Raw genomic sequence first — 203,751 nt, forward strand, 5'->3', positions numbered from 1 at the left:
CTGTCCCTCCCGCCGTGCACACACGGCCCGCAGCCGAGCCGGGCCCGCCCGAGCCGAGGGGCACCCGCGGCTGCGGCCGGTCCGACCCGGCCCGGGCCCGCAAGGGTCCGACAGCAGGCGGCTCTCGGGAAGGCCCTGCCGGGATCGGCCTCCCACGCGGCCGGGCCTGCAGGGCCGGGCCGGGCCGGGCCGGGCGGCCCCGGCGGCCTGTGGCGACCGCCCGGGCCCGCGTCCGCCGGGGCTCTGCCCGCCGGTGCCGGGGCTCCCGCGCTCCCCAGCCGCGGGCCGGGGGCCGGAGCGGGCCGGGCCGGGCCGCTTCCCGGCGCTACCGCGGCCGCCGGCCATGCCCGGGTGTGTTAGGGACGGAGCCCGGGCGCGGCGGCTGCGAGGGGCAGAGCCGCCGGTGGTACGGCCCGGGTGGACGTTCCCCGGCGGCCGGAGCAGTGCTCTGTCACCACACGTACCACGGGCACCGATCCTCCTCAGAGGCATCTCTGCGCTGCGGGACGTGCCTGCTGTTTGCAGCGGGCTTCTCGTTTGTGTGTAGGGCAGGACTGGCTGATCGGCCCCCTGATCCCGGTCCCCTGTAATTGCGTTTCGGGAGGCTGAGTAACCCTGGCTCTTCGGCTTGGCTGTTAATGCAAGTCTACAGAACCTCCATCAATGATGGGGAAAAGGTGTGTGGGTAATGATTTTTGTTTCAGTCTCCCACAAGAACTGGATAGCAGCCTATGATACAGTTTTCCATTAAAAGTATGTACAGCTAAGTCGTAGAATTATTAATACATGATGTTACAGACCCTAAATATAACTTACAAGGAGGATTAGACAAACTGACTCGAGATCCATTGTTGGCTATGAAACACAATGTCTGGAAACAAAAGTCCGGCCCTAACTCACTGGCAGAAGGAATAACATCTTAGTCTACAAATAGCCAGCTCTTTTCCTAAATATACTTTGTTACAGCTGAAGGCAAGAGAGTGGCATCCTTAGCGTGACACAGTGAGCAACATAAGCTTAACAAATCATGGAAGATTTCTCCAGTGGCAAAAGGTCAAGAAGGGATCACAGGAACACACACTCTGGGCTCCTACCACAAGCTGCAAACCCACCCCCCAGCCCCCCCAAACATAAATGGTAAAGTGGATCAAAGGCTGCAAAATTATTACTTTCTTAGGGAGCTGAAAGGGGCATCACTGTGGTGCTCTGGCCTGGTAACAGCAGAGGATGCACTATGCAAACTTAAATGTAGTCAACAGGTGTGAATTTTAGATTATAGGTATGTTTCAGTAGGATTTCAGAAATGCATAGGATCTAGTGTACTAAATAGAAGCATTTTAATCGTTTAAGTGCAAACTACCTCTACTGATTTTTCCCTCACCCATGAGGCAAATGGCTGACAGTCAACACACAATTTGCTACATCACAATCAACACAGGAACAACTTAAACATGAAGAACTCAAAAAAATTTTCTCCCTGCTGAGTCAGCTAAATCATTTCACAATGTACAGCAAAATCAGAGATGTGTGCAGGGGCTGCTTGTCATGATGATGAGATGGTCACTTGTTCATCTGCACTATGCCTTTGTCATAAGGAGAAAGTCTCTTGACATTCAGCTAATTCCCTCACTTTCTTCATGAACTTCAGTGGTTTAGGCAAATGATATCCAGACTTTTTAACCTGCTGTCCTCTCATCCCTTCCAGAAGAGGCCAGAACAACTCATTTCCAGTCATTGGCAGCTTTTTATGCCCTGCATGCCAGATTCAGGATACCTGTTTTCACTGAGTATTTTTCTTCTTGGAAAGGTCCTTAAGCTGCTGTAATCAAGATTTTCTAATGTTCTGTTGGCAAAGGTAAACAGTTATGTCCTAAGTTGTTGCAAGTCAAGGCTTTCCAACTGCCCCATGTGCAGTGGATATGTCATCAGGCAGTAAGGAGAGTTGGAATTTCAGTGTCAGAGGACAATGGGGTGTGCACAGGTGGTCACACAAAGCTAATGAATGAATGGTGCCCCTTGAAGGATGTCTTCCAGTAGAACACTGTTGTGCAGCTTGGAGGAACTGCCCTTCGTGGTGTATGCTCCCCACTGTCCCAGGCAGTCAAAACCTGAGGACAGCCACAGCACTGGATGTGCCAACCTGGAACTTTTTTTGCTGAGTATGACTTGCCACATTTGCTAGAAGTTTGCCTGTTTTGGGCTCGTCCCTTCTCACTTGTTTCATTTCTATAATTTCTCCATAATGATGTCCATGTAACTTCAGTGAATCTTTGTGGCAAACTGGATCAGGGAAGAGACCAGGGCTAAAGGGGGTGGGCAGGGATGAAGTGGAGAAAGTTATTTTTAAACTGAATCAGAAAGCTAAAATAGTATTAGGAAGAGCAGCCTTAGGAGTGGAGATGGGAACTGGAAATCTAGGTGTTCCAAGAGATCATGACAGGAGCTCAGTGTCTGTGGAACACACAGTTTTAGTTCTACAAAAACTGTGAAGAACCTGAGATTCCCAATTCTTAGCTGTGAAACTGAAAAGTCAAAAATGTTTTGTCCTTTCCTGCTGGTCACCAAAGTGGATGTCCACTTACTTTGGCAGTGTAGGGGCTCAGATGTCAGGCAACTGTCTAAGATTCATTTCATCAAACTTAAATGCCCTCGGGAGGCATCCATGAACAGTACATGTTTATTTTTTATCTTTTTTTCCTATTTAATTTTTCAAAATTACATATCATATTATTAGATATTAATAGATTTTAAATTTAAGTACCAAGAAAATGGAGATTATCCAAATTAGGCAATTCAACAGTAATCTTGTCCCCTGTTCATGTACTGAGAAATTCTTCTGTTACATGGACACATTCTTCCCAACAAGGTCTTGCTTCACAGGAGAATCCCACTGTAGATAAAAATAAATTAAATATAGTAAAAAATTGCTATAGATAAGACTCCTACCTCTGTTGTTAAGGAAACAGAATCACCAGTGCTTTTTTAATATTCCTTAGGAAATGGCATAGAGGTAGAGCCTCTCCAAGTTAGGTGGAGAGTTGGGAATGCAGAAATGGCAGGTCAAACAAAATCTGGAAACTACCTACTGAAAAAGATGGGAATGAGGCTCTATATAAGAAGTGGACAACATCCTACACCTAAAATAAGAGTTGCTGAAAATCTGATCCACTCCACTAAACTACCCACATCCTTGCACTTATAGACACACCAAAATTGCCTTGTCACAGCCTCAGAGTCAAATACTGAGGAATGACATGAGGCACTAGGTCTCAGGTCACCGAGTTCTCTCTACTTGGGCAGAAATCCAAGCAGGAATTTGCAAGAAGAGAATGGACTGTCTATCATTAAAGCATCAAATATTTCTAACTGGCATCCTGCCCAGTTGGCAGCACACAGTTCACAATTCAGTTATGCCATAATACTTCAGATATGTTTTCCTTTTTCTCCCCCTAAATAGCAAACTGAGGCCCAGGGTCTGAAATACAGAAGTCTCCAGCATTTACAACTGCAGCTGAGGACAGTGAGAGCTGTGATTTGAACATAATGAAATGATGTGCAGTGCCAAGTGGTCTGAGAAAGCACGCCCTGGGCACTCCGTCTCTTCTCCCAAGAAACAAGTGACAGGACCAGAGGAAACAGCCTCAAGTCACACCAGGGGAGGTTTCTATTGGATATCAGGGAAAATTTCTTCATGGAAAGGCTTGTCAAGCATTTGAACATTGGAACAAGCTGCCCTGGGTAGAGGTGGAGTCACCATCCATGGGGGGATTTAAAAGACGTGTGGATGTGGCACTTGGGGACGTGGGCTAGTGGTTTAACAGGGGAAGGGTTGGACTCAATGGCTTTACAGGTCTTTTCCAACCTAAACAATTTGATTATTCTATCTCAGAAGAGGGCAATCAACAGTAGAGGATGCTTTTGACACTGAACTTCCTACATGTCATTTCCCTTGCAAAGAAATAGATATTATAGAACCCTCCTCCCTCTGCTCTTGAGATAAAACAAAGTTAGTGAAGTACCCACATAATACTGTGATAAATGTTATAGAAAAAGCCCAAAATAAAATTAATTATTTTGTGCTGAGAGCAGAGCTGGAATGTTGCACAGGAAGTACAGCCTTGCACATCAGGAAGAAAGAAAACATTAAGTAGCCATTTGCAATATGTCCATCAGCCATTCTCACCATTAAAGGAGGCAAGAATCCAAATTCCCTGGTCCTGCCTTCCCTGTAATTGAAAATACATTTGGCTGAAGATATCTGAACACTGCTTTCTGTCACATCTGTGCAGTCAACCACAAATACAGCACTGAAGAATCCCTTCTAGAGCCTCTCTTAGCCTCATTTCATAATTAAATTAAACATATGCTATCTGCCCGTCAGCCTTGTTGCTCTTCTGAACCTTTTAGACAATTTTGACCAAACTTAAGGGCAGAACAGAGGTTTTAAGAAGTACGGTCGAAAATTTTGTGAAAATTGGAGGCTCTGGACTCTGGGTACTGTAGGAGTATGAAAAGGACACAGGGGAAGCTAGGGCAGCAGGAAAACATTTAAGAAACTGTGCTTTTTTGAGTTCTACTGTCCAAAGAACAGTCTGTTGTTGATTTTACATTTTTTTAAATAAAAGAATCCCTTCTAGTTGCATCCCATTTAATTAACATGAAGGTTTCGTAACTATACTTGCATTTTAAGGGGTTACCACTAGGAAAGGACATGAAGTAAATGTAAATGTTGGTACAGAACCACGTCCCTCGGTGAGGGGGCAGAGGTCGGTGGAGTTCAGCTGTTGCAGACTCTGCATGGCAGTAGCCAGAAAAAACCTGAGTGCAGCAGCAGATTAGTTACAGCATTTGTTGGCTCTCGCTTGCTCAGGATGCTTACGGAATGCGAAAGGAAGGGAAGAGGAACTCAGGTTATTGAAGGGAGGTGACAAGGGCAGGGGCTCAGAGATCTTAAGAACAAATATATTGGAAACAAAGTATCTTTAGCTCTGCTGCTTTAGCACTAACTTGTTTGTCCTCCAGTACTGAGGGAGCCTCTCCAAAATCTAGAATCAGTTATGACAGCAAAGAGCAGATGACATTTTCAACTAGGTGTATTCTTAAGAGACATCACCAAAACCCACCCTCTTGATGATCTACAATGCTCTTAGTCTCTGGTGATCCACTTTGCAGTAAATATGGCAATATCAGAACCCAAAAGTCTTACTGAACTTTCAGCCAGTGATAAAGAGGATTTTCCAAGAAACCTTTTTTTCCTGATATATTGTCTAAGATTCTAGCATAAAAAGGAAAATATGACCCTTTTTCAAAGAAATAAAGAAACTAAGCAATGAGCATGGATTAAAGGGTTTCAGTTACTGTGAATTTTGAAGTTCTACTTGACTGAGATCATCTCCAGTATTGCCAGACCTTGTTTGCAGTATATTTCATCTCTCATCCACTTTGTAAAGAAAAAAGAAAATCTCTTAAAAGGGGCTGGTCAGATGTGTTAAATAGTAAGAAAAGGTGATTCTTGCTCCTATGTTATATCATAAGAGGAGATCTGGCAACACTAGATAACCCAGTGTGGCTCCATTTCAATGGGAGATCCTTTTAGGAGAGTGAGGGCACCCTGCAGCTGCAGAGCCCAGTGCCCAACTCCCCCCTCTGGTGATCGAGGACGTGTCCGGAGCTCGGCTGGGAGTAGTTGCAGATAACACCGCACTCACACAACACCGGGACTGTTCTTCCCTTTAACTACCAGCTATTTCACAAGCTGCCACATAAAACACCAAAAAACCCGAAGCTCAAACAAACACAAACACCACTGCCACCACCCCCCAAAAAGCCCAAAACAACTGCAAAAAAAACCCAAAAAACCACCACCATCTCCTCCAATTGATAAAAGTGTTCTGAACATACAGTGGTGAATGGGAACTGTGGCTAAGAGTAAGCACTGTCTGAAAAAAGTGGATAATATTTCAGTAGATCAATCTCCTCATTTCATTTTCTTCTTGACAATGAAAACAGATGAACAGAAATTTTATTCCTGGAAAAATTTGTTTCTCACCACTGTGGAAGTGCTGATGGAAAGGACAGCAGTTTATTCCTCCAGCACTTCACAGATTAATTCAGACTTTACACAATTACTTCTCATCCTTCTATCTATTCTATAAAGGCAATTAAAAATTTGTCAATGACTACAAAACACCTCAGACCTTTCTCTCACCTTTGATAGTCACAAACACATCATCAGGCTTTTCTATGCAGTAGGAAGGTTGTGATCATATCCAGTAGGAATGGTAGGTAGGTGAATAGGCATAATGTCCTGGGAAGATTGTCACTCAACACAAAATGACAAGTCACCAAAGGAATTCAAGTGAAGTGCTCAGCTACCATATAATACTACATAATACTCAGCTACCATATAATACTACATAAGATGCTGAAAGAGCTGAGCACCGACACAATGAACACAGAAAGGGTTATATACAAGTGGATACATCTTCAGGTTAAGTTAGACAATAATCAGGGTTACAGGCTGCAGCTATGACAAAGTAAACAACTTGAAAGGCAGCCCAGTTACCTCATTCAAAACAACAACGTTGAGAGCATTTCCTGAAAGCTGGGGCATATTATCAGTTTTCATGGCAGTTACCTCAAACACCTCCACGTTATAAATTCACATCCCACCTTGATCATAGGGATTCATTTGTTCACACATGCTTAAGACACTGTCTTTCCTTTAAAACTCAAAGTCCAGATGAGAAACAAGAGGCACAAGAGAAACTGAGAAAAACATCACTGACTAATCCAGAAGAGGTATGCCAATACACCAGGATTAAAATGTAAGAACTAAATAAACTGTTATATTTTAAACACCACCAAAATCAGGAAGTCTGGATAGTACCAGCGTATTTGTTGGTAAGTCCTGTTTAAAAAACATTCAAAGTATTCTAAGTATTCTTTATAATAGTTTATGACTGCTATAACTGTTTGTTTTAATTCAGACTTAGCAATTTCCCTTTGAAGCCAATCTGTGTTCTTATAGTTCTACTCGTATCTGTTCCCCCTAAAGGAAGAAGTGTCTGTCTTCTGCTTCAAACTGAAGTGAAGGAAAAAGTGTCTCATTGTATAATTGTAAACTACTTGACTCAACATCTTTCTCCTACATTACAAAAAAAAATTTTTGTTTAGTATTTGCCTTGGAATTCTGGGCTGTTATGACACTCAAGTTTAAGAAGCAGGTGGTGTGTCAGAGGTCCCCTTGTACAGATTAAAGAACATCATAGAGGGATTTAGGACATACCTTCATTGCCCTGCACAGTGTAGTGACACATATACCGGTTCTAAATGGGTATGAGAAGCAACCTCATTCCAGAGTTCTACATGACAAGAATGAGGTTTTGATGAACGGAGTTTTTCATAAAAGCATTTACTAAATCAAACCTGAGAACCTTCCTTTCGCAGCAAACTGTATCTGAGAAGTCCTCATAGCAGACCAGGTGACCACAGGAAGGATAAGGACAGCCATTTGTCTCATTTTACACTCCCACATCTGCCTGTCCAGGTGGTTTCAGGAACCAACCGAGTCAATAACTCAGACTACTGCCCATGCTCCCTACATGTTTTAATATCGTGCTCTGCAGAGCTTATTTCAAAGCAAATGGTATTGCTGTACCTCTAAATGAGCAATAGGCACAAGAGCTGTCCTCTTTCCATTAAATTCAAGGCCATGTACATGCTTGCCCTTTTCCTCTCAGACAGGATTGCACAGCACAGTCTTAGGGCTGACTGAAGGCTTTCCTCAGACACACCCGAGTGCTGGATGGGTTTTCATTGCCAAGCAGCACCAGCAGCTTCCCACGGCGAGCCAAGGGGCGTGCGGGGCCCGGCCGGGGCGGGGCCGGGCGCGCTGCGGCAAAAACACCACCAGGTGTCCCCCGAGCACCGCGGGGCGGGCGCGGGACACCGCGGGGGAAGAGCTGCGCTGGGAGCGTCTCCAGGGCCAGGAGCGGGGGGAAAGGTGTCTCCAGGGCCAGGAGCTGCAGTTAAAGGTGTCTCCAGAGCCAGGAGCTGCAGTTAAAGGTGTCTCCAGAGCCAGGAGCGGGGGTAAAGGTGTCTCCAGGGCCAGGAGCCGGGGTAAAGGTGTCTCCAGGGCCAGGAGCCGGGGTAAAGGTGTCTCCAGGGCCAGGAGCCGGGGTAAAGGTGTCTCCAGAGCCAGGAGCCGGGGTAAAGGTGTCTCCAGAGCCAGGAGCCGAGGTAAAGGTGTCTCCAGAGCCAGGAGCTGCAGTTAAAGGTGTCTCCAGAACCAGGAGCTGCAGTTAAAGGTGTCTCCAGAGCCAGGAGCCGGGTTAAAGGTGCCTCCAGAGCCTTGTGTCTTCATGCAGGCAAACTTTACTATTGGAGCCTGGTACAGAAAGCCCACTGTAATGGAAAAAATGTTTATGTATTTACAAAAACTATGCTTTCATTATTGTCATCAATTATTCTAAATTAAAGTAACAAACTGTTGTAACGTGTCAGCTTAATTAAAGACCAAAAGGAAAAGTCAGGGAAGACGTAAGTCAGTCTTATGTTAAGAAAAATATGCCAAGCAACTGTGGCTTTGCCTCTTGCTATTTAAATTCTGGAAACACAATTCATCCAAGTAAATCAGCATCAAAGCAATCCAAATTAAACAACTGACTAGCCATGACAATTTTAATTATAAAAATTATTTGTGAACAAAATTCCCTGTTAATGTTTGAAAAGTTAAGGTTTCTAATGTCTTAAACAACATGTAGTCTTTTAAATCTGTAAGAAGGGGAAACATGCTGATTTGGGAACCCTTCACTCTCTCTGTACATGTTATTGTCTACTGAAGGGAAAAATAATAATTAATCAGGCCTGTAAAACTGAAATATGTAAATTGTACTAAAAATACCTTTATTTAGATAAATGCAGCCTTTTCTTTTTTCAGACTATTGCTCAATATACAGTACAAGTTCACACAAGAGTTGCAAGACAGTCCAGCCATGCCTGATGTTTTCCTTCAGGGTCCTCACCAGGCAGGCAGACACAGCAGATCATGTTACCAAAAGAAGAAAAAAGAATACTATGAGATAATCTTAAGAAATTATTGCTATATGCTGTTTGATCATCTAAAATCTCTGCAAGGGCTGATAGGAACAGAATGGATTTGGAAAAAATCTGGAGCCATATTTTTTAAGTTTCTCAGTATCCATTCTGCAAGAAGTGCCCTCAAATGCATCCATACAAATGTCTTTGACTGTGCTCTTGTGCCCCTGAGGTTACTCTGTATTATCTCCATCACTTCCAGTTACAATCACACTAAATGCTAGATTACTGTTAATTTTATGTGTTCATTATGTCAGTGCTTAGCAGTTTCCTCTCTCACAATATTGAAACATCCAATGTAAATAACATGTAAATATAACACATCCTGCATGTTTCACAGAAACATATTTACATACAATCTAAATATTGACACTTCTGTATTCAATTCAACATTGTTATTAGTGTTTCTGGAGTAAGTATGTGGTATGAGTTGCTGTTCATGAAGCCCTACTTCAAGCTATACACTACATAAAGTGAATAATATATAAATACCACAGAATAAATTTGGAGCTCGTGGTTAACGTGTGCTGTGTATCAGCCACTGATACTAATCACAATATGGAGAACCCTATGTTAAAGCCAACAAATAGATTTCACCACTTCTGACTACCAAAAGCAAAAAACAGTCTTTAAAGGTGACTGGCTAAAATGAAGGAATTATTATATTAACAATGGATCCATTCACGCCAAGGTAAGTTAAGCAACTACTTACTCTATTTCATCCTGAGTTATCTATTACATTAAAGACTCACCTAAGTTACAAGGCACTGACTGGCACTTTTAATTAATCACCTTAAAACACTCATTTTCCACATTTAAGTACTACCATGTGATCTATTTAATTAGTATATAAAGGGCTTTAACTGTCCCTGTCCATTTACGTAAGTGTTATCATTAAAGTCAGAGCTAACAGAGCAAATCAGTGAGGCTACCAGAAAGAAAGCATGATAGACTCGTCCCTCTCTAACACCAGCTGCTACCCTGTGCCCTCTGAGCAGTCAGAAAGTCGAAACTGTACGAGGCAGGAGATGGATGATTCTGACAATATCCCCCACATTTTGGGTCCTGCTGAGCCTGTGCTGAGACAGAACTGATTCCTAACTTGACATTTCCTGATAATTTCCTCTTTTCACACAGGGTCTCGTGACAGCTGGAGGCAGGCTTCTGTGTACAAAGGGCACCCAAACGGAAGAATATAAGGAGATAACTTCAAAATTACGAAACAAGAAAGTTGCCAGGACTCTCAGGGGCTCTGAATTTCTAAAGGAATTTCAAAGCCTAGGGAATGACTAAGAAATAATAAAAGGTTTTTCCTTTCAAACGCTGGCACTGCTCCAAAGAAAAGCTTCTGCCAACAGGAAGTAGCCATCAAGCTTTCGTAAGCACGGTCGTTGACCTCATGGAGTATTTTCCAACTCCTGAACCAGGATGTGCAAACTGAAAAACTTACTGGAATGGGAGCTTTTAGGCAGTTACCCGTTTTCCTCAGAGAGCTCATTCGACATGTGAAACACTGACACAGAACTCCGAACAGTGCTGTTGGCTCCCTGGCACAGCACAGCAGCAAGCTCAGTCACTCCTGTACTGCCCAAGCATATTCTACAGCATCACCCACAATGATGCACTTGCTGCATCATCTCAACCAAGTGTAGCACCTTTGCCTTTTGTCTTTTATTTGTCACTAACACCTCTAGTGTATCACCATGCATCAGTATATACAGGTGAGCACAACACCTCTCCGTGAACAACTCTTGTGGCACCTTCCAGAATCTTCAAATCTTGCATAATCTGCACAACCCTCTGGTCCACATTTTCCTGCCAGCATGATGAGAGAACTTTGCAGGGGAACGCTGTGCTTGGGACTAAGCTAGGAACAGAAGAACCAAAGAGCTAAAGTAGGACTACACACGCGAATTACAATCAGATAAACCACAGCCAAGCACCAGAGATGCCAACAGTTAGACCTTTTAAAGGGAAAGGGAATCCATGCAATGAAGTAGAGTCAAGGATAGAGGAACGGTGTGGGAAGAGGATGGGCTCAAACTTTAAGCAAGTTGATTGGAAGCAGAAGCCAGAACAACCAAGCAAAGCCTTAATGATAATGAACAACCACAACCTCCCCTCGACCTCTGGGATTCCTCCAAAGACCAACCAGCTGTGGTGCCCACCAAACAGATTCCCTGATCCGGGCCCATTTCTCTGGCCAGCTGACCCAACGCTGTTTGATTCCCAGGTGGAGTCTCTCAGGGACTGGCAGATGGTGTAAATCTTCCCAAGGACATCCAGTCACTACAGATAAAGATCTGTTTACAAGACTTAATGTTTGCAGAGACTTCCAGTAACATTTCACTTTTACAGGACTGGCAGTGCAGGATTGCCAAGCCTTTCCATTTGCTGTGATGTAGATATCTTGTCTTCCTCTAAATTCCCATGAGTGGTGTGCTCCAAGTTCTGAATGTGCAAGAGAAATTTGTTCTCTGCCTGGCAGAACAAATCAAATCAAGAGATCTTTATCTCAATTATGGCAATGTCCTTGTAAGCAGGTATACTTTCCCTTTATAATCAGCATTCTGTGACAGTGGGAGGGGGATTAGGAGGCTGCCTAATAAGCATGTTTAATAAGCATGCCAGTTTTCTGGGAAAAGTAATAAATTGGCAGAAAATTGCAACTGCTACAAAATTATACACATTAGGTAACTTCTGGTCTTGCTTGAGACGAGTGAGTTCTTGAGTTTCAGAGAAGACTAACAAAATGAAGCAAACTGGAATTACAATGCAAGTGAAAATCAGGGAAGAAAAGATACCACAGAGATGCAAGGAACACTGAGCTCTTTATACAGGTTCCTTGATCTTAAATTTACTGTTATCACTCCAAAAAGAGACAATGTATCATTAGGCTGTTTGAAGAAAAATCTGCCATTTTGTATTCTGTAGCAATGAAAAAAGGAATTACAGACACAGAATATTATAAGCCACAAAACACGAGATGATTTTGTTGCCAAAAAATCTGTGATGCAGAGAGGTCCCTACAGAAGAGGGCCACGTTGCAAGTTCATATTTTCTAATAATTATGTTAATCAGTTCCTATACATGCATCTACAACTGGGCTTTGTGAAGTGTGCTTCTCACCCACCTCTTTATGAGGCACTGCATGAAGTTTATGATTACTAAGCTACCATTAGACCTGGAATAGGGCAAAACCTCTTTGAATGTAGGCAATGGTACTGAACTGCCCAGAGAAGCTCCAAGGTGAGCTTCAGTGCCTATGGCTGCTGGGTGGCAGTGAGGGGAGACCCCCTTTTCCTGAAAAAAAGACCTTACAAAAGGCCCAAGGTCTAGTCAACTTGATGAATATCTTTGTTCTAGAAACACTGCCAGCATTGTCTTAGTTAACTCGGACTTGTCTTGTGAATCAGAAGCAAGGTTTCATTGACTGTGGTGATGGGACAACTAATTCTATTGGCATGGAGAGACAGAACACCCTACAATGAGGGCATGTGAGCTCTTTCACAAGATACACACTGCCCGAGTCAACTGAAGCTGCCTGCAGTGGCTGGGACACTGCTGTGGGGAAAATACAGACAGAACTGCAGCATGAAGGTCTGAAGGTGTTAGAAAAAGAGTTGTAACAGGAGACACCTGAAGTACAGGTGTGACAGGATCTCTCCCTCACCAAACAATCAGCTGGGTCAGAGGACTGAACCATAAAGATGATCAAAGTGAGAATCTCCAGCCTGTGCCTGTGGCCCACCACACAGATCTAAGATGGAACTCAGGCAGATCCACCCACCATTCCTTGAAATTCTGGGTAGTAGCAGGTACCAGTAATGTATGTGGGTGGAACATGAGGACACGGAACTGGAATACAAGGTACACATATGTAAGACCTTTGCAGGAGAGTTGGAGTTTAAAGTTGGATTCACTGGGTCTTTGCCACACCATTCTAATGGAAACAATCACAGAGGCCAATGAGGCAGAACCTCAATAACAAGTATTAATGGAGAAGGGATGATAGCTGAGCTGAGCAAAATATCACCTTCTGAAGGACCTGCCTGCAGCAGTGTTAAGAGAAGGCACAGCCAACGTCGCTTCCATCTGCATGCAGACTGAGTGGCTGCTCCCATGCAGCAGGCAGAGGATACAGATTCTGCATAGCCCCTGAAATTAAGAGCACTAAGACTTTGAAAGATGTACTCCTGAATCCCAATGTGTAATGATGAAATTTAAGAATAAGTAAAATGAATATAAGTTATTCCAAACCTCATTTTAGGCAGCAAAACAGTTCCCCTTCTCATTTAATCAGCTATTGATACAAGTCTGGGAATATTCCAGCTGTTGTCACAAGCTTGGGGCCCCAGGCCACTTTCCAAGTATTTTCAGACACACATTCAGCAAACAAGCTCTTTCTCAGACTATGATTGTCAGTTAATCTTTTCTCTACACCCCCTTCTTCCATTTTATTTCCCTCTTCTATACCCCCTTTTTTCATACATAGATAACATTCAACACATGTTTTTTTCTCTGTATCTGATATTACACAAGGGCAAAGCCTCTCCACCTTTGTTAAACAAACCTATTTCCTCTGGTGGGTTGGCCACCTGGAACATACAACATAAAGCTATGTTAGCAGGAATTAATGTGGTTTCTGGCAGGACAGCCAACAGTATCCTCGTTGGCACATCCTTGGTGGTAGTGCTGAACCCCCAGTGGGGTGAAAGGCAGGGTGAGAAGCATTCTGAAGTCATGTGGATCACAGGATTGAATCCAACAACTGAAAAAAAGAAGAATACAAAGACCGGAATGTGTAAAAAAAAAAAAGTGGAAATTAGAATTAAACTTGAAGTCTTTTAAGTAAAATTCTCTGAGAGGGTGTCACAGTGCAAGACCAGATTTATTGAACTTCTTTTTGGCACTCTTTTCCCCAGTGACTTAACCATACATTTAAACAAAAGACTTTATGTCTCCTAATGATAGTGACATGGTATTCGTGAGCCTAAATGTATTCTCAGCAACTACACCACAGCTACTCTTAGCAGTGCTACTAAAACTGTTCAACAGGACTAGACTGCAGGGTGTCATGCCCTTGTTTTGTCAGCTATTACTGCCAACACCAGACATGCTAATGGATGCCATTATTATATTCAGTAAGAATGGACACCACCAGTACCAAGGGTAGCTTCCACTTTTGTGCCTGGTCACACATAACTGGAAAACATTTCAGGCACCACTACTGGCATATATGTCCCTGCACTTCTGGAGTTTATTCATGATCACAAGTGTTTGTTGCAAAGGGAAACAGATGCTTTTGCTCTGGTTCCCTATAAAATTAAATAGAAAAATTTAGACAGAAAGTTAGGATCTTTTTTCAGCCATAACACTAAGAAATCTGGATATCTGTCTGATAAATCATATAATGACAAGTCTCCCTAGTATAGATACCAGAAATCAGCAATGTGAGGCAGCCTGTTCAACATTTCTGTTGCAAAAAAGGGCAATTCGAAATGAATGTCTGAAATCTGAAAAAGTTATTAATACTGGACCTGCATTTTGATAGAAACCAGTAAAGTTTTTAATTGAGAACTAGAATTACAGAAGAAACATGAGTCAAAACCCAGAAGAGACACACAAAAGAGAAGCAGATAGTTTTCAGTGACCCGTATCTAAGGGGTTTAGCGGGACCTGAACAAACAACTTTTTTGCACTCAGACTAAAAGGCTTATCGAAAAGTTGCCGTATTTTTCACAAAGGTGTCAAAGTAGAAAGGTGAATTCTCAGCCTTAGCTCAATGTCATGCTGCAGTGAGTAAGGAAAGAACAAACACAAGCTTACAAATGCAGTTTGTTCTCTGGATCATGAAAGCCTGGCAGAACTCCAATGCTGGAGTAATGCCCAACCAGCACACCAGTGCCTTTGAACTTCTAAAGCTCATGTTTTTCCTTTACTGTTTAACAACTAATTTAAATTCACTGTACAAATGGATTTCAAAAATAAACATAAGCAGCCAAAGTCTCAACATTTTATAACTACTCAGGTCATTGGCAACTGTTGCAAGTGGAAACTTGGAAAGCTTTGGTCACCTGGCTAAGGTCAACACTTCCAACACCCTCGATGCCCTGCGTGCTTGTGTGTTGCTGTGGGCAGGTTGCTGAACACCTGCATTCCCACAGGCAGAGTATTTTGAGGCCTTCTACCTACAAAACTTTCACTTGTCTGGACCCAAGATCCTTTAGCTCTGACACCAGCCGGTCAGGGCAGGGTGATGACCTTCGTGGGACCCCACAGAAGTGCTCGCTTCCCTCCCCACGCAGCACTGCTGCTTCGCAGGACAAGCTGGGGGCAGCGCTGTCACACCCCTGGGGGGTTTCTGTACGCTCTCCTGCAACTTCTACTCGTCAATCACTAACCTCTCTGCTTTTTTGTTCTTTTTAGCCCATTTTTAGCCCATTCTCATGGCATCTCTGAAGTTCCGTTTTTGGCACTTGCGTTCCCCACGATTCTCCTTGTGACAAACCGGCCGCGGGGAGGGGACCACAAAGGGGCTTCAGCTGCACGGCCACGCCAGACCCTGCTCGCTGCCTCTCCGATTAACCGCCCACCCCACAGCGGCCATCGCGCCCAGCCCCTCACGGCCCGCCGCGGCCCCGCCCCTCGCCGCGCGCCGGCGCCCCCCGGCCGCAGCCCCCGCGTCTGATGCAATTCGCTTCCCCCCTTGCTCTCGGCTGCCGGCCAATCACGAGCTCGTGTGGCCGTGGCGTCACGCCGTCCCGGCCAATGGGCGAGAGCCACGATAGTAGAAATCCGGGCGGGGCCGGGCGCGTCGCGGGGGGTTGTGCTGGCGGTGCCGGGCAGCGCGTCCGTTCCGCACCCGCCGCGTCCCGCCATGGCAGCGCTGCCCGGTGCCGCGGCCCCCCGGCTGCTCCTCATCCCCAGCAAAGCGGCCGAGGCCCCTGGCGCCGCGGCCGGCCGGCATCTTTCCGTTGTCTTGCCGGCAGGAGCCGACCCCGGCCTCGCGGGGCTGGAGGGCCCGCAGCCGGCCCGCAAGCGGCAGCGGCTCACGCACCTGAGCCCGGAGGAGAAGGCGCTGCGCAGGTGAGTGGGGGCAGCGGCGGGGGGGGCCGCGGCTTCCCCGCTTCCCCGCTGACGGCCGCCCTGTCCCGTAGGAAGCTGAAGAACCGCGTGGCGGCCCAGAGCGCCCGGGACAGGAAGAAGGCGCGGATGACGGAGCTGGAGCAGCAAGTGGTGGAGCTGGAGGAGGAGGTGAGGGGCTGGAGGAGGCAGTGAGGGGCTGGAGGAGGAGGGGTTGAGAAGGTGAGGGGCGGCCTCCCTGCCTCATGGCTCTCTGCAGAACCAGAAGCTGCTGCTGGAAAACCAGCTCCTGCGGGAGAGGACGTGCAACCTTGTGCTGGAGAACCAGGAGCTCCGCTGCCGCCTGGGTTTAGATGCTCTGAAGACGGAGGAGGAAGGCGGCGAGTCGCAGGTGAGTCGCCCGCCGCGCTGCTGGTGTGTCCGCCCCTGCCCTGAGCAGAGCACACCGAGAGCTGCCCCGCTCCCGGGGTAACCCCAGTGCTGTGAACAGGGATGTGCCAGAAACACCCCTGTCCTCCAAATGGAAGTTCTCCTGAAACCGAACAGGTGCCACGTGGGTAGTGTGGGAGATAACAAGGTGACTAGTTCCAAGCTGTTTTGAGACAATTTCATCTGCTGCTCTACACTTTGTTATAGAAGTGAAGTAAAAGCTCTGACAGTCATGTATGCCTGTCTCAAAAGAATAGTGTCTGGGGGAGGGTGTCAGGCTCTCATTTAAAAGCGGCAAACAAAATAAATCCACAAGTGTATGGAGGCTTCAGCTAACTTTGGAAGTCATCTTACCTTCAGGTTGCTACAGCATAAGTAAGTGGAGAATCTCATGGAAGCCTTTGCAGGAAAAACGTGGTCTTCAGGATTTTGTGCTGTACTGCCTGCCAGAACACTTGTGGTGACTGAATTTTTTTCCTTGGCACAGGTTGTGAAGGAATCACAGGTGGATGAGATTAGATTGGTGACCGGGTCCGCTGAGTCCGCAGCACTCAGACTACGTGTTCCTCTGCAGCAGGTGCAGGCCCAGCAGTCACCATTTCTGATAGCTTCCACGTGGATTCTGATGGCAGTGACTCTTCAGACTCTGAGGTGAGCATCCATTCCTATGCAAACTGCCCACGAACTTCAGAACCACTGTGGATTTAAGACTAGTAGTTTAATTTCTTGATATTAAATAATTTTATGATTTTTCCATAGTTTCTTTGTTCTTCCAAGTCTTGGAATGCCATATCTGTGGCTCAGAACAGCTGTGTTAGGCTGTATCTAGTGAGTACAGGAGTTAAACAAAACCCCCCAAAAAAACCAACCCAGCCTTTGGTCACAGGCAGGTCTGCCTAAGCTGGGTTTTGGTCCGTGCTCTGTGTAGCCGGCAGGTACTGTGGTGGTAGCAGTTGATGATGTGTCCAGGATCTCAAAGAGTTTCAAGTAGTGGCTGTGAATCTCAAATGCATGTAGAATTCTGTGGGGATTGCCAGTACCTTAACAAAAAAGTTAATGGACAAAGAACGACTGCACAGTGGAACACATTGCCCAGAGAGGTTTTGGAGTCTCCCTCAGTGGAGATATTCAGGAACTGGCTGGATGCAATCCTGTGCAATGTGCTCTAGGCTGACCCCGCTTGAGCAGGGATGTTGGACCACTGTGGTCTGTGAATTTCTGAAAGACAAGTAACTGCCTTAACTGTGTGTTTGGTCTTCTTGGTAAAACAACTGTGATTGTGTTTAGTGTACTTTAACTTCCGTATGGGGGTTAATATGTGCCACAACTGGGGTTTTGCTGTAACAGAAATAGGCTGTCTTTCTAAAATAGTATTTCATTCTGCAGCCTGATCTCCTGTTGGGCTTTCTGGACAGTCTGGACCCAGAGATATTTCTCAGATGTGCTGATTCAGAGTCAATGTGCCTGGAAAAGCTGGAGGAAGAGATCTCTGGAGAAACAAATTCCATATCAACCTCCCTCTCTCCATCTTTGGGGTCCCCATCAGCTAAGCTGGAGGCCATTAATGAACTGATAAGGTTTGATCATGTGTATACAAAGCCCCTAATACTGGAGATTCCTGTTGAAGCAAGCAACCAAACCAATATGCTAGTGAAAATTGAGAAAGAATCTCTCTCTTCATCTGAAGACAAGGCTATCCCTGAGGTCCCAGTGTCTGTGAAGGAGGAACCTGTAGACAACTTCATGCCTGAACTGGGCATTTCTCATCTGCTTTCTTCTCATCATAGCCTTGAAACTTCAAACTACTTGTTGGATGCCTGTAGTGACTCTGGGTATGAAGGATCCCTGTCGCCCTTCAGTGACATGTCCTCTCCACTTGGCACTGACCACGTGTGGGAGGACAGCTTTGCTAGTGAACTCTTTCCCCAGCTGATCAGTGTCTAACTTGATAGTGTTAACTCCCCTTGGGTAACCGTCCTGGCAGATATCAGCATATGCCCCTTTGGGGTGTGCATGGGGGGAAAATCAAGTGTATTCAGAAAAGTGTTGCTCTCTTCTACCCACGCTAGTAGATGGAGTGATGGTATGAAAAAACACAGGGTGTCCTGCCCTGCCCCCCATCAGTATTTGCTTATGAGGGAGGAAACTTTGTTTCTCGATAACTTGCTAATTCTGTATGAACCTAAAAATGTTAATTTTGTTTTACATTTAAAATTTTAACACCAAAAACTGCAGTGGAATATTCATGTATAGACAACTGGGGTAAAACTTTAACAGTCTCTACATCTTACAGCTTTACTATGTAAATGCTTGTTTTCCATTTGCTATGTAGAGTTGCTTTCTCCATTTAATATTTAACTGTATTGGTGCAATTAAAATGCAGCGCAGCTCACTGACCCTTTTTTGCTTTAGATCTCAGTGGGGCGGGGGGAGTATCTGGGCCTTAAGTTTAGAACTTAAGTTTAGGTCCCTCAGTGTCTTATCCCACCACAATGCACTGAGGAGCAGCACTTGCACGGTGTCTGTAGTTGGATGCTGTAGCAGTTTCTTCTGGATGTGGTAGAGGGGTTTGTGTGAGAGCCAGAGCTGCTACAGCAAAACCTTCGGCCTCAATAAGGAAAGTGGGTGGCAGAAGCTTGAAGTCTGATTCAAGTCATGGTGGTGTCACCCTGGTGTGGCCAGTAATGCCAACCAGAGTGCTCAGTCGGAGGGGGGCTGGGGGTGAGACAGACATGGGGTGAAAAAGGTGCAGATTCTGTGTTACCACAGGATATTCATCAAATGAACTTCACAGAGAGAATTTCAAATATCACGGCAGGGCTTTTCATTGTCCATATCCATTTGTTCCAATATCACAATATTAAAAACACTTGGAGAGACAGAAGAAACTGAAATTTTATACTGAGAGAACTGTTGCAGGTGTTTGCGCAGCTGCTCTTGGTTTCAGTGCTATTTTATGTTTTGCATCCAATTTTGACAAAAATAACTTGAGGTGGGCAGGAAGGGAAATGGGGGATGGTATGGGAGGGTTTTGGTCACTAACATTCAAGGAGATAGCACTGCTTTGGATTACAAGTTTCTTGTAATAAAGCATTCCATCTGAATAGTGGATAGAAATAGAGACTGCAGATATGCAATGTAACAAATTTAGATTAAATATGCAAGTAGTCAGAGAATAGCTTGCTTTACTTTCAATCTGGCAAATAGGGATGACTGCAACAGGACCTTTAGTATCAAATAAATTGTTGTGAGTCCAAAAAGCAAACAGAAGTGAGGATTTGATCTGTAGTTTTGCATTACTTTTATTAGTATTATTGGAACTTCATATGACATTAAATTCATAACTAGTTCAATAGATGAGTAAGCATAGTAATTGATGGAACTGTCTCTGTTCAGTGCTGCAATATGTGTAGGCAATGTGTGTGTTCCTGTGAATTTGATATTTGGGACTGAGTCACTGCAGGCACAACCCATTCCTGTACAAGGCTCTTGCTTATTTTTGTGTCTTCAGGAGCTGATCCCAGTTGTAGGGTGAAGTGGAAGTTTTAGTCATATGCACAATCTTCTCTGTCTCAGGTTATCAGCGATGTTTCTCAGTCTGGTTTCACTCGTGATGGTTTAGCATTAGAGTTGTATTTTCTGTGCATCTTAAAGCTACAGTGACTAAACTGTAATAATGCAGCAAGAAATGGTGCCAGCAAAATGGCTTCACTGAGCTTTCAAGAACCTGCCTGGAAAACCTTAATATCCACCTGTGTGTATTTGCAAATAACGTGTCTCCAGCCTTTATGTTTAAAGGTGTAGAAATTCTGTCATGAAGAAATCTGAGGGGAACAAGAAGGCCAAAACTGAAGGAGTAAGAAGTAGCATAGGGCTCAAAGACACGTTACCACCTGATACTTTCAAAATTGTAGATACTTTGCCAGCAATGCTTATGCAGTTGCTTTTGGTTTTTTTCATGCTAGCTCAGATTAAGATACAACAACATTAACTGCCAGGATGAGGAAGAGTGGAGATGAAAAGTTAATGTGAACTCTTTTGGCAAACTGCTTAAGAGAGGAACTTGTGCTCATTGCACCATGTTTCGTGAGGAAAATGCAACCTTTGTTTGCAATGAATAAGGAAGTTTATGGTTCTTACATTCACCATTACAAAGGCAGGGCCTGGTATCATATGCATGCTTCATAATTACTAATCCAAGAACTCAGCAAGAGTAATTTGACTGGGACTGAAGACAAAAATAGGGCCACCTTTCACCAAATTATAGAGGCAGAGAAAAACAGTTGTCTTTAACACAAAAAAACCCAAATGCCTGAAACAGCTGGAAAAGCTGTCTAGGCAGGAAATGGCTGAAGGCAATTTGTTAAGCTGAAGACAAAAGTTGGTGGAAGCACTGAGACCTGCTGCCACCATGTCTGACAGACATTGAAGTCTAACAGCTGTATGTGAATGGTATGCTGAAAGAAATATGAATACATGCAAGACATGGCCACCTTAAGCAAAAAATCCTGTACCAATTATCAGCCTTGCCTGTGCTTAAGCCTTCAGCAAGAAGCAAATCCAGCTTTGTAAAGGACTGCTTCAGACAACATTGAGAATGAAACAAATGATACCTCTGCTGCATATGAGTTTCCTTTGTTCTTAAGCCAGCTAAACTGCAGTTCTCAGCTCCTGGGCAACGTTCTGCTCCAGTAATTATTCTGAGTCAGTGGTTTAAGAAAGATCAGTGCTCACAATTTTGAGATTTTAAATTGCTTTGATTCATTCGAGTAGTTGGTGGTGGTTTGAACCAGTATTTTGAGTAAAGTGTAGTTTGATAGCTGCACACGTAAGCTTTTTTGAGTACTCTGTAAACTTAATTCAATTTACAAGCCTGGCCTAGAGCAGCCAAGTGCTTTGAAGCCAAGGCTGCACCCACAGCAGGGACAAGGAGCAGTGGGGTCACAGATTCCCTTTCCTCCTCTGTCACTGCAGCAGCTCCCTGTTGTCACTGACACAGAGCACCGTGAACCTCAGAACTGTCCGTGGGCACGAGGCAAAAGGCACGGGATGTGTGATATGGAGCAGAAAGCTGCTGCCTTCTACTGGAGGAGTAACTCCTCTGCAGCACGTCCTACTTCTGCAGGCAGGGAAAGCATGTCTGTCCTGTAGCTCAAAACACCTCGGGGTGGGAAGTAATCAGACACTGGAATGAGCTGCCCAGGGAGGTGGTGGATTCACTGCCATGGTCTAGTAACTACGGCAGTGTTGGGTCAAGGGTTGGACTCGATGATCTCAGAGGATGATTCTATGATTCTATGATTCTGCGATTGGTGTCCCTCGCTTTTCTCCTCCAACAGGCTGCTCTGAAAGGCCGGCAGACCCGTCATTCTGTTACCCCGCTGCCTTCCTTCAAAACTGCTTGAGTGACTGTGGGTCTTCTCCCCAGGCAGCTCGTGTCGGTGCCCGTGGGTCTCCGGAGGGCGAGACCTGGGCCCATCGGTGTCCTGGCCATGAAGGGGATGCCAGGGATGCCCGGGCCTGTCCTGGAGCGTGAGGGGGATGCCAGAGGCTAAACACACAATTCCCAGCGGGGCCTGTTCCCGGTGCCGGATCCCGAGGCCCGCCCTGGGGCGGGACCAGTCCCAGCCCCGCCCGCCTCAGCCCCTCGTGGCTCCACGAGGAACCGATTTTCAATGGCTCAAGGAATCCAAGGAAAACTGTGTGACCGTCACATTTCCATCGCGCTCGGAAGGGCTGTTTAACATCCAATCCCTGCAAAAATGCTCAGGGACATAGTATTTACGCTGTTCTGCTTCCCCTTTTTCAACTTTACAGCTCTATCCTGGCATGCTTTATCCTGGCTTACTGGGAGCACTGGGTTCAAGACAAACTTAATATTTATTGAGATCTCTTCCACTGAAAACACACTAGTTCTTGTTGGGCATCTAGAAGCCTAAAAGCATTCAGAATTTCTATAAGCACTAGTATTTCTTTTTTACTAGAATCAAGTAAACTTAAGTGCTACCGAGGCAGCCTGAGGTTTTTTTTTTAATATATGTATTTATGTAGTACATGGAACTTCCACAGATGAAAGTGTGAGAATCTAAACCCTCAGCCAAGGATCTTTAATCTGAGATCTTCCTGTAGCTGAGAGATGCCAAATTAAACTGAACCCAGGCAAAGCTGGGGTAGCAAGGGAAGGGTAACATGCAGGGAGCAGGAGCTCTCACCTTGCAGCAAGCTTCCTTTGGGTGACTGCTTTCTGATTGCTCGGACTTCTGGAGCCCTACTTGCCTCACAAGCAAGGATCCAGACCCAGTGGTTCACATGGGTTACATCTGCATTTGATTAAATAAATGATCCATGACAGAAGCCACACATCTGCTCTAGCTGACTGATACAAGACATAGGCCCTGGAATAATTACAAGCCCAGTTCCAAGCCTATGCCAAAATAAATTCTGTCCCTTGATACCCCTCTTTTGCTTTGTCAGAGGCTCCCAAGATTTTCACTTTTATTGGGAATGAAACACAGTCATCTAAAAAATATTTTAGAAAATTTATTGAAAACTGACATACAAAGGGTGATTTGGTCCCAAGAGAAGACAGACCAGAATCGGATCTTCCATATTTCAAAATAAGTTTTTTTCTAATACTGCATCACATTTGCCATCCCGCTTGTGAACAGCATTAATAAAAGTCTTTTAAGGAAGCCAACAACAACAAAACTCACAAATACAGAAGTCTGAAAACGCCCAGAGCTTGATCTCCCATACCCTCTCCAAGTGATCGCTATGGCAAGGATCTTGCTCGGTCCTCCTGCCACTCAGTTCCCACTGTAGCTCACCTTCTCCTCCCCCATCAATTTAAGCAATTCAACCCCACTGTCTCCTATCACAAGGGCAGAAGTGAATTATTAAAAAATGAAAGTAAGTGTTTTCTACCAAAGCAAAATTCTTGGAGAGTTTTTTCCCCATCTCATGGTCTTTGTCAATAGTCCACCGCTATATTCTTGTTTCAGATGGCAGAATGATGGGTCAGTGAAGCCCTATTGGCATCAAACAATTAGAAGGAAAGACATCTCTGAAAGTCAACCTTTGGTACAAACCTAACAAGAAAAAAGTATGCTTAAAAGGCATCTACAAAACTTTCTTATTCTGATATGCAATTTGTCACTTTTAAAAAGAAAACAACTGCATCTAGATTTGATGTATTTAGGCTTCTTAAAGTTTCTTTACTCCTCTGTTGCAATTTCAGTGTTGCTGAGATGGTTGCATCAAATTTTTGAAATTTTTATCCTTTCTTCTCAGTTTATTTAGGATGCAGAGCTTTCAGCTAAAATACTTCCAACCTTGAACTTTCACTATAATCCTGCAAGCTGAAAACCAGTTAATTAGTTGGAGGCATCACATTTTCTACCTGCAGTGACTACAGCCTTCTCCAAACTGCATTGCTTTACTTTATACTCAAGCAGTGGAGCACATCAAAGGCTGTAGATTTTAAGCACAGCTTAATAATACATGGGGAATTGTACACAGTTCATGCAAGAGATTTATAGCAGACCCTGAAATGAAATTAGACATAGCAAGATTGGAGAAAGTGTGCAGCCTACGTAATAAACCCTCAGAATGGTACTGGTTTCCAGAGTAATACTATTCAAATGTTGAAATGTTTTTAGTGAAGCTCTGAAAGGTTTTATTGAGACAGAAAATTTCAACCAACTTTCCACAAAAGCTGAAAGAAACAGGATTTAACAAATAGGGTTATCTTTTGAACAACCGAAAGGAAACAAAGGATTTATGCAAAAAGAGAAGCTTGATTTTAAACTATCAGCTATGTGTTAACAGTAAAGAATATCATCACAAAGATTATCAACCAGCTGTGCAATGGAAGAGTAGCTTTTCTTATGTGAGCAGCTGCATTACTGTATACTTGTGCCTTTATGTTAGCAAGATGTCAAAACTAGACTGGCTGTAGGACTTTGAACTGAACCTATTATTTGGAAAGGAATTTCTTATGTGAAGCCCCAATTCAGGTATCTCTAAGCAAGCTCAAGGACTAGGGAACAGAAGGTAAGAATCTCTGCCTTGTTTAAGGGTTTCAAGCAAAATGGAACTGCTGTGCATTGGGAAAAGGTACAATGGCTCATTGTGGATTCCTTTCCTTGGCATCCTAAGCAGGGTACAAAATTCTTTTGGCATATGTCTGTATAAACAATGTGACACTGTGTTAAATGGCACATGTTCTGGCTTAAATTTTAAGTCTAGATTCTCCTGGGAAAAAGACAAGCATCTTCTTCACCTCACCACTATTGCCAGCAGTCTCAAAGGCTGGGACTTGGCTACAGACAATAATAAGCATTTGACCCTCTTTATGCCAGAAAGCAGCTCCCTGACATCTGATTTACTTACCACGTTTATCCAAATTAAAGGATGCCATTTATTTAATTATAAGTTAACAGTGTCTTCAATGGACTTTCCGACTTGATGCATACAAAGAATCTCAGCACAATGTAAAATGTGAATCTCTTGGCTCAGAACCACTTTTATCCTGACTTTGCATCATTTGGGGAGGGGGACATAAAACCCCAGAAACACAATTTAGAAGCCAATGAACCAAAGATGACTGAAGTTAGCAGGTATCCTGCAAGTTAGAAGCTAGCTTTACTTTCTACAAAGACTTTTGCTGTAACATTCCATCCCTACCACCCCACAGGATGTATAATTTCTACATTTGAGTTTACATCAAGTCCAAACCAGCCACAAATGAAATAGTGTAAAAAGCTGTATTACCATAGGGATTGCTTTTTTATCTGTGACTAGATTCAAAAGTATTTCTTCCTTTACATACCTTTTTGTAATTCAAATTAAACCAACTGGCCAAGCATAGTATGTGCACCAAAATCTTAATGGCTCAGTAAGTGAAAGACAGGGCTTAAGCCACAGTTACATTCAATATTTAGATTTTATACTTTACCAAGGGCAATTAAGAGGATATTTCACCATTAAGCAAGATGGAAAGCTACTTCCTTGTTCCAAAGGCCTCTGGATTACCTTTTCAGTAAAAATAACAATATTTAACAGACTGGAGTACAGAAATCTTGGGGTGTTTCCTGGCCAAACCATGTCCTTATGATTGTTAATAAGAAAACAAAAAAACAAATAATATAACTTCAGATTCACACATCAAACCAGAAAGAATAAAAAAACACCAACAAAAAGCATCAGAAGCTCACCACTTCCAATCTAAAATCTGGCACCTACAACTCCATTTCTTCTTCTGCACACCCAGATATTCCCAAACTAGCATACGGATCTGGAGACATGGCAGTCTGTTGTGATTCAGGGAACGTTTCAGTCTGTGGGTCAAAAGGAGCTCTTGGTGTTGGCTGCTTAGCTTGACACCCTTCTGTACTCTGCTGCTTGAAGTTCTTAACAGAAACAGACTTCAGTTTATCTGTCAGAGTTTCAGGAAGAGGTTTCCAAAGCACCAGCTCCATAGAAGGACGGCTCCTAGAAGGGGATGGGGTTTCAGTTAAATTAAAGTTCTCCAAGCACAGCTATTAAATGCAGAAGACCAGAGAGTATCTTCATCCTTTGAGCTAGCCTGGAACTATATTCCAGAAGCCATATGCCTTTTCCCCCTCCCCCATTAAGTTTCCTCTTCCTTAACTAGTTCCATTACTTCTAGTTCTAACCCTGTATTTTCTCTCTTTTCTTTAGCACAAAACTTGATGACGACTGTTGGTCACACTTCCAAGATTTTCTCATTTTGAAAATTCATATACATAAAACTAAAGCTTATAATGGTTTAATCAACAAATTTGTCTCTGTAGAAATGAGGAGTACAAAACAGACACTTGGTGACCACTACAGTTATACTTATTTCTCTTTTACATTAGGACAGTTTTTCCTACTTTTGACAGATGAATGGTCTGTTATACAATGTTGGCTGCATCATGCAGTAAATTAAGGACATCTCCACAAATATGAGACGGGGTCTCTCTTTTCATTTGCATGTGTTAGCTACATAGCACCATTATTTCCTCCAGAACTTACATAGACTCTATTATTTTCTTTGTCAGGACTTCACCAAAATCCCTCTTCATCCCTTTTTTAAGGGTATCTGACAGGATAAGAGTGGGCAGATTGCTAACATTTCCATCAGCATGAACTTCCTCATCTTCATCAATTATCCTAGGAACGGAGGGGGAAGAGGGAGATAAACACTATTGAGCATACTGTTATCAGGCACATCCACTGCAGACCACAGTCACATCTACAGCACTGCCCTGGGCAGATCTCTGACCTAGGCTGGGTACCAGAAGCAGCGGGGCTGTGTTAACGTGAGTCTCTCTTGGGCCAAAATACCCTGAGAATAACTGTTACCACAGAAGCCACTCGAGCAGCTATGCCACTTCTGGTACCTGAGCTGGCTTTGTTACCCCTGTGTTACCTCAGCAGTGTCAGTGCAAACATACACTGAGAGAAAATAAATAAATTCCCTTCAGGGGAAACTGTACGATTCAGTCACATTACATGAGTGAGTCTCAGCTATGCAGTAGCTTCACCTGCTCAATTCCCCATGTCTGAACTTTAAGAATTATTGCAGAGGTACTGAATACAGTGCTTTACTTTTCACAGCATTGTGCCAGTTTCTGAGATTAAATCAGTACAAAACGTTGAAGCATTCAGAAAAAAATGGAGGCATCTTCTTTGGTTCTGCTAAATTTGCTATAAAAGGTTTACCAGAGTAGCTGGGAAGGATGGGGAACAACCCTCTGAGATGTCCAAAGCAGACATGGGCAGATAATAAAGACATACATCACTACTCTGATTTACCCATGAAAAAAACTGTTCTAACAGTACCTTGTTTCCCCTCACACATCATCTATGGAGTAATAATCTAAAAAAGAAAAATCTTCTTTTAAAATTTCTATAACTTTTGGCTTTTCTAATCATTAGCAGTGGTCATTTTGGATATTCCAGAGTACTAGTTCAGCTGCAATCAACTGATACACACATATGCCATTCCCAGAAATCTTTTGAGGGCCAGAACACACAGTACATTTATTAAATGACTGCAGTAGTCTCTCTATAGCCACCCCATCACCCCACATCACCCCATCAGCAAGGTGAACCTCAGCCTTACTGCATATGTGCAGAGAGACCTCTCTGGTTCATGCTACTCTCTACACTGACAAATTCAGATCTACCTTAAGTATTAATCACAGAATAAGCTGCAGTTGGTTGAAAAAAAGCCGAGCTCAAGTCTGACCAGATAACTGGTTAAAATTTGAGCTCTGGATACTCACAGAAGAGCATTACACCCCATTATAATATATTGATGCTGCATAATGACTGTGATCAGGGGTTATTTAGTCAGCATATTCTGCTCTAGCACCCTTGATTTCAAATCACAGTATCAGCCCCAAGACTCATAGGACCATATGTAGCTTAAAAAGAAATCATTTGAACAGAAGGTTCACCTCAGTCACAGCAGTGTTATCACACTGCTAAGTGCTAGATTTACCCCTGAATTCCCACCAGAAAAGGGAAAGCTCAGCAAAGCCAGTCTACTCAATCCCTGCATTTACCTGTCCTCAATTTCCTGAAGTTTCCTGCGAGCAACCTCGCATTGCTGTTCCCCCATTGTCTGATCCATTTCTTCACAGGGAATTTCTAACATGGCAGTTTCAGGACCGCTGCCACCACACTGACTTGCTACCTCCCCAGCTGCCTGCTGACCTGCACAGAGAATCCATTCTTCAGTGTTGGGATTCAAAGGGCAATTTTTGGCTCCTGTCAGCCTCTTCTTCCGCACAGGACAACTAGGAAACAAAGTAAGTTTACAACTGTCAAAGAAGAAATCCTACAGAAAGTCATGTGCATTTCAACAGCTTTGACGCACCATAGCAGCACAACCTCAACAAAGAAAATAAACCGTGTTGCTCTCAGTGAAACATGAGCACCCATGCAAGAAAACCAGTGCTACACAACTGATTAGGTAACGTAAATGGATTCAGGTTCATGTGCAGTTCAGGAGAAGAGTTCCAAATGGAAACTGTGATAGAAGTTCCCTTCCTGTTTGCATTGTAGATGAGATGTGCTCAGATGTTTTAGAAAACAAAAAGCAAATTAAGATTTTTCAGGCTATAAAAGACAAATTAATTTACCCTTCTGCCTCTTCTTCTAGCTTATGCTTCTTTCCATAGCGCACAGAGACACTGTAAAAGAAAAACAAATAGTTATTTAGCTTCTAATCATATCTTCCAGTGACACTGACATTGTCAAACAATATCTTCCTCCCTTTTAAAATTTCACTTGCAACTAAGAGCAACAGTTGCAGTACATTACCAGCCACAAAGGGAACAGAAACTTTGGACAATAAATGACCACTTTGTTCCAAAGGAAGTCAAAAGCAGCTGTAATTGCTCAGTTCTTGGAGCAGAATTCCATGCTAATTTCTCCTTCTTTACCTTACTTTTTTTTTTCCACGAGGGGCAAGATCAATTTTTGCTAAAATTCAACTGCTTCAAGAAGCAACACATGATCCAACTTGAATCTGTTAGTACAATGTATCACAGGGACATACTCAAATGTGACTACAACACAACATTTTATAGAATAATTTAAGGGTTTTATGCTCACATATGAGAAAGAACAAGTTTAAAAATAAATAAATAAAAAACCACACGAGTTTAAAAGCATGTGAAGATGCTGGTACAGTCGATCACCTTTCTTGCCTTTTAGAAGGCTCCTTCATCTTGCACTAGCCAGCTTCAGGGCCTTAAGACAAGCGCAATACAATTCTAATCTCCTACCAGTGAAATACTGCTAGAAGGAAACAAATTCCACCCCGCCTCGCAAAGCACCGCTGTTTGACACTGCCGGCCCTGCGGCCTCGGCCCTGAGGGAAAGGGTTTGGCACTCACTGGCTGCGGCTCCTGGTGAAGGATCCCACCGGGGCCGCCGTCAGCCCCTCGTTGTGGCTCCCGAGCGCGGCCAGGGAGGCCAGGTCGAAGCCGCTCTGCAGACAGAGGCCGGAGGATCCGTCGGCGCCGTCGTTTCCGATCCCTGCCATGACCATCCCGGGTGGCTGGAGGCGGCCGTGGCCGCCGGCTCCGGGCTGCGGCCCGTGGCGGTCCGGGGCAGCGGCCGGAGCCGGGGGGAGCTCCACGGCCGGGCCGGCCGGGATGCCCTGGAAGGATCTGCCGAGCGCTGCCATTTCCTGCTGCGGGGCAGAAAACGCATGTCAACGCCACGGGCCGCGCCGCGGGACCCTCCGGACCGGCCCGAGGCGCTCCCGCGCCGAACCGCCCCCGCCCGCAGCGCTCACCCGGCCCGGGCCGGGCCCGCAGCTGGAGCCGCCACCAGAGCCCGCGTCCTTTCCAGGCCTTTCGCCGCGATCAGAGAAGGATCCGCGAGCACTGTGGGAGTTGTAGTCCCGGGCGCTGTGGGAGTCGTAGTCCCGGGCGCTGCGGAGGCTGCGGGCGCTGTGGGAGCTGCAGTCCGGAGGGCGCAGTCCCGGCCGTGGCCATGCGGGCCGCGGGGTCCCCGCTGTGGCCGTGGGGGCCCTGTCGCGACTGTGGGGGCCCTGTCGCGACTGTGGGGGCCCTGTCGCAACTGTGGGGGCCGTGGGTCCCCTGCCACGACTGTGGGGACCCAACCCCCCCTCCCCGAGGAGCTCCGAGACAGCCCCGCTCTTGTCCGCGGCCCGGCCTAATCCCCGCGGCGGGGCGGGCGCGGCTCCGCAGCCAAATCCTGGTCAGCTGAGGAGCTCGGGCGCTGTCGGGGAGGCGGCGAGAGCGAAGGATGGCCCCGAGGCACACGGTAACCGCTCGTTCTTGTCTCTGGTGGCGGGAGGCTGCGGGTTCTGCGCGGAGTTGGAGGGGGACAGTGCGTGTGCAGCGGTGTTAGAGGTGGGAAAGCTTTCCCTGGCTGCTGTGAGGCTTTAGCAAAGTTGGACGTTTCTGTCACAGAAAAGTTCTGAACCGTGGAGGAGTGTCCCGATAGCAAAAAAAAACCCCCAAACTATACAACAAAACAAAAATAATAACAACACAACCAAAAGCCAACCAAAACCCAAACAAAACCCCCCAAAAAAACCCAAACAAACAAAACCTAGCTATGTCCTAATATAATAGTAACCTAATTTCTCTGGCACCTTTTATTCCTGTAATGTAGTCTTACTAAATTTTGCAAAGGAAATCCAATTCAGCCCATGCTCAGAATGGAGCACCAGCCGCTGCTCAGAGGGTCTAGCTCGCCCAGCAAGGTAAGCAGAACTGTCCTGGCCTCAGAATGTGGATCCTGCAGGGAGTCTGTAGTTTTAGCAGCGATGCACAAATGTGAAATGCGCTGATGTTTCATGTTAGCTTTTAAATAGAAAAGCATTAGGGAGTAGGCTGATAAAGTTCTGTGCTTTCCTTGGCCACCTAGCTGTGTTATACAATGGAAGCTATAAAAGCACATTTTCCGATTCTCGTGTTTTACGTTGAATGTAAATTGAATTTTGTTTGTGTTGTGTTTATGTGATGAGGTGAAAGTGCCTATAAATGGTCAGGAGTTCAGTAGCTTACAGAACAGATGAGGCTGTTGTTGGTGCTCTCTCCAAGAAATCAGGGTCCAAACTCTAATGTGAGACAACATGTCAGTGTAATGAGCTGGCTGATTTTGGGCAGGAAGAACAAAAGATCTGTCATAACAAAACTTATGTGATGTATATTAATGATTTTGGGTTGTTTGTTTATTTTCTGTCTTTTCTAGATTCCAGGTTGTACCCATGAGACACACAAAATACATTTACAGTACTTGGTTAACAGAAAGGTCTGAGTGTGCAGTGCCAGTATTTACCTCCTCTAGTTTTATTTTTTCTACCATACTCACTGCAGCCCTTATTTATTACTCTTGATTCATTGCTTTGCTTGTAATTTCGAGAAACACTTTTTATTGTTGGAAACTGTAAGAAAATTTCACTTTATTAAGATCAGTTTCAACTTCTGAGTTTTAGTCCTGAAGCAAGGAAGTTTTGGTGAATTATCTTTAGGAAAGACACAGCTCTTTCAGAATACACTATAGTATCTGGAATAACTCAGCATTTCTGGGAACTGGACCAAGAATGAGAATGATGAAGAATTAGTCTACATACCTTACAATGAAAAATTCAGGGAGTTCAAATTTATAAAAATGAAGGCAGGGGAAATTTGACCACTGAAGTGCCTTTAGTATAGGAGACGACGTCGTGTCCAGCTGAAGTTAGACAATAAGATACTATGAGATGAAATTAGGACCTAATTTTAAATGAAAGTGTTGCTAGACATTTGAACTGGATGTTATTTTTAGTATGATCATATTCAGTAAAAAGTAGAGTCAGAAAGCACCACATGAGATAGCCAAACACTGTACAGACCTCTGGAGATCTCTGACCCAGAGAACTCATCCAAAGTATAATGTTTTATGACCAATTAGACTTTTCAGATTTAAATGTATCATAACAGCAATTTGTATTTACCTTAAAACTGATGAATCTGTGACTCTATTAATTTTAATTTATAAATGCAGATTTAGGAATATAACTAGGTAATCAGTATTGAAAAATTAAAAAATACATGCCAATATACTTCAGATTGAATACTATTATCAGTGAACAATATGTTGTAATTTAAGATACTAAGGCTTAGCAACTGCCAATTTGCAGACATTGAGTAATCATTTGAGGGACTTGCAGTGGGAAATAAAATATCGTTATTTCTCACATCTTGGTCGAAACGTGTGTCAAAGAAATGGGGATTTGGTTAATTCTTATACTGAATCATTGTGCCTCTAACACCAAACATAAACAGTCCTTGCATTCTTTCATTAAAAACAGACACCATGAGATGTGTGGCTCATGCAAAAAGCATTTCCTCAGTTCCCAATAAAACCTGCAGTGGTTACGTTGCCTACATTTAATCTGGAGACTTGTGATTGTGGCAACTGTAAAGGCTGTTAATGATCAAGGCTGAAGTCAGTGTGAAATGCTTCTCCTGCTGCAGGTGTTTGGGAGTTCATGCAGTTTTCTAAACAAATATTTTCACTGTTCCAAAGTAAAAACATGATGTATTTCACCACAATTTTCTCCTAGATATTACATGCATGTGTGTTCAAGGACCTCTCTTTTTTCATACCCATTCCACTTTCTTTTGTTCTCTAGCTCCCCAGCTGGACATTGTTCCTGGCTGTTTGTGCTGTTGGAATTGGAGGGACCTTTCAGTATGGGTATAATGTCTCCATTATCAATGCACCCACACAGGTAAAAGCTCATCTCTTGTTCACAGGGCTGTTTCCTCTCTAGCTCAGCCAAGAGGCCAAATGTGCTTCTGCTGCCATTGCAGTGGGATCCAACACAGGCTTCCTCTCATGTGAAGGATGCTTGTTGATTTCCCAAAGGGTTTCATGGGAATTTCTTTGTGAGTACCTCCTGTCAGAGGTATTCTGTGTCAGATAAAGGTCACATAAATACCTCTGCTAAGTATGTTTTAGAAGGATTAACTGAATAAATATCTTTTTCAGTTACGCCTTTGACTAAAATAGCCCAGAACATTAAGAATAGAATAGAACAGAACATTTTCAGTTGGAAGGGACCTACAATGACAACCTAGTCCAACTGCCTGACCACTTCAGGGCTGACCAAAAGTTACTAAGGGCATTGTCCAAATGCTCTTGGGGCATTGACCACTTCTCTAGGAAGACTGCTCCAGTGTTTCTGTAGGATGTCATCACTGTTTCTCCTAATATCAAGTTTAAGCCTCCCCTGACACAGCTTGGAACCATTCCCACACCTCTTGTCACTGGATAGCAGGGAAAAAGGATAGTTGTCCATCATAAGGCAGCTTACTTAAAAAGATCTTCTTAGGGAGACAAAAAGTTGCATCTGTAGTGGCTGAGTAACTTGTAGGTATTTTCATCTACTTGTTACTTGTGATTCTTTGCCAGGGCCTCAAGGATTTTGCCTATTTTGTGGATGACTCAAGAGGATCTGAGCAAATGGTCTTGTGAAAGCGATGGATATAATTTTCTGCCATCAGCTGATTGATTTGCTTGTGAAACTGTGAAGACTGAATTTGCTATAACACTGTATGCTTTTTACAAAGCTTAAAAGAAGCTGTTTGTGAAAGAACATGTAATATACTGTAAACAGAGGGACAGTCCAGGAACTTTGTCCTTCTGTAAAGTCTTCGTTTGCTGGCAAAGAACAGAAGTCTCTTATTACAGATAAATGTCAGTTCAGGAGTTTCTAAACACAGATTTTGGGAGACCAAGCATTTAGAATAACAGTTTCAAAGTTCTGACACATGAATACTCTTAAGAAAAGTGGAGTATTATTAGAGTTGCAAAAGGGATTTTATTATGACTTGTTGGATTACACAAAGGCAGGAAGATTTAGATCAAGTGTCAGAATGAGTCTCCTGACTGTACAATATTTTAGGTTGTAAGGCCTCTGTGCTCTGAGATGTTCCTAAAATCAGTAGGACCAATCATCCACCATCCCTTCCCTCGTGCAGGGTGGTGTTTCTCCTGTGGTGCAGCACAGCCAACCTGAGCCAGGGCACAAAGCAGAGCTGCTCAGTGGCCTTTGATGTGTGTGAGGAGTAGGAAACGGTGTTGCAGTCAAGGAAGATTCTGCTAAACATTGGTGTTTTTAATATAATACAAATAAGATGATACTTTTTGTTAGCTCCCAGAATTGGTTTTCAGGATTGGGGTGCAAGCTATTTGTGGGGTGCTGTAGGGCTGCACATAATGCTACACATTCCTCGTTCTTTTCTACTGCAGCATATACACAAGTTCTTAAACGAAACCTGGACTAGTCGTTATCACAAGGAACTAAATTCAGATTTGCTGACTTTTCTGTGGTCTGTCATTGCTTCTATCTTTTCCCTTGGAGGCCTGTGTGGAGCCCTGATGGGAGGCAGCATGGCAATTCGCCTGGGCAGGTCAGTGCAGCAGCAGGCATATGGCAGCATGTTTGCTTTTCCTACCTTCTTACTGGAATAGAAAGAAAATAAATGGAAAAAGAGCACCTTGAGTACCTGTAAATGTTTTTAACTTCAAAACAGTTTTCTAGCAGAGTTTTACAGTTTATTCCAATGTGACTTTAAAGGATGAGGCCTGAATTATATAACCTTCCAGTTTAGTCTTCCCATAACATTTACTGAAATCTGAGTAGGAGAACATGTTTGCAAACATGGGTGTGCCCCCGCATTTGCAGCCTTTGTGCCAGTAAGGATGTGCTGCCTCATCTGTTGCACTTCATGTGTGTAAATAAACAAACCCCACTCCTATCTTGTCAGGCATTCTGTCATATTTATGCATTATTATTATGTTTAGACACTTTAAAAAACACAAGCATTTTATCAGATGTTTGGGTTTCCAGGAAATAGCACATTTCTTCAGTATAAAGCCCATTTTTTCCCATATTACCAGAAAGGAAAACTTTTTAAGAAACATATTTTTGCAGATTTCCTTGATGTCTGGCTGATTTTTTTTAGTTTGGTTTTTTTTTTTTTACTGTTTTGCTTTTGTTTGTTTGTTTGAAATGGTTTGGTTGTGGTGGTGTGTTTTTTGTTTGTTTCATTCTTGTTGTTTTTTGTTTTTTCCTCCTCTTTAGGAAAGGAGCTCTTTTGATGAATAATATTATAGCAATACTAGCTTCCATTTTAATGGGGCTCAGTTATCCTACAGGATTGTTTGAGTTACTGATTGCTGGAAGGTTTTTGATTGGCATAAATTCAGGTGAATGATTCCCTATTCCTACTCTCAATAAACTATGGTGAATGATAAATTATTGTTACTGCTGATTCTTTAGGTTTTATGATATGTGCTTATGACAAAAATGTTCTGTAGTCTAATTTGGAATCTGAAGGCAGATAAATTAATAGGAAATTACCTAAGTCTGATTTCCTTCATGTTTTGGTTTAGTAACTCTTTGCAAAGCAATTTCTATTGATAGGAAAATGTTCTTCCATTTACTTGCAGGTATTGGATTCTGCGTGCAGCCTTTGTATATTGGGGAGATTGCTCCAAAACATCTAAGAGGTGGCTTGGCCATGGGGACTTCCATCTTTCTGACTGGGGGGATTCTGACAGGACAAATAATTGGTTTGAGGTTAGAAATACTTTTTTTTCCCCTGTCTTGTGTTACTCCCATGTAAAGAATTCCAGTTTCCTGCAGCTCCTTGCAGAACATTCCTTGTGCCATTGTAGCATTAGAATTCACAGAGAAGGTCTCCCTGGAGGAAGAAAACCCTGCTTTGGTCACCTTATTCCTACAACTACCAGCCATCAGCACTGTCTCCTTAGGGAAGTAGTCTCAGTTTAGATGAGTCAGCCAGAACAGCATCAATAAAACAGGTACACTTGTGCTGAGTTCATGTTTTCTGCCAGTTTCTTGCTGGAGGCAGTGAATGTTCATAAGACAGGACTTGGGAGCAAAGCACTTATCCTTTCTGTGCCGTAGCACTACCTCTGGTTTTGTCCTTGGTGAAATCAGAGGAGGTTGCTGGGCCTTCATCCAGCTGGATCTTAAGTTCCAAGAGCACAGACTGCATTAATAGTAACCAGTAGCTGATTATTATATTTCTTTACCTTCTTTATCCACACCTCCTTTTTCACACAGGGAATTATTGGGTGAAGAAAAGCATTGGCCTCTGTTGCTATCCAGCAGCTGTTTTCCAGCATTTGCCCAACTTTTATTCCTGCCGTGGTTTCCTGAAAGTCCCAGATACCTTCTTATTGACAGAGGTGATGAGCTGAGCTGTGCCAAAGGTAATATAGAGCATCTATACTTTCTGTGTCTTCAGAAGGGTACAATGAGTATATTGGGTTCCAGATTCTCCTTTTATCTTCATCTGCACAGCACAGTTATATCACCTAGTGCTTTTTGGCCCATGTTTTTCCTCCAGTGAGCTTATGTGGAAAAAGGGATTATGGAACTCTGGAGCCTGTTATGGATTGTGAGCAAAACTTTATTATCCTGTTTCAAATGTAACTTCATGTTTTGTTACTCCTTAATGAAATTTCTAAAGGTTTCATACTTCTTCTCTTGGACAAAGTAACATCTGTGAATTACTGAACCTCTCACTGGATTTCTCAGGTCACGTCACAGATTAAGTATTAATTACACCAGATATTTTCTTCCCTTCAGTGGTAGTGTTGTACTTTTCCTGTAAGAAATAGTTGGAAAGAACCTAAAAAGGAGATGGCATAAGTAGCTGAAAAATTGGAGAGCTTTTTACTGAAAAAGGGTGATTCATTGGTTATTTGAGCAGAAAACTCCTAAATCCTCCGTTTTCTGAAGTTACCTCTTAAATACCTTTATTTTCCCTTTTTATATCATGTGGGAGAACTATGACAGCTTAAACTTTTCCCTTTACCTTTGAGAGATCTATGATTGCTCTCCTTTTATTCAAACCCTACTCAAGAAACAACTGTACTTTCATAGCTTTGAGTTCTGCAGAAAGGAGCAAATGAAGCCCACACACTACTAGAATTTGAAAGATAGAAATTCAGATTAGTTGTGATTTTTTTTTATCCTGAAATTACACAATTTTCTTTATACTGCAAGAAGAAACTAAATATCACAAGAGATTTATTTTATTTCTGCCTAGAATATAAGCAAAACACTTCAAACTGGTAAGATTGTCCTTTAATGGAAAGACTGTTTGGAGGTCTGGGGATGAGATATAAAATATTTTGCTTGGTGAATATTTCAAGGTCAGATATTCCTCTTAAAAAAAAAAATAAAGGAACGCCACAGAATCCTCCAAATCCACCACAGCAAAAAATGTTGAAAAACCAGCAAGGAAAAAACAAGTCACAAACCAAAGTTTTCCTATCCTAGCAAAAGCCTGGTCACTGTGGGAAGAGATGATTTTCCAGGAGTTGTGGTTAATAGGTAAACATAAAGGAAGTTGTTTTTTTTTCTATTTTTAGCTTTGAAGCGATTTCATGGCTCTTCAGAGTCTCGAAGGGAGATGGAAGACATCCAGCGGGAATCCTCTGCCTTGGATGGGGAGAAGCCCAAGAAGCCCTGGCAGTTATTCACCGACCGTGGTGTGAGATGGCAGCTCATCACCGTGATTGTGATGACCATGGGCCAACAGCTCAGTGGGATAAATGCTGTAAGATTTCATATAAATTAACAGCTTTAAGAATGATTTGATTCCCATCTGTTTTTCAGCCATTTGTTAACACAAAGGATCCGCTTAGAGAAGCTCAGAGAAATGGGATAAGTGGGAAAGGATATCCGTGCATTATTTCAGTGTTTCTCTTTTTTTTAAATTTTTTTTTTCTCATTTCTGTGTTTCTGGTATGCAAATTTCTTTAAAGAATGACTCGATAGTTGTGTTTACATTCTTCTGAAAAAGGAAATAAATGTGGATCAGCTTATCTCTTTGTGCCTGGTTTAGGAATATGAAGCATTATAAGTTGAATAATTTTTCTTGCTTCTCTGATAGCAATATACTTACACAGACATGAATTTAACACATTCCTTTTGGTGCTCATGTGGGATTAGTAACTCGCAATATAAAATACATTGAACTGTGTGCTTAGTATGAACTAGACTTTGTTTCCAGTCAATGTTTTAACTACCAGGAAAGCCTCACTGTTGTTTTTTTTTTTTCTGTTGTAGATTTATTTCTATGCAACTTACATTTTTGAAGCAGCTGGGATCTCAGCTGAGAAAATCCCGTACGTGACACTCGGCACTGGAGCTTGTGAATGCCTCACAGCCCTCTCCTGTGTAAGGAGCAATTTGTTCTACCTCCCAGCACAGAGAGTAATGATGCTTCTTGAAGAACATTGGTAAAAATGAGATCAATATATTAACAGAAGATTATGTCTTATCCACAGGGTTTACTGATAGACTACGTGGGAAGAAGATACCTCATCATTGGGGGTTATCTCCTCATGACCCTCTGGTGCACTGTTCTAACCTTGTCTCTGACTTACCAGGTGCAAAGGACTCATTCCTATTACATGATGTAGTGAGTGAAAAGTGACAGGATAAGGGGGAATGGGTTTAAACTGTAAGAGAGTAGGTTAGATTGGGTATTAGGAAGAAATTCTGCCCTGTGAGGGGGTGAGGCCCTGGCACAGGTTGCCCAGAGAAACTGTGGCTGCCCCATTCCTGGAAGTGTCCAAGGCCAGGTTGGACAGGGCTTGGAGCAACCTGGTCTAGTGGGAGGTGTCCCTGCCCATGGCAGGGGGTGGGAACTAGATGATTTTTAAGGTCCCTTCCAACCCAAACCATAACTATGATTCTGTGATTCTGTGATACAATTTAGTAAAAATTATTGAATGAACACTATTTAAATTCTCCAAAGCAGTACTGTTAAATGAATTAGCTGTAAACAGTCATGAGTGACTGCTGTCTTACTTTCAGTAACATACAAAAGGAAATGTAACTGTTAAGCTGAACTTTAAAACTGGCTTATCAGAATCTGAACTAAACCTTCTCATTCTTTTCTGTTCCAGGACCTGTACTCCTGGGTGCCTTACGTGAGCATGATGTGTATATTTGCCTTCATCTTGAGCTTTGGGCTGGGACCAGGTACTGCACAGGAATGTGTGTCCAAGTGGTGGAAGGTTTGGGAGGGAAAGGGGGTGTTGGCAGTGCTGCTGTGCTCACCAGGCAGGACATCTTCACGGTGCAGCTGCTGGTGCTCTGCCCAAGGAACCCAAGTGACCCCATCCTGTAGCCCAAAGCTGAGGCTTACCATGCACCCTTCTGAGGCAGCTATGTGTGAGAGAGGGCTTAGTTCTGGCCTTGAGAACACAGGAGTTATTCACAGAGCAAGAAACAAGCTGTGACCCCTCAGATGGGGCCCTGCTCCCTGAGCAGTGTTGCTGAAATGCAGCTGTTTTATTGGCTCCTTCCTGCCAGGGCAGTAGCCTCAGAAGTGCACTGTTAGGAATCATAATAGATCAGCTAGTGGCATGTTCAAAAGCAACTCATTTTTTTCTGGCATTAGACATACCACAGATGGACATTTAGCACAATACTCTGTTCTCTTTCTGACCCGTTCCCAGGTGGCATAACCAACACCCTGATAGCTGAGTTATTTGTACAGTCCTCACGTCCTGCTGCTTACATGATTGGAGGGACTCTTAGCTGGATTAGTTTCTTCACAATTGGAATGCTCTTTCCCTTTATAGTGGTAAGTATGCACAGCACAATTTCCTGATGGTTGCTCCCAGGTTCCATCCCATTGCTTATATTGTATTATATGCACTTGTATATATTATTCAGTGACACTTGAACAGGATGCACACTGCCCCTCAAATGAGTTTGACTAGATTCATTCAGTCTTAAAATATTTTTTAGATCTCACAGAAACAATAAAACATGATAAGTGAAAATTAAAAGGAATGCATGGGGGGTAATTCTAACGTTCAGATTAAAAAAAATGAAAAAAGTATCAAAAAAAGAAAAAATCAGATATTGAGATTCAGATAAGACATTTCTTAACAGTGCCTTGTGCTTTTATGGCAGAGTAAAATCAAGGTAGTACCTCTGATGGCCACCTCTGAGAGCTCACTGAACTGACAGGGTTTTGTGATCAGATTATTAGGAAAGGCAACAGAGGGTTTCATGTCCAGTTTTGTATCTTTTAGCACTTGCTCTTGAGAACAAAACCTGCAGGAACATCATGCAGCAGGGTATTTGGGTCTGCCTGTTCTTTCTTTGTGGTTGAGCTCTGTTTCTCAATAAGACAGTTGGGTTTTTTTAATGTATAGCACTGAAAAATGTTAATATTCCAGAAAAAGGTAAATCATATAATCTTAAAATATGTGACAGCTAAAAAGCAAATGTTGAGTTTTTCCCTAGACTGTGAATTGTTTAGTGTTCAAATGGCTTATCTTATTTTTTTTCAAATAAAAGACTACCCAGTCTATTGCACAGCACTTGATAGTCTTTTATCTAAAAAAATAAAATTTTAAAAAGTTACATGTAAAGGATAGATTGCATGACTTTATTAAAAATATCTGAGCAGCACTGTTAGGTGTGAATGGAAATAAAAAGCTGCTTGTTTCTCAAACCTGCTGTTACACTTGAAATATGTTGCAATCAATTCATTTTCAGAATGGACTGAAGCAGTATTGTTTTCTGGTGTTCTTACTGGAGTGCTCCTTTGTTGCTGCTTTCATCTTCTTTGTAATTCCTGAGACAAAAAACAAATCTTTTCTGGAAATCAAAAAGGAATTTCACAAGCTTAATTTTGGAAGAAATACCAGAAAAAAGGAGACAGAGCTTTATGAAAGAACACAACTTCAAGATGAATTTTTAAAAAGTCCTTCATAATTTTATGGCTGTAACAGAACTTCAGTGAGAATTATGAACTAACTTAGGAGTGTAATACATGATCAAATGCCTTATTAAATTCTCCCGTGTATTTAGGGGAAGTGTAACTAAAGGCAAGTTAATATTGCTGAAATGCTGTTAAAACATGTATTGCTGACATACTATTAGCAACATATTATATATTATCCATAGAAGACTTGACATTTAACTGTAACCTGATGCTGTAGGGATGCAGAAATGCCAGGGAGGATGTTCAGTGAACGCCCCTGGCAGATTTCTGTGGATAATTCAGTGGCTCTTCTTGCATTTCAAAGCCCCATCTTCAGTTCGGGTCATCGGGCGCATCCAAATGGTTCACTGAGTAAAACACTGAGTTCTTGTTAAAACCCAAACAAGAACTGACCTGCTGAAAACTGGTATTTGAAATATTCCAGTTTATGTAGAAATAGGGGTATTTAGTTGCCATTTTTCACTCTTTCTTTACCCACTCCTACTACTGTAACTGTACAACAATGGTATAGCACCTCTCTGAATTACTGGTATTTGTAATAAAGACTTGTATCCTAATAAAACAGTTTCTGGGGTTTGAATTTGGGTTTATTTTTTTTCCCCTAACCTAGCATCTTAACATTTTAAACTATGCAACAGGGTAAAACCTCTTCTAGTTTTAAAGGTCAGTTCTTGTCAGACTGAGATCAACATACCAAAAGCATTCAGTAGTGGAAAGCACAGATGACAGGAACTAAATACTTTTTACCTCATAAGAATTTTCAAGATGGTGTGAGAGAACACACACAAGGGGACTGCAGAAAGCCTGCAGGACATACTGAATGAGCTTTCTGCTTATCTCTAGCATTTTGTCTAGGACTCTTTCTCAACTTAAAATACATTCTCCATATTTCAGTAAGTAAAAAATCTCACTTATATACGATGTTTGTGTGCCTTTCTGACCCTTGTTTCCATACCTGTAGCTGCCAGGACAGTGGCCCACCTTACCCAGTACAACTTCTCCTGGTTGTAAGCATTTTCAAATGCCATCTCTTACTGAAGTGCTGCAGCAAGCACTGCATTTTACATTTATTTTCCTCCTCTCAGAATTAAAGCTTCTAATGGAAACACAGGAAACAAACACCATTTGTCTGATTTTGATAACTGTTTACTTGAAAATAACATTAACTATTAATCCCAAAGGAGGCAGCATCAGGAAGGGATCTTCTTGGTCTTTAGTTTATCCTCTAAGTTTGCAAAATATTTCATTTTTCCTAGAAGCTTCTTAGCTTCTTGAAGATCATCTGAAATGAAATAAACATTTAACAGAGGGAGAGCTGGATTTGCATTTTCAAAACGACTCTCAAGATTTCAATGACAGTAGCTGTTTCACTACTAAGAGCTGTGAGCTGCAAGGGCCCAGACACTATTAAAACCACATTGCCTATTATTTTAAGCAGGACTTTCTTTCCAGCTGCACAGCTTCCATGGTAATGGAATCGTTCCTGTCTTGTCACTGCACAGAGCAGCTCCAAGGCTGCAGGACAACATCTCCCAAATTCCAGTGTAAAATCTCAGAATAGGTCTAAGTTTGATTAAGAGTGTGTTCTTCACAGTATTCTGGGAAAGACACAATTTCTTACCATCTGCATTCCCACTTAAAGTGATTATTTTGATGCAAAATTAATTAAATGGAACTTTTGTACTGGATTTTGTTTTTAATGTGAGGTCCTGAATTCCTGAATCAGCAGAAAGATCAGTTTAGAAGTTCTTATTCTAAATACCACACAAAGAACCCTTGTTGATGTAGTATTTCTGTTCTATAGTTCAGGAAATATTTGCCAGCGAGAGAATGTGGGGTTTTAAGCATTTGACAGCAGCTAAATACTTCATAAAAACAGGTACCTCTTTCGAAAGCTGCAGTCAGCTCTCTGGTCAGTTCTTCTTGTTTAACTGCAAAACAAATGATTTAATTCACTTTTTGTTACATACTTAGTATATTTTATACCATTGCATTCCAACTGCCTGCGGTGGGAAATTTCATTACTGGTCTCAGTCTTTGGGAGCTAAGAGAGTTTTTCATAATACTGCTGTCAATGTTTTAATTATAATTTCAAATTAAAGAGGTTTACAAACAGGAATTCCAATGCCTATCAGTGGTCACTAACTTCCCAGCAATCTAACTTATTTTTGGTTTATCAGTTTACCCTGCTACAGTTAATTTTCTCCTGCTCTACTCAGTTTTTATTCTAATTATTCTAATTGCTTTTGGCACACTACACTTTGTTATTGTAAAGAATTAAATATATCAGTAAACCAAATATTCTGGTATCACCAACAACATAAAAAGAAAGTTGCTTGTGTAAGGACAATAACCACTTAATATAATGGTTGGTAAGTTAAAGAAGGTGAAAGAAATACAATGTCTGTGTAAATGACATTATTTAATATCATCAGACAAGCATTTTATTCAACTTCATTTTGAGAGATTCTTTCTTTGGAACAGTTGACTTGCCCTGATCTGCCAAAGATTGAGTAAATTCCTTTTTATAGTCTATCTATACTTATTTTGCCATCAGAATAGGTTCTATTATACAGATGTTCTCAAGCCAGATGTGATGTTTAGGTGCATAAATAGGTAAAGACAATACTGGGGAAGGGGACCAGGGCAGAAGCACCTACAGTGAATCCATTGCAGACTTACACAAGTTGAAGACACTACAAGAAACACACCAAAACAGACAGAAGCTTTCAAAAAGACTCTTGTGTTACAGAAGATATAAATTAGTTCTGTACAAATCCCTCAAATAATAACCTACCTTTAATTAAAGTTTCAATTTCTTCAATGATATCCTCATTTTTGGACTCTGCTAATTTCTCATTAATTTCCATGATTTCCATGAGGAACGCTGAGTCTGCATCACAGTCTGTCTCTTGTGCTGGCTCCACTCCACTCAGCTCCAGCTGGCAGAGGAAGTGGAAATTTGAAAATAAGCACTATTACATCTAATTCAACGGGAATTATTAAGTTTTTTAGAGGGGCACCCTCAGATTCGTATCTGATAAACGTGTATTACATGAAAGGTGCATAAACAGAATCAGTCTGAAAATTAGCTCCATACACAGGCTGACCATAAAAATCAGCAAGTCAAAAAATATAACAAAGGCTGCCAGACTGAAATTCCATATGAGCAGCCGTGGCCAAACACAACATGTGACGTGGGAAAAAAAAAGTGTAATGTGAGCAGCAAATGTGATGATAAGCTGATTAATTTTTGGACAAGCTTGTTTTTGGTCTCCCTTCAGTCCCTGGTCATCCTCTGCTTCAGAGGAATGTGAATCAGCACGTTAAGGATGGAGTGGAAGGTCCGGTCCCTCACAGCACCCCCAGCCCCTCTGGTGAGTTACAGGGACACTGATAACACCTAATGGAGACCTTACTAGATAGAGGCCCCGGCTCAGAGGGTTCAGCAGGGTCTGGTAGGCCTTGTTGATCAGGGAAGAGTGTTGCTCAGAGTAATACTGCTCTTTCTGCAAGTGGATGACAAATAATTTGAAGTTAATAACAAGTGACAGAATACACTTTGTTACATGCGGAAAACCAGCGTCCCTACACCAGTCCGTGGGTGACACTGAGAGGGCTCTGTGGACCTGGGAACAGCGTCACTGCACTCAGCTAAGACCTGACGAGCCGCAGCGGCCCCTCATCGTCCTCCTCCACCGCAAATCCATGACAGAGTCTCTTCTAAGCGCCGGGAGACAAACACAGGCGAGTCCCCGCACTCCCCGAGCGGGACAGAGGCAGGGGCTCAGCGCTGGGACCGAAGGCGAAGGGCGGGTTCCCCCGGCGATCACCGAGCCCCGCGGGCGCCGCCCGGCCCGGCCCCCCCGCCCGGGACCCCCGCCCGGCCCGGCGCTCACCGGCGGCCTCTGGCCGAAGCGGTCGGGGTGGACGGCGCGCTGCAGGCTCCGGAACCGCCGCTGCAGCTGCCGCACGTCGATGCTGAAGGAGCGGTCACTGCGAGACACAAGGCGGGTGAGCCCCGCGGCCGGCCGGGCCCGCGGCCGCCCCGCCCGCACTCACCAGTCCATCAGACGGAAGAGGTCGGGCCGCGGGGCCGGCGGCTGCAGGGCCTGGCAGGCGGGGCAGAAGCGCGGGGTGCCATCGGTGCCGGCGAGCGCGGTGCCGCAGCTCCAGCAGGGCGGCCCCGGGGCGCGGCCCGGCGCGGCCTCACGCAGCGCCCGCCGCGCCCACCCGAGCCGGGCCCGCAGCGCCGCCCGCATCGCGCCCCGCTCCCGGCGGCCCCCGCGCCGCGGCCCCTTATTGGCTCCGCCCGGGGCGCGCGCGTACCGCGGCACCGGCGCGAGCGGCGCGAACCCCGTGAGCCGTGAGTTCGGGGCCCGCTCCGGCCGTCCGGCCCCGCGCTCCGCTCTTGCCCTGCCTTGCCCTGCCCTGACCTGCTCTCCCCTCCCCTGCCCTCCTCTTCCGCCGCGGGCCGCTCCCCGCTCGCTCCTCGCTGGTTCTCCTGGGAAGGTCGCGCGGCGCCGCTGGGTCCCGGGGCCGCGGTGCTCGGGCGGGCAGGGCACGGCAGGGCGGGCCGGGCCGGGCGCTGAGTGAACGGGAGCTCGGCGGTGCCGCCCCGGGGTCCCGTCCGCACCGGCCCGGCTCCGCCGTCCGAGCGTCCAGGAGCTGTTCAGAAGGAGGTATAGGTTCGATATGAGGGAAAATTCCCTCGTGGGAAGGGCTGCCCAGGGCACGGGTGAAGTCACCATCCCTGGAGGGCTTTTAGCAGCCGTGTGGATGTGGCACCTGGGGACGGGGTCAGTGGTGGCCTTGGCAGTGCTGGGGATGAGCGCTTGGAGTCGATGGCCTCTCTCTTTTCCAACCCAAACGATTCCATGGCTCTGCTCCCTCCGCGGTGGCCGCGCCAGCACCGCTGCAAAGGGCCGCGGTCCGAGCCCGAGGGCCTCGCCTGTGCCTGTGAGCACGTGTGGAAAATGGGACGTGGGAAGTAACTTAGGAGCTGTGGTGGGTTTTTTTGGCTCGTAATGAAATGTAGCAAATCGATAAGGAGATTTAAATTAGCCTGCATTATACATCGAACGGTATGGCAACCAGCTAAAAACCCAGTAACACAGATGGTGAGCCAAGAAAGGAAGCAGAGGGATGAGTGCCAGCGATCCCAGAGGCTGGAAGGCTCATGGACGTTCCAGCAGCCCCGGTGAACGCGGATGTGTTTGAGGACGCCGGCTGTAGGGCTGGGCTGGCTGGTGGAGCGTTTGTTGAGTGGGGAGGGAGGAAAGACGCGCTGTGAATTCCCGAGCTGTAACGGGGCAGGGAGGCGATTGCCATTTCTTGCCGCCAGCAGCTGCCAGGGGCTGTGGTGGGTGTCTGTCAAGCTTTTGTACTTTCATTGTGTGTAGGTGTGACAAATCTGTTGGGCGCCTTCAAGAAAATGTACGTCATTTTCTTATATACATCATAGTTCTTATTTTTCCCTTTGTGTTTGGGGACCGGCCGTGATCCCTGCTCCATGCGGGCATGCTCTGTCGTAGCAGCCCCTGCCTGTGTGACCCAGTGCGAGCCCTGAAGTCCTCGGGAGCAATCTGGGAATGAGGGTTATTTCTGTTTTAGAACCAGCAGAGGCCGCCCCACATTCCCTTTTAGAAAGAAAACCATCCTAGTTTGCAAAATTCCTGGGGATTTACGTATAACCCACGCATGGGGGTTGGAAGTTTTACTTTGAAGCCTGCGAATGGACTTGAGTGTGAGTGCTTGCCACTTTTACTTTGCTGTAGTAACTGTTATTTTTAACATCCTCTTTGAAGCCAACATGTCCCGAGAGACTGAAAGTGAAGTACAGCAGACTCAAGGTGCCCAGTCGTCACAGAGTTCCTCTTCCAGTGGGTCACAGAGTACTAGTCAGTCTTCCTCAAGTTCTGGGACCCTCAGTTCTTTGGACACCGTTCCGACTCAGGAGCTTCCGTCGATCCCTGAGGAACCTGAAGAGCTGGATCCTCAGCCGTGGGGTCGACTCTTTGCACTTGCAAAAGGTTTCAGCAACTGTGGTATGTGCATACTGTAACAAACCTCTTGGTTTGTTTGTAGGACCTCAGAAAAGTTCTGAGCATCTTGCTAGAGAGCAGTGTCTTCTCATTTTTAAATTAAGTACAAGCAAATTTAGGTATGCAGCTTTTGCAATAATGTTTTGTTCTATACATCCCAGTGTTTATATTGAGTATTTCGATACACAGATTCCCTAGACTTAGAGAAATTATAGGGTGTTCATGTTTGTTGTTACATGCTTCATTTTTCCATTTTATAACTTATTTTATTATCACATGGGTCTATATTGCTGAAGGTGAACTGAAAACTACTACTGCTAAGGAGGGCAAAATTATTAAGAGCATAAAGAGGGTAAAATTATTAAGGAATTTTACAAGGTGTCAATACTGCTTTGTCTGAATTAAGACAAATAAACTTGATTGTAGGGGAAGAACCTTGTCTCTGGTATCCTACTCTACCATCTGGCATCATTCTGTAGTACCATAGTTATTAACTTCCTGCAATGTCATGTTCTCTCTCTGCTGTACCTTCCCCTCCTCTGCAGACTGTGTGAATGAGGAATACTGGTTTGGGAGAGACAAAAGCTGTGATTACAGTTTTTCTAAGCTAGGACTGTATGAGACTGGCTTCTATGAAAACTATAGCAAGAAGCACTTCCGAATTTTCAGGGTAAGTGCTGAAAAGGTTAACTGACTCTCTGTCTTGGCATAATTCAATAGGTGACTTTGGAGCAGGAATCCTAAAGATATCAAAGCATCTTCAGTGTTGACTCCTTTGACACTACTCTTGGCAATGCCCCACTCACCTGGTTTATGAAATAACCTCAGTAGTCTCATTTCTTGAGCCAACAATAGTAAATTTTTAGTCTGTCATGTCTTTACTGTGAAGTCATTTCTTCTTTACTTTCATCTTTATTATTTTTTTTCTCTTTGAGGAAATGGGTCCAAAAAATTCCTATGTTGCCTACATTGAAGACCATAGTGCAAATGGAACATTTGTGAATAAAGAGCTTGTTGGAAAAGGGAAGAGGCTTCCACTGATTCACAACTCTGAAATTGCACTGTCTCTACAGACCAATAAGGGTAAAATGTACTTTTACTTGAGTAGGTTCTTCACATGTTGACCAGGAGGTTGTTTCTGTGTTGATTTGAGTGTGTTTCTTGGGAGCTGAGCTGCTTCATGAGGACTGTTAAAACACAGCTATGAATAGATGTTTTAGTACTTGCATAAAAATTATCCATATCCACATCAACCCTAGGAAAAAACTAAAAAAGAAAGCTGAGAGGAATCTGCATCAGATACCACCTTACTAGAGTATAAACTTCTGTAGTTGCTTTCCTATTTTAAAAATGCTTTTGGGCTTCAGTAGCTATGCATGTGATGGTGGGAACAGGGGAGACAGACTATTGAAGAGAAGTTCAAAATCCCCCCAGATACCTAACGGGATGCTGCATAACAAATAGAAAATCATCTTAAAAATTAGCAGACCTGGGCATTTGGTTTTTTGTCTTTGCTTTTCCACTAAGATGCTGTCTTCTTGATTGTTAATTCTCTTTGATCCCTGCTGGGACATTGAAATTTTTGCCCATTTTATCTAAGTGTGGTGTTAATTGGTTAAGGATTGTTACGAATGTAATACCAAAATGTCATTTTTCAGTAATAAGATCACGTTGCTACCCCAGAGCTGATGTAATTTATAGCACATGTTTAGTTTTTCCTCAAGCAGGCTTTTTTTCAGTCATGTTGTTGATTATAAAAGCTCGGGAAAATAGCTTTGTTTCTTACAACAAAATTTTAAAATTAACAACAGAAAAACGATCTCCACTTGTCTTCCCAGTGTTTGTATTTACTGATCTTACGGTGGATGATCAGATGACGTTTCCTAGAGAACTGAGAGAGAAATATATCATATCAAAGACTTTGGGAAGGTAAGCATTCTTTTTCCCTCAGTATTAAGGTTTGACTTTGTTACCATTGTCAGTACCTTGTTCTGCAATTGTTACCAGTTCTAATTGAGCTGCTGTTTTAAAAGAAAAAAGAAGAAAAATGCTAACACCTCAGTAAACCTGTTCTTTGCAACAACTTTAAACAGGAATTTTGGCTTCATCCCCGTAATTGCCTTGGGGTTTGTAACCTGCCATCAGTGGTGAAAACCAGTTTTTGTTTTGTTTTGTAGAAGATAATAAAGTTTGTAAATTCTTAGCAAGTTTTTAAAGTTTGTATATTAATTTACTCGGTTACTGGAAGTAGAAGGAAGAGCTTTATCTCGGAATACAGATTGCTGCAACATCACTGTTGAGGCCTTCAGACAGAAGGGGAAAGAACTGTCCAGGAAAAAGGAGAGAGAGGCTATTTTAAGAGGAGGCTATTTTAAGAGAAGGCTATTTTTTTCTCTTTTGGAGACAGTTGGTCAGTGAAGAATTTGGAGGTGAATGGTTGAGTAGAAACAAATCCGAGTGGGAAATACAAGAATTTCTTTCTGCAATGTAATTGCTATTTAGTAAAAACACAAGTGCTGCCGTATCTGTTCTTCAGATTTGTGCAATCTGATGTTGAGAGAACCCTTCCTAGGTTCTCTTCCCCTAAATGCTTTTGGGTGAAGGAAATGCTGACAGAGCCTGTCTGTCATATTTGTCCCTATCCTTGGTGCCAACAGACCTGTTGCTTTGCATATTTACTCCTGCAGTTCTGAATGAGTGGCCCTTGACAACACTTGCTATTTAAACAGACTTTCCTAACTGTTGAGTGCTTCCTGAAAGAGGCATGTTTTAGAAAGCTAGAAAGCAGCAGCTCCAGACTGTGTGTAATACAATGCTTTCATTTGTCTGTACTTGTTACACAGATCTTTGACGAGTATTTGTAAGCACTGACATAGCTGTGCTCTCGTGTTAGTGGTGCCTGCGGGGAAGTCAAACTGGCCTTTGAGAAGAGCACTTGTAACAAAGTCGCTGTGAAGATCATCAATAAGCGGAAGTTTGCGGCGAGCGGCCCGAGAGAGGCAGTGAGTGTTTGTGTTTGTCTGTCTGTCCGTCTGTCTTGGCCGTCTTGCAGTGGCCCTGGAATATTTGCTGACTTCTCTGACTGCCTGACCATCTTCAGCTAAAGAGGATTTTCTCACTTAATGTAAGAAATGTAATTTAAATGCCTTCTGATCTGGTAGCATCTACGGGATTCTGTAGGAAATGCCTACTTTCATTCTTTGACCACATTCTGTTGGGTTCATAACTTAGGACTGTTAGTGGGGTGTATACAGAGGGTGGTGTGGAGTCTTGTGGGGTTTGGTTTAAAGGACAATACAGGTATATATATGACAGTATTTTTCTGTTTTTGTCATTTGGAAATTAGTTGGGGATTTCTAACCCGCAGTGAAATGACACGTGTGGAGCAATATCTTGCTCCTGATGGTGACAGCAGATTGTTTATTTAATTCACTGAAGGCACCTGATCAGTTTATGGAAAAAGATTGTATGTTATGATCACTTAGAGTAGCAAGGGGCATGATGGCTTTTCTGGTACTGTCTTTTATTTCTGATGTGTCTTATTTCAGAACAGCACTGTCTTACCCAATACACTTGATTATTTTAACAGAACCCAGCTTTTAATATCGATACAGAAATTGAAATTTTGAAGAAAATAGATCACGTGAGTGTTTCTGTACATTTTTATTCCTTGCTGCTTCCTACTGTATGTACTTGTGTAGTTCATTGACCTTAGTGTGGTAACTAAAGATCAATTTTATCTGTTTAGAAATGTGTTAAAGGAGGCATATGCTTTTTCTTGTAAATTACTGAATGGGTCTTTTTTCCTCTTTTACTTCTATTGTGTTTTTGCAGATTTGAGATTTTAAAAGTTTGTATAAATGAGATGTAAATTTGAGAAGAAACTTCACAGGAGAAATTTCAACCTGAACCACTGTTGTAGGAATCTTTCCTCGATGCGAGTTTTTGTAAATGCCATGAGATAACCAAATATAAAGATTAGTTTTGACTGGCAGAATTTGTATCCCCTCTTTTCTCTGCACGTAAAATACACAAAATGTTGAGGGGATGGTAACTCAGAATTGGAAAAATAAGGATTGTGTTTACCAAAGTCTGGGGTGCTCACTAGCCATTTGTGTTAAGTGTTAAAGTGACATGGTTGAAATACTGAAGTAGGAACTTTAGGATTAATTTTTACAAATTATTCTACTTTTTTGTGTGTCTCTATTTGTGTTCCCTTTTCTGTTAGCCTTGCTTAATCAAGATCAAAAACTTTTTTGAAGCAGAGGATTACTACATTGTTTTGGAACTGTAAGTAAATTGTTTGAAAGTACATACATAAAATGAAATGTTTTTCATAACTACAAAGAATGTGCGTAGTTCTGAACTGTGGGGGGTGTGTTTGTTTTATTTTTTTTTTAATTTTGCTGGCCTCCACTGTTCTCTGAAACCTCTCTAAAATTAGGAGCTAGGATAACCAGGAGAAGAGTCATCCTTCTAAGCTTTGTAGGCACTTGGTGCCTGGATATTGTTTGCTGTGCTGCTGTTGTGGATGGCTGATACTTTTTTGATTTTGGAGCTTGTAAGAGGTGACTGATCAAAAATCATGTAACAAGTCCCAGTGAGGACTTAGGAGACTGACCCAAACTCAACAGTGCACGTGCTGTGTTTAGGATGTTGCTCACTCATTTTCAGAAACATACTCTGTCTCTGTAGACAAATGTTTTGGTCTTAGTCCTGTCTAATGAAACGAATCTTTTGGAAGTCATATGTTGACTTCTTACCTGCATTTGTTTTAGGATGGAAGGAGGAGAATTGTATGACAGAGTGTCAAGGCCAATCAAGATGAAAGAAGCTACCTGCAAGTTGTATTTTTATCAGATGCTGCTGGCAGTAAAGGTACATAATGGTGAATTCTACCAAGAAAAAAAATATGGTTATGCATATGAATATTGGTAAGATGAATTTTTCTGTCACTTGTCATTTCTGAAACCCATTCAAGCAATCAGGACAGCATTCTTAACAATTTGGTTTAACAAGAGAGAAATGGAAAACCAGAATTCCTACAAAGGCAACACAGAACTTGGGTTTTCCTTAGTTCTGTGCTTTTAATGAGATGAAGAAGTGTAACTTCCCAGAGAATGGGAAGTATGCAGGCCAGGTCTGCACACTGAGCTTGCAGTGAGATTTGTCATTTGGAGCATAATGATTTCTAAGGTGTTTTTTTGTTTCTTTGGGGTTTTTTGTTTTGTTTTTTTTAAGGGAGAGTCATAAGCTGGGGAGCTTTAAGTGCCTCTTACACAGCTATTTCTGTTATCCTGCCATTGCCGTGGGAAAAATTGGAAAGCTTACATTTTAAAACAGGTTAACAGTCTGTGTTCCCTTAATTGTCTATTTGTATATATCTAGTATCTTCATGACAATGGAATTATACACCGAGATCTAAAGCCAGAAAATGTCCTGCTTTCGTCTTCTGAAGAAACATGTCTTATAAAGGTAAGAAAACTTACATTTCGTGTTAATGGAGAAATATGGGGATATTCCTTCTCATTCTTCTTGATATTTTGTTAAACATATCCAAAAAGATATTATTGAAGTAGTCGTACAAACCGTGAAATAACTTAAAACATTGAGGTTTTTTTTTCATAATTTTATTTTTACTTTTGTGGGTATTTCAACCCATACGCTGCATAACTAACTTCCAATGTCAATGCTTTTTTTTTTTGCCTCCCAATAAAATGTAATTCTTGAATTACAGGCAGCATTCCCACAAGTTGTATGTGACAGGGCTTTTTTTGGTGTTTTTGTTCTTTTATGGGGAGGGGAGGGTTTTGGTTTTCTTTTGTGTTGTTTTTTGTTTTCCACAGAGAAAGCACTGAATAGCTTTGCATGGTAAAGTGCTTATTTTTTAAGTAATCTCTTCTCATAAGCTACAATACCTTTTTTCTCTGGTTGTCCATTTACATCTAAATTTGAGAGCACTTTTTGCTAGTGTAAAAGTCTGATCCTCTGTCATATATTTCTCTCTCTTCCTCCTCTCCCATTCTCACTTAAAACTCACAGAAGTTTGGGTAACTTTTGTTCATAGTCATGTACTGGAGCTGGCTTGGAAGGAAGAAACTTGATGTTACTTCCTGATTTATGAGGACAATGTGATGTGTTCTAGTACAGTCCATCCTAATATGTAATGTGGTGTTACCATTTTTAAATACGAGATTACAGATTTTGGACAATCCAAGATTCTTGGAGAAGCTTCTCTTATGAAAACATTATGTGGTACCCCCATGTATCTTGCTCCTGAGGTTCTAAATTCACTTGGGACTGCTGGATACAGCCGAGCTGTGGACTGCTGGAGTTTAGGAGTTATTCTTTTTGTATGGTAAGATACTGTGTAGATGTACCTTCACTGGGCAGTCTTTGACGTATGTGTCTTGAGACATGGCAACTTCAGTATCTATATTAGGAAGTGGAAGTGTATTTAAAACTTCACATGTGTAAAATCACTGTGATAGCAGGGGCTTTAAAATGTGTGATTTCAGTGTTTCATTTGCTGTGACGAAATCTGTGTTATTTAACTTGTTTTCTTTTATGTAGCTTGTGTGGATATCCACCATTCAGTGAGCAAAATAGTAAACTCTCTCTGGAAGATCAAATCACTCGTGGAGAATACAGGTTCATTGCAAGAGAATGGAAGCATGTGTCAGACATGGGTATGACTCCAGCACAGGGGGTAGCAGAATATCAACTTCCTTTCTTGTAGTTTGTGTTTTCCCTTATCTTCCTTTCCAGCTGTATGGCAAATTGCATGTTAATACGTTTAGTTTTTAAAGTAGTGTCTTAATTTTTGTTAAAGTTCATAGTTAAAGCATTAGAAAGAGGAGATACATTTTCATTGAAGAGATTTCTTAGTAATATTTAACGTAATTAACCACAGAAGTATAGAGTTTGTGGGCACATATGTCTGTTTTTCCTCTTTCCACTTTTTCTTCTGACTTTATCAAGCTGGTCTACAGACTTGCCTAAAGATTCTTCAAGTGTTGAGCCAAAAATGCCAGGAATTTAAGGAATATGAACTAGAACTCCAAAAGACAAATGTTCCAAGAGAGTCATTTCATGGTGCTAGACTTCCAGCTGAAAGTGTCAGTCACATTTGTGGAATCAGCTATTATGTTTGGCCCACTACAAGCTAAGTAGTCTGTAAAATGGAGTTTCTGCATAGTAAACTGCATGTTTGCATGCTTTTATTTTTTTCAGGACATTTTATATGCACAAAATAATTGTAGTATTTGCCTTGGATACTCCTTTGTATGTGCAGAGAAGTTTCTAATAAACGATGCTGTCATTCTTTGCCTAATAAACTTACCAAGTATAACTCCTTCCTGAATAATTCGAAGCTTATTCAATAATAAGTCAGACATGTATGAGAACAGCAATTATGTTAAGGTTGTACATAGTCCTACTGGTATGTATTTAGAATAATCAGATACAATGAAAAGTAAATCTTGCTGAAATTCCCTTCTGGGAGTCTTGGAATAATAAAATATGACATAAATGTCGTATTTTCAATGTGTCTAGTAAGCAGCTTCCTAAGAAAATGAAAGTTTGAGATTATGTTGAGCATACATGTGTCTGTCTCTTCTTTCTCACCTTCCCAGATGGACAATCTGCTTTCCAAGACACAGTAAACCAGGAAATTAAATTAAGCTGTCTTTGCTTTTCCACAGTAATACTGAAGCTTTTAGGAAAGTGCTCAGTCTCCTATGCATGCTCAGAACATAAATTGTGAACATGCTCAGTACATCTGCTGGTAATTTTGATATATTGAAAAGTGTTGTGTCATGTGCATGTGAAGGAAGGATGGTTGCAGTCTGCAGCCCTCCCTGTGCATAGGAAAAAGAAAAGTGATCTGCCCAGCCTGTATTTTTGGGCATTGTTCTGAAGGGGTATCAGGCACATTCTTGCACATAGCTTTTTGTAGGCATATTTCAGGTAATGAATGTATTGATCCTATGTCAACCAGATCTCTTAATTGTTCTAGCTCTGGATCTTGTGAAGAAGCTGTTAGTAGTGGATCCAAGCAGACGTCTTACCACAGAGGAAGCCTTAAAGCATCCTTGGCTTCAGGTAGGAACTGAGTTTTAACTGAAATACAGCAAAGCTGGGTTGCTGGGGGGATAATTTGTTGATGTGAGCTCAAAGGCAGTTCAGCAGCCTGAATGTTGTGAAGTTTTGTTGATGCAGTGTAATTTGCTTCCACATGGAAGCAGAGGAGCCCTGACCACTGTTCACCAGAGGTGTGATGTGTGCCTGACCCTGCTTTTGGGGAGAATGCCACAGGAGGGGTACAGTGATGGGCAAGGAGAGCTTCAGTTCTTTGGCTTCATGGCAATAACAAGTGTGATCTTAAGTCAGAGCTTAAGCCTGCCTGTCCATAGGTTGTGTCTCTGACAGGAGTCAGCAGGAGAACAGCTGTCATTTGGTGCCTCTCATGGGCATGCACTGCCTCTCTGCCAGCTGGTTGTACAGATTCTGCTGGTTTTAAGACTGGATATTTTCACAGAAAATTAAGCCCATTCTGCACCTGTAGCTGGTCTGTGCTTTCAAAGAATTAGTCCCTGTGGAAAGACTGCAAAAGTAGCATGGAGTAGTCTGCTGAATTCCTTCTTTCAATACAATCAGCAGCTACTGCATCCTTTGTGAGACACCTGTTCCCAGAACTCTTTCACATCTGAGGATCAAGATGTATTTTTTTAGAGACCAAGTCTGACTGTGGTCTGATAAGGATGGACTTCTTCCTTTGAGCATTGTAACGAAGCCCCACTTCCTCAGCTTGTTTGTGTGGGCAGGCAGTGCAGAGTTTGTTTCTGGCAGGTGTCCAGTGCTACTGTGTTCTTACTGTGCTGAATGTGAATAAATGTCGCTGGTTTGGGAACCCTCTGAGTAGGAAGTGATGGTTTCCCTGCCTCCTGTCACAGTCTAGTTTTTGTGAGGGGTAGTCTTTGGGTGGTCTTTCCTTAATTTTGGCACTCCAGAGGTGACCACTGGACTTAACGAGCTTTCCTGGATATTCTTGCTTGAGGAGGCTGAAAAAAGTCACCCAGCCTACCCCTGAGCCACACAACAGGCTCTATTTACTCATGCTGAGCACAGTGCTATTCCTGTTCTCCCCCTGTGAACAGGGTGGTTTACATGCTTTGGTAAAGAACATAAGAAACGGGGTGGAAGAAACGGAATATCCCTCAGTGCTTAAGAGCTGACAGTGTCCCGAGACAAAAATTGCATATGGATGACTCTTTTTAAGTGATTAACTTGACTTAATTATGCTGCTGTGCATCAGAAAACTTTTCCTGGCATTCCTGGCTTTTACTACTGTAGTTTTGTGTGTAACTTCTACAGCGAGTTAATCAGATATACATTCTTACATTTAAATTATAATTCTGAGCAGAAAATGTTATTTAGAAACCATGCTACACTTATTTTAAGAGTTGCTGATATGCATAATGGGGAAGGGGAAATAGATAAGTGATTTAGACTAAGAATTTGAGATATTTCAGTATTTAAACTCAAGTTGTTATTAACTTGGTTATATATTCCATTTAGAGACACCTCTTGCTGTTAAATTTAATTTTGAAGTCAGGGCAAAAAGTTCGAGAAATCATAATAGCCACAAATCCAGATGTCAGCTAGCACACAGCTGCTGTTCTTTGAACTGTTTCCCTTCAGGGGCTGTTACTAAGAGTATCAGATGTTCATAGGTGATGTACACTGCCTGCTTGGAAGGCCAACATCCAGCATGCTCAGTTCTAGATATCACACACGTTGATTACTACCACCAAAAGAGCTCCTGAGTCCTGTTACTGTGAGTAGTGAGGAGTTACTGGCTCCTCTCTCCCTCTTGTGTTGTCTGGAAGTATCGACTTTACAAGTCAGCATGAAAAAACCACACTCTCCATGCGACCAGCTAATGCCTGATAGCCCTCTGATGATTTTGGGTACACTAGGGAATTTTTCAGATATTAAAAGTAGCATGTTCTCCAAACAATATTTAATTTCTACAGATTTGTTTAAACCAGTAGTGCTTTCAATACATGTGCTTTTCACTCCATTGTTTGAATCTACAGCTTTAAAACTTAGTGAGCTGCTTAAACCTAAGTACTACTCAGTGGAAATGTCCTACCTATATTTAATAAAACAGGTATTTAAGAAAACGTTTCTCAAAGGCGTGTAAATAATTGCTGTTTCTGCCTCTGAAAACTTCACTGAGGTCTTATGAATAGGACTTAGTTTGGTTGCATGCTAAAGAAAACACTCAGGTGTTTGTTAAATAAATGGAAAAATATTTATCTTACCTTACCCATTAACTCAAAGGTACCCACAGTCAAATCAGGTGATGCTGGAAAAGAAAAACAAGTCAAAATGCTGTATAAAATAAAATAGATGTTCACATCAAAGCCTTTTTGTAGCACTTAAGAACATAGTTAAACAAAAAAGGATATACTGCAAGGCTCCATTGCTTAGAAAAAGGACCCCCTCCCCTGCCTTCCCCAAGAAACTTAGTTAAAACTGCTGAAATCCTTAGGAGCTCAATGATTGTTATTTCTAATTGTCTCTAGCAGTGAGTGTCCCATTTGCTTCTCTTGAAATTTCCCAATCTTTGCCTTTCCCTTAAATATTCTATCTACCACTTAGCTACTGTTTTTCCCCCAGGATGAGGATATGAAGAGCACATTTCGACAGCTACTTGCTCAGACACGTACCAATATGGATCCACCACAAACATCAAAAATGGTATGTGTAATAGATATTTGAAGATTAATATTTGATGCGCAGAGAAATTAGATTTTGAAGTAACTCGTAATAAGAAAATCAGTTAATTTTGAGACTTGAAAGAAACGTGCCCTTGGGCAGTATGTGGCAGCCTGCTGGTTATCTCTGCTTCCTGAGGAGCAGCAATGGACTTCCGTGCTTTGTCAACACTTGTTTCAATGTACAGAAACAGTCTCCTAGGCTTTAAAGGATTAACCATATATTTAGAATAAAATTTTTGAACTTTTTTTTTTTTAATGGATACGAGTCACTAATGTTTAGTATTCAAGGAAAAAATTATCATGTTAGTGCAAATTTAGGATGGCATTGTGCCATTCATTACCAGATGCTAATTAGGTGAATTGTAAACAGCTGTTTCAAGCTGGGAGCAATGTCTTATATGAGAAGGCTCAAATATAATTAGATGGATCTTGGTAGAGAAACATGGGCTAGTCATGCTGCTTTTTTGGTCACAGAAAGGAGACACTGCCAGCACCTGTAATTCTGGAGCAAGCAGAACAGTCAGGCTCTGTCTTGCTTGGTTTCTGTAGCCATCCTGCTGTATCTTTCTTTTAGCCAACCACAATGAGAAAGCGTCACCATGAAAATGAGGAAGAATCTGGCCCTTCTAAGCGAACTGCTCCTTCTACATCGTTTCAGAAAATGAGGTGAAAAAGAAGAGAAAGTGACTTTTGCAAATGACAGCTTTTTGTATGGAAAGCAGACTTTTTTTTAATAAAAATTTAATAATGGAATTTAACATGCTTCAACGTTGTTGAAGATGCAATTTCGAAATAAAAAATTACTTTGTAAGACTGAAGTGACTGCTGTGCATGCATGATACTCTGCACAAATAGTCACGTTCTGGTCCATCCAGCTGTCTGACTCAAGGAAAATACCAAAATAACCTCCTGAACTGAGTTATTAACCATTTTTAGGCTAATTTCATCCTCACCTGTATTCTTTGTTTCTTCTCTTCCAGTTTCTAGGTTAGGCATGGAAACAATGCTTAGTCCTCACAGATGAGAAAGGAATACTAGGTTTGTTGAGCTTCTGCCTGAGGCATGGCATTACCTGACACAGTGCTGCCCACAGACTTCTGAGGACACTTAGACTATTCAGTTGGGATGTAAAACTACCCATGGAGCTTGAGGTGCTCTGGGCTTCAGGTAAAGCTCCTATGCTGGGCTGGGCAGACTCACAGCATCCTGCTCTGGGAAGGGGCTGATTGGCTTCTAAAGCAAGAGTTCCCATCTGCATGGTGTTTCTAACATGTGTGTACTATGTTTATTTCCCAGAGCAGGGACAAGTAAGAGGAAATATGATAACAAGTGATGAAAGGAAGATTTATAAGTTCCTGCCAGGGAAGAACCAGAAATTAAAATGAGAGAGAAACAGTTTTTAGTTTTCTTTGCCTGAGTGAAAATTTTCAACTGTGTAGCTTTTACTAAAGGATATTAATTTTATTATTGGCTGAGAGAAGTTTAGTAACTCTGTTCTCAAATATGCACTTTCTAGTTAAAGGCATCTCCTGTAAGTTCATTTGGAAAGAAAAAACATAATGGGTTATGGAATAAATCCATGTCAGGTAGGAATATGACATCCATGATTCAGGTTTTCCCATATGTGCCCATTGCAGAGGTCTTGTGTGTTTCAATGTATTTGATATTAACCATTGCTAATGATAAAATGCCAGTTCTTAAACATTGATGTCATTCTTAATGAGTCAGGTGGAGAACATCCATGGGCATCTGGATGGAAACAGCACCACTGGTTCCAATGCACTGCAGATACACCAGGGTGCTAGAACAGAGAAGGCATGTCTGTCCTTGAGGATGTGCCCTTTCTGGTGGACACCCATGGCAGACTGGCACATCCTCGGGGAATTCTGGTGCTTCCTGTGGCTCATCTGAAGTAGAAGGGAACACTCAGCTGCCATTTGCTAGATGAAAGGATCATAAAGGATGTGATGTGTTTGGCCTAGGTTTGTGTCCTGGTGTACTGCAAAAGCCAATGGGCTTTGGTTACCAATGACTTTAAAAAGACCTGCATCATTGCCAATGAGAAGGTAATTCCCTAGCTCTTACTTACACTGTAAATTAACAGCAATTGGTTTTTAGATTGAAATAGAAGACACCTGTAATTTATTCCTCTAATTTTTTTTACATCCCTCAGCTGTTAGATAATCTGTAACTGCTTTGCTTGGATCCTTTCCTCTGGTCCTGACTAAGACCTACTTTCTAATGATGTCTTAACTTTGATCTCCCTAATTTGATGACAAACCTTTAGGTTGCTGGCCATGTGTTCATTTATTGCAGAAAGCTTTCTAAAGTTTGGGAAGTGTCACTAAATTTCACTATGGTAAAGTGGCAGCTGATTTGCACTTAGACAACAAATTTCTTTATTCACAGCACAAGAGTCTTCAGCATAATCCATTTGCCTGTTCATTTCAAGGGGCACAAGGGGTCACAGGATTTGGAAGGTTTGAGCTAACAAAGGTGCTGAGCCTCGCTGTGCGCGGCCAGAGTGGTGTCGTGAGTGACCGGTGTCACCGCCTGCGGTGCGATGTGGAGCCCTGCTTACCCTCGAGCTCGGGCCGCCGCTGCCTTTGGGCAGACAGAGCTGTATCCTCCGTGAGGACGGGGCCCATCCGCGGCGGACCCGCCCGCTGCTCTGCCGTGCGGCCCCTGCGGCCGGGCTCGCCCCCCGCCCGGCCGGAGCCCGGCAGAGGCGCGGCTGAGCAGCTGCCCCGGGCCCGGGGCCGCCCCGGCGGGGCGAGCCGGGGCTGCAGCCGCAGGACGTCCGGCGCCCTCGGCCGGGGGTGCCCCGGGTCCGGCCGGAGCCGAGCCCAGCCCCGGGGCGGGGCCGGGGCAGTGCCGGTCCCTCAGAGCCGGGCCCCGAACGTGGCGCCGGGGGCCGGAGCGGGATCGGCCCCCGGAGGAGGAGGAGGAGGAGGAGGAGGAGCGCGATGGAGCAACAGGCGCCGCCGCCCCCGCCGGGGGCCGTGGCGGGGGGCCGGGCTCGGCGGGAGCGGGACGCGGAGCCTGCCCGGGTGAGTTGACGCCGGACGGGCGGCGCTGGAGCGGCCGGGAAGGCGGGAAGGAGCCGCCGGGCCGGGCCGGACGCGGGCGGCGGAGGGAAGTTGCGGGGCGCGGGCGGGGGGACGGGCGGCTGTCCCGGCACGGAGCGGGAATCCGGAGGGGGCGCAGGCCCGGCGGCTCGAGGCGCCGTGAGGGGCCGGGCGGCGGCGGAGCAGCTCCCCGGCGGGGCTCCGGGGCCGCCAGGCCGAGCGCTCGGCTCCCTCCACCTCGGGCTCCCCGGGGGGCCGTTCGCGGCCCCCCTTTCTTGGGAGCCCCGGGCCCGGCGGAGCGCGGCGGGCGGGGGTCCCGGCGGGTCCTGCCGCGGTGCGGAGGGGCCGGGCCTGCCCCCGAACGCTGGAGCGGGACCCGCGCGGGCTGGGAGCTCGGGTGTCGGCGCGGGCATTGTGCTCACTCCGGGCGCCCCGGTAAGCAAACCCGAAACTTATCTGGTTAAAATCTCCAAAGTTTGACGGTAAATGTGTCAGGTGTACTTCGCGGCGCTGCAGAGCTGCAGACCCTGCTGCAGTGGCACAGACACAAACGTTCTCAGGCTGGCTGTGCCTCCGCTGGGCACGCCGGCCGCGGGGAAAGTTGTCATGAACTCGGTTGTAGGAGCTTTGTTACTGACAGAGCTTGGAATCTGGCGATTGGATTCAGTCAGTGCATCTTGGGTGACAGCAAATGTCATGAATGTGGCTCTGCCCATGCACTGGAACACAGACTGGCCATCAAGGGTGAGAGGTATTATCCCAGTCAGCAGCCCGCACTGCTGCAGTTTGATGTTGCAGCCATAGGGATGCCCCTGGTTGTCCCCAGTGAACAGAGAGTTGAAACAGCTGGGTGCCTATACCTTATTGTCCTTCCTCATCTTTTCTTGAAGCTGTTTGTGTTTATTCTTGGATGTCTTTCATTTTTCTTGGAGGTTTTCATAATCCTAGATAATATCATCCCTCCTGTGCTTTCTTCTGTGGCAGAACAAGAACTCTTCAGGTGCTAATGGAAATTTTTTTAGGCTCTTTGAAAAGAGTTTATTGATGAGTCAATGAGTGGGTGTACCTTGAATGTTAAAAGATTTTTGTCAGCAGTAGGGTTCCCTTTTTGGGAGGGGGGTGTTTTTTGGTCTAAACACACAGTTACATGTTCTTGGAGGTTCTAGGTCCTACTAATGTCTAAGACTACTGATTCTTATTAGTGATAATTATCATTAATGATTATTGTTACTTGTATGTACTCTGTACTATCCAAATCTCAGTTTTCAAGAGCTGGAATCCACTGCAGCAGCAGCAGCAGCAGTCTGTGTGTGGATTTCTGCTGGAAATGGATCAAGTCTTCTTTTGTGGCTGCTTTCCTGTATCCCATTATCCCCCTCTTGACTGAAGCGGAAAACCTCTTTCTTGTCCACTGTGAGTCCTTTCCTCCCTGCCTGGATACCAGTTGCCTCCATGACAACTGGGTGGGTCCGTACTTGAGATGGAGCATTGTAATGAGAGGTTGCAGGTAAGGTACCTGTTGCCTGCATATCAGTGGGTTCTGGGATTACCCTTGTACTGGTGGACCAGCACTCCTGGTGGCACATGTCCTTTCAGAGACAACAGCTGGACTGCAGCAGTGGAATGGTTTGTTGCAGACAGCAAAACCCAGGGAGCAATAGCCCTGCTGCCCTAACAGGTGTTCCTCGAGTGAGGTTCCTGTTCAGGCCTGGCTTTTGCTGCATTCTTGATTCATCACTCCCTCCTTTCTGGCTCTGTCTCTCTGTGGCTCACTGACAGGCCAGAGGGAAAGTTCTGTTTTCTCATCGGTAGTTTGCAATAAATTATTATTAATAATAAGTAAATAGAGTATTTTGAGCTCCCTTTAGCTTATACTAGCTCTCTCTTTTGCGTTAGTGATAGATCTCTTCCAGCTCAGTGCTGGAAGCTCACAATTGCTTCTCATTTAAAAAAAAAAATTTAAAAACCCCTTTTTCTATAGGAAATTTTGTATATAAGTTCTGGTTAAAAAAAAATCTGTTTCCTTCCTGTTGATAAGTTCATACTTAAACTATTTTTGTCTCCAATTGCAATGCAAAATCAAAGTAGTAAAATATTTGCAGAACAATATGCTCCAGAAGTTTAGACATATATTCCATTAAGAAATTTACTGAAACGTGGGGGGGTTTAATAGAATAGTGCTGTAAGTTATGGTTTTCTTTTCAAGTTGTTTGTTCCTTTTGATTTATTTATGCTTTTAGACAAGTTACAGCTTTTTTATGATGTATGATTTTCTGTGAAAATCTAAAAGTTCCATATAGAATTTGGCGTGTTTTTTTTTTTTAAATTTGGAAATTTGACTTCTATGTTACCTCATACTTAGTGAAACTCTAACCTGGAGTTTTATTTCCCCTATAATGTAGATTTATCAGAGAAAATTGAAGCCTGGTCTGCCAGGATGGTATTTACTGGCACTGGTGGGAGTGCTTTAGGCTGCAGGAGCTGTGAGATGTGGTGCCCTGACAACTGCACAGAGTCGGTGCTGAAGGTTAAACCCACAGGACATCAAAAATGGCAGAAGCAGCAGGAGTTTGTAGGGTTTCCTTCATACTGCTCCTGATGTGGAGAAGGTGCCTGTAGCAGTGCTGAAGGGTGCTGGGCGGTGGCCCAGGGTTTGTTTTCGTGGAGGCTCCAAATCGCACAGGCAATTACAGCCGCTATTCCGCTGACAGAGCCCTGTCCCCAGGGGCTGTTCTGCCCTGTGTCTCCTTTCCCTGCCGGTTTGTCGGGGGATAGCCTGGGTCACTGCCCAGTTTGCTGCTGTCCCACCTCTGGGGGTGTATGTATTGTGTTGCTGCGATTTAAGGAAACGTTTTCTCGCATCTGTGAAGATGTGCTCCCAAGCAGCACTTGGTAACAACTTGTGAAGACAAAAGCCAGCTTAGAAAAGCCTGTCAGCCTGGGCAGCTGTTGCACACATCCCATGGTGGCTTAATCCTTCAGTTTTCCTTCTCTTTCCACACTATTTCTGTTAAAATTCTGCTCTGACTGGGGGAAGGTTGCATGTGGCTTGGCAAGGTTTCATGTCTGTTAGGGAGTGTGGTACAGCCTGGCTGAAGTGTTGGCTACTGGGAGCAGGGAGGTTACAGGGATAGACTTTTTGTGCTTGATTTGTTCTTGGACTCTTGTTGAAGCCAGTTTCTGTTACAGGAAAACAATAATACCCCAGTATACTGACTGAAAAACATAAAACCATTTTACAGATTAAAATACAAGGTAATGTAGAGGTATTGTCATAGAAATGGAAGCTCAGTTGCAGGTTTAAGCTGATTTTGGAAACCTGTATTTAGCATAAGTTACTGTCACTTTTTTTCAGAATCCACTTGGAATGCCTGTTTTTCTCCTTACCTCTACTTTTTTCCTCTTTCTGATGCTTCCTTAAGTATCTTGAGCTATTTAGATAATTTAAGATACAAAAATGCTACATATGACATCTAAAAGTATTTTTTTTAAATTATAAAGAGCTTTTTTAAAAAGATGTCTTAATTATGGACTTGCCACCCAAGACATCATCTATATAAGGCATATTTATTTGGTTATTTAGCATTAAATAAGAGGGATTACGTACAAATGAACAAGCTGAGTTGTAAAATTGGTTCTTTGATAAAGCGTTCTCTTCACTCTGTTGAACCACGTTGTTTTCCATTGTCCTCTTGTCTTGGAGCAGAATCTGGATTTGCTGTTATCTCTTCTCACTCATCTTACTGGAACTCACTGGGAATCTGCTCCCCATGTCTTTCTGGATAGCAATGTGCTCTTCAGACAGTCACATCTTTCAGTGTGTGTGGGCACTGCTTTTATTTGGTGAATGTTCTGTAGAGACGACTTAAGTTTAGCAAGCTTGATCTGGGAAGATAGAAGTTCTTGTAACCTAGGTTTTGGTGTGTATTCAAATTCCCGTTTGCTTTGTGGGATTGGGAGTTTGTTTCTTCTTGAAAAGAAGAAGACAAAGAAAATTGTAGGTGTTTAACCCTCTCCTCTCCTGGCCAGTAGGGTTGAATCCTGAGCACCTTCTGCCAGAGGAGGCTTTTTCACCAGTGAAGGGAATTAATTACTGAGTCTCATCTGAAGCAGATATTGTGGGACCTTCTGTCTGATGTGGCCTCAGTAGAAGGAGCTGGTTTCTGCTGCCTAATGCTGGTTTGGAGGAGTAATGCTGAGAAACTTGTGCCATCTTTCTTCTTCAGAAATACATGAGCTCCTAACTCAGACTTTCTGTGCTAGATCCTCTTCTGCACTTCATTAGAACCTTTTTTGTTCTGCTGCTCTAAGAAACTTCTTTAGCATTGGTTTAGTACAGGAGAGCACCTTCTACTACAAAATGTTAGGCAGCTCAAGTTTGTGCATTGCCATTACCTTCCACTATATTAGCAGAAGAGCAGTGCTAACTGGAAAGCAGGGATGACTTTTTAATGAGTACTTTTTGTGTGTTGGTACCATCATCATAGTCTTTTTTTATTTGTGGTTTGAGTGCCAGAGTGACTCAGTTTTACTGTTCTGTGGTTTTTTCTTTTACCTAATGATGTTTTACTGCCTTACGTAGCTCTCATGATGGCAGGAATTAAATAATGGCATATTCCACAAATTACCATCATAGTTTCCATTAAACTAGTTTCCTTTTTCTTCATGAGATTATTTAGTGTCACAGTATATTAGGGGCAGAAACCATTTCACTTGGACTGAGAAGATGTCTGCTCTTGGATTCTCCTCCTTGTTACAGACTCACAGTATGATTCTGGAAGCACCATTAACAAGTTTGTGTGTTCATTTGTTTGTGCATAATAAACTGCCAGAAAAGACAGCTGTTGTTGGACTTGTCTCACTGGTGCTCCTTGAGGTTGTGTCCTCACAGAGGCTTTGCTGCCAAGGGCTCAGTGGCTCTTGGTTGGCCTGGGCAGGCTGGTCCTGGGCAAGCAGTGCTGGTGGGCTGAGAGCACAGTCCTGTGGTGAGGGTGAGGTGCCCCTCCTACCACAGCCCTGAGCTCTCCAGGCTTGCCTTCTTGCCAGGCCAAGCTTCCTGCTGGAGGCAGTTACTGCAACTGGTAAGGAATCTATTTCCTGAAGTACCTGTCTTCTAAATAACTTGAGTTCATGACTAGTTGTGGTACAGCTTGTGGAACCTGCAGTCATTCACTCTGAATGTGATAAAAGAGTGGGAACTATACAGTGCTTGGTCTTTGTCATTGTCCCTGGTGCATGTCAGTGACCAGGAAATACACTGAGAGGCAGCTACCTTTAAAAACACGTGGGGAAAGTGCTGCCCCTGGCACCTGGGTACTCACCAGCCCCCCTCGTGACAAATTCTCTTTCTCAGGGCTTCCTCGTCTTTGTGTTTGAACACCTGTCCATGTAGTAGCTGCTGGATCTTCACATTGAGTTCTTGCAGGTCCTGAGGTTGCAGCAAACTGTCCACGGGATGAAGTTTATGGTCAGATGCTCACAAATGTGTGAGCAGTTTTTGCACTGCTTGGACAAAGCAAGATGTTCATCTCAAACATTTCTGTGGTTGCTCAAAGTACAGCCGTTTTCCTGCTGGTAGTTGGGAATATACGAAGTTGCTGTTTGTAAACTTGATTGAAGTAGCAAAGAAGTATCTGGTGCATTTAAAGACGTACTGCACATGGTAGGGATTTTTGAGGATGCAGAAATTTGCTTTTTATAATGTTGTTCATAATGATAATAATATTGTAGTGATAATAATAATAAAAGTTACATACTAGCTTGTATTAGCAAGAATATAAAAAGCAACTACACAGATGAAATGAACAAAGTGTTTGGCTAAGTCTGCCGTAGGTAGGACAAGAAACAGTACATCTATTGGTACAAAGGAAATTTGGGGTTCTTGTTAGGACACATATTTTGATTATGAAAATCCTGAAGCAGTGTAAGGAGATTGCCTGAGTAAAACACGGAGTCTCCTTCAGTGGAGAAGTTTAGAAGAAGTTTGGACAAACACCTGTCAGAAAAGAATGAGTATAATAATGAGAAAAACAAGAAATTGGTAGTTTCTAACTCAATGCTTTTCTGCTGTTATTTGACTTAAGGAAGAAAAAAAAAAAGAAAAGTCTGTTGACAAATTGATGCTTGAGACAGGATGTCAGTTTGCAGCTTACTTCCCTTTCCACCTTTATAAATATGCTGGCTCTGGTAATATATTTAAGCCCCGCAGTTTTTGTGGTAACAATATGTGATATTCTTAACCTTTTTTCAGTCTGCAGGGCTAAAACTAGATGACACCAATCTTAACTATAGTAGTCTAAACCTTTAATGAATATTTCCCAGTACTTTGTATGTTACTATATGTATTGTGTTGCTTGTTGCCAAAAATGGTTACTGCACAATTCACAACTGCCTTGTGATCAGAGTTGGACAGAGATGTTCTTGCTGAATTCTTGAGAGTCCTTGGGAGAGAGTAGGGTTTGCATGACAGAAACAGTTACTGACTACAAAGGACTGGCTGAGGAAAATATGGAATGTAGAAAGTTAATTGAGGAGAAAGGGTGTACCGGAATCAATGGGACTAGGACTTTCTAGAATAATATTTATAATTAGAAGGCAAACAAATTTTCTGTGTTATTTTGTATTGCCTGAGGTTGTCAGTCTGGGAGGGTGGCTCTGCCAACGACCGTTCTGTTGCTAAAATAAATTTTATGTCCCACTAATTTCTGTGAGTATACCTGGTTCCAAAGACTCATCCTTCCCTTCCCTTTATGAACAATTTGCAGCTGCAGGTAGCTGGATGTGGAGGTTTGTGAGCAGACAGTGCAAGTTCTTTGGTTTGAAGAGGATTAATATATTCTTCCACTGTCTAGCATGCATGTGCTTCTGTGTAATCTGCATATCAAACTTCAGATGTACCAGCTTCATCTTCATGTTCACACCTGCCACCTGCTCAGAGAAACTTCTTTACCTGGCAACTATGCTTAGTGTGCTAGAATCAAATAGTGTGGCTGAGGAGGAAAACACTTGTGTGTGGAATGCAGCATACATAAACAGACTACAGCTGCTCCTGTGACATCCCTCGTAGGGAATGATGTGTTTTGTAAGACTTTTTTCTGTTACTTTTGTACCCTCAGAAAGGGATATCAATAGATAAACAATGTACTTTTTTTTAAGAATCTGATTCTGAATTCATAATTTGTTCTGCAGTGATGCTTGTGGCTTTAATTTCTGCTGCACAGTTTGTAAATAGTTTGATTTTTTTTTTTCTTTCCATTTTTGGAGTAGCATTTCTTAGCACTAACATATAATTTCTCCCTTTGCCCCTCCCAGATTTCTTTCTTCGGATCCAAATCTCTTGGAAGAAAAAGTCCTGACAGTCCCATGTTGAGCAAAGCTGAATTTGTTGAGAAAGTTCGCCAGAGCAACCAGGCTTGCCATGACGGCGACTTCCACACCGCAATCGTGCTCTACAACGAGGCCCTGGGGGTCGACCCCCAGAACTGCATCCTCTACAGCAACCGCTCGGCAGCCTACATGAAAATCCAGCAGTATGACAAGGCCCTGGATGATGCAATCAAAGCACGGCTTCTGAATCCCAAATGGCCGAAGGTAAGGAAGTGTGTTTGTCTTCTGGGGAAGGAGTAACTCCTGTGGGGCTGTTGCTCACGTACGTAACACCCAGTGTAAACAACTGCATGTATTTCTGTACTGAAGTCTGGTTTTGCTGAAAGCTCCAGGTAATAATACATTTTGTGTTTAAAAGTTGTTTGACTTGAATTACCTGTTGGGTATTAAACAGTTTTCTGTGTAAACATACTGTTCCCCAGTGGGATCATGCTACTATTTTACTGTTTTAACCCAGCATGGTTTCTGGGTTGTGAAGACCAGACATCTGTTTTAATGTTTAATGCAGTCATCATTCGTCAGCATCCAGGAACATGTGGTTGCAGAACTCTGAGAGGTATCGTGGAGATTCTTATTAGTAATGGAGCGATAAGGCCTTTCAAAATAGTGTTCAAAGAGTGTTTGTGTGTAGTATATTTTGGATAAACATTTGAAGAAATACGTATCTTGGCATTCTCACTTAGACCTGACTATGCAAGGAAACATTTGTAAAGAGTAAATGGTGTTGGTTGCCTCTTCCTCCTGGGCTTGCTTCCCACCAGCTGCCATTGATTGCTCCAGTAGCTGCCTCTCCTTGGCTAGCCCGGGGCCAGCCCTTCACATGCTAATCGATTTTAGCAGCATCTGCTCCAGGTTCCATTTCTCCTGTCAATCCCTCACACACCCTTACTAGCCACTTCAGCTGAAGGTGCAGTTTAAGAGCAGACTCATCACCCAGGTTCCTCTCCTCAGAAATTAGAGCAGGTAGCAAAGCATGGTGCTTTCCACCAGCTGGGCTCCAAACTGTTTTCTTTTATTTCCCAACAGGTCACTCTAAATCTCGTATTTTGATTTCCATTGGTTTTTGGCTTCTAGAGAAGCCTTTTCATATGCTTCCTTAAGACTTGAATCAGTCCACGTTTGAAGAAACTCCTGCTTTAGCAGGGAGATGATTTATAAACTACTAAGTTGCGTTGCTGTTGGGTGGAGGTTTTTTTGTGTTGTGGGGGTTTTTTTGTTTGTTTTGGGGTTTTTGTTTGGTTTGTTTTTTTGTTTTTGTTATTTTTTGATTGTTAAATGGTTTGTATTACTGAATGCCATAAAAGATTTTGCATATATTTGTATGAAGGACTGTGTTTAAGAAAAGAAAATTTCATTACTGTCATTAAACTCTAGCTGTCCAGTTCAGTTAACTTCAGGGAGCTAAGGAGTATAAAAGCCAGGGTACCTGTGCTCAGTTTTGTATCCTGGTTCTGGTAGTGATTTACTATAGAGCTGACTTAGATGAAAAGTTGTGAAAAGGTTTCATAAAAGAATACTTTCAAAATGCCAGTCGCAGAAGTATAACAACCTTTGGAAAAGGTTGGAAAAGACCTGTGGATCAAAATAGAAGATAAGATGGAAAAGATTTACGAGCTAAAAATGTGTGTTAAATGAAGGCATTACTAACCGTCTGTGAAATACAGAAATAATAGAATATGTATTGATGCAGTACTAAGGTGAAATATTTAAAAAAAAATTCCCCAAACATTCTTAATATAAAATAGTAACAAAAAATGAGACTTTTTTTCAGGTAGGCTGTATCACTGAGTTAAAAATATGAAGTAACTGTTTTGATTCTAGTTCTGGCCATGAACAAACTCTATTTCTTTGGTTTTTTTGTTTTTTTTTTACAAAAAGTCGGGTGGTACTTTTACAGAACAGTTTGAGGCTCACTGGTGGAAAAAGTACTGGCAGACCTAAATAATGGTGCCGTGATGCCATGGCATCTGTTCTTGTTTTACTGGATCAGTGTGTAAAGGATATCTTGTTCCATGATGCAGTATGTTCATGTACTTTGAAAGTTACTATCAGTCTGCAATGGGAGAGTCAATGTAGCTTTTCCAGGCTTCCTGCCCTGTATGAAGCTCACCCCCAGTCCCTGGTTGTATCTTCCCTTTTATCTTTTCGCAGCGATACCTTTAGTTTGTCAGTGCCTCACACACTCTCCTCTTTTCTCTCAAACTGTCAGAATCCCATTTGGAATCTTATCTCTGGTTTTAAACTTCAGTGATCCACTGGTTTTTTTTTCAGATCATCAGTATTTTGCTTCAGAGGCTGTGTCTTGGCCATGTCCTCTGTGTCCACACGTGCATTACAAGTCCAATCTGATCTTTTGTTGTCATGGTTGTTTTAAGACTTTGTATGTAGAAACAGATTTTTGTTTTCACTTGGGCAGGTACTTTAAGAGCATAAACATGAAATGAATTTCCCTTCAAGGCCTTTCATTGGCTGGATTGAAGGTCAAAAAGGTGTTGAACAGAAATTATTTGTAGAGGTTGGAGTCTGACTGCACTGCCTGCCTTCATTGACACAGTTGTGATAGAAGTCTCATAAAAATGGCTTGGCTGGGAGTGTGGCTTGGCTTTTATTTAGAAATCGTGCTACTACAGTAATTGAGATAATGAAAACCCACAGCTGAATGAACTATTTTTTGTCCTCTATATGTCCATTCCACTGGAGTTGTGATTTTCACACTCTTCTGCATAGTACTTCCCTTTTTCTTTGAATTGTTTCCACAAATCATCTGTAGTGACTTATGTTTTAGAAGAGAATGAAAAATTTTTGCCAAACTCTGTTTGTCATTAATTTGTCAGCTCCACAATGAGGGTAACTGTTGGCTTAAGACATCTGTATCTACAATTTGAGACCATTCACTGCCACTGTCTTCATTCTGTGTCATGAATTGGTGTTAGTTTGGTGAGGACCGGTTGCTTTAGTTGCTGAATCTGACTGTGCCAGTCTCATCCCAGGGTGTTTCTCCAGTCAGTGTTTTTTTTCAAGCCTTCTCTGTCTTGTTTCTTCCCTTGTGGATTTGTTAATTTCTCTTCATATTCTCTTTCTTATTCTTTCTTATTCTTTTCCTTGGTTTTCCTGGTTTTCCAAAAAATTTAAATTAATTAATCAGCTTTTTTTTTTTTTCTTAGATGCCTGGAGTCCTATCACTGGTCCCCACAGAGCAGGGACCAGTGCCTGTCCATCCTCTTCCCCTCAGGAGGAAGTTGTAACTGCAGTGAGGTCTCCCCTTATTTTTGTCCCTCTTCCCACTTTACTAACAAGTAAATAAGGTGGTCACCCTGCACCCCGATCAGCGTGTGAATAAGGAAAAGTGTACTTTGGGGACTAATTAACTAGTCTGGTGTGTTTTGAACACAAACATTTCACATTGGATTAAATATCTAATTCCAGAAAATAGGCAGTGGTGTTTTTAAGCTCAGAGGAGGTGCAGGTGGTTGGGTGTCAGTCAGGCTGGGTTTGCAGTGTCTCTGCATAGTACAGGCATGTTTATTTTCTTAAGTGTGTGTGTAACTTGTCAGCATGGGACAACAGGAGGGCTCTGTCTGAAATTGAAAGCTTAAGTTATATATTTCAGTATCAAAGTTGCTTTACAGATTTTTTAAAAAATAATTGATTTTTATTGATAGGGAAGAACTGGAAAGATTGAAACTTCCATGTACAAAGTCTAAGCGAGTTTATTAATTAGCCAGAAGAGGGAGCTTAGACAGGGACAGCTGGTATTTGGTTTGAAAGGCCTAAGTTTTAAATACAGAACCTGACTTCCTTTCACTTAGGAAGCTGAACAATTAATTTGAATTAAGGTTTTTTGAGACTTGTACTATTAAATGTAAATTTCTTTGTTTCTTTTCCTCCTTTATCTTAGATATGTATTTTGTTAATTCTTGTTTTTTTTTTTTTAATTATCAGCATTTACTATGATAATGGGAAATATCACAATCTTACATGTGTTTTAAGTAAAAGCATTTTCCTTCTTTAACCAGGCCAATGCATTAAGCTGATTTTTTTTTCAGAGGATGACAATCAAAAACAAAACAAAAAATGTTGTGAAACAAAGCTGTGAAAGGAGACAATGTAGAAAGTGAGAAAATGGTTGTTCTTGCTTTCATGCTTTCAAACACAGTTGTGTATAACTTTGAATTTTCATACATCTTATGTTAATTTTCATACAACTTATATTTCCAGTTAAGGTCTTGAGTTAATTTAGGTTCTCATCCCCCATCTTCCTCCCTCCAGCCCAGTTCTCTCAAGATACTTTTTCATCTTTTTTTTCTTTAATACTTTTGAGTCCTGCAAAATCTGTGCAATGTTCCTTGAAAGTAATAGAGCTTAATTTCCCTTCTTTCTGCTGTGGGCACACTGGTGTGCTTGTCCCCAGTGAGCTGCCCTCAGAGGTACTGCACCTAGCACTTGACAGCTTCAGTTCAATAAAATCTGTGGCTGAAAGTCATCCTCTTAACACCCTCACCCCAAAATCTGTCTTTAAAGCATTATTTAGTGTGGAGTAATAAGCAGGTATGTTTATAGAAATGCATCTGCTTATCTATGCAACTCCAGACATGAACGATGAGGAGGCAGAAACTTCAGGTCTCTTGCAGACCAGAATAACTTGCTGTGTGTGGCTGGAAAGTGTTTGTTACAACAGTATATAAACCTGTTTGTGGTGTTTGTCTGAGAGGACCGGGCTTGTGAGTCCTGCTCTTTGAAAAATATTTTGTGTACATATCACTGAGAAATGCAAAGACAACACAATATTTCAGGAATTATGTTGTGTTTTGGGAAAACACAAATAGAGGCAAATCAGATCAGGCTCATTTTGTTCTTTGATTTCCCACTGAACAGTTTTCTTTGTTTTGCTGTTGATCATACTCTAGAAAATTTTTATTCTGTTTCTCTTCACAGCCATGCAGCCTTAGGCATGGTATGTGAAAATGGAGGGATATATATTCTGTCACTCTGACACCTGAACAGTCTTTCCTTAGTTCTTGTGGATTTTGAGATATTTTTAAATCTTCACATTATAGGAAAAAATATGCTGTAGCTTAAATGGTTTAATTTTGTACCTAATTCTGTGCTAAAATGTAGATTTCATTACCAGGTAGAGTGCTGGTTTCAGTGCTGTGACAGCTAACACAAAGGTATGAATGGCCTACTGCTACTGAACAATTTTTTGGGTTTTGGCATTGATTTATTGGCTTAATCTCCTGACAGAAAAGTTGTTCATTAACAGGAGATGAAATGACTTTGTCAGATTTGAATACTTTTGGCTAATAGGACATTCTCAACCAAAGTTAAATGGAAGCAAGAACCACAAAGATGGATGTTTTCAGCACTCTGAGTGGTACCTTGATTTTATCTGATTTCTGTGTTCATTGTGAGTAGAAGCACTGGGACTGGTGTTTGAGGAGCAGTGTTCCCTGAAAAGTGCAGTGGGTTACTGAATGAGGGGGGGCCAAGTTGGCAAACAGAGTTGAAGATGAGGGTTCAGTAACAGTCTGTGATTATTGCAACTGTTCAAGCCACTGAGCAGGGAAAAATGTTATTTCTTAAAACAGTGCCACCTTTTCATATCAACCTGTTTTAGAGCTACAACACCTTTTAGAGAAAAGGTGAATGGTCTGGGAGAATGTAGTTGATGCAAAAGGAATGCCTCCTGCATATGTAAACTGAAAGTAACTAGGAAGAATTACACCACTTTTCATCAGGCACAAGTTTCTTTTATGGTCTTTGTCTCTCTTAATTTAAAATTAGTCGTCTCAGTTTAGAAATGTGGCTTTGTACTTGTAGATGGAGAAGAAATCTGAAAGGAGGAAGAAGGGAGATTGTGAGCTGTGAGGCCTTTGGGTGTTTGCAGTGCAAGAGGTGTTTAGATGTTGTCATCTGACTGTAGGGGAATTGAGCGGAATAGCTCACACTGGTATTTTGTTAAGTGACTCCAGCTGTCAGTCATGTGACCAGGCCTTTTACAAGTAAAAGGGACACTTGGTCCTCTTGAAGTTCTCCTTGCACTCCTGCCCAGCTTTATAAATGTACCCTCATGTGCTCTAGCAATCCGTAGCAACCTCAGAGTTTCTCAATGAATTGCAAGCAGTGCCCACCCTCAGTCGCATGTAAAGGTTTTGAGCAAAGAATGTGACTTGACCACATAACTTTTTTCATGAATAGACCTCTTGTTTTTAATTTGATGAGCAAGGAACTTTCCAGTCCTGTCCTCCAGCTTACAATCTGTCTTTAATTTGCAGAAAGTTGCATTCCAGTTTTTCAGACATAAAACCGTTTAACAGACTTTTTTGACTTTGCTAGAACTCGCTGTGTTACGTTACTGTGAGATTTCTGCATTTGTTTCTGTCTTTTTGTGTCACAGAATCAGAGCATAGTTGAAGTTGGCTGGGACCCCTGGAGATGATGTTGTGCTGCCCTTGCTGCTGAATGCAGAGTCAGCTAGAGCAGGTTGTCCAGGACATTGTCTAGCCAGTTTTGAATATCTCCAAGGATAGAGACTCCACAACATGTTCCAGTGTTTGACCACCCTCACCAAAAAGTTTTTCCTTGCATTTAAATGTGGTTACCTCTTGTCCATTCACTTCTTATCACTGACAAGAGCCTGGGTCTGTTCTCTCATTGTCCTCTGTTAGTAGGATCTCACTTCACTGCAACCTTCCCTTCCCCAGGTTGATCTGGAGGTGGACTTAGCACAGCTGCACACTCTGCAAACTTTCAAAGGTCAGGCAGGGAGTCAGAAATATTGTTTAACCCAGGACCCAGGTCCCAGTCTGATGATGATCCTTTTTTCTGTGTCAGGTGTTTTTCCAATTAGATATTTAGTTAATGAGCATCATGTAGTTTTTTCACAGCTTTATGGAGTTAATGTTTTTCCCAATACTTAAGTTCACTGGAGAAGTATTCCATTACCTTCTGCCATGGTTATGGCATCGCTCAGAGGAAAGCTGCTGTGCAGGTGAGATGTAGATGTTCTTCTTTCTCTCAATTCGTAAAATTGCAGAGCAGTACAAGATGGGAACAGGGGGTGGGGGCACAGTGGATGGATGACACTATAGTTATGTCATCCTCAAAAAAAAAATATTTTCACTTGTAAGGCTTGTCTTTCTTAAGTAAATATACAGGAAAAATTGCTCCTTTCTAAGAAATCGGCTTACTGCCTTAGAATTTGAAAACCTTACAAAGGTACTCGAGTGTCAGCATCCAACAAATCAACACAATTTTTCCAAGCTCTTTCTGTGGGGTTTCATTATTCCTTTCTTTGTTTTCTGGAACCCTTTCGTGTATGGAGTAAAGCAACTTAAAATTTTCTTTTATGGAATCGAATTGCAATTTTTCTTCTTGGTCTAAATGCTGTAATGTAAATTTCTCTCCTGGAAGGTGCTGGTTTTCTACTCCACAGTTTTCTTGCCAGTGGAACTAGTTATGATGCTATGCAGAAATGGTATAGTGTCTTTTATTCCTCGTATGTCTGAATATCTAAAGCACAAATGCAGAAATAATTCTGAATTTCAGAAATGAGGCTTGATCTGCAGGGGTGGTAGTTAAGAAAATGTATGTTGTTACCTGCTCATTGAGATTTGAGCACATTGCAACTGGATAGCATTTTAAGAAATTTGGACTGTCTTCATTTATTTACACAATATGGATTTGGTACCCCGTAGTTTTAGACTAAAACCTTGGCATGTATTGGTACCTCTTTTTCTCATCTCCCTAAACCCTGAGGAGTTGGTCACCAGATGATTTTTCTGGTCAGTTTTCAGCTTTTCAGTGATTTTTCAGTTTTATTATTCTCAAAAATGAGATATATATTCCTTATTTTTACTCAGCGTACAAGGATTGGGCTTCCTCATCCTGGAGATTAATTTCTTTGCTAATATGATCATAGTGGTGATCCAGTCTGAAGCTGTGGAATTGTGGAGGGCTGGAGTGATGTGTGGAGTGGTGAGTGAAGCACATGAGAGGGCGCTCTGTGCTCGGGGGTTCAGCAGGGACTGGGATCTCATTTCAGCTGTGTGTGTATATTCGCATTTTTTAGATACTTCTGAATGGTATTTTGTTAATTTCTGTGCTGTCCGTGCTGCCTTTTCTGTTTGTTTGACAGCAGGCTGGGGTGGCTGGCGTGGCAGTGCTCACAACTCTGGCTCCTGAGGCTGCAGTGGGTGTCACTGATGCTCAGCAGCACAAGGAGAGCGGCTGTTCTGAGTTGTGCTTTCTGGACTGGTTTGCTTTACGCTCACGTTGTCAATACACATTTGGTTTCTTTGTGTTTTAATTGTTTGCTCTACTTTTGTTAACCTACTGACTATAAGCCCCTTATTCCCATTTATTTTTCCTTTTGCTGTATTTATATTATGAGCTGCTTTGATTAATCAGATCACCAACAACCATGTCTCACATGTTTTTGGTTTTGTTCTGCAGCTAATAGTCCTGTTAGGCTTTGCTATCCTAGATTTATCCCAGCTCTCTGAATTGATGCTGTAGTTCTGGTTGCCCAAGGACTAGAATTTGAGCAGCACAAGGGAGACTGTCTAGGATGCTGTAGATTATAAGGACTGCAGTGAGCTCTCCTCTCCTTTGAGAGCTGCCCATAGTGTCTGTGTGGCAATAAAGAGCAGGAGGGGATTTGAGGGGATTCAAGGATGTGGGATCTGTTTTTTCTATAAAAGACAGGAATGCTCTTGGATGCCTGCATTTCTTGTTTGGGTGTACAGGCTGATAACGTCATGGCATGTCTGGGCATCACTGGATCCTCATCACAGATCTGTAACCTCAACCAATCTCTGAGGAAATTAAATGAAATGGAGAGTTTGGGAGAACAAGCAGACAGGAAAAAATACTAAAAATGGAGAAAGCAGGAAATTACCTTGACTAACAAGTCAGTGGGAAGCACTCAAGGATACCATTTACACAGTGTGCTGCACTGTGCCAAGGGCAAGAAAACCTAACCAATTAGTAGGGCTTTGCTGAGAGCTACCTGACAGCTGAATATGTCCGTGGCTTCACGTTGTGCCTTCCTGGCCTCTCAGTGCCAGCAGGGGTTTGTTCAGGTCACGTTGCTCCTGCCATCTCAACTCCCTGTGGCCCAGTCAGATGTGAAGTGTCTGCGGTCGTGCACAAGTAGGAAATGCAGCACAGGGATAATTGCTGCATTAAGCACAGGCATTTTCTGAGACAGGAGCATGATGACAGTTCAAACTAATGAAAACAGGGAAGAGATTTGTAGCAATTCTTTTTATTTCTATAAACCTATTGTCTGAGTCACTGCTCTGTTTGTTTCTGAGGGCGCTGAGGTCTGAACTGTTGAACAAAGGACGTGATGTTTCCCTTTTGCATCTTTGTGCACGATCTCTCCTTTGCTCCAAAGGGAAAATTATAAAGCCCCTTCTGTTATATGGAACAACAGAAATAAATTACTGATAATTTTGCTGTTATCCACTAATAGAGCATTTGCCCCATAAGTTTAAATGAAGGGTTGAACAGTACTGTAATTTCTGTCATATAGACACTCTAGTTTCAATTTTATTTTCTGGGTTTAAGTTAGTTTTGAACTCTTTCCTTTTTCCCTTCGGTCTGGAATGTCAGGTTTCTGTCCTGGAAGTCAAATAACTGAATTTCTCTAGAAGTTATTAGAAGTCTATCATAAATACAAGATTTTTATGCTCTTCAGTGCAGTTATTTTTGTAATTTCTGATGACTTTTCCAGAAGTTGGCAGTGGTATGCAAATTCCTGTATTGCTTTTTTCATTCTAAAGCTGTCGAGGAGCCAGCTCATAGGAATAATAGGTCATATGAATATTGATGTATATAAAAAGTATAATAAAGGCAGCCTTTTCCTTAGTATCCAGTATTTGAGACTGTTGTCCCCAGGCTGTGTATGTGATGGTTTTTGTTAGTCTTGCCAGGGGCATTGGTCTGTTCCATGTGCTTGATAGGCCTGTAAATGAAAACTATTCCTTTGGTTTTTCTTGTGTTAGATCTAATACAGTGCTCACTTCCCCTGGTGGAAAACCTATTTTTTATTTGGACAAATGTTAAATTGATGGTTTTATGATTCATTTTTAATGGACTTCTTCAAAGATGTATACCAAGCCCTAGATATTCTGGATGCTAACAAAGGGAGAATGTATTTTGATGAAACCGTTGTTAATAGAGGCTCATCTCATATGGGAACTCGAAAGAAACCTTCTTGAAACACTGCATTAAATATGTACTTCGAGCGTAATTTTCCATCCTTTTTCAGGGTGAATCTGAATCTGGACAGATTCAGGGTGAAAAAGGAGGTTTAATTTTTGCCATGGGTTGTATAGTCTGTATTTTACTCACTGTGGCTGTCTGCTTGCAGGCTTCTGTCCTTCACAAACAAAACATAAAAAGCAGCGCAAGACAGAGCAGAGAGAGGATTGTGAGTTATTGTACAAAATACTTAAGCAAGATGATTTTATGAACCCACATCCTCACAAGCACTAGGACAGGTGTATCACAGAATCATAGAATCATACATAGCCTTCTGCCTCTTAGACACTCTGTTCCCTTCAGCTAATAGGTGATGTTGCCTCTTCTTCCATGAGAAGTGCCGTGGAGGATCAGACTGAAGGGCCTCGTTGTGGAGTTTAAGCTCTAGTGTGAGATGTTTAAGGAAACAGGAATGTTTTCCTAGCAAACATGTCTGACAGGAGCCACAGATTCAGGGGCTCTCTCTCCTAGAGGTTACACCTGAGCTGTTGTATCTGTGTTATCACTGATGGACTTCTCCTCAAGAACTGAATTTCTAAGCCCATTTCTCCTGTAGAACCATACCATCTCGTAGAATTCAGTTTCATCGTTTCTCTAAATGTGTGAAAAAGCTAGTAAAACGTGGTTTTATTTCTGTTGCCATGGTAACATTGAGGTTGTGTTTGCTGGACAGCTCCCCCGTGAGTTGGGCAGAGCATGGCTGGGTCCTGCCTCGCTCCATTGCACTTTTGGAATAACTCAGGACAGGAATTCTGGACAGATTCTCTTTTTTAAATTTTCTTGTTATTTTTTCTTGGTTCGTAATTCAGTCTTCATTGGTCCAAAATACAAAATAATGGTTCTCCTTTGCTTTTCTTTTACCAGATGAGTGGGAGCTGGAAAACAATCTTAGACTTTGTTGTAAGTGTAACCTTTAACCTCCCTCAGTTATCAGTCAGGAAGATCTATAAACTTCTTGATTAGCTTTTGGTTTTCGTTGCTTGGGCATCTTGTTTTGGCCCTGATAGTTCCCCTGCAGTGAGCCAGTGTTACCAGAGGTTTGTAGTCACTAATGGCGATTTATTTTAATTGCCCTGAATCCTCTCCCATGCCTTTAGAGATACGTGTCAAGCTTCAAGGCCTCTTACTCATTTAAATGTTTGCTGGGAACACGGACTGGTAGTCTCATTGCCGAGAATTCAGATGTGTGATGTGCTCATGTTTATTTTATGGTGATACATCTCGCTGAGTTGCCATTGTTACCAGGCTGTGCGAGGAAATTACTTTTTATCACTAGTAGGGTGGATAGAAAATGCGTGCAACTGTATTTCAGGGAGTAAATTTTTCATGATTATAGCCCATGGGTACTAAATAAAAAATGTCAGCTTCTTGGATTTGGTTGCACTATAAAAGTGTGCCTAGAAATAATGGCTTCTGTGGCTGTTTGGGAAAGGACAGCTACAGCACTGAGCCCTCCTAGGCTTAAAGCAGAAAATATGTGCACTTAGCTCAGAGGGAAATGTTTGGTATTGCAAGGTACAGTTACTGAGGCCTTGGAAAGCTGTAATGGAATAGGGAATGCAGCAGGAAAGGAATGCGAATAAGAGGAGTGTGTATAGTAAACATAGCTTTTTAAAGAGCCTAAATTAGTGTTTCAGTGAACAAAAAAGAAATCAGTTGCCTGTATGATTTCATGCCCTCCCACATTTGTTCTGCTTGATCTCACACTTGGGCTGCAGCACAGAGGGAGGATACTGATCCTGGAGTCTGCAGAGAGAGCAGCAGTGAGCACTGAGCTCTTAGTTAATGATCTAAACCAGCAACTCAGTCCTGGCTCAGACACATCCATTGTCTCTTATGCTCTCACACAATTTCTCCTCCCAAATCCTAATGCTTTTATTCTTCTTTTTTCTTCTGTGTCCCCACACAAAACTGTGCTTAAACTAGACCAAAAAAAAAAAAATCACAGAAAAGTAGTTTTTATTGTTGGCAATTTAGAGTGCTCAGTACTGTTAACTACAGTGATAAATCATATCTGGAACTATAAATATTTTTATGCATTTGTAAATATGTTGCATATTATGTTGGTTTTTGGTTGGTGCTTAATAAAAATAGGGAAATCTAAAATTTGTATGAAAATAACCATCTGTATTTCACTAATTAAAATTTTACTGTAGCTTCTGTGAATTCGTGTTTTATAAAATCACACAATAGAACAGAAAGGAGCAACTTGAATGTAGCATCTACAACTCTCCATTCTGTTAATATGAGAAGAAGCCAGTTTTGCCAAGAAGGTAAGTGTGGTGAGCTCACTGGCCTTTCAGATGCAGAGGCCTCTGAAGGGCTTTTATGTACATTTAACTGAATTTTTTGCTTTCTATCACAGTGAAGAAGGTGATGTTTATGTTTTACTTTACATACCTCTGAGAATGTCTGTATATATTGCTACAACTCCCCAAAATCTTAACAGTACCACATACAGAAAGTTTGTTACCTATTTATTTCCCTTAGTTTGGGGTTGCCCAAATCCCTCTGTGTCTGAAGGAATATTTCTCTACTAATGTAGGGAAAGCTAAATTTGCAGTCAAGAATTTGAGCAGATGTCCAAAACAACTGTTTTTTATAAGATAAAGCCCCCTCAGTCACTTGCACCAACAAAAGTTGTTTTGTTTTTTATTCCCTGCTCACAAAAATTAACCATCTGCTCATTAGAAGTGTTAAAAATGGAAGAGTGAAATGGGGCTGGTATGGCTTGCAGCTTTCTGGCAGCTGCTGAGAGATGTAAGTAGTGTTTACTACTACTTTTTGTATAATCACAGACTGGTTTGGGTTGGAGGGGAACTTAAAGCTCATATTTTTCCACCCCCTGCCATGGGCAGGGACACCTTCCACTAGAACAGGCTCCAAGCCCTGTCCAACCTGGCCTTGGACACTTCCAGGGATGGGGCAGCCACAGCTTCTCTGGGTAACCTGTGCCACGGCCTCACCACCCTCACAGGGAAAAAATCATGAACAGTGGCGTGGAGAGGCTGATATCAGAAATAACAGAGCATGTGAGCACAATTTGCATCCCAGCAATTCCTGTGCCACGTGCACAGCAAGGTCGGGAGTCTTAGTCGGGTGCCCAACATTCCCTGGCTAAGCCCTCGCTGGGGGCATCTTAGAACTGCACAAGATGGCAGCTTTCAAGATGCTGCCAATAAACTTTAGGCAGCTGTAGGTTAACTTGCAGTCTGCTTTCCAAATATGTTTCATGTATCTTTGGAGTCAAATATCTCTTCAAGATGTTCTGAAAAGTGAAAATCAAGGAAATATGTTTTCAACTCTAGATTTTTGATACTGTTCGCTGTGTGTGAACTGGGGAACTGGCTGATGCATTTCAAAGGATTAATTGAGATAATTTTTGAATTAGCTTGATTGCATTTGATTATAGACTTAGTTGGGAAATAAGAATCCTGTGAAGATTACAGTTTTTATGTAACTAAATAGTAGTTGATGCTTAATAACCCGTAGTACTTGGAACATTGACACTTTTCTGAAAGATAAATATGCTAAGTAAAACTGACCTTGATTTTGAAATGAACAAGGGTAATTGCTAATAGAGAAGATGATGAATTAAGATTATCTTTTATTGAGCTTGTCCTGGTACCCCCCACAGCTGTCACAGTGGTAGCCAAGCATACAGGAAAGGAGAACACCTCTTCAGGCAGGTGGAGAAGGTGGGTAGACACAGCTATTAAAGGACAGCCTTGTTAGCCCCCTCTATTTTTGCTGTAGCCATTCCAACACGGTAATTAATCATCTTGGGCTATGTCTCAATCTAGGGTTGATGCACTGCATTCTAATTAAACTCATTAGTGCTCCATCTCTATGATCACAGAATAACTTTCTTTTAAACCTTCTATAAAGACTCTGTCAGGAGTAACTTGCCAGGAAAACAGATAAAGAACTGAAATTCAGCAACATAAATTTCCTTGTATTGCTGATACAAGTGAGGATGGACCAGAAATGTTCAGAACTCCCCGAGATGTCATTAAAACAAACGACCTTGTAACAGTCAGTCTAGGAGTGCTGGGTTGTCTCTTCCTTGTTTCAGTGTCTTTTAAATCTGGTATTTCTAAGGTCTTTTAGTTTATCTGCAACTGTGATTCTCTTCATATAATGTGTTTGTTTCCCCACCATAAGTAAAACGGAAAATACATAATCCTGGAGGATCATATGTGACAATTAATTGATCAGAGATTTTTCCAATGGAAGAGGTAGTATAAACAAAACATGGACATTTCAGTGTGGGAAGCACTACATAGTTATGTGTATATATAATTATTAATATTAATATAAACAAAATATTTAGTTTAAACACTGGTCATTGCTGGGAAAAAAAGCTAAAATAATCATTATTTAATAATAATACTGGGTGAAAAGGAAGTCATGGGCATTAACTGTGTCTCTATCGTGACCTTTCCAAAAGGGCTCTGAAGTGACTGTCAGTAGCCACAGTTCCTGAGAGCAGCTGCCCAGTGCCAAACACAGCATCTGGGCTCAGGAACCTTTAGTCAGGGCAGGCAACAGGAAAAGGTGCTTTTTCATTTAGGAGCGGGGTGACTTGAAATCATGCAAATGCCCTCATTTTTCTGTTCTGGAACGCTGGTATCTGGAAACGCTCTGATGGCAGCAAAGAAGATTTCAATGGAATCGCTGTATCTAGAAATGCAAGTACTGTCTTGGGAGAAATGGATTTATGGGCTGCTGCTGCCTCGAGCCAACGTGCCTGTTAATTTGTGATAGACGTAGCTTCTGGCTTTGTCCTGTTTCTGTGGGTAACCTTTGAGTGACCCTTGGCTGATGAGTGAGTTGGCTCTCTTGCACGTGGAACTACTTTGCATGAGAGGAAAACTGAAATTTTCATTTTGAAACCTCAATGTGTTGCAATTTTTCTCCACCTTTTGCTGCCTTGCAGGTGACAATTAAGCCCTATTTGAGCGAAATGTGACCTGAAAACTGTGTTTTTCACCTCTGTTAGAGAAATTATTGCAGGGAAATCTTACAGCTTTGTCTCTCATCATGACTTTGTTTACCAATTGCAGTATCTGTACGTGTACTTCCTTCTGGGTGCCTGTTTTGGGATTGATAAAAGGAGATGAAGCAGAGACCCAGTTCTGGTAAATTCTAGGGTCTAACCCTGCAGCAGTTCCTGACTCTAGGGCTTTCCACATCACCTCTGACTGTGTAAGTCATGGGTCTTTGATCTTGACGTATGTTTGCCTTTCTTTAAAAGGTTTTAAAAGATTTTGGACCTGAATATTTTTCAGATACTAGAATTATTTTTCTTCTGATTTGTCCTATAGTGTAAACCCTATTTTCTTAAGTGTGCCAAAGAGCTTCCGTGCTGTTGAGGCAGTGGCAAGTAATGAGTATCACACAAGATGAGACATTGATCTCATCTCCAGGGAACAATCAATCTGTACTGTGCCACCTACTATTACCCTTAGCAAAGAAAAACAAACGTAGCTTTCTTTGGGAAATGCAGATTTTCCACTTCCAGGTTGTTAAAGAGTTAAAAACCCACTGTGAATAAAAGGAAAAAGGGTTGTTCTGCTGAGAAGTAACTGAGTAGTTACAACCTTGAGCAAAGAGAAAATGTTTGCAGGCAGGATAGAACATAAGCAATTTAGGAATGATTTGAAAGCTGTTTTCAAGTAATGGGAAGTAGAATGGGTGTGAGTGGGAGAAAACGCAGCACAATAGATGAAACATCGAACAAGGTTTTGCAAGCGGAAAACTTTTTGGGCTGGAAGTGAGTGCCGTTCCCCACGGGGATGCTGGGGCTCTGTTTTGGTGGTCTGTACAGTAGAGACTGAGCTTTGGCAAGCTGAGGAGTGCATGATGTCATTGGATGCAGAACACATGCACGGAGAGCCAGGAACTGCTGTTCGCGCCGCAGCACTGCCAGATGTGTGCGCTGGAACGCGCTCGGAAAAATGGAAAAACCATCTATAAAGATGCTGAGAAATGTCCTGTGCTGAGCCTGGTCTCAGCCACAGTATGTGCTGAGTACAGATACGCTCTGTGGGATTTCTCAGTCCTGGAGCCCGAGTTCTGTTCTCAGGGGCAGTCCGTGTAGAAATGCCTTTCCCATTTTTTTCTGTTGTTCAGAGATGAGCTCTGAGAAACTCCTGTTTTATCCAGAAAACGTATCTAGAGCTTCTTTGTATGATTTGCAGCAGAGGAGAACCAAAGGAATCCATTCACTCCAATTTCTACTCGTACTTCCTATTAAGAATGGTTACACCATGCCAGCAGTTGGTCTCTATACTGATGCACAGCTCTCTCTGCAGATTAACCAGCCTCCAGGAATTATTTGAATCTCTTACTCAACAATGCTTCACATGCAATAAAAACAAAGGTGGGTTTAAGGGGTTTTGTATTTCAGGGTGAAAATATGTATTTCTTTCCTAGATTTTTTTGTCCCCTAGATTTTGAGGTCAACTAAGAGTATTTGTATTTGTTACAGAGTGTGTTACCTCGTTATTGGTGTACAAAGACTTAAATATAGCTTGGCTTCTTCCTTTTGCAGAGGCTCTAATTAAAGGGAGGAGGGGAGCTGCTGGAAGGCAGCAACAGGAGAATGCCTACAGAAAGTCAGAAATTTCTCATCCAAATGGGACAGTGCTTCAAGCATGAGAGATTTTTTTATATTTCATTTATATTTTATGTTTACTGATGATTTTTCCTGCTAAAAGGATCATTGCTAAGAAATAGTATTATAATTTTGCTGGTCTGTACACAAGACTACAGACAAGTCTCCTGTATTAGTCACGCAGGTGAATTGCTACTCTGGAATCTTTGGAACTGTACCATTCTGAGTGGTCTGTTTAAGGTTACTCTAATCGTTGCCTCAGAGGAATGTGAGATCTCTGTAACTTGCTGGGAGATTAAGATTTTACACTTGTTGAGTAGGAATCGTTCTGCCGAGCTCAGAGGCCATACCACAAAAGGGATCTGGTTCCTCCTCTTTGGGCTGCCCAGGCATTTCTGGTGAGGACTGGTGGCGGCAGCGAGACCACAGCGCGCGGCGGTGCTTCTGCAGCCTGTGAACTGAGGCACCACGTTGTGTTCTGTGCCATTTTAGTAAGGAGGAGCACAGCCCTGCAAGTGTCACTGTGCTTGGGTAGGTGTAATAAGTGCTCTCAGACTTCGGACTCCAAGGCATAAACTTCTAACAAGTGGTGTCAGAAAGGAGTTTTCTTCCTCATAAATAAGATGCACGATTTGCCGTCTTCTTTGTTCTGTAGGAGGATCTACAAGAGGTATGTTCCCAGACTGATTGGGCTGACTTTGTCTGTTCTGTCAGAAGGAGCAAGACCCAGCAAGTTAAATGACTGATTTAATCAGTCAGGCCAGATTTAGGGAACAACTTGTCTAATATCTGGTCTGGGGTTCCTGTAGCAGCTCAGTTCAGTCTAGCAACAAGAACTCCTTCTCTTTTATTTCTTTTTTTTTTTTTTAAATTTTTATTTAAATTGAACCTGGAATTATTTGGAATAAACCATTGTAAAAGTATTTTAGTTTTAGGACATTAAAGTCATGGTTGTTAGGCCTAAGCCTTTACACAGGCTAATTAGAAGGAGAGGGATAACAGTAAGCTTCTCTGAAGTGTAAATCTGAGCTTATTGGCAGCACTTTACCTAAACTCTGATGCTTACATCAGGTAGCGATGTGGAAACCTGACAGTCACTGCATTTCTGACAGCCTGCCACGATGTCATGTAGAACAGAGTGAAAGTGTGTTCCCAGGCAGAAGAATTTATCAGCATAATTTGTCTCTCTTTTGTCTGTCATCGCTTCTACATGGAGGATATAAAGAAGGCATCGTGTAACAGTGAAATTCAAGATCTGTAGAGTCTTTTCCGTTTCTCCTAGATCTTAATAATTCACAAAGTATTTAGGCAATTCTTCCCCTTTATTATTTTTGCTTGTACCAGTCAGGTAATTCCTTCCCACACTTGCTCTTTTAATGTTTTTGACACACATTCAGAACTTGCTGTCAGCGGTACTGCATATCAGATACTTTCCACAATCTTTTTTCCATCTATAATTACTTATTACATTTCAGTTCTAATTGTGTTTTCTGCGCTGCACAATGGCTTTTGGGGCCTGGGCATTGGGCTGTGTGTGGGATGCCAGAGTCCTTGTTCTGAGGGCTCCAGACGTGTCAGCAGGGGTGTTCTGGGAAAACAGATACTGTTACTCTTTCCTGTTTGCCCTGAGCCTGTGCAAAGAGTCCCTGTTTCTGAGGTATCCGCTGATAATCTCACTTTTTAAATGGCAAAATGTGTGCTGGAGAAAAAGAAAGGTGAAATGAGTATGGGTGACTCTTCCAGACTGTGTTCGTACTTTTGGGTTGGCTGTGGGGTCACAAAAATAGATTATGGAGTAAACTTCCATTTACATAACCTTGTAAAAAGTATCTAAAATCAATCTCTTATCATCAGTAAACACTTTCATGTAGATGCAGATTGCATTTTTTCTTATTTTTATTTCTTGCGAGTAGCTCACCCCTCACCTTTCCTGTCAGGCACGAATGGAAATTGCTGCATGGTTGGCTCCTTCTGTTTCTCTGTGTAGACAAATTTTAGTACCTCTCTAAGCCTTATGCTCTTCCAGTGCTGAATGTTTGAGCACATGAAGGTAAATGAAGCAGCTGTGTACTTTTGTATTGTTAGGCTGGAGCCAACAGATGTCCTTGTTATTCTTAAATGCTCTCAAAACTTTATGCTGAAAAATGCCATTGAAGTCTGGTTCTGACTAAATGTTGTGTGATGTTGCAGTGTACTGGCTTCTCTGCTGTAGGACAAAGCTGACTGAAAGGGTTTCAAGTTTTTGTTTTGAGGTCGGGAGCAGATCTGGGCTGACAGTGGTGTCAGTGATAAGGATAGTGTAAGTCAAACCTCCATCTGGACATGCTTCTTCACAGCAAGCTGCACTAGATGATTGTTGTAGGTCCCTTCCAACTGGAACTATTCTATTCTAAGAATCTTAGATGTGACTCCTCAGAGAGGCCAAATTGTCTCTGCTCCAATGAATTCAGTGATGCTGGAGAGTTTTACAGCAGCTTAAGGTTGCTTCCGACTTTTGAAATGGTTACCTCTGACATGGCAGTGACAAGGCATTCTTCAGATTAACTGTAGCCTACAGTAAGAACTGCTCTTTGAACATCTTTCTGAAGAAGATTTATCTGATTTTGGTTTTAAGACCTCGTTGGCTGTGTGTCTGTAGACACTTTGTCATTGTACAGAAGTTCAGATTATTCCTGTCCTCTGTTCTCTTACTTCTGCAGCAATGAAAAGGGCAGCTGTGAGCTGCAGCACGCTGTGCTTTGGGGAGAAATGGTGCTACATATGGATGAATTGTGTCACATCTCTTATTCATACAGTCCTGACTGAAAATGTGAACAGACACAAACAAAATTCCTGGCCCACATTTTACAAGGAAGTTCAGCAGTAGAACTGCCTATCATTCTAAATCAGTAAGAGAAGACTCCTTAGAGAGTTCTAAGTGCTGTTTCTGACTGTTTCAGGATCTTTTGCTGAGTATCTCAGGGCTCAGGAGTAGGATAACTGGTGTAACGTACCTACATTTCCACTGTGCGAAAGAGAAATTTTGAATAGACAAAACAGACCTTTTACAGTACAATAGTTTTATTGTGTAGCCCTTTCAGAGGAAAGAAAAAAAGAATTTTAAATGAAACTTTGCATGCGCTTCTATGATTTCTTTAAATTTAGAAAGTATGTTCTGTGTCCTGAAAAATGGGACAAATTTAATGTGCAGAGTATGTCACCAAATTCTGTAACTTCCTCCCTGCTAACCTGTGAGCTCCAGAACAGGTATTTGTTAAAGCAGTTTGTGTTTTTTTTCTTTTTTGATAAATACTGTGGATTTTTTATGGACAGACTCTGTCAAGGAAGAACACCACCACTTAACTTTGCTTCTTGGAGCTCTTGGCAAATGGGACAATTCATCTCATTATGCAGCTAGTTGCTTTTCTTGCATGAAATTAATTAGCACAGTTTGTCTTTCTCCCCCACCTCTATTTTGGTGACTAGTGCCTTTGAATTATCCCTTTTCTGTCCTTCCTAGGTGTTCAGACTTCACAAACTTTTTTAAAGCTTATGCTGACAAGTGAACACAATATTTTTCTGTTTTGTAGTGTTGATTCTTTTTTTAATAATTACTTTTATCTTGCTTAGTAACATACCAAGATTAAATATTTGGGATTATATGCTGGAAGTTTGATTTATTTTATCTTTCAGTTTCTTCATGTAATTGTCAGGTGTGCGTGGAGTCCACCTCTTGGGAGAAGTGTCTGTGTGAGGATATGATTTTAAACCATAATTGAAAGGTTTCACATTTAGACTGCTAGTAGGCTTTGGGAGGTTGCTCAGTTCCTCTAGTGTACTGATGGAACTGTTTCCACAGTCCTGGAGTCTCTTTAAAGGTACCACAGCCTTCTACTTTCCTGCTTGGTGTTATTTCATATTCAGACACAGAATTCCTCCATTTCAACACAAATCTTTCTTTTGAATAGTTGCCTCTTCCAGCAAACCATCATCTCAGGCCTATAGTCCAAGCTACTGAGAAGAGCAAGTTTGTTTTCAGTCTCACTGCCATCTGTTTATAAGAAAATTTAACTAGCAACTGAATTTCTTGAAAGAATTCATATAAGTGTGTTTAAGGTGTACTGTGAGGAGCAGACAGAGGGGACTCAGCTGGATCTTGGGGAATAAAAGCAGCAGTGTTTTGATTCAGGAACCTCCTCTGAAAAACGGTTTAGATTTGTATAGCCCTCTCCACTCAATTGATGAAACTGTCCCATTTTGGGCTAGTACGAGCTTCTTTGAGCCTGCTATGCCCACAGAGATGCTGGTGGTGTGAGTGCTGGCAGGTCCTGGAGTCACTGGTAACACGTGGAGCGGGGAGGAGGCGAGGGAGGAAGAGCAGCTCCCCTGGTGTGAAGTTACAGGTTAGTTACAGGTGATTTATTTGGTTTGCTCTTACCTGAGACAGCAGATGGTGATGGAAATTGGCAAGGGAAGACTGGGAGGAGACCCTTCTCCAGGAGAGGACAGGTAGCAAAAAGGGTACTTTACCATGAGTCTTTGCCTCCTAAGTGTTGCTTTGACCCACATATTGCCTGAATTACACTTGTCTCCATAGCAGCAGTAATTGTGCTTCCTATGGAAAAAGGGAGGGGGAAGTCATAATTAGAAGCAGGTGCTAAACGTGGTTTTCTGCTCAGGATCATGTGAGGGAAGAAATGAACCTTCTTAAGCCAATAACAGAGTCACAACAGTTTGAAAGCAAACACCTTCTGTGATAAGATGCAGTTAAAATTTAGGCTATGTTTCCTATCCAGTGAACAACAGAAATACATTTTGCCATAGGACTATCACATAGATATTTCACAGGCACAACATTATGTTTAAATAATGCTTCTCTTGATGAATACAGTCATTAGGCAGAAAATTTCTATTTGTGACAAACTTTCATCCCTAGGCTTCTTGATCTAGAAGTTCCCCATCTCTGTCTTGCTGGGTGCTGTAGCCTTTCTATTGCAAATAAAGAAGAATTTGCTCCCCTGTATTGATTTCTGACTATTTTAGAATATCGACTTGAGTGTGTGCCCACGGAGAATCAGAGTGCCATCATGTCCATGTGAGTTTACCCACTTATTACCCATGCTTTGTCACTGTTTGAATGGTTATTCTGTTAATATTATACACACCTTTGTGGGGACAAGAATTCTGTTTAAATGTGTATGCATAAATACAGTCACAATTGAGGTGCCAACAGAGACTCTCACTGTGCAGTGAAGGAAAGGATGATGGAACAGGGCACTGTGGGCACTGCTGTTCTCTCTCTCTCTTTTTTTTCCCCTCCAGTTTTCCCTTCTCCAAGGCATGAAGTAGAGCTCTCATTTGGAACAGCAAAGGATGGTATAGATAATGATGCAGTGCTTGACCCCTTATTTCCTAAAGGATGGGAAATAGATGAGTTTTATCACAAGACTTAGTCCATTAATCAAGAGAGCATTGCTTAATTTTACAGCAAAAGCCTCAAATCAGGTAGAAAATATGGACATGCATTTGCATGTCTTCCAAAGATGAGTGGGGTTTGATGGGTTGATTTTCCATACACGTTCCTGGCCTACCCATCTTTGCACTGCAGGCAAATCTTTGGTGGGAGTACTTGCTCCCTGTCCATGATATGTGTTACAGAACCATAGAATCACAGAATGGCTTGAGTTGGAAGGGACCTTTGAAGGTCATGTAGTCTTCTCTCACTTCCCCCCCAGTATTAGGCAAATACCATTCCAAGCTAGATTTGCTTTCTGAAGGAAATACTTGGAGGTGAGTTCCTGGAAAGTGGAATGATGAGCCACAAGGAGCAAAACATGCAGTGCAGTGTCTGTGTTCACTGTGACCAGCACAGAAGAGAGACCTCTGCAAAAGTCCATTCTGCCAGTGCTAGCTCAGGTTTTTGAGAGGGGACTCTGTATCAGAACAAGATAGCCCTTATCTGGAATTAACTCATCTGACTATTTCATGATACCACTGAATAATTTGTAATTATTAACAAGCATCCGTAATCCTTGATAATTTGGCCTGTCAGGCAACCTCCTTCCCTTGCTCTGCCTGAATGCTTGAATGCAGTTGACAGTAGTAAACGCTGTAGGCTTTTCCCTCATCTCTGGTTCACTTCAGTTCTGCATCTCTTTGAACTAAATTGTGCTACAACACTCTCATTAGTCTTAAGCAACTAGTTTTTCTCAGCTGCTTTTCCTGTCAGAAGTGGTATTTTCCAGAGAAGTATATCCTTATTTTTGAAAGCCCTCTCCTTGGTTTTTCAACCTAGATTTGTACCCTGTGAAAGAGCTTTTTCTGCTTGACTAAACAAAGTATTTTCTGAAGCGATTTTCAGTCTTTTGAAGAGAGTCAGCTGCTGAGATGTGAACCCCAGGTAACCCAATAATGGAAATAATCCAGGCTACTTCTGTACAGCATAGAACAATCAATCTTTATTATCAAGTGAACAGGGTGAAATGCTCCAGTCTAGTAGCAAAACATAACAAGAACAAAAGGCTGATGGACCAGATGACCAGCACAATATGCAAAGACTTTGTTGGACCTTGAATTGATTTCCCAGCCCACTGTATTCCTGCCCTTTTCTGTGTACTCCTTCAGGTGCATCTACTAATGCCAAGTGACCCGGCACCTTTATTTGAACTTTGTGCTTCTCTCTTCCTATACATGAAAGGAATGGTAGATCATGGGCCCTAAGCACCTTTAGTGTGGAGATTGGAGGGAAATTTTGATTGTGAGTTGCACAAGAATTTGCCATAAAGTAACATCTATCGATGAGTTACCATTTGCTGATTTCTGGTAATCTAGAGCAGTGAGACTCTTTTCATACTCCAGCACACCAATTCCTGCACTTGAAGGGAGTTCCTCCTGTCATTTTGCTGGATGATTTTGTGCCAACCAGCCAAAATGCTGCCCATTATTCATTCTTAAATAGTGGAAGGAATAAAATATGTTTATTTGTATGTTTGGAAGAGCAAACTCTGCTCCCTGGGAGCTCCTGTCAGTGTCCTGAAGTCTAGCCCTTAGGAATCCAAATAAGGCTGTTTCTTATGGAGAAGAGGTGTCACTACCTGAGACAGGCTCTAGGAATGGGGCACAATCCTCTGTGGGCAGTGCTGGCACATGGTTCTCCAGCCACAAGCCGTAATTCAGGCCAGGGGTGCTGGGGAGGGGAAGGGAGCTGCTTTCAGCCAGCTCACTTCAGTGAACTGAGAGCGTTTAACTCATATGGACCAATATTATCTTTTCCATAGTAGTATACACAGCTTTCCCACTGGTTCAGAGAGAGCTTTGCAAAGCACTACCACTTGAATTTTCTTGGCTTTGCCAATTACTTGAGAGAACGAATTTGTTCCCTTTGAAATGGATATGAGGATTGTGTTCTTAGGATGGAGGAGATGGAAGTTGCTGCCATAAGATGGTTTAAAGATTTCCTGGCAATTGAATCACTACATAGTGAGAGCTTCCAACCTGGAAAGAGAAACTGGGACCTTAAAAATGAAACCAAAAATCATACTGCTTTTTCTTTAATCTTAGAGGAGTCTGATAATTCTCTGACTTTGAAAGGGCGTTTTCCATTTCCTTCAAACACCAGGCATTTATACTGCCCTTATTCTGGATATTTGCTATGGCTTTAAAAATAGTGCCAACATTATTTTTTTTTAATTGAGAGCAAGAAAAAGAGAAATTTAAATATAGCAGAAATGCCAGGCACTGGAATAGGAATTAAGATTAGGAATGAAGCAGCTCACTCCTATTTGTGACAGGTATATATGCACAGCTCCTGTGTTTCTTCGTGTTAATTATCTTTACTTAGGAAGAATTTCAAAAACCTCCCGTTGATCATGTCAAAACACCACATTTTGCAATCTGTCCATGAATTCATTGAAGCTTCTTTCTGACAGCCATGTGGAGAATGCCATTGTCTGATACTGAGAACTTATTTTCTTGACTTGAGCACCGACTGCCATTTACAGAACTCTTCAGAATTGTCAATACCAGTTTTTAACTTCATGGAAATCTCTGAGTTTCAGGGCCCACTGGCTCTGCTGTTGGTGTGATAGAAGGGCATAGCTCCACAGGACGCTAGCTCTGGGGAGTAAAACTGGTTGGAGTTGCTTTTCTGTACTGCCACACGTGTCCTTTTCAGTCCCTACGGCTTTTCAGAGCTTTATTTTTCACTTGCATCTCTGTGCTGCCACATGAACTGCCAGTAATCCAGAGGAAAGTGTGGGAACAGAAGCACGGAATGCAGAGCCGGTGTCTGAGGGTAGTGCAGACAAGATGGGACCTGCTGGAGGCAGCTTTGTGACCCAGGCTGATGTGTCCTGGGACTTGTGTCTGAGCTTTGTGTTCGTTCCAGATTATGTGTAGTCATGGAAGGGAGTGACCTCTGAGCACTGAGGTCTGAGCTGAAACACCCCCATCAGAGCTCCAGCCTCCCTGAGACCTGAGGGAAGTGTCCTTTGGGACTGAGGAACTGCCATGGAAAGAAGCGACTTGTATTTCCAAGGGACCATACAGGGGATATTTGTTGGTCTGTGTTTTGATACTACATTTGCCATTAGGTTTATTGTTTACCTCTGTTGGTCATTTGTCACAGCAATGAAAACTATGCCTCTGCACCACTTCAGTAATATAATCCCCAGTTAAATTGTGTTGTGTTCATGCCCTATGGATTTGTAATTCTCCTGAGCCTATGTTAGTTTGTTAGAATAGTCTCAGAATCATCCCTAGAGCTCACCCTGAAGTTCTGTGACGTTGGCATAACCTGCTCCTCGGAGATGGCCACAGTGCGTCACTGCCCAGTTCTGCCTTTAGTCTGCAGCCCCAGCACCCCGGGGGACAAATAATGCAACCACCATAAAGCTGGAACTGCACAGCCCCTCTGCCTTGGGCAGCGGCTGTCCCTGTGCCTGGGACACACTGCCTGTCCCAATGTCCAGCACACCCCGGCTGTCCCCATGCCCGGCTGTCCCCGTCCTCATGCCCAACTGTCCCTGTCCCCATACCCAGCTGTCCCCATACCCGCTGCCCTCATGCCCGACTGTCCCCATACCCACTGTCCCTGTCCCCACACCCGCTGTCCCCACACCCGCTCTCCCTGTCCCCACACCCGCTGTCCCCATGCCCAGCTGTCCCTGTCCCCACACCCGCTCTCCCCACACCCGCTGTCCCCATGCCCAGCTGTCCCTGTCCCCACACCCGCTCTCCCCACACCCGCTGTCCCCATACCCAGCTGTCCCTGTCCCCACACCCGCTCTCCCCACACCCGCTGTCCCCATGCCCAGCTGTCCCTGTCCCCACACCCGCTCTCCCCACACCCGCTGTCCCCATACCCAGCTGTCCCTGTCCCCACACCCGCTCTCCCCACACCTCCCCGTGCCCTCCGTTCCCCGCACAGGCCCCGCGGGGCGGCACCGACAGGGGGCGACAGAGTCTCTCCCGCGCGCAGCGCCCCCTGTCGGCCCGGCGGCGCGCGCCTCTCTGCCCGCGGAGGCCCCTCGCGCGGCGGGGGCGGGGCCGGGGCGCGCGGCGGGGGCGGGGCTGTGCCGGCCCCGCCCCTGTGGTGCCGCGCGCGCCGGGCCGGGGCCGGGGCCGCGTTCGGGTCTCGCCGCCCGCGATGCGCCCGGGAGCGGCCGCGCCCCGCGGGCCCCGCGTGTGACCGGTGCGGGCGGAGCCGCCGGCTGGGCACAGCCCCCGCCCATGGTCCGCGCGGCGGGGCCGGCTGCTGTCCCGCGGGGCGCGGCGCGGGCCTGGCGGCGGGGCCGGGCAGTATGACCGCGGGCTGCGGCCCCGCTGCGCCCGCCGCCCCAGCGCCACCTTGATGCTGCGCGTCCCCGCTCTACAAATATGATGAAATGGCAGCCCCGGAAGAAGGTGAGTGCGGGGAGGGGCCGCCCGGGCTCGGCCCGGCTGCGCTCCCGCTCCTCCCGTCCCGGCGGGGCCGCCGCGGGAGGTGCCGCGACTGCTCCGTGCCCCGGGCGGTGCTCGGGCCGTGCCCCGACACGGCCGCGGGGCCGGCGCTGCGCGGGCCCGGTCCGGGCGGTGCGGCCGCGGGGTCTGTGCGGGGTCTGTGCGGGGTCGCGGCGTTCGACGCCGCGCAGGACCCTCTTCCAAGGCGCTTGGCAGTGCGTTTTATGGATATTCTTAGAAGGGAGAACCCAGCGAAGCGAGTGCGCTGTGCCGCCCCTCCGCGGCAGTGACCCCTTGCTCCTGGCAGCTGTGGACTATTAAACTTTTTATTTTCTTTTTTTTCCCTTTTGTTGTTTTTTTTTTTTTTTTTTTTCTTTTGGAAAAGCCTGCTTGAACCAGCAGGGCTCCTTCTGTAGCATGATGTGTGATACTGTGTTTTACATCAGGGAAGAAATAGAAATCATATGTGAAAGGCATGAGAGCGTCTCTGGCTGTAAGTGTGAGACACGAATAAGCGGTTTGAGACCGTCCTGGCTGGAGAGTGTGTGTTGTGCCATTGCTGCTCCGGGTGATCCGTCAGGCTTTGTGTAACTGGTACCTCATCTCTTTTCAGCTGGTCTTAAGCTGTTGCTTCAGTTTTTTTCGAGTAGGCGATATTGCCTAGTGAGAGGCGTTCTCATTTCAAGTCCTTGTCTCTTAAGCAGGATAAACAGATGACAGTCAAGCTCGGTGAGAGCACCGGTGCATTTTTCAGGCCCCTTTGTGCCTCCTTTCAAACTGGATTTAAGATTTCTACAAGCTATAGATTTTTAAATGTCTGTTTTTACTATTTTCAAGTGAATATGCAGTCACTCCTGTGGTTACGGCTGTGGAAACCCCTCCAGGCCATGGTTACAGCTGTATCGACTGAACCACTGAAATATTATTCTTGGCTGTTGGCTGGACTCCTCGGCTCTGGAAGATTCTGTTCAGAGTGTCAGGATTCACTCTGCAGCATTGGCTCACTCGGTTGTGCTTAAATCACCATGTCAGAAGGTTACTTTTTTTCCTCTGCATTATTGTCAGTGTCCAAATTGAGTTGATTTGGGGCGAACAAATTTGATTGTGTAGAGGGTACACGAGACAGCTGAACTTGTCTGAACTGTCAGGCATCTTACTAGTCTGAGCAAAAAATAATTCCTGCTCCTGCTGTGATGAGATGGAAACTATGTTCATGTTGGACTAGGCTGTGTTTTCAGCTGTAGTCCCAGTGAATCTCAGCAGAGGTTATTTTGTCCATGCTGCCAGCAGCCTCACGTGAGCGCGGCTGGGATTTTTGCTCTCCCAGTGCCGTTTTGGTGCTGCCATCATGTGCTGCACAGAGCAGCCTCAGGAAAGGAGCTCGTGCTGCACAGGAGGCTCTGCTGCTCCAGGTCTGAGGAGTACAGAAAATGGGTCCTGTAGCCCCTGGTACTGCTGGTCCTTTGTTGAAATTACTTCTCAGAAATCATTTGATTGTCTCGTTCTTGTTAAATTACCCAAATATGAGAACTGAACACGTGTGCTGCTTCACTGAATCAGGAGTCTCCTTTGGTTTATTTATGCCCTTTTGCTTTACCCACGTTTTTATTATTAAATGTTTAAGGTGTTTTGCTCATTGAGACATTTTTGATTTTACAACTGTGAAACTGTGCTGTATAGCATCTCCTGCAGTTTATTAGTCCTGTGTGTAACCCTGGAGTAAGCTCCTTTGTGTGGTGATTCCCAGATACAGCTATTGCCTGGAATGTTTAAGACATTCTCTTGCCTTCAGCCAGTGAAAAAATCAATTTGCTTGTGACTGAAATATTTTTGTTCTGTTGTAAATCGCGTGTATTTTTAAGTTTAGAAAATGACTGTTGTGTACTAATTTTCTTTCACTGAAGTCCAGGTAGACACATCTACAGCCTTTCTTTCCTGCATCCACTAGGCAGGTCACTTTGTGGTTGGTCAGACAGGACCTACCTTTCCTAAACCCGTGCTGGCTGGGCCTGATCCCCTGGTTGTCCTGCTCATGCTGTGTGATGGCATTCAAGGTGATCTGTTCCGTGACCTTCCCTGCCACCGAGGGCAGGCTGACAGGCCTGTGTTTCCCTGGAACTACATCTTTCCCTTACCATAACCTCCTTTTGAAGCTTCCTTTGGCTCCAGTGTGTGGTTTGCTGGCAGGGCCACGTGTACTGCCCATGGGATGTTGGTTTAGGCAGCTTCCTCATCAGTGAAATGGTGCTTTTTGCAGGATCCCGTTGCCCCAGAGTCACCTCTGGCTGCTCTGACCCATCATTGAGTAGGATTTGCTGCAGCCTCTGTGCTTGAGGGGAGAAGGTGGTTTGCATGGTGGTGTGGTCCTGTTTGCTAATGCAGAATAGTGATTCTGTGAATAATAATAAAAAAAAGCCATTATACTTGTGAGTGCATATAGGGTGGGGGAGTTCAGGTGAGAGCACTGCTTTCCAAACTGTTCAAGCTAGCAAGGTGTATAAAGTGGTGCTTCGTGTTCATGGAATGTACCTTGTTTGTTATGCAGGAGCAGTGTGGGAAATTCTGCCTGCTTGAGCCTGATAACAACAACTGGTTTAGATACTAAAAAAAATTGCATATAGGAGTCATTTGCTACTCAGTTCTGATGACTAAATGCTGGACAAAACCTGAACTGACTGACTCTGTTGGGTGCAGACATTGTGAAGGATTCAATAAATCATGAATAACAACGCAGTGCTGAGCTGCAGTATGTATACCTTTGTTTGTGACTCCCACGGATTAGGCATATTCACCAAGAGCATTTCAGTAAGAAGATTCATTCATGTGTAGCCCCTCTGTTTACAGATAGCTTCTTCAGTTTTCCTGCAGTACAGAAGAAAATATGCTCCTAGTAAATTCATGCAAATCCCATTCCCTCTCTGCCATAACTTATTCTTTTGGAGATCTGTATTGGTTTTTTGGAATCTGGATCTATACATTTATCACAGAATCACAGAATATGCTGAGATGGAAGGGATCCACAAGGATCATCGAGTCCAACTCATGGCCCTGCACAGGACCATCCCCTGGATTCACAGTATGTGCCTGAGAGAACTGTCTAAATGCTACTTGAACTCTGGTGTGTTATGCCCAAGTCCTCTGTTAGGATGTACATGTTAGTACATGCTCAAGACTGGAACAGTGCATTTCAACTCGGTCACTGTCATTTTTTTTTAAAAAGCATAGCACTGTGTTCCAAAAGCTCAGATTTTTTTATTCTTTTAGGTTTCCTTTTGATGTGTAACTGTTGTGTCACCATTCCTGGCACCATCTATCCTTGCTGCTGCTGAATCTGGGCACGCACATCCCCTTCTGCATGGGAGAGGAGCAGTTTTCTCCCGATGCCATTCAGAACTGAAGTAGAGTTAAATGGAAAGGTTTGGGTTCCTGGGATAACCTCTGTTATTCACTAGAAAAAAATGAAATATCTTTTTGTGGCCTTTTTCTTGTCAGTAGTGGTGTTTGTGTGGCTATTACAAGGAAACACTGTTGGGAGTCTGTGATGGCTGCAATCTGTATTGTATTGCGGGTAAAATGTCACAGGCTATAGAGTTCTTTTCCATAGGGAATGGAATAGGTTGGCCCCTGGATGGGCTGCTGGTGTAAAGTCACCTTTTCCCCTCTGTGTTGTGGAGTGGAATGAGTTGTGCTATGGAAAAGGACTGGGAAACGCTTGCGAGATGGTGATAATTTCTGCAAAGGAGCATAAGCTGGGCTGACCCTGGGATCCCTCCTTGGGCAGATTGGCAGATGAGGGATGGTGGTGGGATCAGTTACTGGCATGGTAAGTGCTCTGATTTTTCTAAACTGGAAAATCAGACCTGTTTTGCAGAATTCTGTTCATACTAGGTGAAAATAAGCAAATTGACTTTTTTTTTTATATTTTTCCCCTTCTGTTTTTTCCCCTCCTTCCCCACCCTTGCTTCTTTCCCCCACTTTTATAATTGACAGTTATCAGAGAAGCATTAATGAGAAGCTTTCCTATTATATTTCTTAAAAGACTTCTAAAATCTAAATCTACTCTCTTATATGCTTAAATAAACAGAAATGGATAGTATTCCTGACCTGCTAAATATTGTAGATCTTTTCCATTTAAGGCAATACAGTCCTTGGCTCTGGAATGATGTTAAGCCTGAATTCCTGGTGATCTGAGCTGGCAGTCTGTCATTCTGCCAGTGATGGACCACTGTCCTGCCTTCCTCTAACAGTGATTGAAATGAAGAAGCTTCTTCCAGAGCTGCTGGGCCTCAGGAAATGAGAGCTCTGTGGCTTACCTAGCTGCAGTCACAGAAGTTTGCTGTTTGGAATTCTCAGGATAAACGTTATCTCTGAGCCATTGTGGCTGTGTCTGCAAGAGGCAGGCTTGCCAAGGATTCCTGGGGCTTGTGACCTTGTAGTGGTTTTTTTGTTTGTTTGGTTTGGTTTTATTTGTTAGTTTTGAAGGAGAAAGCCTTGAGAAAAAAAGGCTGAAGGGAGATGCTGCTGCTGTAGGAGCAGGAGGCATCCTGCAAGAGGATGTAGAGGACACTGAGAGCCTCTCCTTGGAGGTGCACAGGGCAGATGAGAGACATTGGATACAACTCTGAATATAGGAAATTCTGACTAGGTACAAGAAGAAAATGTTTTACCATCAAGATTACCAAATGTTGGAACAAGGTTGTATCTAACTTCAACGCATTACTAACAAAGTTATCGCTGCTTAAACTTACATTTTTTTTCATTTATACCATTTAGTAGCCTGTGTCGTGTGAGTATACCCTTTGTTCAGCAGGGATTAAAAACTGCTGTGGCCCCTGGATGCTTCAGTGGAGAATGGGTGAGAGAGACAGAACTACTGGAACTGTATTCTCTTTGGGAAATGTTTTGTGCAGTAGTAAATGAGACTTGAAAGAGCACAGAATAGCAACACAAAAGATTAATATTCAGCCATTGATTTTTGTTATGTTGTCGATTCACATAATTGTTCTTTTGTGATGTGATGTGATGTGAGGATGAGCCATGAAAGGGATTGGTGATCTCTGTTTGCACAGGAGGTGAGAGTATGAGAGCACCTCTTGGAGGGGAGAGCTGGCTGGGTGGGAACAGGGCTGGCAGGGCTGATTTGGGTATTTCCTGACCCAGTAGAAAAATTTGTGACATCCTGATCGGTCTTGCCCTGTTTCCTAAAAATTTCTGGGATAAAATGAGCAATTTCTAACTGCAGTGCATTATCCAAGGTTTTTCATATCTGATAGAGTTTCTGCGTCTTCTCTTCACATACTTTCAGTCTCACAGGTGTAGTAAGATATGTGACACCTGCTTGGGGTTGCAGGCTCTTTTTCTGTACTGTGTACAGCAACTTTTGAAGGGACAGTCCCCCCAAAGATTGTCATTTTGTCTTTCACTATCAGATTACTGTTGCCTTTTGTCATCTCTAGTACTTGTGCTTCAGGGTCTCCTGCTGTAAGGATGACTGACTTCCACCTGTCTGTGAGCATTTAGAGTTTCAACACGCTGAACACCCTTTGATAATACTGTTGAACTGTTGAGCGTGAGCTCTGATAAGCTTGCTTTGAAACCCCATGTTCTGCAGTGCCTGGAAGATGCTGTGCTGTGAGCAAGCTTAGCCTGTCACTGGTGGCTCAGGTACTGCAGATCATCAGTGAACATTGTCATGAGCTTGGAGCAGGGTCAGTTTTGCTGTACTGCTGGAAGGGTAAATAGGGGTATTATATGGCAACAGAGATGTGCAGGGACAGCAGCAGTGCAGTTGACTCTGTTCCCTTGGCTGGTCACAAATAAGTGGGATTGTACATGTTTGCTTATGAAAAATGGTGAATAACTGACATTACATGTTCTTGACAGACATTTTTCTTATGCACAAGAGCAACAAATGCAAAGATTAGTATTTTGTAACCCTGGTATTTTGTTTGAGTTTATACAGTTTTTGCAAATACTGCAGCAGCTGTTGCCATACTTGTCCTTATTGCCTGAAAAGAATGCACATCCAAATGCTGTCTTGAAGCCTTTGATTCACTCAGCAGAAAAGAACTGTATGTCCAATGCAGTGTTATAACTGATCTTCCTTTGATGTAATCTTTGGATGTGATCTATTCCTCCTCTTCTCTGCATGCACTTCTAAAAATCTGTATCTTTTAGGCTTTCATAATAACCTAGTGATAGGTTCATCAGGTAGGGATTAGTGATTCTTGTTACTGTTATCAAAGATAGATTTATATTCTGACAGAGCGGACCTGTGACTTAATCAGCGGGATGGCAACATACTATTCACCAGGAAACAATTCCTCCTCTGGTTCATGAACAGAGCATTTGATAGGAATACTCTTTGCAGGAAGTGCTGTACTGGAGAATTTCAGTGTAGAAGATAATTACTTGTAATTATGGAAATTTCTGTAAGGGAAATCGTCCTAATTTTTTCTTGTTAAGAAATGGAATTGCTCTCGTTGCAATATTTGAATCCTTTTAGGAGATTAATGCAATCTTCCTTCATTATTGTGTATGGGCCTTGTAACCTTGTGGTATACCTAAAATCATCCCTTCAGTCCTGCTCATCTGTTTGAATTTCTACTAAAACTTCGTTTGGTTTGGAAGAAAATCCATGATGTGCACAAAACTTCTCTTAAACCGGGTCTGTTATTTCAAGAGCTGACAAAAGAGGTTAAGAATGAACCTGAAGCTAGATGTGGGTGAAGGTGAAAGAAGAGGATGTGATACTTAGCTAAAGGTGAGAACTTATTCCTTATAGCAGAGGTGCACGATGTGCACATTATACTTGCATGTTCTGGTAATTGTGGATGCTGAGTCCAAGCAAAATCTCCAAGTGTGGGTTGTGTGCAGGGTGTGTAGGAAGCCTTTTCCGTGTAGGGAAAACTGAAGAAGATCATAATAAAATAAACAAATGGGACAAGGAAAGCTTAGGACTAGGGTGTCTTTTCTAGAACAGTGCAACATGTTTCTCCCCTGCTTGGAGACTGTGAAACTGCTCTGCCTGCTTGTGAAATCTGAGGTCACTGGGATGTGATCAGGTGCTCAGGTTCATGCAGCTGCCTCTGAGCAAGGCTGACATCCTGGCTTGGCACTGTTACAGAGCTACTGTTTACGTGAAGGCTGACGTCCATCCTCGTGTGCAGAGCCACCTTGGGGTCAGATTGGCTTTGTAGGCATTGATCTGCATGGTTTATCATCCTGCTGTATTTGTATATGTTTTTCAGATTTCCGTATTTGGATTGAACGCTGGAAAATAATTGCATGATTTGGAGTCTTTCTGACAAGTTTCAATGTCACTTCTCAGTGTTACGTGGGAAAAAAGAAGTCCTCAGCTGCCAAATGACATTAGTGCTTTTTAGTGTATTTGTAGCATTCTTCATTTAAGCAGAAATTTATCTCCCCTCTGGTAAATGGACCCTTGTAATAGAGATTCCCGGGTCAATTTGTAAGAACAGCAGCAGTGAAATTGTGCAGTTCCCTTGATACACTTTGTATGGACTGGTTCAGCCATTGGTGTTTGGGAAGGAGAGCTTGCCTGTGGAGGAATGGGAAGGGATTTCCTATATGTGGTGAACACAGTGGTCCAAAAGTAGGCCAGAGAAATGCCTAGCACAGGGTAATGGCAGAAGCCCAGCATGGCCGGACTTTTCACGGAGATGCTGGGTTTAAAAGGTTTGGAGTAATGAATAGAGAAATATTCTCTGATTGCTTTCTCCTGTGCTGAGAAAACCAGGGCTTTATAAATAATAAAATACCTGGCTGTGTCATCAGTTTAATTGGAATCATCTCCGAGACCACTACTCTTTGGTTAGCCACAGTTAAAAGTGGCAGCAGCATTCCTCCTGGGATATTTATTAAAGCTCTGTGGGTTGTGCTGTCAGTATAGCTCAGGTTCCTTGCCCAAAGGCTCAGCTGCCTGGCCCCAGCTGCTCCTCAGTCCTGCCCCGCTCATCCTGGGGCGGGCACTGGTGCTCCTGCTGCTCTGTGGATCCAGTGGCTGTGCTGCTTGGGTGTGGCCCTTGGAAAACGTATTTGATTTCAGGGGGCTCAGCTCCTTGGGATCCCACTGTTCTCTGAGCCTTAGTGTTACTGCTGTGATAGGGGTTTTTTTGACAGTGAGTAGTAAGTCGTGTTATCAAAAAAATGTTTTTTTTTCCATTATATGGAAATGCAGCTCTTCCTGTCATAGCTACTTATTGTTTCTTTTATTCCTATTTTTATTATTTAGTAGCTTACTATATTTAATGGAGTAAATGAGGATTGTGAGATGAACCTAAGTGTGACAACTTACTGCAAACAATGGTTAGTTACGTGCCTGTCCTGGGAGCATGAACAATTTAGTGCCTTCAGCTATTTTAATAACCCAGATCTAGGCTTGTTTAGTTTCTTGCCTACTGTATACTAAATGGGAACAAAATTACACAGCTGAGATGGGAATGTTTATGGGATAGTCTAGCCTGAAACACTGGAATCAGAATTTAGTTTTGTGGGTTTATTTGCAAATTATTTCTGTCCTTTTAAAGGAAAATAGTTTGTAAAAGCACTTTTTGTGGTTAGCGTACAAGTTGGTGAATCTTTCCTGGGCACAGGCTGCTGTTGGGCCTGCCGTGGAGCAGCAGCTGAGCTGGGTCAAGCTGAGCTGGAGCTGATGCCTCAGGAGCCATGAAGGTGCCCCTGCTGTGGGTGGCCGGGTGCTGGCTGGGCCCAAAGGGCTGTTTATGTCTCCCCAGAAAGCTGAGGGGGTTAAGGCAGAGACACTCGGACATGGAGCCAGGGCAGAGCCAGGCTGGGAGGGAGAGGCTTTGCTGCACTGCTGTGGGGAGGCTCAAGGGCAGAGTCCCTCAGTGGCCAAATGTGGGGTGGCTGTGGGGCTGCTCGGTGGAGATCTGTGTCTGCCACAGCCCTGGGCACACACAGTGCCCAGAGGAGGCAGCTCAGGGCACGTATGGTGCCCAGAGGAGACAGGTTCTACAGCCTGGGCTCGGTGATGTCTGGAGGAGGCTGAGAAGCCGAGAGTAACACCTTGTGCAGGGCTCGGTGGTCGAGGTGCTTCTCGGCCAGTGCTCTGGTGCAGGGCCCAAAGGGATTGTGCAGCTCTGGGAGCTGCTGCCTCCTTACATTGAGATGTCTTGTATTTGTAAAGAAGCATGCCAAAATACATTCTGAACTAAACAGCCATCAGAGGGATAAAACTGTCTGATCTGCTGGTAAAGCATGTTGGTTTTCTTTTAGATTTTTTTTTTTATTTTTCTTTGTACTCTGCCATTTTTCTTTTCTGTTAGGATTATCTTGGAACCTACCAGCTGACGATATCAGCTCACCTACCTTGAAACCCAAATCTGGAATGGAAGGAAAGGCAATTCCATTGATACTCTGCCAAATATGCACATTTCCCTGACAAACCTGCTACGTTGTGACTTCCTTCAGCAAACACCATTAAGACAGGCTGTCCATGCGCTTCCCATGTGGATGGCTGCAAGGGGCTAGTAATTCTGCCTTCTCTTAAAGTGGAATCACACCTAAGCAATCATGAATTAACCTCCATAAAACATTCTAGTATTTTTACTCTTAAGTGGCAGGAAGGAGGGACTTAGAAGGCTGATACATAAAATATCCAGCTGTGTTATTCATGTTAATTAGGCCTTTACAGAGACTCTTATGACTTGGCATCATCCCATTTTCCATAGAAATGTTACTCTGTTATGGTTGGAGAGCCCTTTCCTTAATTTCTGTGTTCTGAATATTAGCTCTCGCTCGGATACAGACCCATGCCAAGGATATCTGGGCAGAGAAACCCCTTTGCCAGTTTCTCACAACGTGGAATGTAAACCACAGATTATTCCCTCCCCAGACTTGCTAGAAATTCTTCCCTGTGAGGGTGGTGAGGCCCCTGGCACAGGTTGCCCAGAGAAGCTGTGGCTGCCCCATCCGTGGAAGTGTCCAAGACCAGGCTGGACGAGGTTTGGAGCAACCTGGTCTAATGGAAGGTGTTCCTGCCCATGGCAGGGGATGAAATGAGATGAACTTTAAGTTCCCTTCCAACCCAGAGCAGTCTGTGTTTCTATGAACAGTTTCCTTCAAGCTTAAGAGTGCAGTCCCTCGGTCTTGGAGGTATTATTTTGGACAGCAGTCCATGCAGATTATTTTGGACATCAAAGTACCCTGCAGATTACTTTTGATGCCGGGAGCACTAGCTTCTTGTTAGCATAGCTGCTGCTCTTGAAAAGTCTGGGGGTGAGATTTGTTTGATGTAGAAAGAGTTGAGAAATTATTTTGAAGTAATGTTTAACTTCTGTCTGGGATTTTCTAAGATCAGATCAATGCAACTGAGATTTCAGATCAATGCGGCTCAGATTAAAGAAAGGAAGAAAACATCTTTCTTTCAGGAAGTAGCTACTACAGTAAATATTCCTATCCAGCTCCACTTTTCTTCATCATGCCACCAGTTATTAGAAACACTGTAAAGAATAGATTTCTTAAGTTGTATGAAAAGCAGGTTGAGCTGTAGAATATTTTGCAATGAAGAAATGTGCTTGAAAGTGAGCCAGAAGCTGTCATTTCCCTTTTCATCCATTAAAAAGTACATTAACACTGTCAATCAGCAAGCTTCAGAGGTTAGGCAAATATGGTCAGTATCTGCCAATAAAATCAAAGATTTAACACATCTCGGTATCAAAGTTAGAATAAAGAGAGAAATTTGCAATATGGGCATAAGCCCCAGCTGTGGTGACTCCAAGCGAGTCTGTGATCCTTTGAAGTCCGCAGTGTTCCCGCTGTTGGAGCAGCACGGCGCTGGGGGGGACGGCCAGCGCTCCCGGCTGCCTGCGTGTTCCTGTCCTGGGCAAGGGTGGGAATGCCAGCTGTGGGAATTAGCAAAATCTGTCAGCACTTGGTCACAGGGTGTCCCAGTCGTAATGCATCTGATTGGGTGCTGATGAGTGGTGTGAGTACAGGTGTCACTTTTTTATGTTTTTCTTATGCATTAATTCTGTCCTTTGTGTTGCTGGCAGAAGTTAAAAGCGTTTTGTGGGTTCTCAGCCCTGCTTTTCTTGTTAACTGGCATTATCTTCTGAGCAGTAGCAGCAAAGTCCGCCCAGCAGTCCAGCCTGAAACTCAGCTAAGTTAGCAGAAAAATTCCCATCATCCTCAGTAGCTGTTGGATCTGGGCCTGCCCAACCGTTTTATGCCAGGACTGATGAAGACATTAGTGTTGAATGGTATATGTTATTTTTCTGACACTGTAGGTTAAGCTTAAGGCCTTGTCAAACATTGTTTTTACCAACTTTTAAGAAACAGGTGGGGGTGTGTGTGTGTGTTTGTGGTTTGTTGCGTTTTTTAATAGACCCCCTTAGAAGTCCTCAGTATGGAAATGTCTGTTTTCCCTCATCTGCCTCTCCCTCCTTACTTTTTAAGAAACCAGTGTCTTGTGAGAGTTTTAGAATAATAGAGATTTTGTACAGTTCAGTAATTCAGAAGAGCTCACTTGATGTTCCACTACAGGATGATACATGAACTTGAGAAGACAGTATTCTGACAATTATAACTTAGATAGTTAAGGCAGAAGGGATGGGCAGAGTATCCTGTACCTTAGTTTCAAGGATAGTTACTGTGTTGATCTCTGGGTCCTGTTTGTTCACTGCTGAGGAAACAGGGAAGATTTGAAGCCTGTTTTAACACTTTAGCTTTGCTCTCTCTGCAGCTGACTGCATATTGCAGCAAGAATGTTGGAGCTCTTGCACCCTTGTTTTTAGGGAAAGTGTTTCCTGAACCCAACAATCTCCATATTGTACGTTACTCAAACTTCCTATGAGCTAAACAAGAACTTCTGGGGTAATCATGATTCTTTAGTGGTTCTGAATGTTTGCAGTGACTTTGAGGATGTGCTGGTGGTTCAGGATGGCCAGTCTTGCCACCTGGGTCAGGGAGCTCTGGAGAGCTGCAACCTTTTTTTGACTCTTTTCCCATTTTGGCTTTGAAGCTGAATTTTTTCAGTTGTCCTCCATGGGGAATAAGACATCTAGCTCTTATGAAATCAAATTGTAAACATGCTGCAGCACTGTGAGTTATAAGCAATTCAGCTGTTTTAAATGTAAATGATGTAGGATTATATACTTGATTTGTTATAGCTTCCTAATTCTGCTTGCCTCAGCACTTTCCTGGCAGTTAATTGCATCAGGGCTCAGAGAAATGTTCCATAAGCTGCTGAAGACAGCTTTGCCATGATCTCTCACACTTCTTCCTTGGTTATATAGAGAATGGGCACTCTGGGATAATTAGTAAGGAGGAGCTCCAGTGGCCCAGATACTGTCCTCTGCAGCCTTCTTCCTGTAAATCGTCTCTTGCCCAGGTCTGGAGATCTGTTGTTTTGGATGTGTGAAGTGATGAGGATGACTAGATCTATGTTTTGATGTGTAAAGAAATGTAGGGAAAGATTTAATATTTTGCACAGGCATTCAGTGAGGGAGATAGAAAGTTCCCCAAAGCCACAGTTGTTTGTGGCCTTCAGTTCCATGCCAGAGGGCAGCCTTTGAAGCTTATGCTTTGTGCTCAGGTGTGCTTGGTAGGATGGGAGTTCACTGCTTGTGTTGGATTGTACTTAACCACAGAAACACCAAGTAGCCTGGCTGGCAGTAAAGCCATTCACATACCAAATGATCTACAGAGGCCCAAGGCATCATGGCAGAGTCACTCATAGTTGGTACAAGTAAACAACCCCACAAATGTCAGGGGGTTTTTGTTTGTTTTTTGATTCAGGCTGTGGTTGATGGATGAGCTGTATGCCCAGGAGGATAGTTTGTGGGGGAGTAATTCCCCACTGGCAGGGCCCTCACCTGCTGGGGTGTTCTGGTTGCAGTGTCAGAGTGTGGCATCGTGCCTGACTTTTGACCTACGGTTGAGCGGAGCTGACAGGATTATATGGAGTAGCCTTGTTTGGGCTGACAGCAGTGCCGTGTTTGTGCTCATAGCTCCCATCTTGGTGTTTGAAACTTCTGATTCCACAAAAAGGGCTCCAGGTGTGGAAGTCCTGCCCTGTGCTCGTATTCTGAACAGTTTGTGTTATGAAATCACTTGCCACCGAACTGTTTTCTTAAGATAAGGCAGAACAAGGGCTCATGACTGAAAGTTTCATTTCAAATAGAAAAATTTATCGTTTTAGCCGCAAGGAAGTATTTGAACAATGTGACTTGTTCTTGGCGGCTTTGTACCAAGAGTCTGTTTCTAGAAGTAGTGCAGGAGCTGAGCTGAGCAAAGCGTCGCGGTGCCTGGGCTGGTGGCTCTGGCCGGCCCTGCACTGGCTCAGGAGGGGAGACTGGCTGGGGCTTTGGTGTCAGCCCTTCAGGGGAGTCAGAGAGGCTGACAGATGCTACTAGGATCAGCACCCAGGGAGTGAATGGGAACCAGACTGACATCTGGTCCCCAGCAAGTGGAAGAGCTCTCCCTGGGAAGTTGATGGCAGCAGGGATCCAGCTGGTGTGGGGAGGAACACTGCTGAGGACAGCCGCGTGCTTCGTTAGCCTGGTGAGTAACGAGCGCTTTCTGTAAGAGGAGAACTTCTGTTCTCTGTGATACATAAGTAAAGAAGGAAGGCAGGGCAAATTCTTCACAATTTGCTAAAGAGCAGTCCAGTGCTCTTCCTGGTACACATTTCCCCAGAAATTACTTCAGCTTTGCCCTAGTTCTCTTCAATGCACAGAAGAAGTCTTGGGAGAGTAGGAAGCTCTCAGTAAGACAAGAGGGAGGGCATGGTCTTAAGCTCTGCCAGGGGAGGTTTAGATTAGATATTAGGAAGAAGTTCTTTACAGAGAGGGTAATCAGGCATTGGAATGGGCTGCCGAGGGAAGTGGTGGATTCTCCCTCCCTGAAGGTTTTTAAGATGAGACTGGATGTGGCACTCAGTGCCATGGTCTGGGAACCACGACGGCAGTGGATCAAGGGTTGGACTTGATGATCTCAGAGATCCCTTCCAACCCGCTGATTCTATGATTCTGTGAATACATTTTGGTTCCCACTACTACAGAACAAGGGGCTTAGCAGCAAAAATACCTGTGTTGAGTTTGATCTCAGAGAAGGGCTTGATGTCACTGGGATGGGAAATGCCCAGTTATAGTCATGCTTAAGGTTGAGGCTCCGGGATACAGGTTGAATCACTATCTTTTTTTGTCTTCATTTTCCCAGAGTCCAAACCACAGAAATATTGGCAACTGCTGTGTCTTCTGGCTGGTGCTGTCTGTAAGATGCTGGGCAGTCCTACTAAGAAGTGCTGCAGAATAAGTTGCCAGGGCTAACTGGTCAGGACTGACAGCTTTTTGGTTTGCTTTCCTTTTATTTCTTCATGCTTTTGTTCTGCTGTTGAGGAAAATGATCGGTGATAAGTCTCAAAGGAAATACTTAAAGCTGAGCCTTTTGGACTCTTTTGTTGTTTTTTTCCACACAATCCATCAGGCACGACAATCTCTAGTTCTGAAAAGTGCAAGGTACTATGTTACTATATGATTCCTGTTATCTAACCAGATTTTACATTATAATCTCATAGCTGAGCATTCTTAACAAAGCCAGGGTATGGATTATTGTGAAATTTCATGTATGGGTTATGTGTCGAGCTGTGTTCTTTGTCAAGGTGACAGTGTTCTGATATTCCTAAATCGTTTGGGAAGTACTGGACCCCTGTCATCTTCTGCATTTCTTTTCTTATTTCTGTGGTTCAGCATCCCTCTGAAGAGATTGTCTTTGGGCTCTATACAATCCTGACTGGCTCTTTAAAAAGCAGAACATGATAACCCCCAAACTTTTAACAATTAGTGCAGTCTGGCGAGTCTGGTGACTTGCTCTGTGTCGTAAGCTGTCTGATGTGAAATAATGCATTAAAAGAAAATTTTCCTAAGGGAAATTAGACTGAAAGATGCAGGTGGACCATGTGTCTCTGTCTCCTTGAGAAGATGTGTCTTCTGAGGCATAATTAAAATTCTTTATAATTGCTCTCACAATACACAGTGAATGGATAAGTGTGACAGTTGAATGACAAGCATATACACAGATTGGACAGCAGAATGGGTGAATATAGTTCTCTGGCTAAAACTTCTGTTACGAGCTGAATTCGTAGCTGCTAGGATATAGACATGAAGTTGAATCTGCCATTCTAGATGTTGATTTCTTTTTCCTGCTTCTTTTTGTATGATGCAACCTCTTCCTAGCTCTGACTTTCCTCCCAGATCCTACCCCATACAGGAGTTGGGATACGTTGTGTCTGTGGCAGCAGAAGCTGAGGTGCTGGTCTGTGACTCACCCTGCTGAGTTCAGGGAGAAGGAATGTCCCTTCTGATGTGGCAAGGCAATAACAGATCCATTTGCCTTCGCACAGAGCCTTTGACTGCCTCACTTAGTCTCCTGTTTGCTTAGAGCATCTACACCCTTGAGGCTTAAAAGACTGATGACCTGCCAGGTGCAACATTTATTTCTTAAACAGGTTAATAGATTTTCTAGTTTTAACCTTAATCTTATCCAGTTAATCATCTCAGCATTGACTGATTAATGTTTTTGTTCCAATAAGCAGTTAAAACTAGGATTCACCCCATTATAAATGTTCATGTTAGCTATGTTAACCTGTACTCACTTGTGTTGCGCTGCAGCAAAAGTGACCCCAGATCTTGCAGGTATCTCCAGAGACATTATTAGCAAGTCTGCTGGAGTCCTTACGGTCCTGCTTGGTTGACCTATCCACTTTTGTGAAAAATCTGTGGCTTCCATAATAAATCCTAAAAACCCAACCACACAAGGTAATCTGTGCAGTGTACACAGATGTACTGGTTCATCCCTTTGGAGCAAGAACTTGTCTGATGCTATTTGTACCAAGTGTCCAAAGGATCATTATCTTCAGGTGGAGCTGAACCCCATATATGTCTGGGTTGTGGCAATCAGGGGACAATTTACAAGGAGGTGAACCCATTCTCTGTGTTTGCTGCTGTTTCACTTGCTGTGTCCAGTTGAATCCATTTGACCAATGCAGGTTCCAGTGGGACCCAGGAATTTCCTTGCCTGATACTGTTCTGCGTTGGAAAATACTGCTCTCACTTGGCCAGCACTGAATCTGTCGAGGTGTGCAGCCTGGACTCGTTAGGCAGTTTGGATGCTGACAGCACTGAGGCTCTTGACTTGTGCAAAAGGTCACTCAAAGCTGCATTGCAATCAGTTGTCCCTGAACCACCTGTACCTGTTTCAGGGGTTCTTATCCTGGGGTTTTTACAGTGCAGCCCTGCACCTCTTTCTTCTCTAATGTGCCTCCGTCTGAAGGGGAAGGTCTGAGGGGCTGAGGCTCAGGAACCGGCTTTGTTATGGACCGAGTTCCAGGAGCATTTTCATTTTTGTTTATCTCAAGTCTGTCATTTAGGAACACGTGAGGGACAGAGCCTGGCTGCTGCAGCTGGAGCGTGCACTGCTCGGCTTCCCGCGTCCCTTCTCCCGCAGCGGTTCCGCCGCAGCCCCGGCTGCCGTGGAGACGCGTCACCAGTGGCCTTACAGTGGCGCTGAGATGGCGGCTCCTGCTGCGCCTGCGATTCCCATCATCCTGCTTCCATCAGCGTTTTTCTGGTTTGAAATCTGCTTTGATGAATTCCATCTCCTCTGTGCTCACAGCGCAGTACCGTGCGCCCTTCCAGGCGTGCAGCTCTCAGATGTAGCACTTTGTGGCCCAACAGAAGCCGTCTCTCCCTTACTCTGATACCTTTTAATCATTAAAATGCAGCTTTTTTTTTTGCATAGGGCTTCTCCTGGCTTTCCCATGATGTATGAGAAGACAGGAGATCTGTAGCTTGCCCAGAGAAGAGACTCCAGTATGCCCATGGGATCCAGCTGATCAGATTGGGGTACCTGTAGTTTCAGTATGATTAGGGACCCAGTGTAATCCTTGTGCATAAAATGGGAAGTTTCCTGCAACAGGCAAATCCTGTGAATTCTGATAAAGGTACCTTCCTTTGCCAGAACTTTAGCAAAGAATACACTAATCAGGCAACACATCTGTGAATAGAATTTAAAGGGTCAGATTAGAGTTAATTTGTTGTAGTTCAGTTTGGAAATTTTTCAAAACTGGACCTGAATGTTTGCACTGACAGGTCCTGCATAGCCTCTGGAGGCCCTTACGCTGGCCAGGGCCTTTGGTGGAGGTGTGAATAGTGTGTCCTCCTCTGGTGGGCTGCCAGGCACTGGATCAGTATAAGCAGGGTTCATATGGCAGCTGCTGCAGGGTGGCCTGTGATAACTGCAAAACAGCTCTCAGGCTGTGGGCAGAGCCCCAGGGCTTGCTTTGTGCACCGTTTTCCTGGGGTATTTATTTATCATGAAGATGCTACAGGACCTGCAGTTTGTTAGAGCTTGGGGATAGTCACCTTGGCTTCTTCAGAGCATCTGGCAGACAACTGTGCCCCTCTCCTAAAGTCCTGGTGACTCTATAAAACACTGATCAATTAATTGTTTTAATTTTCATTGTGTTTCCTTCCAGCTTCTGGCTCTCTACTGTTCACAAGACAATTCCATCTTTGTTTCAGTGTCATGGTCTAATGCATGGTGCCTGGTGACAGTGCTGTGCACGAAGCTCGTGGAGGCTCTCTGAATTAGCTTGCTCTCATCTGTTTGAAGAACTGGAGCCAAAAACCTCTCCTTTCAGAGGATTAGAATCACATCGTTACTGGAGGGAGTTCAGAGAAGAGTGAAAAAAGTGATTAGGGGCCTGGAGGGACTGATGTATGAGGAAAGATCAAAGGGGCTGAATTTGTATCATTTGGATAACTGACTGAGTGAGGAACATGAAAGTCTGTGATTATGGAATGTGTATAAACAGGGACGGGTCAGGGAGAGATTATTCAGGGTGGGATGATGGGGGAAATGGGATTACATTAGCAAGGGACAAACAGCTGTTAAACAGGAAAATTTCCCAACAATAAGTTAAAGTGTTTAGTTGTCTCTTGCTATAAATCCAGAGACTTAAACTACTGCTTTTTAATTTACTGATGAATACACATAAAACATTCCAGATAGAGGTAGGAATTTAAAGCCAAGATTGGCACAGAAATTGCTCTCTGATTGTATGTACCTGTGGCCTCAGTGGCTGCATCTGCAACGTCCATCCAGCTTGGGTGAGACTCTCTGAGCAGAGCAGTGAATAGGGCATTGTGAGAAAAAGGCCTGTCCTAGCTTTTCCAACAGGATTAACAAGATCAGGCTGACAGAGATCATCTCTCTGTGCCGTGTGTCCTCCTGCAGGTACCTGGGATTTCAGAAGATGAATACTCACAGGGTTAGTAACTGTGTTGCTTTGGTTCAGCAGTTTGGACTGAAGCCTAGATGTTAAAATGGGATCTAGGATCTTAGTTCCAGAACTAGCAATTGCAGGAATTAGATATTAGGTATTTTAGATGATATTTCCAGGACACTGCTTTTATACCTTCTGCCAGGTGTCCATGCTCTGCATCTCATGGCAGGTACATTCATAGCTCTCCCACCAAATCGCATTCTTAACAACCTTTAAATGAGTCTGTGCTGCTGTATGAGCTGACTGGTTATCTTCTCTACTGATGTTAGTAATATCTTAATAAATGCAAAACATGTTTTGGAAATTCCAGACTTAAGTTCCTGCTGTATCTTTGCCTTCAAGCTAAAAATCTACTTTAACTGAAGTGGTGGCTGTATGGGGTCTTTTGGGCTGGCTTGAAAGTTTTCTTTCTCACCTGCTTATAGTACCAAAGCCTGGGAGCAAGATTGTTGTCATCACCAACTGCATTTCCTACTTTGTTGTTAATTTAAAGCAAATCTTTTGCATTGTCTAGCATATCTTTGCCAGTATAAACTGTGATAGTGCTCTATTTTTTCCCATCTAGCTGGGAATAATAAATGACCTGTTTGAGGTGATACCCTGTGGCCTGGGCCAGCTCTGTCCCTGCCCTTGGAGCCTGTGCTTAGCTGTGTGGGGTCTGGCACGAGCCAGGAGGAGCTGAGGGATGATGAGGCAGGTCGTGTATGCACCTGATGTGAAGGCACACGTAGCTGACGACGTAAGGAGTGAGTGCAAAAGAGAGGATCAGTGTGTATGTGTAGGATAGAGACGTGTGTCTTTAAATGCAGTGGGATAACATATTCCCTTGGTATCGTGTGTTTCAGAGCAGAGGCTTATTGACTCAGGTGCCTGAAGTAGCGATGCCTTGAAGCAGGATTTCCTTTGGGAACAGTCGTGTGAAAGGGCAAAGGGGGGATGATTGAAATTGAAACCCTCAGACCCTGCTGAATTACTTTTTCATTTTTTTAAGTGGGACTGTATTACTGAAGGAACAAACATTTACCTCTCCCTGGATCTCTAACTACTGCATCCCCCCCTAGGATAGATGAGAGATGAGAGGTGACAGGGGGAAGGTGCTGTGTGTGGCGTGAGAATTGTCTGCAGTTGGGGCTGCTGGGTACGGAGCAGATGTTCTTGTTGGGGATGTGGTGCCTGTTGGCTGCTTTTCCCCTGGACTGCTGTAGCGAATCTCACAGTTGTACATGAAATGCACAGTCACAGAATTACATGTCAACATCATTGACTGATATGCTGCTTTCCTCAAAGGAGGGGTCTGGTGTGAGAAGTCTGAAGTGGTAGTTCCCAGTGTCAGTGTAGGACAGCAGCTGATGGCTGGCTGACAAGCAGGCAGTCTTCTCATGGGGACAGGATTTCCCAGACAGGAAGTTTTTCATGTTTTATGTCAAAAGTGTTTGTTTGTTTTAAAATGTTTGTTTATTTTTTGTTTGGGTTTTTTATTATGGAGAGACTTATAACGCAATGTCAGAATGCAAATACCAAGGTAGTCCTCAAAAAGGTTTGCCCTAGGCAGGCTTGAGAGACTTCAGGCTCAAAGTACTTTTCCTTAAGAGACTGCTAGAGGACTTCCTGATCTACTGATGTATGTTTGACTTATTTTCTCATCGTGGACTCTCTTGTGTGAGAACTGTCACATGGCTGCTTTTCAGAGCTTGGCTGTCTGTTTGCAATTATTCTATAGCAGCATAAACATGTGCAGAATCTGTGTGTTCAGTCCCAGTAAGGGATGGCTCTAGCACATTCCTTTTCAAATGATAATTAAAATATTTGTGTTACAGAAAAAATCAGAACATCTGATAGCCCTATAACATGTTTATATGTAACATTATTTTCAGTCTGCGGGGATCTGTTTCCATTCCTTGTGGATCCTGTGTCTTCCTCTCATTTTTATGGCCAGGAATTGACCAGGAAAATCTTTCAGAATTGTGATTTTTGAATACATTGGTTGAGAAGTGCCTTCTGGCAGTGAATCATTGCTAATGCTGCCAAGCTGCTGCAGACCTCATTGCACAATGTCATTAATAGTCAAAGAACTCTTTAGAACTCTTTATAACCAGGCAAAGATTTTACAAGGTGCAATGATTCTTACCTTTACTACTCTGTTAATTGTGTCATACTTGCTAACAAACTGTTGTTTCTGCTTTCCTCTGTAAAGTAAAAGGAATTGTGACAAAGAGTAGGTTGTTATCCTTGTCAGTACCATGAAGGAGAGCACTGCAATATTGACAGCGATGCTGATATCTGAGCACAGAGGAGTTTACTGTGATGACCTTTTGCTACCTGAGTCCCTGGATTGCAATTCCAGATGGGGATTCAAATTCGATGTGCATGTGGCAGATTTTACTTCCAGCAACATGCAGGATCTTCATCTTCTTGACAAAGGAGAGCACGATTCAGCTGTTTCTCCTGCCCCAGTTGGTGCTGCACTTCAGTATGTGCAGAAAGATGGAAAATGGGGGGGCCAAGGAGGTGCTGTGGGCAGACGGTGGGTCTGGGCTGGCTGTCCCTGCGCTGTGTGGGGCAGGAGGTGCTCGGTGCCGTGTGTGCTGGTGGCACTGCTGCTCTGGGTTGGGTCCTGTTCAGGTTTTCTCCAGCTTACAGACCAGAAAGCACAAGCACTTGCTGCCTGCAGCTGAGCACTCTGCCCCCCGGTGAGCGGCCACACAAGGACCTCATACTGGCTTCCAGACAGGGGGAAATAGCTGCTGTTTCTCTCCTCTGTTTTTTTGTTCATCTGTGTGATGTAGGTAATGCACACTGAAGCCTGGAGTTTCCTCTGTCAGGGAAGAGGCCGCAAGCAAAAGTTTATAGGTGTTATGCCAAAGGAACATCCTGTTTTGTTACTTGATCAGCTCTGATTCCACAGTCCACGCTGGGTGTGCTACAAAGTGTGATGTGCCTAAAGTCTGACTCTAAGGAGTAAAAGGCTGGAGGGATTGCTAGGAGGGAATTGAAAACAAACTGAATGTGTAAAACCTGAAGGCTGCTGGGTCAAACAGCCCTTCATGTAATAGGAAATGCCAGAGCTTATTTATAGTTATGTGCTGGGTTGACCCTGGCTGGAGGCCAAGTGCCCACCAAAGCCACTCGTATCACTCCTCTCCTCAGCTGGACAGGGAAGAGAAAATACAGTGAAAAGCTCATGGCTTGAATTAAAGACAGGAAGAGACCACTCACAATTACTGTCATAGGCAAAACAGACTCAGCTTGGGGAAATTAGTTTATTACTGGTCAAATCAGAATCATAGCATACCAGGTTGGAAGGGACCTCAAGGATCATCTAAGGTCTGACCTTTCTTGGCAAAAGTATGCTCTAGACAAGATGCCCCAGCACCCAGTCCAGCGAATCTTGAAAGTATCCAACACTGGGGAATCTATCACTTCCCCAGGGAGATTATTCCTTTGGCTGAATTGGAATTGTACCCATTAACCCTCAACTTTTCCAAGTGACTTCTTGTAAAAAGGGAGTCTCCATCTTCTCTCTGCTGCAGCAGCGCAGTGGTCACTCACACTGAACTTGGTGTCCACCAGGTCCCTTCCCACAGAAGGGGCCCTAGCTGGGTCGATTCCAGCTGGTGCTCCACACCTGGATTCTGTTTTCCCAGGTGCAAGACTTAACAGTTGTCCTTGTTGAACTTCGTAAGGTTCTTGTTTGCCCGCTCTTCCAGCCTATCCAGGTCTTCCTGCAGTGTGGTTCTCCCTTCCCAAGTGTCCACTTCCCCACTCAGTTTGGTGTCCTCAGCAAACTTTGTCAGGCTGCACTTCTCCACCAGTCTATTCAGGAATGCACAATTCCACAAACTTTCCCAGGTCAATCCACTTGTACAGCAGTGGTTTGAGAAGTGAAAATGTGTGTGCTCAGGAACTGGGCTGAGAGAGACCTGCTGGGTTCACAGGTCCATCAGATTCTGCATAGTCTAGCTTCTAAACAGACCAAAATAAGGTATCAAAATGTATTTTTAAAAAAATCTTGGTGCTTAGTCACCCCATCTCTTGCATGTTTAATTCGCTCCTCTTTCGTCTGGTTTCTGGGGACAGAACAGGAGCCAAAATAGTCCCTGCAAATTGTGTGATATGATTGTCTTTTTTGCTTGTGAGGTTGTTAAAGTGGAAGGAGCAGAGAGCATGGCTGGAATTTATAACTTGTGACTCTCTTCACTGAGAACTGGAATTTTCAAAGCAAATCTCTACAAGGGGACTGTGTTACTGTGACTTCTCGTGCAGTATAAATGATGTTTCTTTCAGTTTACATCAAACAGAGTTGCCGTTGCTTCCCGATCCAGTGGAAGCTCTGGTAATTGCTTTTGTAGGTTCCATTTATAGGTCTGATTTCTATGACTAAATTTAATTACTTACAGCTGAATCCAGTCAAAGTAATAAGTTCAAAATAACCTCTGTCATGCTGCCGTGGAAGCAGATTGTTCCCAGAAAAAGGCAACTTCCTAGTTGTTTCATTTTTCAAGAGAAGAGTTTTTAACTTTCACCTATTTGTTGCCCGGTTAAATGAAGAATGGAGCTTTGCAGGACTCTCCCACTCAAAGCTGTGGGCTGCGGTGAGGTTCCTTTGTCCTGCCTAACAGCACTTGGAGCATTTCCTCATACATGAGTTTTGCATTCCATGCAAAGAAATGAGGTGTTCTACTCTGCAGGTCTGTGCAGCTGGAGCACAGAGAGAAGTGACTTGGCCAGGATCCCCTTGAGTTGGTTGTCTTCAAGGCCCAGCACTGCTGTCAGGTGAGCACATCACGTGTCCTGTGCTTACACTGGCTGGGCTCTGAGCCCCCACTTGTGAGATCCGTGTGCCTGATGGGACAGAGATGTCTCCAGCTGCTGAGGCTTGGTCTTGCTATGCCTCTGTTTGAGGCACTTCTTGTCTTGGAGAAGTTCTTGGTTCCAGTCTCCCTTGGGTTCCTGGGCAGCGCTGGTGTGTCCTTTACCTCCAGCAGCCGTGGTAGCATGCAGGTGTGGGCTGCTGTGCCACAGAGGGAACATACAGCATTATAGCTTCAGAAAGCATTAAAAATACATGAAAGGAATCACGTAGTGCATGTTCTCATTTCTAGGTTGTACTGAGTCACAAATAGGTGGGAATGTGGGGAAGGGCTTTGAGGACAGTCACTGCATGCCTGCCCTGCTCCTCGCATGGGCTCCAGGCTGGCTGTGGCCAGAATCACCTGCAGGTCTGCAGGGACCTTGTGTTGGACCCAGTGTAAAGGTTGTGATCTTGTACAGTGATGTCCTTCTTGACCTGTGGCACCCTGATTGGAAGTACATCTGATGATGTGTGATGAGAAAGAACAGATGCCTTGAAAGATTGCCATGTAGTGAGAGAAAAGCTTGGAATTATTTACTGAAGTGTTAACAAAGACGTAAAGGATGATGTTCTTGTTTTTCACTTTATTATGCAAGAATTAAATGAAAGACTCCTTAACTGATCTGCAGAAAAAGCTGCTGCAGGACAGTGCAGGGACATAGTAACACTGGTGCAGTTGTGGCAGTTGTACCTTTCCTTATGTCTCTGTTTCTATCCTGCTGGACACCCGCTGACTCCGAGCTGCATTTTCTGATGTTCATATGATATTAGCATGATTGATCTGGGGCTGGCTGTCTTTCTTCTGTTGCATATGCATGAGTGCACACACGTGCTCACTTAAGTGAATTTGATTTCTTCGTTTCTTGTCTTTTGCCTTTGTCTGACACATTGTCATTTAAATGACCAGTTCTTTCCAGACTTTTAATTCTCACTTTTCATTTCTTTGTAAAACATTTCTCCTCCCTTTTTAGCACCTAGGCATAGAGTGGGAACACTCTGCGGTGTGACCGGAGGGTCTGGCACGGCCCTTCGGCACTGGATGGCAGAGCTGAGCGGTGTGCAGGGTCTGGGGGAGCATCCTGAAGGTGTCAGGTTTGGAGAAAGAAAAGGAGCTTCTCCTGAAAGACATGTGAAATCAGTGATGATCAGTTAACAGAGCAGACCAGGAGATCTCTGAGGGAAAATTATTTTGTATCTTATAAATGAATGGGCATAAATAATATCTCAGGAAATTTACTGCAATTTACTCTAGACTTTTTCATTTAAATGATAGAGATTTTTAAGAGAAACAATGGAAAACATTTATTGTCATGAAAGCCAACAGAATATGTGCAAGTGTAGTTGTATTACATTCATTTTTTTTCCCTCAATCTGTTACAAAACTCCTGTCAGTATAGACAGAAAGGGGAATTCCTCGGTGACTGCTTGCCTTTTCCTCTGGGAAAGCTACAGGCGTGCAGCTCTGCTTTTGAATGCTGCTCTTTCTTCCCAGGAAGATGCTCAGGGGAATAGCTCAGCTGGGAAGGATTCCTCTGTCATTTAAAGGATGAACTAGGAGGTAATTACTCATGCCACTAGGTCAGTCGGTATTGATGAGGGCTGCTTCAGGATGTTAATATGTGGGTAAGCCTTTGGTGGTTGAGAATTGACTTAAATCCTTCAAGCTTTGTTGTGTGTGAGGCGCCTGTGTGTTCATATTATCTAAAGCAGATTTATAGGAAAGCAGATTTCATGGACAGATTGAGCTGTGCTCTTTGATCCCATCATGGGTGGTTGGGTGTGGCAATTGTGAAATTTCTCTTGGAAATGCAGTGATTTGTACCTGCTGCCATACAGTTATTGATTAAACAGGCTGGGTATGGATTGCTGCACGTGTGCCTGGCCTGCTAAAAATCTGAAAAATGTGGGAAAAAACCCCCACTAAAAATAACCCATAAAATCAGCTGTTAAATCTGAGTCCACATAACTACCTGGCAAGTTTCTAATGATGGTTGGACAAAGGCTGTGCAGTGTTCATTGCCTGGTCTGGTGAGCGAGTGGTATTTAGTGCCACAGAGCTGGGAGGGAGGGGAGGCTTCAAGATAGTGTGGACAGGAACAGTTGTTCTGCTGCTGGGCATTGTGGATGCTGGGAAGAATATGCATGAGCCATTGGAGAATGCCTTGTTGCCAGTGATGCAGACGCTGTGCTCCAAGCAGCTGCAAAAGAACAGGGAAGCTGCCGTGGAATTCTGATCCAAGTGCCTGCATGAGTGTGCTCTCGCAGTTGTACCCTGTAGCAGGTCTGTCGGGCCGTGCCTGCCCCGTGAGCTGTGAAGGGTTTGTGCTGCCAGATGTGGATATGGCTCATGGCAACATGTGATGGCAGGACAGGCTCAGGGACGTGACAGCAGGCAGCAGACAGAGCTCCCAGCTCTCTTGTGCTGAGGAGCAGCACCCAGGAGAGGTGATGCTGAGCCACACTGAAGCAGGTGCATAACCTGTGGGGCCTCATACACAGGGCATGACTAAGGGGTCATGCTTTTATCTGGGCTTAGTGTTGGCAAGGGTGAGTGGGCTGAGTTTTGGTCACCTCTTCCCTCTGGACCCTGCTCATTAGTCTGTTCAGACCCATTCAAGTGTCTTGAAGTGTTCTGGACCATCATTAGCTTTGAGTGAACAGCTGATGACCCAGTACTGACACAGGGATAAATTATTCAGTGTGTCTTATTTGGGAATTCAGAGACTTCGTGATGAAAACTACAAAACTGTTATTATGTGTCTGACATTCTGAGATTTCATCTCTGTGTCTTCAATTATTCACTAAGCCTGCTTGTTCCCCTCCCGGCACCCTGACGGGGCTGCAGGCTGGTGGCAAGCAGCAGGCAGTGCTTTCTGCTCTTTGTTCTCCTGCTCTCTCGTGGTACCTTGTGGAGGAAATTTTCCTGCTCACTGTATTAAACCTCTCGCCCAAGGTTGTTCAAATTTGTATAGTTCACAGACAGGGAAGAGTCTGTGGCCATCTGTATTGCTGGAGATTTCTTAGCAAACTGTAATTATTATGAACTTTCTCCTTCCCTAGAGACACAGTTTTCACTGTGGCTGTGTTTATCCTGCACGAGTGCTGCAGTGGGACAGCAATGACCTGGTTGTCAGAACATCCTCTTGGAAATGCCTAAAGAGAGTCCAGCGGAAGAGGAAGTTGCAAAAAGCAGTTAAGGAAGGGTCTGTCCTTGGGAGCAGAGCCGGGGAGTTCTGTGCCAGTGGCGTGTGCCTTGTGCTCGGGGTTCTGCCTGTGCTGGGGGGCTCCCGGCTGGAGCAGAGCTGGAGGCACAGCAGCCGTCAGCACAGGGCGTTGTGTTGTGGAACGACAAACAGACCCTCAGAGCTGAGAGACCCTCACGCTGTTGGTTTTGTATGGGCAGTTACTGTGTCTGTTAGCCAGGAGAGAATTAACACTCCAAATGATTCTGCTGCTAAGCAGCTCCAGTAAACTGGGATGTGGTGTCCTCTGTACCTGTCCCCTGTCTCAGCTGTGGTCCTGGGGCAGGGCAGTGCTCAGCTTTGTCCTGCAGCGTTCCCAAACTGTGCCTTCAGAGCTGCAGGCCCTCCCTCTTGGCTGAGCATGTGCCCTCATATTTGTACGTAGGGAAGCTTTTCTGCCACCTGACACCTGCCTGTATCAGAGTCCAGATGTAATGAGTTCCTCTTAGCTGGAAGGAACTGTGACACATCAACATTCCTCTTTTGTTTTGGTGTCACTGTAGCTATACTTGCGTGATTTGCAATTTCCGTACAGCCTTGATAACTTTCTTAGGAGTCCAGACTTGAGCTCTGCAGGCAGGCAAGCACCCAGCATCATGAGAGGCCCTTCTACTGAGTGTGTCAGGTACTGCAGAGCAGTGCTCAGGTATCTGCTGTGTTCCAGTGTGGGGAAGTTTTAGTCTGTAGTAGATAATTTTAGAAAAGAGAACCAAAATTAATACTTACGAACTCATCACCCGATGAAGGAGAAATTTTCTTGTGGATGTACAGAGAAATGTCTTCATTTCTCCTGGGGCTCCTAGGGATGGAAAGTCTGAATCAGGCTGGAGTCTCCATACCAAGACATGCCAAATACTTCAGAACTTAGAATATTTTCTTCCAAGCCAGGACGCAAGTAATGGAGTTCACAGGATATGTGAGAAAGACCAGAACTTGTCTACACAGGCACAGCTTTTGCTTTCTTTGTCATCACTTGGGTAATTTCAGCCAAAAGAAGAACAGAGAGAACGCTTGGGGAGGGAACAGAGCCTGCCCTTTACTGGCTTGCTGTGGGCAAAGAACTGAGGCATGGTTGTCATTAGAAAGCATTCAGCCTCTTAAACTCAGGTATGTTCTGTAATAAAACATTCTCTCCTGCCCATTCCAGTTATTTGAATTAAGTACAGTTGTAACTTAAAGGTTGAAGATGTTGGAATAAAGATTTCCAGGTGATGCTGCCTAGGGCAGCTTTCTCTCTGTGGAAGAGATACAGAGAGTACCTCTGCACAGAGCAGCTGCTCATGTCCTCCACAGAGGAAACCTTCTCCCAGTGCTCTCTGGTTTTTGTTGGTGCTTTTGGGTTTACAATAGACACACGTGCAATAAGTGGGGATAGTAAGGAATTTGGCACTTTTGTGAGAGTGAAACAAATCCAGTGAGTTCCTATAATAAAGTTGGAAGTGTAGCCAGTACTCCTGCTGTTCTCCTGGCTTGTAGGAATGGAAGCTGCTAAGTAGCGTTTGGAATCTCAGGTGTCGTTTTCTGTGTGATGAACAAAGGAAGGTAGATTACATTGTTTTCTGTTAGCCTGATGCAGGCAATGCAATGTTTTCTGTGTTCCTAAAGCACAGACCCTTGCTGGCGAGGGAGATTGTCCTGTTTTGGGATTGTGAAGCTGAGAAGGGCTGGGTGCTCTTCTCCTGCTGCTCCGTCCCTTCTACAAAGACATAAGTGGATCAGTCTGGTGTTCATCTCATGGCTGGTGCAAGCAGCAGTGTGAAACCCCCGGGAATCACGGTGAAAACCAGCTCTTTGTGCTGGTTCCTACTGTCTCAGATCAGTGCTGATGTGTGCGCAGAGGAAGAGTCCTCAGTCCTTAGCTATTCTGCCCTCAGTGTGGCTCCTCTGTATGAAGGATTTTACAGTGTATTAGAGCATGAAAATTGCTATTTTTGGACTTGGCTGTTGCAGCCCCACTGAAGAATGACACCTATTCTGGAGTTCATCCAAATACTGTTCTAACAACAAAACGAAGTGGTGGGGCAACTAAAATAAAGCAGATGTTTAGCAGGGAAATAATTTGCAATTGGCCAGTTTGATGGTACCTCTTGACCCTTTCAGGGCTGTTCAATAAAACTAGCAGTTTCCATAGCAACTACTAAATTACTTGGTGGTTCAGAGATCTGTGATAAAGGAGGCGAGTCATTGTAAGGAAACATGGTGTTGATGTTTCTCCCCTTTGCATTACAAGAGTAACGATCTGGCAAAATTTGCTAAATGGGACGCCCCTGCTGAAGAATTTTTCCCACGTTCACCTTGGCCAAAGAGATTTGTATGTTTAGTACGTCTACAAATTTGATTTTCCCCCTTTTCCCCATCATCAGCTCTGTCCTTGGCAGGCAGTGCTGGCTGGGTGCTGGGAGATGATGAGCCAAGAGGCAGGAGCTGTGTCTGCAGTGGGTGTGTGCTGGCCTTCTCTGTCACGGTCCCTGCTGAGCACCAGCTGCTTCTCCAGGTATGCTGCAGCTGCAGTTATCCTGTGCCATTTCATCTTACTTTTGTCTTCTGCTTTACTCTCCTGGAGATTGTACTGCTCAGATTTTTTTTCTTCTTCTTCTTCTCAAGATCGTGGCAATCTGCAGGGCCCATGGAGATGTGTGCTAGGGAAGTGGCTTCAGGGTTTGTTTTCTACAAAGCCCAGCATGGTTCTGGAGGCTCTTGGGGTGCGTTCCACGTCTATGAACATTTGGTTGTATGCAGAGCTGTTGCTCCAATGGAGTTTATCTTCTGTGTTGGGAAAACTGTGTGCGTTAAAATCCTGAAATGCCTGTTTAAAATATTGCAATGCATTTGTGACACACAAATCAACATCTGCATCTGATGCTGATCAAAGTTTATCTGACTTTCAGCAGTTAGGGAGGTTTTGAGTCACTTGGTAAAGTAAGCCATGGTTGTCAGAAGGTTGTTAAATGATCTCTTCTGTATCTTGATGTCCTTCAGTGGGGACAAGAACATTTCCAAAACAACCCTAAATGCTTTTCAGGTTGGCAGCAATCAAACAGCAACTGAAACCAGGCCGAGTTGCCATGGATAATTGGAAAGTGCAAGATGCAGGGACTTTACAGGTGGAGAGTGAAGCCAAGACAGTACAGTCTTCGGGATGGAGGAAGAGCGCCTGGATTTGGAGAAAAGTATTAAATTTACAATTTAAATCATGGTTCTTCTGAGCATGGTAAAAGGTGTCTTTTTTTCTGCAATTTCTGAAAGAAGTTGTTTGGCCAGAAATTTTACCAAACTCTGTCCCTGTTTACTTGTGGATGAACTGTAGCAGATACTGCAATGTCGGCCTTAGAACACGAGAGGCTGGTTCTGCCTTCCGTGTGCTCTACTTGGGCACTGAAAGGTTGGTTGTTACTCTAGAGCACTTTCCTCTGCTCCTGGCTCGTTCTTGCTGTTAAATAAGGCTTAAGAGTTGTGGCTGATAAAGACAGGGAGATTGTCTGCTGGCATGTGCTGTTAGGGAAGGAGAAGGATGTTCTCTGAAGAAGGGATCCAGGATGTAGCTGCTGTTTCTAGAGTGAGCGTGAAGTGGATGAGAATAGAACAGGGATAAGCTCTGTGAAAAGCTGAACTGTTAACTTCAACTAAGTAAGCAAGGGTTTGTCTTTCTGTTTACTAACTCAGTTCCATTTGTTTCAGGTGGGCAGGTGATCTGTGCACAGAATCCCACTGGCACATAGTGGAAGAACAATTAATAAGAATGATTAAATGCTCTTTGGATAAAACAAGGCAAGATATTTTACACAAACACACATCCCTCCTGTTTTTCTCTGTAGGCTCAATGGGGCTTAGAGGAAACTTCCATTTTCAAGTAGTAATTTCCATCTTTCTCCACCTGTAAGGGGCACCTTGGAAACAGGTAGAAGATAAAGAAACAAGGCTGCAGAGACAACAAATCCATTATGCTGATTCTGACAGTGGTGGTTCAGGTACCAGCCAGGTGTAGGACTGTGAAGGAAAAGTGTTACCTGGAGCGCAGCTTTAACTTCAGGAAAGCAGGAGTTCAGCTCGTGTGGCCAGCAGCAGTATTTATGCATGTGCTGCATGTGTTCTGAATTAAAGCACATTCTTCCCTCTCCTCACATTCCTGAAATCCCACAGCAGAGATTTGTCCGTGTTTTTCTCTAAAATTTGGCTATAAAGCAGTTACAAGGGGAGAGGACAGATTCAACCTGGTGCTTGGCCCCGAGAAGCTGTGGCAGCTGTTCCCACATTCCCTTCCTTCTGTTGGTTGATTGCATGGCACTGGTCGGCTGCAGGCCCAGCTGGCGTGGGCGGCCACGAGGGGCAGTGGGTCTGGCTGCCCAAGAGGTGTTCTGCAGACTCAGAACAGCATGATTAAATGCATCATAGGTTATTCCTGCTGTTTCTGGCATCGTCTCCTGATCTGGCAAACCAAGAGAGCATTATGGAAGAGGTTTTTCTGTGTGTTTGCCTTTCCTGCCCCGATGGCCAGCTGTCCAGGGTCTGAGGATGACAGCAGTATGAAGGTGGTTTGAATTTCCTCCCCTGTGTACAATGGGAGCTTTTGTCTAAGACCGAGGAGTTATTTTCAAGTTTTCCATGTTTGTTTGACAGTAATTTTCTGCTCCGAGTTCTTCTGATGCTGTTCCAGTTTTGTTCCTCTGTCTCTGTTATCCAGTTAATGTTGGCCAGCATGGCGCCATGTCCGTGAGTCTGTGGTGGGAAGTTCGGTGGCAGAGGGACCAGGTGAGCCCTGGCAGGAGGGTAACACAGGTTGGCCTGTGATGGCAGCAGGACTCCTGTGGAAACAGGAGTGGGTGTACAGGGCGAGGCACAGGAGCCCCTGGGCAGCCGGGGGGAACATCCCAAAGCCAACATAGTCTCTGTTCCTTGTGGGCCAGAGGATCATCCATGCAAATGTTGTCTGCTACACATATGACCCTTGAAAGGGTGCCTCTGCTTCCGAGAGAGGTGGGGCTCCCAGATTTCTGCTGAGCTGTCCATGTGTCCTGAGACAACCGGGTGACCATGCGCTCTGAGAAGGGCCCCCATGTGCGAGGTAATTCCCCAGTCCTGGCTGGTTTAAAATATTTATAAAACATACCATCTGCCCAGTAAAGACTGTAGTATGGGCTACTAAGTTAAATCATATTCCAGAAACATGAGCTCATACTTCAGACTGACAAGTGCCTGTGGTGAGACAGGACTGAACTCCCGTGGCTGCTGCTTCCCTCCCACTCTTGAAAGCATTGCATATGAGAGGCACTAAGGATCAAAATGCTTTATTGCCATGGATTCTGCTGGGAAAAATAGTATGAATCCAATGTATGAGCATGAATACCAGAGGCTGCCACAGATGCCAGTACAGAAGTATTTGCCTAGATGCCGGGTCCAAAAAATTAAAAGTATGTTCTAGTAAGAAAAACATTGAGTTGTCTTGTTTTCCTTTACTCAGCTTGGGTTTATTTAGTAAAATCTTAGAGGTCCCATTTGTATTCTTACATGCTCACTTTGTACTGTATTTTTTGTCTTCATTGGATGTTTTTTATTAATTATGAGCCAATTACTGTTGCCTAAAACAGTTCTTGCATATTAATATAAGAAGAGTTAATAAAAATTTCAGGACCCCTCTTGATATTGGCCATTCAATGATGGCATTTGCATTTTAATCCTATTTCAGGTTCCACAGGAAAATCTAATACTCAGGGTCCAGACAGTTATCTAGGTGGGATCTCAGATGATTAGGATCAAAAAATGAATAAGCATGTTTGTGTTGCCTGGACACTGCAGTCGTCAGTCCAGTGGCAGCTCCTAGTAGGACAGATAGAAGTTCTCCTTTTGCATTAAATGGGCTATAATAAACACAGATGGAAAATACTAATGTGTACAGAAACGACACAGGTCAGTAAATTGAGCAGAACAAATAGGGCTTGTGCTTGGAATTGCAGAGAGGGGCTGTGCCTGGAGGGGCAGATGCTGACCCTGCTGCAGATTGGCCACTAATCGAGGGGCAGGACCATCTCTGTGTTTTTCTCCTGTTCATACAAGTTTTGTAAAATTAAGCTGAGGGTAGAGAAAAGCACTAAAAAACTATGTTCCAGCCATGAAAACATGGAGTGCTCTGAAAAGCAAGGGGTAAAAAAGGCAAGTCTGCAAAGTTCAGGGTGGCAAAACCTGAACAAAATGGGAAGCCTTGTTACCCTTCGGATGGGTGCCGTGCTGGGGGTGATGTCACTTCACCTCACTGGAATCTGTCCTGAGGCCAGCAGTGTGAGCAGCTTCTGTCACAGGGGCAGTGTTCTGGCTTGGAAGTCTCAAGTGCCAAATATATTTTGCCAGTTAATTACTTAGAATAACTTATTTTTGCTTCCAGAACAGCAACAGTGCTGTCAAAGGTATTATGGATACAAAGCACTAATTATCCCTTGTCGTTCCTCCTTCCCTTGGCTGCACGAAATCAGTAGCCCGTGGAAGCACGGCTGGTTGTGCAGCAGGCTGAGCCCACCTGGCCGTGTGGGCCCACATGGGGTCTGATTCCAGAGGTGTGCAGGAATGCTCACTAACAGCCTCTCCAACGTAGTACTGGGGCCTTGATGAGATCAGCGGCTTGGTAGATCTGCCTTGTACCTTTTAATCCTCTTCCCTTCCCAAAAGGCTCCTGCTCACAGAGCTGCATCCCTGCTCTCCATGTCCTTCCGAGGGCAGTGGATGGGCTGTGCAGAGCTCATGCTGGAGGGGTGGGTGCAGATGCTGGGAACCCCTGGCACACTGTGACTCTGGAGATGGGAACAGCAGAGCCGTGTCCGTCCTGCTAAGACAAGGATAGGAGAAAACATTTCCCATTGAGGGAGATGCATCTAGTGCCAAATTTCAGCTGAGAGCGAGGCTTTTTTCTTGCACGGTGCTTTGTTCCTGGAAAGTGTGATACAGAGACTGAAAAAATGAAAGAGATGGTTCCAGCTGTTTGTATTACACTGAGGATGCAGAGCACCAGGGTTAGAAAACACCTGCTGTTCCTGTCTTGTCTTTAGTGAAACATTGTCCTCTCCTTGCTTTAATCTTCTTAAAAGGAATTGATCATTTTTTCTTACTTGGGATCACTGGAAAATTAATGTAACTGTTGCTGTAGAGTGAGCACTGTAGTATCTTCACATAATGGGATTTAAAATTTAACGCTCACTCAGCATGGGAAGGCTCTGTCTGTGTTGGGACCGGGAGCCGCTCCTTGGCTCACTCCTTCAGCTGCAGCTGCTGGCTCCCTGCCTTCCCTTTTCCTCTCCTCTTCCAAAGGGTGATTCTCACCGTTTCCTCTTTGCAGATTTTTTCCCTTGATACAGTGTCTTCATTCCAATGCTAAACTAACTTGTGAATGCCTCTTGGGGAGGAAATAGGTGATGTGAATGCTTTTTATTTATTTTGTTAAAGGTCCATGGGGAACACAGTGTGTGGAGAGCCTTCTGTGTATGCTGGAAACTGGAGGAGAAAGGAAGGAAGGAAGGAAGGGTTTTTTTGCAGGAGAAAAATGGGCCAAAATCTTCCTTTCAGTTATGATTAATAGGTTTTTCTTTTGGGCTTTGAATATTGTGTTTGTATTCAAATTAAGTGGCTTCCAGGGGGGGTTTCCAGGAATACATATGGGGAGCGGATAAAAACCCCTTCCATAAAGGACGTTCAGAATGTGCGGAACTGAACTGCACGTTTGTGGGTCTTGCTCTGTCTTGTCTCCTCCTGTCACCTGGAGCCTGTGCAGGGCTCAGAGGATGGGGACTCTCCTTTCTCAGCTTTTGGGATGTGCCAGTGAAGCACAAGGTGCTGAAGAAGCTCACACAACACGTGGAGCTCTGTGCTGGCGGCTGCGTGTCCGTGCCCTTCTCCCAGAGAGCTGAATCAGACAGGCACGGCTGCCCTGGACCAGCCTTGTGGGCTGGAAAGGTCCCTGTCAGAGGCGTGCTGTGTCAAACTCCCTCTGTCATCAGGCAGTAAAGAAAGTAATTAAATGGTAATTCTGAAAAAAAAAAAAAAAGGGACTTAAAAGTGTACAGCATGATTTAGGTGACAGGCTGCTCGCTGCTGGGAGGGCTCACGCTTGGTGGCTGCTGCACGTTGTTAGTTCTTTGTATTCTCTTTGATTTAAAGCTTCATGCTCGTAATCTAATTAACACTGAATTAGGTTTCCAGTACAGTGGCTTGTTTGGTTCAATAAGAACACATTTATACTAAAGGTTAATGAAAAGAATTTTGCTTTCATCAAATTTATTAAAAGGGGCTCTACAATCAAGACTTACTAATGGAAAAGAGATTAAATATTCATGTCTCTAAATTTCTCGCATCATTTTTGATTTTCCTTAGTCTCTGCCTTCCTGGATTGGATTCTGAAAGTGCCTGAATGCTTTAATAAAATACCAGTTTGGAAATTAACTGGAGGTTTGTCCTGTTTAAATAAAAAGACTCCCACAGATGTATACCTAATGTATCTTGAGCACAGGTCTCTGCTACTACGGATGGAGAGAGAGAGTGGTGGATCTTAGCCATGAGATCAGTACTGGGAGCCAATCTCAAGGAGCAGTATTGGTTCTTAAAGCACTTTTAAAGAAATGCAAATAATATTTTATCTTCTTTATTTGTACTATTGAAATAGGCTTGAATGAACCCAAAGTGCACATCAGAAAGATATTAGCTGGTCATGAAGATAAAACCTGAATAATGGCATCCAAGGTGCTTGAAGAGTCAAGACCTTTATATAACACAGTGTCCAAATGTGTGTGCTACAAATACTGGAATGCTTTGAGCAAATATTGGATTGTGTTTCCGTGGTCTCTTTCCCAGTAGCTCCCAGGCAGTCCTGGATACCCTTTGGGCCAGGGCTTTGCCCCTGTGTGTGAGCAGAGCATGTGTCTGAAGTTCCTGCTTTGTATGTCGGTTCCTTGTGTCCCAGTGTAGGGAGGTGTGGGAGCTCTGTTTGGGAGTGCTTTGCAGCTCTGTGTTGATGTTGTTGCTGGTGTAGAAACAGAAATACATGGTGAGAGGAGATACAGGTTACTTTGGGGGTGTTGCACATTCCCTTAAAGGGTTTCCTGGGAAAGAAAGAAACAAAGACACTGCTCTTGTAAACAGGTTCAGAATTATGAGTGTCTGGCCTCAGTCTGAGAAGCGCATGTGGATCTGTGTACAGGGGGGGGTGTGTATATGTGTGTGTGTGTTTGTATTTAAAGTGCACCAAGCAAGTGGGGCAGTGCTGGGCAGTCTTGAGAACGAGCATCTGGTTATAAGTAGTTAAGAATAAGTATTTGGCCAAGTCCAAGGGGAAAGCTTTGCCTTACTAGTAGTTACCAGCCCTGGTCTCCAGAACAGATCAGAGGCCTTTCAAAGGCTGAGAAGGTGATCGAAGTGAGAGGGGTCCATGCTGGGGGCAGCCACAAACCAGACTGTGGTGTTGGGTGGTTTTGATGGTAGCCAGAAGTCAGAGTGTGATGGTGTAGCCTGGTGTCCACCAGCATGAGGTCAGGGCAGCTGTGTTATTTGTGAATATTTGTGACGGGTCAGTGATGGGCATTCCTGTTCCCTCTGTTCCTCAGGCATACTTCCGACAGGGCGTGGCCCTGCAGTACCTGGGACGCCATGCGGATGCACTGGCCGCCTTTGCGTCGGGGCTGGCGCAGGATCCCAAGAGCCTTCAGCTCCTGGTCGGCATGGTCGAGGCCGCCATGAAGTCTCCCATGCGAGGTAAGCACTGGGGGGGTTCTTGGAGGTGGTGACCTCCTGCTGAGGTATCGGAAGCAGGAGTTCCAGTCCGTGGGTGATTCTGACAACATCCTTGGATGGGAGAACTTGCAGGCCTGAAGGGAAAGATTTTAAGATTTGGCTTCTCTGCTGAGTCAGGAGAATTCTGAGAACAGCAGGAGGAACAAAAACTATCCTTCTGAATGAGTGGGATAGCAAGATGGTGATAGCCAGCTTGAGGGGCACTGGAGATAAACCGGGTTTGTATAGCAGTTCCCATGGAGTCCTTGCTCGTTTGTCCTTTCTCCAGTATCAGTGCAAACAGAGGCATGTGGGGCTGTGGCCCTGGCTGTGCTGTTGCTGAAACAACTTCCCACAATGTTTTGGTGCTTGACTGTTTGGAACAGGGCATCTGAAGTGCTCCAGGCCAGTGTTAGCCCAGAAGAGCACATCAGCAGCTTTTCTGTGGTACTAGTGTCTCTCAAAACACAGCATTCCAGAAGGAAAAAAGGCTGCTCTGCTAATTCCCTTCTGTTCAGGCAGTATTTGAAATCACAGGGACCTTGAAGCCATATGAGCTGTGCAGTGTTTTGCCTCTCTTTAAAAATGTCCCTATTTCCAGGATTTTTCTCTCTAGAGGAAGGAGGTCATCTCCTCTTTGCTCTGTTTCTCTTGCAGGCTTTGTGTTGCAATGTCCTAATGCTGTTATCCAGGAGGGAACATGGCAATTCTTGTCCTCAGCAGATGGTGCTGGGGGCTGCAGGGTTTAGGAGCCAAGAAGCACTGAAATGAAAAAATATCCCCGTTGGTGTTTCCTTTTTTGCATCCTCCAAAATGAATTCATCTCGAAATTTCTGTCCTATATAGCAGTTACCTTGTGAAGGTAATTTCATTTGCTACCCAAAGGTACTGAGGCTGCTGCTTAGCATGCAGGTTATGTATTCTGTGTGAGCATCCCCAAATTTGGCTGGATGATCCCTGACCCATTTCCCTGCAGCTGTACATCAGCTGTGCTCCCTGCTGCAGTTAGACCAGTCAAAGCAGCTGAGCAGGTCCAGTGCTGTCATTCCAAAGGAGCACCATCTCCTGCCAAAGAAGACCTTCTTTCTCTCTTGGCATACATCGTGTGCTTTGGGTATCTGCACAGGCACAGCCTTTGCAGATGTTCAGCTGAAAGTTTGTGCTGAAGGAGCAGAAACTGTAATGCTCTTAGACACTGCTGGTGGCCCATTTCCAGTTTCCTACAAAATTACCCAGGTGTTTTCCGTTTTCCATCTGCTGTTATGCCAGGCCTCAGAGCTCAGTATGAGACTGCTCTACATACTCATGCTTCCTTCCTGAAGTGCTTTCTGCAAGGCAAACAGCAGCTTGCCAGGTGATCTGTCTTGATGTGCCAGATCTTAGATGGTACCTTTGAGCCCCAAGCTCCTGCAATAAATCTTAGTTGAATTTGGGCAGTCTGGCCCTTAATTCGTGTGTCATTTGGTTACAAAAAAAATCAAGATGAGTTGTGAAGGTGATTTCTGATGTAAATAACTCGGTTTGTTGAGTAACTTTGCCTTTGGTTTTGTGCTTCAGAGTCCCTGGAGCCCACCTACCAACAACTGCAGAAGATGAAGCTGGACAAGAGCCCCTTTGTTGTGGTGTCTGTGATCGGCCAGGAACTCCTGACTGCTGGCCACCACGGGGCCTCTGTGGTGGTGCTGGAGGCTGCCCTGAAGATTGGCACTTGCAGCCTGAAGCTGCGGGGATCAGTGTTCTCTGCGCTGAGCAGTGCGTACTGGTCCCTTGGGAACACAGAGAAAAGCACTGGATACATGCAGCAGGACTTGGACGTAGCCAAGAGTTTAGGTAAGAATTTGCCTTTCACTCCTTGAGTACTGGGTTGGGACAGGTGGAACAAATCAAGAGCTAGATTAATGATCAGTATCTCTCTGGAACGCTCAGGTTTCTGTGGGGTTTTACATACTGCTAAATCCAATCTGAAACTCCTGAAATGTGCAGACTGCAGGTTTGTGCAGCCCTATTTGCCTGCCTGTGTGAAGGGGCAGATGATCAATGAATGCTAGGGTTTTACACGGTCTTCTAATTACCTGATGTCATGTATGTGGGAACTGCTCTTACTCCCTGTGTAAACTTATGCTCAAAACCATACATGAGTCTTAAATGAAGCCATCTGTTTTTCCAAAAATTCAATGGACAAAGGTACTCAGTCTGAGATTCTGGGGCAGTAGCCAGGGAAGGAACAAAACAAGAATGAGACAACGATGAAGAAAGAGTGTTTAAAAAATAACCAAATTCAAAAATCCCTCTCGAGTACGGTATATTCTGCACAACAGTGGGAGCATTCAGCTTCTCAGGGTGTTGGAGAGCAGGCAGATATGAGACAAAGGCCCAGTCGTGGATAGGTGGAGGACAGTGCCTGAAGGCTCAAGCCAGAAGCACTCACTGAGAGCACAGGGACTGCTCTCTTGAAGATGGCCATAGATGTTCTTTGTACATCTGAGCTAAGCTGTGCTGCAGAATTGTTTTCTGGAGAAAGCTTACATGCTCTGTGCTTGTTCCTGGGCCATTGACTAAACTTTACAGCAAGGAATAAATGAGGAGCAATGGGAAATTGCCAGGTGTTAGACCAAAGGAGAAAGTAAAACAATTCTAAAAATAAGGTCGATGGCAAGTGTAGAAGTTTCTGAAGGCCAGCAAGGAGGAGAGTTTGGCTGTGTACTAAACTGTTCTGATGCTACTTGTCACAACGTGTTCCAGTGTTCTCACTGGATGCTTCCAGCAGTGCTTGTATGAGCTAACCTGTGTTTTGTTTGCATGTGACACAGGTGACCAGACGGGAGAATGCCGAGCTCATGGTAATCTGGGCTCTGCATTCTTCTCCAAAGGAAATTACCGGGAGGCCCTTACTAACCACAGACATCAACTGGTGCTTGCCATGAAGCTCAAGGACAGAGAGGTAGGAATCGTCTTAAATAGTCTGAGCTGAGAGTCAGCACTGTGTGATTTTCTGGACAGATAAAAACATCTCAAAAAGCCTTGTCTGTCTCCCCTGTTTTACTCCAAGAAGTTGGAAGCTACGTGATTTCTCTTCCCAGGTGTCAGCTTGCCTTTTGTCAAGGAAAGTCTTTGTACCAGTAGATACAGTGTGTGAGTGCAAGGGGCAGGATGTTTGGTTTGTCTTTTTGCCTCCCTCATCTCTAGTCTCCACGGGCTCTGAGCAGGTCCTTTCACCTCCCTCTCCCTTCCCCACCATGTTCCCTCAGCACAGAGGCTCTGGAGCTCTGGGCACTGGGGGTAGAAACTGCTGCTGGGTCAGGGTCAGTCCCACACGGCTTCAGTGGAACCCTCGTGTCCTCAGTGCGTGATACAGGTGCTGCCAGTCCAGACTCTGTTAGGCTGCACCCTCAGTTGTACCTAAGTTGTACTAGAAATGAGCGAGATCCCTGTCCCCAGTGTTTGCGTAAAATACTCTTTGTATAAACACCTGTGAAAAGAAAAAGAACCTTTGCAAGCCTGAAAACAAATTGTTGTGTAGACTGTAGGGGTTGCTAGGACTGGGTCTGCTTTGCCTTGACCATTTGCCATTCAGCTCCTGAGGCATTAGACTGGGCTCCCTGCCAGTGCAGGGAAGTGGGCTGCACGGACTGAGCAGGCTGTCCCAAGGGATTTCTACCAAAAGTTCACTGTAAGGACAGAATCATATTCTAGTGCATTTTACAGGTACAAAACCTATCCCCCCCTTCAGGGATTCCTCTCTACTGTGAATGGGAAGATGGGGTCTGGTGGTCACAAGGCAGGTGCAGGGAGGGGCTAGAGGCAGCAGGCAGGTGAGAATTCATGTAAGCACAAGTAGTTTGGGGGGAGATTTAAAAAACCGAGGAAGATCAGTTTCCCACTGGTAAGTCGTGGAAAAAATCCACTTGAATTTGCTGAGTGCTTTACTGAAATATTATTTGATAAGTTGAATATCAAGTAAACCTTGGAGAAATGCATCTTTCAGTAGGTTGTGGAAGGACTGTGACTGGGGGAGGGATCTGTTAGACGCTTTCTTGATTATTTTACCAGCTGGAAAGCTTCCTGAATTATTCCTGATTTCCTTGTTTATGTTCACGCAGAGCAGAAAAGCTGTTACTTGTCATTGTTTTTGCAGTTTTCTTGATCGGGGTCCCGTTTGTTGCTGCTAACAGTGTAACCTGTGTGGCTGCAGCTCTTCCGTGGGGTTTCTGCAGCAGCAGATCCCCTGTTGAGGGGGCTGGAGGAGCTGCAGGAATGTTGCTGTGCTGGTGGAAGCACAGCAGCCCCAGAGCCCAGGCTGGAACATTTCACTGACTTCAGGCCACTGATCTAAAAAGATCCCTCTGGAGAGAGTCAGGGAATGAGGGCTAATCATGATAGTTCTTAGTTCATGACACATCTGGGCACATAATTAACAGTTATTGACAACAAGTGACTACTTGGTTTAGCAAGAAAGCTGAGCTTCTTGGATTTCCTGTAGGATGTAACCACAGGAAATTAATTTGGCGCTTTCTGATGACATCATCTTGACCACAGAGCTTCCTCTGAACAAAAAGCTGTTTTTCTTGGCCTCCTTTGCAGACATTTTTATAATGCAAATGTTATAAAGTTGCAATAGGGCTGATGTGAATTCCACCAGAAGGGAATTTGGTGTACGGCTTTAATGAGGTAATTGTTTTACCTCCGACTGTACAGAGAATTGGCAGAGAAGGTAAAAAGTGCTCGTCTGTATGGGTTACTGCTGTCTTCAGAGGGACTGTCAGGTTCTGAGGCTGCAAATGTTTGTACCAGGGGCTTCTACTGGCTGTGTCACTCCTAAACTGAGGAGGAGGTTGCAGAGGATCTGTCTGGAGCACTGAGGTCTGTCTTCCCCTGCGTGGGCGTGGAGAAGGGAAGCTGTCAGCTGAGCAAGGAATTGTCTCAGCTGTTCACAGCGACTCAAGATTTTAAACGTTTTTCTTCCCTGGCGTGGGGAGTCTGTGCAGCTCCTGTTACAAGCACTGTATGGTGCTGAGCACAGGCCGTGTGTCCAGGCAGACCATTTGCTCTTTCAGCCACTGTGAGGAGAAGTTTGGGCTGTTTTGTGATACTTGTGCCCAGAGAGAGCGTGGAGCAGGTGTAGCTGGGGTTTGGCATACCTATAGTGTCTCCAGGAGAGACCATGGGGTGTTGAACACACATTTGAATTTGGTCTGTGCAGACAAGAGAGAACACTGGTTCTTAGGAGACACTGTGAAGGGCACCATGCGACAACCATCTCAGGTAAGGGATGTGTCAGATTTTTTGACCAGCTGCAGTGCCTGGTCAAGAAATTCAGATGAGCTAATTCTCTGAGATTGTTTCTGAAAGACTTAGCAGACTTGAAAAGGCAGTTGATTCAGGAAACCAGGAATCATAAGGGACTTACTCGGTCTTCCTGTCTGTGCATTCCTTGGTTCCTGTGGAGCTCTGCAGATGACCCCTGTGCTCAGTGGGATACCATCCTGAAGAGGGTGACAACAGAAATGAGGGGCAGTAGAAGACAGGATGGTAAGCAGGACCATCTAGGAGGACAGTTGCCTCTTCTGATGGAGATGAGTGTGGAAGCCCAACACTGAGATGGTTTGATGCGGATAAAGAGAAAGTAGCAGTGCAGGTTGGTAGTCTGTCCTTTCTCTGTGAAGATGAAGCAGAGGAGATTTCAGTGTGGACTGTCCTGGCCTGCTGCAGACATTGGGAATGTGGTTGAGAATGACCTGGCTGCAGAGGAGTGAAATGTTGTCTTTATTTCCTTGCTGCTTGGTGATGCATGGATAATGAGTCACAGCCCTGTCCTACACTGGCAGCAGCAGCATCATGTTCTTGTGATGTGTTCGGTGCTCTCTGTGAGTGAAACATCAGCACACACTGTCCAGCAGTTCATGTGCTGAGGAAATAAGTGTTCTGGTATCTTGAGCTGCTGCTCTTTTTTCCAGTCACTATTTAGTGCCCTTGAAAGAGCTGATAGTTGTATAAAGAGAGGTTCCCTAAAGCAGCAGCCAAAGCACCGGGATGTGTCAGAGGAGAGGTGGCAGACGGTGTTAGCAGGGAAGACTGCATCACGTTATTTTAGCTTGTTGTCTTTTGCCTGTCACAGAAGCTGACTCTGATGAGCAGCAGAAACTTGCAGCCTGTTTCTTCTCAGAGTGGACTAAGGCCTGCACATAATGGAGGTGCAGAATGTTATGTTTGTACTCTATTTTTTAATTAATTGCTTTGTTTTTAGCGCCAGGTAACGTGATCTTCTGGAAGCCATCAGGTAACTCATGTAGCGTGTGTTGATGCCACATCACAAGCTGTGATTTAAACAAAGGTTATGCAGCTGATGAGCTATACCAGGATCAGAGGAAAGAATGCAGTAAAAATGTAAGTGTAAAAGCTGGTGATGCCTGTAACACCAGTGCCCTATGTCCCTTTTCATCGTTAGCTGCTGCTCAGGTGTGCAAAACTGTCTTGTATTTGGCGTTCTATAAGGTCAGAGTGCCAAGGTAGAGCCAGTGGTGCATTATCTCTTGGAATGGGTTGGAGTGGCCCTTTTTACTGATCGTTTGGAAGGGCCTGTGTTCCTTCCAAAGCATTTAATTTAGAGAAGTACTGCTTGAGTGTTGAAGCTCTGAGGGCTGACAAGCAGAAATGGACAGGAAAAGGAAAACTGTGGAGCCCCTTCTTGGGTCCAGTGTCCAAACCCTCACACAGGCTGTGCTTGAATCCTGCCATGCAGAGGCCGTGGACACCACAGGGACTCCGCAGTGTAATAGCTCCCTTCTCTCCTGGGCCCTCAGACGCCTTCGATTACAGCCCTGCTATTCAGAAATAGCAGTATGGCAAGATCATAAAGTAACCATCATGAAATGAATGCTTGTGTGAAAGTGTGCTGCCAGCACAGAGCTCTTGGGAAGGATGCTGCTGCCAGAAAGCCACTGGGCGCTGGCAGCTCCTGCATGTTGGCTGGTGGGCACGTTTGGAGCTGAACTGGGCCTTTCCTTAGGATGCAGGGTCCCTCTTTGGGAGTGAACAGAAGGTGCTGGGTGAGGAAGACTATTGTCTGTGCTCCTGGACTCTCCCTGGGACTGGGATGAAGATGCAGCCAAGTGCCTCAAGGCTGTTTCCTGCTGCCCCTTTTCTCAGAATTGTGGCTGAGGGAAGGGCAGAGAGTGGAGGACAGACTGTCAATGCCATCTTGCCCCTGGGTTGGCTTGTGGTGCCTAACAGCTTGCAGCAATCATTCCTGGCCCAGTTTTAAAGGGATTTCCCCCCACCTCCCTCTAGAAGCAGCTATTTGTGGCAGGAGTAGGTGCAGACCTGCTGTGGCTCAGTGCCCTCTTGTTACTGACCCTTTGTGTCTGGGGCTGCTGGCTGCTGCCCCTGGACATCTCCATGAGCATATGTGGCTCTGGGAATTCTCTGCAGCAGGCAGGTATGCTCAGTAACTGATGAGCCAGGTTTTACTGTCTCAAGATGCTTTTTAAAACAATTGCAGATGTAAGGCAGAGTTCATGTTTCCAGCTTCAGCAGATTTTGTTCAGGAAGGCTGGCTATTTGCAGAAGAAGGGCATGATGAAGATGATTATTAGAACTGGGTGGTTAAGTGGCATAGAAGAAAGGTGTTTATTAAGCAGACTCTGGTGGGTTTTCTTTGTCACCTTGCTCCGACGTATCTGTGAAGATTCTTGTGTGGCAGGGGAAACATCAGAATGCAGAAAGTCCTGTTGTAAAGAGAAACCATGGGCTCGCAGCCCAGGAGACTCCAGAAGCTGGCTGGGTGCTCTTGCTGCAGAGGGCATTGCCATGGAGCTGGCAGGGACCACTGGCCACTGTGCATCCCTGGAGGAGGAGTGTTGGCGAATATGGTTACCAGGACAGACATAATCCCTGGCTGGATTCATTTGGGAATTTGCAGATTCTGCAACTGTCTGAACATACTTTGTGAGCAGCTCAGCCACTGCTGGTTATTTAGGTTTGCAGTTCTGGTAGTTTTTCCCATTTCCCTTCAAAGCAATGAAACTCAGCATAAAGCTCCCACATTTGGTAAACTGCAGCTCCACGCTGTGCAAGTCAAAGATCAAATTTCACCTTGTTTCCAGAAGTAGATGCAGAAGGAAAGATAGATCATTCCTTTCTAATGAAATCTGTAAATTCTGTAAAGCCAAGGTTTTCTGCCCCTTCCTGAGGGGAAGGGGAAATGCTTTCCAGGTGTCCCTCCTGCCCTGCTTTGTCTGTCAAGCCACATCTTCATTTGATAGCAGACCTGTAAGGATATTCAGCTTTTTCCTTGAATTGTATCAGTTATGGTTTGGGGCAACAGAATGTGTTTAGGTTTTTTTTGTGTTCTGCTGAGTTAGATAAGAAAAAGACGGGAACACAGACTGAGTTGGAAGTGGCAGAGCTGTCCTTCAGGAGGACTTCATTCTTCCTAAAATAGGCCCTGTGGGGTCTGTGGTGGTGAAGACCAGGAGAACACCTGGAAAAGAGCATAACCCTCTACAGTGGGACTGTGAGGACAGTAAAGCAGCCAGAAACCCTGCTCCTTTGCTTCCAGAGAGGGTGGTGAGCCTCCCTGTCCCACACCTGTTCAGGCTGGTGTAGAAGGTGAGGGCAGGCTTTTCATTGTTACCAGTTGAGTCCCTGCAGCCATACCTGAGCTGCCTGGCTTCTGTGGCATTGTAGTACACTGTGCTGTGCCTTCTCTTGGCTTGGCATGGCTTAGGCCATCCTGGAAGGCTTCGGTAGACACCAACTCGCTGAAGCCCAGCAAAGGGCCTGTGGCCTCTCGTGTGTACCCTGTGGGATGGGCTGGTCAGTCACTGGTCTGTTCTCTGCAGAATTTAGCTTTGTATAGGTTCACTTGCATAGCAGTTGACCTTTTCCATTGCATCCAAGTGGCTTTCAGGTGTTTTAAAATAGAATTTCTCATGGGGTAAACTTTGTTTCTTTTTCACTATAAATCCTGAAGTGATCCCTCAGCTGCTCACTTGCCTCCTCAGCTGTGCTCCTTAACATCAGTCTCAGATGGAGTGTGGAGAATCCCAGCCATTCATGAACTGCAGCTCAGGGGAGCCCACTGCAGTGTCCCTGCCCATGGGGTGTGTGTGGCACTCGGCTGTATGGAGAGATGGTCTGGCCCTGGGTCTGCCACATTTTTCAGAAAGGAAGAATCTGAAAATCTTGAGACTGCAGTTACTTTGTTATGTTTGCAAACAATCTGGAAAATGAGGACAGGATATAAATACCTCACAAATGAGAACTGGAAATAGTCTTCAGGCTAAAGCAGTTTGTCATGCATGAAAACATTGACTAAGATGTCAGAGACAGGCTGTGGAGGCAAAAAGAGGAAAGTAGTGTTTGTTGCAATAAGCATCAGAGCTCTGCAGAAAACCAGCAGAGAAGGCACTTGCTTTCTGCTTTTTTCTGGCCCTTTTCCTCTTCTGTAGTGAAGCCACTGCTTCAAAATAATGTATTACACAGTTGTCTACCAGAAGTGGGTTATCTGCTGCCTGTAGCAATATGAACAGGAAGGAGTAAGAGGAGAATTTGCCTTATTTCTTATGGCTTTATCACATCTTACTGGAAGTAAGTAACAGATTGAGGAGTACTTTGCTAATTGCTAATCTGTACTAGTGGCTAATGCAGCCACTGCTAATAGAAGTGCAGGAATGATGACTTTAGGGTGTATCAAACAGCAAAGAGATTCCTCTTTGTGAGCTTTTTTAAGAGAAGAGTTGGGAAACTACTTGAGAGCTTTGGTTAAGAAATTAGTGGATGAAGGCTGAGTGCCAGCTGCTGGGAGAACACTTACCATATGACTTCATTTGGGAATTGTGGGTCCTGCAGGCCACTAGTGCTGCATTACAGCTCAGCCTGAATCACCTGCATGGCCGAGAGGATGAGTTCAGTGATGTGATCAGCCTTAGTAGCTGACCGTCAGCAATTGGATACGTATCAGAGAGTATAAATTTTTTACCTTTCTCTTTCTGTCTTTAGCAGGTTTTTTTAGAGTCAGCTTGACTGGATTCATATAGGTTAGTCTGGTTCAAATGTGATAGGATTAAGCAGAACAAAGGGAAATCTGACCAGTGCAGGAAATTTGGGAATGCACTAAAAGGCCATATGCTTTGTTTTGTTTGGACTTGTGACTCAAGAGGGAAATGTAATACTTCCTGAGGATCTCCTTTAAATGTCCCCATTTGACCTCCACAGCACATGGATTTTAGCTGAAAAAAATGCAGTCTTCTGGTTTTACTTTCCTCTCACAGTGACTGCAAATCCCAGCATGCTGCTGAGGCCTGGACATGGCTGCAGTAAAAGAAATGAAGCAGAAACTTTATGCAAGAGCTACGGCTCCGGGAGCAGCACTCTCTGGGTTTCCAGAGGCCCACCTCAGCCGAGGCCTTCTCCCCTGTATTGAGTCTGCAGTGAGAGGTGTCCAGCTTATGAAAAAGAGTAGCAAGGATTGGAACAAGCTGACATGCTGCTGTAGGAGTTGGAGTTTTGTTTGCCTGCACAAAGAGCTGCTCTGGGACCTGTGAGATCCAAGTTTGTGACTTGCTGGCTTATTCTCCAGGACTAACTTTGACCAGGGCATGAGTCACTCTTCAGTGTCACCATTGCAGAGGAGCTTGTGGTTTTAAATGAGGGCTTCTTTTCTTACATCACCACTAAACATGTCAAGTCAGCTATCCTCCCTTAAGTTATTGCACACAGGAGCCTTTTAGACTATGTTCAGAAAACGAACAAATTTGGGCTACTTGGGGTAAAGATACATGAACCCCAAGTGATGCTTAGGCTCGATGCTGAGGTCTCATTTAAACTGTTCCTGGGCAGGTGTGTTTCATGTGACTTCTTTATGGAATGGGTGGAGCACTGCAGAGCCCACCCAGAAAGGCAGCCCCCACCCCTGGGTCCCCAGCACTGCACAGTGAGGGGTGTTCCTCCAGCTCCCACAGTGAATGTGAACAGCCTGGTCAGTATGAGTGACAGGCAGATTTATTCTTAAGAAATGGTGTGGAGTAGTCACTGTTTCTGCTCTCCATCAAAACCCTGCTAACTTGGTCAAAACTGTTTGCAGTTCTGTTAAGGGATTAGCTCAGGTTTGGTTTTATGAGTGTTCTAGGCAGAACTGAACACCTTGCTCCTAAACAGTAATGGAAGAGGTGGAGTCAATGGATTTTCCACTGGAGCAGCATTATTTTGATCTCCAAACGAGAGGCTGAAAGTCAGTGTTCCCTTTGAAGCCTTTGGTTTCAGGAAGAATACTGACTGTGAATGGCTTGGCAGTTGAGCCACGGTGCTGTTCAGGTTTGCCTGAATTCATTTACTTTGTGTGATGCTTTTGCCATGGAACAGGGAGAATGAGAAGTCCTTTGAAACACTACCATTTTCCTGTGCAAGTACAGACAGAGTGGGCTGGGAGAGTGATTGTCAGCACAGCCCATGGCAGCCTTTATCATGAGCAGCAGGTCTCTGACACCTGCAGAGCTGTGGATTTTACCCATTAATTGAGTGAGGACTGGGACCGTCTCTTCCTGCTGTATATTTTGAGTCTTTCTATTGTGTCATTTATTCCTGGTTATTTCCCTTTCAGTTAGGAGTAGTTACAAGCTCCTTTCAGGCTTTCACATACTAGTGCTTCTGTTCCATGGCTTTGGCTTTCTTGGGGTTTGTTCTTTGATAGTGTCTCTGTAAAAGACTGAGGTCTTCTACAAATAAATTGGATTTGACAGGAGTATTGATTTCAGTGTATTTTTTTCCCCCAGGAACTAGTTACCTAAAAGCAAATCCATTCCTTCTTTCTTTGTACAGATCATGTATAAGAGGAAGATACTGCCTGCTGCTTCTTTTCCTATTTTCAAAAGCGTGGCACACAAAGGGAAAAGCTGGATGTGACACTGGCACATCAGCCTCACCTTTGAGGGAGGAAGAAAGGACAAGTTGGAATTTTGATGGGGCACCTTCTGTATTTGGGTGTAAGACTTGTCTTAGTGCATAAATCAGTAGTTCTCCAAGCCAGACTGTGGAGTACTGGTGGATTCTGAGGAAGTGATGAGGCTTAATAGAAGCGTTCCTGTTCCCAGTACAGCTGTGATGAATACGCATAGCTGATCTGCTGGATACAGTTCCACTGCATCTTCAGGGTCAACCTACTGTTACCCCATGCCCAGAGGGAGAGGGGAAGTGGAGAGAAACAGCATGCAAGGGCATGTTCGATCTCTGATCAGTCCTGATTGGTGTCTGTGTTTGGGGATTATGGCTACCTTAGAGTGAGATACCAGGCTAAGCATTTTCCCATTGTATTTTAAAATGATTATAGTGTGTTCTTATTTAAGCAGGCTGTGCAGTCAGGTGAAGACTTGTTTAAATGGAACATGATTGGAAATGACCATTCTCTGGCAAAAACGAAATGCCTAAGGAAGGCATCTCTCCAAGTTGCCAGGTCCCTATTAGTGGTCATTCTGTGATGCACATCTGCTTAACATCAGACTGCCTTACTCATCTGAAAAACCTGAGCTGGCTGTTGCTCCTGAGAAAAAGAGAGCACTTAGGAACCTGTTTCAGAACTCCCTTCTGTGCCTCGGCTCAGTGGCAGAAGAATCTGCTTTCTATTATAGTGATAAATTGCTTAATTGGAGGTGTAAGCAACTCCCACTGTGAAATTTGTCTTTGTCATATATATAAAGCATTGATTTTCTTTGTTTGCTAATGCAAACCCCCCTAGTATGGTGCTGTAGTCTCCCATCACCCTGCCACCAAGCAGAGGTCTGTGCTAGCAGAGCTGGGGTGTGTTTCACATGTGTCAGCCTTGTGTTCTCCCCACCATGTTGGGCCTCTTCTGCCAGTGACGTGGGAACACCCCATCCCTCTGGCCCAGTGTGTGAGTCACTTGGGGTTCCCACTGGATCCTGTTTTGTGGAGGATTTTATTAAATATACAGTGATGAATTTATCTTCTGGAATCCTATTCCTAACCCCCTGAAGTGAGCCACTGGAGTCCCCCAGCAGATGTTATCACTAAATTGTTCTTAAACACTGCTGTAAGAGCAAGCTCCCCTGACTGCCCCCAGAGCACAGAGAGCACTGATTTTGCTGGAAGATTGCTGCTGCACATGAGAACCAACCCCAACCTGGGAAAGCCAGAAATGCCACAGGGCTCTGCTCATGCAGACTTCAAGAGGATTGAGAAGTGCTACTCTCAGATCAGGTAACAGTGGAAGCTGCTGCAGAATAAAACGTGAGGAGTGTTGGAGTGAAGGACACATCAGAGGGTAGAGGTGGCCTTCCTGCTTTTTCTAGCTGTCTGTGTGAGCCACAGCCCAGAGTCTGAAAACAGCCCCAGCTTTCTAATCAAGTTGGGCTATTTTTTGTCAACCCTTCACTGTTCATTTTCTGTTTCTCTTTTTGTCTCCTTCTACTTATTTTTCTTTTCTGCTTCACTTGCCCTCCTCCCACATCCTGGTTTGGACGATCCAGTCCTGGGCACTCAAGCACGTGAGCCAAATGTCTTTGCATGCCCTGAGAATGGTTGCCAAGCTTGTACCCTTCATTCTAGGTCTTTACTGCGAGCCTGGGCATGCTCTTGAGCAAAGGGATTAGGAGCCCTGGGAATAAACATTTCCAGCCTCACAAATTTTGAATTCCTATCATCTGCTTCCCATTCTAGGAGACATCCTAAAGATTTCTTCCCATGTGCGGTATGAGCAATCTCTGCTTCTGTCAGGTTTTTCTTGTGCACAGACAGTCTGAGATCTGCTGCTTTCCATTTATGCCTCTTTTCCCCAGCCATAGTCCATTTACATCATCCAAATTTCTGCCTGATGGCTCTTTGCCAGAGCTCATCTCCTCAGCAATCTGCATGCATGGATGTCCACTTTTTTTTATTTTAGCAGCCCCAGAAGACACCAGATTTCCTTGACTTGTTTTTTTTTTCAGAAAGATGTTTCCATTCTCTTCCCATTAATACCAGAAGTGCTCCTGCTGCTGGTGGCCAGTCTTTCAGAACTATTTGAGGCTGGATCAGTTCTGATTGCATTGTGCCAGATTTGACTTTGCTGATGGTGCTGCTGGTTTATTCCAGCAGGCTCGTTGCTCACCAGCAGAAGGGAGCTCCAGTGGACCTTGAGACCTGTAGTGGGCCAATATTTTGGTCTGGGCTTGAGCAAGGTGGCTGCATGTATCTGTTTCTTTCAGGTTTTTTCCCTAGTGAGGTTACAAATGATTCAGTACTCTGTGTATATTAACATTCATGAAGATTTTTGTAAAAATGGATTAAAATTCAGAGCAACAATTTTTATATTGGTTTTGTAGCAGCCTCCAAACAGGCCCCTTCACACCCTGTAAGAGCTTCCCCTCGCTGGTGTCAGCCAAGAAGTTCGGTCACTGCGCTGCTCAAAAGCCACTCCAGAATGCCCCGAGCCTGCAGCCAGTCTGACCAGTATGGAGCAGGACCCCCTCCCCAGCTCTGCCTGTGTCTGCACTGGGAGCAGCTGGTCCAGCCTGTGCCGGGGAGGGGCTGGGGCCGCCACCAGTGCTGCCCACTGGGAGCTGCAGCCCTCGGCCAGCTGCTGCCCTCACCCTGACAGCTCCTTTCTGGAGGTTTGGAATTGGGTCACAGCAGCAGCTGGGTAGCAAAGGAAGTGCACATGGAGGAATCACAGAGGAGTCAGGGTCAGGACACAGGAGCAAGCAGCCTTGCTGAGGCAGCAGGTGCGTGTTGGGCAGGAGGAACACATCCCTGCCCTTGGCTCCTTGCCCTGCTGCCTGGCTGGGTGCTCTGGCTCCGCCAGGTGGAAGGCAGGCTTGTGTCCTAGGAGATGCAGTGGGCAAAAGAATCTGATTCTCAGATAATTTGTCTTGTTAAATACAGCTGTTTTTTGGTGGTAAGAACTTGAGTTTTCAAAGAGCTGTATTTAGGTAAGACGTGCCCAAGGGACAGAGGCTCCAGCTGCTGAAATGCTGTCTTTGCTGCAGTCCCAAGGTTGTCTGGGGCTCAGGACCCTGATGCTGCACAATAAGAACTGTGCTCTTTGGAGCATGGTGTGCTCGGCCAAGCAGTGGCACGTGAGGATGTTGGTGACTGCAGTGGCCTACTGGTACTGCAAGATAAACTGCAGAGGTATCTCCCTCCTCCCAGTTGAGGGATGGCTGCAAGTGTGTCAGTTTTCCAGCAGCAGGTATCCAATGGCTGTTAAACTTGGAGAGAAGAGACTGCAGGATCCTTGTGGTGGCTCAGCCTGCAGTGTGGCTGTGTCCAGCTGGGCACTCTGCTGCTGTCTCTCTGGCACTACTTTGGCCTCAGTCCACAGGAGTCTGGTGCTTTGATGTGAACTTATGGCGTGAAGAGTGGACAGAGCAGGCATTTGTTTGCAGTGATATCTGCAGGTGACTATCGTTATTTATCTGCTTTCCTGAGAGCTGCCATATACAGGATGGTTTGCTGAGTTAGCAGGACCTGGTGTAGGTGTTACATTAACCATTAGAGGTGACCTGAGGTGTGGCTGCCTATGAAGGAGGCACTGCTTTGTGGACAGCTGGGGTTGCTCCCGGAGTGCAGTTTTCTACAGCAGTCACTCTCTCCATCTCCTCAGTGGTCTCTGCATGTTTGAGGTGCTGTCCTTGCCCTCTACCAGGTACATGCACACTGCACACTTCAGAGAAAGAGGTAAGCCAAGGCATGCCCTCCCAAGTCAACCCCATACATTCCTGTTGCCTCCACCTTAGCTGCCCTGAGGGGTTTAGAACTGCAGAGAGTTGGTTTTCTAGCAGGTGGTCACATCCTTTCTTCAGGATGGCCTCTTGTGGTTTTGATTTCTACACCTGGGACCATCCAAGTTGTTTCCATGAACGCTTGTACTTACGTTGCCTCTCTTACCCCTGCAGGCAGCGTCCTCGGCACTGAGCAGTCTGGGCCACGTGTACACGGCCATCGGGGACTACCCAAACGCGCTGGCCAGCCACAAGCAGTGTGTGCTCCTCGCCAAGCAGTCCAAAGACGAGCTCTCTGAGGCGCGGGAGCTGGGCAACATGGGAGCAGTGTACATTGCGATGGGGGATTTCGAGAACGCAGTGCAGTGCCATGAACAACATCTGAAGATCGCCAAGGAGCTGGGGAACAAGAGGGAGGAAGCTCGAGCCTACAGCAACCTGGGCAGTGCTTACCACTACCGCAGGAACTTTGACAAAGCCATGTCCTACCACAACTACGTGTTGGAGTTGGCCCAGGAGCTGGAGGAGAAGGCCATTGAGATGCGAGCTTATGCTGGCCTGGGCCATGCAGCTAGATGTATGCAGGACCTGGAGAGGGCTAAGCAGTATCATGAAGAGCAGTTGCACATTGCTGAGAGCCTGCAGGACCGAGCTGCTGAAGGCAGAGCCTCCTCCAATCTAGGTAAGGCCCTGACATGGAGCAGAGTTTGTCAGGGAATGCTGAGACTATCAGAGCTGCTGCCAGGATGCAGGAGGTCCGCTTTCTGCTGTCTTCTTAGTCACCCCAGTTTCACCAGACTGCCTTAATAAATTAAACAGACCTTTGGCAGATTGTGTGCTGTTGTAATGTATTCCATGTTCAATTATTAAATTCCTCAAAAAGGCACTAGAAAGCACAAACTCACAGCAAAAGGGAAATGAAAAGATAAAATGCATTTGAGGAGCTCTTCAGGAGTCCAAAATAAATGTAATTTTTGCACTAATGCAAGTAGTGACATCGTTTGTTACCTGGCCATTTCTTTGGGAGCTTGTCAGCTGGATATGTCGATATATTGCTGCCTTGTAAGCTGGGAGACATATGGGTCAAATCCTAACTAAGTTTGTTTTCAGAACGTACATGTTGAAATACTACAGCGTAGGAGTCTTCTGTTCTCCTAACGAGCGGCACTGGCGTGCTGCTGGCAGGCTGGGAGGGACTGAGTTACATCCAAGTGAAGCCCAGTCCTGCTGCTGCTTCCCAGCGCCAGATGTGGGAGCGACCAAGGATACGTTTCCATCTCTGCCATGGCTGTGGCAGTTGTGCTGCCGATGCTCCAGCTGTCATTCAGGATGTGTTCTCAGCTGGCTGGGAATGGCTGAGCAGGGCTGGTGCTGGGATAACAAAATATGTGTTTGCTGGCAGTCCCTGAATCCCAGCTCTTGCAGGCTGCCCCACGCGGTAAATTAGCTCCTGTTTCTGCTTGGCAGTTGGCACTTGGTTCATTTGTAGATGCTAATTGTACTCTGATGTTATCAACAGCAGGTAATTGAAAAGAGCTTGATGAATTACTTAATTTCTCTTAGTAGCTGAGTCTTCAAGAGCTGAATAAGAAGATAAGGGAAACTGGGGAAAACAAAAGAGTCCCAGCTTTTTAATTAGTGTTGCAAATCTCCTCCTTTACATAAATTGGGGCAGATTTGTGAGGCAAAATAGGTTTGTGGGGCAAAAGTTCTTGTGGCCAGCTTAGCAAGTTGGGACCAGAAAATTCATCTTAATGTCATTATCAGTCTTTACAGCAGCTTTGGATTTAACGATGCTTTCATCATGTAATTCCAGAAATTTTCGTTAAGAAAAAGGAGTTTTGGTGCAGCAGAGAATGTTTTTCTGTGTTGGATTTAAGCCTAAATATAACTTTCAGTTGGTATGCTGACTCAGCCACTCCCCACTTTGTGTTAGAATAGTTCTCCTTGCGTCTGAGTGCGGGGTCTCACGTTTCAGCTGTTATTTGGCTGTATTTTTTGTCTTCTCTGTCAGAGTTAAGTTATACTGGAGAAAGAGAACATGCAGTTCTTGTTGAGACTATTACTGTTGTTTAAAATGCATCCAGTACCAATTAAAAAGTCTTAATTGTCTCTTTCATCTGATCCACATGCAAAACAAAACCTCGTCAAAATAGCCATGCTGACAGGCAAAAAAAATGTATCTAAATGTGTGTTTCCAGGCCAGAATGTTAGAGTTGGCCTCTTTGCTGAAGCAACAGACATTTTCTGTTTGCATCTCCCTGATGTAGATGGAAAGCACCCTTAAGTGTACTATCCAGTGCTGAGCAGGGCAGACATGGACTGTAATGGAGCCCAGCTGCTGCAGGGCTCAGCAGGGACATACCCTGTGCTCTGGGCCACGGTGAGCAGAAGGTGATGGGCTGAGGGTGAGGCACAAGCTATCAGCCCTTCACAATGAGGAGATGTGGAGTTTAACTGGAAATCTCAGATTGTCAATCTTTCCAAACACCCAGGCTCCACGAGGAGACATGGCTTTCCAGCCTCTGCAGTTCCCATTGCAATGGAGAGAGGACACTGCACATTATTAATAGAACACAGTTTAAAGTCTCTTAGTGCTTCCTCTTTGCAGTTCCAAGAGAACTTCTGTGTCTGTCTTCACATGCTCGCCATGTTGCCCAAAGATGCCAGATATTTTCTCTTGAAGCTTTTGCAATTAATGTCAGAAAACATTTGCAGGGCCTCCTTCCGTGGCTTCTGCACCTCCAGGCCTGTTCATAAGTGTTAACAAAGTAGCCACAAGCATTGTTAGTGCAGTTTTATTGAAGCATAGGTGATACCGTCAGCAGATTCAGAGCTCCTGTTCCCATGTCTCATAACAAATGCAAGATGGTTCAACTGAAATTGAAAAGCAACTGCAAATGCCATCTTGCTCATTGTGTTGAGTCTGAGCTCTGGAGCCACCAGATATCACTGATGGGGGAAAAAAAAAGCAATTTTATAAGGCCAAACAAAGTTGTTGTGATGAATGTGTGCTTCATGTGTAACATAAAACCTTTCCTGGGTTTTTCCTGTTAGAAGCAAAGAGGCAGTTTATTTGGAAGGGCTGTGCCCTGTCAGCTCTGCCAGGGCCACATCTGGCCTGGTGCTGTGGGGAAAGGGATGGGGCTGCTTGGAGTGGAGAGCCAGGGAAAGGGCTGGGCTGCCGGGAGTCCGGGTGTGCTAGATGCTCCAGAGGGTTAGTGCAGGGAACCGTGTTCATTGAGCTCCTTTCTGTTGTTTTTCAGGAATCATTCACCAGATGAAAGGTGACTACGACACCGCGCTGCGGCTGCACAAGACACACCTGTCCATAGCGCAGGAGCTGAGCGATTACGCGGCCCAGGGCCGGGCCTACGGCAACATGGGCAACGCTTACAACGCTCTTGGCATGTACGACCAGGCTGTCAAGTACCATCGGCAGGAGCTGCAGATTTCCATGGAGGTCAACGACCGTGCCTCTCAGGCGTCCACACATGGGAACTTGGCAGTTGCCTATCAGGCGCTGGGTGCCCATGACCGTGCTCTGCAGCACTACCAAAATCATCTCAACATTGCCCGGGAGCTGCGGGACATCCAGAGCGAAGCGCGGGCCCTCAGCAATTTGGGAAACTTCCACTGCTCACGGGGAGAGTATGTGCAGGCGGCCCCGTACTACGAGCAGTACCTGCGCTTGTCCCCAGAGCTGCAGGACATGGAAGGGGAGGGGAAAGTTTGCCACAACCTTGGCTATGCCCATTATTGCCTCGGGAACTACGAGGAAGCTGTTAAGTACTATGAGCAGGATCTTGCCTTAGCAAAGGATCTGCATGACAAGCTGAGCCAAGCCAAGGCCTATTGCAACCTGGGCCTGGCCTTCAAAGCCTTGATGGACTTCAGCAAAGCAGAGGAGTGTCAAAAGTACCTGTTGTCCCTGGCACAGTCTCTGAACAATTCCCAGGCCAAATTCCGAGCCTTGGGGAACTTGGGGGATATTTTTGTCTGTAAGAAAGACATACATGGTGCAATAAAATTTTATGAACAGCAGTTGAGCTTAGCCCATCATGTTAAAGACAGGAGACTGGAAGCCAGTGCCTATGCAGCCTTGGGCTCTGCATACAGGATGGTACAGAAGTGTGACAAGGCTTTAGGTTACCACACACAGGAGCTGGAGGTGTATCAGGAGCTGGGGGATATGCCGGGTGAATGCAGAGCACACGGTCACCTTGCTGCAGTGTATATGTCACTTGGGAAGTACACCATGGCCTTCAAGTGCTACGAAGAACAGCTGGAGCTGGGGCAGAAGTTAAAGGACCCCAGCATCGAAGCCCAAGTCTACGGTAACATGGGCATTACCAAGATGAACATGAATGTCATGGAGGAAGCGATTGGCTACTTTGAACAACAGCTGGCCATGCTGCAGCAGCTCAGTGGGAATGAATCCGTGTTAGATCGGGGACGAGCATATGGGAACCTGGGAGATTGTTATGAGGCTCTGGGAGATTTTGAGGAAGCTATAAAGTATTATGAACAATACCTGTCTGTGGCTCAGAGCTTGAACCGTATGCAAGATCAGGCAAAGGCCTACCGAGGCTTGGGCAGTGGGCACAGGTAAGGAGCTGCACGTGTGTTCAGTGAAGTACAAGTACAGATGGATGTGGTGTGTTACTGATGGGGTGTGTTTGGTGGCCATTGCACACAGGCACAGAGGAGTGAATTAGTCTCTGGGTGCTAAAGACTGTGCTGCCAGCTGAAATAATGAAGCTGATGTTGCTCTGTGCGGAGAAGGGGAAAAGTTTATGGGGTGGCAGGAGGAGCACCGTTGATTTGACGGTGGTGGGGGTGTCTTCTGAGTAGAGCATTCATCTCTGTCTGAAAGGTTTGAGCTGGCCTCCAGGGGAAACAATGAAACATCTTCTCTCAAGGAAATACTGGGAAAATAAACACTGCTGTTTTCTTCCCTTGTAGGGCTATGGGAAGTTTGCAGCAGGCTCTGGTGTGCTTTGAGAAGAGGCTTGTCGTGGCACATGAGCTGGGGGAGGCATTTAACAAAGCCCAGGCCTATGGGGAACTGGGCAGCCTGCACAGCCAGCTGGGAAACTATGAGCAAGCCATCTCGTGCCTGGAGCGGCAGCTGAACATCGCTCGGGAGATGAAGGACCGAGCCCTGGAGAGCGACGCTGCCTGTGGCCTCGGCGGGGTCTACCAGCAGATGGGCGAGTACGAGACCGCCCTGCAGTACCACCAGCTGGACCTACAGATCGCTGAGGAGACCAACAACCCCGCTGGCCAGGGCCGGGCCTACGGCAACCTGGGCCTGACCTACGAGTCCTTGGGCACCTACGAGAGGGCGGTGGTGTATCAGGAGCAGCACCTCAGCATTGCGGCGCAAATGAACGACCTTGTAGCCAAAACTGTGTCTTACAGCAGCCTGGGGAGGACTCACCATGCTTTACAGAACTACTCTCAGGCTGTGATGTATCTGCAGGAAGGTAAGAGGCTTAGTTGTACAACAGAGCATGCAGCGATGGGGTCGAAGGGGTGGAAGGGAGACCTGAAGACGTGGAGGGGTGAAGTACTTTGAGCATGGCACTAAGAGGATATGTTTGTTAGTGGTCTTTGATGCAGAAGCTCTTGCAGACATCCATAGCTCCTGCTGAGCATCTGTGTGAGTAGCTGTCCGAGGGCTGATACGGTCAGCATGCCATCTCCACTGGAGCCTTCCTGCTGTCCTGTAGACAAAGCATGATCTGTGCCTACCTGGGGGCATCTCAGCTGCCTCAGACCATGAATCTGGACTCTATTTGCAGAGTCTCTGTGTAAAGGTCATCTGGGCCTGAGCCTGGAAGGTGTAAAACTTCTCTATAAACAGTATTGAATTCCAGGAACTGACTCAGGGAAAACCACAAGGGATCCCTCTGATTCTGAGAGGTCCCGAGATCCTGAGAGGTCTCAAACTCAAACAGATGTATACCTTGCTGGTAGCCACCTGGCTTTTCCTTCTGTGTTCACCTGGGAGTGAGACCAGGTGGGTGAGTGTCCTCTAAACTGTGAGTGAAAACAAGTGGTGTTTGGTAGGGAGGTGAGGGAGGTTCAGCCCAAGGTGTCCTGAAGCCATCTGCCACTGCTGAGCGCTGGGTCAGCGCTGGCCTGACAGTTGTGCTGCTTCAAGGGGTTCCAGCTGATCAAGGTGTGGGCTCTGATGGAGCAGATGAGCAGTAGAGCTGGAGTGTACGAAGCTGGAGGCAGAAGGATTAATTACATCAGTTAGTCTGGTTTTCCTGAAACTGACCTTGGCAGGATTCCAATATGTTGTTGGAAGGGGAGAAATGAAACATAGCTCCTTCTCCTGGTGTACCACAGAATTCCTGCAAAGCCTGGGAATGCTAGCTGCTGCTGAGCTGCATGGTGACAGCCAGGGCCCTGCTCCCCAGGCCAGGAGAAACCTGAGGTGCCTCAGAGGAGGTGTCCCTGTTGTCAGCAGGGACATGGTGGAAGCAGGGACAACACAAAACATGCTGCTGGAAGTGAAAGGAGTTCCAAGTCGTTCAGGCCAGGCCCCTGCCCTGTGCTCTGGCTCAGCACATAAGCCATGCAGAGCCTGCCAGAATGCTGGGGAGAGCTGATAGGAAACAAGCCAGTAATGTGTAAAAAGGCATCTTTTCTGGCTGTGTTCAGCAGCTCAGTGTGATTTTGTTTATTTGTGTGGCTTTTAAAAGCTTTTAAAAGCCCTGATAGGGGCTTACTGGGTGTATCTCAGGGGATGGCACCTTAACTTGGCTTAGAGAGGTCTGAGTCTATGGAAATGTCTGTCTCACTGAGGCACCTCTCAGGCTGGTGCCGATGCAAGGGCCAGCAGCATCTGCCTGGCACTGGCACTGTCCTGCTCACCATCCTGGTGCTGCCCCTGCCCTGCTTGCTGTCCCAGTGTGGGCAGCTCCATGGCTGTCCCTGCACAGGAGCCCTGCGGGACTGAGGCTGCAGCCTGCCAGGCTGCCACAGCCCATTCTCCCCTCTGGCACTCTCTCACCGATTCCTTTTCAGGGCTGAGACTGGCAGAACAGCTGGGACGCAGGGAAGATGAAGCAAAAATCCGTCACGGCCTTGGCCTCTCCCTCTGGGCAAGTGGGAACCTGGAGGAGTCCCAGCATCAGGTATACCATGGTCTGCCCTGTGCTGAAGGGCTTGTGGCATCCAAACCCTTTGGGTCATTCCTGTCCTTAAGGAAGGAAATGTCTGGTGTGTCCCAGGAGGGGTCTGAGCCAGACCTCTCCTGCTGGAGGGGATGCTGGCCCTGAATCCTCCTGCCTTCCCAGCCATTGCTTTGTGCTGTGTCTGTCAGGAATTCACTGTGGCTGTTCTTCCTCTCAGCTCTACCGGGCCTCTGCACTGTTTGAAACCATCCGACACGAGGTGCAGCTGAGCACAGATTACAAGCTGTCACTCTTCGACCTGCAGACATCCTCCTATCAGGCCCTGCAGCGGGTGCTTGTCACTCTGGGTAAGAGGTGCCTTCAGATGCTGAGGCTGAACTCAGGCTCATGCCACGAGTTGCAGGGAGGCATTCACAGTTCATCCTTTGCTCCTCAGCTGTCTGTCACTGCACAGCATTTCTGTGCCAGGGCAGCAGTAGGGGTGTCCAGCTTTGCTTCCTCCATTGATTTGCCTTTCTGTGACTAGTTGTGTTATCACCTGCAGCAAAGCTGATCTGCGGGACTGTACTCCAATACAGAGACTGCTCTTTTGGGAAATAAGTGACTCTGCTTCCCCAGGTTTCATTTGGGGTTGGGATAGCAGCTGTCCCTGTCCCTGCATACAGCACTGCAGACCACACTTGTATCAGATCTGAGAGATGGCTTTGTCTTTTTAGGTCACCATGATGAGGCGTTGGCAGTAGCAGAGAGAGGACGAACGAGGGCATTTGCTGACCTGCTTGTGGAACGTCAGACTGGGCAGCAGGACTCAGATCCCTATTCTCCAGTGACCCTTGACCAGGTCCTGGAGACTGTGAATGGCCAGAGGGGACTTGTTCTCTACTACTCATTGGCTGCAGGTTATCTGTACAGCTGGCTGCTGGCTCCTGGGGCAGGTGAGCTCCTCTGTGGACAGGAGAGCCTGGGAACAGGCCTTACAAAGGGAGAATTGTACCATTTGTAGCCAGAAATTAATTTGGGAACAGTGTGAATGTAGGAAGGAATAATTTCTGTCTAGTACCTTAAAGCAGAATAGACTAAAAACTGTGGCATAGCCACAGCAATAATGACACAGAAGTGCTTATTCAGGGCTTTGATTTCACCTGGAGATGGAAATGTTTCAAGTGTTTAATATTTCCATTTTTCAACCTCCTTCTGTATGTATTTCCCACAGGGCAGAGCAGAGCAGTAATGAGATTCCAAGTATGTTGGCTCTGTGAGAATCTTCTATACATAAGAATCTCTACTTTAATTATATTTTTATGCTTTATCCTTCTAAAGCTTTTGACATTTATTCACTGAAGTGGATTGCAGAAAACAGAAGGGCATCCCCACTTCCTGATATGCCATTGAGCTGCCTGATCCTCACATGAATGTGGAAACACTTATCACAGAGGAGCAAGGAGGATTAATTTGAAGAGGATTGCTTTTTGCAGACAGCTGTTGTTCATTATCTAATAAAGCGATGACTGTAAATTTTGATGAGTTCTTTCTGGATATAATTTAATAATTGCAGCCCTTCACCACGACAAAGCTAAAGAGATAAAACGCACTATTTAGATTGCATGAAAAATGCTTCTGGAAGGAAAGCAAACACTCACACATGCCTGACTTAGATGAGTTGAAAGACGTTGGAAGAGCCACTTTTTGGGGGTAGTTTGTAATGTTGCATGTCTGAATGTAAGATGGGGTTGTCCTGCTGTGCATCCAGTCACTAATTGGCTCTTCAGGCCTGCAGTTTGCACAATAAAATGCCAGTAATTCTACAGTATCACTGTCAAAATGAGCTTATTAAAATGATACGGGTCAAGTGTAGGGTTTGCCACTGGTCTTCATGATCAGTCTCTTCCTTGCCCACTGGGTCTTGTAGAAAAGCAGTTGCAGTCTTCGAGCCTGTGGGTTTGTGACTGCCTCTCGAGGTTCTGTCGGGTGATGGGAAGGAGAGGGGCTGTGGTGGGGCTTCAGGAGTTCTGCTCAAGAAGCTTTGCTGGGAGCTCCTCAGTAGTGACTCCAACCTAGCCATGGTGACCTCTTGTTCATTGATGCAGAGAGCAGCTTCAGTGGCAGCCCAGGGTCGTTGTCCCACTGAGGTAGAACCCTCAGAGCCTCTTGGCTGTTGCTGTGTTTGCTGCAGGAGGAGTTGCTTTATTCTTTGTTCCTCTGCTCTTCCTAACTGGTTTAATAATTGATGCTGCCAAGGCATCCAGAGCAGCCTTTTACTGTTGATCACAGGCTGCAGAATTAATTACATCAGGAAGCATAGACCAGTCTGAGGGGAGGAAGGTTTTATCTGCACTAGTAGTTGAATTCTCAGCAAAACAGTGAGTGGCCTTTATCTGGTTTACCCATTGTGGAATGCTATCTTTTAATAATTTACTGTGCTTTAATCCATCTTCTTTCTTTTTATAGAATGTATTTTCATGTATATGAGTGAAATGAGAAATCTGTGTGTGATGTGAGGAGGTTCTGCTGTAGTAACAACACTCTTATTCAGCATTTGAGCCTTGTGTGTTCACTTAATGTCAGAAGCTGTTAATAGGCGTTTTTCATGTGCATCTGTGGAAATATGAATTACTCTAGTAGGGGCTTGTATGAAAGATCTGGTTTATAATTTATATGAGTGCTGCAATAGTAAAGGCATTCTGAGCATCTCGTAAAAGCTCTGTTCTGCCTTTGTACCTTTGGGCCATTATCTGCAAAGAACAAACCCAGATTTTAAAAGCAAGGTTGGAGATGCTGGAGAAGCCCAGCGAAGACCTGGCACAAAACACTTTGCCCCAGTTGTGCTGGAAATGCCAAATGCTTGGGGCCCTGCTGTCTTCTTAGACATCTGCTGGCAACACTGTTTCCTGCCCTGCAGAAATAATCTCCTGATTCTGGTGCCTTGCAGGAATTCTGAAATTCCATGAGTATTATCTGGGTGACAGCCTGACAGAAAATGCTGGGGACTTCCATGAAGCCAACAGTGTGACCCTGCAGACACTGACAAACTCGGCACTGGAGCAGCACATCTCCAGCGTGCGGGAGGCTCTGGGAGTGGATTCCTACTATACCCGGTGAGTTGGGATGGGGGGGGGTCTAACATCCTGGTTTCCACTCTCCCACCTGGATTTGTAATAGCCTGGGGTGAGCTTACTGGCTGAGAAGTCTGAGAACTGAGAGTCAGAGGCAATTTTTCAGTGCAGCAACAAAAAATGGCTTTGTTTTTGTATCCATGGCTGTTTTACTGGCAAACAACTCTATATACATGCAAATAAGGTCTGAACCCATGTACTTGGTGGTGAATGTATAGATTGGATGAGGAGGCAGGTGCCATGTCTGACTGTATATGCACAGATTTCATCCTGCTTACAGTTTCCAGTGTAATTAATTCTATTCCAATGGTTTGCTTTGAAAAACTGCAAATACCTTAGGAACTCCACCCCCCACAGTATGTTCCCATTTGTCTATGGCTGAGTAAATAATTTAGAGTGAATTAATCCATCTGATGAACATCAGCAAAGAGGGAGGAACCTTACTGCAATCCATTACTCAGATAGGTCCCACAACTGTGTTTTCATATGTTTTTATCCTATGGATTTATCACAGGTCAGGTTTTTCTGCTTATTTATACTCAATCTCATGATCTCTCGTCGTGTTTGTTTTGTTTTGTTGATTTCATGAGTATGAAAACAGTTTCTATGCTGACCTTTACAAGTAGTTTTTCTCTGAATGCTTCTGTCTGAAAAGGACAGTTGGCGATGTCCCTGTCCTTGTGTGTTCTTTGGGAATGCCATGCACAGGTATCAGTTCGTCATCAGGATGTGGCATCAGTTCACCTGGTTTTGTAAGTGGACCTTGCTGTGTTGTCATACATGGCTTGACTTGGAGTGTGTTAGTAACACACCAGCTGTGTGCAGGCCTAGTTCACTGCGGGTGCAAAGTGAACGTAAATGCCGAACGTGTGGCTGATTTCTTATCCAGCCCCTGGAATTGGAGGAAGTGAAGGCACTGGATCTTTGAGGTTATAGCATGTTTTAGTCTTCTTTTAAACTGTTTTCCGTTTTTCTGCAGCACTGAGATGTGTGAGCAAAGCAGTTCTGTGATTCAGAAGGTGACATCCAAGCCCACGTGTTGATCGTTGAGTCTTACCCTGCAGACAGGCAGATACAGTTTTCAGTTCTGTTAAACATTTGTCACCACAGATTCTCCTCCTGGCAAAGGCAGTCCTTCAGTCTTTAGGTTCTGGGATGAGTTTCTAATTTACTGAGATGTCAGCTTCTTCCTCACTTTTGGTGATGGTAGGGGTATGATTTTGGTTAAGGATTCTGGAGAGGAAGGGGTGCACACGGGATGTCTCATCAGGACTTCGCTTTGGTGTTCAGTTCCACACTGCTGGAAATGGTTCCCTTCAGCTGGTCTAATTAGACTGGAAAGTAATGCATTCTTAAAAAAAAAGAAGTGTGAGGGATTTTAAAGCATGGTTGAACTCGTGTTAGGACAGACTCCACTCTCTTTAGGGAGAGCATGTGACCTGCTTTCTTGAGTTCATGAACTCAGGACTTTTGCCTCTTTAAGGAGCTGCAAATACCCACTGTGAGTGTTACTCCAAACTGTGCCAGGACTCAGAACTAAGCATGCATGCAGCTGGAGAAAAAATGTGCAGGGGGCAGCTGTTGACAATCTTCCCCTCCCTTTTTTTTTTTTTTTATTTTTATCCCCCTGTCTGTGCTTTAGCTAGCCCTGTTTCAGTGTTTGTGGAGTGATTGACTTTTGTCAGGACTTACCAGAGTATAAGTCACGTTGACCTGGAAGTACACTGACAAAATATCCATACAGCAACAGAGGGACAGCTCTAGTTGCCTGCACAAGTATGTGTTGTGTGTTCATTTAATTCCTGTGCTCTTTATTGGGAAACATGCCCTTGAGGAGAGGCTCCAAACTGTCAGGAACCCAAAAGGAAACAGAAATGAGATGCGAGGAGGCTTTGGTAGGTAGCGTAGTAGGTTTAGCTTAAGTGTACAAATGTGATGTGCCATATTGTGGTTTAGGAATGGTGCTCCCCAGTTTAGTTCTCTCACTGAGAGAGAAGTAGGCTCTCCCCCTCTCTCTACCTCTCCGCCTGGGAGATGGAGAGGAGAATCGGAGGCACAAAAGGTGAAATTCGTGGTTGAGATCAGAACAATTTACTGGAAACAGCAATGAAACAAGAAAACTAACAGTAACAGCAACAATATTAATAACAGAAGTGTACAAAAAAGAAAGTGATTCACATGCAAAATGCTCACTGAGCCCAACTCACAGACACACCACCCCACTGCTGCTCTTTCCGCCTCACTCACCAGGAAGGAACCCCTTCTCCCCAGAAGAGTGGCTTTCCCCTGCCTATGGCATGAGGTGATATAGAATAACCTCCAGGCCATGCCCTCTCCCAACTACTGCAGAAATTAACCCTGTTCTGGCCGGAACCAGGAGAGCCATATAATACACATTATTTATTAGATTAAAGGTTGTTAAAAATGTACCTACAGCATTTGTGTTTGCCTTCTGCTTTTACAAAGAAGAGAAAATGCTAACAGTTAGATGGAAAATCTGCACTGAGAAGATTTAGGTATTAATGTCAGGAGAAGGGAAATTTAGAACTGTTGGGCTGTTTCTCTGTATTGCTGCTGCACTTGTGGCATTGACAGAGGAGATAGTTCTGTGCTTTCCCTCTTTGTATAACAGGAGTAGCAACACAGCTCCCTCTGCTATGTCACACTGCCAGTGAAGGAAGCATGCAGAGCTTGGAGTTATTGTGGAAATCTGAGAAGGATATTCTCACACATGTTATTAGTCAAATCAAGGGCTGAGGTGGTGTTTCCTGCAAACTCAGTTTTTCAGTGTTGTGCTACAGCTTTAGAAGTCCCTACCTGCAGTGCCTGGATTTTGGGTCCTGCACTTCCATCCATGTGTGCCACTCATTAAACCTTTAGGAATGCCTGGAAGAGGAAGATATGTGGCTGGTACTTACTCTTTTGTATGCCTGACAGAAGGAGATGACCAAGCCAGAGAAAATTTGGCATTAGCATTTGGTTGAGGTTGTGTTTGAAAAACATTTTCTCTCAAACTGGCCAAGCATTTTTCATCAAGCTGCTGTTCTGTCTTGCATCAATGACCCCTTCATCTCGCTGTTCGCCTCGCAGAGCCTGTGCCAGCAGCGAGACAGAGAGTGAAGCTGGGGATATCATGGACCAGCAGTTCGAGGAGATGAATAACAAGCTGAACTCAATGACTGATCCAACTGGCTTCCTGAGGATGGTCAGCAGGAACAACATGATGAACAGGTGAGAATGCAGAACTGCTGTGGGGATCAGCAAGCAGGAGGCATCCTGGTGACAGGCTTCTCTCTAAATTGCAAGTTTAGGTGCAATCAGTGCCAGTGCTCAAGGGGAGAGTCAGTGAGGACTTGTCCCAGTTGTAACTGATGACTGTCCCGAGGAACACCCCTTCCATATTTGCTCTTTTCCTGGCCACACGCTGGTTTTGAGACTGGGCAATTGCAGGGGAGCTCTGTCCTGTCCCTGCTGTGTGTGAGGTGTGGGGCTTGGAGTTCTCTCCTGTGCACTTGTTATGGAAATACTTGTTTCTGTTGATCTCAAGTCTTGTACCGATTAGCTGGGAATAAGCTGTGTTTCCAGAGTTACAGGACTGTATTATCTGCAGAGTCTCCACTCATTTTCTGCCTCTTACAACTTGTTCAGGTCTCAGCCTCTCACATGACTGTGCTGATGAGGGCTTAGAGCAATCATTTGGAAGGAAAATTGAAGACAGAATTTTTCCAGTGTGGAGAGGGGCTGCGTGATGCGACCCGGGGTTTCTGGCTGGATCTGTGCTCCATTGTGGATTGTGAGCACAGGATACCCCAGGCCTTTCTCAGCTGGAAAAGCAAATGCAATCAGCCTGCAGCATTGTGAGCCACCACTGGAGCTTGTGAGCTGTCACAGCATCCCCATGGAACTGGGAGCTGCCTGCTGGCACCAGCAACTGGCCTGGTTTTCTTTCCAGAATCCACATGCGTATTTGTTCAAGCTGTTGCACTGATGAAGGACTGTGAGCACTCGCTAGTTTTGGATCACACAGGCAGATCCCCAGAATTGCTGACATGCTTTGCTAGTTCATCAGGCTTAGAAGGACAAGAGATTGCCCATCTGATTGCAGGGGAAAGTAGGATGTGATTCTGCTCCAGGGAATGCTAATCCTTAGGAGCACTGCGGAGGCCAACCATGCAGCATCTCTGTCTTTCTGCTCCATAGGAGCCACATGCATTACTTTGAATCCACACCCAGGAGCTTACCTCAGGTGTCTTGTCAGGTTTGCAGCTCTTAGGAGAAGCCCAGAGATGGGGCAGCTTGGGCACTTAACTAAAAGCACCCTCAAAAGAGCATCAGGAGGAGCAATAGAAGCTGTGATGAACTTATGATGTTCTTGCCGTGAGCACTGAGGTGAAGAGATGAGGAGATGTTGCTGGATGGCCTCCCTGCTTACCCCTCTCACTTTGCTCGTGGAGGGGGGCATACTGGGAGCCCTGGGGGCAGAGCCAACACTGCCACATCTGTTTGTACCTGGTTTGCTGAGCCCTGAATTCAGGGTAAGTGCTGCAGTCCTGCCCAAGCCTTTGAATGTCCTGCTTTAATGTCTGCTCCGGCTTCACAGGTGAGACACCTGGGAGCTACACAGTCTAGAGGGACACTGTAGGAAACATTAACCTTATAGCCTCTTGCTATACTGCTGATTCCTAATAATTAAGCTGTATAGAGTGGTGTGGTTTATGGCATGCAGCACACTGAGCTTGGGAAAACAAGGAAACAACCTTGCAAGAGCCCTGGAGCTTCGGGATAGAAGCAGATGAGCATCTGTGTAGAAGAGAGCAGGGTGAGAAATAAAATGGGATCAGGCAGTACTTCTGTGCACTGGCCTAGAGCTCTAACAAGGAACTGTAAACTCTTAGACTTTAATTAAGCAACAGAATGCAGTGGGTACCTAGAGCACAAGCTGTGGTCTTGCAGCTCCAGACTCCAGCTCCCCACCTCTGAGCAGCCATAGCTGTTCTGCCAGCTGTGCTGGAGTTAGTTCGTGCAGCTGTGGGTAAGTGCTGAGCAGATTTTTGCTGCTGTAGTTCTTCAGAGGATGGTAAAACTGTGGCCAACAAGCAGCAAGTGAAGGTGTGGTGTCTGTTTGCTTTGGCTTCTGCACTTCAGGGGACGAAGGCAAGTGGGGCCTGCTTAGAGCTGAGAACGAGAGCTTGTCTTCTTTACTGCCAAGGCAGGCCCTGCACTCCTCACATGGGGCCTGAATGCATGTTCACATCTTGTGCTTGCGTGCTGGACATCCTCAGGGGAGCTTGCATGGCTTGGGGCCAGTGCAAGCTCCCTCATGCACAGGAACTGCACATGCTTTTAAGGTCCCGTGTTAGAAAATGAGGCTGTGGAGATGCTGGGACTGTTTGGAGCCATCCAGTTTTTGTGTCTGGTGAGACATGGGTGACTGAAGGGAAGCCCTTGATTTGGCACAGGTGCCCTCTGGCTGCTGTCATTAGGTAACCTGGCTTTTAGGGAGAGAATAGTATGATTTTTTGGCAAAAAAAATAGTATGATTTTTTAGGAAAGCAAATTTGGAGGGTTGGCAGTTCACTTAAGGAACTTCTGGGAAAAAAATGGACTTCAGAGGAGGAAGAAGCACTGAAGAACACTGCAGTGATCTCAGTACTGGGAAACAGCTAGGGGCAGGCTGACTGGGGTCATTGAAGCCTGTTCCTGGCCTCAGGGGCCTGCTGTCTTGCCTTGGAGAACCGTGCAGCTGATTCCCTCTGGTGCGGAGGGACGGGGCTGTACCTGGGGGCCTGCCTGGCCCAGGCAGATGGGACAGCAGTGGCTGGGGATTCCTTTCTGTGCCAATTCTCTGCCATTGGAGGTGCAGTGATGCAGCTGCTGATGCACAGGCCACCCTGGCAGAGACTGCTGGGTGGGCTGTGGGTTTTGTGCAACCACTGCTGGGTTCTGGGGATAATTGCAGATCCTTGAAAGTATCCAAAGTGAGCTCATATCTGACTCTTTTCTGGAGCTTCCCACAGCTTGGTACTGTGGGTGTGTCAAGGCCCTGGATGTGGATTCAGGGCTGCATATTTAGGAGGAGTCTCTTTGAGGAAGTCCTGAAGCTGTCAGACCACTGCAGCACCAGGCTTGACTCCCAGCCCTCCCAATGGCCGTGCTTGGCCATGAGGGGTATTTGACTTGTCCAGAGTCCTAATGAATGCTAAGGCAGGAGCAGCTCTGTGCTGGTTCTGGGATGAATCCCTCCTCCCTTCTTAGGTTCCAGCCGCTCATCCTCAACAGGCAGAGCCATGCCCTGTGAGGCTGGTGGTCAGCCAGGTCGGTCTGACCCATGGCTTGTACAACATGGGTTTCTCCCTCATTCTCTGAGGCTTTGCTTTGTTCCTGCATCTCCAAGACAAAGGGTGGGAGCAGAGCTAAGGCAGTACAGCCGACAGCCCTGGCTGTTTGTGCTGTTTCTCTGCTTGCTGCAGGCTGGGCTGCTTGTACAAAGGGTTATAAATCAGCAGCGCTGCAGAGTCTGAGCAAAGGCTTCCAAACGAGATTTCACTGTTTAGGCATCAGGGGACCCTCTACATTGCCAGAGCAAGGTAGAAATCATCAGTGTGGCATCCCAGAGACAGCACCAGTGCTCTGTAGAAGGGGTGTTCGGTCAAAGGAATCCAAAGTCTCCCCTTGTGACATTGAAAGGATCTGGACTCAGGTGCCTGACAAGCCACCTGGAGAACCTTTTGTGGGCTGCTTTTGGAGGAAAGGGTGGGCTGGCCAGTGCTCCCAGTGCCACAAAAGGTCTGTCCATCTTCCCCTGTGAATTTGCTCACTCTGCATACACACGCACATGGGCAGGAGATGTGAGAGATTTATGGTGCTCCCTTGATTTTGTTCTCATAAAAAGCAGTCTGAGTGGTGGAGGAATAAATCTAGAGCCGCTTGGCTGGGAAACCAAGATGCAGGAGGGCTGTGCTGATTGGAGTAATCAACCCTCTATTCCCTGCATTAAAGGAATGTGTGACAATCACTTGACACAGGCCCTGGGGCTGGCGAGTACTGCCTGCTAGCACCTAGCTGCTCAGGGGGGTCAGGGCCCAAGGTCCTTGGGGACCACTGGGGTACCCCTGCACAAGTTTCGTTTTCTGATCTGATCTTAAAATCTGTGCTCCATAAAGCTAAGCCCAGCCAAGCATGCATGGCTCGTTCAGGTGCTGCAGTGAGGTGGGCAGAAGGGTCCAAGGGGAGCAGACAGTGCAAGCCTGTGCTGGTCCTGTGTTTCACAAGTCCCCCAGGCGAGTTTTCAGCATCTCTAAGCAGCAGCAGCAGCAGCAGCAGCAGCAGCATACTTGTACTGTCACTGGAATCTCTGGGTCAGAGGGTATGGGCAGGCTGACACCAGGCTTCTGTTGACATTCTGAAATTACTCCTGTGTGCCCATAAGATGGAAATTCCTTGTTAGTGGGAGGTAGGAACATAGGAGCATTTTTTCTTCAGAGAGCTGTAGGTTTTAGGTATGATATGAACTGGGTCAGGAGGCTGGTCGCCACAGCTGAGGAGAGAAAGAGAGGGGGGGAAAAGGCAGTTTTCTGAGTCTGTGTGTTGTGTGTGTCAGAAAGGGTTGGGGTATGTCCTGGGTCTCCGGTTTGTCAGTGGGAGAAGCAGTAAACTGGAGTGCAGTATTTTTGTTCTCCTTGTCTTTTCCTCCCTGTTGGCCTAATCTGGTAATATGAGGAGACACTGTACCTGAATGTGTGTGTGTATATCTGCCTCTAGCAAATACACAGCTATTCATTTACCCCATGGAGTAATGTAACTGTTGGATGCTGAGGTTTATTTTTATTTCCTGGATGTGCAAATGCTTTCTCCTTTTATTTCTTTTCTGTGTTGATAGCCAAGAATCAATCCAGGCAAAGAGGTAAAACTAAGGAAGAGAGACAAGGCATTTCTTCATCGTAAACGTTCTTAAAGAAAGGACGTTGAGACCAGTGCCCTGATCGAGAGTGTAAGTCTGGTCATGAACCAGGGAACTAGAGCTGCTTCTCTGTTGTGTGGATTGGCAAAGGCACACAGTGTTGGAAGGTATCTGAGAGGAGAAACAGCTTCACAGAGACCAAGGGAAGCTTTCTCTGTGCAGGAGTGTCAGACATGATCTGGACTGGGATTTCATCTAACCCTCTTGTGAATGCATTTGGCACTTTGAGGACAGCAGGGCATGTGTTGCCTCATGGATGGCCTTTTATGTTTGAGATTGTTGTGTTCATTGCTGGACAGCCCCAGTGGTGACTCTGGTTACACTTCAGACATTGCACTGCCATTGCTGTTCAATGTTCTTTTTCCCTTCCTAGCTTTCCTTTGAGGCCCACCTGCTAAAACTTTCTGGAAAGTTACCCTTTCCACATAAATTGGTTGTTCGTGGCCCCAAGCCAAGGATAACATTTCTGGGGAGCACAGCTGCTGGATTAGTGAGTCCAGAATGGGGCAACATCATTTCCTCAGCAGGGCAGTAACTTGTGGCTGCTGATGCCAGGAGAGCACGTGCAGAGCCCTGGGGGTATGTCGGGAATGGGTGCCAGATCAGCTCTCGATGCTGACATTCAGAACAGTGGCAGAAGTGCAGGCAGAATCTTGATGTCTTTTTGTTTACCTGTTGTTATATTTCCTTTGGTAGCACACTAGGTCAGTTGGTGCAAAACCCAAGTGCAAATCCTGCTGTGACTGTGGTCAGTTGTCAGTGCATCTCGTGCCTGCCTGCGCGCAGCTGCTACGTGTGAAGGAACAACTGGGAGCAGCACTTCAGGCACTGGAGCGTGCAGAGAAACTCCATAGCAATGTCATAGGCTGTCTCCAGCTGGTTCATGCTGCCATTAATATCACTATTTGCTGAGGTGTGAAGCTGAATGGGAGACTCAAGCCCTCCCATGAAGCATCTTACAGAGCAGAGTCCTCTGGACGACAAGGCCTGGCTCATGTCACTGTTAGAAGTCAGGGCAGCCCACAGTGGAGCTGGGATTCCTGCAGCTAACCTCTCCCTTGGCTTTTGCCCACAGGAGCTGCCAGAGCATGACCAGTCTGTTCAGCAGTACCATGTCTCCTGTTAAGGATGGAACATCCTCACTTCCAAGGAGGCAGACTTCCTTCTCCAAACCCCCACTCCGTGCGCTCTACGACTTATTGATAGGACCCATGGAAGGAGTAAGCCTTTGGCACAGACACTTACTGAAATCCTCGCGGTGTGGGACAGCAGGGATAGACAGTTTGGGGTGGTATCTGAAGCGTGGTGGTTTTCACAGAACAGTCTGAGTTGGAAGGGATCTAGTCCTGCATACAAGATCCTTGTCTCCATCCTTCAACAAGCACTCCAAAGTCAGCTTGCCTTTGGGAAAGTCAGGCAGTCTAGACAGAAATAAAAGGACACTATTTCAACTGGTTTTCTCCAAACCAATGCCAGTTTGAGGATTGGATCTTATCCAAGTGTGCTGAAAGTTTCATCTTCAAATGAGTGGTTTGCCTGACCAAGCTGTGGCTGCTGCTTAAAGGTGTAGAATTGCAAAAAGGCAGCAGATTTCTAAGCAGGATAGTCCTTTTAGGCTTTTTTTTTTTTTTGTGGGCTGCAAGTGTTTAAGCTGGAGCAAAGTTTAGTGCTTTGAAGTTACTCTTTCCTGGGGTGATAACGAATTAGTTTTATGATACACTAGCTAAGTAAGAGTGAAATTCTACAGTTACATGGGACCAGGAGCAGTTGTCACTTTTTGTGCCCAGCTGCATGTTTCTTTTTGACTAATCTCTCTGCTTCACTTCTCCAGCCAAAAGGTGCTTTCTATTTAGGTCTGTTGGTCACTCTGGGTTGATGATGATGTCAAGTGTCTGGAAGTACAGGCGATGGACACAATCTGTAGATTGTTCTTTAGAGAAAATGGCTATTTTGAAATCCAGTATCAAAAAGAATATTCTCTGACAAAGGATAAGGTGATGATAATACTGATAAGATGTAGGAGGTTGGGGTTAGCCAAGGTTTCAGGCTGGAGTGGAAGGAGCTGTGGTGCTATGGTGAGGCTGGGCCCACGTGGGCTGAGGCCAGGATGGTGACCCTGAGCCTGCAGGTCAGTGTGCTTGGGCTTGCTTGTCTCAGTGGGACTGGTGGGGCACAGGTGAGCAGCAGTCCAGCTGCACAGGTGTGCTCACCTGTCACACAGAGCATGGCTCTGATGTGGATGTTTCCAAACCTGACATGGGTTCAGACTAGGGCCTGATGCTGGGGAGGTGCAGGTGGGGGCACTGGTGGAGTGAAAGGGCCAGACTGATTCTGTCTCCTTTTTCTGCAGGGTTTGATGCATTCCAGTGGGCCTGTTGGCCGCCACCGTCAGCTGATCCTGGTTCTGGAGGGAGAACTGTACCTCATTCCTTTTGCTCTCCTGAAGGGCAGTTCATCCAACGAGTACCTCTATGAGCGCTTCAGCCTCATCGCAGTGCCGTCCATCCAGTCGCTGAATCCCAGCTCCAAGGTCTGACATTACTTATGAAACCTCTCTCCTGTGGTTCCAGCACATGCTCAGAAAGCAGCAGCTCTGTCCTGGTGTGCCAGACACAAGAACAGAAACCACAAACAGGCTGCCCTGGTCCCTGGGAGAATGCCCCAAGTCACATCTGCTTTTGCTGGGCAGTGTTTTGCTGCATGTCTTGGCTTGCCCTGGGTTAAACGCAGTCAGTGGGACAGCAAAAGAGTCTGAACCTTTTTAGCATTACTGCTGTTCTGTTTAGAAGTCACTGCTGGCAATGGTGAAGCTGATCCTGTAAATAGAGGTGTGAGGAACCACTTAGTGATTATAGGTAGTGTTCCCATAAAGTGGGAAGCTGGGATTTGCTTTATGCTTTTAGCTCTGCTGCAGCCCTCAGAGGGACCTGGGCTGTCTGTTGCTTTCTGTTGTTATCTATCTGTTCACCCAAGATGTGGGGATACAAGTCCTGACCAGACTCAAAGGAGGTGTTCCTTGAAATAAACAGAAGAAACTAAAGAAACACAAAGTCTTCCTGTAATTAGGAGAACCAGACTGTCTGTTTAGATCCAAAGGGACAGGATATTTTATTACCAGCATCATAAAAACCAGATCTTTGAACCCTATTTTCTTTTTCTCTTTCTCTGTGTAGTCCCATGTGAGGAAGAATACTCCTGCTTACTCCAGTTCTACCTCAATGGCAGCTGTCATAGGAAATCCCAAGCTTCCTTCAGCAGTTATGGACAGGTGGCTGTGGGGACCTATGCCCTCTGCAGAAGAGGAAGCATATATGGTATCTGAGTTACTTGGCTGCCAGCCCTTAGTCGGCAGTGCATCAACGAAAGAGAGGGTCATGAGTGCCCTCACTCAGGCAGAATGTGTCCATTTTGCAACCCATGTCTCCTGGAAGCTGGCTGCTTTGGTCCTGACACCCAACAGTGACAGCAATCCAGCCAGCAGCAAGAGTTCTTTTGGGAACCCCTACACAATCCCAGAATCTCTTCGGATGCAGGATGATGCCAGTGATGTGGAAAGCATCTCAGACTGCCCTCCTCTTCAGGAGTTCCTGCTTACAGCAGCTGACGTCCTGGATCTGCGGCTTCCTGTCAAGCTAGTGGTTCTTGGCTCTTACCAAGAGTCCAGCAGCAAAGTCACTTCTGATGGAGTCATTGGCTTGACAAGAGCATTCCTGGCAGCTGGGGCTCAGTGTGTGCTTGTGTCACTCTGGCCCATTCCTGTAGCTGCTTCCAAAATGTTTGTGCATGCCTTCTATTCCTCTCTCTTAAATGGGATGAAAGCCAGTGCAGCCCTCGGGGAAGCGATGAAAACCGTGCAGAGCAGCAAGCAGTTCTCCCATCCGGCCAACTGGGCAGGTAGGAAGAGTCTTCTTTTGGACAAACCAGATGTGGGGTTTCTAGAGAGGTGCCAAACTGATTGAGCTAAGAAATGAGCAGTGCTGGCAGGTAGGTGGGAGCAGTGTGTGCCCTGTGCTCTCCTAGAATTCAGCCCCTGCGTCTCAGACCCTGATTCAGTTGAGTGTCGCTGTCATGGGACACATTGGCATCTCACTATGCACAGTAGGTGGGTATGAATTTGATACAGTTGGAAGCAGTTGTGAGGTGAACTGTGCTTCATGACTGGAAAGAAAAAAAGTGCAATACAATGACTCATTCTCTATGTTTGAAATCTCCAGTGTCACGTTTCCTTTGTCCCTGGAATGGAGTTGGCTGGAGCACACATATAGGACTTTTTCATGGAGAACGTAGTGACACACTAACTGGAGGCAGGAGCAGTACTGCTGGAAGCTGCAGTAGCAACCAGGAGCTGTGATTTCTGTGACATAAACCTCATAGAGGTTATTCCTTTGGTCTTTTTAGGAGAAAGGTTCCCCTTGCTTCCGCTGGGAATGTCTCAGCAGTGTCAGCTCCTTATGCAGTGCTGGTGCTTACTCCTTCTCAATTAGATCTGTGCTTTGAGATTTGAAATGACAAAGTCTTGGAGTTCAGCAGTGCTGTTACAGGGGTATCTACAGATAACATAATTTTTTTTTCCTAGCACAAGGCCTAGTTTTTGAAAGCTGCATGCATTCCCCAAGTGGATTTTTGCACAGGCAGTAGAACCATGTTCTTTAGCTGTGGTGAACGTGGCTCTGGCATGAACTGCACCTGGCTGGAGGAGTGGGAAGGCTGCTAGAGCTTGTTAAAGTGAGTCAAGCTGACAGTGATTTCAGGCACATTGAGTCCAGCATTAGGACGTGGTTCAGGCAGCACCAGATGGGAGCTGAATTCAGGTTAGTGTGCACAGTTCAGTTGGGATTATATTTTCCTTCCAAGATTTTTCTGTCTCGAAAGAAAGGAGCAGTAAAATACCCCGAAAGTGATCACTTCCTGGGCAAAACAGAATGAGTGTGGACATGGTGCTTGGCATCACTACCAAGCAGAGGCTTTCAGCTGCTCAGGCTGTCTGTCCTGTCCCTTCCATGCTACTGTGTGAGTTCATCACTCACAGTCCCCGCCTTCCACCGCTGTCCCTTGATGCTAAGTCTTGGAAGGAGCACCAGAGCTAGGAGCAGCTGCATCCTCACTGCATGAGAGGGGGCAGGTAGAGCTCCTCATGCTGACATCTGGGGAGTCTGGCATTGAATGGTGCATAAGCCAGGACAGGTTTTTGATCAGGACAGGGAAAGCTCTCTGTGTTCTGAGTTCTGTTCTGCGAGTGCTGTTGGCAGCTGTTGATTTCCATGGCTGTAGAGGAATCCTAGAGCATGCCTGGACAAGTTTAGCTGCAATCCAGTGGTTTTCTGCTTGCTTGAACAAGAAGACACTATTGATTTAATAGCAGAGGACAATAAGAAGCATCTAGAAGCTTTCTGGGAGTTCAGTCTGTGGAACCAAGCAGGGAGTGGACAGCTGCTCTGGGAAAAGAATGTCCCTGTGCAGGGTGCAGTGAACCATCATTCAGTAGTCTGCAGGCAGAGGACACCCACGTCTGGTTTGAACATTTTCCATAAAAATGGAAGATTAACTGTCTCTTATTCTGAATCCTGCAGGCTTCATGCTTATTGGGAGTGATATGAAGCTGAACAGCCCTTCCTCGCTGGTAGGACAGGCCCTGATTGAGATCCTGCAGCACCCTGAAAGGGCCCGGGATGCTCTGCGTGTCCTGCTTCATCTGGTAAGGGAAAGGAAGTGCTGCCACAGCTCACAGGGACTGGGAGGGGCACCACAGCCCATCTGATCCTGAGACACCTTCGCCTGGGGACACGTCTGCAAACCATGAGTGGAAGAGCAGCACCCTGATGTGCAGCCACTCCCATTTGAATATACAGATAGATACATATATCTGTACACACACATACACCTTCACCCCCTCTCTCCTGCCGTGATGTAGCCTCTTGTGAAACTCTGGGTCAGTGTGGAAAGACTGGAACACCTAGGGAAGTGTCCAGAGCAAAAAGAGGCAAAGGATGCAAAATCTTGCATTGTATTGACAAAATCCTCCCTAGACCCATCTGCCTTGCATTAGCTGTTGAATTGGGTCTCTGCTTTAAAAAAGAGGTAATCATTGGAGTTAATTGTTTGTACAAGGAAATAGCTATGAACATGGCAGTCATGGAAACACAGAGCACAGTCACTGCTGTCTCTGCACATTTGGAAGATAAGAGGCCCTTCTGTCCCCATCTGTGCCACCAGCCTGTCCTGGGGAACAGTGGGACTGGAGCCAACTGCCAGGTGGCTGGAATGATCGCTCATGACTTTTAATACTTTTCTTTCCAATGTGTCATCTGTGGTCCCAAAGGAGTGTGAAGTATCCACAGAGTGATGGAAACCTGTGAATATTGCTGGTCCTCCCAGTTGCTGGGGTTTGTGGACACTCATCTCAGTCTTTCCTATTTGCCATGTAGGTGCAGACTCCTCTGGTAATAAGCAAGCTGGGACCCCAACATGAGTCATCTTTTGGGGAGCAGTGCAGCTACCAGGCTTACAGGAAACTATCCCAAACAAAATGGTACTTTGTTTCCTGGGGCATTACTGTTCCCAGCATCTCAGAGAATGTTGACACTCATCATTGTGATGTTACATCTGTGAATGCTAAGTTACTGGAGCCTCTGTTTTCAAGGCACTAAAGTCCTCCTGTGTGAGACAGGCCAGGATCAACCTTGGATTTGCTGTCTCTCAGCCTTTTCTCTGTGTAAGAAGAGGAGGTCAGTAACAATTAGCTAATGGTGTATTTTCCCCACAGGTGGAGAAATCACTGCAGCGAATCCAGAATGGGCAGCACAACTCCATGTACACCTCCCAACAAAGTGTGGAGAATAAAGTTGGTGGCATTCCAGGCTGGCAGGCACTCCTCACTGCAGTGGGATTTCGGCTGGACCCACCAGCCAGCGGCCTCCCAGCAGCAGTGTTCTTCCCAACCTCAGACCCCGGGGACCGGCTGCAGCAGTGCAGCACCACCATCCAGTCCCTCCTAGGTGAGAGGAGGCAGCTGTGGGCCCTGACCAGGCAGACATTAGCCTTTCCTGCCTTTCTGTGATGAAATCAATGTATTGAACTGGGAAGAAGTTCTGAAAGTAAATGTTTACTGAAAATTTTGTCACAGATGAGAATCATTTACTACTGGGTCGAGTAAGCACGATGTGACTTCCTTTTTGTTGTATTTCTTGCAGTCAAGAAATATATACAGACATTTCTGCTGATGTTTTTCAGGTTTGCCTAACCCTGCACTTCAGGCACTTTGTAAACTTATCACTGCTTCAGAAACAGGAGAACAGCTTATCAACAGGGTGAGTTGGGAGGTTTTCCTTCAGTACCAGATTCCAAATGGTTCTTCCCAGGTCAGTAAATTCGGAAATGCACTGAATGGTTGATATCCTGCTTTATCAACCCAGAGCTTGCTAGGAGACTTGAGGGTTTAAATTCTGAATTTGCCTATTTGTGTGAATGAAAGTGTCCAGAAGGAAGAAATGCAGGTGGGTTACTGGACTGCGTGGCCTTGGAACTCCCCATTCAGTGACAAGTTAAAGCATGATCCCTTCTGTGAGGGGGAATTGAGTGACAGACCCCTTATTGCTGTTTGGCCATCCTGTCTAGGGGCCACGTTGGCTGGTCTTTGTGCACTGTATTTACCAAAGTCCCAAGGTATGGCTGACTTCAGTCTGTCAGAAAACTCACTTGGGACTGTGCTGCTCCAGTGTGTGCTCACAGCTCTGTGGAAGGGATTCCTGGACTTTAGGAGAAGGGCAGTGATACCTGTGGTGATGGGACTTCTCCCTGCTCCCCCCAACCTCCTTCACACTCCTCCCTCTCCCCAGTCTCTGGAGCATGCCTAGCCCAACCTGACCTTTCTCTGTGCCACTGCCCGGCTGCTTTCCATTCCATGGTTCTTACTGTCCTGAGTGCTCTTGTAACAAAGTTTCTCTTCATCATTTGCCTGCATTAGTACATGGACACACTCACACAGGGAATGGGCCTATAGCTCACTGTCTTTCCCCTTTCCCCATGCAGAAGCATTCCAAGGCAGTACTGTGGTGGGGAGCTGGGATTGGTTCTGTGTGGTGTCCGGTCTGCCCTTCAGTCACGTGGAGTCTCCACAAAATACAAGACAAGCCTCAGCTTTGCTGTTTCCCACTGAGCAGCTCTGAAGCCCACTAGAATGAGTCTGCTCCAAGGAGGGAATGAGTCTGCTCCAAGGAGGGAGTTCCTGTTAGGATCCTGTTAGGATCTGCAGCAGCGCATGAGATATTTCCAGTGGCCTGTCCTTGGTGGTGTTTTGCCTCTTGCCTGGGCTCTCATCGGTGCCCAGGATGTCTGTGATAAACCACAGTGTTAACTCCCTCATGGCCACCCAAAGGACCTGGGTCTGAGGGGTGTGAGGAGGAGAGGACAGCATCCTCGTGGCTCAGAATGTCTTACAGTGCTCATGAGGTGACTTCCTGACTGTCGCCCTGCCTCAGATGATGAAATCACCCAAGGACAAACATTCAGCTGGCTGTACATGACTAACAAAAGACACACACATCCTTTCCTTGCTGCCCCACACAGTAAATACTGGCAGGCATATTGCTCTGGGTTTGCAAATGTTGTTCCATAGCCCAAACCCCCAGCAGAATTCCCTTTTGCGCAAGAGTCTATCCTGTTACACGCCAAGGTTTTGAGCTCAGCTCTCCCACCCTTTGTGGTTATTGCTTTTTTCCCTCCTGCCTCTCCACAGTTCGTGAAGTGAGCAGCCTGGGGTCTGCCTGTCCCAGAGGAGAGCAGGCTTTGTTCCAGACAGAAGCAGGACATGGGACAGTTCAGTCAGCGGGTGCTGCTCGCTGGTTTTCCCTGGTGGGTGACCGGCATCACAGGGGAGCAGGTGCTCTTGGCGTTGGTGAAGCAGCAAGGTGGGAGCCTGAGCTGCTGCACTGGACAGAGAACACTTGTTTTGAGTGCAAAAGAGAAGGCAGGAGCCACAGAAGAGAGAACTTTAGTACTACTGCATGTGCAAGGAAAAGTTAGGGATTGCTGACTGCACTGAACGCCAGTACTGTATCCCAGAGGAAACGAGAGAAGGACTGTTTTATGTTCAGCCTCCTGCCAGAGTGTGGGTTGGCCTGAGTGTCTGCCTGCTAAGTGTCTGAGCTGTCATGAGCTGGGCACTCCCAGATTCCAGCTGCCTATTCCCACGCTGTTGAACTCACAGTTCAGGCCATTCCCTTTGCTCCCCTCTTTCTGTGGATAGAGCATCTTGTAGGCAAGGTGCTAGTTTGCACATGGACTTGTCCCTGCAGGGTTCCCCAGCACAGCCACTTTGTAGCACAGTGTAACCCATGTTCTTTCTTTTCTCCTCTTTTCCTTTCTTGTTACCTGCTGCCCGAAGGCTGTTAAAAATGTGGTGGGAATGGTGAGTATGATGTGCATGGGGGTGACACTGCTGTGCAGGGTGAAACACCAGGGTCACTGCAGACCCATTCCCTGTGCTGCAAAGTGTCTGCACCCACTCCCAGGAGATTTGCTCCACAGAGCTACTGTGGAAAAAGGCCTGTGTAAGCTTTTGTGGGTTGTCAGAGATGGGTGGTCCTGAGGTTAGCTGATCCCTGATTAATGGCTTTCCATCCTTGCTGCCCTGACTGTGTTGGTGAATTACATGGGATCCTGGCATCTTAATTTGTGTCAGATCTTCATAAACACATTTTCTCTCAAGCTTGCTACTCCTGTCCCTTGGGCACGGTTGAGAAACTTCTTTCCTGGAGGCCATGGAGGTATTAGGAAAGTCTTCCATAGTTTCATATGACTTGTTCTGCCCAATTAATGAGTTTCTTGGGATTTGCATAAGGAGTATGGCTCAGTCATGGAATGGGCTTTAGTATATTCTATGAGCAGCCCCAGAGTATCTCTTTCCTTTTCTTTCACTTCACAGATGTTCCTGCTGTGCTTCCTTCTTGCTCAGTTTCCACTGGCCACCCCCCAGCCCTCACCTCTGGTCTGTCCCTGCCTTTGCTACTGTTCCAGTCTGTCCGATGTTCCTGTCCCTGACCTGTCCCTCTGCCCAGACCTTCCCATCTCACTGCTCTGTTCAGGAGCAGCAGCTGAACTGGGTGTCAAAGGAAAGGGTGTTCAGGGAAAGGGTATTGCCTTAGCTGTGACTGTCAGAGAAACATGATGTGACTTGTAAGGAATGGCTAATGTCTGTATTGCTTTCTTCAGCTGCATCAAGTCCTGGTTCAACTTCAGGCAGGCGAGAAGGAGCAAGATTTCTCCTCTGCACCAATCCAGGTCTCCATCAGTGTCCAGCTCTGGAGGCTGCCTGGCTGTCATGAGTTTCTGGCAGCTCTAGGTAGGAAAATACTTCTTTCTGTTGTCCCTCTAAACCCATTGCTGGTGTCTCCTGTGGGGCTTGAAGCAGTGATGAGACTCACAGCTTCACATTCATCTGCCTCCTGCAGGCCAGCCTGCATTTGCCAAATTCCAAAGTCTGTGCTCTTCAGCTCCATTTCTGTAAAAAAACTTGAAATTAATGGTAAATGGTTGGGTATGTGGGACACTGTCCCCTGAGATGTATTTGGTATATCATTCCCCAACAACTCCACATAATTTGCAACTAAAGAAGGATTGACAGGGGTCATTTGTGTATGAGGGTGTGTGTTCCCTGTCCAGCGCCATAAACCTTCCAAGACCTGGAGAAGATGTGCTGAACATTAATAAATACACACAACAAACTGCACAGGGGGGGTGAAGTCATTCTTCTGAGGGTGCTGCAGGGTCTCATACCTCTCTGTTCTGTCTATGTTTTAAATGAGATCACTCTTACTTTAGACAGAGGGTCTTTCTGTGAGTTGTGATTTTCTGCTCTGTGTCCCACTACATAGGTTTTGACCTTTGTGAAGTTGGCCAAGAGGAGGTGATTCTGAAAACTGGGAAGCAAGCTACCAGGAGGACTATGCACTTTGCTCTACAATCCTTGCTGGCACTTTTTGGTAAAGCTGCTTACAGTAGTTCTTGCTCCTGTGTCCTGTGATGATTTGATCAGAATGGCTTCTGGTGAAATCTCACTCACACCTTTGCAGAGGTCACACGACACACACACGTCACACAGGCCAAACATCATCCAGTGAGTGGCTGGAGCAAACATTATTTTTCTGTGGGAAAGACTTGTATGAGCCCAAGCTGGGGACAGAGTCCAGCAACTGGAGGATGTATAACTCACTCTTGGTTTTGAGAAATAAAATGGTAATGAACTGACAAGTTCCATCTAGGATAATGGACAGAGGTTCTTCCCTGGGCATTTCCTGGGCTGTACACTTCTTTTTCCTTACCTAAGTAGTAGTTGGGTGTTCTGAGGTAGCATAGAGCATGAGGGCATGTTTTGTAGCATTTCCTCTTAATTCTGATAGAATGTTGCCTAGTTTTATTTGATTTTGTGGTGTATCTAAGGGCATGTTTGTACATACTATTTTCTTTCCTTTTTCAGATTCTACAGAGCTGCCCAAGCGCCTTAGCCTGGACAGTTCCTCATCACTGGAGTCATTGGCTTCTGCTCAGTCTGTTTCCAACCCTGTACCCCACTATCAAAACCCTCCATTCTCTCCCACCTGTCCAGACAGCATTGCCTCAGATGCCATTTCGGTGTACAGCCTGAGCTCCATTGCTTCTTCCATGAGCTTTGTTTCCAAGCCAGAGAGCATGCTGGATGGGGTGGGACACAGAGGTCGCCAGGATTATGAGAGGCCCAAGAACATCTATCCACACAGGTCTGCAGCTCAGAGCCAGCTATCACCACAAGCCACCACTGCAGCCAGCAAAGATGAGGAAGAATATGAAGGTTTCTCTATAATCAGCAACGAGCCTTTGGGCAGTTACCAAGAAAACATAAACCCAGGATTTTCCCCTGATCACAAACAGCCCAAAACTGGTCAGACTGGAGGCATTAAAGAGTCTGTCAACTCCAAAGGGAGCATAAGTACTCCAAATTCTCCTGTTAAAATGACTCTCGTCCCCAGTCCAAATTCACCTTTCCAAAAAGTTGGGAAACTTGCAAGTTCTGATACTGGGGAATCTGACCAGTCTAGCACTGAAACCGACAGCACTGTCAAATCCCAGGAGGACAGTAATCCAAAGCTTGATCCACAAGAGTTGGCACAAAAAATTCTGGAGGAAACTCAGAGTCACCTCATTGCTGTTGAACGTCTTCAGAGAAGCAGCAGCCAGATAAGCAAGAGCAGCAATTCGGATGACGGGGCTCCCGCCCCGGCTGGCGTGTCCGCGTTCCGCTCCTCGGAGACCAGCGCCTTCAGCCGGCCCGTCAGCTCCAGCCAGAGGAATCAGTCTTCACCTCTTGCGATTAAACCAAAGCCTCCAACAAGGAGTTCATCCCTTCAGAAGGTGAGCTCTGGCTATAACAGCCCCACAACATCGGAGATGTCAAACAGAGAAGGCACAGGTCAGTACAGTGGGCAGCCATCTCCAGGTTGTGATTCCCAGGGGTCCCTAACTGAGCAGCCTCCCTTTAAACTCAAGTACCCCAGCTCTCCTTACAGTGCTCATATTTCTAAATCACCCAGAAATATATCTCCGAGCTCAGGGCATCAGTCTCCTGGTGGCAGCACTCCATCTCCTGCTCTTTCTTATTCCTCAGCTGGTTCTGCTCGCTCGAGTCCAGCTGATGCCCCAGACATAGACAAATTAAAATTGGCTGCCATCGATGAAAAAGTGCAAGCAATTCACAACTTAAAGATGTTCTGGCAAAGCACTCCCCACCACTCCACTGGCCCAGTAAAGATTCTCCGAGGAGCTCCTGGAACGATGACTTCTAAGAAAGATGTCCTCAGCTTGCTCAATTTATCTCCACGGCACAGCAAAGAAGAAAGCGCAGAGAAGCTGGAACTGAAGGACCTATCTATTGAGCAACACCTTGCTGCTTCGCCACAAAAGATCCCTCCAAATGGACACAGACACCCTGAAACCACAAATGCTGTGACATCAGCTCATTCCCCGCCGCCCGGCAGCACTGCGGGAGCCGTGCGGCCCCTGAGGCTGCCGGCGGGGAACGGGTATAAATTTTTGTCACCGGGAAGATTTTTTCCTTCCTCCAAATGTTGAAATGTCCCGAGTACCAGCTGATGACTTACAGTCTTGTTAAAGTATTTGCTTCTGCCCACTTGCCTTTACCAAAACAGAACCAATACCTAAGCAGCCGTGGTCATGCCCCCAGCTGGCGGTGCCCAGGGATGGGACAGGCTGTCATTGTGGGGGCACACGGCCTCACACACATGGGTTTTCATTTCCCTTATCAGGACCTCAGCCAGACTCACCTGATACCAGGTTCTTTGTAGTGTTCAGTATTTGCAGCAACGGGTCCAAAGCATCTGGTTGTCTGTTCATTAAATACTGGCTTTTAAGCCACCTCCTTGTATTTTTTAACCCAAGAGGAGGTTTTACAGCTGGCTTTTTATATTATAAATTATACATATCAGGGGTTGGAGAGGAAAGGGAGAGGAGGCAGAACGTTCCTGTGTGCCAGAAAGAACATATGCACAAGTTTCTGCCTGGAGAAGGATGAGCCATTTACTGCTTTCAAAGGCTGACAGAGGAGAAGATCACATACCTCTAGATACTTCTGCCAGGTTGGTCAAAACTGCTGGCAGGAAAACTCCGTAGCAGCAGGATCTGGCAGTTCTCTTGCATCATTTAGAGTCTGGTGAAAAAAGGACAAGAGGACAGAGGTGCCCCATTCTAAAATCTGCATCTCAGGTAACTTTTCTGGAGGGAAACCCCTCAGGTGAGACTTTGCTGATTGGTCTGTTCAGAGGGAATGTTTGGGCCTAACGAGCCAGGTGAGCCTGAGCATGAGGTAGCGAGTGTGTGTCAGAGAGACAAGCTCTGGTTTTATTGAGTGCTCTGTCTCTCTGGTACACTGCGTTGCGAAGGTGAAGTTTTCATCCTGGCAGGTATTTGGGCAGCACTGATGTCTTCTGTCTGCTCACTGAGCACAAAAAAGGATTACAGATGCTGCAGCTGAGAACATTATTTTACAGTTCCATGGCAGGCAGGAATGTGTCATCAGTATGTGTGATTTAGACATCACCTGACCAAAAAAATCCCTCACTGGTCCTGCTAAATCATTGCCATGGCTCAGTGCAGGCAGGTCTGCAAACCTTTTCCCTGCTACAGAAGCAGGTTTCCTTCGGAGCAGGTTTGGAAACAAGTTTCCTTTGGGGCAGGTGTACAGTACCAATGTGAGCAGCTGTTGGTGCACTGGGAGCATAAACACGAGGCAGAAAGCGGAGGGGACGGATGCAGAACCTGAGTGCCCTCTGCCCTGTGGAGGAAAGGGGACCAAGAGCACCCCGAGGGTGATGTGTACAGTCAGCTTTCCCAGGCTAGGTGGGGTTTAGGAGCTAGGGATCAGGTTGGAGGTATTCTGAGTGGCTGTCAAATGCAGTGATGTGATGGGGATCCCAGTGGTCGTTTCCATGCACTGAAGCCGTGGGCGTGCGGCAGCATCAACCCCACCACGTGTGCTCAGATCCACGCAAGGGATTCACAGGCCACGGGCTATGAAGTCGGAGCACTGGATCACCAAGGTTTTTGGTGTCTATTCTGCACTCCCAGAATTGGCTGAGTGACTGAAGGCCAATCACTTCACCTCTCCGTGCCTCGTCTTCCCTTTCTATCTAAATGGGGATAGTAATACTTACCTACCTACCTCACAGAGGTGTTGTGAGGCTGAATTCATTAGGCCCTGAGTTTTAGCTGGATCTTAAGTCAGCTTCCAGTCTTGCAGCTGACTACCTGAACAGTGAGTGCAGGCAGCTCTGTGGACGTACCAGGGGGTGCGTTGCTGATGCAGAGAATTGTTGCACTTAGCGTGGCTGGATGGTCTTGCTGAGAATGTGGATCTGATCATTTGTGATTTTCTTATGGATCTTGGAGGAAAAGCATGATAGCAGGGCAGAGATTCAGTTCTGATACCGAAACATGAAATTGCTTAGGCTCAGCTTGCTCACAGGGTGTAATTAGATGCTTGCTGTGAGAATGTTCTGGAATCTGCTAGTTTTGGAGGAACATTTTCCTTTTTGTCGTTGAAAGAAATGAACACAAGCACTAAAGGTGAAGGATGTTGGGCTGGGTTGTTACAGCCAGCTAACAAGGGATGGGGGATCACCAAAGTTTCAGTGCAGAGACAGAAGGAGTAGTGAGTTACTCACCTATTCATATGCAATGTAGCAGAACAGTTGTGTTAATCTGTTCAATTTATATAATGCAAGTTATTTGTCTGTACATGACATCTTCCTGTGATGGTTTGGTGCTAAACATCACCTTCATGTCATTTGGCAGGAAAAATTAGAATAGTGGGCCAAAATAAGTCAGCAGAGTGTCTGCCCCTTGTGGAGACAGTGATGCTGCTGATTGTGCCACTTGCTGTGGTCACAGGACTGCTGAGAGACTTCACGTGACCTGCTCTGTTTCTAACCAGCATAACTGTTTTGAAACGACATCCCAGGAACACCCAGGATGGAAGTGGGCAGTTTTTTGTTTATAGCAACAGCAAATACTCCCTGTAGTGCTGCATAACATGCCAGAAATAAGCCTCTGTGTTGTAGTTTACTTCCATAACTAAAGGATCTTTTAACCTGTAGAAATTCTATGCTGCCATTTTGGTACAACCCATTTCCATGCTCCAGCAAGTTTCATGCTGGCTTAAAGCTTTCAGACAGAGCTAAATCGGGGTGGGGGGCGTGGGGGGAGTGGTTCTTCTGTTGTTGTTTTTAAGGAGGGGGGAGCATTAGAAACAGGGAAGGGTTCTGATGTAGAGAAAGTTCAGTATTTGGGAATTTGGTGTTGTATAAATATGGAAGGTGAGTGTCACTAGAACAAGTCTTTTGGGAAATTGGTCTCCACTGACTTGGCACAGGGCACTTCCATTGGCTTGCCATGAAATGCATGCTTACTCGTGGCTGGGAGACACTGCACACACCTTGTGCCTCACTCCTCCACCCCCTGAATGAGAAACAACCCCTTTGTGAGGAAAAAGTTTTATCAGGCTTGCCCAATATGTGGAGAAATTCAGGATATGAAAATCACGTATTCTCCGTTTGCTATTAGAATTCCTTCTGTGGAGTTAATGCATTTGTCGTTGTTGTATTTGTGCATGGTACAAGTGACAACACTGCATAATACAGTGAGCAATAACAATTAGGTATTAACCACTTTCACATTAAACCTGCCACGTGCAACCATTCCCCAAGGCCCCATAGAGTGTTTTGGTTTTGCCCCATACTTTTTACTGTGTGAGATTTCAGATTTTTTTACTGACTGTCTTTAGCTCCAACTAAATGGGAACAGTAAACAATCTCTCTGAACAAAATCTAGTTTAATTTGATTTTGTTGGTTAGCCTGTACCTCTGGCCTGGTATTGATTTTCTTTCTCTTTAATCCTACCTTACTGAAACAAGGAAAAAGCATTGAGGGGGTGCTATACCCACGCATATCACTCCAGGCCATATTTCTTTTCATTAGGTCAAACTCGTTCCGTGAACATCTCTTCCAAGTTGCAGAACAGATCCAGGGGCACAGGGGTGTCTGTGAATCTGTTAGGAAACACTGGTAGTTTCAGCTGGATGGTGATAATGGGTTTGAGCAGTTCTGGGTTCATTGCATTGCCAGGCTGCCCAGAAGGGCTGCTCGTCCCCTTGGCTGCAGAAGAGTTTCAGAAGAGCGCTGGAGATGGTGACCCAGAGAGGATGGTCAGCAGAGACTTCCCAGCAGCAGCCCTTCAGCACTTGCTCTCCCTGTGTGCAGTGTTAGCCATGTTTGGCCTCTATGGACTTTCTATGTAAATTAAAACTCTGTTTCCAGACAGCATTAAACTTTTTATATTATGAAATTTACCATGTAAAAAGATTTTCATATTTTTATTGAAATTGCTAAGGCATTTGGCCTTCCTTCTTTGTGATTTCAGTGTCTATTAAAGCATGAGTTCTCTCAGTGCCTCAGTCTCTTGGTCTAGGAGGGTGTTGGGGAAGGGTGTTTGCTGGCTCATTGCTCTCTGCCAGCAGCCAGCTCTCTGCATCCCGTGGCAGAGTGTGGCAGACACACGGCAGCTCTCAGCTCCCTCTGCAACCTTCCTCCCCTTTTTGTGCAGTGTAGTGTTCCTGTTAACAGTGCTCATTGGAAATTGCTTTTCCTTTTCCTAACAGGTGGTGGGAGCATCACTATTTGCTGGTCTCTCTTGTAGGTGGGAGCAAAGGATGCAAAGCGCTGGGAGGAGCTCCAAGAGTCGCTGGCTCTAGCCCTCCAGTGGGAGAACCCAGTGCTGAAAGGATGAGAGACTCTCCCTGTACCGATGCCAGCTGGAACCTGCTGAGTTAAATCTTCCTTCTGCCCCCATGTGAAAGGTGCCCTTGTGCTTAGGGGAAATGTTTGGGGACAGATGAAACTAAACATGCAAACCTGCATTGGGGCCACAGGAGGCTCAGCCTCTTGACAGCAGCCAGGAGCCACTGGCTGGTTGTGCTGCCGAGGGAGCCTGGGCTGGAGCTCTGCCAGGAGCAGCAGCTCCTGGGGAAGCGACCCCTCCACGAGCAGGGCCGCAGTGGAGCCGCAGGGGCTGGTCTGAAGTGGTTTGTCTGTGCAGGGCCCGGGGTCAGTGCCTGCTCCGTGATGCTGCCGGGTGTGGCAGGATGCAGAGAGCACAGGCTGCAGCTGGCGGAGCACACACCAGACAAACCTTATCCATATGGGGAAGAAGCAGCAGCATGGGCTGCATGCTGCCAGTGTTTTGAAAAGCCAAATAAAGGCAAATCGTGAATGCTTGAGAACTTATGCAAGTAGAGGCTCGCAGCCCCACCCCCCGGGGCCCCAGCACAGCCCTGGCCACCGCTGGCCCTCTCAGCTGGAGCCAGCCATCCCAAGTCTGGAATTGTGTGTCCATAGGCAGGGCTACTGAGGGTTTTCCGTACAGCCATTTATCTGTGGTGGGGCAACGTGGAATTTTCTTACCTGTGGATTTTTGCTCTCCATTAATGGGCTAGTTTGGCTCCTGACAAAGGCAAGGTGGGGGATGATGCCTTTTCTAGGGAAAGAGGGGCCAGGAGTGGTGCAGGAAGGGTCATGAGTCACCTCTGGGGAAGAGGATGTGCCATGGGAACACAAGTGTGGTGCTGAGGCCGAGGCTTGGACAGGAAGCTGCAGCTCACCAGGAGGCAAAGGCCTGCCCTGGCCAGTGCTGGGCACCAGCAGGTACCAGAGGAGAATTAAAATGCAGCAGCCACCCAGAAATGAAAAATGTGCAGCTGAGCTGCTTATGGGGCAAGAGTTGACCACAAATGTGCCTTTGAAGTTACACCTTTCTCTTGCCAGCCCTGGGGCAGCACTATTCACCAGAGCTCCCAGGTAGGAATGCTGTGAGGTCCCACATCCAGGCCTGTTTCCATTTCCCTTCCGCAGCACCCAAAACCAAAGTTCCACCCTCCCCTTGACAGGCCTGGAAGTGTTGTGGGGTTGTTTTTTCTTTCCATTTTACCTGGTTTTACATTTGTGTGAGCATTTCAAACAGAGGAAAGCAGATGTGCTCTCTCTGCATAGCTGTGGAAAGTATGGGAGACAAAAAATGAAAGCCAACACTCAGAAACCAGAAAGCAAATCAATATATTTAGAATACGTTAAGTAAATCCTGTAGTTCTACCTGAATTGTGATTTTTGAGAACCCCAAAGTGGAAGTATTGTTACCTGGCTGCCTTGTTCTTAGGACGACATTTTGCCACAGGATAAACTTCAGTCACTATGGAAACCAGGATAAAGCCAAATACAACACACAGAACACAGAGGGGTGGTCCCACCCCTCTGCTCCAGAGCCTGGAGCCCCGGTAGAACTTGTCCCTGCCACACACAGTCCTGCACTGCCCGCTGTCACTGCCCGGTACCCCTGAGCTACCACGGGAATTTTGCTCCTTGAGGAGTGTTCCAGGAACCAGCGTTCTGGCCTCCTCACAGCCTGGAGGGGCTCCACGGAATGTTCCGCTTTCGAGGCTGAGTTCACCCTTCTTTCAACGCCTCTGAGCTCTCAGGCTTCCTTTCATTTTTTTGTTTTTAATGACAGCTGATGGTCAAGCGTTACCTGTGGGACCAGCGGGGGCAGGTGGGACTGAGCCCCAGCACGGCAGAGCCTTGCTCCTCCTCGTGTGGGTGCCAGTCCTTATTAATTCCTGGCGTCCTCGCTACTGACTTGTGACTGGGATGGAGGATAAAGAGCTGGTCTCACAAGAGGGCGGCATTGGCCGCGGTAACGGCCTCGGATGGAGCCGGGAACGCGCCTTTCCCTGGCGGAGGCACCGCGCCTGCAGGGCCGCGGTGTGGTTCCGTTCGCGTGTCCAACGAGGGCAGTGCGGAAGCAACAGCGACCCGCAGAAGGATTTTGCTCGACAGACTCAGGGAATTCCAGCTCCCCCCGCCCGGCAGGGGCTGGTGCTGGCGGCGCCCCCGCCGAGACCGGGGCTCGGTGTGAGAGCGGGGCCGGGCACTGCGGGACAGCGGGACTCAGGACAGGCCGCCGCGCGCCTGAAGGGCGCCGACACTTCCCGTTGTGCCTCCCGCGGGCCGGGCCGCGCAGGACCCGCGGCCGGGCGGGCAAACGGCGCAGCCGCCGCCGTTGGGGCGGGGCCGTCCCGGGGCCGCGCCCGCCCCGCGCGGCGCCGGCCCGTGACGTCATCTCGCCGGCCGACGAAGGCGCGCGGGGCGGGGGCGGGGCCGGTCCGGCGACGCGCCCTGATTGGCCGCTTACGGGTGAGGTGTGCGCTCGCGGGAGCTGCGCGCCCTGGGATTGGCGGCGGCCGGCGCACGCGCGCGCCCCGAGGGCGAGGCGCGGGCGCGATTGGCCGCGCGGGCGGGGGCGGGGCCTGGCCCGAGAGCGGCGCGTGCGCGGAGGGACGGGAAGATGGTGCTGATCAAGGAGTTGTGAGTGGGGGCGGCGGGGGGAGTGCGGGGGCTCCGGGGGACACCGACGGGCACCGGGGGGGCTCTTTCACCGCCATTGCCCCCTCCGGCCTCCCCCGCCCGCGCCGCTCTCCCCGGGCCGCGGGGCCGCTCCGCCCACCCGCCCGTGCGCCGGGGCCGCCGCCACGGCCCCGCTCCGGCCGGTCCGCACCCGGGCACGCGGCCCGGGCGGCCCCTGCGCGGAGCGGGAGCCGCGGCCCCGCTCCAGGGTCTCCTGGACCTCCGTCCCCTCGGGCCACGCCGTGCCCAGGCGGCGGTGCCGCGGCGAGCGCGTCGTCCTGCGGGATTTCTCCCCGTTTTCCTTAGAAAGCGATTCGGTGGCAGCGGCGACCGTCCTGGAGCGGGGCCAGGGCCCTTCCCTGCTCGCAGCTCCCTGAGCTGCCGGCGCCGGGAGTTCCACGCCGCTGGGGAGGTCTTTCTCGTGGGGGCTTTTGCCAGCAAACCACCAGCCGGTTTGCTCCTCCGTCCCACCCTTTGGCTTTAGGTTACTTCGACGTCCAGTAACTGTAGCCTCAGCGGTAGTAAAGGTTCAAAAGCTTAAACAAATTAAGCACGACACAAAGTTATGGCAGAGCTGGAAGTAGATCTGAAATTTCCTGGCTCTTTTCTGCGGTTTCTAACATCCTCCACCCCTTGTTTTTCCTTTTGTAACGTGTTTGACATTGAACTTTGCTTGGGTTTGTTGCATTATACTCAAAGCCTCCCTGTCAACAGAGCATTTCTAAAGAGAAAACTTGAATTAGCTCCTTTTGACACTTTCTTGAATACCTGTGTTACATTTTATGTCTTTTATCTCAGATGAAGCCTAATGATTCATTTTGTTGAATTTGCTCTTTTCCAGCCGAGTGGTTTTACCTTGCTCAGTGCAAGAGGTATGTCCTGGTGCTCCCTGCTTTGTTTGGGCTCAGGGATGGGGGGGCTGTGTAGGGTCCAAATGTCCCCTGTGCTGTCCCTGCCAGAGGGGAGTGACACAGGCATGAGCCCTGTTCCTTCCCATCAGGGAATTTACAAGGAGACAAATGCAGCACAGAGCCTTGAGCTGGTTCTGAGCCCTCCACTGCCACCTGTGCCACTGTGCCCTGTGGCAGCACTTTCCTGCTGATCGGGCACTGAGGGACTCCAAGCCTTTTCCTAAAGCCAAAAGTGGGAATTGTCCTCTCGGATGTGAAGCCAGCAACTCAAATGGCACTGAGGTGCATTTAAAGGAGAGGCATGACAGGGGGTCTGAACACACTCCTGTGCTTGTCCTGCAGTGTGCATTTCCTGGGTCCTGGGAGGGCAGCATCTAGTTGGTTAAAAGTATGAACTGGGGAGGCTTAGAGCTGGAAATCAGTCATTTCAAAATCTGTAAACTCAAAATGTGTGTTTCTTTGATGCAATGAAGCACAACAAATACACTTTATTCTTAGGAAGGGGAGAATGAAGTGTAACAAGTTGGGTGTGTGCCAAAGTGTTGGATTGTTATGAAGCAACCTGGGTATAAACTTGGTGCTTGTGAGCTGCAGATATGTGTTGCCAGAAGGTTGTCAGAGTTTACTAAATGTCTTTTATATGGTGTATTTTACTTTCCTGATAATTTTGTTTGTACTACTGCATTTTTACTGGAAACAGCTAAATTGTTTTATCTGTTAAAAGTTTTGGCCAACTTCAGTGCTGACATTTGAATTCTCTTCCCTTTTCAGTATCAAGTTGGGCAACTTTATTCTGTGGCAGAAGCTAGCAAAAATGAAACAGGAGGAGGGGAAGGCATTCAAGTCTTAAAAAACGAGCCTTATGAAGAGGATGGTGAGAAGGGACAATATACTCACAAGATCTACCATTTAAAGAGGTGAGGAAAACGTTGATGCACATTGTAGTCAGTTTGTTGTGAGGGCAGCCTTCCATTGTTTGCCATTCTAGGACACTTGCTTGTGTTTTTCTGCCACTCTGTAATTTGCTGAATTGTGCATTAATGCTCTGGTGAGTAGGAAAACATGTGAAATACGTGATGGACAGCTTGTGGGACAAACTGAAGGAATTATGTTTGCTTGCTCTAGACAGAGAGGAGTTGAAGATGAGTGGGACATAAGGTTCCTGCCTTAATTATCAGCTGTTTTTTTTCCTTGAATTCAAAATAAATAGGCCAGGAACTTATTCACCATCCTTGGAGAAAAACTGAGGCTGGAACACTTACCTAGGTTGATCTCTGTCTGTCCCTTATGCACATGTGTATCTGGAGTTTGTTTAAAGTTGCCTCCTTTAAGGACACCAGCCTTGAGCATTCTCCTGGGTAACACCAAATTTCTCTTGTATCAGATTTGGTTACTTTTTTCACTCTGTCCAATTCTTGGTCCCTGTCAGGGGCACTCTGCTGGGCTAGAGAGGGCAGTTATTGTCAGGGGTGGTAATTCAGTTGCTCTTGGAGAGCTGCAGGTCTCCTCTTCAGGCACAGTTGCAGACCCTGCAGGGCTCCACTTGGGCTGCAGATCAGGAGCTGGAGGGAAGGGCTCTGCCCAGTGCTCTCCCTCAGCAGGTGTCTTTGCTGCTCTGGAAGAGGAAAGACAGCACACCTTTCATCAGAATCACATAGCTCACGCTCATTTACTTTATTATTACCTTACCCATTTTTTTCTTTATGATGTTGTGATCAGGAAGGGTTTTGGAGTTCCTGTGTATTTCACTACATGTGCATCATAACCTTTCAAATGCTTGGGTAGAATGTGCCTTTCTTTTTGGAGTGGAAGAAACCAATGAGGAATTTCAGCTGGCAGAATTTTTAAAATATTGTCCTTGTTTGTTTTTTCCAGTAAAGTCCCTGGCTTTGTAAGGATGATTGCTCCAGAAGGCTCCCTGGTGTTCCATGAGAAAGCCTGGAATGCGTATCCCTACTGTAGAACAAGTAGGTTTCCCCTTGTGTGTTTTGCTGTCAGTGTTCAGTGAAGGGATGGGCTGAAATGGTTTAGAAGAGCGGGGCCATCGAGAGGAAGATGCATTTCAGATGTTCCTCTGGCATGTGGGGGGTCTCCTCTGGAAAGGAGAGCTGCTCCTGGGGCTGCTCAGGTCCAGGAGCCTGCGGAGACCTGGCATCCAGTGTCCTGGGATGAGGGCAAGGAGGGGATTCCCTTCAGGGCTAGGACAGAGCCTGTGTGAGAATCACTATATTTTCATAGTCTGTTAGAGCTGACTGCTGGGTTTTATTGTAGTAATTGTAATTCCTAAGAGTAGTTAGGCTGGGAGTAGTTTGTGTGTGTTTCTGTTGAACAGTTTGAAGTGTCCTGTAAGGAACTCCCAAGGTTAAGGCCATCAAGTCAGTCTGCTGAGCTTTGCTGTGATGCCTACAGCTGCTGTTCAGACAGACTCTGTTGTACTGCAGAGCAGTTATATGTGAGATCTTTCAGAAACAATCGTATCTAATATGACTCTTTGTTTCCTTTTCCTTTTCATTGCACGGGTTTCCAACGACCAGTTGTGACAGTGAGTATTTGAATTCCTACCAGTCCCATGTTGGTTTTTTTTGAGATAATATTTTGTCTGTTGTTACCACTACAGTTGTCTGGCCCCAGCCTGTCATATGTGCCTTGCTAGGGTTCCTGGCATAGAGCTCCCTGTTACTTTATTTGTCTGCATATGGCTATAATTAGAAAAAACTGTAATTTGTGAGAGAAATTATTTCATTTTTGTCACCTTCTTTTATGCCTTTACTTACCATTACAGCTGCATAATATCTGACCTGCTAAGACATAATGCTAAAAAGGGGGGGGGGGGGCGAAACCCACACCAAATTAGAGGCTTTTACCCTCTTGAATGCAAGAAGAACAATGAAATGGAATCAGTCCCTACCTGTCTGAAATGCCACTGCTGTAAAGTGAATTCCTGCCTCGGTTAAAATGTGGTAACTGGGAATTTAAATGGATCAGCATAGCTCAGAGTTTGGATTTGCTTTTTTAAGATGCATGGAAGGGACATCATTAAGAATTTAATGCCCTGTGTATATGTTTTAGTTGCCTGTTTAAGAACACGTATAAGTTAAATGTTAAACTGCTTTATCTGCTCTCTTGCAAATGTGGTTTAGACTGTTACCAGGTAGATGCAACACAAGGAGTAACAAGTGAGTTTGAACTCTTGAGTTTGACTCATCATGACACCTGTGCACACAGGTCTGTGCTTTCTGACTTCTGGAATCAGCAGGGTTCTGTGATAGCCTTTAGATGTATAGTTTAGTGATAGCTGGACCTTTATGATGATTATTGTGCTGTGCAGTAACATCTAACTGCAGTATTAGTAATTTGGAAATTACTTGAACACAGAGGTAAAGAACTTCAGGGTTGAGGAAGCAGGACAGCAAATGGCAGAGTTATTTCTGTTGGTGTGCACAGCTGGAGCTGAAATTCTCAAACATACTTACTGCCCCAGCTTAAGATTATCATGCACCTATTTCTGTGTGTAGGTAAAGGGGCTGTTTCTCTGGTAAATTAAATAGGTTGGTTTGCTAGTCAAGGCTTAGTAGTGGCTTGTATGTAGATACCATTTCTCTAAACTGTAGGCATAGAAGTGTAATCAGACTCATACTTTTTGCTTTTAATTCTTACAGAATGAATACATGAAAGATGACTTCTTCATAAAAATTGAGACCTGGCATAAACCAGATTTGGGGACAACAGAGAATGTGAGTTGAGGTTTGGATACTAGGCCTTAGTGCAATTGTACAGTTAGTAAAGATAAAGTATTCTGTACCTGGTAATGGTGGATAATTACTGCATAAAGTCAATGCCTGACCAGTAAGTAAAGCAAGAAAAGCATTATTGAAGTCCTTTCAGGGTGGTCAAGCTGTCCCACCTAAGGAGATCCAAGGACAAAAGAAGGTTTGTGGTTTTTAAGTTGAGGTCAATGCAGATGCTTGATTCTCACACAAATATTTAAATAACTTTTCAGTAAGTTCTTTTCTTATTCCATGTTCTTTTACCTTAGACATGCTAGTGATAGTTAGTCTGACAAGTTTATTTGAAAACAAGTTTTACAACAGGTTTCACGAGGCCATTGGAGCTGATCTGTGTACAGTGTGTAGTTACATATTGAAGCTGCCTCTGTAAATCATCCCAGCTGGCAATGTTCTCATTTTCCTCCCCAGACAGTTGATTTGGTTCACAGGTCACTTCAGGATAATTTTGATCTGTAGTGACAAACATTTATCAACAGTCCACAGAGTTGCCAGTCTGTTTCCAGTGCCTGGATGAACTGTAGCACTGGATGTGCTGCACAGAAGGGCAGTGTTCCTGGGGCAGCTCTGCTTCCTGTAACTAAGTTTAGGTGTGTTGGACAGACTACAGGTGAGGAGCTGATTTCATCCTGAGACCTTTACACATGCTCACACCACACACACTTCACCTGGTCCACATTCAAGGCAGCCCTCTATGATTCAGGGAGCCTGTGAGATCAGTCAGGTTATTGAAACCTGCATATTTGCACTTGGAACTTGTACTGCTTCTTTCTAGCTCAGAAAGCTCATGCAGATTATGGAGTGGGTAATGGCTCTAATTAGAGCTTGATTTCATTAGTGCTAACAAATGTGGCAGATGAATACAGCTTAATTTTAAATCCGGGTTTCCTGAATGCACAAAAAGTGAAGGCTTTGTGCTGGTTTAAACTTGGTTAGTGAGTGAATTAAACTTTAGCTGTGGAAATCATTCCCTTTGAGAAAGGCAGAGGAAAAAAAGGGTAGGTTTGGAGAATGCTACCTTTATGTAATTCTGAAAAACTCCATGGCACACATATGTACTGCACAAGGTGCACCACTGTGTAACATGCCAGGAATCATTCCTTTTTCTCTTTTTGCAGGTGCACAATTTAGATCCCAACACATGGAGGAGTGTTGAAGTTGTCCATATTGATATTGCAGATAGAACTCAAGTAGAACCAGGAGTAAGTAAATGCTTTGCTACTGGGATATAGATGCAGCCTGCAGCTGATTGCACTGGTGGTTTGTGTTGATTGTGAATAAGCTAAAGTGGTGTGAATTTCACACAACAGAGACATGAAAAGTATCTTAAACAGAATTACTCAATTACGTGCCTCCCTTACTTTCTTGGTTCTAGTGCTGATGCTTTCAGCACATCTGGATCTGTTGGGGCTGTTGTCTGGTTTGTTTAACTGTAACAGCTGGACTGTTCCATGTGTAATAATTTTTGGACAGTAGGGGAATGGTAGGCACTAATATGGAGACTGTTTCCACAATAAATTTGATTGTCTTGAGTTTGTGCAAGGAGATGTTCTTTATAGTGTTTCACTGTTATTTTCTGAAAATAAATACTTGGATAACCTACATTCTGGGGAGAGGACTCTTTGCAGGAGGGCCTTGGAACTATTTTTAGTACATTATCCTCTTTTTGGTTTTGTGTATTTGACCTACAGAGTATCAAAACTATGAGTGCAGAGCAGTCTCATCCAAAGTCTCAAGTCTCTTCTGATGTTACTACATTCGGTTTCCTTTTTGTTAACTTCTAACACCATTTCCACTTTTAGCAAATATTTTGAACAGGTATTTTCAGATTCAAACTCACAGTGTAGCCCATCCTTGTGTAGGAATACTTAGGATTAATTTGCACCATCTGATTCAAATTTTCATTTCCATTTCATCTCCCAGAAACTCAGTTTTGCAAAGTCCTGATTTCATTAACCAAAGCCTGGCTTTGTGCTCAGACTCTTAGCAGACTGATAACTGAGTTACCTTCAGACTCACACCCCTGCCATTCACCTGTTTGCCCCTTCTGGGATTAGACAGCAGGAATTCTCTGGGTCCTACACTTGGAATCTCTTCTGTTATGAAAATCTGCATTTTCCAGCCTTTATCTTCTCAGGACTCCAGGAGAGAGACTTTCCATTTATGCTGATATATCTTTATCAATTTTAGATCATGGAACTTGATTTTTTTTTTTTTTTTGAAGTTCAGCTGCATTATAGTAACAAAATTGCCCTGATTGACATGCTGGCTTTGTGCCTTCAGAGAAGGCTGCTGGTCTTGGAAAGTAAATGTCCCCTATGAAACCATCAGCTGTTTTCCCTGTGTTCTATTTGTCTAGAGGTTCTTTTCCTGCTGTTTCTTTATCTTTGTTCAGTGATATTTGAGCAATCACCAGTTTACTCTGTGGGGTAATACCTGAAATCATGTGCTTTGTATGGTTTTGGGGGTTTTTTTTGTTATGATGCTTGTTTGGGAACTATCATTCTGAGTGGCTGGTTGGGTCTTTTGGCCTGCTCCATTTTTCAGGGAAAAGCAATAGTCAGTGTTGCTAAAAGAAAGTTTTATTTGTACATTTATCTTCTCAGACATTGTTTGCCTGGAAAAGCAGCTCAAATGTATGACCTTGGGTAACTAGGACTGAGAATGGAGCTACGTTTAAGATTTAGCAATTTTGATAAAAGTTTTCATACATTCAAGATTTATCTTTTTGTTCAGTGAATTAACTTCTCCACCCTGCTGCGGCGTAGCAGTTACTTTAGTTTCAGAGCCACAATTGGCATAAATATAAAAATAGTAAATTTCTTTAAGCTACTAATGGCATGCATATGCTAACTCATGCTCATTAAAGTATGTATAAAAATAATTTGGCTGACATCTGTGACTTTCTTTAGATAAAAATTTAACCCTGCCCATTCTTAATCATCTCCAGCATCCAGTCCATGTCACTTTATGTGATTTGTATATAAAAATTACCTCCCAGGAGAGGAAGACTTTTTAAAGAGTAAGCAAAAGTGAACCCTCAATTAACATCAGAAGAGGCTGTGGTTTTGGAAACAATTTGTAGGAAAGGAGAGTGTAGTGAAAACAAATTGAAATCAGATTTATAGCTATGTTTGTACAATGAAGAAATGAAAAGTCTTGTTCTAGGTCACAGTGGATCTTCATTGTGTTACTTGAAAGAAAGTTGTAGAACTACAATTTTGTGCTCTAATTAGATTATTTTACACATGCCTTAAGAGTTCAGATTTCTGTGTGCTATCTATCCCTTGTTCTACAGTTTGAGGAAATATACTGGAAATGCTCTTCTGTAGTCTGTAAGGAAGTGTTAAAAGATTCTTGAGTTAAAGAGTTTGATGGGTGGATCTCTTCCATTTCAGACTTAATTTATCATGTGATAGGCACCTAAAAACTACATGTTATTAGTCTTGAAACTTTTGAGTCATTATATGATGACACATCCCATGGAACAGCCTGTCTATGTAGCTTTTAGCTTACTAGTGTTTCCCTCTCCTCTTTTTGTTTTCTATCCCTAAATAAGGCTTTTTCATCCTGTCCTGGGTGTTTATAAAGCTCTGTGTCTTCCAGCCTCCTTTCTGGAGACCTTTAACTTCCCGTTCCGAGCGCGGCACGCCGCGTGCGTCCGTGATGAGATAACCAGGCTGGTTTCATTTCTCATTTGAACCTTGGCGTTCTTTCAAAAGTGATTTCAGAGAATGGTTTCCCTGATAGCTGTGCTGTAGCTGCAGGACTCTTCAGGAGATGGGAATGACTACAGGACATTTTTGATTAAAAGCCATTTAGCCAAGCCTACCCAAAGCACACGGCTGCATGTCAGTGAAGTGCTGGTGACTGTTTCAGTTATGAGACATGGGAATCTGACTCAGAAATATGACATACTTGGATAAACCTGATTTTGAACTTCTGTTGTGCTGTGAATGAGCACCCACAGAGCTGTGGATCATGTTGAGAAGTGCTGGTAGGTGTTTCCTTCCACAGGGACCGTGTGTGACTTTTCTGCTCTGTAACACCAGTAGTAAGTATGTTCTCACGTTTAAAACATTAATGCAATATTGAGCTGAAAAGCCAGAATTTGTGTCCACCTGCCTAGTTAGTGTGATGCCACTGTGTGTTCAGGAAGTGCTTTTCATAGATTTGCAGATCAGGCACCAGACTTGTATAACTTTTATGTTAGGTTTGAAAAGTTTTCTTAAAATCATATGTTTTCAGTTTTTATACTTCTTGATAGTGAACTGTGAGCTCTCAGGAGTACTGTTACCACTCTGAGCAGATCTAAAAACTGAGAATGAGAATTGTAAAGAAGCGCCCAGGTTCTGGGTTTGTTGTAATATTTATTGTATATGGTTCATGATCTCTCTAAATAATTCTTTTCAGTAGATTGTTGCATTCATGCATGTTATGTTGAGAATTTGAGCAGAAACCGCCTGTGAAATTATATTTGTGTATTTCTTTGAAATAGTTTTAGCTCCTCTATCTTGTTATGCTGCTTCATGCTGATGTTTGCCTGTCTGGCTTTCCAGAGGGCTTTGGGGGTTTGAGCTGTAATATTTGCTCCAGCAGCTGCCTGCTTTTCTTCCTAAGAAGGACTTGCTGTTGTCAGGAGTTAAGCTCTTGCTGCACAGATATTTTCTTTAAACTCTGCAAAGAACTGTTGTTTATTTGTACTTTGGCTCTAGTCCAGTCTTCTTCCCTGCGTGCTGGTAGGGTTTGTGTGTGGAGAAGAGTTCCTACAATGCTCTCCTGTCTATCTAGGCTTTAGTCTATACAGGGTTTTGTCTGTCCTTAACAGGATTTGGGTTAACTGAGTTCTGAAAGGTCTTGATTCAAAACTTCTGTCTCTAGCATAGAAAACTTTACCATGACTCATCTAATTTCTTTGAACTTTTGTTTTCACTCCTACATTTTATTCCTAGATAACATTTTGTTCCCCAGTGTTTCCAGCTCTGGTTATTTATTTGTGGGTCCCAAATGCAAGAGCACAGTTGCTTTTTACCAGTGTCCCTGTGCAGTGGCAGGTAGGATGGCAGGTAACAGCATTGTGTGGGCTTGGGTGTCCCTGGAGTATCCAGACAAATCATCCCACAACATCAACCAGGCAGATCAAGGTTGCACATGTAGGTGAGTTTCAATGCCACATGCCCCACACCACTGTAGTGTAAGCTCTGCCTTGGTAGGCTATTCACACAGTGAAAATAAATTCAGGGTTATCTCAATGCAGTACCTGTTTTTATTTACAAAACTGGCACTAAGATGTGGATTCTTGTATTTCTGTTTAGCACATCACTGCCCCAAAACAGCAGCAATAGTTGTGCCAGCAATTAGTTATCTAGAGCAAAATTGTTTATCCATTACTATAGCTTGATCCTTTTCCATGTCTTCCATCCAGTGGTTGAGTGAAATTTTTAAAAGGCAATCATGATCAGTAATTTAAAACATTCAATATATTTCTATAAAAACACTCTGCTCTAGTATTTGCATAGATTTCCTACGGGTGATTTATGTGTAAAGAAAATGCCTCTTTTTCCACCCAAGGACTGTTAAAAAAAAAGTGTATCACGTTGAGCCTCCAGGACACGCAGAACCTGAGGATTCCAGTGGGTTGCAGCTGTCCTCTCCCACAGTATTTGGAAGTAACTCATGAGATGAGAAGTCTGCAGCTGGTGTCAAGTCCTGTGAGCTGTGTGGCTCCCTGGCTCCCGGCTGGGCTCCCAGAGGAGCCAGTCTTGGACACAGCCAGTGACTGCAGCTGAGTGCTGTGCTCACTGCAGCAGGAGCTGAGGCAGGGCTGGATATCCTGTGCTGCTGTGTATCTGCTCTTTTTGATGTCTGTGAAAAGGACGTGTGCTTTACTGCAGTGAAATCATAACTCAGTGGGTTTTACTGAAGTTCAGGTGACAAGTATGTCTGTTAGTCTTTCTGCAATTACAGTAATTCGAGTGAGCTTTAAATGTTTAAGTGTTGCTGAATTTCAGTGTTGCTGTGCCGGTTCCTCGGGCCGTGCCCTGGGGCAGGTGAAGGGTTGGGGAGCACTGTGGCAGCCCCTGCTGATGCTGGCTGGCTCAAATGTGGGCTCTTCAAATAAAACACGTTGTTTCAGTTAAGAGGGAGAACTAGAGGGAGCTCCTGGTTTGTGGAAGTTCATAAAACACTGATTAGCAATGTGATTGGAATGTCTTGACTCGCTTGGCTTCTTCTAGGAAATATTTGTTCAGTTCCTAAATTTTAATTGTATATGTTTGAACGCTCCATATGGAAGTTTGAACAGCTAGTAATGCTAGCCTGGCAGCTGTGCTCCACCCACCCTGCTCCACAGCACTCAGGGAATCACTTTGGCAGTCGTGGGCAGAAGCTTAATGCAGTGGGATATTGAATCTGGTGGAGTTTTCTTACTATAAGGGTGTTTTATGTTACAGGACTACAAAGCTGATGAAGATCCTGCATTATTTCAGTCAGTTAAGACGAAGAGAGGACCTCTGGGGCCAAATTGGAAGGTACTGGGAACATAAAGCCTTATGAAGTCTTTATCAGCAGAAAAACAGAGTTCATGGTCCCTTCAGAACCGTGCTCAACTCCAATTCAGGAAAAAATTTCCTGTGGCCCAGCACATCCTCCGTGGACCCCAGTGACATCCCAAGAGCAGCACACAGCTTGCCAGTACCCCTTGCCCCTGCCAACCATCAGAATCCATGTGCACACCATCCCAGGAGGGAAGGGACTGTGTGTGCCACACCAGAGATCTGAGCAGCCCAATGCTGTGCTCTGGGGTGAATCACAGGCAGTCTGTCAGGAACAGCCCCTAGTTAATAATTAGAATGTAGTTTCTCTGTAATAATACTTAGAACTATATTTTATTATTCTTATAACATAGTCAAATTCCATTAGTTTCCTATAAATTATATTATCTATAATTCTAATACATTAATTAGAATTATAATTTCTAATAATTAAAGTAAATTTTTAAAAATTTAAAACTTCTTTCTCATTGTCCCCAAATAGAAAGAGCTAGCAACCGATGAGGAGTGTCCCAAAATGTGTGCTTACAAGTTGGTGACCATCAAATTCAAGTGGTGGGGACTGCAGAACAAAGTTGAAAACTTTATACAAAAGGTGAGTGCTTCTGCCTTGTGGGATGGGGGGGCTGTGTTAATGTGGGGGTTGAGCAGAAACAGCAGTGCAGTTTCCTGTCCATTCTCCCAGCCAGTCCAACCATTTGTGTCTTGGTCTCCTACAAATGGGGCTTCACTGGTGGTACCAGAACAACTCTAAGGGGAAAAAAGCAAAGTCTTCAGGAAGTCCTTGTTCTGGTTTGTCAGCTGCCACCTTGGAGCTAAAACAGTTTTTAAAAGGATTCTTCATCATTTTCAAGTAATGTGAATTGCTGAACTTTCTTGAAACTTTTTTTTGATAGTGAAATTTGTTCATTTTTTCCATGCTAAAGTATGTGAGAAATGAGGTGAATTTTAATTGGATCCAGGGGTGTGAAGGGGCTGAACCTGTGCCAGTGTGAAACAGCACACGCCTGAAGATTTTAACTCTTCAGACTGAGCAGGTGCAATCACTTCACCAGCCTTTGGCAAGTCCTAGGCCAATGATCTAATGCTTGTTTATCTTTTTAAAGCAAGAAAAAAGGATATTTACCAACTTCCATCGCCAGCTGTTCTGTTGGATTGACAGGTGGATTGAACTGACTATGGAGGACATCAGGAGAATGGAGGATGAAACCCAGAGAGAGCTGGAAGCGGTAAGAAAAAGCTTTTTTAAGGCTTAGATGTGGGTGCTTCTACCTGTAGATTTGTCTGTTTGGAAACTGAGACAAGTTGTGTTGTGTCTGTGCCCTGTGTGTGTGTGTGTGTGCTGATGAACATTGTGGCCCCTTTGGTGATCCTCCTGTGCAGCCCCATGTGCTTCAGGCTTCTGCAGTCTGTGCTGGCAAGCTGGAAGTGGCTGTAAGGTAAATATCTCTGGTGTCATTAAACCCAGAATGCCTGCCCTGACCACCTCTGTGTTCATGGCACCACACCCATTGCACAAAGTCTCATTCAGGGCCTTTTTGCTGCTTGTGGATTAGAAGTCAGAGCTGCCACCTTCCTGTTCCATCACATGTCTTGCTGTGTTTCATTTCTAGTTATCACTAGATCTGATCTTTTTTTCCTCTTCAAACATGTTTTCAAGCAAGTTTGTGTCACGTGTCAGCTGTTCCAGTCCTAATTAGCACAGCAAACCAAAATTTTACTTCCAAAAAGGAAGTCACTAAAATTAACTGAGATGGTGTCAGTTTTCCTGCTTTAGTGGCTGTGAGGACCAAATCTCTATATCCTGACGTGGGCTGATGTCTGGGAGGAAGCTCGGATGTAGGGATTTGTCACTGCTCTTTCCTTTCAGAGGTGGACCACTAAAACAGGCTGGGAAGGAAGCTGTCTTCTGTAGTGTCTTTCCAGACCATAACCTTTGGCATGAACCTTTCCCATGTAAAATCCTGATGGCGATTTGCAGGTCCTTTGCAGTCTTTGGATGTGCAGTTGTATTTCATCCCATTTTGGCAACTGCTTCATGCCCCAAACCCAGTCAGGTTGCCACTGCCCTTCCACTGTCTTGGTTCTTCCAAAACACAATGTGTCTTCAGCTACAACTTGCTTTTTGTGTGGCTTGACTCATTCCAGACTCTCTAACCACGTTGCCCAAGGTTCAGCCCAGCTGTGGGCAGGGCCCTGTGCCTGGCACCTCTGTGCTGTTGGTACCAAACCAGCTGCAGCTCCTCCATCCCCTCTCGTGCTCTCTGGGGACTTTCAGAACTCTGTGGAACAGCCTGTGTTGTGTAGGGGTGTTTCCTGGGTTTGGAAGAAGTGTTTCTTCACGGTCCTGCGCAGCCATAGGTAGATGTGCTGAGATGGTAACACCAAACGTTCTTCTCCCATAATCTGGAGGGTTTGGCTGCATTGGCAGCCCCGGAATAAGCTTTGGACAAGACTGGTCTTCATTCACTTATGCAGACCTTGTGCACTCTCATGGGCATTTGGGTATTTTTGGCAGGTGTTCTCTCAAATCACGGGGGATTTCTTCTTGAATTCTACTTTATGCCTGATCCTGTTCCTAGAGCCAGCTGTTCCCAGGTGTCTGTGAAGGAGGAAGCATAACCACTTTCCTCTCTAGACTGATTTTTGCCAGAAGGGTCCCCTTTTGCACACCCATAGTTCTTCATTTGAAGTGAAAAAGACTTTATCCAATTTCCTGAGCAAGGGCAGTGGCAGTGAAGGGTGCTCACCAGGGGTGTGCTGGAGAGAGGCAGCACAGCCTGACACACCTGTGTGCATGAGGAAATTGTTCCTCTGTGTGTCTGTGGACTGTGGATGTTTGTCTTCTTGTAGAGAAAGTTGTTTCACATTTATCACTGGTAAGTAGCTTTTAAATATTTTTTTTTTCAAAATATTTGCTGCTTTTTAGTTCTTACCTTAAGCCAAACCCAGTTCACAAGTCTCTGGGTGTAACATTTATCCTCTTTCTTAAATATCAAATGTACTTATTTAATATTTTCTCATTTTGCAAAACAAGTCAAATACTTTTTTGCAAATAGCTTCTTATATAAGATATTGGCATCAGGAACTTGTGTGTTGTTGAAAAAGCCTTTTTTTTCCAAATGTATTGATGTTACACTAACCCAGATTTCTGTGTGTATTGTGAAATGTGAGAGGAGTGGGGACCTACCGTTTCAGGGTTTTCTCTGCTGTTACAAGAGGGGTATCTACAAACACCTATAAATGATGCAATTGCAAGGGGTTTGTGGTGAAGTGCATTATTGGAGAACATCATAAAGGCAAAACTATCACTGCCAAATAATCTGAATGCTAGCTTTTTCCCAAATAATGTTATATTGTTTCATATTCAACTACTCCATCCATTGTGCTCGCCAGTAACTGCCATTACATCCCCAGTACACCACAAAGTATGTTTTATGGCCAGGACCTCTGAGAAGTGAGGGATGAGGTGCTCAGTGTGACAGATACCTCCGTGCTCCCATCCCTGCAGAGCAGTCGGGCATGGACAGGTCTGCACTTCTGTGTGGCTGAAAACCAAACCAGGCACAAAGCAGGGCTGGCAGTGCTTGTTCTTTCCCACATGGCTTCCTGGTGCTCTTCTACTTCTCATGAACACTCTTTCTTCCTCCTGCTCCGAGTTGATCTTTCTCTGGATTCTGTGCACATTCCAGTTCTTTTGTTGCTCCTGTGTGTCATCTTCAGTCAATTTTTATAGTCAGGATCTCTCTTTTGTTACTTTTCTGTTACTCTCTGAGTCCTCATCAGTGTTCTTCCAGTTTCTTTATCCCAGCCCATCTTTTTCTCACTGTTTTTCTTTATCTCTCACTTGCTTGTTTCTGTCTCTGGCTCCATGAAACACACATCAGCTCCTCAGTGCAGAGTAGGAAAGCACCCGGCCCAGCCAAAGCCCTCTGACCAACTTCCCTCATGTCTTTGAGAGGGTAGAGATGGCACACTGGATATCCTGGGCAGTGGCTCCATGCTGGAGCATCGTGGGCCAGTAAAAATTCAAGCAGCGTTGTTTACAGCTGCTGTCTGGTTCCCAGATCTTGCCAAAAAGAAATACTATATACCCTCTGTCCAAAACCCCTGAGCTGTAGCTGGTCCTGACCGTGGCCAGGGAGAAGCAGTCCTGGCTCTGTAGATCGTTCCTTCTCTCGTACTAACCATGGCACGACAGGTTCTGTGTGTGGAGCTCACATTTTATTTCACTTCAGATGCGTAAGAAGGGTTCCGTTCGAGGCACTTTGGCTGCGGACGTCTAGAGGAGTTCTCTGTAGGTTCTGAGGCAAAGCAAGCTGTGTAAGTCAACTGCTGGATGGAAAAGGAGAAGAGGGATTAATGTTCTGATGGATGGGAATTGCTGGCAGAAGTCATTCTAATAATCCACATAACGTGTGATGTTGCCTTGCTCCTGCTTGACACTGGTGTGGTGATCAGCAGGTGGGACTGACCCGTGGTGCCCAGGGCACACCAGACAGGCACTGCTGCAGGTGCTCAGGCCAGGACAGAATTCTTGCAGTGTTGGCCACCTGCCCTGGTGCCTGATGCTTACCCAGTGCAGACACCTGAGGTGTGGGGCCTGCTGCTGCCACGGCAGTGGCACTGGGCCCTGGCACGCACCCCTGTCCTTCTGGGCACCAATTGGACACGTCGGCATCGCTTTGCTGCATGCACAGGAGCAGAGTGATCTGTGGCCTTGGTCCACATCACTTAGGGAACCTGTGGAGTGTCACCTTCCAACCACTTTCAGTTCTTGAAATCCAGTTCCACCCATTATTTATAGACACTAAACCATTTCTGCAGGAGCAGGTTCTCCAGGAGTTACAGACTCTTGGTGCTTATGCCCAGCACTTTGGTGCTGCTGTTCCACACAGGCACTGTTGTAACACTGCTGGGAATCCCAGCCCAACGGTGCCAAATCCCACTGATCCGTGTGAGCTCCCCAGCGACGGGGGCAGCTCCCACCCGAGGACAGCTCCAACTGAGATTCCCTCAGGAGCCGGCATTGCTTTGGTGTGACTTGCTCAGTCCCGGTGGTGTTCCGACAACCCTGGCCTGGCTTTCCCTGGAGATAATTTCCCTGCCTGTTTGGAACTCCCTGTCTGAGGAAGGTGCTCATGTGGAATTGGTGTTTTGTCTCTCCACAGCTGCGTAACCAAGGCCAAGTGAGAGGAACGAGCGCTGCCAATGATGAGTGACGACGGGCGATGCCGGTGCCGGATCTCGGATGTGTGTGTGGGTGCATGACTCTGTATATAACTATACACGCACATGCAGACGAAGGGGTGGTTACAGTGTCTCCGGGTGCTATACCTGTCCTAGCAAAGATTCCAAGGAAACTGCTTTCATTATGTATACCCCAAGCAAATAAAAATCAACTGAGTAGTGTCATTTAAAGGATGAATTTTGCTAACTGGTATGTTCATGAATGTCAATACTGGACCAATTTCTGCCCTACTTGTTTTTTTTTTTTTTTTCTCCTGTCCGAGTCATTCTGCCTCTAACTCACCCATCTCTCATTGTAAAGAAACACTCTCAAACAAGTTAATTTCAGTTTTATGTCTTCCCTATGTGATGAGTTTTGGAATAGGAACAATGAATGTATTTATAGCTATTTATTTCTGGATTGTCATTATCCTATAGTCAAATCAGAAAAAAAATTTCTATTAGTGGAAATTGGAAGACTTTTACTGCTGAATAAGTTTAACCCAAACGTTACCCACTCACTGATTTAAAAGAAAAAAAAAATCTTGTTTTATTGGACTTTTGTACATTGAAATGCTAATGGTTTTTCTTCATTAAAATTGGCAAGATTAAGGAAAAATGGCTTGTGATTTATAAAGTAATTGCAACTTGGAATTTTCCAGAAGCTGCTTTTTAGACAAGTACTCTGACAATACCAGTAGAGCATTTCCAGTGTATCTCAGGCCAGGCAGTGAGGAGGGAGACAGCCCTTCTCTCCAGGAGCACTCCTGCCTGGGCAGTGACTGTTTTCCAGAGCTTCCCTTTGGAAGCCATGCAAATGGTCTGGATTTCACATACAGCAATGGAATATAAGTGTGATTTTAGCTCTTTTCATGTTGAAAATACACTTTGGGAGATGTAGACTTTCAGATATGATGAAAGTTTCAGTCGTAGCCCTGATGTGTTTCCATGCTGTTTGTGTGGGGCTGATGCACAAGAGCCCCTGGAGTGACACATCCCTCCTGTAGCAAACTCCATAGGGAGAAGGTCTTCAGCGTGTTTAAGGAACTATTCACAGCATATAACAGAGGGATATTATCCAAATGCTTGCTGGATTGGAGACGAAGTATTTTAAAAGCACTAGTTAGGTAAAGTTCTGTTAATGCCTGGTTTCCTCCCGGCGTCGTCAGCAGGGCAAGCCTTGCGTGCACTCCCATCCTCGTATTCTGACACACAGCCAGGTGCATTGGAACCATTTTGGACCTGCTTTGCTCACAAAAGGAGGGATCTGATTTCTGTTACTCTCAGTGATGAAACGTTCCTGCTCTGGCAGGGTGGGCCAGGTGGGCCATGCACCTTGTCCTGGTGCTGCACGTGCCAGCACTGCCACGCCTGCCCGGGGCTGCTGCTTCGCCTGCGCCATCGCACCCGCCCACCCTCCAGGTCCCACAGAGAAACGTGGTTTTGTTCCTTTCTGGGTTAGCAGTTAAGTGGTTATTTGTCCTGTACCACCAGGAGGTGGGATTGGTAAATACACACAGAGACACGGCACACACACACACAGGTCATGGATGTGAAGTGCACGTTCCCCAGAGGGCTGCACACCTGGAACCCAAGGGCTCAGATCTCCTCGGTGCTGGAGTTCGTGTCCCACCGTCGTTAATGTGTTGTAACACAGCTGGTGGGAAAGGGACCCTGTGACTTCCATGGATTTGGACTAGTTGTGAAAATTTGAGAGAACCTTGTAGTGAATGTACAATGTTTAGTTTCCTTTGGCAGTCTCTGGTGCGACTCACGGTAAAGCAGGCAATGAAATTTAATTAAATAAATTTGATCATAAAATGCTCCGTCTCTTCTCTCAGGCATTGGCACTCACAGGTTGTTCCCGAGCTGGTGTCTGGGGTCCCTGAGCTGTGCAGCGGGGTGGGAGTGCCCAAAGGCCACTCGTGGCTGCTCTGGGGCTGGGTTTGGTTTGGGAGTTCCAGCTGAGCATTGCACATGCCTGGAACCTCGATGTTCCTGAACTGCCACCGTAACAGGCTGGGCTGGCAGAGGTGGGATGAGGCAGCAGGAGGGGGCTGCAGGTGGGAGGTGCCTCCCACGGCCACTGGGGTGCTGATGGGGGTCTGGGTGTCCCTCCTGGCTGGTCCCATTC

The 203,751-nt window shown here is 45.1% G+C and overlaps 7 protein-coding genes and 1 long non-coding RNA gene across 22 annotated transcripts; 5 read left to right on the forward strand and 3 right to left on the reverse strand.

Moving 5' to 3' along the window:
- Positions 1-2,192: 2,192 nt before the first annotated feature.
- LOC127470410 (uncharacterized) lies at positions 2,193-15,813 on the reverse strand. The gene is made up of 3 exons (XR_007904297.1): positions 15,504-15,813; positions 7,661-8,406; positions 2,193-2,890 (listed from the first exon to the last, which is right to left on the reverse strand). It is a non-coding gene; the product is annotated as an uncharacterized LOC127470410 (long non-coding RNA).
- Positions 15,814-15,894: 81 nt separating this feature from the next.
- On the forward strand, positions 15,895-19,010 carry XBP1 (X-box binding protein 1). Of its 2 annotated transcripts, none has more exons than XM_051785875.1 (5): positions 15,895-16,188; positions 16,260-16,356; positions 16,445-16,576; positions 17,102-17,265; positions 18,001-19,010. In XM_051785875.1, the coding sequence occupies exons 1-5, from the start codon at positions 15,980-15,982 to the stop codon at positions 18,185-18,187; spliced, it is 789 nt and encodes a 262-aa protein (XP_051641835.1). In that variant the 5' UTR covers positions 15,895-15,979; the 3' UTR covers positions 18,188-19,010. The 2 variants fall into 2 exon arrangements, with proteins under 2 accessions (XP_051641835.1, XP_051641836.1); XM_051785876.1 differs by having other exon boundaries at positions 15,916-16,188; positions 16,445-16,590; positions 17,163-17,265; positions 18,001-18,558.
- Positions 19,011-25,539: 6,529 nt separating this feature from the next.
- On the reverse strand, positions 25,540-30,220 carry CCDC117 (coiled-coil domain containing 117). 2 transcript variants are annotated; one of them, XM_051785874.1, is made up of 6 exons: positions 29,933-30,220; positions 29,529-29,827; positions 28,770-28,820; positions 28,191-28,424; positions 26,653-26,790; positions 25,540-26,106 (listed from the first exon to the last, which is right to left on the reverse strand). In XM_051785874.1, the coding sequence occupies exons 2-6, from the start codon at positions 29,819-29,821 to the stop codon at positions 25,854-25,856; spliced, it is 969 nt and encodes a 322-aa protein (XP_051641834.1). In that variant the 5' UTR covers positions 29,822-29,827; positions 29,933-30,220; the 3' UTR covers positions 25,540-25,853. The 2 variants fall into 2 exon arrangements, with proteins under 2 accessions (XP_051641834.1, XP_051641833.1); XM_051785873.1 differs by lacking the exon at positions 26,653-26,790.
- A 58-nt stretch (positions 30,221-30,278) lies between these two features.
- Positions 30,279-41,532, forward strand: LOC127470406 (solute carrier family 2, facilitated glucose transporter member 11-like). Of its 2 annotated transcripts, XM_051785869.1 has the most exons (13): positions 30,289-30,426; positions 30,781-30,871; positions 32,789-32,887; positions 34,411-34,571; positions 35,246-35,370; positions 35,614-35,743; positions 36,254-36,402; positions 37,570-37,757; positions 38,270-38,380; positions 38,491-38,592; positions 39,115-39,190; positions 39,670-39,797; positions 40,724-41,532. In XM_051785869.1, exons 2-13 carry the CDS (start codon positions 30,818-30,820, stop codon positions 40,940-40,942), a joined length of 1,542 nt encoding a protein of 513 aa, XP_051641829.1. In that variant the 5' UTR covers positions 30,289-30,426; positions 30,781-30,817; the 3' UTR covers positions 40,943-41,532. The 2 variants fall into 2 exon arrangements, with proteins under 2 accessions (XP_051641832.1, XP_051641829.1); XM_051785872.1 differs by lacking the exon at positions 30,781-30,871 and having other exon boundaries at positions 30,279-30,426.
- A 544-nt stretch (positions 41,533-42,076) lies between these two features.
- HSCB (HscB mitochondrial iron-sulfur cluster cochaperone) lies at positions 42,077-45,229 on the reverse strand. Its single transcript, XM_051785877.1, has 6 exons — positions 45,015-45,229; positions 44,852-44,948; positions 44,372-44,461; positions 43,750-43,894; positions 42,836-42,883; positions 42,077-42,234 (listed from the first exon to the last, which is right to left on the reverse strand). The coding sequence occupies exons 1-6, from the start codon at positions 45,212-45,214 to the stop codon at positions 42,143-42,145; spliced, it is 672 nt and encodes a 223-aa protein (XP_051641837.1). The 5' UTR covers positions 45,215-45,229; the 3' UTR covers positions 42,077-42,142.
- Positions 44,865-58,844, forward strand: CHEK2 (checkpoint kinase 2). 9 transcript variants are annotated; one of them, XM_051785867.1, is made up of 16 exons: positions 44,865-44,966; positions 46,760-46,999; positions 47,542-47,666; positions 47,932-48,079; positions 48,835-48,925; positions 49,890-49,998; positions 50,586-50,639; positions 51,225-51,286; positions 51,775-51,874; positions 52,385-52,471; positions 53,191-53,354; positions 53,570-53,685; positions 55,014-55,099; positions 57,683-57,763; positions 58,358-58,449; positions 58,764-58,844. In XM_051785867.1, the coding sequence occupies exons 2-16, from the start codon at positions 46,765-46,767 to the stop codon at positions 58,768-58,770; spliced, it is 1,557 nt and encodes a 518-aa protein (XP_051641827.1). In that variant the 5' UTR covers positions 44,865-44,966; positions 46,760-46,764; the 3' UTR covers positions 58,771-58,844. The 9 variants fall into 9 exon arrangements, 4 of the variants coding, with proteins under 4 accessions (XP_051641827.1, XP_051641826.1, XP_051641825.1 ...); XM_051785866.1 differs by lacking the exon at positions 44,865-44,966 and adding an exon at positions 45,224-45,318; XR_007904294.1 differs by lacking the exons at positions 44,865-44,966; positions 58,764-58,844 and adding exons at positions 45,749-45,911; positions 56,731-56,834 and having other exon boundaries at positions 58,358-58,393.
- Positions 58,845-60,668: 1,824 nt separating this feature from the next.
- TTC28 (tetratricopeptide repeat domain 28) lies at positions 60,669-182,738 on the forward strand. Of its 4 annotated transcripts, XM_051785535.1 has the most exons (24): positions 60,669-60,833; positions 68,163-68,441; positions 131,044-131,191; positions 132,767-133,039; positions 134,020-134,150; positions 147,097-147,604; positions 150,189-151,530; positions 151,888-152,411; positions 153,964-154,073; positions 154,291-154,420; positions 154,790-155,008; positions 157,003-157,168; positions 160,277-160,417; positions 166,222-166,366; positions 167,497-167,676; positions 168,320-169,040; positions 170,717-170,841; positions 171,910-172,141; positions 172,377-172,453; positions 174,529-174,552; positions 175,356-175,485; positions 176,018-176,125; positions 176,620-177,530; positions 182,348-182,738. In XM_051785535.1, exons 1-24 carry the CDS (start codon positions 60,750-60,752, stop codon positions 182,438-182,440), a joined length of 6,801 nt encoding a protein of 2,266 aa, XP_051641495.1. In that variant the 5' UTR covers positions 60,669-60,749; the 3' UTR covers positions 182,441-182,738. The 4 variants fall into 4 exon arrangements, with proteins under 4 accessions (XP_051641495.1, XP_051641492.1, XP_051641493.1 ...); XM_051785532.1 differs by lacking the exon at positions 182,348-182,738 and having other exon boundaries at positions 176,620-182,135; XM_051785533.1 differs by lacking the exons at positions 174,529-174,552; positions 182,348-182,738 and having other exon boundaries at positions 176,620-182,135.
- Positions 182,739-185,017: 2,279 nt separating this feature from the next.
- On the forward strand, positions 185,018-202,236 carry PITPNB (phosphatidylinositol transfer protein beta). The gene is made up of 11 exons (XM_051785589.1): positions 185,018-185,102; positions 185,983-186,013; positions 186,824-186,969; positions 187,928-188,019; positions 188,587-188,594; positions 189,712-189,786; positions 190,956-191,039; positions 196,290-196,367; positions 196,873-196,983; positions 197,495-197,617; positions 201,560-202,236. The coding sequence occupies exons 1-11, from the start codon at positions 185,083-185,085 to the stop codon at positions 201,608-201,610; spliced, it is 819 nt and encodes a 272-aa protein (XP_051641549.1). The 5' UTR covers positions 185,018-185,082; the 3' UTR covers positions 201,611-202,236.
- The last annotated feature ends 1,515 nt before the right edge of the window (positions 202,237-203,751 follow it).

This window comes from Manacus candei, unplaced genomic scaffold (genome assembly GCF_025592945.1).
Source record: "Manacus candei isolate 608988 ecotype Guabito, Panama unplaced genomic scaffold, ASM2559294v1 h1tg000020l, whole genome shotgun sequence".
Classification (NCBI taxonomy): domain Eukaryota; kingdom Metazoa; phylum Chordata; class Aves; order Passeriformes; family Pipridae; genus Manacus; species Manacus candei.

Coding starts and splice junctions, on each gene's coding strand:
- XBP1 (XM_051785876.1), top strand. CDS start 15,980: ATGGCAGCGCTGCCCGGTGCCGCGGCCCCCCGGCTGCTCCTCATCCCC. Junction 16,189..16,259: donor GAGGAGAAGGCGCTGCGCAG/GTGAGTGGGGGC, acceptor CCTGTCCCGTAG/GAAGCTGAAGAACCGCGTGG. Junction 17,266..18,000: donor GTGACTCTTCAGACTCTGAG/GTGAGCATCCAT, acceptor TTCATTCTGCAG/CCTGATCTCCTGTTGGGCTT.
- CCDC117 (XM_051785874.1), bottom strand. CDS start 29,821: ATGGCAGCGCTCGGCAGATCCTTCCAGGGCATCCCGGCCGGCCCGGCC. Junction 28,425..28,769: donor CTAGAAGAAGAGGCAGAAGG/GTAAATTAATTT, acceptor TTTGTTTCCTAG/TTGTCCTGTGCGGAAGAAGA. Junction 26,791..28,190: donor CTTCAGGAAATTGAGGACAG/GTAAATGCAGGG, acceptor CTCCGTTCCTAG/GATAATTGATGAAGATGAGG.
- LOC127470406 (XM_051785869.1), top strand. CDS start 30,818: ATGCTCAGAATGGAGCACCAGCCGCTGCTCAGAGGGTCTAGCTCGCCC. Junction 32,888..34,410: donor TTATCAATGCACCCACACAG/GTAAAAGCTCAT, acceptor TTTCTACTGCAG/CATATACACAAGTTCTTAAA. Junction 39,191..39,669: donor GAGCTTTGGGCTGGGACCAG/GTACTGCACAGG, acceptor ACCCGTTCCCAG/GTGGCATAACCAACACCCTG.
- HSCB (XM_051785877.1), bottom strand. CDS start 45,214: ATGCGGGCGGCGCTGCGGGCCCGGCTCGGGTGGGCGCGGCGGGCGCTG. Junction 44,949..45,014: donor CTCTTCCGTCTGATGGACTG/GTGAGTGCGGGC, acceptor TGTGTCTCGCAG/TGACCGCTCCTTCAGCATCG. Junction 43,895..44,371: donor TGAGCCGGGGCCTCTATCTA/GTAAGGTCTCCA, acceptor TTCCTCTGCCAG/CTGGAGCTGAGTGGAGTGGA.
- CHEK2 (XM_051785865.1), top strand. CDS start 45,797: ATGGCCTCTCTCTTTTCCAACCCAAACGATTCCATGGCTCTGCTCCCT. Junction 47,000..47,541: donor AAAAGGTTTCAGCAACTGTG/GTATGTGCATAC, acceptor CCTCCTCTGCAG/ACTGTGTGAATGAGGAATAC. Junction 51,875..52,384: donor AGATGCTGCTGGCAGTAAAG/GTACATAATGGT, acceptor GTATATATCTAG/TATCTTCATGACAATGGAAT.
- TTC28 (XM_051785532.1), top strand. CDS start 60,750: ATGGAGCAACAGGCGCCGCCGCCCCCGCCGGGGGCCGTGGCGGGGGGC. Junction 131,192..132,766: donor CATGAAGTCTCCCATGCGAG/GTAAGCACTGGG, acceptor TTTGTGCTTCAG/AGTCCCTGGAGCCCACCTAC. Junction 169,041..170,716: donor CCATCCGGCCAACTGGGCAG/GTAGGAAGAGTC, acceptor TGAATCCTGCAG/GCTTCATGCTTATTGGGAGT.
- PITPNB (XM_051785589.1), top strand. CDS start 185,083: ATGGTGCTGATCAAGGAGTT. Junction 185,103..185,982: donor ATGGTGCTGATCAAGGAGTT/GTGAGTGGGGGC, acceptor GCTCTTTTCCAG/CCGAGTGGTTTTACCTTGCT. Junction 186,014..186,823: donor TACCTTGCTCAGTGCAAGAG/GTATGTCCTGGT, acceptor TTCCCTTTTCAG/TATCAAGTTGGGCAACTTTA.